At 36.0% G+C, this 288,358-nt stretch overlaps 3 protein-coding genes, 1 non-coding gene and 4 pseudogenes across 13 annotated transcripts; 5 read left to right on the forward strand and 3 right to left on the reverse strand.

Moving 5' to 3' along the window:
* Positions 1-9,047: 9,047 nt before the first annotated feature.
* Hook3 (hook microtubule tethering protein 3) lies at positions 9,048-168,952 on the reverse strand. Of its 7 annotated transcripts, none has more exons than XR_007108464.1 (25): positions 168,660-168,952; positions 157,773-157,858; positions 132,928-133,000; positions 126,820-126,870; positions 119,150-119,282; positions 113,294-113,361; positions 98,348-98,410; positions 97,380-97,463; positions 91,754-91,917; positions 88,136-88,276; positions 86,231-86,432; positions 77,050-77,160; positions 76,252-76,339; positions 71,174-71,243; positions 68,441-68,581; positions 56,701-56,788; positions 54,881-54,886; positions 53,221-53,255; positions 48,961-49,043; positions 46,824-46,924; positions 45,525-45,629; positions 45,291-45,362; positions 41,579-41,715; positions 10,935-11,130; positions 9,048-9,403 (listed from the first exon to the last, which is right to left on the reverse strand). XR_007108464.1 is itself a non-coding variant. In XM_047550945.1 (24 exons), exons 1-24 carry the CDS (start codon positions 168,714-168,716, stop codon positions 10,998-11,000), a joined length of 2,292 nt encoding a protein of 763 aa, XP_047406901.1. In that variant the 5' UTR covers positions 168,717-168,952; the 3' UTR covers positions 10,928-10,997. The 7 variants fall into 7 exon arrangements, 5 of the variants coding, with proteins under 5 accessions (XP_047406901.1, XP_047406902.1, XP_047406900.1 ...); XR_007108465.1 differs by lacking the exon at positions 9,048-9,403 and adding an exon at positions 30,291-30,398 and having other exon boundaries at positions 11,115-11,130; XM_047550945.1 differs by lacking the exon at positions 9,048-9,403 and having other exon boundaries at positions 10,928-11,130.
* On the forward strand, positions 107,164-107,776 carry LOC124983564 (translationally-controlled tumor protein-like; annotated as a pseudogene).
* Positions 127,810-129,062, forward strand: LOC124982133 (chromobox protein homolog 1-like; annotated as a pseudogene).
* Positions 168,599-205,823, forward strand: Rnf170 (ring finger protein 170). 4 transcript variants are annotated; one of them, XM_047550951.1, is made up of 7 exons: positions 168,602-169,311; positions 175,707-175,776; positions 186,029-186,104; positions 188,980-189,088; positions 193,800-193,873; positions 197,674-197,784; positions 203,087-205,823. In XM_047550951.1, the coding sequence occupies exons 4-7, from the start codon at positions 189,019-189,021 to the stop codon at positions 203,354-203,356; spliced, it is 525 nt and encodes a 174-aa protein (XP_047406907.1). In that variant the 5' UTR covers positions 168,602-169,311; positions 175,707-175,776; positions 186,029-186,104; positions 188,980-189,018; the 3' UTR covers positions 203,357-205,823. The 4 variants fall into 4 exon arrangements, with proteins under 4 accessions (XP_047406906.1, XP_047406907.1, XP_047406905.1 ...); XM_047550949.1 differs by having other exon boundaries at positions 168,603-169,311; positions 175,707-175,850; XM_047550950.1 differs by lacking the exon at positions 197,674-197,784 and having other exon boundaries at positions 168,599-169,311; positions 175,707-175,850.
* A 6,754-nt stretch (positions 205,824-212,577) lies between these two features.
* Positions 212,578-217,210, forward strand: Thap1 (THAP domain containing 1). Its single transcript, XM_047549964.1, has 3 exons — positions 212,578-212,912; positions 215,357-215,552; positions 216,082-217,210. The coding sequence occupies exons 1-3, from the start codon at positions 212,842-212,844 to the stop codon at positions 216,454-216,456; spliced, it is 642 nt and encodes a 213-aa protein (XP_047405920.1). The 5' UTR covers positions 212,578-212,841; the 3' UTR covers positions 216,457-217,210.
* Positions 217,211-250,321: 33,111 nt separating this feature from the next.
* Positions 250,322-250,395, reverse strand: Trnav-uac (transfer RNA valine (anticodon UAC)). The gene has a single exon. It is a non-coding gene; the product is annotated as a tRNA-Val (tRNA).
* A 14,390-nt stretch (positions 250,396-264,785) lies between these two features.
* LOC124983873 (39S ribosomal protein L3, mitochondrial-like) lies at positions 264,786-265,386 on the forward strand (annotated as a pseudogene).
* Positions 265,387-271,258: 5,872 nt separating this feature from the next.
* Positions 271,259-271,915, reverse strand: LOC124982699 (chloride intracellular channel protein 1-like; annotated as a pseudogene).
* Positions 271,916-288,358: the final 16,443 nt, after the last annotated feature.

Raw genomic sequence — 288,358 nt, forward strand, 5'->3', positions numbered from 1 at the left:
TTGAGTGAGGTTAGATATATTCACACTATTGTGCAGCCATCTCCAGAACATTTTCTAAAACTGAAACTTTGTACTGGTTAAACAATAGCTCTACAGTCTCTCTGTTTCTGACTACTCTAGATATCTCATGAAAGTGGAATCAGATACTATTTGTATTTTTGTATTTGGTTTATTTCATTCAGATACTCTCTTCCAAGATCAGTATAGCATGTATCAGAATTCATTTTTAAGGCTGAATAACTCAATATTATGTATATACCCCATCTATTCATCTGTTGAACACCTGGGTTGTTTCCACCTTTTGGACATTGTGAATAATAATGCTGTGAATACTAGTGTACAGATATCTGTGTGAGTTCCTGCTTTCACTTCTTTTATGTGTATACCCAGAAGTGGAATAGCTGGATCATATACCAATTCTATGTTTAATTTGTTGAGAAATTGCCATACTGCTTTCCACAGTAGCTACACAGTACTTCCAGTTTCTCCACATACTTACCAATGCTATTTTCTGTTACTTTGGACTAGCCATCCTAATTGTTATGAAGCAGACTCTTGTGGTTTTGATTTGTATTTCCTTAATGATTAGTGACTTTGCACAATTTTATGTGTTCACTGGCCATTTGTGGGACTGGTTTATAAGTGGAAATTCATGGAAGGCTTTGAGTATGAGAGGAGCATGTAACAATTTTTTAAAGGCCCATTTGGCTGCTATGAGTAAAATAAACTGGTAAAGGCAAAAATGGAAACATACCAATTTGACCCCAATGGTGCCAACCAAGGCAAAAGGTTAGAGTGTTTAAATTGTGGTTTCACAATTCATTGAATCATGAAATCAAGTTAGTAGGTTCTGTTTGGGTGAATAGATGTATCAGTTCTCTGAGATAGACCTTGCTGCCCAGGTTTGAGGATTGCTACAACATGACCTGAAGGCAGTCGGCACTGGATGACTAAGTAAGGCAGAGACATAAATTCCTGGGCTTTATAACCTGACAAGAACAGCCTGAAAGTCATATAGCATGACGCTCCCTCCTGAGTAGGTGAAACATCACAGTTAACTGTGATGCCTCACCTGGTGTTTACCCCTGATTTTGCAGCCCAAATTTCATCTTGGCATTTGATTCCATGTTTATATATGTCTAGGTATAATGGGTTGTGTTGTAGATGCATTTCTACCACGGGACTTGGCCAAAATTTTTGGAAAACAATGAACTGTATTAACAGTGGCAGAGATGATGAGCAGTGGATGGATTCTGGATCTACTTTAAAGGTTGATCTGATAGAATTTGCTGCCTAGGAGACTATGAGCCAAGAAAAAGGAAGGGGAAGGAAAAGGAAAAGGGAAGGAATAAAAAGAAAAGAAAAAAACAAAAGTTACAGATGACTCGAAGGTAAAACTTCCTTTTGACCAGGCACAGTGGCATGTATCTACAGTACCAGCTACTTGGGAATCTGAGGCAGGAGGGAGGATCACGGTTCCAAACCACCCTGGGCAACATAGGGATACCGTATCCCCTTACCCCACAAAAAGTCTTTTTTATCAGAATAGGCACAGTCCAGCCGGGCACGGTGGTACACACCTGTAATTCCAGCAGCTCAGGAGGCTGAGGCAGGAGGATTATGAGTACAAAGCCAGCCTCAGCAACTTAGTGAGGCTCTAAGCAACTTAGCCAGACCCTATCTCTAAATAAAATGTAAAAAGGGCTGAAGATATGGCTCAGTGGTTGATTGCCCCTGGGTTTAATCCCCCATAACAACAACAACAACAACAAAAAAAATAGCATAGGCACAGTCCCTTTGGTCATCCCTCCAGTTGTAGTTTAGTAGCACACTGTGTTCTCTTCCTGTGAATTTACATTAATATACATAAATATGCATATATAAAGTAAAAAAGCAAAACCAAGAAATATATATAAATTACATATATTTATATATTATACATATTTATATAAATTATATATACAAATTAAAAACAAACCCAAGAAATATGTATATATACATACACACATATGTATTGTTTTTTAATTTGAAAAATTTTGGTATTATGTTTTTATGGGCTATAACAGTTTCTCTGCCTTTCCTGATCCTTTGATATGTACCTACCCAAACTCTAACAACTCCTCCAAACATTAATAACCTATCCAAATAGATCAGAGAACATATTATTATCACTGTAAGGAGGGAAAATTAATTACTGCTATCACCATTCCACGTACACTAAATTTCATCAATCTTCCCACCAAACCAGTTCAATTAAAAATACAGCTTAAGCGAAAAGTCTTACTAATGCTCTTTTGAAACAGATTGACACCTGTATTCTTACACTATATGGAAATTCGGGAACTGTCAATGTTTTCTACATCCTTGTCATGGTCTTAGGACAGTGCACCAGTGCCATCTTCAATAGATGCAGGGAAAATATTAATTTCTCTTGCTTTCTTTCCAATCTTCAAGAATATTAGAAGCAATGTAAAAGGTACATGGTGAAAGTAAGAACAGAAAAGAAAGATGGAAGTGAGAGAAGGGAAAGTATGGGACAGAATGGAAGAAGACTTCATAGCAAAGGAAAAGGGACATACAGGATCTGAACTAATATCCACAAGGACAATGCACCCTGGCAGGACAAACGAATGTTATCTTATTTGACATTTCTAAAAACAGGGCAGGTGCTATTCCCCAACTTTGCAAATGAGGACCTGAGCCAGGTCTGAGGATTTTTGTTAAAGGATTATAGAGAAGGGTAAAAAGTAAAGAGATCCATGCTAATAGAACCCTCAGAACTGCCTTCCCTATTTCTTTCTTTTTTTAAATCAAAATATCATTTTATCTTACTTTTAGAGAAAATTTGTAATGATTAAAAAGTAAGTTTCTGTAAAAATCTTTAAAACATGAATCATCATTATACCAATAACATCATTACAGAAATAAACAGTCAAATCAATTAATATAGCTTGGACTCATACCATATAGAAAAGATTATAAGCACAGAAAAAAAAGAGTAAGTGTATCGAAGGATATGGGATAACAGGCCCCAGGGAACTTTCCTTATATACAACTGTTCCCTTACCTGTCCTCCTGCCCTGCCCTAAATGAACCCACCACCCAAATTCCTCCCATGACCTGATCCTGCTGAACCCTATAAAACACAAACCCTTATTGTAACCTGTCACCATTTTCCCCTTAAAAATATGCCCCTCTGTTGCTTAATAAAGCATCGCTGACCCCTTGAGTTCTGCCTCTCTTTATCTTTCTGTATTCTCTTTCATTTGCTTTCATGTATCAAGAGAGTGGGTAGCTCCAGCATTTAACAAGGGAGAAAGAGCTGGGAAGTACATAATTATGATACAAGACAGAATATGTTTGATAAAGAACTACAATATTGTACTAAAGAAACAAAATGTAATCAAGTTACAGTGATCATCTGAAGCAATGTCACTAGGAATTATGTAACCATTGTTGATTGAGTAAACTATTCCAGAGCAGTACATAGGGTTTGCTGGTGGAATATAGACAAAATATGAGGCTACTGTTCATTTTTCAGATAGGAATCCTATAAGGCCCAGTTTAATAAATACAATCCTCATAGTCTTCGTTTTCTCTTTACTCTTTCCACATATTTTTGTCTGTACACTACAGTTGTACATAATGATGGGATTTTTTGTTACATATTCATATATGCACACAATGTAAGGACATAATTTGATCAATATCACTCTCCCACACTTCCCCCCTTTTTCCTCTCCTCCCTTTCCTCTATCAATTTCCCTTTGATTTTCATGAGATTCCCCACCCCCACAACTTTCTTTTCCTTTTTCTTCTCTAGCTTTCACATATGAAAGAAAACATATGACCTTCTAAGTCTACTTATTTTGTTTACCATAATTGTCTCCAGTTCCATCCATTTTCCTACAAATGACATAATTTCATTTTTCCTTATGGCTGGATAAAACTCCTTTGTGTATATATACCACATTTTAAAAATTCATTTGTCTGTTGATGGACACCTAGGCCAGTTCCAAAGTTTGGCTATTGTGAGTTGTGTTGCTATAAATATGAGTATTGATGTATCACTATAGTATTATGACTTAATTCTTCAGGATAAATACAGAGGCATGGTATAGTTGGGTCATGTGGTGTTTCTATACCTAATCTTTTGAGGACACTCCATACAGATTTCCATAGTGGTTGTACTAATTTGCAGTCCCACCATCAGTGTAAAAGTTTTCCTTTTTATTCACATCCTCTCCAGCATTTATTATTTGTATTCTTGATGACTGCCAATCTAACTGGTGTGATATGAAATCTCAGTGCAGTTTTGATTAGCATTTCCCTAATTGCTAACGATGTTGAACATTTTTTTCACATATTTGTTGGCTATTTGTATTCCTTCTTTGGAGAAATGTCTGTTTAATTAATTTTCCCATTTATTAATTGGGTTATTTGATTTTTTTCTCTGTGAGTGTAAAGTTGTTTGAGTTCTTTATATATCCTAGATATTAATCCCATGTTAGAAAAGTAGCTAGCAAAGATTTTCTCCCATTCTGTAGGTTCTCTCTTCACATTCTTATTTCCTTTACTGTGGCAGGAGATTTTCAATCTGATGCCATCCCATTTATTAACTCTTGGCATTATTTCCTGAGCTTTAGAGGTTCTATTTAGAAAGTCATTGCCTGTGCCTATATGCTAGAATGTTGATCCTAATTTTTCTTTTAGGAGTTGCATAGTTTCTGTTCTAATTCCCAGGTCTGTGATCTGTTTTGAGTTGATTTTTGTGCAGGGTTAGAGATAACGGTCTAGTTTTATTCTTTTACATGTGGATAACCAGCTTTCCTAGCACCATTTATTAAAAAGACTGTTTTCTCCAGCGTATGTTTTTTGATGTGTCCTTATCTAGTTTTGGTATGAGTGTGATACTGTCTTCATAGTATGAATTTTGAAGTGTTCCACCCCTTTTTCTTTCATGGAATAGTTTGAAGAGTATTGGCATTAGTTCTTCTTTAAATGTGTAGTAGAAATTAGCTGAGAATTCAACTGGGCTTTTCTTTGTCAGAAGACTTTTTAGTATTGCTTTTATTGCATTACAAGTTAGTGGTCTGTTTAGGTTTTCTGTCTTCTTGATTCAATTTTGGTAGACTAGATGTTTCTAGAAATGTATCATTTCTTCTGTATTTTCCAATTTATTAGAATATAAGTTTTCAAAATAGTCCCTAATGATCTGATGGATTTTTGTGATATCTGGTGATTTTTCTTTTTTCATCTCTAATTACTTATTTGGGTCTTTGGCCTTTTTATTTTGGTTAGTTTTGCTAAGTGCTTATCAACCTTATTTATCTTTTAAAAGAAACAACTCTTGGTTTCATTGACTCTTTGTGTTGTTTTTTATTCTCAATTTCATTGATTGTTTTTTTCACTCTAATCTTAATTATTTCCTTCCTTCTACTGACTTTGAAATTGGTTTGCTCTTGTTTTTCAAGGGCATTAAGATGCATAATTAGGTTATTTGCTTGGGATCTGTCTGAATTTCATATGTAGGCCCTCATAGCTAATAACTGTCTTCTTAGAACTGCCTTCATAGTGTCCCAGAGATTCTGGTATGTTGTTGCACTATTCTCATTTGAGTCTTAAGAATTTTCCAACTTTTAGAATCACAGCCTCTGGGACAGGAGTCACTGTGTTTCTCCTTTGCTAGCAAAGCAATAAAACTTTTTCCTTTTTCTCAAAACCATGTCCTCCTTATTAAATTGGCATGAATTGGCATCAGGGATAAGAAACAAGCTTTTGGTATCAAAATAGGTGACCCAGATAGGACCCAAGACAAGCTCCTGCTCTGTCTTTCTTGGGCAGGCCTGGCATTCCAAGCAACCACACTTCCTTGCCGAGGACGGAAGGTGAACTTTTTGAGAGCTAACTCCTGGAAAGTCAGGAGATGAGCATGTGTGCCTAGGGTTGAACTAGAGGAGCTATTCCTGTGAATAAAGGGAGGAACAAGAGGAACTGTCCCTGCACACCTATTTTGCTTTGGGGGACTCCTGCCTTCCTTCTCTGAACTGTATGAATTGCTTCATCTTGGTCTACTTTGCAAAAAAGGAAACTGAATGCAGTAAAGGCCCAACACTTTGGCCATTCAGTAAGCTCCCCCAGTGTGCATACCAAGACCCTTGATTCAACACATCTGTTTCCCTTTGTGGGAACATCTGGTCACCCTTCGTGGGGACATCTGTAGCACCACCACTGGTATAGAAGTCATGGATAAGCAGGAATTAGAAACTTGGGGGATTTTCCACTATCTGGTCTGTTTTAAAGGTTCCCATCTCTCAGCCATGATTTGGGGATCCTCTTTGTCTCTGTTTTTTGTTTGTTCTGTTTCTGGCCCTTTAAGATGTGGGTGATACTGTATTGATCCTATAGACTGTTTCTTGGGAAAGATCTTGACTGAATGGGCCTATAGATATTTACCTACAGATATAAACCTGCCTAAGAAAAAGATGACGTTTCACTGTAACAATCTGGTCTTTGAATGGTTTTCTGAATTACTGTACAATTTTGCAGTTGGGAATTGATCTGTCAGATAAAATAAATTAAACATTCTGTATGTACAGACACATACACAATCACATGATAAGGAGTTTAAATAGTCAAAAACTAAGTTGGATGCAAAAATGTGCTGCCTTTAATGTGTGAGTATAGCAGGACACCAAAAGAGGATTTAAAAGAATTTTTTTTAAATCCTTTCATCCCAGTGCTGACAGTCCAAATACTGCTTCTCAAACTGGACCCAGGCATCTGCAAATCATCCAGCTGTGGGTTAGGGAACACTCGTCCTGAGATAAAGGAGAACAAAAAATCCCAAGAAAGCTGCCTGGTCCATAGAGAAATGGACAAAAAGGACCTGGCCTCTACCCTGCTTTCAGGAGAACAGGGCTCAGTTCACCACTTCTGCAGACAAACGACATCTTTGTGGGCTGTAGGCCTCACTGATTTTCTTTCTGGGTTCTTGTCTCATAGGTTCAAAGAATGAAATACATTGATGGTGGCAGAGCACAAAAATAAAATAAATAAAATTAGTTTTGAATGAGAGAAAAAAAGATGGAACTCCCATGATGTACAGGGGAAACTGGTGAAAAGCTTTTCCACTTGAGTACATGAGTCTGGGGACTTAAGTCTTCTGGATAAAGGCATTGATCAGAGTCCATACTGAACAGATGTTAAAAAGTGTTGGGGCTAATTGTTGGAATCTATGCTGTATAAATGTTGGGAAGGTACCAAAGCTATTGGCTTGGTCCAGGGCTTTCAATTTGGCATGTGCTTTTATCAGTTACAAAGAATGGGGCAATAGGTTCCAGGACTATTATATTATAACCTGAGGACAAAATTGTCTCCAATTTTAAGATCTGACAGGATGCCCCGTTTGGCTAGGGGACACTTCTGGTTGCAGACCTGTCTGTTGCCCACAGAGCTAAAACACAAGGGCCTCCCAGAGTCCCTGTGTATGCAAGCACCAGTGTCTTGGTCCAGCTGATTTCTGCAAAAAGATGTCCCTAATAATCTCTGTATGGTCAAAATGAGCTTCATTGGACAGAGTGCCCTAGATACATGTGTATGTAAAGAGAGAGTCTCTGGATACAATTGACAGTGGGGAACTCATTTAACCTTGATTTTCTTTATGATGATGATAAGGGAGTGTGGTCAAACAACAATACCCTGTGCTCCAGCCCCTTGAGTGCAAATTGGAAGGAAAGAATGGTTAAGGTAAATTTTTTTTTTTTTTTTGTATATGCCAGAATGTGATTCCTCTCCTGGGATAAAATTTGTTGCATAAATTAAATGTACCAATAACATTCTCACCCTAAAACCAATAACTTCATTTGCAAGTGCCTCCCAGGAAAGGAAACAGGGTCTAATAGAAGCCAGTAAGACCTTTTAGGCCAAAGGGACCCTGAGAAAGATGATCAATGTTATCATAGTCAAGAGTTTGTTTTAGAAGAAAATAACTTGCAGAGGTAGGGAGATAACCCCTTAAGAAAGAGGCATTAATGGAGATTTATTCTCTTCTGGACCATTGTTTAAAATGTGAATTGAGACAGCTTTGGCAGATATCCTACTCTGCCTATTCTGCCTATTAAAAAAACTTCACAAAAAAAAAAAAAAAAAAAAAAACTTCACACTAGGAGGGACTGCATAGAGGGAAAAGAGGGGTGGGAGGGGTGGGGGGGAGGAAAAAATAACAGAATGAATCAAACATCATTACCCTATATAAATGTATGATTACGCAAATGGTATGCTGTTACTCAATGTATAAACAGAAACAACATGTATCCCATTTGTTTACAATAAAAATAAATTAAAAACAAAAAAACAAAAAAACTTCACACTGATGAGTATAAATTTATGCAAGGCTTGAGAGCTATACTAGAGATGTATACATCTGAAACTAAGTATGTTTGTCTGAGCCTTATCTAACTGTTCTGTAAAAGTTTATAAATTGAAAGTTCATTTAGGTTTAAGCAGTAAGTGCTATATTTTATACCTTACATCTGGCATAAAAGGGCCACACTGCCATTTGAAAAACTGACTTATATCTGTCTACTTTGACTAAGTCTAGGTCTGATCATTAACACTGTTCCCTAAATGTATAAGAGATTTAAGGCTATCCCTGATTTTTGCTAGTACTGCTAAGATCTGCAAGTCTGTAATTATCTGTGAATTATGAATTTTATATGAAATTTAAACATGTAATATAAGTACATCATATAATTATGATGCTAATGATTAGTGGCTTCTTTATGTGTTAAATATATTCATGTTCTTCAGTATACAAGTTTTGAAATATAAAATTTAGGAAAGTATTTTACTAAGCTGGTGATCCAAGCTAAAGTTGTCTATAGTGGTAATTTTAGACTTACAGAAAAATCAAATTATTTAATTGGGGATTTATATGTATCATTTCATGTTCCGTAACTGGATAAAAGGAACCCATTATCAATAACATGTATATAAACTTTTGTGTTAATTTTTACACTTGGGTGGAAATTTAAATGTATTTTTGAAAGCTAATGAGAGCCTGATCAGTTTAAAGGTTAATATTGTGACACATGAAAACATTTTGTCACTTTCCCATGAAAGGGGGTTAAAAGTTTTGTTTGATTAATGTTTCAGATGTTTTGTTGTTTTGTGTTAACTAACATTCATATAGACTCTGAAAACAGTGTATAAAAACTTTGTTAAGCATGAGGCAAAGATCAGCTTCAGAAATAAAACACTTTACCTAAGATTTGTCAAGAGTCCCACCTCGCCTAAATTAAGACCTTTCTTCATGTTAAGATGATTTCAGGGGCTGGGGATATAGCTCAGTTGGTAGAGTGCTTGCCTCGTAAGCACAAGGCCCTGGGTTCAATCCCCAACACTGCAAAAAAAAAAAAAAAGAAAAAAAGAAAAAGATGATTTCAAAGTAGGCAAGATTTAAGCTCATCTAAAGTTATGTTCAAAGGATAAATTGTTATAAAGATTACTGTGATCTCAAAATAAACAGGAGATATGATATATAACTAAATCATGTTATTATATTTCTTGGATCATAGCTTTTATACAAACTGAATGTTTTTGCTATTGTTAATTTCATTTTGTATTTTCCTTGTAAACTTTATAACTGCTACCTGTTAATGTTTTGTAGAGGTATTCCTCCTAGTAGAACAACCTGGATAAATTTGAGATAATAAGCCATCACCTACAAAACAGGATATGAGGTTAACTTCCATTGCTAATATTGATCCTCAATTAAATGGAAGGGGTAACTATAATATTAAAACCTATTACTCCCATGTAAAGACTGGTAAAACTGGTCTATTAGATGTTTAAAACCCAAAACTTGGAGACTAAAGTCAAAGAAGTAAAAGGGACAAGGAAAAAGCAGCCTATGTTTGGCCCTTGCCCTTGAAGGTCAGCCAGTACCCAGAGAATGGTGGGATTCCCCCTAAGGACCTTAAAACTCCAGTGAGTCATCTGATCTGCCAATCAGGGAAATTGAGAGGACTCTAGAGAACAGAAAGCCAACCAGTGCATATTCTGCAAAGAGGAGGGTCATTAGGGAAATGTCCCTGTTGCTTCCAAGAGAAGTCATGTATGGTCATTAAGACCCTGACCCATCCTGACAGATGGGACCAGTGGTAAAGGAAAACTAAAGGAGTCAAGAGGTTTCACACATATTCCCAAGAGTGATCTCTTGAGAAATCTTAGCTGACTTTTAAGAGTAGATAGGAATAAGTTCAGTTTTGACCAACTTGGTCTAAAACATCTAGCAAGAGAGTATAGCCTAAGCACAGTCCTACATGGACAGTATGAAAAGGAAAAACAATATTTTAAAAAATGTAACTTAGGATGTACACTTATGACAGCCCTACCAAAAGTAAGTAAAAGCTGGAGACCATAAGGAAGGTTTCTTATGTGGGAATGCTATTACAAAGGACTCTAGAGACACAAGTTTGTCCTGCATTTCAGAGACTGACTGAAATAGTAATTGCTTTTGGGTTAATTATTTATAAAAAAAAAAAAGAATGCTTTACTGTCTTGTTTATTGTCTTATCATGATCCTTGCCCTATGTATACCTTCTCCAGTCATCTGACAACTGCCCGCATGAACTTCTAGACAGCCCTGATGTTGAATATCCTTAACTGTCCATGCCCCACCTGACAGAAAACAAGGACTTTGGGTCACATCCCCCCAACCTCACCCTCTTCTCAGCAGGAAGCAGCTTGGAGGTGTTGTCGCCCATTTTTCCATATAAATGGAATGAAAAAATTGACAGTGGGGAAATGTAACAGGGATTCACTTCACCCTTTGAATATAGCACATGTTGCTTATTTCAAAAGGAACATGTTTTTTCTTTTCCTCTTGTCCCTTACCCCCTCCTTAACCTGGAGGCAGGGAAAAGGATTACCTTGAGTTATCTGTCCTCCACAGGAAGGAGATGTCAAATTAATAAGTGCATTTCAACACACCATCAGGGCACACGTGGGACCCCCTGCAAGAGCATCCCAGGAATGTAGTCTTTGAATAGTTTCTTTAAAAGAACTGTATTCCTGATGGGCAGAATCACAGCCTTTGGTACAGGAGTCCCCTCTGCTTCTCCCTTGCTAGAAAAGAAATAAAACTTCTTTTTACTTTTTCTCAAAAAATTTATTTTTCAATTTCTCCTGTTATTTCTTCTATTATTCATTCATCATTCAAAAGTGTATTGTTCAGAGCACTGGCTCAAGCCCCACATGGATCTCCAGGGCAGGCCCAAGCCCTGCGCGGCAGACACCACCATGCTGCTCAACACATTGGAACACCTCTGCCGCCATCTTGGATTATCCCTACCACTGCTACTGCCATCTTTAGTTGGGGCTGCTTCCATCCTGGGACACCTGCCGGCGACTAGAAGCTCATTATCAAGGTTAGCCACTGCTGCTGCCACCAACATGGGACATGGCCACCTATATCCAGGGATATCAGCCAGGTCCTGAAAGATCATCACCAAGGAACCAACCTGCAAGGGCTTGGTTGCATCTGAGGTATCCTTGCTAGGTATGCTAATAGCCACCAGCTTGCTGCAGAGAGAGGAGAGAGCCTTGCAAGGAGTTGATAGGTTGGAAAAAGGTGATCCTGGTTCATCCAGCCAACCAACCTGGCACCTACTAGATCCCAAAGATAATTCAGGTGGCACTCGCTGGGGCCTGACAAGCCTGGTCCATGATTCCCTCTCTAGTATGGCATCCACTGATCACCTGGTCCCATTGGTTTGGCAATCAACAGGCCCTCTGGCTCCTCAATCCCAAGTCTCCCAACCTCACCCAGTCACCACATGGCTCAGCGCATGCAGCTATGTGACTGGCCCATGCTCTCAATGCCTGGTCCTGATATGTGCAATAAAGAAAACTTTTCCATGACAGATGCACAGGTCCCAGCACTCAGTCCTTGGGACCTCCAGAGAGAGAGGTTCCTGACTGGGAAGTTGAAGTGGGGTTTGGAGATATATAATTTAGAGACTAAATTAGAGACCAGGAATTGTGGGGTACACAAGCAATGTATGGGGCTAAGACCAGGCTCCTGCATCACAGGAGTGTGCCCTAAAGGAGAATCCTGGGGTGCAGACTTCCAGTGGGATCCCTCCAGGAATCCCTCCTCCAAGTCTAGTCTTTCCACACTGGTAAATTTCACTATCCCGAGGGTGGAGTTACTAGCAAACTCCAGACAAATCCACCTATCAAATGAGAAGGGAACCAGAGAATATATTGAACTCTAACAGGGACAACTGTTCAACTTTCCTTTGATTTTTTTTTTCTCTATTTTCTTTTTTTCATTTCCGGCTGTCACATCCCCAACATTTTTGAAGTCAAGTACTTTTTTTTACAGAGGACTAGAAGTTTTGAATAGTACATTACAGTTTTGTTGTAGATTTGTTTATTTTTACTTTTTTCTTTTTCTCTTTTGTTTTTACTCTCTCTCTCTCTCTTTTCCCCTCACCTATCTGTTTCCTTGGAGTCTCTCTCTCTTTTCTCCTTCTAACAACCAACTCCTTTTGACTCCATGTTCATTCTTCCTATGATCTAATACCTCTACATTCTCACCTCATACACATCACATGCTACACACCACCTCCTGTTCTCTCTTTGTCCACCATTAGAAACTTTAGACCCTATTTGCAAACCTACTGTTTATGTTGTAGATAGTAATAGAACACATAAGTTCTGTTTATTCTGACAAAACTATAAACATCTTAATAAGGGCTATTTGATTTACGGCTGCATATTGTTTGTATTGGGTGCTGTTAATATTGATTTCCCCATTAAAGGTCAGGTATTGGAAACCTGCAGGAACAGTATAAATCTATAGGGTAGAAACTGTAATACCACAGATCCCCACTGCTAGAGGGGAAGACACATGAATAACATGAAAAAATAAGGGAAGAAAGCAACCCAAACGAAGCAAGATGCTATAATAATAGAATCCACTGACAGCACAGTAAAAGAAATGTCAGAGGAGTTCAGAATGTACATAGTTAAAATGATCTGTGAAGATAGACATTATTACCCTATATAAATGTATAAAAAATTTTGTTTAAGAATTTCCCTATTAAAAAAAATGATCTGTGAAGTAAAGGATGATATAAGAGAGCAAATGCAGGCAACAAAACATCACTTCAATAAAGAAATGAGAGAAAATGCAGGTAGCCAAAGATTAATTCAATAAAGAGATATTCTGAAAAAACAACAGAAATTCTTGAAATGAAGAAAACAATAAACCAAATTAAAAATTCAATAGAAAGCATCACCAACAGACTATATCACTTGGGAGACAGAACTTCAATCAATGAAGACAAAATATATAGTCTTGAAAATAAAGTTGACCACACAGAGAAGAAACCATGAACAGAACCTCCAAGAATTATGGGATAACAAGACCAAATATAAGAATTATTGAGATTGAGGAAGGCACAGAGGTGCAAGATAAGAATCATATGATCATCTCAATACATGCAGAAAAAGCATTTGACAAAATACAGTATCATGTTCAAAATGCTAGAAAAACTAGGGATAATAGGAACATACCTCAACATTGTGAAAGTTATCTGTGCTAAGCCCAAGGTCAACATAATTCTAAATAAAGAAAAATTGAAAGCATTCCATTTAAAAACTGGAACTAGACAGAGATGCCCTCTTTCACCACTTCTATTCAACATAGTCCTTGAAATTCTACCCAGAGCAATTAGATGAAATAAATAAAGGGAAATGAATAGAAAAAGAAGACCTCAAAGTATCACTACTTGCCAAGATGATTCTATATTTAGAGGATCCAAAAAATTCCACCAGAAAACTTCTAAAACTAATAAATGAATTCAGCAAAATAGCGGGATATAAAATCAACAGCCATAAATCTAATGCATTTCTGTACATCAGTGATGAATCCTCTGAAAGAGAAATTAGGAAAACTACCCATTCACAATAGCCTGAAAAAATAAAATATTTTGGAATCAATCTAACAAGAAGTGAAAGACCTCTACAATGAGAACAACAGAACACTAATGAAAGAAATTAAAGAAAACCTTAGAAGATAGAAAGATCTCCCATGTTCTTGGATATGCAGAATTAATATTGTAAAAATGATCATACTACCAAAAGCATTATACAGATTCAAGGCAATTCCAATTAAAATCCCAATGATGTATCTCATAGAAATAGAGAAAGCAATCATGAAATTCATTTGGAAAAATAAGAGACCCAGAATAGCCAAAGCAATCCTTAACAAGAAGAGTGAAGCAGGAGGCATCACAATACTTAAACTTTACTACAGAGTTATAGTAACAAAAATGCATAGTATTGGCACCAAAATAGACAGGTAGACCAATGGAACAGAATAGAAGATACAGAGACAAACCCACCTAAGTACAGTTATCTCATACTAGACAAAGGTGCCAAAAACATACAATGGATAAAAGATAGCCTCTTCAACAAATGGTACCGGGAAAACTGGAAATCCATATGCAGTAAAATGAAACTAAACCCCTATCTTTCACCCTGTGCAAAACTCAACTCAAAATGAATCAAGGATCAAGGAATTAAGACCGGAGGTCCTGCACCAAACAGAAGAAAAAGTAGGCCCGAATCTTCATAATGTTGGCTTAGGCCAGACTTCCTTATAAAGACTCCTAGAGCACAAGAAATGAAAGTAAGAATCAATAAGTGAATGGATTCAAACTAAAAAGCTTTTCTCAACAAAGGAAACAATCAATAACGTGAAAAAAGAGTCTACAGAGTGGGAGAAAATCTTTGCCACACGCACTTCAGATAGAGTACCAATCTCTAAAATTTATAAAGAACTTAATATACTTTACACCCAAAATACAAAGAACCCAATCAATAAATGGGCTAAGGAACTGGGCAGTTACTTCACACAAGAAGATAAATAGTTGATCAACAAATACATGAAAAAGTGTTCATCATCTCTACTAATTAGAGAATGCAAATTAAAACCACCCTAAGAGTTCTTCTCACTCCAATTAGAATGGCTATTATCAAGAATACAAGCAATAATAGGTGTTGGTATGGATGTGGGGAAAAGGTACGCTCATACATTGCTGGTGGAGTTGTGAATTGGTGAAGCCAGTCTGGAAAGCAGTATGGAGATTCCTCAGAAAACCTGGAATGGACCCACCATTTGACCCAGTTATCCTACTCCTCCGTTTATACACAAAGGACTTAAAATCAGCATACTACAGTGACTCAGCCACATCAATGGTTATAGCACCTCAAATCACAATAGCTAGATTGTAGAACCAACCTAGATGCTGGGGGAAGGAAAGATAGTGGAATGAGACAGACATCATTACCCTATGTACATGTATGATTATATGAACGGTGTGAATCTGCAGTGTGTATAACCACAGAAATGAAAAGTTATACCACATTTGTGTACAATGAATCAAAATGCAGTCTGTAAAAATCAAAATAAGTAAAATTTAAATATTTCAGTTATTGCCAACTTCATTTCACTGATTCAAAATATTTAAAAATCTTTTAAAGTATTAGCAATATGTAAATGAAATTTTTTTCTAAAATAATTTATGGAAATCAAATGTGCCATTTATTTATTTCTTCCAAATTGTACTGGCAATATTCAATTAGACTTGGCCTGAGGATGTCTTCACAATTGCATACTTGGTAACAAAGTGCAATCCTAATTAGTCATTAAACTGACAGCCTAGTTTTTTGAATAGCTAAGACTCAGGCAGTTATAGCAGGTGGGAGGTTGTGAGGGTATCTTGATCCTGGCTCATCCAACCAACCAGCCTGGTACCCACCGGGATCCCAGAGATACCTCAGGAGCACTTGTTTTTGTTTTGTTTTGTTTGTTTTGTTTTGGGTGCTGGGGATTGAACCCAGGGCCTTGTGCTTACAAGGCAAGTACTCTACCGCCTGAGCTATCTCCCAGCCCCTCAGGGGCACTTGTTGAAACCCGCCATCAGCCTGGTCCACAAGTCCACCGAACACCTTGTCCCTCAGGTTTGGCAACCAAACAGGGCCCTCTGGCTCCTCAATCCCCAGGCTCCCAACCACCCCTGGCCACCAACCAGCCCAGTGCCTGCAGCTACGTGGCTGGCATACAGTTTTCAACTGGTTCTGATTTTCCCAATACATAACAACTTTCTGTGACAGGTGTAGAGGTCCCGGCACTCAGCCCTCAGAACCTCCAGGGAGAGAGGTTCCTGACTGGGAAGTCGAAAGGGTGCAAGCAGGAGAGACACAATTTAGAAACTAAATTGTAGACCAGGAATTATGGGGTCCGCAAGTGAGGGAATTCCGAGTCTAAGACCAGGCTCCTGTGTGACATGAGTGGACAACAAAGGAGAGTACTGTGGTGCAGTCTTCCAGAGGGACTGGCAATCGCTATACCCAGCCTCCAGGAGTTCCGCCTCCACGTCTAATCCTCCAACCTTAGTAACTGTCATCATCCTGAGGCTGGAGTTACAAGCAAACTCCAGACAACCTGTCTTTCAGAACAGAAGGGAGGCAGAGAAGATATTAAACTCCAACAGAAACAATTGTTGGATTTTCCTTCACTTATTTTTCCCCGTTTTTTTCTTTTTTCTTTTTTCTGTTTTCATTTCCTACTCTCACATCCCCATCATCTTTGAAATCAAGTACCTTTCATGTATCAGGTTACTGAAGACTGGGAGGTTTGAAGAACGTATTACAGTTCTCTTGTAGACATTTTATTTGTTTGTAATTTTAATTTTTAATTTCGCTCACTCTATTTCCTCTTATTTATCTGTTTCCTCAGAGTCTCTTTCTCCCTTTTCTCATCCTAACAACCAACTTCTTTTGATTCCACTTTCACACTTCCTATAATCTAGTACCTCTATATTCTCACTTCTTACCTCATTAACACTACATCTTACACCACTCCCCTGTCCTTTATGTTCACCATTAGAAATTGTAGACCTTATTGCAAACCTCTTGTTTATGCTGTAGATAATAATCAAACTCATCATTTATGTTGATTATGACAATACTGTTAACATCTTAATAGGGGCTATTTGGTTTAAGGCTGCATATTGTTTGTATTGGATGCTGTTCATATCGATCTATCCCTTAAAAGTCAGGTATTGGAAACCTGCAGGGACACTATAAACCTATAAGGGCAAACTGCAATACCTCAGATCCATACTGCTAGAGGGAAAGATACCCGAACAACATGAAAAAACAAGGGAAGAAAGTGCCCCAAACAAACCAAGATGCTATATTAATAGAATCCACTGACAGCATAGTAGAAGAAATGTCAGAAAAGGAGTTCCAAGAATGTACATAATTAAAATGATCTGCAAAGTAAAGGATGATATAAGAGATCAAATGCAGGCAGCAAATGATTACTTCAATAAACAGTTAAAAGAGCAAATGCAGGAAGCAAAAAGACTGTTTCAACAAAGAGAGATTCTGGAAAAAACAAACAAACAAACAGAAATCCTTGAAATGAAGGAAACAACCAAATTAAAAACTCAATAGAAAGCATCACCAACAGACTAGATCACTTGGAAGACAGAACCTCAGATAATGAAGACAAAATATTTAATCTTGAAACTAAATTTGACCACACAGAGAAGATGGAAAGAAATCATGAACACAACCTCATGGGACAACATGAAAAGACCAAATTTAAGAATTATTAGGATTGAGGAAGGCACAGAGATACAAACCAAAGAAATGAACAATCTATTCAATAAAATAATATCAGAAAATTTCCCAAACCTGAATAATAAAATGGAAAATCAAATACAAGAGGCTTACAGGATACCAAATGTACAAAATTACAACAGATCCATACCAAGGCACAGTATAATGAAAATGCCCAACATAAAAAATAAAGACAGAATTTTAAAGACTGTGAGAGAAAAGTATTAGATTACATATAGGGGGAAACCAGTATGCATATCAGCAGATTTCTTAGCCCCGACCCTAAAAGCTAGGCAGGCTTGCAACAACATATTTCAAGCTCTACAAGAACATGGATGCCAACCAAGAATCTTATACCCAGCAAAACTAAACTTCAGATTTGATGATTAAAATAAAATCCTTCTTAATAAACGAAAGTTAAAAGAATTTACAAATAGAAAGCCTGCACTACAGAACATTTTCAGCAAAATATTCCATAAGAGGGAATGAAAAAAAAGAAAAAAGCAACGAAAACCAGCAAAGGGAGGAAACACACTAAAAGAAAAGCCAATCAAAGGAGAAAACAAGTCAAGTTAAAAACCAAAAACAAGCCAAATGACCAGGAATACAAATCATATCTCAATAATAACCCTGAATGTTAATGGCCTACACTCATCAATCAAAAGACATAGACTGGCAGATTGGATTTTTAAAAAAGTCCCAAAATATGCTGCCTTCAAGAGACTCATCTCATAGAAAAAGACATCCACAGACTAAGGGTGAAAGGATGGGGGAAAACATACCATGCACATGGACTCAGTAAAAAAGTGGGGATTTCCATTCTCATATCAGATATAGTAGACTTCAAGCCAAAGTTAATCAGAAGGACTAAGGAAGGATATTTCATACTGCTTAAGGGAACCATAAATCAATAAGGCATAATGATCATAAATATGCCCCAAACAATGGTGCATCCAGGTATATCAAACAAATTCTTCTCAATTTCAAGATTCAACTAGACCACACACAATATTACTGGGTGATTTTAACACACTTCTCTCATCACTGGATACATTTTCCAAAAAAAAACTGAACAAAGAAACCATAAAACTCAATAACACAATCAATAACTTAGACTTAACAGACATATATAGAATATTCCACAATGAGTGAATATACTTTTTTCTCAGCAGTACATGGATCCTTCTCTAAAATAGAGCATATGTTATACCACAAAGCAACTCTTAGCAAATAAAAAATAAATAAAGATACTATCTTGCATTCTATCAGATCATAATGGAAGAAAATTAGAAATCAACAATAAAATTAAAAAATGGAATCTACTTCAATACCTGGAGACTAAATAATATGTTATTGAATGATGCATGGAGAGCAGAAGACATCAGGGAGGAGATAAAAAAATTAGAAGGTATTTTGAAAATCTATGATCCAACAAAACAGAAAATCTCAAAGGCATGGACAAATTTCTAGAGACCTATGATCCACCCAAACTGAATCAGGAGGGCGTACACAATTTAAACAGATCAATTTCAAGCAATGAAATAGAAGAAATCATCAAAAGCCTACCAACCTAGGCAATAGAACAGAGACCCTGCTACTACCAGAAGAAAAAGTAGGCCCAAATCTTTATCATGTTGGGCTAGGATCTGACTTCCTTAACAAGACCGTGAAAGTGCAGGAAGTTAAATCCAGAATCAATAAAAGGGATGGAATCAAACTAAAAAGCTTATTTTCAGCAAAAGAGACAATCAATAATGTAAAGAGAGAGTCTACAGATTGGGAGAAAATCTTTACCACATGCACCAAAGATAAAGCATTAATCTCTAGGATATATAAAGAACTCAAAAAATTTAACACCAAAAAAACAAATAACCCAATTAATAAATGGGCCATGGAACTGAAGAGACACTTCACAGAAGATATAGGGTTGATCAACAAATATATGAAAAAATGTTCAACTTCTCTAGCAATTAGAGAAATGCAAATCAAAACTACTGTAAGATTTCATCCTATTCCAGTCGGAATAGCAACTACCAAGAATACAAGCAACAATAAATGTTGGCAAGGATGCGGGGGAAAAGGTACACTCATACATTGCTGGTGGGAATGCAAAATGATGCAGCCACTGTGGAAAGAAGTATGGAAATTCTTCAGAAAACTTGGAATGAAACCACCATTTGACCCAGCTATCCCACTCTTTCATTGGCCTATACCCAAAGGACTTAAAATTAGCATACTACAGTGATGCAGCCACATCAATGTTTATAGCAGCTTAATTCACCATAGCTAAAATATGGAACCAACCTAGATGCCCTTCAACAGATGAATGAGTAAAGAAAATGTGAGATATATATATATATATATATAGATATATATATTTATCTGTATATATATACATATACATATGTGCATATACATATACACATACATATGTATATACATATACATATATATATATGATGGAATATTACTCAGCTATAAAAAAGAATGAAATTATGGCCTTTGTTGATAAATGGATGGAGTTAGAGATTATCATGCTAATAATAAGCCAAACCTAAAAAACCAAAAGCTGAATGTTTTCTCAGATATGCAGATACTAATTCACAATACGGGGAGTGGGGATAAAAAAGAACAGTTATTTTATATTAGGTAGAGGGGAGTAAAGGGAGGGGAAGGAGTGTGGGGGTAGGAATGATAGTAGAGTGAAACAGACTTTATTCCCAAATGTACATATATGACTGAATGACCGATGTGATCCTATAATATGTATAATCAGAAAAATCACTCCATTTATGTGTGATCTATAAAAAATGTATAAATGCATTCTACTGTCATGTACAATAAATTAGAACAAAAAAATTAAAAAAAAAGAAAAAGTCTACCAACAAAGAAAAGCCTGGAACCAGATGGATTCTCAGCCGAGTTCTACAAGACCTTCAAAGAAGAACTAATACCAATATGCTTCAAAGTATTCCATGAAAAAGAAAAGGAGGGAACCCTTCCAAACACATTCTATGAGGCTAGTATCACCCAGATACCAAAAGCAGAGAAAGACACATCAAAGAAAGAAAACTTTAGACCAATATCCCTGATGAACATAGATGCAAAAATTCTTAACAAAATTCTGTCAAATCACATACAAAAACATATTATAAAGAGTGTTTCAATAAACATAATACATCACATCAATAGACTTAAAGACAAGAATCATATCATTATTTCAATAGATGCATAAAAAGCATTTGATAAAATACAGCACCTCTTCATGCTCAATACATGAGAAAAATTAGGGATAGCAGGAACATACCTCAACATTGTAAAGGCTATCTATGCTAAGCTCAAGGTTAACATCATTCTACATGGAGAAAAACTGAAAGCATTCCCTCTAAAAACTGGCACAAGACAAGGAGGCTTTCTTTCATCACTACTATTCAACACTGTCCTTGAAACTCTAGCCAGAGCAATTAGACAGACCAAAGAAATTAAAGGGATACAAATAAGAAAAGAACAACACAAACTATCACTATTTGCTGACAACATGATTTTATATTTAGAGGATACAAAAAAACTCCACCAGAAAACTTCTAGAACTAATAAATGAATTCAGCAAAGTTGCGGAATACAGTCAATGCTTATAAATCTAACGCATCCTATTCATAAGTGATGAATCCTCTGGAAGAGAAATTAGGAAAACTACCCCATTCACAATAGCCTGGGGGGGGGGGAAACTTGGGAGTCAATCTAACAAAGGAGATCAAAGACCTCTATAATGAAAATAACAAAACACTAATGAAAGAAACTAAAGAAAACCTTAGAAGATAGAAAGATCTCCCATGTTCTTAGGTAGAATTAATATTGTCAAAATGATCATACTACCAAAAGCATTATACAGATTCAAAGAAATTCCAATTAAAATCCCAATGATATATCTCATAGAAATAGAAAAAGCTATCATGAAATTCATATGGAGAAATAGGAAACCCAGAATAGCGAAAGCAATCCTTAGCAGGAAGAGTGAAGCAGGAGGTATAACAATACCAGACCTTAAACTGTACTACAAAGCAATAATAACAAAAATGGCATGTCGTTGGCACCAAAATAGACACGTAGACTAATGGTACAAAATAGAAGATACAGAGACCAATCCACATAAATACAGTTACCTCATACTGTGTTTAGTATGAGGTGCCAAAAATATAAAATGGATCAAAGATACCCTCTTCAACAAATGGTACTGGGAAAACTGAAAATCCATATGCAGTAAAATGAAACTAAAACCCTATCTCTCATCCTGCACAAAACTCAACTCAAAATGGATCTAGGACCTAGGAATTAGACCAGAGATCCTGCATCAAATAGAAGAAAAAGTAGGCCCAAATCTTCATCATGTAGGCTTAGGACTAGATTTCCTTAGCAAGATTCCCAAAGCACAGAAATAAAAATAAAAATCAATAAATGGAATGGATTCAAACAAAAAGCTTTTTCTCAACATTTCAATCAATAATGTGAAGAGAGAGCCTACAGAGTGGGAGAAAATCTTTACCAACCACCCTTCAGATAGAGCACTAATCTCTAGAATTTATAAAGAACTCAAAAAACTTAACACCAAAAATATAAATAATGCAATCAATAAATGTGCTAAGGGATTGAGCAGACACTTCACAGAAAAAGATAAACAGGCGATCAACAAATATATGGTGTTCAACATCTCTAGTAGAGAAATGCAAATCAAAACTACTCTAAGATTTCATCTCACTCCAATTAGAATGGTTATTATCAAGAATACAAGCAACAATATGTGTTGGCAAGGATGTGGGAAAAAAGGTACACTCATACATTGCTGGTGGAATTGCAAATTGGTGAAGCTACTCTGGAAAGTAGTATGGAAATTCCTCAAAAAATCTGGAATGGAACCACCACTTGACCCAGTTACCCACTCCTCCGTTTATACCCAAAGGACTTAAAATCAGCAAACTATAGTGATGCAGCCACATCAATGGTTATAGCAGCTCAAATCACAATAGTTAGATTGTGGAACCAACCTAGATGCTCTTCAATAGATGAAAGAATAAAGAAACTGTGGTATATATACACAATGGAATATTATTTATCCATAAAGAAGAATAAAATTATGGCATTTGCAGGTAAATGGATGGAGTTGGAGAATATCATGCTAAATGAAATAAGCCAATCCCAAAACACCAAAGGCCAAATGCTTTCTCTGATTAAGTGGATGATACATAACTGGGGGGAGAAGGGGTAAGGGAAGAAAGGAGGAACACTGGATTTTGTAGAGGGAAATAATGGGAGGGGAGGGGCGGGGAAAGAAAGACAAACATTGTTACCCTATATACATTTATGATTTCTCAAATGGTGTGATCCTACATTGTGTACAGCCAGAGAAATGAAAAGTTGTACTCCATTTGTGTACAATGAATCAAAATGTATTCTGCTGTCATGTATAACTAAATAGAACAAACAATAAATAAAAAGTGTATTGTTCAGTTGGGCACAGTAATGCCTATAATCCCAGTGGTTCGGGAGGTTGAGACAGGAGGATCACAAGTCAGTCGCAGCAATTTAGTGAAGCCCTAGGCAACTCATGGAGACCTTTCTTTAAACGAAATTCAAAAAAGGCTCAGTGCTTAAGGGCCCCTGGGTATGGAAAAAAAAAAAAAAAAAGGTATTGTTCAATTCAATCTACCAGTGTCTGTATAGTTTTTGTAGGAATTTGCCATGTTGATTTCTAGTTTCATTCCATTATGATCTGATAAATTGGAAGGTATTATGTCAGTTTTTTTGTATTTGCTAAGAGTTGCTTTGTGGCCTCTCTCTCCCCTATTTCAAAGCTTGCCCAGTGTTTCTTAATACTCCCCTGCCCCCCAGAACTAGGCATTGAACCCAGTGGCACTGTACCACAGAACTACAAACTACGTTCCCATCAACTTTTCCTTTTTCTCCCTTTTTTGATATTAGGAATTCAACCGAGGGGTGCTTAACGATTGAGCCACATCCCCAACCCTTTTTTATATTTTATTTAGTCGGGGTCTCACTAAGTTGCTTAGGAGCTTGCTAAATTGGTGAGGCTGGCTTTGAACTCGTAATCCTCCTACCTCAGCCTCCCAGTTCACTAGGATTATAGGAACATGCCATTCAAAGCCAGCCTCAGCAACTTAGCACCATGGGATTCAATAGCCAATGCAAACAGCAAAAAAGGTCTGGGTGATTCTGAAGTGCTGTCAAAATTAAAATTAAGAAATACTGGACAGTATTTTTTTTTTTTTTTTTTTTTTTTTATGTGGTGCTGGGGATTGAACCCTGGGCCTTGTGCTTATGAGGCAAGCACTCTACCAACTGAGCTATCTCCCCAGCCCTGGACAGTATTATTTTTTGAGACAGCATTATTTTTCTTATTAAGTTACTGAAGCTGGCCTCAAACTTGTGATCTTCCTTCCTCAGCTTCCTGAGTTGCTGGGATTACAGGTGTATGCCACTGTGTCTGGCGTAAACAATGTCTCATTTAGTCTCGGCTATTGTTATATAAGTGAAGTTATTCCACATGCTGTTTATTATTATTATTATTTTTTATACTGGGGATTGAACCCAGACTTCCCAAGTCGCTGAGATTACAGATGTGCACTTGGCTTGTTGGCTTTCATTTTTAATTCAACATCATGTTAATGAAAGATAGTTTGTTTTTTAAAAAATAGTTTTTAAAGTTGTCCCTGGGGGCTGGGGATATTAGCTCAGTTGGTAGAGTGCTTGCCTCATATGCACAAGGTCCTGGGTTCAATCCCCAACAACAAAAAAAAACAAAACAAACAAAAAAATAAAGTTGTCCCTGAACCTTTATTAACATGATATTGAACCGGGCTTTTTAACAGGTCATCTTTATCACTTAGAAAATTAAAATGGCTGTATTGAAAGAACACGGCCGCACAAATGATAGTGGCTGGAGGCAGGAAGCACACCTTGGATCAGTAAGCTCTTCTTTATTCAGCAGTGGAGTCAACTGATCAAACGCCTGATGTGGCTCCTTTCCGAGGTGGTGGGGAGAATGGCTGCTTGCCACCATGAGGGTCTGGGTTTTATACGCAGCCTTAGCAGAGCCAGGTCATGGAAGGAGTTCGATACTTTTGATGGGCCTTTTTGGCAGGCAGGGAACAGGGCCAGGTCATGGGAGGAGTCTTGGTGGCAGGATCATTTAGGGCAGGGTGGGAGGGCAGGTAGGTAACCATATCCTTCATGTAGGACCTCTGGCCAGGAGTTGGGGATGAAAACCAAAATAATATATTATTGCATCACAGTATTACAATAGTATAAATAAAATGTTGAGCAAAAGAAATCATACCATGTAATTCCATTTAACAAAGTTTAGTACCAGGAAAGGTTACACCATATTGTTATTACTTAATGGTAAAACACTAAACAAAGCAAGAAAATCATTACCATAGAGTCAGGCTAGTGGACACCTCTGGAAGAAGATAGGGACTGTGGTTAAAAATGGGAATGTGTAGAGACCCTTGGAATACACTGGTGTTCACTATATAAGCACCATAAAGGAGAAATGTGGAATTGGTGTTACCAATACTCATAAGTAGAAGGGGATGAAAGCAGAAAAGGTAGGTATTACCTATTATGGTAGGTTGATATGAGAGTGATCACTCTTCTAAAAAAATATATAAATCTGTACTTCATTAAAAAAGAAAACTCTGTTACTGAAGAATTCTGTAACTTACCTTTCATAAAGCTGTTTGAAATTCTATATGGGAATTAAGACAACTTTTGCTTTATGAAGGCATCTCAGTTCTGTCTAAACACTTGGAAAACAACTGTTGAAATATAAATATTAGACAAACGTATAGCCAATTTCTTTCACAGAAAGTAATGATTCCATATTTATTTTAGATGTCATGCTTTACATAGTACATAATTTATACATTGTCAAATATTTCAAATATTTAATATTATCTTTATACTGTTATAAATAAAAATGTTGCATTCAATGGACACATATTTAAAAATTTAATAAACATTCATTTTGTGACTCCTGTGGACTACTGTTCTCTATGCTGGTGATACAGCAGTAAAAAAAAAAAATAATTGACAAGAAAAAATCCCTGCTCTTAGGTACTTTTATTCTAGTAAGGAATATAAACAAAGATAAACGTGTAATATTTGTTGAATATTAGTGATAAATGCTAAGGACAAAAAAGCAGAGAAGAAAAATATAAAGGGTAAAAGTGGGTTACCCCACTGGTGTGTTTATGAAACTCGAAGGTCAATGTGGCTGAAGTGGAGTGGGTGAATAAGAAGGTCAGAGACACATAGGGCCTTATAGAACTTTGGTTTTTGTTCTTCAAAGAGATGTGGTCATCATAGGATTCTGACTAGTGAACTGACAGAACTTACTTAGGCCTTAACAGGTCACTATGACTTCTGTGTTGAGAATGAACTATCAGTTTGCTTGAAATATAATAGTGTAGTAGGGCAAGGTAGATAATTAACTGTTTAAAGTAAAACAAAAGATGTGTGTGTAACATATGTAGATTCAAAATATAGTAGCATAAAGCATAGAAGAAATAGAAATATACTGTTGAAGGTTCTCATGCTATACTCAAATGGATATAGTATCACTTGAAAGTATACTGTGATAAGTTAAACAAGTATAATATGAATCTAAAGTAATACAACAACCACTAAAATAATACTAGAGTTGTAACAAAAAGTGACCAAAGGGGATAAAATGGAATTCTAAAAAATACTCAATTACTCCAAAAGAACACAGAAAAAGACAACAATGAAAAGACAAATAGCAAGATGGTGATTCAAACCTAACCATATCAATAATTGTATTAAAAATAGCCTAAACACACAATTAAAAGGCAGAGGTTAGGTTAAAAAAGAAAGAAAGAAACTATATGCTTCCCACAAGAAATTTGCTTTAAATATAAAAACACAAGTAAAAGGAGAAAACTAAACAAAAATACAAAATAAAAAATACATATATACACACAACATACTAAACACCAGTAAAAGACAGTTGGAGATCTAGAGACTATCATGCTAAGTGAAATCCAAAAAATTCAAAGGTTGGATGAATGTTCTCTCTGATATGTGGATGCTAACAAATAACAAGATGAGGGGGGTGGAATAGAAGTTCATTGGATTAGAGAAAGGGAAATGAAGGGAAGGAGGGGAATAGGAACAGGAAAGACAGTGGAATGAATCGGACATAACTTTCCTATATTCATAGATGAATACACCACCAGTGAAACTCCACATCATGTACAACCATAAAAATGGGATCCCAATTAGAATAAGTTATACTCCACGTATGCATAATATGTCAAAATATACTGTGATGTATATCTAAAAAAAGAGAAAAAGAGTTGGAGTATGCATAATAATGAAAGTAGATATTAGCTAAAATAAAATTAGCAGAATAATTTCATAATAAAATGTCAAATCATCAAAAAGATAATTCTAAACATTTAAGGATCTAACACCTTCAAAATAGAAAAGCAAGAACTGACAAATTATAATAAAAAATCCATAATTGTGGTTAGATTTCAACACACCTATCTTAACAACTGATAAAAAACTAGAAAGGAAAAAACTAAAAAATATTTATAGTGAGGTAGGATAGAAGAAGATAGGTAGAAAGGAGACAAAAGGAAAGGTAAAAGAGACTATAGCTGTAAACCTAAAAGCCTCATGGATCAGATCTACTTTTCCTTCAGGACAATCACTTTCAAATTCCTGAGAAATCACAAATCTTAGTTATTGTAAATTCACTCCTGTATAAAAACTGCCTCATTTTGGTTAAGCTTACATTAGCCTATAATGCATTTTCAGATTAAACAAAGGGAGATGTATTTTAAGAAACCTAGATTAGTCACATTTCAAATATTGTCTATTAGATAGAGTAACAATGTCAACCTGAAGATGTTGGAGTGAACAGATCACTGTAAACTTCTTGTGATCCATGACCAAAGAAATGAGTTCACCATACTGATGTTGTTCCCACATTCCATCCCACACACAGCTGTTTCCTTTAAAATTAGAGCCCCAAACCCCAAAAGCATGTCTCACTCTCAAATGCTTAGATTTCTTCCTTGTTTGTGCACTGCCCTATTGCTTTTTTCCACTGAATAACTTTTTCAGTGCTTTACTTTCTCATGCACCTTGAAATTTTTCCATAGCAATTGTGAAGAAAGCACCAGGGCTGAGTTGAGGTCTCCATCTTCCCTTTGGAAGGATCTACGTCTCAGACTCTACCTGGTGACAACTTTATTTATAATAGCTCCAAACTGAAAATACCTCAAATGTCTTACAACTGGTGAATGCATTAACATTTGTATAATGGTATGCAATAAAAAGGAATGAACTATTGATACATACAACATGGATAGATCTCAAAATAATTATGCTAAGTAAAAGCCGCCAGATAAAAATGAACACATGCTACAAGGTTCCATTTACCTAAAATCACATAGTATGCCAAATAATCTACAACAGAAAGCAGGTAAGTAGTTGCCTAGTAAAGGGGATGGGTGAATAAGAGTGATCAAATTGTTATATGCACGAATGAATGTGACACAATGAATCCCACTATTATAATTACAATGCACCAATTTTTAAAAAGCAGGAATGGGTGCAGCAAGGTGGGAGGGGCTGGAGGGATTACAAAGGGGTCTGAGAAAACTTCAGCTGGGAATATGAATAATTTGTAACTATACATAGATGTATGTTCACATTTTGGAAAATTTCTTAAAATACAGTACCAGAAGTAATACCAGGATACCTAAACTTTTATATATAATTTATAGCTCATGCTACATACAATTAGATATATATCCAAATACATGAGTGTAATTGTGATTTCAAACTTACAGAATTTCTATATAGTACCTGCTGCAGGTTTTGTTCACACACCTCAGTGAATGGGCTCAGCATAGCAATTAGAAAATAGGGAAATATTTTCCCTTCAAAAGTATGGTCTTTGTAGGAGAAATTTTCCTTCCTTTTGAATCTAGAGTTCACTGTGGTAAATTGGTCATTCCTTCACTGAAAAGTGGGAGTATATTCTGTCAGCCTTTGATCTGATCTTGTGAAAGTTTAGACAAGCTAAGAGAAGCTGTGTAGGCTTGAAGGTAGTTCGTAAGAAGTTTAGAAGCATTTACCTGGGTCCCCTGGAACTTTTGCTGTGGCAGAAGATAATTGCAAGTAATAAATTTGCAATAAATGCGAGACAACTTCTTCCCCCTTCCCCACCTCCTCCTCCTTTTTTTTTTTGGTCGTATTGGGGATGGAATTCAGGGCCTTGCACATGCTAGGCAAGCTGTTGGGGTAAACGCTAGTTAGTGCCTTGGAAAGCTCACACTGGGCAGTGAGATAAGAAAGACTATAAAGAATGTGGTAAGGAGGGCTGGAGTTGTGACTCAGGTAGAGCACTTGCCTAGCATGTGTGAGGCACTGGGTTCGATTCAATCCTCAACACCACATAAAAATAAATAAATAAAATAAAGGTATTGTGTCCATCTACAACTAAAAAAAAAATAACATGGTAAGGAAAGATGAAGAAGGGGAAGTGGCTACTTCCCTTATCTCCAATCTTTAGGGGAGAATGAAAGCAGAGAGACCTTGGTTGTAGAGTGTACTCAAACATCTGAAGAAATCCATCTGCACAGTGGGTATGCAACCTATCCTGTATATTTCCCCTGCTTGTAATTGTAGTCTAGCCCTCTAGGCTGTCCTGGCCTGTTGCTGCAAGGAGCATGTAAGTAATAAAATGTCCAAAACCTCTGAGTCCTCCAAGTTCTTTCTTTGGGATCAATAAAGAGCATGGTTGAGGCATTTGCAGCCCTGGGGTTGGGCATGAGCACTCTAGCACTGAGCCACATCCCCAGCCCTAAGACTTTATCTTGTGAGAAAATCTAAACTAATTGTGTTAGGTGGCTGTGTAGAGAACTGCCTTTAGGAGTGCCCGATGCGTACTTCCTCCAATGATTTTAGCCTTAGAGTAATAGAGGACAGACAGATGTTAGTGGTGGGAACATGGAGTTAAGGGAATAACGCTATGAACTGTACCTTTTGTGCTGACTCCACACGCTTTCTTTTCTAAGAAGCAATTTACCTGCAACTCTGCTGTCTTACATGGACAGGATGTTACATTCCTCAGTAAACTACCTGTTATCTGCAGAACAGTAGGCCCGAAATGTCAATAAGAGGAACACAGGGTACCCTGAAGAGATGGACTTTTGTGACCCTTACACAGACCAGATCCCAGAACTCAGGGAGACAAGGATAATTTTCCCTAACCATAAAACCCTTTAAAACAGATTTCAATTAGAACCAATCAGCATGGGTCAAAGTGACCTAGAGTGGTCATGGCAGTGGGGACTTGAAAGTCTGATGTTGTCCTGCTGTCAACCAAAAGTCAAGAGGTGAACCTGGGAGGGACCCTTTGGAAATTTCCCTGGTACCCTCAATAAAAGTGGAGGGCAGAAGAGGAACACTGTACCTCTCCTCTCTGAGAATGTTGCCTTTTCCCTTTCCTATCCCTTCAAATAAACTCATACCTGTTACTCTGAGTGACAAGTCTGAAATCTTTGACTTGATTGCAAGCATCTCGGTTTGAAGGGGGGCAGGGTGTTCATGTTGCATCAGTTTCCCAGAAGGCCCTGGCCCTGTAACAAGACATCATCTAACCACAACTGAATGGGGAGGCCTCAATGGAAGAGTTGAGTCTGTTTCCAGGCCTTTGCGAGATAATGTATTGTTCTAGGAAGCAACTGAGTTTCAGAGAGGTCTGTGATATAGTTAACAGATAACCACAACAGTGGCACATATGTACTCAAGGCACACCAGACTTCCAGTTGGGTGATGCCCCTCTATTTAGGAACTTTAAATGCTAATAATCTTCCATGATTAGAAATGAAGAAAACTTACATTTTTCCAATATTAAAATATCACATTAAATACAAATTCAAATGTGCCCTATATTAGTTATACGCGTACTAGTTTGTCTGTATTGCTGCTAACTTCATTTTGGAATTACTTAGCTCATTGTTTTAATGTAAATGCAATCAATTTCCATTCTGCTACCAACATTTTACATAACACTGAAGATGCCAAATTTCAATAATATTTAAGATAGAGTGATGGACAAAAGGGTGTACAAATGAGTAAGTGGGGTATTTATTGCCTAAATAGGATGTTTCAGCAACAAGGCTGTAAATGGTGAGTTACGTTGCCATGAAAAAGTGCTGTACTGTGGGAAATTGATCATGTTAACAAAACCCTAAAAAGGAAAAGAGCTATGTTTAACTTTTATCAGTAAGAACTCAGGTTAGTTAGCTCATATGCACTAAGTAGCAGACTAAATCAACAAAAAATCTATCAGTTATTAAGGAAAAATCTCAAGGACTATTCTGGATTTATAATAAGATCAGTGATGTAATCCTCAAATTGATAAGACACAATCTGCAAGAGCAGAAAAAAAATCTAAGCTGAATTTTTATACAAGTCTTTATTTACAACTTGTTTAACAACTGTACACTTTTTGCAGCCTTGAAAACATTTTTTGTACTTGAATGGGAAAATATAGTTTGACCAAATCTTAACTTTATTCTCCATATACATATACATATATTATATGCATACATATAAACACATACATATAATTAATACCATAACAAGTTGGCAGTTGTATAATTAAGATGAGTGATACCAAAAGGAAATATAAGACTTCAAAAACACTAAAATCCATCTTCTGATGGTTTTTTTTGACTTTGTTTTTTGTGATTTTAGTTAAAATTTCTTACTGAAGCTTTCTAACAAGTCATTCACCTCAGAAAAACAGTGAGAAAATCTACCAATTTCAATGCATAGGAAGTTGTTGGTAAACTTGGTAAACAGGTAGAAATGCTTGGACACTGTTATGTTCAATCACAACATTGTTCAATCCGTATTATACTTTCATTTGTGGAGTGAGAAATTTAGAGTTCTATGTGGGCATAATTTTTGGATTATAATGGCAAAGAACAAAATTGTGAAATTATAAATTCAATAGTTAACCAGAATTAAGAATTTATCTAGCAATACTCTTTTTGCAAAGGCTAAAATGCAAGATGGAAACTACAATGTTCAATATGAAAATAGCGACAATTCATAGAACAATCAAAAATACTAAACACATGAGTATAAGGCTTTAGAGCTGGGAATGTAATCAATACAACACCAACTCCAATTTACTAAGGTGTTTTCTAATTCATCTGAAACATTTAAAAAATACAACACGGGAAAAAAGTCTCTTTTTATTCCCCAATTTTTAATATTTTTATATTTTGAATCTACTAATCAAAATAAGGCAAAATATTAATGTTTGAATTTTACCATTTATACATAATCAAAAATTCAGTTTGATGGGCAACTGTCAAAACATGATAATTTCAAAACAAGATAAATCTAGCAATTATTTTCTGGAGTACAAAGCATTATGAATCATACAGAACCTGTAAACAGCAGTGATATTTTAGTGCATTTGAATCAAAAGTAACTATGGCTATTAAAAAAAAATAGTACTACTGTTAAAAGAAATTAAAAGGTCCCAAATAATTTTTTGGCATTTGTGTACAGTCATTTCCTGTATCTATACTACAATGTTATGCCATATTTCTAGCATATTGAAAATTTCCCTTAACTGACATGAGTCTTTGTAGTTAGAACACATACTAAGTCAGGCCACCAAGAAAATAAAACAAATATAGCATTTAATCATCTGTATTTGAACTATGGAAAGAATTTCATCGTAACTTGCTTAGAATTTGACACTATAGATCAATTCTTTTGCCTGATTATAAAACTTTAAAAGGAAGAGGAAAGCATCTCAAAACTTCCTAACAGGATATTAATTAAGCACCAAGCCCACTCAAAAGAATTATGATTGGGAGAACGCTTACATAGCATGCTTGAGGCCTGGGTCTATTCCCAGCACCATTAAGAAGGGGGAAAATTTTTTAAGAAGTCCCTTATTTTCACTTCAAAAATTCAAAGATGTCAGAACAGATACTTTTAGCAACATTAAGCACTTTAGTAACAAGTCAAATAAACTAATACCTACTTAAAATATTTTCATTAGCTAAGACACATTCTGTAACAGTATATTGTTGTTTCACAAAGAATACTTAATTTGATTCATAATACCAGTTAATAAGAGCAGGAAGCTGAGAAGAAAAAAACAAAATATTTTGACATCAATGTACCTATGAGTGGGAAGAGTCAAATGTGACTTTAAGGAGATGGTTAAAGGGTCAAAAACAAACTGTTGACAACTTTACTAGATCTATATAAATTTAAAAGTAACACACAAGGAGAATATAATGAAGTTTATAATTTTTTTCTTGAAAATAAGCATGCCTATCTGTTTCTGCTTAAAGGAAAACTATGCATCAATTTATAAAAAGTACATTAAGAAGGGGGAAAAACCTGAAGATATTAAGGTATGGAATGATTTAATTATATCATTTGGAAAAATAAAGTGCTCAGAATCTGTTTTTGAAAAAGAATATATTGAAAATAGATTAAAAGAATGGGCTGATTTTTTTCAAGGTTGTTAAAAAACATGTATCTCTAAAAACAAGACAGAACAAAATCGAATGTCCTTATGAGCAAATCTCCCTATTCTTTGGCAGTAACATGTGTCAATATTTATGTAATAAATATTTCAGTATTTTTGGACTACAATTTGAATACTAACATATTTATGTTACAAATAGAAAAGCTCCTAAAAGAGTTGGCTCCTAAAAGAAACCCTCAAGAGAGTAAGCTGAAAACCTTGCCAAATATGAATTTGAGACAACAGCCAATTAAAAAAAAAAAAAAAAAAAAGCTACAGCAGAACTAAGAATATTTTTTAGCATTCTGACATCTTTAGCATCTGCTTTTTCCTATTATGTCTCCCCTACTGTTTTTCAGATTCTCTGATATGACAGCTCCTAAAAAGTGGCTTCCTTTCTCCTGCCTTTAGATATCTGAAATGATGAAGAAACTATTAAAATTAGGGAGATATTGTAGATTTGTATTAGGAGACAGCCCCTTCCCTCCCAAAAAGGGGAAGATTTGTGTTTTTTTGGTGGGGTGAGTACTAGGGATTTAACCCAGGGGCACTTTATCACTGAAATACATCCCTAGTCCTTTTTATTTTTTATTTTGAGACAGGATATTGCTAAGTTGCTGAGGCTGGCCTTGAATTTGTGATCCTCCTACCTCAGCCTCCCAAATTGCTGGGATTACTATACCTGGCAAATAAGATAAGTCTTCTGATTAAACAGAAGACTGTTTCATATTAATACGACTCTGGAAAACAACGTTTTAAGTGTGTCTGCATTTAAGATGTTTTGGTTTTAGGGTGTTATGTTTTAAAAGAGGCTTTTTAATGTGATATATAAAAAGTAATCGATGCCCAGTAACCCAACCCAGCTACAAACAGATTTCTAGACTTAGAACTTCAGATTCCTGACTAAAATATTAATAGAAAATGCCACAGAAAAATTAGAAGGGAAGAGGGCAAATAATTATCTAATATTAGTAAAGTGCTGTAAATCTTGCTGTAAAGTATAAATAACACAAATGATCAGAATAATAGTATATAATATTAAGACACTTGTCTCTAACACTGACATACATAAAATAAACAGACTACAGAATATATATACAGTAATCAATTGTCCATAGGTTGACAAACACATCAAATACAAACATGGTTTTCATTAATTTTATAATATACCTGCTAAACTAATTACTTTCTTTTGTCAATTCAGAGCTCTTTCAAGTGATAAAGCCTACTCAGAAGCCTCCTTTATGTCTACACAAAAGCCTCAGCATGATTTGGTAGTTTTTTGTTTTTGTTTTTGTTTTTGTTTTTTTTCCTCTCCTATCACTTTTGAGTTTGTTCTCACGATATTTCTTTTTTTTCAGCTCCTAATAGATGTCATTCAGGATTTGATTGCCCCTGGGGCCTAAAATTTTGAGGCTTTGGACATCTCTGACTTTATCCTCAGACCCTAAATACCTGATTTTCAGCCTAGTGGTAATGTATCAGGTACATAAAGGTTCACTTTAAATGTCTTTAAAAATGTCTACTTTGGCCTTCATTTTAATTAAACATCATCTTTTGTGGGACTACTATGTGTAATTAAGGGGGATATAACATTAAGCCCATGGCTTGTAAACTAGAAAAAAATGGCAGAGCTAGATAACTGTTGGGAAGTTGGTCATGATTTTCAGACACCACAGATCTTTTTCTCATCTCATCAAATTATACTACTTTTAATAGTCTAAAATAAACATCTTAGACTTAGTAATGGCTTAATGGTCTCATAATGAGAGTAAGTGTTTTCCCCTCCACTAATCACAAACATATACAGTTATATTATGTGCCTGGTTAATACTTGATGAAGGGAAGGACAATTAGAAATGAAATTAATTTTTGTCTAAACTTTTATCAAATTACACAATAAAGACAGATTTTATGTAAACTATTACTTCAGAAACATTTGTTAAGATAGTGTAAGTTTTTGTTGTATTAGTACTTCTATCTGCTTAGATGTTTGTTAGTAATTGGGCATTTTTTATCCCAATATCCATCCTACTTTCTAGAATGGATTTCCTTAAAAATCTGTTACTTCCTTTGATTTTTATCATCACATGCATACTAGATGCAAACTTAACTTCACAGAATATTAGAAAATATGAGAAAAAAATACTGAAGAGACAGCAAGTAATTCCTAATATCTATGTGTGTGTGTTTGTGTGTGTATGTACGTATCTATATTAGGAAGCTCTTATGGACTCTCCACAATTTCCAAAACTTGTTCATCAAGATAATGTCCCTTCTCTGTTCTTTCAGTGAAATGGGAAAAATCCAAGGATATTCATGTTTAAATACAACATTATATTTAGATTTTATGAGTTTTTCTATTCAAAAACATGTGAACTGGATTAATGAAAGGTTTCTGAAGAATAATCAACATGTTGTCCAAAATAAGGAAAAAATTTAAAAAAAGAAAAAGAAAAGGGTGGGGGGATTCCATCGAAATCAGTGGAGTAGAGGAAGGGATTGAGGGGGAGAAAGGAGGGATGGAAGAAGGGAAGAACAGCAGAGTGAATCTGACCTATCTTTCCTATGTATATATATGAATATACATAGTGCATTTCACCTTTACGTACGTTGACAAGGCACTAATTAAAAAAAAAAAAAAAAAACTACAAGTAAATAACAGAAAGATCAGTAGAGTAGAGGGAAGGGAATGCGGAGGGCCTTAGGAGGGAAAGCAGAAGCACTGAATTAGACCAAATTATATTCTATTTTTTAAAATTATGTCAGAATGAATTCTAATGTTATGTACAACTAAAAAATAAAAAGAACTATCAATATGTACTTCCCAAGAACATAATCAGTGCTTTAGAAGTTGAACCCATCACATTTGTGCTGTCCTTCATTTTATAAAAATGATGCTATATAGTAATACTTTCATAATTTGGGGGAATAAGGAGGGGTAGAAATTAGCTTTGTCAGTAGAAAATCATTTTGTTCTCTAGGCTTTTGAGAACTAAACAGTATTGAAAACTTTAGAACATTATTATTAAGAAATAGGGCAATAAAACATCTAAATTTTTCAATAAAGTGAACATATGACAATTACTTAAATACTTCTTACAGAAAGTAAAAAATCAGAAAACAGATACATTGAGACTAGCCTAAAATAAAAAAGTTGATGACATAAGATATTCAAATCAGGGCTGGGGCTGGGGCTGTGGCTCAGTGGTACAGCGTTTGCCTGGCATGTCTGATGCCCTTGGTGATCCTTAGCACCATTATAAATAAATAAATAAAATAAAGGTCCATTGACAACTAAAAAAAATTTTTAAATGATACTCAAATTATTATAAGAATAAATTCTGAAACTTCTTTCTAAATATAATGAAAGTGGGTTGGTCAGCTACTAAAATAACCTACATTTTAATTGGATTATAGGAAAAGAAATTATCTGTATTTTTCTTTTTAATTTTTGTGGTGCTAGGGATTGAGCTACTAGGGAAGCTCTCTAGCACAGAGTACAAACACAGTTCTTTTAGTTTTGGGACAGAATCTTGCTGAATTGTCCAGGTTGGCCCTGAATTTGTGATCCTCCTGCCTCACCTCCTGAGTAGCTGGTATTACAGGCCCGGCCACCAAGCCTGGCAGAGATTTTCTTTTGAATATTGAATGGGAAACCCTTTTAACTTATAAAAGAAAAGAAATTTTAAATGATAAAATAATTTTCTAAGATTTTTGTCTGATATTCCATTGTATTTTGTTCAGTACATTCTTTCATTTTAGGATGTCACGTAAGTTTCAGTCACTGTTAAGAAGTACAAGGCTAAATTAGTTTGATGACCTTTTTGAGGTAAAAAAATAAATCCCTTTACACATAATAATAGAAAGTCAAAATAGGATAGAGTACAACTGAATGTTTAAGTATTTGCCTAACATGCACAAGGTCCTGGGTTCAACTCTCAGCACCAATACAACAAACAAAAACTCAAAATATTCTTTCATAGTTTAATGAGTAGACAACAAAAGACATTTGATATTAATGTTCTTATTACAACCTGAGCAAAAAGCAAGATGCCAAGCATTATCCTCTCACTTTGCTCAAAGATGTTCTTGCCTACATGGCTATAAACTAGCTAGGTTTCCACTAGTTGAGCCAATCTTACATTTTCCAACTGGATATAACTGTAACATTCCTGGAATATGAGATCTGGACAACTAAAGATGAAATGCAGAGAATTCAGAGAATTTTTGGAAATTTAGATTTTGTTTTAAGGTGATTCTCATGGTGGAATAAAAATTGAAGTTTTAAAAATGGTGTTACCACTAAAACTTTAATAGATGAATGCTTGCATGAGAACAAGAGACACTCCAAACTATTTTACGTTTACTTAAATAACAAGACTAAACTGTCACTGAAAAAATGTAAAGTAGCTTACAGATAAAATGTATCTTTTCTTCAACCTTACTCATCTTTCACTTAACAATCCCTCACTATTGAACTATTTGCACAGCACAGATTTTCATTTCTTTGTGAGAATGAAATGCACCTTTATTTCTAACTGAATAACTTTAGCTTAATTTTGTACAATTGTTTTAATTATATTAACTAAATAAAACTTCAAGAAAATAAAGACCACATTATTATAATCTAATCATCTCATTAAGTCAATTTTGCCAGGCTAACATAGCTAATAGAAATAATTTAATCTTGATAAATTTTGGAATCTGGGTCTTTCATTTAGGGACTTCTTTTTTGGTAATTATCAAGTAGTTAGACAAATGGTAAAAAGATACGATCTAGATTTTGAAAGTTCTTTGAAAATATGTACAACTGTACTATTAATTTTCATTTTAGACATATAAAGTATTATATTTACTGGATTTGTTTCCTATTATAAACACATACTTAAACACACACTATGGAACATAAATGTTAATATTTTTTAGTTATTTACTTTGCATTTTCTTACCTTGGTTAGGAGGAGCACAGAAAATAGGCCTTTTGTTTATAAGAATTCGGAAGCTGTGGTGACAGCTCAAACTGACCTAATGCAGTTCCTCAATGTACACAAACATGATGGCTTCACAAAGCCACTGGATGCAAGAAAATATAGCTCAGATCAAGCCCCTAAAGTCTCTCTTTATTTTTGTGCCAGGGATTGAATCTGGGGGTGCTCAACCACTGCCACTGAGCCACATCCTGTCCTGTCCTTTTTTTTTTTTTTTTTTTGAGATGGGGTCTTGTTAAATTGCTGAGGCTGGCTTTGAACTTGTGATTCTCCTGCCTCAGCATCCTGAGTCGCTGGGATTATAAGTGTGTGCCACCGTGCCCTCCTAATGTCTCTTAACATGTGGAAAGACCATGCATCACCACAAACCAGCTGAGAAATTGATAATGACTTGAGAAATAGAAATGTCAGATTTCTGTCCAAAACTGGACAGGAAATATGAGTATGCTGTCATAGTTAATGTTTATTATTGGCTTTCTGAAACCTAAATTATATTTAGGTACCATTTCTTATAAAAGCCTGCTATATAACAGATGCTGAAGAAAATCAGAAATAAAATTTCCTTCTAAAAGTTTCATGTCTTTCCAACCCATTCTGAGAAAAACATCTGGGTAGCTGGGTGGGTAAGAGATTAGTACTCTCACCTCACAGACAGAACTCACATAATGGGAAGTTCAGGGTCTCATTTTCATCTGCTTTATTTTGCATAAATAATATACCAATAATTTTTATTGCCAATGTTAGTGTTCCTAATGTTTTTTTTTGGGGGGGGGGTGCTGGGGATCGAACCCAGGGCCTTGTGCTTACAAGGCAGGTACTCTACCAACTGAGCTATCTCCCCAGCCCCCCCTAATTTGTTTTTGATTTAATTAGTTTATTACAGGAATAATATACATTAAAAAGTTGATAAACTTATGAAAGCAATTAACATATCATTAAGGGTTCCAAATCAGTATGTTTATTAGTCCTAATTTGTTTTTAAAAGTGGCTGGGCTGGGTGGGTGGCACATGTGTGTAAATTCCAGTGACATGTGAGGCTGAGGCAGGAAGATCACAAGTTTCTGAGATCACAGTCTCAGAAACTCAGCAAGGCCCTAAGCAACTTAGTGAGACCCTGTCTCAAAATGAAAAATAAAAAGGGCTGGAAATGTAGCTGAGTGGCAGGGGTCCTCTGAGTTCAACCCTCGATACCACCCCCACCTCAAAAAAAAAAATGTAGAATGTTTATGTTATTTGTGAAATAAAGGTAGGGGTGAGAACCATCTCAAGTAGTTTTTAATATTCTGTTGTCAAAATCTGATACATTAGCAGCTGTCCTGTCCACACCTGTAGTATCAGCCACTTTGGAGGGCGAGGCAAAGGACAGAGGATTACCTGAGCCCAAGGGTTACAGGCCGACCAGGGTAACATAGCAAGACCCTGTCTTAAAAAAAAAAAAAAAAAAAGGATTTGATCTATTGACCAGGCTGTGTAGACTAAAATCCCTCAATACATTCTATTCACTTGGCTCTCTCCATTATTACTGATTCTTGCTGTTTTATACTCGTCTGAGGCACAAGCATTCAACTACGGTCAGACTTAGGCACATAATGTAAAAAAAGAAGAAAAACAAAACAAACCTGCACAATGCATGGGGTTGTTTCTGTATATGTTCTAATATCTATCTTCAAGAATGATTTCTGAACGAGGTCCTCTTTCTTTTAAAAGATGAAGGGTTGAAAAACCAAACACTTAAATATAGTTTCTGAAGTCCTAACTGAACTTCATTTAAAGTTTCTTACTTGTATTTGATACATGAAATTAAATGAAACCTGAACTTCCAAATATAGAGTATATGAAATAATATCCTCTTATTAGGTGACCTGTCTAAAAACAAACAAAAAAATCCTGATCTAATTTCAGAAATTTTTGCTTTAAGAAAAATGTGCTATGGTGCAAGAAAAAGGCTAGAGGGGAAGTCAAATACAATTTGGGACCAAATACCTATACAAGTTAATGTGGAAAAAGTTAAACAGAAGGCATTTCATTTTCAAATGAATGCTATCTTGCATTTATATAGCACCTTATAGAAACAAAAGTGCTTTACAATGATTACTTGACAGTCATTCATCAAGGTAAAGAAAATGTGGTTTATAATGTAAGCACTTTGAGGCAACCAAATACCCAAGAAAATCTATTCAGTAATGAATTCCTGACTAGTAGATAGATTTAAGAAAAAATGTAGCGAGATCTGTGATAATATTACGTAGAAGAAGTCACTTACTGATCTTAATGAATGATATTAAGATGTTAAGTATCAGAAATTATTGAGAAATAGAGGGTTTATATAAAGGAAGAAGTAACACAAATGAGGCACAAATCAACGAACTGCCCAAAAGGTAAGGCTACGTATTACTTGTAAGTATATGAAAAATAAATCTTTCAGATATGGAGAGCAATTGAAAGTATAAAGTCAAGCAATGGCTAGAATTTGATCCTAAGATATTTCAAAGCAAGAAAAAAAATATACTGTGTCATTTTTTTCTTCTGTTAATCTCTCCTAAAATAACCTCACCAATGCATTTACTTCTGCCAGCAAACAAGATAGCAGGAAATAAGGAAATTTTACATATTTAAAAATTGTCTCCAAATCTTTGAACAAATTTAATTTCCTATAAAACAATGTGAAAATTCATTTTTCTCTTCTAATTCTGTCAGGTGCCTCAAGTAAGATCTGATTAGCACCTCTGCCAATGTGTAAGTCTTTGCAAAAAGTGCACTTGCCAACTATTTTGTGTAGTAAATACGCAAGTTATTTGAAGTGCATTTGGAAAACAATTGAAAACACAGATTAATACATCATAAAAAGATTAATTCCCTTTAAACAAAGACATTCTTATAAAGCATGATAACACATAGGCACAATAAAGAATATAAATTGTATATCAATTATTGGCAGAAAATCTAATTCATACAAAGCCTACACCATTGGGGAAGAGGACATTTTCATACAAAGAAAAGTATTACACTATAATACAACACTTTTAATTGGACATTTACAAATTTTTGGCACATTAAAGGGAACTTAAAAGACTACAAAATAAAGGACAAAGAAACTAAAAGAAAGAGAGGAAAAGTCCTCAAATGACAAACACTAATTATTGACATAGAAGAGAAACAAAAAGTAAGCTGGCTGAATTTCCTGAAATGTCATTATATGTAACAGAAGTATGCTTTCGATGCAGGTTGCTTTTTATTTCTAATGACAAGACTTTTCTACCTTGCTGTGGCTGGTTGAACATGGCCTGGATAAGATCTTCTTGTGCTGGTTGCTTGTCTTTGCCTAGCTAGAAATGACTGCCCTGAACCTGTACTAGCCAGCCTATCTTCAGCAGCCTTTTTGTGCAGAGTCATTCCCTAGAACATAAAAAATACATATAATAGTTAATGAAAAAATATTGGCATACACTCACATACACACAAAAAAAATCTCATCATGCAGAATTTATGACATTGCAACATAAAGCAGAGTTAGGAATATTAATTCTACTCAGATTAAAATCTGACAGAGGCATTTTAGTTCTAACAAGTAGAAATCTTCTTTTGGAGAAATTAAGGCTTAATTTTCTCAATTCACAATTACCAAAACAATAGATAATGGAGACAAATTTTTGAAATATATTCCCCATATTTAATCACAATTCCCTTTCAAATTAAATACATAAAGTGATTTTCCAAGAAATAAAGTACAATTGATTAGGAGCAGTTGATTCACATGAGTTATGGAAATCACACAGCTTTTTTAGAAAGGAAAAACACAGATGCACTTATTTCTTGAGATGGAAAGGCACACTAGGCATTATACATACCAACAAGCTGTTTTTCTTCACTTCAAAGCAGACGTGTATTCCCAAAACAAATTAAGAAATGTTCCTGAGAGCCCAAACAGAGGGCCCAACAAAGAGTTAGGGAGTCTCTCTTGAAGACAGAAGGATCACCTCCTACTACCTTAGAACAGAGAGAGAAGGCACAATTGCCTGGCTCAGAGCACCTTAAAAAGGAGGGAGGAGACCTCCAGAGTGCTCCCATAATGAGGAAGAATAACAATGATAATTATAGCACTACTTTACTAACAGCAGATCTGCAAGTAAATGAGGAGAAAAGCAATGTTGGTTGGTATTCTTTTTTATAAACTGATTATTAACAAGGATGCTTCACATGCGCCTGCAAACAGTGAAAAACTTGGCATCTCTTCCTCCATTTTGCATCTGCCCTCTTTGCTCTGAATAAGTCCCTTGAGATACCAGGAACCACAGGTCTGATAAATAAACACCTTGTGATGAATCAAACTATCCCCCCAGCCAACAGCAACTTTTTTATTGTCACCAACAAGGTCCCACCTGACCAATCCTGAGGTAATGATCAATCAGACTATCATTTGACCAAGACTACTTGACTAGGCATACTACTAGTCCCCTTAGTCTATACAGTTTGGAAGCTTAAGTCAGAATCCACCAAAGACAGAACTGGAAATGTTTCCCTTATCTTGCTGGTATAGTAATACTGATGAAAGTTCCTTTCCTGTTTTTCACCATTACTTTTTCCATTTGGATAGGACTTCCAGAGTCAAGCCTCTGGCATAGGACTCTGATAACAAAATGAAGAATCTTAGCCAGAGAAACCTTAAGAATGAAGAACTGTTGGTTAATCTCACCAATGACTAGATACAGGAAAACTGATGGGAATAAGTAGTTTGACAAGAAAGAAATAACAATGCACAGAAGATAGAAGACTAGAAGATAAGTCTTCCTATTACTAGTTTAGCTTCTAGGAAAAATCTGATTGTAGCTTTATATTTTAAATATAATTTCAGTCTATCATATATACCCAAACATACAACACATTATCCCAGTGAGAAAGCCCAGAAAAAAATCCAGATTTTCTAACTCGAAATAAAAGTATTTAAGATTTGAATAAAATTGACAAGATCTATTGACAATCTTTGATTGATTAATTTTGGTTACATATGCTGAAATTACATTTTATTTAAAATACTCTAATTTTTTCACTTTCACATTTCAAGCAATTTATTCAAATTCTTCACACATATTGAAGACCTCACTATTTATCACAAAGCTATTCTTTGAGTTACTTAATACTTTTTTCCAGCACTCACCATCTTCATTTCCATTTAAGTTGTCTGAGATACAGGACTTTCTGAATATAAGCATGATGCTGTTGCTGGTTATTTATCTGAACATAACCTTTGTTGAGTCTATTTGGAGTTACTCTTTTATTCTCTGAAGAGTTAAAAACTAGGCCTATTCTTTTTTTTTTAATTTTTGTTTTTTAGATGTTGATAGACCTTTATTTTATTTGTTTATTATATGTGGTGCTAAGAATCAAACTCAGTGCCTCACACATACTAGGTAAGCACTCTACCACTGAGCCACAGCCCCAGCCCTAAGCCTATTCTTTAGTGGCACGTCACAGAATAAATTTGGTTCCATAAGAAACAATATGTGAAGTTACAAAAATCAATTATAAATATGAAATTATTAATGAGCTCTGAAGTGCTGAGCTACAAGAATAAGAAAACTAACTAAGCTTCAGAGAAGATAAAGAGACAGAACAGTGAAAGGATTAATTCCCAGAGAATTTGCTTATTGTTTCTTTCCTTTGTGATACTGGGGATTGGACATAGGGCCTTACACATTCTAGGTAACAGTCTACCATTGAGCTACATTCCCAAAACTTTCATTTTTATTATTATTTTGGTACTGGAGATTGAACCCAGTGGTGCTTTACCACTGTGCTACATTTCCAGTTCTTTTTGAGACAGGGTCCTATTAAGTTGCTGAAAGTCTCACTGAGTTGCTAAGGCTGGCCTTGAACTTGAGATCTTCCTGCCTTAGCTTCCTAGGATGGTGAATTACAGGCATGTGCCATTACGCCCAGTTCCAGAGCTTTTAATTTAATTTAATTTTGAGATATGGCCTCTGCAGGTTGCCCAAGCTGGCCTTGAACTTGCGATCCTCTTGCCTCAGTCTCCCTAGTAGACGAGATTACATGTATGACCCATGATGTTTAGCTTCTTTTTAAAAATTTACATTTTGAGAAATTATATTTGTTAATAATAATAATATTATAAATCCAAAATGATTCTTTTTGGTCTTCTTCATCTTCTTTTTTTTGTTCTAGGAATTTAACCCAGGGCACTTTACTACTGAACTACATTCCCAGCCTTTAAAAAATTCTTTTTTTATCTTTTTAAATGTTGAGACAGGGTTTCCTTAAGTGTTGAGGGCCTTGCTAAGTTGCTGAGGCTGGCCTTGAACTTGTGATCTTCCTGTCTCAGTCTCCTGAGTTGCTGATTTCTTCTTTTAAAAAGAAAAGGAAGACAAAATGCCTGGGGAAAATGTGTAGGAAAAAGTGCTGCATTTTGTAAAATTAATAGCTATTCATATCCAGATCAGATGCTGGTGAGCATTTATTTTCTTCTGCAATATAGTTAAAGGTGTGTATGTATAGTTGTGTGTGAGATGTTGTAATATTCACTTTCAAAACTTTCAGTGGTTCAAAGTCTGGCACTGTGGTGAACACTCTCTAAACCTTTTGAGAAAAGCTATCCTTAACGTAAGCATCATTCTGCAAAGGTACTGAAATAGCACAGAAGAACTAGTGCATCTGTGGTTAGATATTATTGATGTTCCTTTCCCTACAATAAGTGACCTGGATGAACAGAAATTAAACTGACATTTATCTTTCTATTTTCTTGGGATAATGATGTTTTCAAAATGCCCTAACCCTGTTTTGGCAGGTTACCATATCTGCTTTTCAATCCTAAGGGCAGCAATGATATTGTTAGTGTTTGTTAGCATAGCAATTACTTTCAGATTCTTTTGGTAGAATTACTTTACAGTAAAGGCCAGGTGATAAATACTACATATTCATAAAACTCTGAGTTATGTTCTGAGATGCTATTTTCTTACCATATTGTACCAGGCACTAACAATGTATTTCTCCTCCATCTCTCTTTGACTCTTCGTTTTCTCATATTCTTTCTGAAGAACAAGCACAGGTAAATATGTAAAGATCTAAAATAATTCAGTAAAAACACAGCACTTATAACACTAAGTCTACAGACACAACTGCACAATATAGCAAGGCTTCCACAAAATAAAGAATCAAAAAAATCAGCTTCTTATTGCACGGTATAGGACTACCTCTAATGAGTAGAATAGTCGTTCTCTTTCCTGGAGTTGATTTTTAAGAGCTTGTATTTCTGGTGCTGCTCCTTGGTTCTGTTTAGGATCTAAGGTACGGATAACCTGCAAAATGTAATAAAAGAAAAATATAAAAAGTTTCAATAAATGTAACATCTAAAAAAGCAACTATTAAAAAAAAATCAGGGGAAATACTCAATGTACATATCTTTAAAGATATCCTACACAATCACAACAGTATTATCATCTAAAAAAATCAACAATTCTATGAACTGTTACTGTTTGATCCAACTATACATTTCCATAAGTGTACCCAAAATGTCCCTCATAAATGACTCTTTCTGCCCCAAATCCAGGACCCAAAGATAAATGCATTTCATCTGGCAGTTTCTGTGGGGCTCTTTTACATCAGAATAGCCTCTCACATTCCATTCCTGTTTCTGTTTTTCATGACACTGACTTTTATTATCCCAATTCTAGATTTACCAAATGGTTACCTGGTGGTGTTCTTTAGTTTATTCCAATAACCAATTTCCTCTATGCTGGAGGTCTAGAAGATTGCTTAAGTTCTAGTTAAACATTTTAGACAATGATATACTCTATAAGGATGCACCTAGGCTTGGCTGTAGCACCATGTGTCCTTTTCACATATATTTTTTTTAATTTTTATTTTATTAAATATATATTTAAATATTTTATTAAGTGTATATTAATATATTTTTTTATTAGTTGTAGATGAACACAATATATTTATTTTATGTGGTACTGAGGATCATACCCAGTGCCTTACATGTGCTAGGCAAGCATTCTACCACTTAGTCATAACCCTAGCCCACCATGTGTTCTTAGTTTTGATAACTGGTTGATAGTGATTGCTACTTTTTTCTTCTGTAAGGTATGTTTTCTTCTTGATAATTAGTCATTAATCTGTGGAGTGACCTATTTTGATCACTACTTCTTCTTTTTTTTTTTTTTTTTTTGATACCAGGGATTTAACTCAGGGGCACAAATCACTGAGCCATATAACCCCAGCCTTTTTTTTCTATTTTATTTACAGACAGGGTCTCACTGAATTGCTTAGCACCTCACTGTTGCTGAGGCTGGCTTTAAACTTGAAATCCTCCTGCCTTAGCTTCCTGAGTTGCTGGGATTACAGGTGTGTGCCACTGCCCTGGCTTGATCATTACTTCTTGGTCAGACTCTTTGAAAAAAGATTTTGTTCAGATAACTCTATGAGATCAGTCAGCATATTTTACTATATTTGAAGACTTCAGTGAATCATAATCAAAAAGTAATTACACTTTTGGCTTTCTCTAAATATTTTTTATATCGTTCTTCCATTTGCTTCATTTCCTCTTCTTTTTTCCGTAATGCTTCTTGTAACTCTTCAATTTTTAAGGCTGCAGATGAGATAGTGGGAAAAAGTTTAGATTATAACAATTTAAAAAATATTTTAATGACAAATTAATAATAACTAGTAACCCTGAGGAACTGTTTAGTCTATGCCTGTACATAATTTTCTTTTAAAAAAATTATAAAATATCTACATAAACATATATATGTCTTTGTATGTATGTGTATAAAAATAAATCTCAGAAAGCTTTTCTTTTTTATTAGAACACTATAGTTATACAAAGTTGTTGGGTTCACTCTGACCAAATCATTCATGCACAGAATTTGATTTACTCATTTTAGTCCCTATTCCACCCCCTTTTCCTCTCTTCCTCCCTCTTCCTATTCTCCTTCCTCTACTCTCCTGATCTGTCTTTCGTTCATTACTTTTTATTAGTGCTTTCTACATATATTAAAGTTGAAATTCCCTATGGTATATTTATATATGCATATAAAATGATTTTGCTAAATTTTTTTCACATTTCCTTCCCTTTCCTACCCCTCTACTCTCCCTACTGATCTCCTTTTTCTACTCCACTAATTCTCCCAATTCTTTATGATATTTGATCCAGCCACCCACTTACCACCCACTTTCTTTCCCTTATTTTGTTCTAGCTTCCACATTCTTCTTCGTGGCTAAGTAAAACTTCATTATGTATAGCTATGACATTTTCTTAATTCATTAATCTATTGATGGGCATCTGAGCTGATTCCATAATTTGGATATTGTGAATTGTACTGCTATACATGTACATATATTGTATATACTGTACTGCTATATGTGGCTATAGCACTACAGTAAGCTGATTTTCTTTCTTTTGGATAAATACCAAGGAGTGGGACAGCTGAGTCATATGGTGGTTCCATTCCTAGTTTCAAAAAGCTTTTCTTATAAATAAACAAGAACTCCAGTATAGAAGCGTATAAATTAAAAAGTGCCCATTGATGGATGAATGAATAAACAAAATGTAGGATAATTCATACAAGGTAATAATAGTTGGCCTTAATTCTGATACATTCTACAACATGGTGACAACATAATGTGAAATAAGCCAGACATGAAAGAATAAATATAATGATTCTACTTATATGAAGTACCTAGAATAGTCAAACTGACAGAAAGTAAAATAGTGGTTACCAAGGGCCAGAGAAAGGGAACAATTGAAAGTTATCATTTAATGCATACGGAGTTCTAGTTTGGAATGATGAAAAAGTTTTGAAGATAGGTAGTGGTAAAAGTTGCATAACACTGTAAATGTACTGAATTTCACTGAACTGTACACTTAAAATGGTTGGTTATTATTTAAAATGGTTATTTTAAATAAAAAAAGAAAAGAAAAAGTAAAAGTCTATCTTCTCACCTCCATAAAAAGGAATAAGGACAAGCTATCTATATGTAAAAATGTCAAATGGAAACACAAGTTTGGCTAACTTACATGCAACTATGCTATAAAAATATCCAACTTCATCTAATATTCATTAGAATACATAGTTAAGGAAAAGTTCAAAAGTATAATTAGTTGGGGGTAGGAATGATAGTAGAATGAATTGGACATTATTACCTATGTGCATATATGATTATATGATGTGTATTACTCTACATAATGTACAACTGGATGAATGAGAAGTTAAACTCCATTTATGTATTGTACTGTCATGTATAACTTTTTAGAACAAAAAAATATAAAAAAAGAAAAAAGTATAGTAATTTAAGACATAAAGATGATATACTCTTTCTATAAATGGGGAAAGTATTATTATTTTTTAATTTTATTTTTATTTTTTACAAACTGCATTTTGATTCATTGTACACAAATGGGGCACAACTTTTCATTTCTATGGTTGTACACAATGTAGATTCACACCATTTGTGTAATCATACATGTACATAGGGTAATGATGTTTGTGATTTCACTAGATTTCCTATGGAGAAATTCTTTAATTGCAAGAATAGGTAATATAGCTTATTTCTAAAAGAAACAAGTTGTAAAAACTCATTATCACTGGGGTAGTACATGGGTGAGGTTAATTAGAAAAAACTCACAGCTGTTGTTAAATCTTGGCTCAAGATCTTCAATAATGGCTCTCTTCTTTTGCAATTCATTATTGGCTTCATGAAGCTTCTCTCTGCAACAAAATATATGGCACTATATCACCTATTACTGTTTCTGTGTTTCTTTATCTGCTTTAAAGATTTATATTCTTTATACTTGGAATATACTTGCACTGCACACAAGTGCAATGAAACAAAGATGAAAAGACTAAATCAACATGAATTAATATCTTACAACTAAGTAAAAATGAAACAAAAATTTTTTTCATTTAACATAGTAGTCATTTGTTTTCCATGAATGTGTATAAGAGGGTAGAGATCTTTTTTTTTCTAGGAATAGGATATTATAAAAATTAACTTTTAAAATTTGCAGTGATTTTGCAATGAAAAATCTTATGGCAAAAAAAGTGAATTTCTAAAAATAAGGATTAACAGAAAGAATGCTACACATCAATAAAGAATGAAGTTATGATACATGCAACCACATGAATAGATCTCACAGAACAATACTGAACAAAGGAAGTCAAAGGTTAATACTGTATAATTTCATTTATGTGAAATTCAGAGGTGTCAAAACTAATGAAAGGGTTGGGCATAGTGGCACATGTCTGTAATCCCAGAAACTTGGGAAGCTGAGGCAGGAGTATTTTAAGACTGAGGCCAGACTAGGCAACTTAGAGAGACCCTGTCTCAAAATAAAATATAAAGGACTTGGGATGTGGTTCAGTGGTAGAGCACCCTGGATTTAATCCCAGAACTGAAAAACAAAATAAAACCACAACAAAACAAAACAAAATCTGAAGGAAGGTGATAAAGATCATCATTATGGCTAATTTGTTCATGTAACCAATCAACAGAAAGGGAAGATGCCATAAAGTTTTAGGTTGCTGGACGTATTCTACATATAGATAAGAGTTACCTTCATATGTATATAAACATTCATCAAACTACACTTAGGATCTTAGAATATGTATACTGTACTAAATATAGGTTATATTCTAATACAAAGAATTAACAAAAAGCAAGTTTTTTTTACCTAGTATTTGATACTATGTATAAACTCTCCCTTTATAGTGTTTAGCGTGGCACTATATGAATAGGAAAAGCAAGGCTGCAAAAATTGGAAGACACACTGATAAAATCACTGATAAAAACTGTGTACTTTGTTATGACTATTTCTGATATTTCCCACACATAATACTGTAATAAAGCTTTTTTTTCTCAATGAATAGCATTTTGAAGGTATACCATATACAATAAAAATATGCAGAGTTTAAAGAATAAAAAACTAAAACTAAGCTCAATGTTATTAGGTTAAAAACCAAAAATCATCCAAAACCCTTAGAAGTCATATGTATTCTCTCTTTCCAAAATTCAGAATTTTAATCATTCTCATTATTTTCATTATGGTTTTATTGCCTTTGTGGTATTCCTAAGCAACACATTGCTTATTTTGGTCAATTTTGTACTTAATCACATATTGTTCTGACTTTTTAGATTTTTCACTAAAATTTTACTGAGTTGATGTCAGTCCTAGTTTATACATTTTTACTGCTCTAACAGTATTCTATTGTTTGAATATATCTCATTCTATAGTTTTCCAATTGGTGGACATTTTTATTGTTTCTACTTTTCTATGAATACAAGTAATATTTATTCTTCCATACATTTCATGGATATGACTCCTGGTACACATGGACAACAATGTATCTAGGAATGTATGTATATAGTTATGTATACATAGAATATATAATATTCTAGTGGAACTGGTATGTCAAAGAGTAAGTGCATGTTCAAGTTTACTGTTATTAATGTGTACTCCCTACAGTAGTGAATGAGAGGTCCTACTGAGGGCGGGCCCTAACTCCAATCCCTGGTGTTCTTATAGGGAGATCTATTTGTCACTTGGTAACCATCTTGGTTATCAGATCCACTGACAATGCAACAGTATAATGTTATAATTGTTCCATTTTATTATTTAACATTGTTGCTAATTTCTTGCTTGGCCTAATTTACTAATTAAATTTTATCATAGGTATGTATATATATATATATTTTAAACAACATTATATATGGGCTTTAGAACTATTTGTAGTTTCAGGGATCCACTAGAGGTCTTAGAAGGTATTCCCCTCAGGATGAGGGAACTACAGAGAAAAAAGTGTATGTAAAGATAGAAATTAAAGCTATATATCCACAACTTAAGGAGCACCAAGAATTGCTGACCCTTAAGTAGATAGAAGACAGGCAAGGAAGAGCTTCTGCCTAAGAATCTCTAAAAGGAACCCAAATGCTGACACCTTGATTTCTTCATACATGTAGTCTCTATAATTGAGAATTTTTTTAATCCAATCATTTTGTATTAATTTGTCATGGCAGCCATAGGAAAACTAGTATTGGTTCCATCTTCACTAAATACATCCTTTCTGATGAAGTTTTTTACCATGCAAATGAATGAACACAGAACAATGATTAGAGACTAGTTTTATGAAATAAGGTATTCCAGTTTTAGTCATAAAAGAATAGGATTAAAAAAAAAAAAAAAGAATCCAGTACTAAATTCTCATTCTAGGTAATCTCACATAGGCTGAGAAGTAATATTTTTTATTCTTCTAGTCATCATAAATCTGCCTATTCTTAGACTTTCTAACAAGTCTCAAGTGCTAAGAATATCCCACATTAAGACAAAACAAAAGAAAACAAATTGGGTAACATGAGCTAAACTTCCAGACAAACAGAATTTCTTTACAATCATAGTAGAACAAGTCAGAAGTACCTCTGTAGCAGTTCTGCATAGTGAAACATTATAACACTCCAATAGGCTACCAATTCATGGTCACCCTATATTCAATGTTTGTTAAGGAGTTTGTTAGAAAAGAGAAAGGACTAAAGTTGTTACTAGGTGTGAGAAAAACTATGAAATATTCCTGACGTGGCCAATCTCAGATAAAGATGGATGAAGATTTCTTCTGTATGAGAAAATAAAATATTAATATTTTAAAACTTATTTCTTCTTTTAGATTAAAAAGTCCTACTCAAAAGCCAGGTGTGGTTCTGTTGTGGGTCAGGCTATATGATGACCGAACAGACTCCATTTTACCCTGAGATTCCATGTTACACAGGAAATGCTTCTCCCATGGGAACACCCCACCTCTGCATCCATCAAGAGTTGCCTAGCATAGCATGTTTGGCAAAAAGGCAATTCTTATATTATACAGTGTAAGATTGTTCTCCCTCTGGGTTACATTTTTCTTGGGCAGTGTACCCTAACCACATAAAATGTTAACATTTGTTTAAATGTTAGCAAGTATTCTCTGACTGTCATAGCAACAGCCGCTTGCAATTAATGTACTGACATGCTTTACTTATGATATAAAAGGTGTACTATAACCCCTGGAAGGGTGGAAGGGTGTAGACTTGCAGCCTTCCTCTGTCCTGCCAGCTGGTGAATTCGGACCGCCAGCTGGTGAGTAAAGATGGTTCCATCTCCTGCTTTAAGACTGACTGGGTGATTTATTACGATCTCGCCATAACATTTGTGACTCAGGGGGCTGAGGCAGGAGAATTGCAAGTTCCAGGTCAGCTTCAAAATAAAACACAAAAAGGGCTGGAGATGTAGCTCAATGGTAAACGATCTCTGGTACTTGATAGTGGGTAGGGGGAGACCTACTTAGATATGTTTGTGATTCAAGGAAATATGTGAAAATCTGATGTCAAGGCTTAGACTTCAAAAAGTTTACTTAAAAAGGAACATTTCACTGGTCATACTTCAGAGTTAAAAACTGCAGCCTTTGGGTGCACTCAGCTGGCTGCCTGTCTTTATATATGAAGTTTTATTGGAGCACAGTCACAACCACTAGTTTAGTATTGTCCATGGCTGCTTTCAAATTATAAATACATAGCTGAGTGGCTGTTGACCAGCACTTATACAGCCTAAGGTAATTACTATCTTGCCCTTCACAGAAGTTTTCTGATCCTTAATTTAGTGTCTCATACTCCTAACTATGATTATAAAAGCCACCATGAAGATATGAAAGCCTGAAGTCTCACAGGAGAAAACAATTCTAATGTAGTTACCATCCTGACTTGAGGATTCTTGGTGCAGATAACCTTGTAGGCACTACTAACGTGTTAAAAGAATTTTCTATATCTTCAAGGACCCACTGTGCCACTGCCTAGAACCTCTAGATCCCCCAACACAAAGCACTTTTATTCCACAATATAATAAACCTCAACAGCTTTTATACTTACAAATGTTCTTCAAGCTTCTTTTTCAGAAGTACTGACTGAAAATGAAAATAAAAATTAGTTTAGTACTTTAACTAACAAATTTTTAAAAAAATTAACAGTAGTAACTTTGAGTGAACCCTTAGTGATTTCTTTTATCAGAGACTCAAAACATTATATGTCACAGTTTAATTCTCTTTAATAAAGACAGAAAAGCAATAAGTGGTAACAATCATTATAAATATCCAGAAACTTTATCTGAATCCTTTATTTACAGTCAAATTAATGACTATTAATATTCCTGATAGACTCAATATACAGGTAAGACACTAATAATATAAGATCCTCCCCAAAAAACATTTTATCTGTTGTATTGTTTCCCTTGCATCATGATGAAGTCTCTGAGCATTTCCCATACTTACTGACTTGTGAATATGCACAGGCTACATATAATTTATGTAATGGTATGGGAAATGTGAAGGATGATAGTATGTACAGATTTTAGTATGTTGGAGAATTTGGCTTTGGGTATTTTTGTTTTTTAAAAGGTCTTTCTTTTCCCTTTTTCTGAAAAGTCTCCTGAAAAGTTGGAGATAAAAATTGACCTAAAAATAAACAATAAAAGCATTCTATATATAGAATCACTTAAAAGGGTATATATTAATAAATTTTATAAAACATTTCAAAATAAATAATTATATAATTAATTCAGCCAAACCAAATTAATACATACTTATACAAGTTGTCCAACTGATCAACAGTAGCAATGAGGAAAGAACAACCCCTTACACTAAGTTCTTCAATTTTCAGTTGCATTATTTAATAATGGTTACCATCATAATTGTTTATTCAAGTCCACTTTAATACAACTTAGGAACATTTCAAATGCACTTCTTTTCTCAGTATGTCCTGTATCACTACATTCCTCAAATACACAGAAAGATAACAATCCTATTAGCATTTTGATTATTAATTGTTCTCTCTGGCACAGAGTAATAAAAATTGAATTATTTAAAAAAAAACCTTAACTTTAATTTTGAAATTATGTTTTGATTAGACTCTAGTAAAATTAACTTGAACTGAGATAATGGATAATAAAATAATTAAAGAGATAGCTAATACACAAGGCATTGCACTAAAGGGTGTCATATACAATTATCTTATGTAAACCTCACAACATTGTAATATTAGCCCCATCTTAAAGTTGAAAAAGATGAGGCTGAAGAATATCTAGAAGCTTTCAAGTAACAGATTCAAAACTAAAACCCAGGTCTGCAAGACCCCAAAACCCATGTATGACCAACCCTTCTATGCCTTCTATGTACAGTGTCTTTCCAAACTGAAGACTGTTATTATCAAAATGTGTAGCAGGAGGAGGTCAGATTGCAATATGATGCTAGTGTCAAGATAATTTATATAAATGAATTAATTATAATAATGGACATAGCAGGAATTATGGGGAAAAAAAGGGTAGATTTCTCTATGATTTGACTTTTTAAGATCTGGATATTCTTTAAGTATCTTAACTATAAAGGACATAAACATATAAGGCAAGTAATATCATATATCCATTTTGCATATAATTGCCTTTATTTAAAATTTCAACATCAACTATGATGTTAAATAACAGATATAAGTCTAAAAACTGCTCAATATATAGAAATGAACAGGAAGCCATACTTACAATAGCCTTGAGCAGAAACCATGCCAAGAGACAGAGAGGACATATTAGTATGAAGCAAACACAGCAGCCAATAGAAGGAACGATTTAGTAATTCATGAACAGAAGTAAAAGATATGCATTTTTTTCAGAAATGTACATTTTTCTTTCTTCTATGTTCTCCTCATCCTGTCTTGTTCTCTGGAGTTTTATATACTGTGGCTAGCTCAAATTATCCATATGACTGGATATAACAATGCTTTTCTGCTTCCATGCTAAAAACAAATGACATAAAAATAATAATAAAAATATGCAAACCATCCTACTCTGACTTAAGGTCACATGAATGAACTGTGTTTTGACTACAGACACAGGTGGAAACTATGCTGTTGTTCCTCAGAGGGGTTCAATTCCATCTGGCAGGTTGCTCTATGTGACACACATTCCTGAGATGTAACACTGTGAGTTAGTGAAGAGAAACATAAGGCAAAACATCAACCATGCGGGGGCAAAAAAATCACATACCCTGTATTGCACTCTTCATTTTTCTAAGCCATTTGAAGGTTGAAATTTTTTTTATTTGGGGGGGTGGTACCAGGGATTGAACTCAGGGGCACTCAACCACTGAGCAACATCCCCAGCCTTATTTTGTATTTTATTTAGAGACAGGGTCTCACTGAAGGCTTTGCACTGCACTTGCTGAGGCTGGCTTTGAACTCAAGATCCTCCTGCCTCAGCCTACCCAGCACCTGGAATTAGAGGCATGCACCACCATGCCAGGCTTGAAGGCAGAGTTTTAAAATAGAGATAGTTTTCCATTTGAATCTTTTCTACATACAGAAAAGAGCTTAGAGGGAATTTTTACTTAATTTAAAGTAAGAAGTCTCATTACCATGTGGGCAGTCAAATAAATAGATCAATTTATGCAAATAGTGTTTGGTAGGACTGGCAATTCACTACTGAAATGTTCTCTTAAAGTAATGGGCCACAGCATATTTAGTTAGATTTGATTACCACAGTGATACCTAGCCAGGCTATGCCAAGTTATGTTTAAACAATAAACTCCTTAATTTTTGGTTTACAATGGTCATCTTTGAATACTAAAGTTTAGCTGACATCGATAGTTTGCCATATTTACTTTCAGTTTATGATATGTCCTTCTCCTGATCAAAACAAGTACACAAGTCTCCTTTAAGTTTTAGAGACCAGAACAAATTTTTCCATTTATCCCAGTAAGGGACCTAGAGATATTAATGAGTAGAAAATGTTACAACCTATAGTTTATTTCAAAGATATTCTTAATTAGGCTTAATACTGTTTTAGTATACCAAGGGTGGTTTGCTCTTTGTGATCTAGCATTCTAGATAAAAACATGCCTCCTTTAAAAGTGTGACACTGGGCTGGGGTACTACCCTGTCTCAAAAGCAGTAGGAGGGATTCACAAATTCAGGGAAAATTGACTTCTAAGGGATGGCATTTTTCTTAAGTATCTAATTTACATTAAAATTTTCTACTTAAAAAAATATATTTATATTTATTTATTTATTTTTTGACCAGAGGGGGAGAACCTATTCTTGACATTTGAATGCTGAGTTGAGCATAAACATAAAGTCTCAATTCCTTATTTGGTAACTAGAAATGAACTAATTCTCAGCAAAGTGAATCTGAAATAGATAATTAAGTACTCTCTAGTCTTTTTCATAAGTAAAGTTAATAAAAAGAGTAACAGTTTCTTTTCCATAACCAATATACTGCTAACTTATTTTGAGAGAGACCATCAGGTATACAACTTTTCTTAGCTTTGTGAAACCTCTGGACCATGGCTGGTATATATTAAAACTTACATCTTCTGCTTTCGAGCCTTGATCTTGTAAAGATTTCTGCAGTTCTTCAACTTGTGACTGTACTTCCAGAAGTCTTTGATTCACCAGCCTAGAAATAAAATGTACATTAATTTTTTAAGTACAGACTTATTCATGCTACTGTTCCTTTGGTTGTCATATTAGTTACACAAAGTATTATTAGCAAACTAAAGCAAATGTTATAGTAATACTATATGGTAGTTCAGTAGCAGTCTCATGTCATTGGGAAAGTTTACTTTTCACATTATTTTTTCTACTGCTTGATTTTTTTTCCTTTTTGGCAAAACATAACCTATCTATATTAACTGAATAAAAACACTAGCAAAGGCAATTACCAAAAAGTTAATACAGATAAGTTTAAAAAAACAAAAAGAAGAAGAGTATTGGAAGGACATATTAAATTTATGACAATTCATGGTGCCTCCAGTATAAAAGCAGTGAGGTGACTCGTCCCAGGCATATAGCTGGCCATCAGAGTGTCAGATGTGTGAATGCCTGAGGCCTGTTCTCCAGGCTTGAGGATGTCGCATTTTCACCAGAACAGGGGTTCAAGTAGGCAGGACAGTTGGAGCTTATGCTGCTGCTGCTGCTTTCTTTGAGCTCTCTGAGGATTTTCATTTTGAGTTCTCTGGAGATTCTCCAGGGTGGCCATCCTAGAAGTCCCCACTCAGATTATATCACATTGGGCCTGTGGCCTGGCCTCCCTGAGTCTGTTTCTCATCTACAAAGTTTGATGAGAACTACCTGTCTTATAGTGTTCCTGAGGTGCTTGAAATTTCTAGGATGATTTCTAACATAGTATTTTGGTAGACACGTTTTTTCAAACCAAAGTGCTTATGCATATTTATTTATCTGAAATTTAGTTCAGTATGTTTATGAAGACTATGTGGCAGGCACTGTTCTCAGCATTAACATGAAAAGAACTTTGAAATGGAATATACAGTGCAGTAGACGTCAAAAGGTAAGCAAATAAAATATAATGAAATAAATACTTCAAAATACTACACAGGAATATATAAAAGAAATGATGATTATTCAAAGAAGCAAGAATTCCATGGAGTAATTAAGATAGGTTTGACTTGAATTCAGACTAGAACAATAAATGAAATTCCCATGTGGTTAAGGGAAAGGGGGTTTGAGACAGGATATTCAACAAAAGCACCAAAAAAATGAACCTGGCACAGTGGTGTATGCCTGTAATCCCAGCTACTCAGGAGGCTGAGGCAGGAGGTTCACAAGTTTGAGATCTGCCTAGACAACTTAGCAAGATTCTAAGACCCTTCTCAAAATAAAATATAAAAAACAGAAACAAAACAAAAAACAAGGTACTGTGTTTAGGAACGGTAGAGCTAAAAAATAAGTCAGAAAGGGAAGAATGAAACTGGAGGAGAAAAAGAGATGATTAGATATAATCTGCTTCTTTGGCATTTTGTTCAAAATGCCAAGTATATGAAATTTATCTAAAATTTGGCTGAAACTGGAATAACCCAAAACAAATAAACCAAAACTTTAATAATGCTGATTCTAGGGCTTCATAAATTATCTAGTTCATTATGATGTATACTTCAGTAGCAAGCTTGGTTCCCTACGTCTTGGTTGACACTGAAGGATTTCAAGAATCCGACAGCATTTTAAAAAGATCACATTGGTTTTAGAGTAGAGATATTATTTGAAAGGTCAAAGACAGACCTGAAGACTGGGAGAAGATTAAAATATGCCTGAAATACAAGGAAGAGAGAAGGAAATAAAAGGAGAAATGGCAAAAGAATACAGGAATTTAAAATAACACTTAGGACTCTGAAATTTACTGAGAAAGGAAAGACAGGAGAACAGTCTGAAAAAAGAAGTATAAGGCATCTGATTTTGTATTTGTTGAAAATGTGCCTAGAAAAGTCTGTCAAAGAGCAATATACCTGAACCTAAAGTATAGAGAAAAGTGCAAGTTGAGGTTGCATACTTGAGAGCCATCTGAGGTTAACTAAAATCATAAATGGTACTGTCTAGAAAGAAAGTGAAATAGAGTAGTATTGAGGAACAAAGATGTCCAAGGCGATCCAAGATGGCAGCCTAGAGGGAGACTGCACCCCCAGTCGCTCCAGAACCCTGGAGTTAAGAAGGGGAGGCATTGAGAGACTCGGACTGAAATAGAGCCACGGGTGAGTCTGCCCACTGGGTAAAGCTCAGCCGGGGGGGCAGGCCCAGATAGAGGTGGCTTATCGGAGCCGGGCAGGGCAGCTAGAGTCATTCACAGGCAGCCCTGCGCACTCCGGAGGTGGGACCCGCCCACACAGCCAGCTTCTCCAGATTCTCGGAACGGAACTGGCCCGCTAGTGAGAGCCTTTCTGACCAGAACAAGCTCCGAGTCCCAGAGCCACTGCAGCGCAGTGTACTCCGGCAACGAACCAGCGGAGAGCCGCGATCAGCAAGCAGCCTCTGGGATTAGGGCAGGGCAGCCAGAGACCTCTTCAGGCGGCTCTGCCCACTCCGGCTGCAGGCTCTCTTCACGGGGCGATCCAAGATGGCGGCCTAGAGGGAGACTGCACCCCAAGTCGCTCCAGAACCCAGGAGTTAAGAAGGGGAGGCATTGAGAGACTCGGACTGAAATAGAGCCACAGGTGAGTCTGCCCACTGGGTAAAGCTTGGCCTGGGTGGCAGGCCCAGATAGAGGTGGCTTATTGGAGTCAGGCAGGGCAGCTAGAGTCTTCCCAAGGTAGCCTTCCACACTCCGGCAGTGGGCTCCTCCCACACGGCCAGCTGCACGGCGCAGGCCCACAGTGAGAGCATTTCCGCACAGAGCCAGTTCCAAACCGTGGAACCAGTAGGGGGCTAGGGGCAGTTTTCTTTGGATGAGCTGCTTTATCAGATTCCTCCAAGACATCAAGCTACTGAAGGCTGGGAGGTGATATACTGGAAATCTACCGGGACATTATAAGCCAGTAGCGGAAAACTGCAATATCTCAGGGTCCCACTGACAACTGACCAATATGAGAAAACAAGGGAAGAAAATGTCCCAAACAAACCTAGATACTACATCAATAAAACCCAATGACAGCACAGAAGAAATGTCAGAAAGAAAGTTCAGAATGTACGTAATTAAAACGATCAGGGAAGCTAATGAGGAGATGAAAGAGCAAATGCAGGCATTGAAGGAGGAGATGAAAGAGCAAATGCAGGCATTAAATGATCGCACCAATCAACAGTTAAAAGACCAAATACGGGAAGCAAGAGATCATTTCAATAAAGAGTTAGAGATACTGAAAAAAAAAAACAAACTGAAATACTTGAAATGAAGGAAACAATAAACCAAGTTAAAAACTCCATAGAAAGCATAACCAATAGGATAGAACACCTGGAAGACAGAACCTCAGACATTGAAGACAAAGTATTTAATCTTGAAAGCAAAGTTGGCCAAACAGAAAAGATGGTAAGAAATCATGAACAGAATCTACAAGAATTATGGGATATCATGAAAAGGCCAAATTTAAGAATTATTGGGATTGAGGAAGGCTTAGAGAAACAAACCAAAGGAATGAACAATCTATTCAATGAAATAATAACAGAAAATTTCCCAAATCTGAAGAATGAAATGGAAAACCAAGTACAAGAGGCTTATAGAACTCCAAACATACAAAATTACAACAGACCCACACCAAGGCACATTATTATGAAAATACCTAACATACAAAATAAAGACAGAATTTTAAAGGCCGCGAGAGAAAAGAATCAAATTACATTCAGAGGGAAACCAATAAGAATATCAGCTGATTTTTCAATCCAGACCCTAAAAGCTAGAAGGGCCTGGAACAACATATACCAAGCCCTGAAAGAAAACGGATGCCAACCAAGAATCTTATACCCAGCAAAACTTACCTTCAAATTTGAAGATGAAATAAGATCCTTCCATGATAAACAAAAGCTAAAGGAATTTACAAAAAGAAAGCCAGCATTACAGAACATACTCAGCAAAATATTCCATGAGGAAGAGATGAAAAACAACGATGCAAATCAGCAACAGGAGGCGCTAGCCTAAAGGAATAGCCAAATAAAGGAGAAACCAAATCATGTCAAAAACAAATATGAGTCAATTGACTGGGAATACAAATCATATCACAATAATAACCCTGAATGTTAATGGCCTGAATTCATCGATCAAAAGACACAGACTGGCAGATTGGATTAAAAAGAAAAATCCAACAATATGCTGCCTGCAAGAGACTCACCTCATAGAAAGAGACACCCATAGACTAAAGGTGAAAGGATGGGGAAAAACATTCCATGCACACGGACACAGCAAAAAAGCTGGAGTATCCATCCTCATCTCAGATAATGTGGACTTCAAACCAAAACTAATCAGAAGGGATAAAGAAGGACATTACATGCTGCTTAAGGGAAGCATAAATCAGCAAGACATAACAATCATAAATATCTATGCCCTGAACATTGGCTCATCCACGTACGTCAAACATATCCTTCTCAATTACAGAATTCAAATAGACCACAACACAATAATACTAGGCGATTTTAACACACCTCTCTCACCACTGGATAGATTGTCCAAACAAAAATTGAATAAAGAAACTATAGATCTCAACAACACAATCAGCAATTTAGACTTAACGGACATATATACAATATACCATCCAACAAAGAACGAATACACTTTCTTCTCAGCAGCACATGGATCCTTCTCTAAAATAGACCATATTTTATGCCACAAAGCTACTGTTAGCAAATACAAGAAGATAGAGATACTACCTTGTACTCTATCAGATCATAATGGATTGAAATTAGAAATAAATGACAGAATAAAAAACAGAAACTTCTCCAATACCTGGAGACTAAATAATACACTATTATATGATGAATGGATAACAGAAGACATCAGGAGGGAAATAAAAAAATTCTTAGAAGTCAACGAGAACAAAGACACATCATATCAAAATCTCTGGGACACTATGAAAGCAGTACTTAGAGGAAGATTTATTTCATGGGGTGCATTCAAAAAAAGAAGTAGAAATCAACAAATAAACGACTTAACACTACAGCTCAAAGCACTAGAAAAAGAAGAGCAGACCAATACCAAAAGTAGTAGAAGACAGGAAATAGTTAAAATCAGAGCCGAAATCAATGAAATCGAAACAAAAGAAACAATTGGAAAAATTAACAAAATAAATAGTTGGTTCTTTGAAAAAATAAATAAAATTGATAAACCCTTAGCCACACTAACAAAGAGAAAGAGGGAGAAAACTCAAATTACTAAAATTCGGAATGAACAAGGAAACATCACAACAGACACGAGTGAAATACAAAACATAATTAGAAGCTATTTCGAAAATCTATACTCCAACAAAACAGAAAACCTCGAAGACATCAACAAATTTCTAGAGACATATGAACTACCTAAACTGAACGAGGAGGACATACACAACTTAAATAAACCAATTTCAAGCAATGAAATAGAAGAGGTCATCAAAAGCCTACCAACAAAGAAAAGTCCAGGACCAGATGGGTTCTCAGCCGAGTTCTACAAAACCTTTAAAGAAGAGCTCATTCCAATACTTCTCAAACTATTCCATGAAATAGAAGAGGAGGGAACCCTACCACACTCGTTCTATGAAGCCAATATCACCCTGATACCTAAACCAGACAGAGACACATCGAGGAAAGAAAATTTCAGACTAATATCCTTAATGAATATCGATGCAAAAATTCTCAACAAAATTTTAGCAAATCGCATACAAATATATATTAAAAAGATAGTGCACCACGATCAAGTGGGTTTTATCCCAGGAATGCAAGGTTGGTTCAACATTCGGAAATCAATAAATGTCATTCACCATATCAATAGACTTAAAGTCAAGAATCACATGATTATTTCGATAGATGCAGAAAAAGCATTTGATAAAATACAGCATCCCTTCATGCTCAAAACACTAGAAAAAATTGGGGTAGTGGGAACATTCCTAAACATTATAAAGGCAATCTACGCTAAGCCCATGGCTAATATCATTCTAAATGGTGAAAAACTGAAAGCATTCCCCCTAAAAACTGGAACAAGGCAGGGATGCCCTCTTTCACCGCTTCTATTCAACATCGTCCTTGAGACTCTAGCCAGAGCAATCAGACAAACCAAAGAAATTAAAGGGATACGAATAGGAAAAGAAGAACTCAAACTATCCCTGTTCGCTGATGACATGATTATATATTTAGAGGAACCTGGAAATTCCACCAGAAAACTTTTAGAACTCATAAGTGAATTCAGTAAAGTAGCAGGTTACAAGATCAATGCTCATAAATCCAATGCATTTTTATACATAAGTGATGAATCTTCAGAAAGAGAAATTAGGAAAACTACCCCATTCACAATAGCATCGAAAAAAATAAAATACCTGGGAATCAATCTCACAAAAGAGGTGAAAGACCTCTACAATGAGAACTACAGAACACTAAAGAAAGAAATTAAAGAAAACCTTAGAAGATGGAAAGATCTCCCATGTTCCTGGATAGGCAGAATTAATATCGTCAAAATGGCTATACTACCTAAAGTGCTATACAGATTCAATGCAATTCCAATTAAAATCCCAATGATGTACCTTGCAGAAATAGAGCAAGCAATTATGAAATTCATCTGGAAGAATAAAAAACCTAGAATAGCTAAAGCAATCCTCAGTAGCAAGAGCGAAGCAGGGGGTATTGCAATACCAGATCTTCAACTCTACTACAAAGCAATAGTAACAAAAACGGCATGGTATTGGTACCAAAATAGACAGGTAGATCAATGGTACAGAATAGAGGACATGGACACAAACCCAAATAAATACAATTTTCTCATACTAGACAAAGGTTCCAACAATATGCAATGGAGAAAAGATAGCCTCTTCAACAAATGGTGCTGGGAAAACTGGAAAACCATATGCAATAGAATGAAATTAAACCCCTATCTCTCACCCTACACAAAACTCAACTCAAAATGGATCAAGGACCTCGGAATCAGACCAGAGACCCTGCATCTTATAGAAGATAAAGTAGGTCCAAATCTTCAACTTGTTGGCTCAGGATCAGATTTCCTTAACAGGACTCCCATAGCACAAGAAATAAAAGCAAGAATCAACAACTGGGATAGATTCAAACTTAAAAGCTTTCTCTCAGCAAAGGAAACTATCAGAAATGTGAAGAGAGAGCCTACAGAGTGGGAGAATATCTTTGCCAACCATACCTCAGATAGAGCGCTAATTTCCAGAATCTATAAAGAACTCAAAAAACTCTGCACGAAGAATACAAATAATCCAATCAAAAAATGGGCTAAGGAAATGAACAGACACTTCACAGAAGAAGATGTACAAGTAATCAACAGATATATGAAAAAATGTTCAACATCCCTAGTAATAAGGGAAATGCAAATCAAAACTACCCTAAGATTTCATCTCACCCCAATTAGAATGGCGATTATCAAGAATACAAGCAACAATAGGTGTTGGCGAGGATGTGGTGAAAAAGGAACACTCATACATTGCTGGTGGGGTTGCAAATTAGTGCAGCCACTCTGGAAAGCAGTGTGGAGATTCCTCAGAAAGCTTGGAATGGAAACACCATTTGACCCAGCTATCCCACTCCTTGGCCTATACCCAAAGGACTTAAAATCAGCATACTACAGAGATACAGCCACATCAATGTTCATTGCAGCTCAATTCATCATAGCCAGATTGTGGAACCAACCTAGATGCCCTTCAGTTGATGAATGGATAAAGAAACTGTGGCATATTTATACAATGGAATATTACTCCGCAATGAAGAATGATAAAATTATGGCATTTGTAGGCAAATGGTCGAAATTGGAGAATATCATGCTAAGTGAGATAAGCCAATCTCAAAAAACTAAAGGACGAATGATCTCGCTGATAAGCGGATGAGGACATATAATGGGGGGTGGGAGGGACTAGCATTAGGTTTAGGGTTAGGTTTAGAGTTAGGCTAAGGAGAGCGGCAAGAATGAAGGAAAGAAGGACTGTGTAGAGGGAAAAGAGGGGTGGGAGGGGTGGGGGGAGGGGAAAAATAAAATAAACATCATTACCCTATGTAAATGTAAAAAAATAAAAAAAAATAAAATAAAATAAAATTTGATCATCAAAAAAAAAAAAAAAAAAAAAAAAGATGTCCAATGGCATATCAGCCAAGGGATAGGGAAAAAAACTTTACTGTGAAGAAAAATCAGAGTATTAGAGGAGAAACGAGTGGGATATTACTGAAATTTTTTTAAAAAGTTTAGTGGAAGAGGAAATAAACAGCACTGAATATAGTAAAGAGAGATGAGAAAAGATGAAGTCTTGAATATTCCTCCTGGATTAGTCATTTAAAAAATGACAGGTTATTTTAGTAAGAAATACTTTAGTAAAATGGGAGTAGAAGCCATCTGCCTCAAATTAAGGGCAAAAGAGGGCAATGAGTAGTTGGAATTCGAAATAGCCAGAAAGTTTATTAAAATATTTTTCATCCAAGTTTTAAGATATCAAGTTATCTGAAAATCTAGATTGAACGCAAGTTCATAAATACATTATCAATACACTATAATTTTGTCTTTTCAGAAAACAAATGGGAAAAATGTTTCAAACTAGAAAATGATTTGAACTTTTGTCTTAGCCACTTTTGAGATTATTTCATTAATTAATATTGTAAGCCTACTACTAGGTAGAGACCATTGTAAATCTCATAAAGTATAATCAGTCTGTACCAACATGTTCCTTGGGGGATTTGAAAACAATGTAAATGCCCAACAATGGGAATGGACAAGTAAATATAACTGTTAACATATGAAGCATGTAACACAAATATATATATATGAATATACATGAAAAAGAACATCTATAAATAAAAGGATTATAATGCCTACTTCACTCATGGAGTTGTCTAGAGGATGAACTGAGATAACATATACAGTGTGTTGGGCACAGTACTGACACATAGCAAATATTTTATAAATGTGAATTGTCTCTACCTTCTTTCTTCCTTCAGGAATTTAGTTAATATTTTAATCAAAGTTTAATTACTGAATATATAGATAATCTTCTCAGAAGAGTAAGGAAACAAAATCATGGGTACTTTGAGAAAGCTCCCTGGGCAATTTTGTTATGGCTCCACTCTCAACCTTTCATCCCTCTCCTAATATTGTTTCATCAACAACAGGAATCCAGATTAAAAAAAAAAATGCCGACTCACTGGAAAGGACTTTGGAGGTCTACTATAAACATGGCCTACCAACAGCTGACATATGGGGTGCCAACCAATTATATTTAAAGGTTAAGGTTAAAAGATGAGACATGTGGTGACTCTTAGCAGTCTTTCAAACATGGCACTGTGGCTAAGGGCTGGGCCTGCTGGATGCTGCACATGGGGTCCTGCACATGAGGTCTGCTCTGCTTTTGTGCATAAGTTCTGAAAAACACAAATGAATAATACCAGAAATGGTATTGGAATAGTGCAAATCAGCAATTTTGCACAGGCAGCTCTGAGAAGTGTTGTTTACTGTAGCTAAACTTGAAGGTTGGGACCAAATTGATAAAACAAGATAAGTTTGGTGTTTTGGAAAGTGTGGAAACTGCCAATGAATTCTATTCTCCTCTACCGAAAGTAACTGGAAATTAATGAGGCATGTGCAGAAAATTCGGGGCTTATAAACAAATCTTGTTATGAAGATGGCTGGCTGATAAAGATGACACTCACTGAGTGATTCTTCAGCACTAGATACTAATGAATGGAGAAGCATATGAGAAATAAGGAACATCTATCTAGGAGTAAAATGGTACCCCTAACTAAACCAGTGTGAAATAACAAACCAACAAGACACAGTGGGACTAAAACTCAGGGTTCCTGTCCCCCAGTCTAATGCTGTAATCTATTAAGAGATCAACTTAGAGATAAGGTAAATATTTATAAACTCAGGAAGACCAAATTTAGATTAATTCACTTAGGAGGAAAACAGGACAGGAAAGAAAATAAAAGTTCTACAAAAACTCTAGAAGATAAAATGGCAAGGGAGTGGTTACCAGTTAGGTACAAGGGCTGTGAAGCCAGGAAGCCTAAGTCTGAGTCAAAGTTCCCTCTTCTGTAAAACTTTCATTAAAATAAGAAAGAACATATTTAAAACACTTAGCACAAAGTTTGGAACAAAGAGGAGCTTAAAAAATATTAGTTGTTATTATCACAGATCACTGGTGGTCATAATCTAAAGGTACACTGTCATCAGTTTTTAAGTCAAGAAACAAACATAACACTAGGTTGTAAACAACTGTTAATAACCTAGGATCTTAGGAGATAATCAGTTATAAACATATATAAGGATGGTATAAGAGACAATAGCTGTCCTGTTTCTAATGAGAAAAAGAGCAATAATCGAAAAGCTCATGAAAAACAATACAAAGCACTATGAAAGAAGTTGTGGGTATTCTTCTAATAGGGGGAAAAGTTAGGGTAAGGAGAAGTTGTTCTGACTGTAGTTAATACAGCTCAGAGGCAAAGGATTAATAGACAAACATGAGTTACTTCCACCCAGGGACTACTGATTGCAAGTTGTTTTCTATAATTCTTCCTCAACTTACTGTATTTTCTACTTTTTCTAATACTTAAAAAAAAACCAAACCCCCAAAACAAACAAACAACCAAAAAAAAAAACACCACTCATTTTCTATGTTTACAGCATTTTGCACAGGCAGCTCTGAGAAGTGTTGTTTACTGTAGTAAAATGCCTGTGCATTTCTATGTTTCTATGTTTACAGCATTAGAGTTGATGTAAAAATGTTTTCCTTCTCTTTGCATTTAATGGTGCTCTTATAATCACTCTGGAATTTATGCCAATTTATATTGTTAACCTGTTCCTGCATCAGTAGCTTTAAAACTTAAAGCTATGAGAAGAAGGGTAGGATATATAAAACTGACTCACTTGCAAAAGGCCAAAGCAATCAGGCACAATAAACACAGAATTTGTAATATCAGGCAAACTATGATATAAATTATATAGAAATATAAAATATCCCCAAAGACAGCATATCACAGCAGTATGAAAAAGAAAAACATCGTGTTTGTTATTTAAGAAACATTTCCCAAAAGGAAAAGAACCCAAAGATAGTTACAAGAAAAAAATAAAGGTAACCCTTGTTAGAGGAAACTATTGATTTTACTCTAACTGACTCTGAAAATTTATATAAGTGATTTTCTTGTTAAATTTACAGATTCTAAATTCTCAAAATAACTGAATTGCTCATTAGAGAAATGACTTCCTTTTAATGTCACAATAAATAAAGTATCAGAAAAAAATAATGCTTTGTTAATTCAACTCCATGCCAATGGATCCTTTGAAATACCAGCCCATGAAAAAAAACTTTATTAACCTGATTATGAACTATGAATTGAAATTGTTATAAAAGGCTGAATTAATAATTAGTTTTCTTTTCTTTTTTTTACTTTTAACTAGTGATTAGAAAGGATAAATGGTAGAACTGCAGCATCATTTTGCTTGAAAAAATCAAGAAGATAATGCTAATACAAAGATGTACAATACTTTTTGACAAGACCATTCTAAGTGGACAAATAAAGTATTCTTCAAAGGAAATATCATAAGCATATGACCCCTTTTCAAAATATGATTCCAAATTCCCTTTGTTTAAGGGAATCAAAATCAACACAAATAGGAGAGCCTGTGGCTGGATGCTGCCACCTATATATACTCTACCTGTTCTCTGTCTCCAGTTCATTCTTGCGTAGATTTGCATCATCTAAAAGGCTCTGCAATAAGGCAATTTTTTCATTGTCTGAACCCTCTTGATTAATTTTTAGCATTCTATTCTCATGCTGAAGACGAATAAGTTTCTCCCTGAATGAGCAAAATGAAAACTGATTATCTGGTATATTAATACGATATAGGTATAAAATTCCAGCATGCATAGTTAGACTCAATGCATAGAAGTAAGAAAGTACCTGCAAATGAATTAAGCTTCCTTGTAACTGTTAAGGCATTGCATTTCAGATCTTAAATTCTTTTAAGAATGAAAAATCTTAAGATAATAGAGTCTCTATATATCATGACTTAAAATGAAGGCAATTTAAAATCCTGTTTTCCTTCTGATTTAAATGTTTAAGCTGTGAATAAATTTATTTGTTCTTTGGTTCTCATAAGAAAACATGATCTCTAAAGCCAGGCTCTTACATTATAATCATTTGGAGGACTGTTTTCAAGAAATTCAGCACGCCCATTCCTACAAAAAGTGTAGCTTTGTATCAAGTCGAATTATTAAAGTCAGGTTATTGGACTACACGGTTTTGGGTTCTTTGTGCTAAGCCAAAAAGCTTATATAGAGGAATGTTAAAAGCAACAGTCACACTGAACTTGTAGCCACATTTACTTCGGAGCTGATATAATTAAGTAAATAATTCATATGAAAATGTTTATTGACTATATAGTTCTTTTTTCTTTACACAGGGTCTTCTTTAGAGGGGCTCATAAGAAGAGTGCTATCAGATGCCAGATACTATGAAAAGCTGTGCTTCTCATGAAAAACTAAAAAACCAAATCAAAATGAGAATACATATTAAAATCAGCTCTTACTCCATAAACACCATAAATCTTATCAAGCATTTTTACTTTTGTTACTGAAAAGATGAGTCAAACTTGTCACTTAATTCTAGAAATTATATAGAATGTGAAATATTTTGCATATGGGCAACAATAACTTTGTATTTTTCAATTACAAAGCAAACACACTTATTGTAGGGAATAAAAGATAAAAGAAACTATAATTCTCTTTAATGCTTTGATGCAAAAGAACTATGGTTGAAATACAGCTTTCTATATCTGTATACATATATGCACATATTCTTAAAAAAATAGTAACACACAACACATGTTGCACTAGTACCTGCTATTTACAGTTTAAAAGTTCACAATCCTTATTATTAATTATACTTTAGTATTTTAAATGACACAGTTTTAAAATATATAAGTAAATCAGTTATTTAATTAATGCCCAGTTATTGGGCAGATTATCAACTTTGAGTTTTAACATGTTAATAGGATATACCTTTGTGTACAAAAATATTCCTTAGGATTAATTCTCAGAAATGCAATTTTTCAGTTAAAAGATAAGCACACTTTTACATGAGACCTTTTGTTAATTTGCTAAAAAAAAAAAAAAAGTTGTTCCACATTAATCTTTCATCCCTACTTTAAGTTTTCCAATTTTTCACACTTTCAACATCAATAAAAAGTACCAAATAACCCTCTATGACCTAAGTTACAATCTTTTGATCACTGTTAATCATTTCATTTTCTTGATAGTTCTTCTGAACACAGAGCATATTTTAATTTGTTATCTAGTAATATGCAAAAAAAAACTTGTTGAATCTTTAAAAAAATTTTTTTTGGGGGGGACCTAGCCATTTATTTATAAATATTCTTAAATAATAAATATTCATCCATTCAACTAATTTTATTGGTTCATTTATAAAGTAACATATTAGGAAGCAGTAAAGATGTTTCTAGACATGATGTTGAATGTATACTTCTTTTGTTTATACTTCTTAAATAAATATCAATAATAATAAACTATTTATTCAATGAATATTTCTTATTTCAACTTTTAAAGTTTATAAAACTTTTACACAGTCATTAATTCCATTTAATAATCCCAAAGATTTTTTTTTTTTTCCTCAGTACTAGGAATTGAACACAGGGGCCCTCCACCACTTAGCTTCACCCCCAGTCTTTTTTACTTTGAAAAAGGGTCTCAGTAAGTTGCCTAGGATGGTCTCAAACTATCAATCATCCTGCTTCAGTCTCCCAAGTAGCTGGGTTTACAACTGTGTGCCACCACACCTACCCCTGAAGAATCAAGGTCAGTGTCCATTTTAAAAAGGCCCAGAAAGGGTAAAGACAATACACAGAACTAGTCATTTTCCTTCTGGAAACAGAGGCCTTCACCCAAACCCATTTCTCATTCATATGCATATGCTAAAATAAACCGAACTTTAAAAAATGCTTTGGCTAAATAAAAAGGTAAGGAATTACTGAGGGAAGAGTAGGTAGAGATAGGGAGATATTTCCTCCTCTCTATAGCATTATATCTTTCCCAGACCATTCCAAGTAGTTATTAGATAAAATATTTTGCAGGCTGATAGCTAAGCATAATCTTTGTCTTTGGCCAACACTGCTAAATGCTTGTTGAGGGAATCCAAACAGGATATATTAGTTTACTCTGTGTGAAAGAATGCCCTATTGAAATGAGAAAATCAGTTATCGGTTGGACCAGTTGAAGAAAGTTTCTAACATGTTGAAAACACGGAAATTCAACACTGAATTCAGATTCTAAGTACTAGTAATGAAAAATATCTGGTCCTTTGTAATTGTAGAGCAATCAGTTTTCTCCAGAAATATGATGCAGTGTGACTGTGAACATCACAATCTCTTTACCTGATTTCAGGTGTAATAATCTCTGCCGCTAGGCTGTCTGAAGACTCCTGACTGCTCAGAGGCATTAATCCTATAAACAAAGATGTAAATACAAGGTTAATAGGAAGCACAACTACATCCTTTAGTTAAGTAATACAATTTTTACAGGAAACCCTACCTTAAGCATTAATTTTAACAGATAAAATCACCATTTTACTCAAGTTTAAGACCACAATGCAGTAGTCTTGCAGTATTTTACCATTTTAAGTGTACAACTATGTAGCATTACATACATTCACAATGTGTGGCCATTACCACCACCTATTTTCAAAACTTTTTGTCACTCAATCAGAAATGCTAAAAACATTAGGCAATAACTCTCCATTCCTCTCTTTCCTGGTCCCTGGTAATCTCTATTCTACTTTCTCTCTCAGTGATTTGCCCACTCTAAATACCCCATATAAGCAGAATCATACGATATTTATCTTTTTGTGTCTGGCTTACTTAAAATAATGCTTTAAAGATTCGTTCATATTTTGGCATTTATCAGAATTTCCTTCCTTTTGTGGGCAAATAATATTCCATTGAATACAAATACATTTTGTTTATCCAATCATTCATCAATATATACTTGCTTTGCTTCCACTTTTTGGTGACTGTGAATGCTGTTGCTATGAACATTTGTGCACAAGCCTTTGGTTGGTCCAACATTTTCAATTCTTTGTGTATACACTTCGGAATGGAGTTGCTAAATCATATAGTAATTTTGTTTAACTTTCTCAAGAGCCAACAAACTTGTTTTTGCAGCACTGATCATTCCTACCAACAATGTACGTGAGTTCCAATTTCTCCATATTCTCATCAGCACTTCTTTTTCTTTTCTAGGGATAGAGTATTAGCTACCCAAACTGGTATTAAGTGGTTCTAGTTTTGTTTTGTAAGAGGTGCTGAGGATCAAACCCAGGGTTTCATGCATGCCAGGCAAGCATTACTCAGGGTCTAGCATAAACACATTAGGCAGGTGCCTACCACTGAGATATAACCCTAACCCATTTTTTGTTTTGAGACAGGGTCTCCCTAAGTTGTTCTAGCCAGCCTTTAACTTGTAATTCCATTGCCTCAGTCTTCTGAGTAGCTGGGATTACACCCCTGTGCCACCATGTTGTATTTTGTGTTTACTGCTATTGATTTACAGAAACTTTGTATAGTCTAGATATTAATTCCTAATGAAATATATGATTTGCAAATATTTTCTACTATTTTGTGGTTAATTTCACTTGGTTGATAGTGTCCTTTGATGCGGAAAAGCTTTCAATTCTGATAAAAGTCCTACTCATCTATTTTTTTGTTTTGTTTTCTATGCTTTTGCTATCAATTCAAGGGAATCATTGCCAAATTAAATGTCATCAAGATATTCCTCTAAACATTTAATTTTCTCTTAAAACTCCTCCTCCATTCCCTTTATTCCATTGCCCTTGTTAGAAATTCTAGTATTATGTTAAACAGAACTGATGATAATGAGTATCATTCCTGACCTTGGAGGGAAAGCTTTTAGTCTTCACTATTGAGTATAATGTTAGCTACAGGTTTTTCGTATTTTTTAAAATCAGGTTAAGGAAGTTTTCTTCTCTTCCTAGTTATACTGAGATTTTAACATTATAAACGGATGTTGAGTTTTGTAAAATGCCTTTTCTGGGCCAGGTATGGTGGTGCATGCCCATCATCTCAGTTACTTAGGAGGATGGGGCAAGAGGATTCCAATTTCAAGGACAGTCTGGGCAATTTAGCAAGACCCTGTCTCATGATAAAATAAAAAGGATTAGGGGTATACCTCAGTGATAGGGTGCTTGCCTAATATGTGCAAGGCCTTGGGGTAAATCCCCATTACCACACGTAGACACACACAAAAAGGCCTTTTCTGTATCAGCTTACATGATCATATACAGTTGTTTTCACCTTCATTTTGTTAATGTGGTAAATTACATTGATCACTATGTCTATTCTTACACAGGTCCCATGCTGCCTCTATTAAAGTAGTTTTACAGCAAATTTTTAAGTAAAGTTGTAGAAGTTCTTCATGCTAGCTCCTCTGTATTTTCATATCAATTTTAGGATCAGTTTGTCAATTTTTACAAAAAAATAATCCAGAGATTTGATTGGGATTAAAATGAATCCTTGGACCAGTATGAGGAGAGCTGTAATCTTAACTGTACTGAATCTTCTAATACTCGAATATGAGAAGTCTCCTCATTTATTTAGACCTTATTTTAATTTATCTCAGCAATGCTTTATAGTTTTCAGTGTACAAGTCTTGCGTTTCTTTCTTAAACTTATTCTAAGTATTTTAATTCATTTCTTTTTTCTCTTCTTTTTGTGGACTGGACCAATAAACATTCTGCCTCTGAGCTATACCGCCAGCCCTTATTTGAATTTTATTTTAAGACAAATTTTATTTTGTGATCCTCCTGCTTCAGCCACCTGAGTTGTATGGATTGCTGGGGTTCAAGCATACACCACCATGCCTGGCACTCCTTTTTCTCTCTTTTATTTTTTTCTTTTGCAATCCTGTGGAATTGAACCCAGGGCCTCACATATGCTAGGCAAGTGCTCTACCAATGAATTATACTTCCAGTCCCGAATTTCATTTCTTTTAAATATCACTGTAATTTCACTTTCAGAATATTCACCGGTAGTATACAGAAATATAATTGGTATTTCTATACTGATCTTTTATCTTGAGATCATGCTGACCACATTTCTTAGATTTCTTTTTTTTTTTTTTTTTTTTGGTTCCGGGGATCAAATCCAGGGGCACTTAACCACTAAGCCACAATGCCAGCCCTTTAAAAATATATATATATATTGAGACAGGACCTCACTAAGTTGCTGAGGCTGGCTTTGAACTTGCAATCCTGCTGCCTCAGCCCAAGCTACAGGTGTGTGCCACTGTGCCCACCAAATCTGTTGTTTTTTTTTTTAAATCCTCCTTTTCCATCTTAGAGGTTTTCTATCTCATTCTTTTGCCAGACTGCACTCACTAGAACCTCTCACACCATGCTAAATAAAAGTGATAAGAGTGAACATCCTTGCCTCATTTGAGGGGAAAAACATTCAGTTTCTCATCATTAAGTATGAGGTTAGCCATAGGTTTTTCCCGGGTACCCTCTAACTAGGCTGAGTAAGTTTCATTCTATTCCAAGTTTGCTGAGGGAGTTATCAAGAACATTGTCACCTACTTTTCTAACTTACTGATGTGACACACACATCTCTCAGGCATATACAAGATATACCTTATTCCTTTTAATGGCTCTACAGTATACGGCCAAATGAGAATGCCATTCCTACAATGCTGAAATTTTAGGTTGTTTCTAAACTTCACTATTAGAAATAATGTTTTAATTCATTAAATTTTTAGAGCAAAATTGTTAGGTCAAAGGATATGAACATAAAGAAGGTTAAAATACATAGGCTTTTAAGCAGCAAACAGAAAACTATAAGAGTATACATGATGACACAGGAGCTGAGACTAAAAGGGTTAAGGTTCAGATTAGGGACAAAATTTTGGAAAAACTCAAGGAGAACTGATTAGAGACACATGAAAGAACTGCCATGCAAGCAATGAAGATTCAATTATAATAAGAAATGATGAGTTTTTGGTGAAAATAATCAAGAAAGATATAATTTTCTTTAGTTGGTTTTCGTAATTTGGAATGTGGGAGGAATCTTTAGGCTGCCTAAAGTTTGACAAGCTTGGACTAAAAACAGGTCAAGAAGATAAGGGAAGGAAGTAGTAGGGAGAAAATGGTTAAAATAGTTGATAGGCAGGCTAGATAAGTTGAAAAAAGGAGGCCAGATGAGAGAGTTAGTTAAGAGAGACTACAGCAGGTTAGAAGGTAAAGAGAATAAAGTAGATATACAGGTTTTTAGAAGGAACAGAATTAAGAATAAGGGTAGTCACAGGAAAATAAAAATTCCCATTTCAGGTAACTAAGCAGGCAAGGAGGGACTGGTTATTAGGGTGGGAGTGAACAAACCAAAGCCATTCAAGTTATCAATCTTCCACAGTCCCCCACTGTCAGAATGAGAGCAGTGGTAGAGTGAGTTGAGTGTTGATCCTCTCATAAGAGAAAAAAATAGATTTTGGAGAAAAGTTCCTTAATGGATTAAAATCCACTCAACTTTTCTCAGGTGAGGGAAAACAAACAAAAAACACAGACTCAGAATGTTTGCTATACTTTTAAACAGAACATGGGAAGTTTTTTGGAGTAAGTTTCCAGGTTAACAAAGATGACTTCCACATTATGTACGACCATAAGAATGGGATCCTAATTAGAATGAGTTGTACTCCATGTATGTATACTATGTCAAAATATCCTCTACAGTCATGTATATCTAAAAACAGTAACAACCAAAGAAACCAATCTGGAAAGACTACATACTAGGTGATTCCAACTCTATGATATTGTATAAAATAAACCTATGGAGACAGTAAAAAGATCAGTAAGACTAGTGGTTTACCCAGGGTTATTGGGCACTGAATAGGGGGGAGTGCAGAGACTAAATTTCAAAGCAGTGGAAATACGATGTATGATAATATAACGGTGGATACATCATTATATATTTATTCAGTCCCATAAGAATTAACCCTAACGTGCACTATGTCCTCCTGGTGATAAAAATGTATGTTCATCAACTGAAACCAATGTACCACACTCTGGTGGGGGATGTTGCTAATGAGAGAGGTTATGTATGTTTGTGGGCACAAGAATCTATGGGAAACATGTGCCTTCTTTTTGCTTTTATTGTGAACCTAAAAGTACTCTAAATATAAAGTCTTTTTTAAAGGTATGAAGAAAAAAAAAAAAAAGAAATGCTTTTGACCTAATAAAACTCAAATGCCGGCAAACTGCTTTAAACATTGGCAAGTAAATCTGGTCCCACAACTATAGCCTATTTTCCATAAGCCTGGGTTAGAGTTAAAAACTCTGTATCAATTTTATTGCCTCTAACCAATTTTTATTTTCATCTTAAAGTGAACCTAATATTTTTACTAATCATCAGAAATAAATCATCTTGTTTGGATTACCAATATGTTTTACCTTGAGTGGTAAGCTGTCCTTCCTGAGCCTGTACACAACGAAGCTCTTCAATGGTTTCCTTTAGAGAATCCCTTTCTGTTCTTAATCTCTGGAAGGATATATAAACAAGGAAGGTTAGCTTTAAGCTTTATGAATCTATTTATTAGTGGTCTTTGCCTTACCTAATAAAATGATAAACAACAGTGAACCAGACATACTTTACATTATGGTCTTTTATGGAAAGTTCATAGAAAGATAAAAAGATTAAAACAAATTTTTTTCATTTAATAATACTGAATGTCTACTATTGCAAGGCAATATGCAACACAGTTAAACATAAGAAACAGAGCTACCTACTTCATCCTTAACTATAAGGAACTAACTTCTTAACATTCTTTTCATTAAACATAAAAGATCAAAGAATAAAGACCAGGTATTCATAAACCAAGAAAAGTGAAAATATCTTTAAAAGATTCAAAACATACTGAAAAATAAATGTCCTATAAATCAATCACATAGAAAGCAGAAAAACTACACAAATTTATAGAAAGAGCAAAACACTTTAAGAGGCAACAGTGGTAGAAAAGATAAATATATATTAAAGAAATTAATATGGAAATAAAATAATTCATCTTTTATTTTAGATCTATTTCCAAAACAAATGGAATCTTTTGAATCTTTTGTAATTTAAACATAAAGAGAATCTCTAATTTTTAAATTCATGAACAGAAGGAATTAATGTAGTCAAAACATGAATTAAAGATCAGGGTCTTAATTTTATCAGTGGTCAAAATCAAAGTGCCTAATATATATACTTACATCCTTTTCCTTTTGAAGACTATCAACTTTTTCTTTTAGCCGCTTATATTCAAAGTCTAATTTATCTGCTTTCTTTGATTCTTCAGATAATCTATTTTGAAGTTCTACTACCTGATACAGAAAGATACCATTAATTTTTATTACTTGAAACATTAGAAATTATCATTATTGGGGCTAAAGGTGTAGCTTAGTGGTAGAGCATATGCTTAGCATGTGTGGGGCTCTGGGTTTGATCCCCAGACACCAAACCCCTCTCCCATAAAAAGAAAAAATCATTTTCTTTCTCCAGGTCTATGAAAAACCCCGTCCCTATGAATATGCAAATGAATGCATATGACCCAGCAGCTGAATACAATGGAGAAAACCAGAAACAAGAATCAATGGAGAAAACCAGAAACAAGAATCAGCCAAGATACTGCAGATTCCCAAATCAGATTTAGACTAACACTGTTCAAAATTATAAAAGAATCCACAGGATTTTCATTTCCAGCAATACAGCTAACCAGAAGTCTAAAACCCATTATGTATTGAGGGAAAAATAAAAAATAAAGAAATAAAAAAATAAAAAAAAAAAACAAAACAAAACCCCACCACCAAAGAAAAAGAAAAAAGAAAGAAATGTTGGGGTGGGTATCCAATCACATAGCTAAGCTAAAGTGGGAATTCATGTAGAAGTTGCCAGTACCAGTTCAAAAGGAGTTAAGTAGTTATTAACTGCTTTGTGCTCTAAAAGGTAGTGAGGCAGTAAAAAGGTGGGCTAGAACAAAAATTCTTCAGCTGGCAAGATAAATCATGTACTTTGGATTTTAAAAAGTATAACTTGTAAATCTGCAACCACAGCCAGTTAACAGACAATTATGTTTGAATTTTTACTCTTTGCCTTATCTGGGAAAAGCTAAAGTAAGCAATTAAAGTGACAGAAGAGGAAGTCCAGCTACAGGTAAATGGCATTTTATTCAGTGAAGTAATAGGAGAAATTTTTCAAAATCTTAGCAATGATGTGGACAACCAGGTACTAGAGGTATTTAGAACCCCAAATAAACACGACCAGAAAAGAAACTTTTCATGACTTATTATAGATGAACTGCCAAAAGATCAGAACAAAGAAAGAATATTAAAAACTGTAAGAGAAGCACCAAGACACCTATAAATGCAAATCCATCAGAACAAGAGATTTCTCAGCAGAAATTCTAAGGGTCAGGAAGACATGGAATCGTGTATTTCAAACCCTGAAGAATATAAGATTACTGTATTCAGCAAGGATAGCCTTCAAAATCGACAAGGAAGCAAACACTTTTTAAGATAAGCATTAACTAGAAGAATTCAAGACCACTAAACCAGCATCACAGAAGATCCTCAAAGGAATCCTACAACCAGATGAGGAAGCAAGATAAACATAATCAAAAGAGCAAAGGAGAAGTGGGACAGAATCAAACATGATTATTTCAGTAAACCTCTAAGACAAATAAGAGATTCAAAACATCTGAAACAACAATAGCAAAAGAGCAAGAACTGGTAATTTGCCTTACAATAACAACCCTGAATGTAAACGATCTAAATTATCCAATGCAAAGAGGCAGACTAGCTGAATGAATTAAAACGCAAGACCCAACTGTTTGAAACTCACAAAGGCATATACAGGCTGAAAGTAAAGATGGAGAGGGATAATCCAAATCAAATGCAATCCTAAAGCAAGCATAGTAGCTTTAGGATTCATCTGACAAAATAAACTAAGCCAAAATTGATCAGAAAAAAGCAAGATCACAATATACTGATAAGGGTACAATCAGTCAAGAAAAATATAATGACTGTAAAGGTATATGCACTGAACACTGGCGCATCCTATTTAAAAAAAAATTACAAGACACAAAGGGGTAGAGAGGTCCCAATATAATAGTGCATGACTTCAATGACTTTACTACCCCATTTTCATCAATGGATAGGCCATCCAGGCAAAAAAATGAGCAAAGAAACATCATAATTAAATTACACTATAGATCACACAGACTTAACAGCCATCTACAGAATATTCCATCTAATAGCTATAGGATACACATATTTTTCATCAGCACACAGAGCATTTTTCAAAACAGATTTTAGGCATAAAGCAAGTCCTAACAAATATACACATACACTCACACAAATAAAATAATTTCTTACATCTTTATCACATCACAACAGAATGAAACAGAAAATAGAATCAAGAGAAACTTCAGGAATTATATAAACACATGGATACAGAATACTATACTTTTGGATAACTGGGGAGAAATTTTAAAATTCCTAGAATCAAATGATAATGGACACCCAACCTACCAGAACACATGGGATATAGTAAAAGCAGTTACATAAGGGCAGCTTATAGCTATAAATACTTAAATTAGTAAAACAGAGATCTAAGATATAATCTAATGATGCCTCAGAATAATAAGGGGGAAAAAAATCACCCAAATCAGTAGAAGGAAAGAAATAGTAAGAATCAGCAGAAATAAAAGAGAGACTAAAAGAAAAATATGAATGATCAATGAAGCAAAGAGTTGGCTAGTTGAGAAGATAAACGGTACTGACAAACGCTTAACCAAACTAACCAAAAAAAGAGAGAAGACCCAAACAAATAAAAGTTGAGACAAAAAACTGGGATATTACAATGGATTATGCTAAAATCCATAGGATCATGAGGTAATACTTTGAAAACTTGCATTGCCAATAAATCAGAAAATTCAGAAGAAACAATTTATAGATATATTTGATTTATCAAACTTGAACAAGAAAATATAAAAAATCTAAATAGACAAGTAATAGGCAGTGAAATTGAAGCAGTAATAAAAAAGCCTTCCAACAAAGAAAAGCCCAGGACAAGATGTATATTCACTGCTGAATTTTACCAGACTTTTAAAGAAAAACTAATTCCAAAAAATAAAATCTGTATTAAGGATAAAAAAAAGGAAAGGAAAGGAAAGGAAAGAAAAAAGAAAAGAAAAGAAAAGAAAAACTAATTCTAAAGCTTCTTAAAACTATTCCATAAGATAGAAAGGAAAGGAACTCTGGAACTCATTCTATAAATGTTCCAGTATTACAAAACCTGATAAGAACACACACACCTATACACAAAGAAAATTATAGGCCAATATCCTTGATAAATATGGATGCAAAAATCCTCAATAAAATACTTTCAAAGTGAATTCAACATCACATTAAAAATATCCTAGAGCATGACCCAGTTGATTTCATTTCAGGGATGCAAGATTTGTTCAACATACACAAATCAATAAATGTAATACAAACATAAACATAATCAAGGATAAAAATCACATAATCATTTCTATAAGATGCAGAAAAATCCTTTGACAAATTTCAACATTCCTGGCCTGGGATTGTCGCTCAGTGGTAGGGTGCTTGCCTTGCATGTGTGAGGCACTGGGTTCCATTCTCAGCACCATATAAATAAATAAAATAAAGGTATTATGGCCATCTACAACTAAAAACAAAAAATTAAAATTCAACATCCCTTCATGATAAAAACCCCAAATAAATGAGGTATAGAAGGATCATTCCTCAACATAATAAAGGCTGTCATATGACAAACCAATAGCCAATATCACACTTAATGGGGAAAAACTGAAAGCATTTCTCTAAAACCAGGAACAAGACAGGGCATTCACTCTTACCACCCTTAGTCAACACAGTACTGGAAACTTTATTCTGTGTGTGTAGTACTGGGGATTACACTCAGGGGTAATCTACCATTGAGCTACATCGCCAGCCCTTCTTAATTTTTTAAATTTTGAGACAGGGTCTCAAAGTTGCTAAGACTGTCCTTGAGCTTCCCATCCTTCTGCCTCAGCCTTCGGAGTTGATAGAATTAGAGGTGTTTACCAACCATGGGCAGTACTTGTACTGTGAACTTCAGCAAGACCAATTAGACCAGAGAAACAAATAAAATGAATGCAACCATCCCTGTCTGCAGAAGATAATGACTGTACCTAGAAAACCCTAAGGAATTCACCAGAAGTTTCTGATAAATTCAGCAAAGAAGCAGGATACAAAATTGACATGGAGTTGGTAGCCTTCCCGGACATCAATGATGAATTCACTGAGAAATTAAAAGAAAGAAATTAAAAGGAAAAAAATTGAGAAAACAACCCTATTTACAATAGCCCCAAATAAAATAAAATACCTATGAATAAACCTAACCATGGAGGGGAAGACCTCTAACAAGGAAAAAATTATAAAATACTGAAGAAAGAAATTGGAGGACACACTGAAAAAGGAAATACCTCTCCTTTCATGGACTGAGAGAATTATTACTGGTAAAATGGCCATACTACAGGAAGCGATGGACAGATTCAATGCAATATCCATCAAATTACCAATGACATTCTTCACAGAACTAGAAAAAACAATCCTAAAATTCACATGGAAGCACAAAAGACCCCAAATACACCCCAAATACACGAGCAAATCCTAAACAAAAAGAACAATGCTAGTGAAATCACCATACTGACTTCATAATATAACAGAGCTATTGTATCAAAAACAGTGACCTGTTGGTGACTGAAAAACTAGATCTCTATCTCTTAACCTATTCAAAAATCAATTCAAATGGATCAAAGACCCATATGTAAGACTTGAAACTCTAAAAATGTTAGAAGAAAACAGGTAAAACGCTTGAAGATATTATTATAGGCAATGATTTTCTGAACAGGACTCTAACAGCTCAGGAAATAGTAGCAAGAATTAACAAATGGGATTATATCAAATGAAAAAACTTCTGCACAGCAAAGCAAACAATCAACAGAGTAAAGCAACTACCTACAGAAAGGAAGAAAATCTTTGCCAACTGTTCATCTAACATAGGATTAATATCCAGAATATATGAAGAACTCAAAAAAATTTAACACAAACAAGTTAGTCCAATCAACAAATGGGCAAATGAGCTGAACAGACATTTTTCAAAAGAAGTACAAATGGTTCAAAAATACATGAAATATTCAAAACATTTAGTTATCAGGAAAATGCAAATCGAAACTATACTGAGCGCTGGGGTTGTAGCTCAATGGTGGAGCACTTGCCTCACACATGAGGCAATCCTCAGCACCGCAAAAAAATAAATAAGGATATTGTGTTCATCTACAACTAAAAAATGTTTAAAAAAATGACAATGAGACACCATCTTACTCTAGACAGAACGGTTATTATCAAGGAAAAAATAATAAAAAAAAACAACAAGAAATGTGAGTGAGGATGTGGGGAAAAGGAATCCTTATATGCTGTTGGTGGAAAAGTAAATTAGTGTAACCACTAAAAATTTCACAAAATAACTAAAAACAGAAGAACCATATAACATTCCCAGGGTCTACATCACTCCTAGGTAAATACTCAGAATAATAAAAGTCAGCATACAATAGAGATATCTCCGTAGTCATGATTATGATGGCACTATTAACAATAGCCAAGTGAATAAAAAAAAAATATGGTATATACACACATTGGAGTGTTATTCAGCCATAGAGGAAAATAAAATCATGTCATTTGCAGGAAAACAGACCAAACTGGAGATCAGCAAGTTAAGTGAAACAAGCCAAACTCAAAGATAAGTATTCCATGGTTTTTTTCATATGTGGAATCTAGAGGAAAAAGAGATGACATGAACATAGAAGGGGGACTATTAGAGAAGGAGGAAGATACTAGGAGAAGGGAGGAAAAGAGGGTAATGGGAAAAGTATATACAATCAAAGTATATTACATGCATATATGAAAATGTTACAATGTAACCCATAATTTAGCCTTGTGCAGTGGCACACACCTATAATCCAGTGACCTGGGAGGCTGAGTCAGGAGGACTGCAAATCTTGAGATCAGCCTCAGCAACTTAGCAAGACTCTGTCTCCAAAAAAAAAAAAAAAAAAAGGCTGGGGATGTAACTCAGTGCAAAAAAGCCACTGGGTTAAGTCTCCAGTTCCAGAAGAAGAAAGAAAAAATAAAGAGACCCATTATTTTGTATAGTTAAAATATGCCAATAATTATAATTAAAAACAGCACTCTGGACATAATAAAAAAAAATATGAAATGGTTTCCCACTACTATTTCTTTTACATAAAGTTGTATTAAAGGCCAATTATGCTGATAAAGGAGAAAAAAAGGGTATGGAGTATAAAGAAACAAAACGAATTTGTTCACTATATCATCTTTAATGTGATATTATCATAAGTAATATGAGAATTTTGCAAGGCCAGTATAAATCAGCAACAAATGGAAAATGATATCTTCCATTAACTAACTACATTTATACAAACAACCAAAACCATAAATACCTATGACTAAATATAGCAAAATATGTGCATGATCTTTAGAACATGATAAAACTTAAATTGAAAGATGCTGAAGACCTAAATAAATGGAAAGAGAGATATATTCATAGATAGGAATACTTTCTGTCACAAAGATGTCAGTTCTTTCCAAATCAATCAACTGACTCAATGGAATTTCAATCCCAAGGGTTTTTGAATTAAAGAAAACAAAGGTCCAAGAATAGACAGTTTTGAAAAAGAACAGATAAGAGAGTCTTCTCTACCAAACATCAAAATTACTAAAAAGCTACAAAAATTAGACAGTGTAGTAGTAGCATGGAAATAAACAAATAGACCAAGAGAACAGAAGAGAGTGCCAGAAATAAACCCATATGCAAAATGAAAACTTTAAATATGTAAGATAGAACTGTTGGTCACTGGGGAAGAATGGACCACTACATATCCACACACACAAAAATATTAAATGGATTCCTTCTCACACCCTAGGAAAAAATTCCAAATGGATTATAAATCTAAATATGCAAAACAAACTTTAAATCTTTGTAATGAAAATAAGAGATTGGACTTCCATCCTTATACAGAAAATAATTTCTTAAGATAAAAAATATAAGTCATAAAGAAAAAGATATTTAAAGCTCATTACATTAAAAAAGGACTCTTAAAAAATACTGACAAGTCAGATATCTGTAGGAAATTAACAATGAAAATAAAGTAATGAAAAATTAATATAAAGAACATATGAAAAGTTTTATAAATCACAGGAGGATTGTAAGTTTGAAGCCAACTGCAGCAACTCAGTGAGACCCTTTCTTAAAATAAAAAATAAAAATGGCTGAGGATGAAGCTCAGTGCAAAGTATCCCTGAGATCAATCCCTAGCACCAGAAAATTTAAAAAGTTAAATGAGTAAGAAAAAGAATTAAATATTTAAAACGGGTAAAAGATAAAAATAGGCAATTCCAAAAGAAATATGGTCAGTTCAAATATTTGTCATCTGCCTAATGCCAAGTATAATCATAAGGAGACACGAATTTATATTCATCCAATCAAAATTTAAAGTTTGACAACACTGTATGTTGGTGATGAGGTAGAGCAAAGGAATCCATATGAACTTTTTGCTGGTAATATAATCACTTCGAAGAACATTTTGGAATATCTATTACATTGATGCTGCTCTACGAAATTCCATAAAGCTGGGCATGGTGGTGCATGCTTATAATCCCAGATATTAGGGTGTCTGAGGCAGGAAGATCCCAAGTTTGAGGCTGGCCCCAGCAACTTAATGAGACCCTAAACAACTTAGCAAGACCCTGTCTCAAAATAAGAATTAAAATGGGCTGGGGATGTGGCTCAGTGGTTATGTGTTCCTAGGTTCAACCCCTGGCATCAGAACAAAAAAAAAAAAAAGAAAAAAAAAAAACTTATAAAGCTATGGAACCTCTACATGTGCACAAAGGCAGACATGATCAGTATGGTTCATAGTGGCATTTCTTTGTGTGTGTGTGTGCGTGTGTGTGTGTATAAAAGTGACAACATATGTCCTTCAAATGGAAAGTGGATAAACTGGGTAGGATAGTACATGCCTGTAGTCCCAGTAGCTCGGGAGGCTGAGGTGGGAGGATCGTGAGTTCAAAGCCAGCCTCAGCAATGGTGAGGCACTAAGTAACTCAGTGAGACCCTATCTTTAAATAAAACACAAAATAGGGCTGGGGATGTGGCTCAGTGGTTGAGTGCCCCTGAGTTCAATTCCCAATACCAAAAAAAACAAAACAAAAAAAAAAACAAAAAAAGTAAAGTGGATAAATTTTGGAATAGTCACTCAATGGAATACTATACAGCAATAACAATGAACAGTATAAAGCTATGCTTATCAACATGTGTGAATCCCATAAATATACTGAGGAGAAAAAAAAAGTCAAATAAAGAAGAGCATTTTCTTTTTTTGGTACTGGGCTTTGAAGCCAGGAGTACTCTACTACTGAGTTACACCCCTAGCCCTTTTAATTTTGCATCCTGAAATAGGGTCTTGCTAAGTTGCCAAGGCTGGCCTTGAACCTATGATCCTTCTGCTTTAGTCTCCCAGGTAGGTGGGATTATAGGTGTGCCATGGTGCCCTTACAGAAGAGTATTTTCACTGAATCATTTATTTAGTTTTGGAAACTGTACAAATGTAATAAATTTTGAGAAATAAACAGATATGTAGCAAAAATATAAAAAGATGCATGGAATGAAAACCACAAAACAGTAGCTACTGTAACAAGGGATAAAGTGCTATAATTTTAAGCATGTATTTACTATATTGTACTTTTGCTGTTTTTTTTTTCTTTTTTTGGTACCAGGGATTGAACCCACAGGTGCTTAACTGGCACACATCCCCAGCACCTTTATATTTTATTTTGAGATAGTGTCTTACATAGTTGCTTAGGGCTTTGCCAAGTTGCTGAGGCTGGCTTTGCACTTGGGATCCTTCTGCCTCAGCCTCCAGAGACTCTGGGATTAGAGGCATATGCCACTGCACCTACCTTAAGACGGTCTCACTGTGTTACCTAGGCTGCCCTCAAATGATTCTCCTGCATCAGCCTCCTTAGTAGTTGGGACTACAGAAGCAAACCATCACACCTAGCCCTATTGTGTATGTCTTAAGTATTTCATATTAAATTATAAAAATTACAAAGAGGGGGTAAATTGCTTTAGAGACCAGTCAAAATCCTCTGGATAAGAATTATGTTCAAAGTTCTTTAAATATGAATAAATATAATAAGGAAAAGGTTAAAAACTATAAAAACAAAGTCAGTGGTTTTGATAAACTATGTGTCCTAGAAGAGAGCTTGTTTAAAACCATCATGAGGAAAGTTGTTTCTGTTCTTTTACCTGTCTTTTATATGTCTCAAGTTGACTTCGTGCTGCATTGGCCTTTCTTAACTCTTCCTCTAGACTGACAGTATTCTGCATGTACATAGTATTCTTCTCTTCTAAGAGTTTAACCTGCCGCCTCAAATCACCAAGGTCTTCCAGCTTCTTTTTATAAGATTCCACTTGACCTTCTAGTTTAGATACTTTATCAGAAGAATGTCTAGAATAAGATGGAAATTAAAAATCAGAAAAATACACACAGCTGTAAAGCTCTTTAGACAATGTTAAACCAAGAAAGATCATCAGGCGTTATCAGGCAACAACACATTCTAATGAAATTATGACACCAAAAGTGATTTCAGGATAATTTTTTGCTCAGATTTTTTTAAATGATCAAAATTACAGAAAAATATGCTGTCGAGAATGTTATATAATTCAGGGAGAGCAGCAGGGGGCAGCTACCAAAATCACATTTGTGCAATAGTGAAGTAAGTTGTGAAGCATGAGTCATGAATGATCATAGGAAAGAGGTTTCAGTGGAAAAGATAGTAGATAGACAGTGGCAAATTATGGGGACTGAAGAGAGAATGTAATTTATGTGTATATATGTGTGTGGGTGTGTGTCTGTGTGTGTGGTGGTGGGGAATGAACCCAAGGTCTCATGCATACTAGGCTGAGTGTTGCAATACTGAACTATGATCCCAGCTGAGAGAATCAATTTTTCTTATGTAATTTTAGTTTTGGAAGAAAGGTGAGAATAGTAAATCTTTCTCTTTTTTTTTGCAGTACTGGGGATTGAACTCAGGGCCTTGTGCTTGCGAGGCAAGCACTCTACCAGCTGAGTTGGTAAATCTTTCTTTTTAAGATTAAAGAGAACTGCAAGTGTGTGTGTGTGTGGTGTGTGTGTGTGAAGAAGGGAGATTCAAGATGCAGAGAAATGATAATTGATATAACACAGACCCTGCATAGGCATGAAGGTTTGAGACTGACATGCTGGAAAATGAATTAGTGCTGGGCAGGAGGAAGAATACACTCAAAAGGCAACAGACAGAGGGCATGGAGAGTTCAACAGTTCATGGTCTCTTTTTTTCTGAGCAGTAGGAGACAAGGTCATTTAACTAAAGCATGAAAGAGGCATGGGGGCTGGCAAGCAGGTGAAAAGAGTTATAAAAACTAACAACTATGAGAGAAATGGGATACAGGGTTAAGTACTGGTGGATAGCAGAATGGTGGGCCAGGAGTAAGAAACTTTTTTCCCAAATTACTGCAGATATAACAAGTGAAGAGTAAAGACCATTAATTTATAGTCAGACAAAACGATATCACTATGTAATTTTCTCTGTTCATTCTCAGTATTCAAAGAACTGAAGTAGAAAACAAAAATGACTAGAATAATGATTCAACAAAGGACTGAAGATGATGCAAGAAATAAAATGGCAGATCACAAAGGTGGCAGGTGGTGAGGTACCAATAAGAGAATAATTGAAGTGAACATGAAAGTATCTAGCAAGGAAATGAAGACTTCCAACATGTGCCAGCATCTAAGAAAAAGGAGGGCTCAGAATTAAAGAACAGGAGTAACAAGAAGAAATGTTTCAAAGCTATACAAGTGCAAAATGATGGTCAGATTAATTTGTACTTAACACTCATATAGGACTGATTTGCCAGAGTGCATTTCAAGGGATTACAAATATAAGCTCATTTAATTACTCATATAAATCTGAAGTAGGTAAGTATATTATTTCCATTTTATAGTGGAGAAAATACAGAGGTTATATAGACATTAAATAAGTGGGCAGCTATAGGATATGACACAGATGGTATGACTCTTAAAACATACTGCTTGTGTACTAAGAGAACCTGGAGTTTGTTACAAACTGACAGAAGTGATGGGTCTGAAATTCCATAGCAAAGACTGTTTACCTAAGAACATCTATTTCATCTTTTAGAGACTGAGCTTCATCTGCCAAAGTGGTTAATTCATCATTCTGTTGCCGAAGTTCAGAGATTTCCTTTTCCAACTCTTCACAGCGTATTCGATAATCATCTTTGGCTGCTTCTAGTCTGTAATTAGAACAAAACAGATCAAAAAAGCACTATCTACTGTCTCATAATTCTCTTTGGAATGCTATAAGAAGATAAAAATATAAAACATGAGAATAAACTCTTCTTGAACATATCCCTGACTTTTGTGGCTAAAAGCTGTTTTCCTAAATCGTACCTATCATGAAAGCTGATTACACTGTTTAGGCTTGAAAAAAGTGACAACTTGTGGCCATTCCATTCCACTGTCAGAAAGCTAGACATCAAGGAATGTTTCCCCCAAATACTGGGTCTTATACTTAGGCATCCTAGGCAACCACTCTACCACTGAGTCACACTCCTACCTCTAAGGTTTTATCTTTTAATTATGAAATTAATATATGTTTCTTGCTGAAATTTTGCAAAATACAGAAATGCAAAGAAAATAAATAACACATATGAATCCAGATACCTACTGTCTAACATTTTGGGGGCACATCCTTGATTCTGATTTCTGTTCACATTTTCCCCAAAAAAAATCATTAATACTATTTTTACTTGTAATTATGTAGACTTGCTTACTTAACATACATCCTTTCTTTGATTTATAATGCTCTTTGTCTCTCCTGCTGCAAGTATTTTATGCAATTAGTGACTTTTAAATTTATGTATTTAAAAATTAAGGGCAGAAGTCTTAATTTTTATGCATCTCAACTGATTGGAAATTTCACAATTTCTACTTTTGGTGTATGCTTAGAAAGTTTTTTTCTTTTAACCCTAAATTTTCTGTTAGTACTTCTAATGGTTTCATTTCTAACATTAAAGTTTTAAATTCATTTTGCATATGATGCAATGTTGGAATCTAACTTTTGCCAAAATACCTATGCCAAGTCATTAACAATCTATACTTACCCTATTGATTAGAAAATGTTATCTTTATCATACCATACATTTTTATATATTTAGATCTTCATTTGTGTCACTGGTGTATGTTTACTATACCTCTTGTTAGCTAAGAAAGATTGGACAAACATGTCTGGCTTTACAAGGATATTTAGCAACTTTTTGCGGTGCTAGTGATCGAACCCAGGGCTTTGTGCTTGCAAGGCAAGCACTCTACCAACTGAGCTATCTCCCCAGCCCCTAAATATAATTTCCTTAACAATGAAAATATAATTTCCCTAAACTATAACTGCAAAATTAGTCCCAATTTAGAAACAAAAGGATAAAGTTATACTTTACTATTCATGGATTTTGTTTTAGGAGTTCAAGATAAAGGTCAAGATAAACATTTTGGTTTTAGGACCCCTTCATATTCTTAGAATTACTGAGAACCCTAAAGAACCTTTAATTAGGGGCTGGGGCTATAGCTTAGTAGTAGAGCAGTACTTGCCTAGCATGTATGAGGCACTGGGTTCAATCCTCTGTACCACATAAAAATAATTAAATAAAGGTATTGTGTCCACCTACAACTAAAAATATTTTTTAAAAAAGAAACTTTAATTATGTAAGTTTTATCTACTGCTTTTAAATTTACTTAGTTCAATTGAAAATAACAGTAATAAACCATTATGTTAATATAAAAAACATTGTTTAGAAAAAAATTACTTTTATGAAACAAAAAAATGGAAGGTTGGAACTATTTCTATAACTGAAATTCTAATATATGGTTTAACAGAAGATAGCTGGGTTCTAATAACTATTTCTAAAATCATCCGTTGTGATGTTTTTCACTGAAGTATATGAGGAGAATTCAGTCTTACACAAATATATGGTCAGAAAAGAGAGAGCCTATGCATTCTAAAAATAGTCTCAAAGAACCTTCAGGGTCCTCAGATCACATTTTGAATTGCTAATAAAACCTACAAGGAATGGATTGTTTTAAAGGTTTCCAAAAGGACTAAGGAAAGCTTTTTATTTTCTGTTAGCCAAAAAAAGAAGAAGAAAAAATCCAGAAATATCTCATTTAGAATAAGGAAGGACAGTAAATATGTTACTAAATTGAGCTACTTGGAAAATAAAAATCAAATTAATGTTTAAGCCAGGTGGGGTTGCACATGCCCATAATCCCAGTGGTTCAGGAGGCTGAGGCAGGAGGATGGCAAGTTCAAGACCAGTCTCAGCAATTTAGTAATGCCCTAAGTAACTTTAGCAAGCCCCTGTCTCAAAAAATATACATATAAAAAGGGTTGGGGATGTGGCTCAGTGGTTAAGCAACCTTAAGTTGAATACTTGGTACCAAAAAGAAAAAGAAAGAAAAAAACAGTAATGTTTAATTTTTCTGTTTTAGCAATGGAAATCTATAGCCAGGTAAGAAATAGGTATAATAAATTTTTTAGTAAACCATAACAAAATGTTTTCATCATGCTCCTAAGTCCTTCAATTTTGTAGTTCTATTTCATCTTAAAGGATATCAAATTTTCCCTTTTTCTCTTTTCCCTTTCAACGCCCAAGTGCCAAAGGGCCCCTCTTCTTCCCTTTTGACCTTTTATTCCTCCAGAAGATGTGTTTGAAAGATGGTTCCTTTAAATTGTACCTATTCTTTTAAATCAGCTTATCTTTATTTATTTATTATTTTTTTTCCGGTGCTGGGGATTGAACCCAGGGCCTTGTGCTTGCAAGGCAAGCACTCTACCAACTGAGCTATATCCCCAGCCCTAAATCAGCTTATCTTTTAAAATAAGTCCGTCTCTTAAATCATGCACTGGCCTTTGTATTATCTCTTTAAACTGTGTGCCAATGTGTACTGTCTCTCTTTAAAGTTTCCTTCTGTATCTTTTTAGGGCACTTCTTTTTTTTTTTTTTGGGTGCTGGGGATCGAACCCAGGGCCTTGTGCTTGTAAAGGGCACCTGACTCTTTAAGAAGATGCATTTACTTCAAAATTCCTATAGTGCAGTCTGTGGTTTACTCTGTCCAGTTATTTTTTTTATTTTTAAAGTAATTTTAGATTTTGGATGAATTTAATCTTTCTGATTATTGCTAACTCACCTTGTCTTTTTTTTTTTCTTTTCTTTTTTGAGAAAGTAGTCTCATTATGTTGCCTGTGCTGCTCTCAATCTCCTGGTTTCAAGTGATTGTCCTGCCTAAGCCTCTCCATTAGCTGAGACTATAGGAGCATGCTATCTTACCTGGCTCCCAACTCACTTTTATGCCCCTTCACTAGCATTTTTCCTGTCTTCCTCTGATTTGTTTGTGGTCTGACTTTGCTTGCTACAACGTTATAAGGTGTGTGCAGGTAGGACAGATGTGTGGGATGCAGGGCTGGTGTTTGGTTTCGTTCTTTTACTCACAGTGGAACATACTGTCATGAAGAAATATTAAGGGGTAGCTTTAATACAATTCTTCCTAGATGTGAAGTTACATCATAACTTGTATGGGAAGACCTGGGGAAGTTCTTCATTACACAGCTACCTTGGTCTGAGTCTGCAGTTAATCAGAAGTCGTAATACTATATTCCTAACCTTTAAGTGACAGTTATAAAATATTTTAAAATTAGATTTTAATGAGTGGTCTTTTACCTGAATGTTTCTTCTTGTAGCTGTTCTAATTGAGTCTGGAGTTGCAAATGCCTTCTTCCTGCTGGACTGTTGGGATCTTCTATAGAATCAGATTGATTGAGTCTTTCCATTAATATCTGATTTTCTGCTAACAAACTACTTTTCTCCTCTTGCAATGCGGCAACCTGTTGAAATATGGAAGACAGTAATTATTTTCTCCAATTACACTGCATCAGCTCAATCTCCTGTAAATTACTATTACGAATCAAACACTATTTTAAAGAAGTACAGTTAATTTCCACTTAAAATGTGCATTATTTTGGAATATTTTTCACATAGAACAGTATTAGGCAAGAATTAATTCTTTATTTAATTTTATTTATTTATTTACTTATTTTGAGATGTGGGTCTGACTATACTATCCAGGCACCTCAACCTTCTGGGCTCAAGCAATCCTCCTGCCTCAGTCTTCCTAGTAGCTTGGCCTATAGCCACATACCACCACATCTGGCTTTATTTTGTATTTGAAAAGATATTTTGCCAAAGATAGAGGGCAAATAAACACACAAAAAGATAATCACCGTAGGTCACCAAGGAAATGAAAACTCATACTAAAATATTATAACTAAACTGGCTAAAATCACAAAGACTGTACCAAGTTTTGGTGAAGGTAAGAATAAATGGAATCACTGATGAGACTATAAATTATTTCAAACACTTTGGAAAACAGCTCAGCTGTTTCTTAAACATGCAACTACCATGTGACTTATCTAGCCATTCCACTCCTAGGTATTTACTCAAGAGAAGTAAAAGCATATACCCCACACAATGGCTTAAAAAGGGTTTTGCTAGCTTCATTGTAATACAGAAACAATGGAAATAACCCAAACATTTATTGACAAGTAAATCGATAAATTATATTATATCCACCTCACAGATAAATACTTGACAATAAAAATGAATTAACCATTGATACTGACAACATGAAATACTGAAAACAAACAAAACCAGACCAAAAGAGAATGCACACTGTGTGACCCCTTTTCATACAATTCTAGAAGATACTAGTTAATCTATAGTTTCAGAATGCAGATATGGGAACTGAAAGGGGTTTATGGTCATAAAAAGCTGGGAATAGTGGTGTACATCTATTATAATCCCAGCAACTTGGAATCTGAAAACAGGAGAATCTCAAGATCGAGGTCAGCCTCAGCAACTTAGGAAGGACCTAAGCAAATTAGACCCTATCTCAAAATATTTTAAATAGGGCTGGGAATGTAGTTCAGTGGTAAAGTGCCAGTGGGTTCAATCCCCAGTAAAAAATAGAAGTTGTGTGCTGTTTTTGTCTTATTTTTTTCCATTCTTCCATTCTTTTTTTTATTTTTATTTTTTAACTGTATATGTGTGGTGCTAGAAATTAAACCCAGGGTGTTGTACATGACAGGTACTCTACCACTGAGCTATATCCCCAGCCCTGTTGCAGTCCCCCATTTTCTTTTTTTTTTTTATTTGGACAGGTTTGTTTGTTTATTTATTTATTTATTATCTATCAATTTTCTCTTTAACTTGTTCTAGCTGGCCTAATGGCCCTATCACTTCACTGTTCATCAGGATCATTAATGACCTACAAGTCACTAAGTCAACATTTGATTTGGTTATCCTTCTTGAAGCATTTACATCATTTGGCTTCACTCTTTCAGATTCTCATTCTGTTTATTTGATTCTTCTCCATTTCCCTGACTAAGAGAGTGCCTAGAGCTTATCTAAATATAGTGATGGCTTTCAGTTTCATGGCTATAAACTCCATCTATTTTTTGACAACTCATATATTTCTATTTCTAGTCTGTAACCCTGAACTGGAATCATTTCTACTTGTGGGTACACTAGGAATCTACAAATAAGATTTTCCAAATAGAACTTTTAAAAATCTTTCTTTTACATTAATGCATAATAATTGTACATATTAATGGGCAGCAGTATGATATTTGGCATATGAATGCACAATGGACAAACTAGGGAAATGAGCATATGTACCATGGCAAACATTTTTCATTTCTTTATACTGGAAACATTCAAAATTCTTTCTTCTAGCTATTTTGAAATATACAATGAATTATTGTTGACTATAGTCACCCTATTGTGCTAGAGAACACTAGAACTTAAAAATCCTATATAATTGTTTATTTTGTATCATTAACCAACCTTTCTCTATCTTCTCCTCCCTTCCCAGTCTCTGGGATCAACTATTGTAGTTTTCACATGCAATCATGTGGTATTTGTCTTTCTGTACTTGGCTCATTTTGCTTAATATAATGATTTCCAGTTCCATTCATGTTGCCATAAATGACAGGATTTCATCATTTTTATGGCTGACTAGTATTCTGTTGTGTATATGTACTGCATTTTCTTTATTTATTCATTTGTTGATGGACACTTATATGGTTTCCATTTCTTGGCTGCTCATAACTAGTGTAGCTCATTTCAATTCCTTTGAACATATACCCAAGTAATCTGATTGCTGGATCATGCAGTAGTTCTATTTTTTATCTTTTGTTTGTACCTGGGGATTAGACCCAGGTACAATTAATCACTGAGTTACAACCCCAGGTCTTTTTATTTTGAGAAGGGTCTCACTAACTTGCTTTTGGGTCTTGTTACTTTGCTGAGGTTGGCTTTGAACTTGTGATCCTTCTGCCTAAGCCTTCTGAGTTGCTGGGATTCCAGGAGTGCACCACCACACTTGGCTATCTTTTGTCTTTTTGATAACAGCCATTTTTACTGGAGTAAGGTAATATTTCACTGTGATCTTGATTTGCATTGATGTTGAGTATTTTGTATAAACTTGTTGACCATTTGTATTTTTTTTTGTGAGAAGTCTATTTGGATCATTTGCCTATTTTGTTATCAGATTATTATTATTGTTGTTGTTATTATTACTATCATTATTGCTGTTGAATTGAGTTCCACATATATCCTATTAATGCCTTCTTGGATGAATAGTTTGCAAATATTTTCTCCTAATTCATAGGTTGTCTTTTCATTCTGCTTGTTTTCTTTTCTGTGCAGAAGAACCTTTTCAGTTTGATATAGTCCTGTTTGTCTATTTTTCTGTTGCTGTTGCTTGTGTTCAGAGGTCTTATTCAAAATAATCTTTGCCCAAATGGAACTTGTGTGTGTGTGCATGTGTGTATGTGGTACTGGGGATTGAACCCAGCACCTTACTGCATGCTAGGCAAGTGTTCTAGTACTGAGCTACATCCCTAGCTGTTTTTTAAAAATTTTATTTTGAGACAGGGTCTAAATTGTCTAGGCTGTCCTCAAACTTAAAATCCTCCTTCAGCCTCCCGTGTAGCTGGGATGACACCATGCCTGGCTCCTAAATGGAACTCTTGATTAACACCCACTACCACCTAGTTTGTCAGTGGTCTTTTCCATTTTACTAAATGGCACCTCCCTCCTTCCAATTGCTGAGTCATCATCCTTAATACATCCCTCTCTCTCTCTCTCTCTCTCTCTCTCACACACACACACACACACACACACAAACTCAAATCCAATTTGTCAGCAAATTTAACATTCGCTCTACCTCAAAATCTGTTGTGGTCACCTCTCATCATCTTTAACATATAGATCAAAGCTAATATAATTTTTTGCCTTATTGCAGTGGCCTCTTAGTTGGTCTCTGAGCTAACTAAGAGTAAAACCCAACTCAGATTCCATGACTACTTTGCTTGAAATCCTTCAATGGCTACCCATGCCACTTTATAAAGACATATACTAAGGCTTCTCCAGACTGGCTTCCTTTTCCTATTTTCTCCCACTATCCCTTCTTCTGTTACCATCTTTATCTTACTGTCTCTTTAATACACCAGTTCACTCCTACCTCAGGTCCTTTGCACTTTCCATGGCCCTTAGCTTGTTTTCTCTTCCCCTGGAAATATGGTAGGCTTGCTCCCCTAATCTCTCTGGGATTTTACTAACTCATCACCCTCTTAAGGTGGGCCTGTGTTGAACTCAATTAATAATTAAATTTTCCCAACTCTGTATTCCTTATTTTACATTCTCTGCTTTAATTTTCTGTAGAATGCTTATCATCACATAACATATTGTATTTTTATCAGCTTATCAGCTGTCTTAGAATAGAAGAACCTTAAGGAGGAGTGTTTTATCTGTTTCTGCTCCCCCATCTTTATTTTATCTAAAGCAACAAGAACAGTACAAGACATATAGTGGGTGCTTGGTAAATGTGGTTGGTTAAATTAAAGAATTTGAAATGTCAGTTCTATAATTTGTTGAATTTCCAAAATCACAGTCTTTCTAGACTTTACTCTTAAAACTCTGATCTATTTCATTCATTTCTACTCTTTCTATTTTTGTACTTAAAATAAATACTGAAGCCTGTACATCTGAAAACTCACCTTTTTGCTACTGCATTCCAATTTTAACTGCATGGTGGCCAGAGATTGACCATAATATATATCACAGATTTTTTTCAATTTTTCTGAGAATTAACATAAAACCTGGTATGTGATAAATTTATATGAAGGCTGAGTATTGAACAAAAAACTTTAATATTAGAATTACCAGACCAACTATGGGGCTGAGGATATAGCTCAGTGGTAGAGTGTTTACCAAGCAGGTGTGAGGCCCTCTGATTGATCCTATACTGCAAAAGTAAATAAATCTATAAAATACAACAAGCTAATGCTACTAAAACATATTAATTCAGTATCCATGGCAGAAATCCTTACATATGCACAGAAAAAAAGGAGATTAATTTTTAAAAAACTTAAACATGATTTAAGAAAAAACATGACAAAGGGGCTTATAAGGAAACTCATAGTTTCCCATTGAATTTCCTAGTCCCCAGAGACTAATTTTCACTATTCCTAAGTTTCTGTTTTGGGTTGTTGCTTATATCTCTAAATAATATGATGTATACCATTATTTCTTGATCTATCAACTTTAGATACCACTTATGCTAGATCATAGCAACTTGTGGAGTGGGTAACATAATTCAAGGAATTTAACCCTTTTAAATTTCCAGTTAGAGCCTCACAGCAGTCTTCTGACATCTGGTCTTTCTGGGATTCTGCTATATGGCAGCTCCTCCTTATCCCTCACAAATACCCTTGACCACTGCATTCTTTGCTCCTTTAATCCATTTAACACTTTTTCAACTGCCTTTTGGCTTTCAGACATTGATGAAGAATGTGTGGAGCTGGTACTCAAGGTGACTATTAAATATCCAAGATCTTGCAAGATGGCTATTAAACCATCAGAAACTTGAAATCAGTCACTGGAAGTGTTTACACTATGGAAATTGGCAAATACTACAAATCAGGCTTTAAAAATCTCCCCAAACCTCCTGAAAGTTGATTTATTAGCACAACATGAAGGCTCATGAGTACTGATATCACTAATCTTTCTTCCTCATGGGTTTATACCATTTTAATTCACTTGTAAATACTATAAATTTACAGGAGTTGCAAAAAAGAAAATTAATATCTTTGTTGAGTCTATTATCCTTAACCAGAAACATGTTTTTTCTTTTTGTTTTTCATTTAACTACAAGTGTATTATAGTCAAACTGTACTACATAGTAGTACACAGAAACATTTGGTTGTACATGGAACAGACTGCCTACCTGCATATCTAATTCATGACATCTTTGAGCAATTTCTTCTTTTGCTGACAAAGCTTCATTTAATTCCTCTGTAGTTTTCTTCAACTGGTTAGAAACAAAAATGTGATAATTATTTCAATATAAGATGGAGACAATAATTATTTTATGCAACACAGAATTAAAATATTCTCTTTTATTTCTTGAGGAAAAGTATAGGGGGAAATAAAAAACCATCCTGTAAGACTGAAGAGAAGGCCCTTCTAGCTTTGAATTTCTTTTATTCCTAAGTTTTATCTTTTCTATTCTCTGAACTTGGCACTTTCTCCATGTCAAGTTTTCTTACACATCTCTTATATGGACTATTTGGATCTTGGTAATGTTGATTATATTAAGAAGTGAAAAGTTTTACCTTAGCAAAACATCTCATGAGGAATGGGGGTTTCAACTGTTAAAATAGTGAATTTCAACACAAGTTTTTCAATCATATTTAAAACCTTTATGCTAATTTGTACTGCACCCTTTTTTTAAAAAACAAAGGGTTTTTATTATTCTAAAGCTCAAACATCTTCAAGTTGTGTCCCATTACTATTACAAACTATAACTTAGCATTCTGTTTATGCATTGGAAGAGATTCTCTGGAACAGCCTAAGCATAAATCATACAAGTAAATGCATGCTTATTTTCCATCTATTTTGTTAAATGTGACACAGAGCTATCACTAGTGGGAAAAGAAAAAATTATGACTAGAAAACAGGAATTACAATAAGCTAATGAAAATAATTCCCAGTGGGTTATGCAATACTATTTTAATTAAAATTACAAACAGTGTCAATTCACAAAACATTTTAAGTTCTTAAATTTTAGGTAAAGTATAAAAAATTATACAAATATAGTCCATAAGCAATTTCAACTAAAACAGTCTTCTCATTAATATCTAAAGTTTACCCTTTTTGATTTTGCATGAATACAAAAAAGGCAAAATTACATACCTGGCGATCAAGATCAACATAGGCATCATTCCCAGAAGAGACAGGAGACTCTTTACTCATTAACTGAAATTAAGATTTAAATGATTATAAATGTGAGGCCAAAAAGACATTCTACATAAGATACTTACATAATAAATAAATACCTAGCCACTACTGAAATATAAAAATTAAAATGAAAACACAAAAGTAAATGGAACACTTTCCTATAAATAATACTTCAGATTTTGGAATTCTTTACTCCAGTATAAGGCCTTCATTTAATATTAGAGGTCTGAATTTGGGTGCTCATTTTCACTATAAGTCTCAGCCATAAGAATCAAGTATAGTGGGGGGGAAGGAAAAAAAAAATGGAATGAATCAAGCATCATTACTCTATGTAAATGTATGAATATGCAAATGATATGCTGTTACTCCATGTACAAACAGAAACGACATGTATCCCATTTGTTTACAATAAAAATAAATTAAAAAAGAATCAAGTATAACATTTCTTATCACTGAAAAGACAAATAGTTAAGTTTAAATGTGGCTAGAAATTTTAAAACAGTAAAATAGTGGTATTAAACACCTATTATTTCTAAAGAATAAATGTGAACAGTGTCAATATAACACTCACATGCACATACCCATATCCCCCTATATCTTTGCTTTTCTCAGCCTTGCATTGCAAAGACAGAAGATTCAAAGCATGTCTGAGAGGCTGGGACAGAAAGGGGTAAAATTCTCATCATGACAAATATAAAGGGCAGACTCAGATGGCCCCAGTTTTCTATGGTTTCTTTTTCATGTTCTAAAGAATAAAAAGGGGAAGAGATAATTAGAAATGTGGGAATGTTATATCAAGAGATCTTGTGATTTCATCCTTCACTCTGCTCTCTAGATAACTGAAATGTTATGTTCATTAACATCAGTACTTCTCAACATGAGATCCCCAGACCAACAGTATTAGCTCTGCCTGGTTTCTTGTCAGAAATTTGAATTCATGGAACCCACTCAGGTTCACTGAGTCAGAACATCTGGAGTTAGGCTGAAGACTGTTCAGTAAGTACTCCAGGTGATCTGGAGCTTGAGAATCACTGCTCCAACTCCCTGATGAAAAGAGAGTGAATGTCCCTCAACACAATTTGGGGTAGGGGCAGGAGCTCAAGAAAAGTGAGAAAAAAAAAAAAAGAAAAAAAGCTTCAATTTTTATGCTTTAATTGAGAATATTGAGTAAGATTTTTAAAAAGACTTTTCTTCCAATTGAAAAAAATGGTACTCATTGTAGAGTAGAAAAAATATGATGAAAAAAATTCTACCATCTAGAATCACTTTTATAATTTTGACATATTTAAGAATTAGCTGTGTGTGATAACCAGGGGTCTAGCAGAATTCAAGAAACAAACATAAGTCAGTAAATACAGTATGGTGTGATAAAGGCTGTGGCAGGATATCAGAAAATACTCTAATTCAGGTGGGTAGGAGGAGGGAGCAGAAAATATTTTCTTTCAGTTTTTCTCCTTTGTGTCCCTTGTTATAGTTTAATCCTTATCATAACACCTCTCATGGTACCTCTAAATTGTAACACCTCTCGATAAAAAGCTAAGTATGACACTCAGAACACAGTCAGTCTGTCATTCAGTTGTTCTGGTGTACCTGTTCCTCAGCTTCACTGAGCTCCCAGGCCCTACTCCTCTTATCTCTCCTTGTTTCCAGTCATAGCCCATCATTCTTGTACTCACTCTATCTTTCTTTGCTTAGAAACCACATAGAATAATATTGGTTTTGCCTGCCTAAAGTTTATTTCTCTTTCTTCTACTAACATTGTCATATTATTTTGGGAATTCTCCCTTTCCCCACTTTTGAATCCATGGTTCATCTTTTGTTTAATCAATTATCTTCTCTAGTTTACACTGATTTCATGGCTCACTGCTTCAATGACTTTCATCAATATTCTCAACATTCTTCTTACCAAGAAAATCTCAATCTAAGATCAATCTAACCACCTATACTCTGACAAGTACTGAAAGAATAAAAAAACCTGAAAAAATCCACAAAACTGGTATTACTACTGATAGTTTCCAATCTCCACTGGGTTTTAAAACCACTAGAAAAGTAGTTATGCTTTCCTAGTCAGCAGTCTGCTTCCAGAGAAGCATTTATCTAATTTCTTATACGCTAACTTAAAAAATTAGCACCACTCGTGCTCATCCTACCCTTCTTCATGTCTGTTACAACACATGGGCTATTCTTCCCATTCAAGTCTAATCCTGCCACTTGTGCTCTCAATTCCATCCCTTCCAGCTTCTGAGAGACCCTGTTCCGTTTATCAGTCCTCTTGTTTATATCTCAACTTCTGTCTTTCTCTTTCTTGGGGCTTATTAGCATTTAAAAAGCTAAAAGACTATCATTTAGTTGAATAGACATTTCTCGCAAAAGATACTACAGAAACAGTCAACAAACACATGAAAAAATGTTCAATATAATCAGTCATTATGGAAATAAAAAGCAAAACAATAAGATACTATTCATGCACATTATGATGGCTATTATTAAAAAGGTGGACAACCAAAGATTGACCAACATGTAAAGAAATTAGAACCCTTCTGCATTGTTGGTGGAAATGCAAAATGATACAGCTATTGTAGAAAACACTTTCGCAGTTCCTCACAGAATTAAACATAAAATTATTATATGACCCAGCAATTCCATTTCTGGATACAGATACTCCCCAACTTCCACTGGGGTTCTGTCCCAATAAACCACATTTTATTACATCAAAAATTCACTTAATTTCTTAATCTACTGAACACCTGAACTTGGCAACAGAGTACAGAGTATCCACTCTTTGCCCTGTGACTGACTGGGAGCAGACTGCACTGCTGCCCAGCCTCACAAGAGGATAATACCATATCTCTACTCCAGGAAAAGATGAAAGTATAATATCTGAAGGACAGTTTCTATATGCCATCTTAAAATCAACAAACCCTAATGAACCATTTTAAGTCAGGGACCATCTGCATACATACGAAAGATTTGAAAATGTATTCAAAATAAACTTGGAATCATGTCCACAGCAGCATTATTCACAACAGTCATGGATGTGGGGGATAACTCAAATGTCCATCAACCAATGAGTAGATAAACAAAATGTGGTATTATCCAAATAATGGAAAGGACAGTTAGTCATAAAAAGGAAAAGTAAGGATATATATACTAGAACAAATCTTGAAAACACGTTAAATAAAAGAAACCAAACACAAATGGCCACAAGTGATATTCCATTCATAAAAAATAACCAGAATAGGCATGTTTATAGAGACAGCAGGGCTGGAAGAAGTCTCTGCTTAATGAAGAGACTGCTTCATGGGTACTAGGTTTCCTTTTGAGGTGATGAAAAAGTTCTGAACTAAATAGTGGTAATATTTGTACAACACTGTGAATGTGCTAAATATTACTAATGGGAAATTATATGTGTATTTCACTACAGTTGGGGAAAAAAAAAGTCAGTAGCACTTGAATAGAAAGCATAAAAACACAACATGCCCAAAGGGAAAAGTGTTCTTCTGAGGTTCAACTGGTCAACATGTCTAACTGATTTTCGTTCACTTCTATCACTGACTGCCATAAGCTAGTGTAGGCTTCCATCTGTTTTAACTGGTATGTACTAAGGTCTTTTAATTGATATCCGTTTTTCCAGCATTGTTTTCCCCCCATCCATCTTCATTGCACAGATTTTCTCAAATACTGGCCTCAATGTATTTTCTCCTTAGAATTTATTCATTCATTTCCAAAATTATAGCTCTTAACAAAAGTGCACAGTGTCTTAATAATTTTGCGTGTCATTTCATTTCTGAGTACTTTCTCACAATGTTTGTTATAGGCATTGTTCTTTCAATGGTTCCAATCCATGTCAGGTAGGTCTAGGTCTTGGTCTTGATTTTGCCTTCTGGACTTTAGAAAAAAAAATTTGTACCTCCTTATCTCATTCTCATCCTTCAGTGCTCAGCCTCACTTCCTCTCAGAAGCCTTACCTAATGTCCTCAAACTGAATTACATACTCCCAAAAAGGGTTCCTGTATTTTTTGTGTGTGTGTGTGGCATCATGTAACTTTTCTTACTGTATTTGAATTCTCTTTTCCTTTGACAGGCAAGGGACATGTCTATCTCTTTCACAGTTATATTCCTAGTATCTATTAGAGTGCCTGGTGCATATTGTGTACTCAGTAAGTAGTATTTACTAAATGAATAAAAAGAATATGTATATAATAAATGTAATTTATTTTAAAAATTTAATTGTAAGCCCACTATATGTATAATTTTATATGTTTTTTCATTCTACATTTTAAATTTTTTCCCAGTCATAAAGATATCCTTTTAAACACATTTTAATCTAATATATAATTTTCCTTTGGATGAAGGTATCACAATTTAAATACTAGTGTACCAATGAATATATACTGCTCTTACATTTCTATATAAAGTAGTTTGATAAACATATGTTCAATCTTGGTCTGCATTTTAAAATAATTTCTTGGAATAGATTCATAGAATGAAAATCACATGGTCACAGTTTTTAATTTAAAATGTATTCCTTGTTATAATATCTGCTATTACAGAAAAATTAAACAATATAGAAAAGAGTAAAGAATACTCAACCATTAGGAGAGAAGGAGAGAAGTTAATAATTTTTTTTTTAATGACCCTAGAGACTGAACCCAGGAACACTTTACCCCTGAGCTACATCCCCAGCCCTTTTAATTTTTTAAAACAGGATCTCACTAATTTGCCCTTTTAATTTTTTAAAACAGGATCTCACTAACTTGCTAAGGCTGGTCTCAAACTTGCAATACTCCTGCTGCAGTTTCCCAATTGCTGGGGTTGCACCATGCCCAGCTTTTAGTCTACCATTTTTAACCTGAACTATGATACCCATTTATGTCATTATTTTAAAATATATGCCTTACTGCCTACATAATGTGCCAATATACCATAATTTATTTATCAATTACCCTATTGTTGGGTAGTTATTTCTAATGTTTTAGTACTAGGAAATAATACTGTAATAACTATTTTAGGCAATAGGGCACAACTGTTATAAGCCTTGGCCCTAGATTCAGACTGCAGAGATCTGAGTTCTAACTCTGCCACTATTTCCTGTGTGAACCCGAGCTGGTTACTCAAACTCTTTATGTTTCAGTTTTCTTTTATAAAATGGGGACAAATAACATACCTCACAAGATTTGTAGTAGATTATTTTTCTATTTTTTTGTGACAAAATATATGTAACACAAAACTTGCCATCCTACCCACTATTAAATACAAATTCAATTATAGTGAATTTTATTCTTATAAACATTTTTTTGGGGGGGGGCAGTAGTGGGGATTAAACCCAGGGCCTCATGCATTCTAGGTAAATGTTCTACCACTGAACTACACGCAAACCCAATTGTAGTGAATTTTAAGTATGTTAACAGATGCAAATTTATATATTAAGCAACAGCACTATCACATAACAGGTACTGGAAATGCTTATTATTATTATTATTATTTTTACATGTCTTTACATATCACATTTCGTTAGGATGAATTCCTAACGTGGAATTATACGATTGATAAGTAAGACAGAATTGCTAGTGGCCCCCTTTTCTTTTTCCTACTTTTTCTTAGCAACAGAATTCACACATTTTGACTTGGGTCTATTAGTATCCAGAGTAAAGGCCAGATTTCACAGTCTCCCTGTTTTGGCTATGTGAGTGATATCTGGTTAATGAGGGGGAAAATTTCTGCAGGTTTATGTCAAGGAAATACAAAACCCCTCCTTTGGTCCTTCCTGCTGGTTGGAAATGTGAGAGCTGAAGCTTGAAAAGACACAGTTGAACCACTAGGTGGGTATCATATATTATGGATGGCATAGACCTTATTAAGTCGAACATATTGGAAGAATGCCGGGTCCCAGATGATTGTGGAGTCTCCATAACAATCCACGACCACTTGAGAGAAATAATATCTTGCTTGGGTAATCATCATTTTGGTATTATAACATTTACGACCAAACCTATAGAAATAACATTTTTTAAAAGATTTGTGAGTTTATACTCCTAACATCAGTTCTGAATGATTAGTCAAACTAATCAACTTTTATTATTTATCTTTTGAGATGGGGTCTTGTTATGATGCACAAGCTAGTCTCCAACTTCTGGGCTCAGGTCATCATCTGGCCCCAATCTTCCCAAGGAGCAAGGACTACACCAGCTGCTCACACTACTGCAGCTGCGTTGATGAACATTTTTAAAGGCTTTGCTTTTTTTAATTTTTTATTTTTATTAGTTGTTGATGAACCTTTATTTAATTTATTTATTTACATGTAGTGCTTAGAATGGAACCCAGTGCCTCATACATGCTAGGAAAACACTAACACTGAACCACAACCCAGCCCAAGGCTTTGCTTTTTTGAAAGGTTTTATGTAATAAAGAATTTGGCTAGTCTTTGCCCCTACTTTCTGGGAGGTGGTACCTAAACTGCTGGGATTTCTTACTGATAGGAGTCTTTATATTTGTGGCAATCTAAGGGGATGATTACAGATGGAGGCTAGACATCCAGAAGATCCACCATGTGACTAGAAGGTTGGGATTTTAAGCCACTTGATATCAGCCTGACCTCCGGAGAGATGGGAACTGGAAACTGATTTCAGACCCATGCTCAGTTATTCAATCAATAACACTATGTAATGAGACCCCAATGAAGACTGGACACAAAAGCTCAGGCAAGCATCCTTGGTTGACGATAATCTGCATATTGTCACACAATGATGTGCTAGAAAGATGACATATCCTGAATCCTTGGAGAAAGGACAACAGAAATTTTCATTTGAGACTCTCCTAGAGCTCATCCTATGAACTTTTTGGCTTAACAGAAACTTAAAAATTCAGAAATTAATTTGATTTTATTCATATCTATTTGTCATATATTATCATTCCTGAGCAGAGTTAGTCCAGTGAATTACAAAATTTAAGGATAGTGGTAACGTCTGAATTTGAACCCAGATGGTCAAATATAAGGGTGGCCTGGGGATCCCTGAATGTTGGGCTGTTCTCTGAAGTGAGGGCAGTCTTGGGAACAGCTATATCCTTCACCTGAGAAGCGTGGCCCAACTCTGAGTTGTTGGTATCAGAAGGCATTGCAAAAAATTAAAAAAAAAAAAAAAAAAAAAAACTATCTAAATTAGCATTTGGCATTTTTTCATATTTGCCTTTTATATTTTTTCTGTTACCTGCATAGTCATGTCTTTTATACAGTTTTCTATTTCCTTTCAGAGCTTATTTCATTGCTTTCATGGCTAAAACATCCTCACATCCTGAGATTAACTAGGTGTTAGTCCAGTTAATTTCTTTGTACTTTTATGTTTTCCAGTTAAAATAAATATTCAAATAGGAATTGCTTTGAGTGTAGTTGGAGTTGAGGACCCAGTTTTTGTCAAAAAGGAAAACCAATGGTTAAGTATGAGGCAGACTGCTGGTTTAACATAGATATGATTTATTATTATCTTTAGGAATTAGTCTACTATTCCTACTTCATTAAGGGTACTTTTAAAAATTAGAAATAGCTGCCATCTATATTTGCAAAATAAATGGCTAAGACCTAAATAGATGAGAGTTTTATATAAGTATGATTTAAAAAAAAAAACAGGCTTGGTCAGGCACGATGGTGCACACCTATAATCCCAGCCAGGAGGCTGAGACAGGAGGATCACAAGTTCACAGCCTCAGCAACTCAGAGACTCTAAGCAACTCAGCAAGACCCTGTCTCTAAATAAAATATTTTTAAAAGGACTGGGCATGTGCTTCAGTGATTACTCTTGAGTTCAATCCCTGGTACCAAAAAAAGAGAGGGAGAGAGAGAGAGAGAAAAACAAACAAACAGGCTCTATCATAAATGTAAAGAAAAAAGGTCTGGTCTGGGGTAAAGTTCTGTGGCGGAATCATGCTTAGGATGTATAAGACCCTGAGTTCAAACCCCAGCACCGCAAAAAAAAAAAAAAAAAAAAATTTTTTTTTTTCTCTAAAAATGAGTAGGAAAAATTGCTTTTTAAATCTCTAGTTCTGGCCATTTGCCTGACTCTTGCCTGCCCATCACCCACCACCCTGTCCCCTTATAGCCTGTACACCACCTGCAGACCGCCAGCAGATCACCTGCTGCCTGCTGTTGCCTGGAAGTCCATTATCACAGTACCTGCAAGATAGGTATTGGAAGCCTTCAGGGACACTATAAGACTTCAGGGTAGAATCTGTACTGCCTCAGATCCATTCCACTTGATGAGAAGACACACAAACAACATGAAAAATAAGGGAACAAAGCATCTCAAACAAACCAAGATATTCCAACAGTAGAATCCATAGTCAACAGAGTAGAAGAAATATCAGAGGAGTTTAGAAAATACATAGATTGATCTTCAAAATAAATGATGATATTGGAGAGAAAATACAGGAAGTGAAAAACTACTTCAATAAAGAGGCAAAGATTATTAAAAAAACAAAACAAACAAACAAAAAACCAGAAATCCTTGAAATGAAGGAAACAATAAACCACATAAAAAAACTCAATGGACAGCACCACCAACAGACTAGACCACTTGGAAGACAGAACCTCAGACAATGAAGACAAAATATATACTCTTGAAAATAAAGTCGAGGAGAGACAGGGAGAGGCGGAATCGGCCTTTTCTACCCGCTCCCACCTCCCCCGCCCCCAGCGACGCTCTGGCTACACTGTGCTTGCTCTGAGCTCTGGGGTTCTGCTAAACTAGCGCTGCCACTGTCTCCCTCCAGTCGCCATAATGATTATCTACCAGGACCTCATCAGCTATGATGAGGTGTTCTCCGACATTTACAAGACTGGGGAGATCATGGATGGGCTCTGCCTGGAGGTGGAGGGCAAGGTGGTCAGTAGGACAGAGGGTACCAAGGGCAAAGGTACCGAAAGCAGAGTAATCATTGGTGTTGACACTGTCATGAACCATCACTTGCAGGAAATCAACTTCACAAAAGAAGCATAAAAGTAGTACATCAAAGATTACATGAAATCAATCAAAGGCAAACTCGAAGAACAGACACCAGAGAGAGTAAAACCTTTTATGACAGGGACTGCAGAGCAAATCAAGCACATCCTCGCTAATTTCAAAAACTACCAGTTCTTTATTGGTGAAAACATGAATCTAGATGGCATGGTCGCTCTCCTGGACCACGGTAAGTTTGGTGCAACCACATATATGATTTTCTTTAAGGACAGTTTAGAAATGGAAAAATGTTAACAAATTTGGCAGTTACTTTGGATTTATCATCTGTCATCATAACTGGCAGCTGCTTGTCATCCACACAACACCAGGACTTAAGACAAATGGAACTGATGTCATCTTGAGCACATTTATTTTGACCGTGGTTTATTTGGAGTGGAGGCATTGTTTTTTAAGAAAACATGTAATGTAGGTTGTCTAAAAATAAAGTGCATTTAAATTTTTTAAAAAATGAAATCAGTCACACAGAGAAGATGGTAAGAAACGATGAACAGAACTTCCAAGAAATATGGGATAACATGAAGAGATCAAACTTAAGATTTATAGGAATAGATGAAGGCATGGAGATAAAAATCAAAGAAATGCACAATCTTTTCAATGACATAATATCAGAAAACTTTCCAAATCTAAAGAATGAAATGGAAAATCAAGTACAGAGGTTTACAGGACCCCAAGTGTACAAGATTACAGCAGACCCACACCAAGACACATTTTAATGAGAATGACTAATACACAGAATAAAAACAGAATTTTAAAGGCTGGGAGAAAAAAAAAAATCAAATTACATATAAGGGGAAAACAATTCAGATCTCAGCTGATTTCTCAACCCAGACCCTCAATACCAGGAGGTCCTGGAATAACACATATCAAGCTCTGAAAGAAAATGCCAACTGAGAATTTTATATCCAGCAAAATTAAGCTTCAGATTTGAAGATGCAATAAAAACCTTCCATGATAAACAAAAGTTAAAAGAATTCACAACTAGAAAGTGTGCACTACAGAACATTCTCAGCAAAGTATTCCATGAGGAGGAAATGAAAAAAACAAACAAAAACAAAAACAAAAACAAAAAAACCAAAAAAACCCAGTGAAAACCAGAAAAGGGAGGAACTAAAGGAAAGGTCAATCAAAGGATAAGCTAAGTCAAGCTAAAAACCAAAAATAAGGTTGGGGAGATAGCTGCAAACACAAGGCCCTGATTCGATCCCCAGTACCACAAAAAAATAATAAATAAATAAATAAATAAATAAATAAATAAATAAACCCAAATGACCAGGAATACAAATCATCTCTCAATAATAACCCTGAATGTTAATTGCCTAAACTCATCAATCAAAAGACAAAGACTGGCAGATTGGATTTAAAAAAAAGACCCAACAATATTCTGTCTTCAAGAAACTGACCTCCTAGGAAAAGACATCACAGACTGAAGGTGAAAGGTTGGGAAAAAACCTATCTCTAACATGGACTGTGTAAACAAGCAGGGGTGTTTCCATCTTCATGTCAGAACAAAATGGACTCCAAACCAAAGTTAGTCAAAAGGCATAAAGAAAGACATTTCATACTGCTTAAGGGAATCATACACCAAGACATAACAATCATAAATATATATGCCTCAAACAATGGAGCATCTATGTACATCAAACAAACCCTTCTCCATTTCAAGAGTCAAAAAGACCACAACACAATAATACTGGGTGACTTTTAACACACCTCTCTCACCAAGGGACAGATCTTCAAGACAAAAACTAAACAAAGAAACTACAGAATTGAAAAATACTACCAATGATTTCGACTTAACAGACATATATACAGTATTTCATCCATTATGGAGTGAATACACTTTCTTCTTAGCAGTACATGGATCCTTCTCTAAAATAGACCATATCTTAGGCCACAAAGCAACTCTTAGCAAATACATAAAAATAAAAATACTATCCTATATTCTATCAGACCATACAGAATGAAACAAGAAATCAATGATAATAAAAATAAAAAATAGAAGCCAGTCCAACACCTTAAGATTAAATAGCATGCTACTGAATGAGGAAGGGATAGCAGAAGAAATCAGGGAGGAAATTAAAAAATAGAGGTAAATGAGAAGACCGATACAACATATTAAAATATCTGAGGGCTAGGGATATAGCTGAGTTTGTAGAGCATTTGCCTGTCAAGCACAAGGCCCTGGGTTCAATACCCAGCACTGCCAAAAAAAAAAAAAAAAAATCTCTGGTACACTATAAAGGCAATTCTAAGAGGAAAGTTCACTGCAGGGAGCTCATACATTAAAAGAATGAAAAGTCAACAAATAAATTACCTAACATTACACCTCAAAGTCCTAGGAAAAGAAGAAGAAATCAACATCAAAAGCAGAAGGGGGCTGGGGTTGTGGCGCTGGGGTTGTGGCTCAGCTGTAGAGCACTCGCCTAGCATGTGTGAGGCCCCGGGTTTGATCCTCAGCACCACATAAAAATAAAACAAAGATATTTTGTCCACCTACAACTTAAAAAACATAAAAAAAAAAAAAGCAGCAGAAGACAGAAAATAATTAAAATCAGAGCTGAAATCAATGAAATCAAAACAAAAGAACAACTGAAAAAATTGGCAAAACAAAAAGCTGTTTCTTTGAAAAAAATAAATAAAATTGATAAACCCTTAGCCACACTAACAAAGTGAGAAAAACCTCAAATTACTAAAATGCATGATGAAAAAGTAAATATCACAATGTACAAGACTGAAATACAGAAGATAATTGGGAACTATTTTGAAAATTTATACTCAAATAAAATAGAAAAACTTGAAGACATTGACAAATTTCTAGAGACATATGATCTACCCAAACTGATGTAGGCGGACATACACAATTTAAACAGATCAATTTCAAGCAATGAAATAGAAGACACCACCAAAAGCCTACCAACCAAGAAAAGCCCAGGACCAGAGGGATTCTCAGCCAAGTTCTATAAGACCCTCAAAGAAGAATTAATACGAATACTCCTCAAATTATTCCATGAAATAAAAAAGAAGGGAACGCTTCCAAACTCATTCTAGGAGGCGAGTATCATCCTGATACCAAAAACAGACAAAGACAAATCAAAGAAGGAAACTTCAGACCAATATCCCTGATGAACATAGATGCAAAACTTCTCAATAAAATTCTGGCAAATCACATACAAAAACATATTAAAAAGAGAGTGCAACATGTATATTCTTTTTCTTTACTTCTCTCTCTTTTTTTTTTTTCTTCTTCTGTGGTACTGGGGTTTGAACCCAGGGTCTTTGTGCTTGTGAGGCAAGCACTCTACCAACTGAGTCATATCCCCAGCCCGATAGTGCACCATGATCAAGTGTGGTTCATCCCAGGGATGCAATGTGGGTTCAACATACGGAAATGAGTAAACATAATACATTACATCAATAAAGACAGGAATCATATGATTATCTCAAAAGACACAGAAAAAGCATTTGACAAAATACAGCACCTCTTCATGTTCAACACACTTGAAAACTAGGGATAGTAGGAACATATCAACATTGTAAAAGCTATCCATGCTAAGCTATCTGTGCTAAGCCCAAGGCCAACATCATTCTATGGAGAAAAATTGAAATCATTCCCTTTAAGAACTGGAACAAGACAAGGATTTCCTCTTTCAGCACTTCTAATCAACATCATCTAGCCAGAGAAATCAGACAGATGAAAGAAATTAAAGGGATACGAATAGGAAAAGAAGAACACAAACTATCACTATTTGCCTATGACATGATACTATAGTTAGAAGGTTGAAAAACATCCTACCAGAAAACTTCTAGAATTCATAAATGAATTCAGCAAAGTAGCAGGATATAAAATCAATACCCATAAATCAAATTCATTTCTACACATAAGTGATAAATCCATTGCAAAAGAAATTAGGAAAACTCCCCATTCACAATAGTCTCAAAAAAATAAAATACTTGGGAATCAATCTAACAAAAGAGTTGAAAGACCTCTACAATGAAAACTACAGAACAGTCAAGAAAGAAATTCAAGAAAACATTAGAAGATAGAAAGATTTTTCCATGCTCTTGGAGAGGCAGAATTAATATTGTCAAAATGGGGGCTGGGGAGAAGGCTCAGTTCGTAAAGTGCTTGCCTTGCAAGCACAGGGCCCTGGGTTCGATCCCCAGCACCACAAAAAAAAAAAAAAAAATGTCAAAATGGTCATACTACCAAAAGTGTTATAAAGATTCAATACAATTCCTATTAAAATGTCAATGACATTCTTCATACAAGTAGAAAAACCAATCATGAAATTCATTTGGAAAAATAAAAGACCCAGAATAGCCAAAGCAAACCTTAGCAATAAGAGTGAAGGAAGGGCATCACACTACCACAACTTAAATTATCCTACAGAGCAATAGTAAAAAAACAGCATGGCACTGGCACCAAAATAGACATGAAGATTAATGGTACAAAACAGAAGTCAGAGAGACAAACCCACATAAATACAGTTATCTCATACTAGAAGAAGGCACCAAAAACACATATTGGAGAAAAGACAGCCTATTCAACAAATGATGCTGGGAAAACTGGAAATCCATATGTAACAAAGTGAAATTAAACCTCTATGTCTCAACCCTGCACAAAAATCAACTTGAAGTGGATCAAAGACTTAGGCACTAGAACAGAGATCCTATGCCTAACAGAAGAAAAAGCAGGCCCAAATCTTCATCATGTCAGCTTAGGACCTGACTTCCTTAACAAGACGGCTAAAGTGCAAGAAGTAAAATTAAGAATCAATAAATGAGATGGATTCAAACTAAAAAGCTTCTTCTCAGCAAAGGAAACAATCAATTACACGAATAGAGTACCTACAGAACGGGAGAAAATCTTTAACACATGCACCTGAGATAGAGCACTAATTTCCAGGATATATAAAGAACTCAAAAACTTAACAACAAAAAAACAAACAGCCTAATCAATAAATGGGCTAAGGAACTGAATAGATACTTCACAGAAAAAGAAATACAATTGATCAACAAACATATGAAAAAAAGTTCATCATCTCTTGTAATTAGAGAAATGCAAATCAAAACTACTCTAAGATTTCATTTCACTCCAGTCAAAATGGGAATGATCAAGAATGCAAGCAACAATAAGCACTGGTGAGGAAGTGGAGAGAAAGGTACACTCACACATTGCTGTTGGGACTGCAGATTGGTGCAACCACTATGGAAAGCAGTATGGGGATTCCTAAGAAAACTTGGAATGGGACCACCATTTGACCCAGACCCACTGCTGGGTTTATACCCAAAGGACTTAAAATCAGCATACTACAGTGAGGCAGCCACATCAATGTTTACAGCAGCTCAATTCACAATAGCGAGATTGTGGAACCAATCTAGATGGCCTTCAACAGATGAATGGATAAAGGAAATGTGGTATACAATAGAATATTAGCCTTAAAGAAGAATGAAATTATGACATTTGTAGGTAAATGGATGGAATTAGAGAATATCATGCTAAGTGAAATAAGGCAGTCCCAAAAAACTAAAGGCTGATAAGTGGATGCTGATCCATAGTGGGGCATGTGTAGAGAAGAATGAAGGAACTTTGGATTATGCAGAGGGGAGTAAGGGGATGGGTAGGGTGGTGGGGACGGGAAGGATGGTAGAATGAGACAGACATTATTACCCTATATACATGTATTATTACACTAGCGGTGTGACTCAGCACCATACACAGTCAGAAGAAAGAGAAGTTATGCTCCATCTGTGTACAATGTGTCAAACTGCATACTGTCATGTATAACCAATTAGAACAAATAAAAAAAAAATCTCTAGTTCTAATACTTAAACTCATCACGTTTGATCCCTTAATTTTTCAAACTGTAAGCACAAAGCTCCAACGTACCTCTTGAATGGCTGTCATGACAACATGCTGAACAGATTCCTCCATCATCATAATGGCTTGGATGTACTCTGCAAACAAGAACAATCTGGAATGTCACTGTTCAAGGGAAAGACAGTCAAAGGGATAAAGGCTAACCCTTCACAAATTCTTAGTTTCTTATTTTGATTCTTCCTATCAATTCCTCATACATGCTTAATGTGCTCACATATGTGCCACAGGTAAAACAAAGCCTGACATCACAGTATTTATCTTCCTGAAGATATCATCTCTACTTTCATCATTTCTTATAAAGCTGATGCTACAGCTATAGAGAAATGAAGCATCAGCATGGTGTGTTGTCAATGTAAATCAATGAAACCACAAAGTCTAAGGCTTTATTATTTTTTTTACATTTACTAAAATGTAAAAAGTTATCTTTCACATTATTCTTTGCTATATAGTTTTAAAAAACTCTGACGTCTGTGTTTTATTCTTATGTAACATCAAAGCACTGAATTGTGTTTAATTCCTACTGTAGTATTTTCTACTACACAGAAGAAATACTTAATGAATACTTAGTGAAACTGAGACATGCTTAGCAAAGAATTAATTTGAATTTAAGACAGAATCTAATAGTATATAGTTAAACAAATATTGTATATAGGGAGGATCAGTGGAATAGAAGGAGGAGAGCAAGAGAAAGGGTGGAGGGACAGGAAAGGGCAGGACAGAATTAAACTAACAAAAGCATGCTACTGTGCATATATAAATATACCACAGTGAATTCCACCTTTATATATATCTATAAAAGATCAATAGAAACAAAATAAATGAGTATAAAGGGAAAAACAAAGAAATGCACACTGTAAAATCCTAGGCCTTAAAACAATGTTGAACATTTCTAATATAATTAAGCAGCAACCTCATCAATCTTATCCTTACTAAAGAAAAAGAAAAGGTCTCTTCAGCTATTAGTACCACAATGTTGAAATAATTGCTTTCTTCTTAAAAGCCATGGAAGTAGTTTTCATTATTTCCAAATACAACAATGTGGTAAGTGGTATTAAACATAAAAAAAATTAACAGGTGGATTCCAACAAACATATTTTGTTGGCAAATATATTTTGATAAATATTTTAAAAAGTAAACTAATGAGGAAATTTTAGCCTTAACTTGCCTCTCCAATCCCATACACACAAAAAAAGCAAATAAAAAAAATCTTCTCACCACTAGAAGTAGAATATGAAGGGGTCTTGTCAAATTGTCAAGGTAATCTTTTGATCAGACTCATGTATTAAGGACTTTACATAGTTTATCTCTAACACTTCTCAACAACCCTGCAAAGTATGTTAATATATTCTTATTGCAGATGAAAAATTGAAAATTTACAGAAGTTATTATTTAAGGATAAATAAACTTCAACCAAGGTTTAAAAAGTGTGGAGGCAGGCAATGTATCTTGGTGGTACAGTAAGCGCTTAGCATGCATGAGGTCCTGGGTTACTCTCTAGCACCCTCCTCAAAAGTGTAGAACTAAGACTTAAACATGAATCTAACTCCTAATCTTGTGAACTTTGCACCACTGTGCTCCCTCAATTCTACAAACATTAGGTAGCTATCAAAAGTGGAAATTCAAAGACTCTAGGTTTCAAAAATAAAATCCAAAAATCCATTTATAAAAACCCTCATATTTGGAGTGGCAAACTGTAATCCTCTGCCTGACAGGTAACTTGTTTTTTAAGAAAGTACTTTTAAAACACTATTAGGGCTGGGGAGATAGCTCAGTTGGTAAAGTGCTTGCCTTACAAGCACAGGGCCCTGGGTTCGATCCCCAGCACCGCAAAAAAATAAAAAAATAAAAAACACTATTATATTATGACATTATGACATTCTGGTATAAATGCCAAAGCTTTTAGTTTATCAAAAATTTGTTTTTAAGGAAGTACTCTTATAAGGATACTTGTACCCAAATGTTTGATTATACAAATATACACAATCCAAGAGGAGTAATATATCATAACTTACTTTTTGTTCAGTAAGGAATTCTTTTGGTCTGAGTTCAATGTTTTGTTCTGTTTTCTCAATGACAATCACTCTGAGTTTTGGGATATAGCAAGGGAGTGCTTTTAGATATTCTGCTTGAAGGCATTAAACTACAAAAACTAATTTAACTAGGATGGACTGACCCGCTCTCAAAATACAAGAGTGTGAACATGGAAGAGAAGAAGTAGTGTCACTGATAATGGCGAAGGGAAATTCAATGGCAGCCTACTGGAAGTAAAGAAAGTGGGATGGGGGTTAGGAAGTTAGTAGGTGTGAGAGGGGAAGCGTTAGTTAAGAAGCGGTGTTGCCACGTCAAGGCCCTTCCCCGCGAACACCGTAAAATGCTAAATGATAAAATGATGATGAAAACTACATTAATGTACAATTTTTAATCATTTACAAATCTTTAAAGGTCAAAATACAATTATATGTAGTTATTAGGTACACATCTATGAGGCAATGCTGGAGAATAGGTTCATCACTTAAGCGAATTTACACTAAAATCTGAGGTGTCCAAAATTTACAGCAAGGTTATTACAAAAAGTATTAAGTTTAAATGTGGAAGAAACATGAGTGTTTGTTCTTGTTTTGCTTCTCACAATTAAGAAATCTTGGACAAGTCACATAATATGTAGGAATCCCAGTTTCCTAATCTATAAAAAAACATTTTTTTTTTGTTCTGCTAATGAATAGTAGAGTATCAGAGAGACAGGAGATACTAATATTATCAGTGTCTCTACTAATTTTTGCTTTTTCAAATTCACAATTTGATTTGCCCTAATTAGAGAAGTTAGTCAAGATAGCACACAGAGACAAAGCTCTCAGCAGCTGCTCTTCACTTCTTAACTGCAGTGTCTCAGCACAAAGCTCTTTCATTTGTTTGAGTAGAAGATTTTGCATACTCAGTTTGCAGACATGGAAGCAGGCTGAGATCTTGTTCAAAGTGAGTCAGGTAGTAAATGGCAGAGCCACTTCAGTAACCTTTGTATTGTGTACCATACATACAGAGATAGCTAAGCCTTAGTAATTCTGAAACTCATTTATTTGATTGCTAGTTTTCTACTGTGTTCCTAAGAGCAAAGAATGCCCTAAATCTGAATCAGTGAGATGTTAAAATCCTGCTCAAAATTTTTTTCTCATTTATACAGTTTCAGGGGGTAAACTGATTGTATGTGATTATACAGAATATTTCAGCTAAACAGAACATGCAAATTTACCATGAGTATGTCATGATAAAATCTAACAGGAATGGGGCTAGAGAGATATTCATTGTTTAAAAAATTTAAATCAGAGACCAATAAAAGTAGTCATTGCTTCAAAAAAACAAAGTTGACTGTTATCAAATTTATTACAAGAACATGAAAAAAGTACAAAGAACAAGTTAATAGAGATCTCTTTGGCATTACCAAAGGGGGAGCAAGAAAAATATTGTGATTGTCATCATTTAGAATAGCCCCTCATCTACCTGTTCCCTTGCTTCATTTCTCTTTATCTGTTCCTCATATACTTCAATGTAGTTTTGTGGAGTTTTTAAATCCTTCAAAGGTATCTTTCTTACATTCAGTTTCTACTACTTTAGATTATTCTTAACCCATTATCCTCCACAGCTTTACTTAAAGCTCCTTTATCCCATGTTCAGGTTTTTCCTGGTCATACTTTACCTTCAGAGAACTGACCAGCATTCTAATGTTATTATTTAATGCCTCTTCCCTCTGCTCTCATTCCAAATGGGCAGGTACTGTCTGCTGTATCTAGCACTGTGTTCCTAGTCCCTAATGTATCAGTTCAATAAACTTTTGTGACATAAATCAATTAGAAAAGAGGGTATTATTTATTTACTTTATGTATGATAAATCTGAACAGTAATTCTTAGTAAACAAGTGATTTCCTTGAAGGTAAGTAGATGTTAATAAGGGGACAGATAAGTTACTTAAGATCAGATGAGCAATTTGGAAGAATTTTTTTAAAGATTGTTATCTACATATCAAAGCTGGTCTTCAAGTATCTTCAGCAAAGAACACATCTGTCATCTTAGATTTGCTATACACACAGAAGTACTATATTTTCTAACAAAAAATCTGCAACCTAAATTAAGAATAGTCTTTAATGTGTGTAAATAAGTGGTTATACTAATTAATGTTCCACATATTCAGAGAATAAATATAAGTCATTAAACACCACCATTAAATACCACCTTATGATAACTGTCATTAAAAAAAATTGTAATAACCTGAAAGTCTACAAAACACACAATAGAAAACTGAACCAAAATACTATATAAAATATTATGTTTCATTGGGCATGGTGGTGTAGGCCTGTAATCTCATCTACTTGAAAAACTAAGGCAGAAGAATCCCAAGTTCAAGGACAGCCTGGGCAATTCAGTGATACACTGTCTCAAAAGATAGAAATTAAAGAAACAAAAACGGATGGGGATATAGCTCAGTAGCGCTTTCCTAGCATAACAAGGTCCTGGCTTCACGCCCTAGTATTGCAAAAGAGAAAAAAAGAGTTTCCATGTAACTAACATTTGAGTCATTGTGTACACCCTATACTGTTTTATGCACATTATCTCACTGAGTCCCCAAAATAACCTTATAAAGTAGGTACTAAATTTTCATTTTACTTAGAAACTAAAATACAGAGATTAAGTGATTTGCCCAATATCCCTCTACAGTTTCTGAAAGTGGAATCAAATTTGAACCCAGGTTGATTAGGCATTACAGCCCACGCTCTTAATCTCAAGTACAGAGATGTTTTCTAAACTGCCATTTTACAAAATTCATTAGTTAATAAATTGATCAATATTTTGATAATAATGATAAAATATATTTGATCAATTAACCTCTTGGAAATTAAAATTGGATAGTTTATAGATTGCAATACAAAGGAAACAAAAATCAAAGATAATTCAGATTTACATGGTGAGATTTTTCTCACTAATTTAATCATTAATTTATTTTAAAGTCTTTGTTCATTTTTGTGAAAACAATCCCCAAAGGTCCTTGAATTTCAAGTTTTCTTGCTAGAGTATATTAATAAAAAAAATCTCACAGTGTTTCTAAAAGTTTTATAATCACTTATAAGTAGGTAGAATGAAACCATCTTGATAATATGTAATATTCTTTCCATTAGAAGACAGTCAAAGCAACATTTAAAATTTCAGTAAGTGATTTCTTGGGGAAGAAATCTACCACATTTAGAGGAAGGGAACACAATTTCAAATCTATTTTTATCATTTAGGAACAACATGTTATGATACTCTTCTCTCCTCTTTTCCCCCACAGCAAAGACAAATTTGTAAATGTTTCAAACTGCAGTATGTCCTGGGTCGGGGGGATCTAAGGCATCTATTATGATAGATTATGTTGGAAAGGTAGACATGGGTACCAACTGAACTGCTATACATCTGTGCTCATTTCTTTCCAAACTAATATGTGAACCTTGTCCAATTAACAATAAATGTCAGCACATCCAATGCAGTTGAAATACATTAAGAAACATTCTACTCAGGATGGGTAAGTAGCATGCACAAGACCAAGGTTTCAATCCCAGCACCACAGAAATAAAAAATAACAATGAAACAATTTAAAAAATTACATGGACTCCCAGAAACAGAAAGAAGAGCACCACAACCAAATTTACTATAACTTGCAAAACTTGCTTAAGCTAAAAAAACACACAAAAAACCAAAAAACAACCAAATTAGCAAAAAATTGTAGAAAACAGGTGACCTTTGAAAGATGTTATTGTTTGTACTGTGGTTTATATAAAAATATACTATATTACTTTCCTTCAGTATTTTAAATGCATACACTAACTTCAAATAAATTACCTTGCTTCTGTTCACAGTTCACAGCACAGCCTAAAATGAGCTGGAGCATCCTTCCAAGCTCTGCAGCATCAGAATGCTCCCCAATGAGGTTCACATCAGGAAGGGTAAAGTCGTTAATCTGTTGTCCTAAAATCTAAATGGAAACAAAAGATTACAAATTGCATTCACATTTATATTACCAAATAAAATATTTGATAGATTAGTTTTTTAATTGCTAGAAACTGACTGCCAAAGACATAACTGCTCAGTCTCACTCCCAATTTATTTTTATTTCACATACCTAAGTTAAAACAATCTTGATAACTTAAGCAACTTAGTCACTAATTTGGCATGTGATATGCACATTGAGAAAAGCTCTATACTACTGATTCTTTCACTATTCCAAGGAGAACGGGATGTTTGCTTTCTGATGAACTATAAACAAAAGGTTCTGAACTAGGGGACACCAAAAAAGCTGAGATTAAACAAAAATTCAGGCACCAACAGTAAGATTCCCTATAGCCAGATTCATTCCATTTGGCTCCCTAAGTGCTGGTAGCAAGATACCTCAATCAGGAAGGAAAATGGAATACTCCTTTACTGGGAAATTGACTGGCCCTAAGCAAAATGACATTAAAAAAAACAAATGGGAAGGTCCTGCCTGATAACCTGACAGTGAAATTTACCACAAAAAAGTTCCCTCACTCAGATTCCTATTAGCTTTTTACAGTGCTTTCTTTTAAAAACAACAAATACTCAAGAAATATTAAGACATTTGAAAAAAGTCTCCAATATAAAAAACAGATTAAAAACAAACTCAGAGCGGGCTGGGGAGATAGCTCAGTTGGTAGAGTGCTTGCCTTGCAAGCTACTGAAAAAAAAAAAAAAAAAAAAAAACCAAACTCAGAAAAAAGCAGGAAGAAAATAATGAATTTAAACCCTATCATTAGACATATACAGAAGTGATAAAACTATCAAGAATAGACTTTTTAAAAACTGATGCAATCATTTTTGTTAGTTCATTATAGATATACTAATATTGGTGTTCATTTTGACACAATTATATAAGCATGGAATATAATTTGCTCCAATTCAGTCCCTAGTACTTCTACTTTCCCTCTCCTCTTCTCTCCTCCTGTTGCCTTTCCTCTACTCTACTGATCTTTCTCTTACAGTTTTTTAAAATTAGTACATATAGGTATATACAAAAGTGAAGTTTGCTGTGGTATATTCATATGTAGACATGAAAGCTTGATCAGATTCATTTCACTGTTCTTCTCTTTTCCCATTGCACCTCCCTCCCACTCAATCTTCTTCCTTTAATCCACTGATCTCTCTTCTATTTTCATAGATTTCTGCCCTCCTCTTTATTCTTTTTCCCCCCTATTTTGGGCTAGTTTCTGCATGTAAGAGAAAACATTTGATCCTTGACTTTCTGGGTCTGGTTTATTTCATTTAGTATGATGGTCTACAGTTTATACATTTCTATATTTACTAGCAAATGCCATAATTTCATTATTCTTTATGGCTGAGTATAACTCCACATATGTATATACCATATTTTCTTTCTTTTCTTTTCTCCCTCCCTCCCTCCCTTTCCTTCCTTCTTTCCTTCCTTCCTTCCTTTCTTTCTTTTTTGGTACCAGATATTGAACCCAGGGGCACTTAACCATTTAGTCACAACCCCAGTGCTTTTTTGAATTTTATTTAGAGACAGGGTTTCATTGAGTTGCTCAGGGTCTAAGTTGCTGAGGCTGGTTTTGAACTCGAAATCCTCAGCTGCGACTCCCCAGCTGCTAGGATTATAGGCATGTGCCACGGTGCCTAGGTCACCATATTTCCTTTATCCATTTATTTGTTGACAAGTACCTAGGCTTGTTCATAGCTTATCTATTGTGAATTATGCTGTGATAAAAGTTGATGTGGTTGTATCTCTATAGTAGGTTGATTTTAGGTATTTTGGATATATATCCAGGAGTGGGATAGCTGGGTCATATACTGGCTCCATTCCTAGTTTTCTGAGCAATCTCCATACTGCTTTCAAGAGTGACTATACTAATTTGTGTATGAGTGTACCTTTTCCCCCACATCCTCGTCAACATTTACTATTATTTGTATTCTTGATAATAGACAAAGAATGAATTTTTAATTTTATTTTACAAACTCTGGATCATGACTTGCTGTGGATGGAGATGAAAAAAAGTGGTTGTGAAGGAAGGTGAACACAGCGGCCTTCTAAGGTGGTGACAATGTTCCACAGACCTGTGTTATAAGACTGTTCACTTTATAACTGTTAAATTACACATATGTATGGCATGTACTTATCTGAATATATGTTTATTTTATAGTGAAAAACTGAAGGGTGTTGTGCAGAAGGGGTGCTACTATTTTAGATAAGTGGTCAAGGAAAGCCTCTGTTAAGACAAAATCTGAGCAGAGGAGCTGGGAATACAGCTCAATGGTAGAGTATGTGCTTAGCCTGTATGGGATCCTGGGTTCCATCCCCAGTACCAAAACCAAGAAAACAAAAATAAAAATAAAAATCAAAATACCCCCCTACAATAAAATAACAACTTTCCAAGACAAAAAAATAAACAGAGATCTAGAATAAACCAGTAAATCATATAACAAAATGTGGGGGAACACACCACACAGATGTTAGCTTGGGGCAAAGTATTAAGATAGGAGTGTACTTGATGAACTCCAGCAATAGCAAGGTCACTGTTGCTGGGTAGAACAGGGTGGGAGGGAGATCATTTACTTCCTTGACAGTTACTTTAAGAATTGGAGTTTACTCTAAATAATGAAAACAAACTGAATTAAGTGAATAGGAAAATCACTCTCTAGAAATTTATACAAAAATATGCTGCAATACCTATTGGGAGGAATCTGAGCAGATGGATTAAGAAATGAATAGAGGGCTGGGGATTTAGCTCAGTTGGTAGAGTGCTTGCCTTGCAAACACAAGGCCCTGGGTTCAATCCTCAGCACCGCCAAAAAAAAAAAAAAAAAAAAAAAAAAATGAATAGAGTAAATAAAAGATGGAAGTAAAAATAATATATGATAAATACAGAAAGATGAGAAAAAGTATTACATTCATAAAGTAAGAACAAGATATAAGTTTCATTTCGAAAACAGCAAAGGGATCATGGGAATTAAAAATGAGATAATATAAATGAAAGCTTCAATGGGCAAACTGGAAGAAAGGTGTGATTATCTCAGAAAGTAGAGCAAAAACACAAGAGAAATGGTTAGCTAATTAAAGAATTAATCCAGAAGGCTCAAAGGCTGGAAAGTGAATACAGAAAATCAATTAGAAAAATATGAATTAAAAAAATATATTTATATCAGAAAAATTTCTAAAACTCAGACTAGTAGGTAGTTAGTCTGAATAGCTTGGAAAGCACCAAGCATCATAATTATTTTTAAATAAACCTCTTTCCCTGCCAAAAATACTCCTCACACCAAAGCACACCATCCCAAAACTTGGGAGATTTTTTTAAAAGATCCTAAAATTTCCATAAAATCAAAAAGTTGCCAAGGAATGAGAATCCACATGAGAGATTTCAAAAGTAGCACTGCAAGTTAGAAGACAATGTGGCAATGCCTTCAATTCTTAAGACTTTTTCAACTAAAATTCCATAGCCAACTCAACCCTCAAGAAACATTATTTTATGTTTATTTAACATTTATTTTTGTGCATAACCTAAAAAAGTATCTATCATGTACTCTTCAGAAGATGCTAGTGAAAAATGTACTTTACTAGAAAAAGAAAATACACCAGAAATGAGAAATACATATGATTCCATCAATGGAATATAAGGTAGGACACGACAAAGGTACTTCCCAGGATGAGGGTGAAAGGTAATAAAAGAACAAGTTTATTTATTATTTTTGTTTATTCCGTATAGAGTGAAAAACCCTGAGTTTCACTGCAAGAAATATCAATATAATAGGATAGGGGCATCTGCCTGGGGGTATTTACACAAGACATTGTTTTGTATATTACCTTTTTATTTGGGGGAAGGAGGTACTGGGAATTGAACTCAGGGGTACTTTACTACTGAGTTAAATCTCCAGTGCTTTTCATTTTGAGACAGGGTCTTGCTAAATTGCTGAGGCTGGCCTCAAACTTTTGATCCTCCTGCCTCAACCTCCTGACATGTGCACCACTGCATCAGGTTCATATTACCTTTCTAAAGTCTAAAAAACCCTGGGTTTCAAAATGAATCAAGGGGGCTGGGGAGATAGCTCAGTTGGTAGAGTGCTTGCCTTGCAAGCACAAGGCCCTGGGTTTGATCCACAGCACCAAAAAAAAAAGAATCAAGTCTAAATGATTAGAGACTATGGACCTGTATATACACTTTATAAGAGCATTTATATTTTTTTCTATAAATCTGGTATATGACATATATAATCTCATATTTCATATTAGTTTTTATAAATATGAAGTTTTATGGTTGTAAGGTACTTACAGAACATCATCTTATTATTAAGACATTTGGGTTATTTTCAATTTTTGCCTACTATGAAACAATGATGAGGTAGACAGACCTAAGTAGTTTTATTTCATTTTATTGCAATAGGATCTCACTCTGTTGTCCAAGCTGGCCTCCAACTCTTGGGCTCAAATGATCCTCTTGACTCAAACTTTTTTTTTTTGGTGGTAGTGGCGTGGGGCAGATACTGGAGATTGAATTCAGGGGCACTCAACCACTGAGCCACATCCCCAGCCCTTTTTGTCTCTTAGAGACAGGGTCTCACTGACTTGCTTGCACCTCACTGTTGCTAATCCTGGCTTTGAACTCTTGATACTCCTGCCTCAGCCTGGGATTACAGGTGTGTGCCACCACACCTAAAGCTAGAATTACTTTGTCAAAAGCTATTAAAAAAAAAAAAGCCATACATATTTACAAAGGCCTTTAAATACAGACAAGTATTTTGTCTTCGAGGCGTTTATGTAAGGGGTAGAAAGCATGAAATAAATAAGTAAATGCACAAAGAAATATACATTTAAAAATTACAGTAGGTGGTAAGAAGAAAGAGAACACTGGGTTATGAGAATAAATGGGGACTGGTAATGAACCACAAAGTATGCTTACTAAGTGGTTGTATAAGCACAAACTAAGTAAACATCTGATATTAGATTTACACACTCTATTTTTCTCATGATCATTTAGTACTGAATATAATTGGGCCAACTTCAGAGATTTGGATTTTTCTACTCTCTGAACATGAGGAGCATGACTGGATTATGCTGACTGAAACCAGAGTGACACTGATAGACTCAAGGACCAAATATTGCCAAGGAAAATTTTGTGGAGTGGAGGTAGAATAGTTGGGGTATGAAAAAAGAAATACAACATAGATGAACAGAAAGAGATATGTGTGGGTAGATAACCTGACCAGTTTTTCACATGTAAGATGGGGATAATAGAACTTCTAACATCTGGTAAGAGTGCAACACTACAAATAATACCTGTCTCACAATAACACTTGGTAATATAGTTCCTGAAACATCATCATGATCTTGGACATAAATTTTCTCTTTTACCTTTCTCACTGTAAAATTTTATTGAAAATTACCATTTATACTTCACAAAATAGGCACAGTGCTCAGAACAAAAACAATGACATCCTCTAAGCCCAAAAGATCTAATAAATATTTCTTCTCGGTACCCTTAGGAAGCAACAGTAACTTCTAGCCAATCAAAAAAAAAAAAAACCACTCCCACACTCCCACGCACTTCTGTCAAGATGTCTAACATAAACCCTATGTATACTGTTACACATTATAAATGTTCTATTTTTCTTGGAAATTAGTATTTATTTCACATAAATAAATACTATTAATTTTATAGTAGTCATCTATATATTTCCAAATATATAAACATTTATAGTATTTATTAATAATTTTATAAATAATTATTAACTTATTTATGGTACTGGGGACTGAACCTAGCAGCACTCTACAACTGAGTTACATCCCCAGCCCTTTTTATTTTGAGACAGGATCTCTCTAAGTTGCTGAGGTTGGTCTCAAATTTGCTATCCTCCCACCTCAGCCTTCCCAGTAGCTGGAATTATAGGAGTGCTTCACTAATTATAAATATAATTTGAGAGGACAGGAAATCTAGAGTACCAACTAAATGATAGTACTATTCTAGGGGGATATAACAATGACTACATCAGGTCTGGTCCCAACCTCACTTCATGACTAACATGAGGGTCAGATAACCAAGTAAACCAACAAATAAAAAAAAACAACAGATATGGCAAGGATCGAAGGGAATAAACAGGGAACTGAGACTGAATAAGGGGTTGAAGTAACTGCTGCCCCAGCTGAGATAGCACATGCTCAAGGAAAGCATCTCTGGGAAGTGGCAACAGGTTCAAATAAGTATGTACTGATAATGACAAAAGCTGAGGGAAGAACATGACATACATCAAGAGAACCAGGTGTGATGGAACCGAGGCACACAGAGGTTTGGCATATCAGAGGAACAGGTGGATGAATGTGGCTGTAGTATTACTGGTGAGGAGAAAGTAGTGTAAGAAGGGGTTAAAGGATCATGTAGCATCTGGGGGTGCATAGTAAGAAATGTGGATTCCATCTTCAAGGCAATAGTAAACCACCTAAGACTTTAAGGAGGAAACTGACATACTCTAATTTATATTTTTAAAAACTACACTGGCTTGAAAGTGGAGACCAGACTATCAAAGTGTAAAGGTAAAATCAGTTACCCATTAGGCTTTTTAGTAATTTAAGCACAAGTTAATGATGCTTTGTTATAGGGTCATGGTGGGAGAGCTGGAAAAAACTCTAGTTTGAAGGTTTAGTAGATCTTGCAGATGATATTAAGTGAAGGAAGGGCTGGGCATAGTGGCATACATCTGCAATCAGGAGGATTGCTGAGTTTAAGGTCAACATCAGCAACTTAGCAAGACCCTGTCTCAAAATAAAAAATAAAAAGGGATGGAGATATAGCTCAGTGGTAAAGAACCCTTTGTTCATCCTCAGTACCTGGCGGGGGGTGAAGGGTGAACTGTTAAGGTTGTAAGGTGATTTCAAGGTTTGGGGCTTGTGTTCTAGGGTGGATGAAGTGTCATACTTACTGAAATGGGGAAGACTGATGTTATGGTTACAAATGTAACCATGAACACATGTAAGTTTGCAGGGGGAAAAACTAGGAAAATAATGCAGGTTTCTAGGTAATGTTGTGTCCATTTGGCATCTGTGATCATGAAATTTAAAGTGAAATTATTTAGTTCCACTCTGAAATTTTCCCCAGCAAAGTCTGACTATTCTGATACAGATTCAGAGGATAAAGTAAGTTCATTGAGGGTCAGGGTTTTGCCAAGTAATAAAACACAAGTAGGCAATGAGTTAAATGTGCTAGTGCATAGGCTCTAAACCATTTTCACAAGTTAGGGGAAAAGGGAGAATTAACAGCAGAAAGCAAAATCTAACATAAATTAGTAATCATCCACAAACTACCCATAACACAATGAAGATTATTCATCTGTTTAGCATGTAACAAATGGATGTTAGAACCAATATCCTAGAAACTAAATAAGAAAAAACAAATGGATTACTAAATTTAAAAACAAATTTTCCTTATTTAAAACTATTATAAAATTAAACTCTCCTATAGTAATACTTCCAAGTAGATTCAGAAAAAAGTCCTTACCTCATGATTGTAATCTAGGATTCCTTTTAAAATTTTCTTTAAATTGCTAATCTGTATAAAGAGAGAGAACAAGTGGGTCAAAGGCAAGCAAAGACCAAAATATAGCTTAACAAAAAATTTCTAAGCCAAACATCATTCTAGTTAATCATAAAGCATGCACAAGTTAAGCATTCCTAATCCAAAAATCTGAAATTTAAAATTTTCCCAAATCTGAAACTTTTGGAAAGTCACATCACTAGTTGTAAGTTTTAGAGCATTTCTGATTTCAGATTAGAGATATTCAACTGGCAAAATCTACTGCAAATATTCCAAAATCCAGAACACTCCAAAATATAAACCACTTCTGATTGCAAACATTTCAGATAAGGGATACTCAACATATATGAAAAACATAAAATTTAACAGCATATTTGAATTACCATCATCAATACAGGGCTATTGATAGCTTAATTTATTTGGTCTAAGAAATTCATAAAACAAATTAAGGTTGAGCATGGTGGCTCACAACTGTAATCCCAGATAATCAGGAGGTTGAGACAGGATTCCAAGTTTAAGGTATCTTAAAGAGATCCTGTTTCAAACTTAAAAATGGGCTGGGGATATAGCTCAGTTGTAGAGTGCTTGCCTAACTTGTTGGGAGTCCTGGGTTCAGTCCACAGTACAGCAAGAAAGCAAAAAATAAAAAATAAAATTTCCAACTTAGTTGAAGTTTCAATGTAACAATCACATTGATAGTGAATGCCAGGTAGGTAAATAAGACTAACAGTAACATTGGATTATTCAGATTTTCTACAGGTAAAGAAAAAATTGCTGTTGTTAATGAAGATTCAAGTTTAGTGCTATTTTCCCTAGCAAAGTGGAGCAGCAACTTACAAGAAGGTTTAGGTTCTAAATTTAGAGCATGAAGCTAAAACTATAGTCAAAGTTATCCTTGAAGATCTCTTAATCCACTGAGTATAATGTCTCCAAATTCCCTCACTGTTGGAAAAGATGGCTGTTTCTTTAGCTTTTCAAAGTAAATATTTATAAGGCAGTTTAAAAATTTTTTATTTTGAAACATTAGAATAGAATAACACTGAGCACTGCAAGAGCTTTTACTCTACGAAGTACCCAAAAAAATGAAATAGGAGGAAGCAACAGAGATGTCTCCCAGTGTTTACTCATTTCAGAGCTTAAGTTCTCTGGCCAATAGGTTATTTGGGAGAAATAACAGGAAGAGTATCACTGCTATATTTACTGCAAATTATAAAATTCTTTTCCTTTTTTACCCAACTCACACAGTTAAATTTATGTTAAATGAAATGTATGTATGATATGATTCTGTTGATTATCCCATTAATCTAGTTGATCCTTGCCAACATTATTAGTACAGGTTGAGCATCCATTGTCTGAAAGGCTTGGGATAAGAAAAGAGTTTCAAATTTTGGATTAAGGACTCTTGACCTGTAATTGAAGATGTTCTAAAATGTATAACTGAAACAGGCTGAATTAGGCCACATCTACAAGGAGCAGATGGGTAGGGCAGCACAGAGTGCAAGACTCTTTTGTTTGGCTGAGCTGAGGGCTGTTGGCAAGGCCTGCAGTATGCTGCAGCTTCAGTAAGGGGCTTGACTGTAGTCACCCTATTTGTTCCATTCCTGGGCAGCACTCTCCCAACTGGTCCAACGAGACACCCCAGTAGTACAGCACTGATTCCTTTCAGACTCAAGAGCTGCTCTGAGCAGTATTATACTTCATAACAGAATGTAGGTGGCACTTTGGGGGTGGGGGAGTAGAGGTGGTGCTAAAAGAGGAGGAAGAGGAATATGTGGGGGAAAAAGTTCTCTACGGTCAAGTTATAAAGGGCAAAATGAAGTACCTCCTAAAATAGAAAGTTTTCTCAGATGAGGACAACATATGGAGCCAGAAGAGAACCTAGATTCCCTTGAACTCATTGCTGAGTTTCTATGGTCACAGAAAACAGCCCCAAATAGATAAACTAGAGGGAAACAAGTGCAAAGCTGATTCTGACTCTGAAGATAACGGAGAAGAGAGCAAACTAAAGAAGAAAGAAAAGGCACTGCCCAGGGTTTACAGCTGGAGCTGAATAATGGAACTACAGACTTCAGCTGAAAAAACTGATGAGGCTGAACTGGTCCCTGCCAAGGAAGCCAATATCAAGTGCCCACAGGCTGCCAGATCATTATGTGAGTAAAGGCTGACTTGATGGCATTCCCACAACAAAAAAAGATGACAAGAATTAACTCCTAAGTTCCAATCCCTGTCACTTCTGACTGAGTTTCAAGTGGGAAGAGAAGGAGTTCTACTAGTCTTGACACCATAAGGTAGCTTTGAGATGTCCTTTGAAGAACCAGTATGAATTTTGTACCCTGCAGCAGCCCAAGCACTTTAAAGTTGTTCCAAGCTGAACAGTTTGCACACCCATCCCAGGGAGGAGAGGGGGTGAAGTATTTCAAACCAATCCATTCTGTACTTTACTGAGAAAAGCAAAGGGCCTTCCATGAAGGTCAATTCAAGAACATCTCCACAACTGATAGCCCTCTTCCCAGCAGTGCTAACTTTGCCTTTTTTTTTTTTTTTTTTTTTTTGGTACTGGGGGTTGAACTCAGGGGTGCTTTACCTCTGATCTACATCAGTCCTTTTAATTTTCAAATAGTGTCTCAGTAAGTTGCTTAGGGCTGGTCTCAAACTTGCAATCCTCCTGCCTCTGCCACCCAAGCTGTTGGAATTCAGGTGCATACCACCATGCCCTGCTTAACTCCACATTTTCATAGTGCAGCATGTGTGCAGTTTTTGGCTATTAATGGTGTAGTATCTGGGGGTGGAAAGATAAAGTGGGGAAGAAGAGAAATGAATAGGATCATTGTGGTTAAAATTTGGGGCCTGTCTAGGGAAACAGTGAAACAATGGAAAGAACAACTAACTAATGATTTGAAAAGGTAAGTATTTTACCATACTTGGCACCATAAATGAGGAGTTATGAGAGAATATTTAAAAGCTGTGATGCCTGAAACCTATGAGCCAAAGAGTTCTTCACCTGAGCTTAATGTTGTTCCCCACGAAGGACTAAGCCAGTTCATAAGTTACCAAAGCTGCCATTTTGGAGATGAAACTGACTGAGATGGGAGAGTATTTTATTGAAGAGTTAAGCAAAACATTCTGTCTTAGAGGTGATAATTCTTGAAGTTAAACAAAAGACCCTTTCTTTTCCAATTATGAAGTTATAAATATCAGCTTGTCCATCCAAGCTGACATACTCAGGGGTGGGGAGGCCAAGGGAAGTAAAGAGATAGGAGAGTAGAGAAAGTGGATGGCCCACACTCTTATGATGGAAACTATTGGAGGAACTATTGGAAACTGATTTTTGAACTTTGAACTCTGAAACCATTAATGCAGCGTTCATTCACTGACAGCACAAGTTTCACTGAGTCAATTCAAGGGTCAACTGATTTCAAAAGACTTGGTCTTAGGAGAAGATTAACTTTTATATCTCAACAGTGGTTCACTTTAAAACACAAAACAAAAATACTTGGGGGGAAAAAAAAACCTTAAGAATTAACTGATACCCAAAATGCTCTGCCTTGAATCATGAGATCTGTTAGTATTTTGACATCATCCACACATGTATTTAGAACTATATTATAAAATCTTTTTAGGTCTATATTAGATTTCTGTGAAAACTTTGTTTAAATGTAAACTTCACCTACATGGTCAATTTCTGTTTTAATAAAACTACATATTTATAGTTTTTAGAAGAGATTGAATTAATTAAGGGCTACCCAGTGGTTGAAGACATTTATTTTTAAGGAAAAAAATCAACTGAAAACTTATTTATTAAAAACAACAACAAATCTCAAAATTAAGATTAGCATGCTTGTTCTTCAGGAAAAATTTGGAGATATGGAAAATGCTTTATTTTCTTTAGTCCTATTCTAAGATGATCCTTTTTCTCATATATTAAATTTTAAATTAGAATATATTAAAAATGAATATGTTCATTTAAAAGAGTAGCTTTTCCTCAATCACAAAAAGGTATATATATTTTTACTCAATGGCATCATAAAATTGAGGAAGTATAACCAAAGGTAAAATATGGAAAACAAATTTCAGTTCTAAACATTAAGAACATGATAAACATTTTTATCTATATAACTGTATTTTTATCTGTCTAAATACTATTGCCACATAATCATGACACTATACTATTGTGTATCTGAGCATGTATGTATTTCTGTGCACATGGGGACATTTGGTCAAGCAGCAAGCAAACACAAAAGAATTAGCAGCATTATTTTAAACATGCATAAATTGTTTTGAACACACTATAGCATTATATAATACTTATTTTATTGCCTGATCTTTTTTTTTTTTTTTTTTTTTTTTTTTGCGATGCTGGGGATTTGAACCCAAGGCCTTATGCTTGCAAGGCAAGCACTCTACCAACTGAGCTATATCCCCAGCCACCAAAAAGGACTTACTTTTTTTTTTTTTGCAGTACTGGGGATCGAACCCAGGTCCTTGTGCTTACAAGACAAGCACTCTACCAACTGAGCTATCTCCCCTAATTACCTGATCTTGAAAGGCTGTTCTGAAATTAAAAGAGCCATTAAACAGTTTCCATCCCTTGCTTAGAAAAAAGAAGGTATTAGATTTTGGCAGTCCTAATGCTTAAGCAATCAACATTTGTTAATCAAACATGTGTTTCTGGAGGGAATTATAAAAACAAACCAGGGCTGGGCTTACTGGGTATGCATTTGTAATCCCAGGTACTCAGGAAGCTGAGGTGGGAGGACCACTTCAAAACTTCAAGACCAGTCTGAACAACAGAGCAAGACCTCATCATTCAATCATTCCTTTATTCATAAACAAATGAGTGAATGAATATATGAATGAAGAAAGGAAAAAAAAAATCCAGACAGACCAGGGGCTTTATAAGCTTAATCATTTGCATTTCTGAGTCTCCACCAGTATATACTGGTGTATACTAAAAAGAAATAGTTCCAGGTTTTTCAAACTACCAGAATATTACTGGGTCATAAAAATCAATGCACAGTAACAAAATTAGAGGAAAAACAGAAGAATTTGGTGGTTGCAAGGGCTCAGATGTGCTGGTGGTATGAATGTGGATTTAAAGGCAGCACCAGGTAGCCTCTGGTGATAGCATAATTCTGTACCCTGTGATGTTAGTGAAAGAAGCTATGCCATGGGACAGTGACAAAGAACTGTATATATAAACAGAAAGAAGTACATGTAACACTGGTAAAATCTAAATGAAATGTACACCACATAAAGTTTAGACCCCTATTTTGATAATGCATTATAGTTATAGATGATGTTACCAGTGGAAAAACTGGATAAAAAGAACACTTTTTTTCAACTTCCTGTGAGTATATAATTATTTAAAAATATAAAGTTAAAATAATTTAGTGGATTGCAACCAAAATCTGAAAAAATAAAATAAAAACATCAGTATATAAAGTATGGGTAAAAAGTTGCTTGCCTATATACGAACATTCAGGTGGGCCAGAGTTACAAAGTAAACTATAGTTGCTATTGTGGGTTTGGTCTAAGAAGATTGAGAAACACTGGAATTTAGGGATACTAGGAAAGATATGAAAATGAAATTCTTTGAGTGTTTGGAACACAGTTAATAATGATCAATATCTTCTCATCATTAACACAACCATCACCACTGGCAACTAACACATGTACTATGCGCTATTCATTTTTTTTTTTTTTTTTTTTAGTTGTAGGTGGACACAATACCTTTGTTTTATTTATTTTTATGTGGTTCTGAGGATTGAACCCAGTGCCTCACATGTGATAGGCAAGCACTCTACCACTGAGCTACAACCCTAGCACCTAGAAAGGTTACAACACTTCCCCACAGAAAGTACTGGTAGACCTGAGAACACAAGTACTCTGGCTCCAAAGCAACATGCCCTCACCCACCATGCATTACTGACTCCTATCTTTAATTCTAGATTATTTCACTACAGGATACCTAAGTGTTTAAAGCTCACTGAATGTTATTAGATTAAACAACAACAACAAATATCAAACACAAACATTTAAAGATTCAACAGATGGTAAAACAAAAAGAAATACCTTTAGCCTCCAATTATCTCCCACTTCAGTTTTGATTCTGTTTAGCCAATTTTCATCAAAATATGCGGGATCTCTGCAAATAAAGAAATGCTAGTATATTAAATCATGTAGCTAATCATACTTAAAAAACAGACAAGAGAATCCCATCCCATACCATTATTTGAGACATAAAAATGTATTTCACACACATCAGTCATTAAATAATTGAGGCCATGTATAATTATAGCAGATTTTTCTAAAATCAATTTGACTGTTATTAGCTGTTATAAAAATATGTATTTTATTATTAAAAAACCCTAAAAGACAAAAAATGGTAATATAAGTTAGTATATTCTAAAGAATTAGTTGAATAAACTAGAATAGTAGATGCCACACAAATATCTAAAAAAACAGTCAAAATCAATGACAATTTTTAAAAAGACTAAACAAATAAAGGTAAAATAAATTTTTCAGTTAATAGTTTTAATGATCTCTATGGCCTAACGCTTCAAAGACCACCCAAAATGTCATTAAACTTTGGTTTCTTCAAATAATTTATAAATGAGAACCTATTTTATGTTTAGAAGTTATACAGAATCTAAACATGTTTGTGAAAGGCTTAAAATCTAAGATAACATTAATGTGAATACATTTAAACAAGTTTAGAATCTAAATATACTTGTACTTATTTTTTAATTTTATTTTTCCTAGGAAAATCTCCCATATATCTAACAACTAGGAAGAAAAAAAAAACCTTCAAACTTCTCAAATCCAGCATGTGCCTCATTTTAAAGTTTTCAAATTGATGTTCTAAGAAATTAAATCATTTGCCCAAGAACACTATGGATGCCTGTATTTGTCTTAGCCTAACAAATGCTAAGTCCATGATCTTTCCATAATACAATACAGTTTGTCTCTATTCAAACTCCCCGCCCCTACAAAAAGGGGGAAAAAAAAAAAAAAAGCAATGAGACAGAAATATCAGAATAAATCTACATTTCAACTTTTAGTGTAACTTAAAACAATAAATACAATCAGTACAAAATTTTATTCAAATTAACTTCAAATGAAGCAATAGCTACTTAGCATTTTTAATTTTCATTATGAAAACATTATTTAGGTAATAAATATATAATCCAAAACTGTTACTTTTATAGAAATCAATTGTTTCTTTTTGAAGCCTTTTTCTTTTCTTTTTTTTTTTTTTTTCTATACCAGGGATTCAACCCAGGAGTCCTTAACCACTGAACCACATCCCCAGCCCTTTTCATGTTTTACTTTTGAGACAGTCTCACCAAGTTGCTTATGGCCTTCCTAACTTGCTGAGGCTGGCTTTGTGGACTCTCTGGACACAGCTGAAGTCTGTTTCTTTATCACTAGATATCAATACTATATTTTCTATCTAGTTTTAAAAATAGCTTTATTGATATATAAGTCATGTATCATACAATTTACCCATTTAAATTATACAAACTAGTTTAGTATACAATGTTCATAGAGTTGTACAACCATCACCACAATCTAATCTTTAGAACATTTGCATCCTCTCCCACAAAACCCTGTATCCATTAGTTGTCCCTCTCTATCTCCCCATCTTCCCAGTTCCTGGACATCATTAATCTGTCTTCATGAGTTTGTCTATTCTGAACATTATACACAACACACAAATAAAATCATATATTATGTGGTCTTGTGTGTCTTCTTTTCACTTCTTCATGCTTCTTTTACTTGGTGTATTTGAAAATGTTTATCAATATTGCAGCATGTGTCAGAACTTCACTTCTTATTATGGTAACTAATATTCCATTTATGTTTATATATAGTCATGCATCACATAATATTTGGTCAATAATGGACTGCATGTATGAGGTTGTTCCATAAGATATATGGCCTAGTGATGTTGTAGCCATCTTTGTGTTATAAGTACTTTCTATGATGTTTGCACAATGACAAAAATTATCTAATGATGCTTTCTCAGCCAGTATCCCTGCTGTTAAGTGACCCATGACTGTGTCCACATTTTGTTTATCCATTCATGAGCTAATATTTTTGTAGCTGCTCACATCTATTTTTAAAATTTGTTCTTTCTAGATATACATAACAGTAGAGTATATTTTGATATATTATACATACAAAGAATAAGTAAAACTTGTTCCAATTAGGATCCTGTCATTGTGGTTGTACATGATGTGGAGGTACACTGGTCCTGTATTCATATATAAGGATAGGAAAGCTGTGTCCAATTCATTCTACTGTCTTTTCTATTTCTATCTGCTCCCCCTTCCCTTCATTTCCCCTTGTCTAGTCCAATGAAATTCTAATCTTCCCTTCCCATGTTGTGGGTTAGCATCCATATATCAGAGAGAACATTCTGCCTTTGGGATTCATCAGCTAATTACATTTGGGTTGTTTCACTTTTTGGCTATTATGAATAATGATGCTTTGACACTCACATACCCATTTTTGTATGGCATATGTTTTGCCTGGATATATGGCTAAGGGTAGAACTGCTGGGTCCCCTGATAATTGTTTAACATCAGGACCACAACTGGTTTTCCAAAATAGCTACACTGTTTTGCAATCCTGTCAGCAATGTATGAGGGTTCCAATTTCCAAACAATCCTGCCAACACTTATTATTTGTCTATTTAGTTATAGCAATACTAGTGGTGATGTGGTATCTCATGCTTTTGATTTGTGTTTCTGTGATGGCTAATTATGGTAAGCATCTATTCATGGGTATTGGCCCATTGTATTGTCCTCTTTGAAGAAATGTCTAATCAGATAATTAGTCCATTGAAAAATTAGGTGTCTTTTATTTCTGAATTATAAGTTTCTGTTCTTTTTGTTTTATTCAGGATATACGAACAAATGTAATTTTTCCCCCCTCTGTGAGCTGTCTTTTCACTTTCTTGATTGCATGTTGATGAAATTCAATTACTTTTTCTAGTAGTTTTGGTCTTATCTAGGGAGTCTGCCTAGCCCAAGGTCAAAAAGATTTACTCCTGTTTTCTTGGAAGAAATTTACACAGACTTATATGTAGGTTTATGACCCATTTGTATATAGAAGGAAGGTGCCTTAATTTTTAGGCATACGGATATTCATATCCATTTATTTTTATTTTAAGCTTACTTTAGTGTTTTTACTTGAGGTTCTTTTCTTATTGTGGGAAACCAATCTGAGCAAACTTATCCAAAGAAAGGCAAGTTGGGAGAAGATCACTAGAGTATGTTATGGTACTAAAAGATAGCTAGGCTTTACAAAGTGCAAGAATAAGAATCTACCTGGTGCCTTCTGACTTTCGTCTTTGTTCTTTCTGTCCATCTATACCATTTTCTCTCTGTTAGATCAACTCTTTTTCTGTTTCTCCACATACAAGAACACTTGTAAAGGACTGCTGTAAGCTGTGTGAATAATCCCCAAAGGAGTTCTTTTTGTTTAAAACTCTTAGAAAAATAGATAATACAAAGAAAAACAACCAAAGTGGATTCTCCTAAAATATTAAAGAATTATTATAAAAGTTAGAAAATATTCAATGTTATTTTTGATACTAAATCAAAAAGCACAATCACTGGCAATTAAGTATTAAACTTTCCAATAAAAAAGATTCCTAAGAGGACAATGTGTGAGTCTGGTGCTGTGTGGCTCAAAATTGTCCAAAGCCAAGGGCTCTGAACTTACTGGCTTGGTGTCAAGTCAGATTTACAGTTAAAAGATACTTAGGCTTCACCCAGGATATCCCTTTTTTAAAAATGCTTTAAAATACCTAAGAAATTAAATATTTTGAACTCCAAAGTTACAGAATACTTCATTTCCAATTTAGAGGAATTCTTATGAAAAAAATTACTTGGAAAAGTCTAAAATGTTTCAAATCCAGCATCATGATATAGTTTGCTTAATCCTTAAGAGATTACCAATTAAAAACCGTAGAATCGTGTCTACAGTAGAAAGAAAAGCCAACAAATCAGTGGCTAGCATCATATATACCACATATTACACCAGGAATGCATGTATTACAGTATGTGATATAGATCAGGCACTGAAACAGGCACTTCACATTCACAAAGGCATTGCAAGGAAGGTATTATTATTTTGTTATGGTTAAGGAATATTAGACTCAAATTAAGTTTCCCAGGTTCCATAATAGTTAAATGGCAGAGCTGAGAGTACAATCATTTTGTTAAAAAGATCAGTAGAATTCAACACATAACTGGTTTAGCAAAAAACACCAAGGTCTCATGGTTAGTTATTTCCTTAAAGCTCAGTAAACTAGGTCATAAGCAGAAAAAGACCAATGTTACTCATGACATTCAACATTAATTATGGGCTGGCACTTGCAGTTCACAGCCATAATATCTGATACCTTGTGTTTGGCACAAAGCAGGTTCTCAATAAGTTTTTGGAATGTGGTAACACTAATTTAATAAGCTTCCAACATTTACTTAGGCAGAACATACCCAAAATAGTAGCCTAAAATGTTAAGTTCAATGTGACTTTCCCTAATAATAAGCTTTGACTCCAAATGAAGGCCTCTAGCTATAACTTCTGTTTCTTTGAGTAGTTTACAATTTCAGCAATGTTTTCTAAGTCCTCCTTACTTAATGAACTCAGGCTAGGATCACATAAAGGTAATTTTCTCAAAATTCTAAATGGATTATAGTTCTGCAAATATGTAAATAACAATAACAAAGTATCTTTAGCTTCTTCCTATGATCTGACTCCTGTCAAGAAAAAAACAAAAAACAAAAATCATTTCCTTAAATTTTATCAGTAACACATTTACTTATCTGTCCTTATTATACAATAGTGATAACTTAGGATGAAGGGAAAAGTCTATTGATTTTATTCCTTAATATAACTCCAGAAATATATTATCTTTTTGTAGTCAAATAGGGACAATTTGGTTTAGGGCTGCATACTGTCTGTAGTGGGTGCTGCTAATATTGATCTCCCCCTTAAAGAAAAAGTTTTGGAAATCTATAGGGTCCCTATAAACCTATAGGGGGAAAGTGTAATACCCCACATCTGTACTGCAAGAGGGGAAAATACATGAAGAACATGAAAGAACAAGGTAGGTAAATTATCCAAACAAACCTAGATTCTACATTAACAGAACTCAGTGACAGCATGGTAGAAGAAACGTCAGAAAAGAAGTTCAGAATATACATAATTAAAATGATTTGTGAAGCAAAAAATGAGATAAGACAACAAATCAGGTAATAAATGATCACTCCAATAAGCAGCTGAAAGAGCAACTGCAGGAAGCAAAAGATCATTTCAACAAAGAGATGGAGATTCTCAAAAAAAAAAAAAAAAAAAAACCCAAACAGAAATCCTTGAAATGAAGGAAACAATAAACCAAATAAAAAAATTAATGGAAAGCATCACCAATAGACTAGATCACTTGGAAGACAGAACCTCAGAAAATGAAGACGAAATATTTTATCTTGAAAATAAAGTTGCCCAAACAGAGAAGATGGTAAGAACCATGAAAGGAACCACCAAGAACTACGGGACATCATGAAAAGATCAAATTTAAGAATTATCAGGATTGAGGAAGGCACAGAGAAAGAAACCAAAGGAATGAACAACCTATTCAATGAAATAATACCAGAAATTTTCCCAAACCTGAAGAATGAAATGGAAAATCAAATACAAGAGGCTTACAGAACACCAAATGCACAAAATTACAACAGATTCACACCAAGGCACATTATAATGAAAATGCCTAACATGCAAAATAAAAAAGATAAGGATTTCGAAGGATGCGAGAGAAAGCATCAGATTACAAAAGGGGTGAAACCAATATAGATATCACCAGATTTCTCAACCCAGACCCTAAAAGCTAGAAGGGCCTGGAACAACATATTTCAAGCTCTGAAAGAACATGGTTGCCAACCAAGAATCCTATACCCAGCAAACCTAACCTTCAGATTTGAAGACGAAATAAAATTCTTCCATGATAAACAAGTTAAAAGAATTTACAAATAGAAAGCCTGTGCTACAGAATATTCTCAGTAAAATATTCCATGAGGAGGAAATGAAAAACAACAATGTAGGTCAGTGAAGGGAGGAAATACCTTAGAGGTAAAACCAATCAAAGGAGAAATCAAGTTAAAAACCAAAAATAAGCCCAAATGACTGGGAATACAAATTATATCTCAATAATAACCCTGAATGTTAATGGCCTAAACTCATCAATCAAAAGACATAGACTGGCAGAATGCATTAAAAAGAAAGACCCAACAATATGCCACCTTCAAGAGACTCATCTCACAGAAAAGGACGTCCACAGACTAAAGGTGAAAGGATGGGAAAAAACCTACCATGCACACGGACTCAGTAAAAAAGTGGGGGTTTCCATCCTTATTTCAGAAAAAGTGAACTTCAAGCCAAGTCAGAAGGGATAAAGAAGGACATTTCATACTGCTTAAGGGAACCATAAATTAGGAAGACATAACTATTGTAAATACTTATGCCCCAAACAATGGTGCATCCACGTACATCAAACAAATCCTTCTCAATTCCAAGAATTGAATAGACCACAACACAATAACTCTGGGAGACTTTAACACACCACTGTCAACACTGGATAGATCTTCCAAACAAAAACTAAACAAAGGAAACATAGAACTCAATAACACAATCTATAACTTAAACTTAACCGACATATATAGAATATACATCCATCAAAAAGCAAATACACTTTCTTCTCAGCAGCACACGGCTCCTTCTCTAAAATAAACCATATGTTATCCCACAAAGAAGCCCTTAGTAAATGCAAAAAAAAAAAAAAAATAGAGATACTACCTTGTGTTCTATCAGATCATAATGGAATGAAACTAGAAATTAATGATGAAATAAACGGAAATTACGGAGACTAAATAATATGCTACTGAAAGAAGCATGGATACCAGAAAACATCAGGGAGGAGATAAAAAAAATTCTTAGAGATAAATGAGAATAATGATATAACATATCAAAATCTCTGGGACAGTATGAAAGCAGTACTAAGAAGAAAATTCATTGCATGGAGTGCATTTAAGAAAAGAATAAAAAAAGTCAACAACTAAATGACCTAACTTTACAGCTCAAAGCCCTAAAGAAGATCAGAACAACACCAAAAGTAGACCGGAAATAATTAAAATCAGGGCTAAAATAAATGAAATTGCAACAAAAGAAACAATTCAAAAATTTGACAAAACAAAAAGTTGGTTCTTTGAAAAAGTAAACAAAATAGACAATCTCTTAAACATACAAAGAGAAGGAGAGAGAAAACTCAAATTACTAAAATTCGTGATGAAAAGGAAATATGGCAGACACCACTGAAATACATAACATAAGAAGTTACTTTGAAAATCTATTCTCCAACAAAATAGAAAATATCGAAGACACTGACAAATTTCTAGAGACATATGATCCTCCCAAACTGAACCAGGAGGACATACACAATTTAAATAGATCAATTTCAAGCAATGAAATAGAAGAAGCCATCAACAGCCTACCAACTAAGAAAAGTCTAGGACCAGATGGATTCTCAGCCGAGTTCTACGAGAACTTCAAGGAAGAACTCATTCCAATACTTCTCAAAGTATTCCAGGAAATAGAAGAGGAGGGAACCCTTCCAAACTCATTCTATGAAGCTACTATCACCCTCATACCCAAACCAGACAAAGATACATCAAGGGAAGAAAATTTTAGACCAATATCCTTGATGAAAATAGATGCAAAAATCCTTAACAAAATCCTGGCAAACCGTATCCAAAAACATATTAAGAAGATTGCTCACCACGATCAACTGGGGTTCATCCCAAGGATGCAAGGTTGGTTCAACATCCGGAAATCAATAAATGTAATTCATCACATCAACAGACTTAAGGTTAAGAATCATGATTATTTCAATTGATGCAGAGAAAGCATTCAACAGAATACAACATCCTTTCATGCTCAAAACACTAGAAAAAATAGGGTTAGTAGGAACATACCTCAACATTGTAAAGGCTATTTATGCAAGCCCACAGCCAGTATCTTTCTTAATAGAGAAAAACTGAAAGCATTCCCTTTAAACACTGGAACAAGACAGAAATGCCCTCTTTCACCACTTCTATTCAACATCATCCTTCAAATACTAGCCAGAGTAATTAGATAGACCAAAGAAATTAAAGGAATACAAATAGGAAAAGAAGAACTCAAGTTGTCATTATTTGCTGATGACATGATTCTATATTTACAGGATCAAAAAAATTCCACCAGAAGACTTCTAGACCTCATAAATGAATTCAGCAAAATAGCAGGATATAAAATCAACACATATAAGCCTAAAGCATTTTTATTCATAAGCGATAAAATATCTGAAAGGGAAATGAGGAAAACAACTCCACTCACAATAGCCTCCAAAAAAATAAAATACTTGGGAATCAATCTAACCAGAGGTAAAAGATCTCCACAATGAAAACTACAGAACATTAAAGAAAGAAATTGAAGAAGACCTTAGAAGATGGAAAGATCTCCCATGTTCTTGGATAGGCAGAATATTATCAAAATGGTCATACTTCCAAAGCGCTATACAGATTTAACACAATTCCAATTAAAATCCCAATGACATTTCTTATAGAAATACAGAAAGCAATCATGAAATTCATCTGGAAGAAGAAAAGACCCAGAATAGCCAAAGCAATCCTGGGCAGGAAGAGTTATACAGGAGGTATCACAATTCCAGACCTTAAACTCTACTATAGAGCAATAGTAACAAATGATATTGGCACCAAAATAGATAGGCAGACCAATGGTACACAGAGTCATACCCACATAAGTACAGTTATCTCATACTAGACAAAGATGCCAAAAACTTACAATGGAAAAAAGATAACCTCTTCAACAAATGGTGCTGGTAAAACTGGAAATCCATATGCAGTAAAATGAAATTAAACCCTTATCTCTCACCCTGCATAAAACTCAACTCAAAATGGACCCTAGATCCTTGATCTAGGAATTAGTCCTAAGACCCTTCACTAAACAGAAGAAAAAGTAGGCCCATCCATCATGTTGGCTTAGGACCAGACTTCCTTAACAAGACCTCCATAGTGCAAGAAATAACAGCAAGAATCAATAAATGGGATAGATTCAAACTAAAAAGCTTTTTCTCAGCAAAGGAAACAATCAATAATGTGAAAAGAGAGCCTACAGAGTGGGAGAAAATCTTTTCCACACACACTTCAGACATAGCACTAATCTCCAAAGTTTATGAAGAACCTAAAGATCTTTATACCAAAAATATAAAGAACCCAATCAATATATGGGCTCAGGAACTGTGCAGACACTTCACAGAAGAAGATATATAGGTGATCAAGAAATATATGAAAAGGTGCTCATCATCTCTAGTAATTAGAGAAATGCAAATTAAAACCACCCCAAGATTTCATCTAACTCCAATTAGAATGGCTATTATCAAGAACACAAGTAATAATAAGTGTTGGCATGGATGTGGGGGAAAAGGCACACTCATACATTGCTGATTGAGTTGCAAATTAGTGCAACCACTCTGGGAAGCAGCATGGAGATTCCTCAGAAAACTTGGAATGGACCCACCATTTGACGCAGTTATCCCACTCCTCGGTTTATACCCAAAGGACTTAAAATCAGCATACTACAGTGATGCAGCCACATCAATGTTCATAGCAGCTCAATTCACAATAGTTAGATTGTGGAACCAACCAAGATGCCCTTCAATCAATGAAAGGATAAAGAAACTGGTACATATACACAATGGAATATTACTCAGCCATAAAGAATAAAATTATAGCATTTGCTGGTAAATGGATGAAGTTGGAAAATATCATGCTAAGTGAAATAGGCCAAGTCCAAAATACCAAAGGCTGAATGTTTTCTCTGGTAAGTGGATGACGATATAGATCGAGGTGGGGTGGCAGGTGGTGGGAAGAGAAGAATGAGGAACTCTGGATGGTGTAGAGGAAAATGGGGTGGGAGGGGGTGGGGGATGGAAAGATAGTAGAATGAAACAGTATTACCCTATGTATATGTATGATTACATGAACGGTGTGAATCTACATTGTGTACAATGATAGAAAGAAAAGTTGTACCCCATTTGTGTACAATGAGTCAAAATGCAGTCTGTAAATCTAAAAACAAATTAATAAAAAAATAAATAAATTTCACATACAGAAATTACCTTAGCCGTGAGCCAAAATAAGTAAGTAATAAGCACATACGGGATAGACTCCAAGTACAGACAGCTTAGAGTACTATGAAAACAAAAGTATCCATTTATGAGGCATTTCACCATTGTCCAACACTTAACCTTTATCTTATTTGGTTTTATCCGTTTTTTTCCATCCTTTTGAGCTTTGAAAACAAAAATTGATGGCGCTTAGGGGCACATCTTGCTCATTTTGACCTTACTCTTTCAACTGGCATGTGGTTCTGGTATAACAAAAAATATATTTTGAGTTGGGCACGATGGCACAGACTTGTTAATCCCAGACACTCAGGAGGCTGAGACAGGAGGATCAGAAGTTTGAGGCCAGCCTCAACAACTCAGCAAGACCCTGTCTCAAAATAAAAAAAACAGAATTAGGGATGTAGCTTAGTGGTAAAGCGCTCCTGGGTTCAATCCCTAGCACCCTTCCCCCTAAATATATAATCTTTATCCTTTTTCCTAGCCTGATCTTCTAAAACCCTTGGAACTTCCTAAGTGCCAGGAGTTTCTTATAATTCATCAGAACCTTTTAATCACATCAGATTATGTTAATAAGGCAATTCACAATAGCTTCAGAACTGGGGTTGGTCCCAGAGGAAACAGTCACATGATTATAGAGGTTGGGACTTTCAGTCCTGACCTTTGGAAGGAGAGTGGAACTGGATATGGAGGTCAATCACATCACCAATGATTTCAAACATGCCAGTTGTAATAAAACTAAATAAAAACTGTAAACAACAGAGTTCTGGTAAGCGTCTGGGTTGGTAACACACTGATATACAGGGAGGATGCTGCACCCAGAAAAGTTATGGAAGCTCTGCAGTACACTTGCTTACCTATGTGTCATTCTTGGGTTATGCCCTTCATAATAAGATTGCAATTGTTAAGTATAGTGCTTTCCTGAGTTCAGTTACTATAATAAATTATCAAACTTTGGGGAGGAGGGCATGGGACCAACTGAATTTGTAGTTGGCCAGGATAAAGTACAGGTGCACTGAGAACTCTATTCCTAGTTGCCATCTGAAGTGGTGGTTGTCTTGTGGCTCTGAGGTCCTAACTTTTGCATGTGAGGTCTGCATTAACTCAGAATTGGAGGACTATGACATTAATTTGTCAAATCTGACCTACTTCAGGTAATATTAGAATTAAACTAAACTATAGGATACCCAATTGGCATCCCTAAAATTGTTGATGGAAAACAAGAATAGTTAATCCTTGAAGGTTCACTAAAAGAAAATAAAGATTCACTAAAAGAAGATATAGGTGCTTCCTTTTAATCATAATGTCAAATTGTATACTCCATATTCGCTTCTTCAGCAAACATTTTCTTAACATCTACAAAACAGGATAAGGGGATATGAAGTACAAGGGCAGTGCCAACATTTAACATGGTGATGGGGCTGGGGTTGTGGCTCAGTGGTAGAGCACTTGGCCTTGCACACGTAAGGCACTGGGTTCGATATTCAGCACCACATAAAAATAAATAAAATAAAAATATTGTGTCCATGTACAATAAAAAAATTTTTTAAAAAAGAAAACACGGTGGTCAGGGTAGTTACACTGAGAAATGGACAAATGTCAGTGAAGGCCATGGGAAAGGCCATGCAAAAGCCCCAAAGTAGAAGATGCCCAATGGGTCAGAGAATGAACAATGCAGCCTCTATGGGAAAGAATGCTAGTGAACGAGGTCAGAGTGGTAATAAGTACCCTGTATCACTTAGGATTTTAAATACGATCATAAGTTTTTGTGCTCTTACTCTGAGTGAAATGGGACTCCAATGTAAGGTTCTAAGCAGCAAATATAACTTATTAAAAACAACAATCACTATAACATCCTGAAAGCCAAATCTAAAAAGTGTTACAAGAAGATAATAAGTATGATGAGTGTTATCAAATGATGCTAAAAGAGCTGGGGATATAGCTCAGTGGGAGAGAACTTGCCGAGCACGAGTTCAATCCACAGTACTGCAAAAACAAACAGTGCTGACAGTTTAAGATGAGGACTGAGATTGGACCACTACAATTAGCAGTATGTAGATCTTGGAAGCCATAACAACTGCAGTTTTAATACAGTGGTAGGAAAAAGTGCATTAAGAAAGCAAGAGGGAAAGAATTCAGACACTTGGGTACACACTATTTTTTAAAGGAGTTTTGCTACAAATGGGAGAAGAAATGGAATAATGTATGCCAGAAGAATAGGAAAAATATTTTTAAAGATAAAAGAAATTAAGAGTTTGCTTGCATGGTAATGGATATGACCCAGTGAAGAAGAGAAAATTGATAAGGTCGGGAAAGGGGGGGGGGAGAATGGGTAAAGTGATGATCTTGGGTAGGTGAGAGAGAGTGGGGTCCAATATACAAAGTGCAGGTCCTACCTTTAACATAGAATCCACAGCTCAACATTATAGATCATGTGTGGTAACAAGCAGCAAGGCAAAAATCAAAGAGATGCTGGTAAGTGAGTAATTGTAGTCATCTGTCCTATGGAAATTTTTCTTTGTTTCAACTTTCTCAGAAGTAGAATCCTATCTTGTAAGATCAGATGAGGACAATGATGATGAGAGATAAGACTAAAGATTTGAAGTAACTATAAAGCAGCCATATAGAACAGCAGGAGAGTAGAAGAACTAGAAAAAGAGAGTACAACTGTGGGTAACACTTAAGATTTCATGGTAAGAAACTGAGATCCATCAGTATGTTTGTGTTGTTCCCCATGCCCCCACCCCACAGTCAGGTTCAGTAGCACTGGTGAACAGTAGAAGAGGCAAAACATAAGAACCAGAACTGTGGTTTTGTAAAATAAATACAAATAAATGGGAGGGACAAAGAAGCTGAAATGTACAAGGGATGATCATGACTGACCAAGGAGTCTCAACTAAATGAATGAGAGAGAGAAAGAGAGCACCAACGTGCGCGCACACGCCACAGAGACGAAGAACAGTGTTCCTTCTGGTAGGAAACAATGTTATGACTGGAATCTTGGTTCCAGAGCAAATGAAATGGAAGGGCAAGAAGTAGTGCTAAGAGAACAGCAGATAGTAAACTAAGGTTATGGAGGGATTATATGTTATTTATATCATGAGGTATAGGGCATGACTATGGGAACTGACAGCTGAAATTGGACCGAAGATAAATGAAGCAGCAGCTAATAGGCAAGGATATGAAGGATCATGTAGGTGAATATTGGAATCATCAAGAATTTAGACAAACGTAATATTGGAAAGAGAGACAGTAAGCCAGGATCCAAAATGGAAATGAAACAGAATTACAGTAACAATAAGGGGTAGGAGATGATGTCATAAAATTCAAAATTACAGCGTTTTCGAGAAAATTGGGAAAGTGATCTAGAAGTCATATTTAGGAGCACTGCCATAGGGTAAAGTGGTAATAGGAAGCCTATGAGAGAAATACAGTCATTCCTTGTGAAGTCTGCAGAAGCAATGTTGTTAGGGGAAAACCAGATTTCTTCCAAAGCAAGAAGGCAAAGGAAACCAAAGTGAGATCAGGGTAAAATATTTTTGGCACTCTAGAATTACCAAAAATTACAGGTTTTCTGGCATAAACACTCAAGTTAAATCTATAAATGGTTTAGATAATATTATCCAAACAATCACAGTTCCCTAAAGACTTTAAAAAAAATTCACTTGTGTTTGTTGTATTTGTTGATGCACAAATGCAAAAGGATAGAGTTTTCTGTGACTCTTAAGTTTTAGAAGAAAATATTTAAATGAACAAAAATCTAATCATCCATGGAGGTCTGTCAAATCATTAGCAGTTTAACAACAAAAGTTCTGAATGTGGGAATCTTTGCAATATGCTTCAACAACAAATGCAAATAAATAAGTACTCTATCCTTAACACTTTATACCTTATGCAAAATTTATCACAGAAGTACTAAAACTATGCAACATCCGAGGAAAACAGAAAAATCTTAATGACTATGAGTTTGGGAAAGATTTAATACAATTTAAAAAATCAAACTACAAAATAGGACTATCAAACCAGGACTATCAAAATTAAAATGTTTGTTCTTCAAATGACACTATAGAAATGAAAAGGGAAACCACAGACTGGAAGAAAATATTTTAAAATATTTTACATTTTAAATACATTAAATTTTACATTATTTACATTTTAAATATTTTACATTTTAAATTCCTTTAAAATATTATACATTTTAAAATGTATATCTGAGAGCAGGGCATTAGTGCTGTACATCTGTAATACCATTAATTTGAGAGGCTTGAAGCAAGACAATTGAAAGTTCGAAGCCTGCCTTGGCAAACTTACTGAGACTCTCAAAATTTAAAAAAGAAAAAAGAAAAAGAAGGGCAGGGCAAACAGGATAAAGCACCCCTGGGTTCTATCCCAGTAACACAAAATAAATGAATACATAACAACAACAACAACAAAAAAAAAAAAAAAAAAGGGAAAAAAAGTACATCTGGTAAAGGACTTGGGTTTAGAGTACATGAATTCTAAATTTAAGAAAACAGCTGGGCTTGGTGGTACATGCCTGTAATCCCAGCAACTGAGAAGGCTGTGGCAGAAGGATTACAAGTTTGCAGACAGCCTTGGCAACTTGGTGAGACCCTGTCTCAAAATAAAATGGGCTAGAGATATAACTCAGTGGTAAAGTATCCCAGTATTGCAAAAAATAAACAAACAATTATATCAGACAGTTCATCATGGAAGATATATGAATGACAAATGTGAAAAGATACTCAACATTAATCATTATAGAAATGCAAATTAAAACTGCCAGACACTGTAATGACTAAAATTAAGACTGACCTTAGCAAGTGTTGGTGAGACTAAAGCAATGGAAACTCTTCAACTGCCTATGTAAATGTAAATGATAAATTCACTTTTGAAATAGTTTGGCAGTTTCTCAAATACTAAATACACCCTTGCCGTATGACCTATATCATATGATTCCTAGATAGAATTCATCCAAGGGAATTCATCCAAGGGGAATGAAAGTATATGTTCATACAATGATTTGTACACTAAAGGTTCAAGCACCTTTAACTGTAAAAACCCCAAACTGGAAATAATCTGCATGTTTACGAACAGATGAATGAATTGTGGCATAGTCAATCATAAGATATTCATACAAATTATTAACATAGGTATGAATGAACCTCAAAATAATTACATTACCTGGAAGAGCTACACCTCTTTTCTCCAAAAAAAGAAAATAGTGTATGTGCCCATTAATATGAAATTCTAGAAAGTGTAAATTAACCTATAGGGACAGAAAATAAATCAGAGGTAGATTGGAGATGGAAAAAGAATGACAGGAAAGGGGAGGTAACAAAGGGGCATGAGGCCAATTTTGGAAGTGATGTAATTCATTATCTTGATTGTGGGGTAGTTTCACAGGAATCAACACTGGTCAAATTTTATCAAATTATACACTTTTAAAACATACAAATTGGTGCTGGGGTGTAACACAATGGTAGGTCATGTGTACAAACCCCAGAGCATGCATACACACATACACAAATTTATTGTCAATTTCATCTCAATGAAATTGTGACAGAAAAAAAGACTAAAGTTCTAAAAAGAAATGAGTTATCAATCCTCAAAAAGACACAGAAGAACCTTAAATATATATTCCAACTGAAATAAGTCAATCTAAAAAGGTCATAGACTGTATTATTTCAAATATAAGATATTTTGGAAAAGGCAAAACTATGGAGTCAGAAAAAGATCAGGGTTGCCAAGGGTTCGGGGATAAAGATGAAAAGGCAGAACATGGAGGATATTTAAGGCAGGAAAATTTTTCTGCATTATACTATATATAGTATACTAACTATATAAGATGCATTTGTCAAAACCCATATTATGTACAATACTAAGAGTGAATCGAATTTAAATTATGGCCTTTGGGTGATGATAATGTGACAATGTTGGTTCACTCACTGTAACAAATATATCACTCCAGTGTGGTATGCTCATAGTGGGATGGGGGAAGACCGAATATAGAAAATCACTTAATTTTCTGCTCATTTTTTAAAACTTTAAGAAACTGTAGTAAAATAAATAGAAAATGATTTAAAAGACTGGAGAGAAAAAATTATTCTGATAATCAGCATATTTAGATCTATTAATGTTTGAATAAAAAGACTACAAAATGGTATTATTTCTACTCATTAGCTCAGACAAAATGAAGGATTGGTATTTTCAGTAAAATCCTCTTATCAGCTCCCATACTCTAGACTTTTCCCCTACTCTGGTTCCTCTGTTAGGTCTATACTCTAACCAATAACTTTTTTCTTTTTACCCTAATACTCTCCCCTTGTTGATTTAATATGCATTTATATCTTCAATTGAGAGGCCCACATAGATATCGCTACTTTAGACTCTTCTTACCTCAGACCTGTATAGCCAATTGCCAACATGGCATTTTCTCTTGATGTCTCAATACCACTCAGGATTAGTGTTCCCCAAATTAAACTCATAACATGTCCAGCACTCCTTCAGAACAGATCCTCTTTCAGTGTTCCCACATCAGTGGCTTGTACCATCTTCTGTGTATTTGCATGTCAGAAACATAAAAGTCAACTGACACCTCCCTTTTACTCACTACCCAATACGAACTATGAAATCTGCTGGTTTTATGTATCATTTGAATTCATCTGTCTACATCTCCTTTGCCACCTCCTACTCCAAGGTACTTTCATCTTCCTTCTGAATTACTACAAATTTCTTTCCAATTAATCATCCCTCATCACCCTGAACCCTTCCAATTAATTTTATACCAGCAGTCAAAATATAAATTTAAATCCAATTATGTTAACCCCCATGTCTTTCCCATAAAAGCCCCTAAATTCCTTCTGTCATCCTTAGAATAAAGACACATGACTATATGGTCTGGCTACAGTTTATTTTGCACAATGCCCCCTGCTTATTGTCAACCAAATCTTTCTTCCCATAGTAGTGTTTACCATATTTCATCAACCTGCAGGGACTCTGCATATGCACATTCCTCTGCTAAATTTCTTACTATCTTTCAGAATTAATTTATCTTTATTTACTCACGTAAAAATGTTCATGACTTCCTAGACTAAGATGAATATTCATACTTTTAGAAGTTTAATAACACTGTATAGGTGGTCTCTGTAGCATCTGTTGCCATTTTGTTTTAGAGTTTAATTAATATTAATATTTTTCCCCATGTTATAAATTCTGCAGGGGTGGATACCATGTCTGTGTAGTTCATTCTTGTATCACCAGTGCTGGACACAAAGTAGCCATTCATTAAATATCAACTGACAAAGAAGTAATTCAATGATGATAAGGTTGGGCTTATTGTACAATGATTTAAAATAAAGTAGATGTTATCCAAACATGTGAATGTATCTCATAGATGATGAATGAAAAAAAAAAAAAAACACACAAGAATGGGCACTGCATGATTCCATTTAATAAACTATTCAAGAACAGACAGAACCTATAATGGTGTAGACATCAGAATCACAGCTATCTTCTGGAGTAAGGTATGTGGACTATGAGGGGAGCCATTAGGGCACTAAAATTTTCTCTATTAGGATGGTGGTAACAAGGGGACACACACACATAACCTATAGTAATGTACAAATTTACCCCTTTTTATAGTACACGTTTTTGTATGTCATATATCTCTAAAATAGGGGGAAAAATGACAGACATTTGGAAAAATTAAGTAGAAAACTAAATATTGCTGAGAAATATGCCCACAAAACTTTGGTAGGTAAAAACAGTCACTATAGACCAATGTACATTATGATTCTGTTTCATTTTTAATGTGAATTATTGGGTTGGGTTTGTGGCTCAGTAGTGGAGCACTTGCCTAGTATGTGTGAGGCACTGGGTTCGATTCTCAGCACCACATTAAATGAATAAAATAAAGGTATATCAACATCTAAAAAAATTTTTTTAAATGTTAATTATAAATAGACAAATTACAATGTATATATTTACAGGGTACAAAGTAATGTTATATATACATACATGCATGTAGACGTAAATATATTTACATACACACAAAATGTGGACTGACTAAACCAAGTTAATAAACATCTATCTATTCAAATACTTGTGGTACGAACATTTGAAATTTACTGTTATCAATTCTGATATATACATTATTAACTACAATGTGCTGTGCAATAAACATTAAAAAACATTTCTCCTGTCTAAATGAAGCTTTGTACCCTCTGATCAGCAACTTCTGGTTCCCTTGTCCCCAACCATCATTCAACTATCACACTGCTTCTGTGAATGCAAATGCTTTATAGAGTCCCCATGTAAGTGAAATCATGCAGTATTTGTCTTTCTGTGCCTGGCTTATTTCACTAAGCACAATGTCCTACAGATTCATTCACACTGCTGCAAAAGATAAGATTTCCTTCTTTATAAGGATGAAAGGATATGCCACTGTGCAAATACACATTTTCTTTATCTATTCATCCATTGATGGACACTTGGTTGATTCCTATCTTGGCTGTTATGAATAATGCTACAATGAACATGGGAATCCAGGTGTCTCTTCATACTAATTTCATTTCCTTTAGATATATACTCTGAAATGAGATTGCTGGATCTTATGAAAGTTCATTTAAAATTTTTTTAGGAACCTCCATACCATTTTCCATAACGGCTGAATGAATTTACATTCCTACCGACAGTATGCAAGGATTCCCTTTGTTGTACATCGTCACTAACACTCTCTTTCATCTTTTTGGTAACAGACATTCTAACAGGTAATATCTCATTGTGGCTTTAAATTGCATTTCCCTGAGATTAGTCAAACTGAGGATTTTATACACACACACACAACCTGCTGGCCATTTGTGTGACTTTGTTAGAGAGATGTCTATTCAAGCCCTTTGCCCAATTTTAAACTGATTTGTTTTCTTGTTATTGAGTTGAGTTCCTTATGTATTTTGGATATTTATCCCCTATCAGAAGTATGGCTTGCTCTATAGGTTTGTTTCTTCCCTCTGTGAACTATTTCCTTTGTTATGCAGAAGATTTTAGTTTGATGCAATTCCATTTACCTATGTTCGTTTTTGCTGCCTTGAGCTTTGGGGGTCAAAATCTATTATTATTATTATATTGCTCTAACCAATATCATACTTTTTTTTTGTTTTCTTCTAGTATTTTTACAGTTGCAGATCTTATGTTTAAGTCTTCAATTTTGAATTGACTTTTGTATATGGTGTGAGAATTAAGGGTCCAATTATTGTGTAAGTGGATATCACTTTTCCCAACACTCTTTATTGAAGAGAATGTCCTTTCCCCATTGAGTAATTCTGGCACCTTTGTGGAAAAATCAACCATCTGCAGCTGTGAGGGTTCAACTTTGGGCTCTTTATCCTGTTCCACTGGTCAATGTGTCTATTTTTAATGACAGTATCATGCTATTTTAATTACTATAGCTTCAAATCAGATAGTGTGATGCCTCAAGCTTTGTTTATCTTATGACTGCTTTCACTATTCAGAAGTTTTCAGTAGTTCCATATGAATCTTGGGATTTTTTTTTTTTCTATTTCTGTGAAAAATGATATTGGGGTTTTGATGGGATCACACAAAAACCTCAGATTGCTTTGGGACCATCTGTGATGGACATTTTAACAATATTAATCCTTTCAATCCATGAACACACTATCTTCCATTTATCTGAACCTTCTTCAACTTCTTCCATGAATGCTTTATAGTTTTCAGTGTACAACTCTTCCACCTCCTTGATTAAGTTTTTGGTTTTTGTTTTTGCTATTATAAATGAGATTGCTTCTTGATTTCTTTTTCAGATAATTCATGTAAAAGAGAATAACTGATATTTGTATTCTGCAACTTTACTGAATTCATTTATTAATTCTAACAGTTTTTTGGTGAAGTCTTAAGAGTTTTCTACACATAATATCATGTAGTCAACAAACCACTCACATGTTTCTTTATTGTTTAGTCAGGACTGCTAGTACTATTTTGAATAGATATGGCTAGAGTAGACATCCTTGTCTTATTCTGTACATCTTGTTTTGATAAAATACACCTATTTATTCTTTCTTCTGATTTCTACAGGTGACTGAAATCCCAACAAACGAGTGGAGGCAAAAAATCCATTTACTGACACATATCTGGAAAGTTCACTTAGGTCCACACACCCACAAATAATTTTTAATAAGAAACTCTGTGAGCCAGTCAGGCACGGTGGTACATACCAGTAATCCCAGCAGCTAAGGCTGAGGCAGCAGGTTCAAGAGATCAAAGCCAGCCTCAGCAACTCAGCAAGGCCCTAAGCAACTCAGAGAGACCCTGTCTCTAAATAAAATATAAAAAAGGGCTGAAGATGTGGTTCAGTGATTAAGTGCCCCTGGGTTCAATCTCCGGTACCAAAACAAAACAAATTCTGTGGAACTCTCACCCATCAGAAAACTAAATTGTATTAGGGTACCCCTCAGCAGTGAACATGAAAATAAGAACTGTGCTTGTACATCTGGAGAGAAATGTGCTATGCATGTTATAGAAGAAAGTGAAAACAGGCTACAGTTTTCAAATAAAGATACAAAGATATTCTCTGAAATGTAGGCATTTGAGTTGCTTCTCAGAAGCACAACTCTTTAGCTTACTGCAAGGGAAATTTACAGAGAATTCACTTAATGATGATTCTGATTCTCAACAGAACCACAGGAAATTCTAGGCTCACAAGTACTTAGGGCTTCCAAATATAAAAGTATCCCCAAATCACACAAAATCCAAATCACACATAAAGCTTTATTTTGTTTTCTAAAAAATTTTTTGTAGTTGTAGATGGACAGCATGCCTTTATTTTACATGTTTATTTTTGTGTGGTGCTAAGGATGGAACCCAGTGTCTCACACATGCTAGGCAAGCAATCTGCCACTGAACTACAGCCCCAGGCCCTAAGTTTTATTTTAAAAAGTCCTAGGTCAAAAGTTGACATTCATATAAGTTTTACAACTATTATATTTCAAGTAATATAGAAGAATCAGATAGTTTTTATGTATCCCAAACAAATATTCCATTCATTAAGTCATTCAACAATCATGAGTATTCACAATAACAAACTAAACCTGGAGAGGTTGCTCAAATCTATTTTGATTCATAAAAAAAAGGGTAATTTCAGAGCTGAAGAAATAGCTCGTTTGGCACTAGAAAAAATAGGGATAGTAGGAACATACCTGAACATTGTAAAGGCTATTTATGCTAAACCCATGGCCAACATCATTCTTAATCGAGAAAAACTGAAACCATTCCCTTTAAAAACAGGAACAAGACAGGGATGTCCTCTTTCATCACTTCTATTCAACACTGTGCTCTAAACTCTAGCCAGAGCAATTAGGCAGACTAAAGATATTAAAGGGATACGAATAGGAAAAGAGGAACTTAAGCTGTCACTATTTGCTGATGACATGATTCTATATTTAGAGGATCCGAAAACCTCCTCCAGAAAATTTCTAGACCTCATCAATGAATTCAGCAAAATAGCAGGCTATAAAATCAATACCCATAAATCTAAAGCATTTTTTTGGGGGGGATCCTGGGCATCGAACCCAGGGCCTTGTGCTTGCAAGGCAAGCACTCAACCAACTGAGCTACCTCCCCAGCCCCTCTAAAGCATTTTTATACGCAAGTGACGAAACAGCTGAAAGGGAAATGAGGAAAACCACTCCATTTGCAATAGCCTCAAAAAAATAAAATACTCTATCTAACCAAAGAGGTAAAAGATCTCTACAATGAAAACTACAAAACATTGAAGAAAGAAATTGAGGAAGACCTTAGAAGATGGAAAGATCTCCCATGTTCTTGGATAGGCAGAATTAATATTGTCAAAATGGCCATACTATCAAAAGTGCTATACTGATTCAAAGCAATTCCAATTAAACTCCCAATGATGTACCTTACAGAAATAGAGCAAGCAATCATGAAATTCATCTGGAAGAATAAGAAACCCAGAATAGCTAAAGCAATCCTTAGCAGGAAGAATGAAACAGGGGGTATTACAATACCAGAGCTTCAACTATACTACAAAGCAATAGTAACAAAAACAGCATGGTATTGGCACCAAAATAGACAGGTAGATCAATGGTACAGAATAGAGGACATGGACACAAACCCAAATAAATACAATTTTCTCATACTAGACTAAGGTGCCAAAAATATGCAATGGAGAAAAGAAGGCCTCTTCAACAAATGGTGCTGGGAAAACTGGAAATCCATATGCAACAGAATGAAACTAAACCCCTATCTCTTACCCTGCACAAAAATCAACTCACAATGGATCAAGGACCTTGAAATCAAGACCAGAGACCCTGCATCTTATAGAAGAAAAAGTAGGTCCAAATCTTCAACTTGTTGGCTTAGGATCAGACTTCCTTAACAGGACTCCCATAGCACAAGAAATAAAAGCAAGAATCAATAACTGGGACAGATTCAAACTAAACAGCTTTCTCTCAGCAAAGGAAACTATCAGCAGTGCGAAGAGAGAGCCTACAGAATGGGAGAATATCTTTGCCACTCATACTTCAGATAGAGCACTAATTTCCAGAATATATAAAGAACTCAAAAAACTCTACATGAAGAATACAAATAACCCAATCAACAAATGGGCTAAGGATATGAACAGACGCTTCACAGAAGATCTACAAGCAATCAACAAACATATGAAAAAATGTTCACCATCTTCAGTAATAAGAGAAATGCAAATCAAAACTACCCTAAGATTCCCTCTCACCCCAATTAGAATGCCGATTATCAAGAACACAAGCAACAATAGGTGTTGGAGAGGATGTGGGGAAAAAGGTACACTCATACATTGCTGGTGGGGCTGCAAATTAGTGCAGCCACTCTGGAAAGCAGTGTGGAGATTCCTTAGAAAACTTGGAATGGACCCACCATTTGACCCAGCTATCCCACTCCTCGGCCTATACCCAAAGGACTTAAAATCAGCATACTTCAGAGATACAGTCACATAAATGTTCATATAGTTGCTCAATTCACAATAGCCAGACTATGGAACCAACCTAGATGCCCTTCAATTGATGAATGGATAAAGAAACTGTGATACATATATATAATGGAATATTACTCAGTTATAAAGAATAATAAAATTTTGGCATTTCCAGGTAAATGGATGAAACTGGAGAACATCATGCTAAGTGAGATAAGCCAATCTCAAAAATCCAAAGGACAAATGATCTCACTGATAAGCAGATGATGACACATAATGGGGGGTGGGAGGGGTGCAAGAACGGAGGAAGGAGGGACTGTATAGTGGGAAAAGAGGGGTGGGGGGGAGGAAAAAATAACAATGATTCAAACATCATTACCCTATGTAAATGTATGATTACGCAAATGGTATGCTGTTACTCCATGTACAAACAGAAACAACATGTATCCCATTTGTTTACAATAAAAATAAATTAAAAAGAAAAAAAAGAAATAGCTCATTTGGGAGAGCACTCGCCTAGCATGCGCAAGGGCCCCAGGTCGAATCCTTGGCACTTCAGATGAGGAGAAAAAAAAAAGGGTAATTTCACATGGTTCAATCAAAAACTTGACATTGTTCTAGTTACTAGGCCACAACAGTGAAAAGACAAGCTCCTTGATGCACGTACACTGTGTGTGTGTGTGTGTGTGTGAGAGAACAACCAAATATGGTATATCAGATATTACATACTTCAGAGAATAATAAAAGGTCAAGGACAACAGAGAATATAGGGAAATGGCTATTGCTCTTTTATATGAGTGAACAGAGAAGGCCTCAGGGATAACAATTAAGTAAAATCCTAGAGAAAGAGGAAATTAAGTCTCTTAGATCCTTCAACGATGGCAAGATCTGGTCACCAATATGAACTGGAGTATTATAACAATTATAGTCCTAATGAAATTTACAACCAATCAATCTATACCTAATATGTACTATATAAGTACATGCCATCAAAATTATTGTTCCTGTAATCCCAATGGCTCAGGAGGCTGAGGCAGAAGGATCACAAATTGAAAGACAGCCTCAGCAAAAGCAAGGCACTAAGCAACTCAGTGAGACCCTGTCTCTAAATAAAATACAAAATAGGGCTAGGGATATGGTTTAGTGGTTAAATGCCCCTGAGTTCAATCTCTGGTACTTCCCCCAACAAAAAACTATCATTGTTGCTTACAGTTCTCATTCCACATGCTACACATTATGTAAATACTTTAATATAATTTAGATCTGAAATATTCTCCCCAAAAGGCCATTGTGTTAAAGGATTGGTCCCTGGACTATGGCACTACTGGAAGGAGGTAGAAACATTTTACAAGGTGGAAGCCTACTTGAAGAAGTTAGGTCCTTGGGGATGGTGCCCTGCCCCTTTGTCTGTCTTTTGTTTCCTGGCCACCATGAAGTGAGCAGCTTTCTCTACCTTGTAGTCCCACCATGATGTGCTGCTGCCTCACTGCAGGCCCAACAGCAAAAGGAAAACCAACCATGGACTCAAACCTCTAAAACTGTGAGCCAAAATAAATCTTTCCTCCTTATAAATCGATTCTCAAGTGTTTTGTCACAGTGTCAGAAAGCTTACCAATAAACACTCACTTTTTAATTCATATTTTCAATCTAATACATATGTGTAACAACATACATAAAGATTATTCTTACATCTTTTGGAGAACCTGGGCCATCACAACCCCATTCGTTAAATCTTCCACGGTCTGGCATGGTGTATCCACATTAAATGTCTGGATCTGAAGGAAAAAAAGATTCTATGATTAACCATAAAAGATTTCTTGAGCTTTTTTTTTTGAGGGGGTGATTACCTCATCTTTTAAAAGAAAACAACTGGAAACTTCTTCCTTTATGGGAACCTTCCTATAGATTATTATTTTAATTTTGGAAAGATAGAAACTGTGGTAGACTGGCCAACTTCCCAACATCCCTTCTAACCACAATCAATCTAAGAAAATCATGGTACCTTCAGCCCCTTTATCAGTGACTGAGGGAAAAACAGGGTAAACACAATTTGGAATAAATAGATACACAGAGATGTTTCTGGGAGAGAAAAGTCATTCTATTGACATGAGCAAGTCTGTGTTGCATCAATTATTGCTAGCAGTCATCTTTTGAATACTAAAGCAATTAGTCTTACAAAGAGGTAACAGAAAGCAGAGAGGAGGAAGAGAAAGAACTAGGTGCTTGGGGTAAAAACTGAACCCCTGAATTAAAAAACCTTAAATCTCCTATTGTGTGAGATAAATTTCTTTCTTGGTTATGTCTGGACAGGTTTAGGTTTTTATTACTTATTGCCAAAGTATCTTTATATAGATGGAAAAGTCGTATTTAACAAGGTTAGGTTAGGCATTCAGTTCACTTTCATTTCAAATATATTGTGAATATGAACTAACTTCATACTGTCAACAGGATGTGGCTAAGAAATGTAAGAAAAAGTAGTTGAGCCAACAATGACTATATCCAGTAGTCCAATGTGGATTTAGAAGAAAATAAATCACTAGGAATAGACATAGGCCATCCTCTTTTCGACCTTATAATTTAGTGCAACAGTATTATAGGAAGTGTAAACAGCAAGCAGTTTATAAGTTAAAGTGTGATACAACATAGAAATTAAAAGCCTAGTATGAACTGGGCATAAAGGGTGAAATTCTCAAACTGTAAGAAAAGATGGAACACAGAAATAGCAAATCTCAGGAATAAAGAAAGAAACTCTATCATCAAAAGCTCTGTGAGCCATAGTAGAACTTTATCCTAAGAGCAATGGGTAGTAAGCAAAGGATTTTAAGCAGGAAAGTGAAGTCATGAGATTTAAACTGTATAAAGATGATACTAGATGCATTTTAGTAAGATTTAGATATTAACACAGATGAGGATAAACTAGGAAGCAATAATGGAAATACAGGAAATGAAACTCAGGTGACCATATTTATTTACTAGGTTAAAAAAAGCAAAATTGCTAGGTCAAAAATACACCCGTTCTAAAGTTTTGCATGTTTTGTGTTTTTGAGGTAGGGTCTCACAATGCTGCCCAGGATGGACTCACAATCCTTCTGCCTCAGTCTTCCAAGTAGCAAAGATTATAGTTACATATCACTATACTCAGCAGCACAGTTTAAGGTTTTTGATAAATAAATGTTATGGTTTAGGTATTAAGTGTCCTCCAAAAGCTCATGTGTGAGACAATGCAACAAAGTTTAGAGATGAAATGATTGAGTTATGAGAGGTTTAACATAATTGGGGCATTAATCCCCTGATAGGGATTAACTTGGTGATAACTGTAGGCAGGTAGGATGGGGCAGGAGGAGGTGAGAAATTGGGGGCATGCCTTTGGGGTTTATATTTTGTCGTTGTTGAGCACAGCGAGCTCTCTCTACTACCTGATCATGACCTGAGCTGCTTTACTACACCACACCCTTCTGCCATGATGTTCTGCCTCACCTCAAGCCCCAAGGAACAGAGTTGATCATCTATGGAATGAGAGCTCTGAAACTGTGAGCACAAAATAAACTTTACCGCCTTAAAATTGTTCTTGTCAGGTCTTTTGTTCACAGCAGGGGATGAGATGACTAAAGCAGAAATTGGTACCAGGAGTGGGGTCATTGCTGTGACTAACCTGATTGTGATTCAGAAGCTTTTGGAGCTTTCTGGAATTTGTGGGAAGAACTTTGAAAAAAAAGTTTAGCAATGCACGCTGGAAAAGTTTTAGACTGTTGTAAGTGGAGCTTAAAGGGCGAATATGGTGGGAGCTCAGAAAACCAGAATGCTGAAAAGCCTGTGCACAGTAAACATGGAGCTCAAGAGGTTTCAGAGGAAAAGGAGAACTCTAATAGGAATTGGACTAGAAGTCATTTGTGTTGCCTTCTGGCTAAGAAGTTGTCTGCGTTTTGCCCATGTCCTGAGACTTTCTGTGGGGCTGAATTTAAAGGTGATGGACTTCTTAATCTGGTGGAAGAAATTTCTAGGCAGCATAGCATTCAGGGGGTAGCATGGCTATTGCTGACAGCTTTTAGCCAATTTATTTTGATAATCAGGAACAGAAAACAAAGCAGAAAGATTTGAAGAACTTGTAGTTTGGTCAGAAAACTGATTAAAACTGGGGTTAAGGAATGTGTGTGTTGTTAAAGACATTACAGTCACAGGGCTGGGGTTGTAGCTCAGTGGTAGAGTGCTTGCCTCGCATGTGTAGCGTGCTGGGTTGGATCCTCAGCACCACATAAAAATAAATAAAGGTATTGTGTCCATTTACAACTAAAAAATTAAATAAATAAAATTTTTAAAAAGACATTATAGTAACTAAAGAAATGCTAAATAAAGACTGCCCACAGATGATATCAAAGGTGGCTTGAGGGCATCTCAGGCTCAAGGGTGTAAAACTAAAAATTCCTTTGAGCAGAGACCAGTGGGGCATCCTACTTGCTCAAGAGGGTCTAATAAGTTTTTTCAACATGCCCAGTTACTTAGGCACTCAGAGGTTGCTGCAGCCATCGTCCTTGGAGGCTTGGCTGCTGCTCAAGATGGCAGCAGATCTTGGCATTTACCACATGGTTCTGGTTCTGCAGGACTGCAGGATGCAAGAACTTGGGGGTCATGGAGGCTTCCACCAAGATTTCAAAAGAAGGTCTGGAAGGCCAAGGCAGTGTGGTAGGGTCAGAGTCCCTGGGTCTATACCTATAGGGCAAGGCGTAGAAATGTGAGTGGGAACCTGAAGCAGCAGTGGAGCCTGTGGAAGCTGTGTACAAACTATGGGTAATTTTTAGGCCATTAAGGCAGGAAAGCTGCTTTTCTGGGAACTCCTGGGTGAAATTCCCAGTTTGAGAAAGCCCAGATCAGGCTGGCACCCAGCCTTAACTCACAGTCCCAGGTTTAAACACAGTTGTCTGAAGATGGGCGTAACCTGCCAAGCTCCAAACAACCTGTTTCTCCCCCCACTCCTATCTTATTTTTTCCTGAAGGATCTCCTACTGTTCCCCTTTGGTTTGTACCACTATAAATAAAACAAGCACAGGTTTTTCTCTTTGTTAGGGTCAGACCACCCTAAGGTCTGATCCACCCATTCCACCCTTGCTTTTAGTATATTTCTTGTCTTCTGTGTTTATTTTGTAATACTACTTTCAAGCTTTTTTTTCACAGCCTCCCAACTTAGGTCGTGAGCTAGAAGAGACTCCCCCAAGATTCAGAAATACCAGTACTATGGGACATCTATCAAGGAAAACTGCAGGAATTGAGCAAAGACAAGCCAAAAGAGGCCATATGGGCTGCAAAGAGCAAAGTCATAAGGGTGGAGTTATACAAGCCCTTTGGAGAGAACATTAGAATGCCCCATGCCCCAGATGCTAGACATGAAGCTATAGGACTTGTCCGACCAACTGAATTTTGGTCTTGCTTTGGTACCATCTCTTCTTTCTACGCTCCTATTTTTTTGAATGGAAAAGATTACTCTGTACTTTTATATATTAGATATGTGTGACTTGCTTTTGATTTTTACAGGAGCCCATACTGAGAGTTTGTCTTGAGTCTCGGTGGAGATTTTGGACTTCGGCCTTTGAGCAATGCTAAAACTGCTAAGACTATAGCAACTCTTGAAAATGGACTGTGTATTTTGCATTGTGAGACAGGCATGAGCTTTCGGGGGTCAGGGGCGAAATGTTATGGTTTAGGTGTCCCCTAAAAGTTCATGTGTGAGATAATTCGAGAAAGTTTAGAGATAAAATGATTGGGTTTTAAAAGGTTTAACCCAATCAGTGCATTAATCCCCTGGTAGTGATTAACTTGGTGGTAACGATATGCAGGTAGGGCGTGGCTGGAGGAGTGGGTTCTTGGGGCATGCCCTTGGGTTTTATATTTCATCCTTATTGAGCAGAGCTCTGTTTCTTGCTGGTAAAGTATTAAGCTGCATTCCTCCACCACATCCTTCCACCATGATGTTCTGCCTTGACTCAGGCCCTGAGGAAAGGAGTTGGCTATCTATGGAATGAGACCTCTAAATCCATGAGCACCAAAATAAATTTTAGAGAAAATTCTTCTCTAAAATTTTTCTAGTCAGGTCCTTTGTTCACAGCATGAAAATCCTGACTAAAACTGAAATACTGTAGCAATTTACTCTTACTAATAGTGAAAGAATTCTACTTCTCTGCATTTCACCATCTATAATACCTTTTAAAACAGAACTATTAACAATAGAGTCATAGCTTCTTCAAATTTTACAAAGAAGAGTCCGTGAGTAATAATGGTTAAATGGCAGAGGCCAAGGGACTTATCTTAAAGATCCTCAGAGAAGGTAGTTTTTACTTAGGCAAATATTTGGGAGGGTGGCGAGAAGCTTCCAACCTAATGCATGCACTAATAAAATATTAGTAAATGAGCCAGGTACAGTTGTACATGCCTCTAGTCCCAGTTATGTAGCTGCTGGCTGAAGCAGGAGAACTGCGAGTTCGAGGCCAGCCTGGGTGATATAGACCTAATCTTTAAAAAAAAAAAAAAAAAAAAAAAACCAAATGAATAAATGAAACAAATATATATCATCTGCAGGAACTGATTTTAAACTTTCCTCCATTACCACATTATCAGACATCACATAATGTATTAATGACAAAAATAAATTAGTACTTGCTTGCATTTTAGCATTGATAAATTAATAGTCCACTTAAAAAAAAAAAGTCTTTCTTATAGGTTTAGAAGGAAAGTGGGGCAACAGTGAGGACCACATCTCATGTATCTCTCTGACACTAACCTTACCAAAATGTCCCACACAGAATGAGCCTACAGTGTGAATATTTCTTCAAATTTAGTGAACTAATTTTAATCCCCAACTTTACTTCTAAATTGGTATGTAATCTTAGATATTTCATCTCAGTTTTTCCATGTGAAGATTGGGGGAAAATACCTTCTAGAGGGGTGTGTTGTTTGAGGGATGAATGAGAAAACAAGTATGCATTAGATATTCTGAAGTGTAAAGTAATGGTCCCCAAACTTGGTATACATGAGAATTACCTGGGACATTTTCATTTTGAAAATGCACACTTCTTAGCCCTGGCTACTGAATCAGAATGTGTGTGTGCACGCCGGCACTGGAGCCTGAAATCTTTTTTATCTGGAGGAGGGGGGGGATGAATGAGAAAACAAGTATGCATTAGATATTCTGAAGTGTAAAGTAATGGTCCCCAAACTTGGTATACATGAGAATTACCTGGGACATTTTCATTTTGAAAATGCACACTTCTTAGCCCTGGCTACTGAATCAGAATGTGTGTGTGCACGCCGGCACTGGAGCCTGAAATCTTTTTTATCTGGAGGAGGGGGGTACTGGGGGTTGAGTCCAGGGCACTCTACCACTGAGATACATTCCCCCCAGCTTTTAAAAAAAAAATTTTTTTTTCAAATTTTGAGACAGGGTTTCTCTAAATTGCCCAGGGTGGCTCAAACTTGTGATCCTCCTGCCTCAGCCTCTCAAGTAGTTGGGATTACAGGTATGAGCCACAGTGCCCAGTGCTAGGAATGTTCTTAACAAGCTCATCAAATAATCTTAAATAGCTGGACACTGGTTTAATACTTGGAACCCTCTAATCTAAAGCTCTCAAGGATATAAGATTATTCTTTTCTCTAAACCCCTGTGGGCTGGGAAGGGAACCCAAGGGTCTTTTGCAAGCAAATGCTCTCTATTATTCAGCTCTATCCCCACCTAGGACACAAGATGAGAAAACTGCCTGTGGCCAATCAGAAGAAACAATTTAATAAAGCAAGTAATTTTTAAAAACAAGAGATCTAATTCTAAGACTTGATCTTTTTTTCCTTTAGGATTCACTGAAAGCTAAATTTCCATTTTGATTTTTAAGATGCAACACTCAATTATTTTCTCTATAATAAAACCAATGAATTGTACCCCTTAAAAGGATGAAGTTTATGGTATGTGGATTATCTACATGTTTTTAAAAACCTATCTGATAGGACATACAATTTGCTTTTCCTTGAAAAAAGTTTTTTAAAAGTTTGTAAGATTCTGATTCAGCAGCCTTCCTCTTCTTTTAATTATTAGTATCTTTGTGGCCCATGTTGTGAGAAGAAAAACGTTAAGTTAGAACACTTCCAGTCCCATGTACTTTGTGACCCATTTGTAATTCATGCACAAAAAAGCCAAAACACTTTGACAAGGGTAGTTATTAAAATTCAGTCTGAGTCCTCAAAAAAAAAAAAAAAAACTAACACCTACCAGTTCTATGCTAACATCTGTAGGTCATTTCAGGATAGCAGTACAGTAAAATTGAAAGATAACTGCATTTAATTCCACCACGTTCCCCCTCCTTCACCTCCACAAATGCAAGAGAAATAAAGCAGAAGATCACCTGGTAATAACACCTCTAGAGCAGTGGTTCTCAACCAAGGGTGATTTTGTTCCCTAGGAGACATTTTTGGCAAGTACAGCTAGGTGGGTACTAGTAACATTTAGTAATCAATGTTACTATAAAATGCCCTACGATGCACAGGGGAGTGCCCACAACAAAGCATTATCCAATCCAAAATGTCAAATGGCAATAAGGTTAAAAAACACCCTGCTCCAGAGCAATGGTTCTCAAAATGCAGTTGCCAGGTCACTAAGGACATATCACCTGGGAACTTGTAAGGATGTATCACCTGGGAACTTGTAAGAAATGCAAAATCTCAGGCCCTAGACCTACAGAATTAGCAACTCTGGCCCTGGGCAAAGTAGTAAAAAATATTCCAGGTAATGCTGATTCAATGCTAATGCATGAGATCTGTTTCTGGAGTTGGTAACATTAATGATGAATATGAATGCACTGAAACATATAAATGCATTATGAATTAAAACCAGGATTCAAACTTAGGCAGGCTAAGATTAGAAGCTATATTCTGAACTACCATGCTTTACCGACCCTCTCTTTGAGTACTTTAAGTCTTCATCACATCAGAAATTTCTTTACTCTTTCATCAAAGATCAAAGTTCTAGGTAGGCTGGAGTTGGCAGAGGAGAGACAATGGAATAGAAGAGATACCCTTCCTAATTCTATACACTAGTAGGCATTTTATAGGCTTCTAAATAACAACATGAAAACAATAAGAATATGTTCAGGTTTCTGGATTTCCCATTAGTGAGGCAAGCCTATATGATAATTCTCTTTCATTTAGCTTCTTAACATCAACAATGTTTTTCTTAGCAGTTTTTAAAGCCTGGGAAAGGGGATGGGGATGTAGGTCAATAGCAGAGAGTGTGCTTACAATGTGCAAGCACCGGGTGCAATCCCCAGCACTGTAAAATAATACATAAAACCTAGGGAAATGCAATTCATGTACCTTTCAAGAAATTAGGTTTGACAAGTGTAATAGGAAGGAGAGGTTTTTGTTGCTGTTTTTTCTAAAAGGTAGGAATACATTTTGACTCAGAGAGAAGGGAGAGGAGGTAGAGCAGAAATTTTTAAGCACAGCCTGCTGAGCTTGCTTGACTGCATAAACTGATTTGGAATTTAAGCTTAAGATGTTTTCCACTGGTAGGATGATACTTTGTCTTTTCATAAACATTCCTCTTTCAACAAAAATTTGAAACATGCAGTTCTTGGGTTCTCTGATACAATGGCAATTTATCCAGCATTTGGAGCAATAAGATTCAGTTTCACAGGAGTGAATTCTGCATAGGTGACTAAAAGTCATTTCTTTATATCCTTTATAAAAGTCTGAGCTTTTACTTTACGTTGAGTGGAAGAATTTCTAAAATATATTACATATCTCTCCTGTCTCAAATTATATGCTACATAATTAAAATAATCTCGTATTTGCTATTAAGGACCATAAATCTGATTTTCAATAACTGAACATGCAGGTTCTGGAGATACACGAGGTTGTCAGTCCAAAGACTGAATCACCAGGCTGCACTGTCAGTTCTTGGGATTTCTCTATCACTGACAACTATCTGAATTTGCTAAGTGTTGCAGCCACCTTCTAGCCTACAGTGTGCTAACACACACACACACACACACACACACACACACACAATCAAGTTGTCTAGAAGTTTAATTATTCCAAATGGTTGTTCTTTCTTTAGAGTATTATTATGTACATTTTCCTTTATATTTGGTTTTGGAATTGTGTTCAGCATTTGACCTCCAGATAGAAGTGTTATTAGACTAAACCTAGAAGTTCAGCTGCCCCAAACACTGTTCACATGTTTAATCTTTTTATAATAACAGACAAAAGAGAACCCAGAATTGAAACACTACTTTGAAACATTTTAATAAACAATGTTTTAAAATGTTTGTGAATCTGAGAATAGCACCTACGTGGTTTTGTCATCCATAATCTCTAATCTTCTGCAGCTCTTTTCTTTGATGAGGCTTCCAGTGACATTTCAGAAAGTCTATAATACCAAATTCCTTGACCTCCCTGCAGCTGATAAGGTGGATTACTCCTATTTCTTACACTGTATCCAATTCTAAACAGATTTTTTTTGGTTGGGGATGGTGGGGGAGACTGGGGATTGAATCCAGAGGTGCTTTATCACTGAGTCACATCCTCAGCCTGTTTTTTTATTTTTTAATTTTGAGACAGGGTCTCACTAATTTGCTTACGGCCTTGCTAAATTGCTGAGGCTGGCTTTGAATCTGGGATACTCCTGTCTCAGCCTCCCAAGTTGCTGAGATTACAGGTGTGCTCCACAGTATCTGACAATTCTCTTAAATTGTATGGTTTTGTTAGAAGCCCTTCAAATTTGCTGCCTTTCCTCTTTTTATAAGGATTCTCACTCAAATAACTGCACTATTATTATTAGTTATTTTTTGCAGATGCTATTCAAATTCATCTCTATTTTCATAACTTTTCTTTCCAGATTTTAAACAATGTAGCACCACTTCAGATGCAATTAGCTTCCTCATCTGCCTTCTTGCTTCTTTTTCTAACATTATGGGAGGCTCTACTGAGTAGTGACTTGTACAGATCCAACAATTGAAATTCTGAAGATCTTCACCCTTCTGTTTACAACCTTTGCAAATCTATTTCTTCCACCGAATCAAGGAATCTATTAATTCTTTCCTTTATCTATCTCTTCCCTGCCTAATCAAATCTTGCCCACATCATGTAACTTATCAAAATCCTCTTTTCTAAAACTCAGCAGTGAAGCCTATCTTTTGGCCTGAAATTGTAACCATTAGTTGTATGTTAACTAAATATTATTAAAAACAATCTGAAAACTCGAAAATGGTTTAATAAAAAACTATCAATACATCATATTCTACCATTGTATATATTCTGAACTCTAGAAAGACATAATTTGACTCATGATGTAACCAAATTATAAAAACCTCAGACATTACTTTGATTCACTTGTTAAAACTAACTCAAGGAGATGCTTCTCCAACCTTTTCAGCAAAATGCCCCTGCACAGGAAATAGTAATGTATATACTCCAGGAATCTTAACTTGTAACTCAAGGCACCACAACAGAATTCCTTAATATGTGTTTTACCTTTAAAATTAACACAAAGGGCTGAGGGCAGTAGCTAAGTGATAGAGCCCATGCTCAGCATGCAGGAGGCCCTGGGTTCAATCTCCAGCACCCAAAGAATATATAAATAAATGAAATTAATACAAATACTATAGTAGCCTCCATAAATACATTTGTGTTCTTTTAGAAAGGACATTTAACATCTTCAGCAACAAGTAAAACAAATGCTCCAGAAAGGGATACTTGGTCTATTCTATGGTTCTGCATATCCCTTAGCCACCACCAGAATATGAAACATGTCAGTTTACTGTCCAGCTCTTGAAGGAGCTACTAAAGGCACTGTTGACATCAAACCCAACACTTTTACTTGAATAATTTCAAATTACAATTCCACAATGTTGCCCCAAAATGTCTTTGCGTTCCCCTGCTGATTCCCCAAATACCTCACACTTTTACTTAAATTATCTTTGATACCTTTTATAAGTACCTGCACATCGCTTACTTTCTAATAGCTCAATGCTTCTGGCATTTTAAATACTCTGCCCCGGGTTCCTCTTCATATTTCTCCTAACTCGCTTAGAAATATTTCTTTTATATTCCAGTGGGGAGGGCTCGTCGCTCAAGGGGCTACACTCTATACTTCGTGAACGTTAAAACAAAGGCGAGAAGCGTCATAACCAGGGGTCCCGAGAGCCTCTACAGACTGCCGGGGCACCGCTTTGGTGTCCCAAGAAGCTCGAGAGTAGAACGCCAGCGCCGCCGCAGCTGCAAACAATCCTAATTACAGTGTCGCCAGCACCCCGTCATTAGCTTCCACCGGGCCGGTTTCCACTCGAAGAACAGCCAACACCTCAGCAGGGCAAGTTTCTCTCGGACCCTGGGCGGCGCCTGTCACCATCCGGGTCGCGCCCGGCTGACCCCGGCCGGGCCGCGGTGGCGGCCCGCACCAGCGTCCTCAGCTCCGCCCGCCCCAGGCCCCGGATATGACGGCACCGCCGCCCTCGGCGCTCGACCCCCGGGAGAAGCGTGAGGGTACCCCGGAAAGGCGGCCCTAGGAGGGGGGTCTTCCATCGGCCCGCCGTCACCACATACCCAAGTGAGAAGACTCTCGCACAGCTCCACCCGCTCCACCGACTCCACGTTGAACATCTTCCTCTGCTGGGGCTTGGCAGCGCCTCCCCACCTAGCCAGAAACCGCCGCCGCCTGGCCTGGGGTTGGTCCGGAGGGTCCGGGCAGCTGACCGGGCCTCTGGCCCACCTCCTTCGTGCGCCCTGGCCGCCTACACTCGCCGGCACTGGCAATGGGTCCCGCACCGTCACCCCCGTGCCCCTCCTTCTCCTTTCACTCGGGACTGCGCGCCGCCGCCAGCCCACGGCCACGCCCGCCACCCCGCGTCCCCGCCCCCGGCCGCCTACACCGCCTCCAGCGAACTCCGCAGCCGGCGAGCGCCGCGGCGGCGAACCACTGCGCACAATCGAATTGCACTCCGCCCGCGCGCCCCGACGCCGGCCGCAGCGTGCCCGACGCGCACGCGCCCGGGCTTGCGGCGCGGGTCTTCCTTGCCCCGCCGCCGGCTCGCGCCCTCACGGAAGCTCAAATGTGCGCGTGCGCCTGCGCCCGCACTTCAAATTAAAAAAGGGACAGCTTGTGGTTGCCCTGGAGGGGTGGCGGGGGCACTCCCCGGAAATAATCTTTAATCTCTATCACCAGGAATTGGCGAGGTAGTCCCTCTGCGGTGGAGAGGTACGCGCCCCCACTCCTCGGCCGCGAGTGCGTCGCCGGCCACGCCCCCGAACCCAGGCCGGCGGATGCGCGGGGTAGCCTCTGGGCTGCGCGCGGAAGTCGCTGCCTGCGGGCTAGGGAAACCGGGCCGGGTCCCGAGCCGCCCGGCGACAGTGGACCGGCTAGGTGGAGGGCGTCTGGGTGGTTTTAAGTGGGTTTGGCCTGCGCTGAGGCGAGCCAGTCTTCTCTATTGGAGCCTCGACTCCCCGAAAACTTTACTTGAAGTAGGAGAGGGTGGACGCTAGTTCCCCAGTCCTTAAGGACTGCATCAGTGCTGAGGCCCTGTTTCTTCTGGTTTTGAGAGTAGACTACCCTTAGTGAAGAGGTGGACCACTGTCGCGTTCTCGCCGTTTTGGACGCACCAGCCTCTTTAGGCTTACCGATACATTTTTAAGCGCTTTAGTATGTGCAGAAACTTGCATACGACATACATGTTTAAGGCCTAATGAATGAAACACTCAGATTGCCGGCTCCCCAGGAGTCCTTTCGCTCATACCCTGTGTGTTCTTAGCGTAATTCCTTCCCAGTAATTTTTCCACCTATGTATGCATGCGATATAGTTTTCCTTCGCCTGATTTTGAACTTAAATGAATGGAACCATATTCTGTTATTTTGTGACCTTCAATTAATATTAAATTTTGTTATATAAGGTAATTTTCATCACTGTGTGGTATTCCATTGTGTGAATTTAGCAGTGTATCCATTCTACTGTTGATGTGCATTTTGTTGTGGTTTGAGGCTGCTCAGAACAATTGTTATAAACATACCTGGATTCCATGCAAAGGTGCTGGGGTTTCTAAGACAACCAACCTTGAAGTCCTGGAAGAATGGTGGATTCATAGTGTGTGCATAACTACTTAACAATGCAAAACTTTTATTTCTAGTGGTGCAAAATTAACTTCCCTAGACACATTTTCATTTTGAGGTTCCTGTAGTCCACACCCCACCCCGTTCCCATTAATGAAGCGTAGCTCAGTGGTAGAGCCCTTGCTTAGCATGTGTAGGCAGTGGGTTCAATCCCACTGCAAGCGGGGGAGTAGATATTCTCAGCACTGAGAAGTGCCAAACTGGTATTGAGTTTTTAATAATGGCTCACAGATTACAAGCTAACTACTCACACATGGTGATTTATCATTATTTTGTGAATGTAAGAAAATACTACTTGCCACTTGAAGTATTTTTTTGTTTTTGTTTTTCTTTTGTTTGTTTTTGTTTTGGTACCAGGGATTGAACTCAGATGTGCTTAACCACTGAGCCACATCCCCAGCCCTTTATTTTTAATTTTCAGACAGCATCTTGCTAAGTTCCTTAGGGCCTCACTCAGTTGCTGAGACTGCCTTTGAACTTGCTACTTCCTGCCTCGCCCTCTCCAGCCTTTGGAATAACAATCCTGCTCCCACACTCAGCTCCACCTGAAGTCTTTTCAGGGTCTTTCTTACAAACGTTCTTCCTTACACCAAGGGGGGAAATTATCTGTTTAGAAATTAAAATATGAATCTCTTTTGCTTTGGGTTGCTCTTTTGATACCTCTGAAGCTTTGTCAAACCAGAGTTCCTTCATTCCATTCTATGTTGTTTCTGTAGATTACCAGTCACTGTAAGTGACTATGCCCTTTTAGACAAGTAAATAAACTCAGTAAATATACGTTGTGCTGACTTTATGCACTGGTCCTGTTCCTTGCCAGAGGGACTGTGATATTGTAGTAAGCACCTTTACTCCCAATGTTCAGGTTTTCAAGGCTTTGACACAATTGATCTAAAGCCTTCCTTTTCAAGCTTGACTGCTTACCCACATTGCTTTACTGTATGATGTTGCAGTGTTCTTGAGGTTTTATTTAAGCTCCACTTAAGACTTGATGGAAGTTTTATTAAAAGCTTTTTCAATGAGTAATTGCAGAAGACATGAGGCCATCAAATTTCTATATGAACATTAGTAAAAAGACCCCGAGTTTCTCCTTTGCTCCAAGAAATCCTAGAATTTCCCATTTTCCCTTATTGTGGTTGATTTGGTTGGTTTTGGTTTTGGTTTTTATTTTCCTCTCCCTTCCCTGAAGCTCAGAGAAAAGACCCAGGAGAGGTGAATTGAACTTGTCTTAGCTGTCTTCTTATTATGGCTAAGTGGATGCTAATTGTTATCTGATGTTTTTCTTTTTCTTTTTCTTTTTTTTTTTTTTGTGCTGGGGATCGAATTCTAGTTGTTATCTGTAGATGTTTATCAGATTGATGTGAACATGGTGGTGGTCTATATGGTGGTGTTCCCAAATTCATCCAGTCTTCCCAGAGAACAGATAATTAGAACCTTAATTAAAGAGAGTTTGAGATGTTAAATGGTACAGCTATTGCAATATTACACGGCACAACTTTTATCATAGTTCTGTTTCCTTGACAGTTACTAATGGTAATCAAAATGTTATATCTTTTATTTGCTGAGTTGTGCCCAGCAATATGTTAAGTGCTTTATCTTTATATTCTCATAGTAAATTTCACAAGGTTACACTTTTTAGTTTTTGTCCAAAATGGCAATATGATGTGATTCAACCTAATTTTCTGCATTTTTTACCTACGAGTAAGCTGAGATTCAAACTTTACATAAGTACTCAATTGTCTGGCTCCAAAGCTTATGCTTCTTTTGCTACATTAAGCTACTCCTCAGTAAGATTTAGCTAACTAGGCAGTAGCAAAGCCAGTTGTCTTCAGACTTCTGTCAGTTATACCTTCCAAGACCTTTGGTATTTTGTTTTTGTAAAAACTCAAAAACAGAATACTATTAACTTTTATTTTAATATTTCACAGGATCCCATGAATTAAATTAAATGTTATGTTCTTTACATTTAATAACCTTGTTTCTGGGTTTCAAGTAAACAACATTTAGTGGCCCCTATAACAATTAAGACCCTGCTCAAGGGTTCTGAATGAAAGGACTTCATAACACAGAGGTCTTAGCAATTGACATGCCCTGTAGTCCATATGGGTGCCTCCATTTGCCATTCAGGGATGTCTTGGAAGACAGCAACAAGAAATAGAGTAATTAACTAGGTGTTAAGAATGGGTATGGAGCTGGGTGCACTGGCACATGCCTGTAATCCCAGTGGCTTGGGAAAGTGAGGCGCGAGAATATCGAGTTTAAAGCCAGCCTCAGCAAAGCAAGGCACTAAGCAACTCAGTGAGACCCTGTCTCTGGGCTGGGGATGTCACTCAATGGTCCAGTGCCCCTGAGTTCAATCTCTGGTACCGAAAGGACAAAAAAAAAGGGGGGGGGTATGGAAAGAACTTGGAGGTCTAATTTGCATCTCAGTGGAAGAGGCAGATTTTATTGTTAAAGTAAGACATACTTGAAAAGGATTTAAACTATAGAACTGTATCCTGGGGAAGATGATGGTCTGGCTCTCCCCTTTCAGCACCCCCAATCCATAAAACCACTTTCAACTTGGCTTTTTATCTTGCCCAACTTTTTTTTTTTTTTTTTTTTTTTTTGGTGCTAGGGTTAGAACCCAAGACCTCATTCATGACATTCATGCTGTACCATTGAGCTACAGCCCTAGCCCCATGACTTTTTCCTACTTTGAAAACTGAAAAATGTGGTGGTGAAAAAAGCTGAAGAAACCATCTAGCCCAGCTTTAACTTTTTGCAGAAGTGGAGAGGTCCTGAGAGATGGTGGGGTCTCCTTAGCAGACCTGAAACTAAAATCCATGCTATTAATGTCCAAGCAGCAAAATGGGCTGCAATTAAGAACCTGTGGTAGCAGGTGGAATCAACCTCAGTTTACTGTTCCCAACCAGCATTAACTATGAAAAACAGAGAACTATAATCCAGGTTGACTTTGGAATTCATCTTCAAGATTGAGTTATTATATCAACTCCTTGAGTAGGAATATGTGATCTTTTTGTAGTTTATCCTGTTTTCTTAAATAAGACCATCTCCTTTCTAAACTGAGGTTGTAGTATAGTACCTTATAATACCTCATTTTTGAGCCCTTGATTCCTTTTTAACTCTGATTAAGCTGTGGCATAAGAACTATATAGTCCCTCAACATAGACCTAACACCATTAAAGTAGATTTCCATGTCACACAAGTGAACTTTTTTGTTCTCTCAACAATGTTGGAACCTGCTGTAAATGATGCAAATAATATTATATGGGCATGTAATACCTAAAATATGTGGGATACCTGAGCTGTTGGAAGTATGTAGGAAGCAATATCTTAAGAGTGTAATTGCATAGAAGTCAAATTATGGACAGAATATATATATATATATATATTTTTTTTTTTTTTTTTTTTTTTTTTGTACAGTAGAATTTAATCACATTGTCACTGATTGCACATCCAAAGACAGGGAAACAAAAGTAACACATCTTTTTCTTTTTCCTTTTTGTGGTCCCAGGGATTGAATTTACGGCTTTACATATGCTAAGCAAGCTTCTTTTTTTTAACTAGTAAGTAGTAGGCTGCCTAAATGTTATAACATGGAAGAAAATATGAATAATATAATAACAATGTGTCTGTTGGTGCACTTAACTTGCAAAGCACTTTTGCCTCTGTTTAATTTGGTTTAATTCTCACAACTCTGAAGTAATTAAATTCAGTAATTAGAGACCAGGAATCTTGACAGAGATAGCATTTTGATTATCTTTGAACAGATACAAGTAGGTCTTGCTGCCTCTAGGACTTTTGACACAGCCATTGCATTTCTAACTTAAAAAGAGGAAACCTAATTAAAAATTTTAAGTTGGCCAGGTAGCCTATCCTTATATTATTGGAGGTTCCTCCCTATCCCCCAGTTTCAGCTAGCAGTTAATCTGACTCTTTTGAATGAAAATACTGAAATTAGAGCTCTTTCTCTGAGTTTCTTGGTATGCACCTTCATAAAGGGCATTTGAAATCTGTCATTAGAGATCCCTGATTATCAGGTTATTATTAAGTGTAAAGCTTATGCAACCAGCCTTTGATCTTTTTTTTCTGCTTAGTTTTCTTCCATGAGAGGTACTTTCCTTATTAGTATCCAGTTCAGATTCATTTCAAAGGTGTTAGACTTTCACACTCAAAAATTTCCTCGTAACAGAGACTCACCTGATTTTTGATTATACTGGATAAAAATTTAATTTTATCCAATTTAATAAGTTATATAAATGTAGAAATTTGAGTTCTACTATTACATATATTTAATTGAATATTTCCTTCATTTCCCTTTAAGTATAAGACTTTGAACTTTACAGTTTTGTCTTCTGAAAAAAATACAAATTACCTGTGATATTTGGACTCTGATTGGTTGGGTTGTCTCCTCTCATACCTATAGAATTGGATACTACCATTTTTTTTCTAGAGTATGGGAAAGAGAGTTTCATTTCTTCCCTCTTCTCTTTATAAGGAAATGCAGCCTCACAGTAATTCCATATTCCCAGCAGTTCAAAGAGTTCTGAACAGTAAACTGAGGTTAGTTTCAAGTGAGATTAACAGTTTTTCAAGCATCAGAATTTTCATTAATTCAAGTAATATTAGTACAAATACAAATTTCCTATAGCCTGTCTTTTACGTTTCAAAGTACACTATTAGTATAATAAATGACTTTTATTTATGCGGATATTTATTAGGTTGTCCTGTGTACAGAGCACAATATAGGTAATACAGGAATATTTATAAAAGGCTACAATATATTTCCTTTTTCATCCATACATGGTAAATTCCATAAGACATATATTTAATGCTGTGAGGGAGAAGAGTAATCTGATAAACTTGGAGAAATTCTTTGGTATTCAGGATAAAGATAAGAGTAGTTGGACAAAAAAAAAATATATTTTTTTTTTTCTTAAAGGGGCTAAGCTTGAAGCAGGAAGCTATTTTTAAAAAATTTTTGTCTAAACCCTGGGCATAATGGCACACAACTAGAATCCCAGCAACTCTGGAAGTTGAATCAGAAGGATCACAAGCTTGAGGCCAGCCTTAGCAACTTAGTGAGGCCTTAAGTAAGTTAAGGAGACCCTGTCTCAAAAAATAAAAAAGGGCCAGGGATGGAGCTCAGTGAACCCTGGGTTCAGTCCCCTATACCAAAAAAAAAAAAAAAAAAAAAAAAAAAAAAGAGAGAGAAAGGTCTAAAAGATATGTAAATGGATGATAAATTGTAGTAGTTGTTTTCTTTAAAGGAAATAGCATTTTGTACTCCAAAACAAAGTTTCTGACAAATTTTAAAGAATTCACTAGTGGGGGAATCTTCACTAGAATTGAGGTTAATGTAGCTTACATTAAGGGAATGCCACCAATACGAATTATGTTAGAAGTCAGCTACACTTACATTACTTTTATTGGTATATTTCATTTGCACTGTGTCATTTGTACTTTTGTCTTGTTTCTTTATATTTTAGACCTGGAATGGCCAGATATCAAGGTGAAGTCCAAAGTTTGAAACTGGACGATGATTCAGTTATAGAAGGAGTAAGTGACCAAGTACTTGTGGCAGTTGTGGTCAGTTTCACTTTGATTGCTACCCTGGTATATGCACTTTTCAGGTGAGATTGAAAGAAAAATGAATTGAAATATTATATATTTCCAAGGATCACTGACTCTTTGACTCCTTATAATATGTAATACTTAATACAAAAAAACAAGTAACTGATCTCAATGATTGTGTATATTTGCTAAAGTATTTTATTTTCCACTGGGTTCTGAATGCTAACATATATTTCCTGACTTACCAGATAATATTTAAATTCATCACCCATCCTATGGGAATATAATAGTTTGGAAAAATTAATTTTAGTATTTGAATCTACCAACTAGTATGAATATAGATAATAAGTGCAAAATGTTTTCAGATTTTAAATGAAAAAGCTGAGCCAAAAAAAAAGAGACAAAAAATAAAACTTTGGACACTATAGAGTAAATTAAGATTAGAATCAATTAATTAACCTTAATTAGTGAACTGTTGTAGAATCAGGAATAATATTTAAAGGCCTGAGATCTCTATATACCAATATGTAGACCCTGGATTTTTGTAGATTTTTAATCCCCCAATTGCAAATATGTTTTCTGTAAAGCATATTTGTAGAAAGGATTATATGACACATTATGTGGACACTTAGGGAAAAAATGGTGATTTATTCTTTTACCTCTGCATTTATAATCTCTTAATAGGATAATATAACTTTGATTTCAGTAGATTATTTTATGGAGTGATACTCCATAGTGTTACTTGGTGATAAAGTTGTGGATCTAATGAGGAAATAATGCCTTGGTGATAGCAGATATAAATGAATTCAAAACTGGTGTGTAAGTTGTTCTTAAGAATACTGACTAATGTTTTAATATAAACCAAATAGGAGGATACTGTGTATTACTGAAAGACTCTATCCTTGGGCCTATTACATTCAATTTTAATAGTAATTAGGTTAAAGAATACATAAGAAGTAGGCTTATTAAATTATCAGACAGGAGGCTGGTACAACAGAATGAGAATTTAGAAATGGTCAACTTGTACATCAACTAACCTTTGACAGGTGTGCCATTACCACTCAGTGGAGAAAAAATTCAACAAATGGTGCTGAAACAATTGGGTAGCCACATGCAAAAGAATGAAACTGGTCCCATACCACACCAAATTAACTCAAAATGGGTCAAAGATTTAAACATAAGAGCTAAAACTATAATGCTTGTGATCAGTTTGCCCTGGAAGGGTTCATGTATTAGAAGTTTGATCTTCAGAGTGGTGATGTTGGAAAGTGATGTGGAACCTTTAAGAGTTAGGGTCTAGTGGAAGATTTTAAGTCATTAAGGGCACTGCTCTTAGAAGAAATTAATGTAATTCTAGTTGGACCCCCAGTTAGTTTCCACAAGAAGAGTTGTTAAAGAGCAAGACCTGCCCCTCTCTGGTCTCTGGCTTCCTGTCTTACCATTTGAGATAGCACGCATGCACGCCCCACTCCCTCTTATGCACTCCTGTCATGAGGTCATTTACTATGATGCAGTGTGACTAGGAGTGTCCTACCACTTTCTTCCACCAAAATTATAAGCTATATAAACCACTTTTCTTTATAAAGTATCTAGCCTCAGGTATTTTGTTACAGCAGTATAAAACAGACTAATATAGTACTTTTGGAAGAAAACCTAAGAGTAAGTAAATCACAACCTTGGTTTTGGCAAAGGATCTTAGATGTGGTACCAAAAGCATGAGCAACAAAAGATAAATTACACCCACAGACTTCATCAAAATTAAGAACTTTTATGCGTCAAAAGATATTATCAATAAAGTGAAAAGATAACCCACAAGAATGGGAGAAAATATATGTAAATCTTATCTCCGTTAAAGCACTTGTAACTAGAATAAAGAATTAATAACTTAGTAATAAAAAGAAAACCCAATTAATAAATGGGAAAAGGATTTGAATTGAAATTTCTCCAAAGAAGATATGTAAATGGCCAATAAGCACATGAAAAGATGTTCCCCATTATTAATTATTGGGAAATACAAAATCAAAATTCAGTGAGATACTACCTCACATCCATAAATATGGCTACCCATCAAAAATACTCAAAATAGCATGTGGTAGGATGTAGAAAAATTGGAACCCTTGTGCACTGTTGGCAGGAGGGTAAAATGGAATAGCCATTATAGAAAACAATATGACAGGTCCTCAAAAAATTAAAAATGGGATAACCATATGATGCAGCAGTTCCAAAAGGAGGGACTCAGAGACTTTTGAATATTCATGTTCATAGTAGTAGTATTTACAGTAACTAAAAAGTGTAAGCAACACAATGGCCCATCAACAAATAAATGGTTAAGCAAAGTATGGCATATACATATAATGGAATAATATTCAGCCTTAAAAAGGAAATTATGCAGTCCCACCAAACATTTAAAGAAGAATTATCACTAGTCTTTCTCAAATTTTTCTAAAAACTCAAAGAGAAGGGAACATAACTTATTCTCTGAGGCCAACATTACCATGATACCAAAGTCACATAAAGACATTTCAGGAGGGCAAGGATGTATCTATGTGATAGAATGCTTGCAGAACCTGTGGGAGTACAAGACCCTGGGTTCAATTCCCAGTACCAGCCCTTCAAAAAGTACTTTATGGAAAAGAAAATTACCAACCAATTTCCCTGATGAACATATATGCAAAAATTATCAATAAAATACTAGCAAACCAAATTCAACAGCACATGAAAAGAATCATACACCATGATCAGGTGGGATTTATCTCTGAGATGCAAGGATGGTTCAGCATATATAAATCAATGTGATAACATATTAACAATGAAAGACAAAAATCACATGATCACCTCAATATAGGCAGGAAAAATATTTGACAACATTCAGTGTCTTTTCATGATTAAAAAAAACAATAAATTAGACTACATATGACAAGGTCACAACTAATATACTCAATAATGAAAAGCTTACAGCAAGGAATAAGACAAGGATGTCCACTTTTGTCACTTCTATCTAGTGTGGTACTGGAACTCCTGGCCAGAGTTATTAGGCAAGAAAAAGAAAAAAATCACCCAAATAGTAAAGAAAGAAGCAAATTTTTGTTTGCAGATGACAATTTTATATATGGAAAACCCTTAAAATACTCCACCAGAAAATTCTAATAACAAATGCAATAAACTTGCAGGATACAAAATCAACATACAAACATCATAACATTTCTAATACTGCACAGTGAACTATCCAAAAAGGAAATGAGAAAAACAATCCCCTTTTCAATAGCATTAAATTTTAAAAATCGTGAGACAAAAGATTTGTATAATGAAAACTTTAGAACGTTAATGAAGTTGTTGAAAAAGACACAAATAAGTGGAATATCCTATGTTCATGAATTAGAATTAATATTGTTAAAGTGTCCATACGACCTAAAGCAATCTACAGATTCAGCGTAATTCCTATCAAAACTCCAATGTCATTTTTTTCACAGCACTATTAAAATCATAAAGTTTGTGTGGACCCAGAAAATATCCCAAATAGTCAAAGCAGTCTTGAGCTAAAAGAACAAAGCTATCTGACTTCAAAATTTACTGTAAACCAATAGTAATCAAAACAGCATGGTACTCTTATTAAAAACTGAGATATCAAAGACCAATTGAAAAGAAAAAAAGAATCCAGGAATAAATTCATTTATCATCAGTTGATCTTTGATAAAGTTGTCAAGAGCAAGCAGGAAAAGGTCTCTTCAATAAAGAATGGGAAAACTGTATATTCACTTGCCCAGGAATGAAATTGAAATTGAACCCTTTTCTCACATATATAAAAATTAGTTCATCCAGGTGCAGTGTCACTACCTGTGATCCCAGCTTCTTGGGAGACTGAGGCAGGAGGATCCCAAGTTCAAGACCAGCCTTAGTAATTTAGCAAGAAAAATGAAAAGGGGTGGGGATGTGGCTCAATAGTAAATCTTTTTCCTAGCGTGTGTGAGGTTCTAGATTCATTTTCCTAACGTGAGGTTCTAGGTTCAATCTCCAGTACAATAAATGAATGAATGAATGAATAAATAAGACAAAGATATTTCTCAAAAGACATTCAAATTGCTAACAGGTAAGTGAAAAATGTTCAACCTTACTCATCATCAGGGAAATGCAATCTAACACTCCAATGAAAAATTATAAATAAAACTACAATGAGATATCACCTCCCATCTGTTAGAATGACTTATCAAAAAGACAAAAGACAGCAAGTGTCAGTGAGAATGTGGAACAAAGTGAACCCTTGCACATTGTTAGTAGGAATGTAAAATGGTGTAGTCACTGTGGAAAACTATAGAAGTTTCTCAAAACATTAAAATTAGAATTACATGGTACAGCAATAACACTTCTGGCTATATATTGAGAGGTATATTTCAAAGAGATATCTATGTTATGTTCATTGCAGTTTTGGTTTACAGTGTCTAAGAGATGAAATCAGGCTAAGTAACTATTAGATAAATTTATATATATATATATAAATATATGTATATTTAAAACATATATATATAGAGAGAGACACACACACAAAATCGAATACTATTCAGCTTTAAAAAGAATGGATTTCCTATCATTTGCAACAGTCTATATGAATCTAGTGGATATTATGCAAACTGAAATAAGCCAAATATAGAAAGACAAATACTGTGTGATCTTATTTATGTATGGAATCTAAAAAAGTTGAAATCATAGAAGCAGAAAGGATAAGGGCCAGATAAATATTAGGCAAAGGGCCAGGGATGGTGAGGCATGCCTGTAATCGCAGCAACTCAGGAGACTAAGGCAGGAGGATCAAAAGTTCAAAGCCAGCCTCAGCAACTTAGTGAGGTTTTAAGCAACTTAGTGAGACCCTGTCCCAAAATAAAAAAGGGCTGGGGATGTGGCTCAGTGGCAAAGCACTCCTGAGTTCAATCACCAGTACTAAAAAAGAAAAAAATAGAGGTGGGGACTTAATGGAATTTAAGAAATTTTGGTCAAAGGATATGGTGTTTCAATTAAGATGAATTATTTGAAAAAGGAATGGGGAGCAGAGGAGTATCCCAAATCCATAATTAAATTAGCCCACTTAAAATACTGTTTTATAGGATTAACTTTATTATTAAATATCATTTCCACTTTTCTAATTTCTCTACTATGAACAGTTATTACTTGTATAATAGATGTTTTCCCCTGCAGACTGGAATGATATGAAGCCTAAACTAAAATTTTGTTTAATAAGGCAATTGTATATTGTAGATGCCAGAAACTTAACAGTAAAGGATACATTTATAAAAATAACCAGCTAAAGGGAGATGAATAGAGGAGGGAGACCAACCAGTGGGGGTAGGGTGGGAGAGGGAAGTGCCTTGGATTGATATTTGCCAAATTGTATTGTTACATTGTATGAATATACTAATATGTGACAATAAAACCCACCATTAGGTTGCAAGTATGATGTACCAATACAAAAATATGGAGAAAAAAATAGCCAGCTAAAGGTCACACCTGGGTAATATTCAATTTGGGACAATTATTTAAACTGGAGAATGTTCAGGGAAATTGTCAAAATGGTGAACGATATAGGAAGAAAATCACAAAACACCAGAAGGAGCTGGGGATATCTAGCTTAGGGAAAGAGACTGTTGGACATAAAACTGTCTCCTAAATATGAAGAGGGCTTGTTTTGTTAAAGAATGAAGCAAGGGCAATAGTGTGTGTCTACAGTTCTGGTACTCAAAGGCTGAGGCAGGAAAATCACTTGAGCCTAGGAGTTCAAGACCAGTCTGGGCAACAAATGAGATTCCATCTCAAAAAACTACAAAACAGAATTAGATTTCCTCTGTGTGGCTTCATGGATAGGACCAAAGCCAATTGGTAAAGATAAATGATATTTTGGCTCAATTTAAGAAGTACTTTGAAATTATGTAAGGTGCTCCCAATTACTTAGACATTGGCTTGCATCTGTCATATGATTGAGTAGGAGGTCAGTTTAAGTTCCTGTCCAGTTCTCCAGATTCAAATTTAATTGCAGTTGTAATCCTATTACTACCACTGAGGTAACTAATTAGTGATGGGTTGGAGAAGGGTAGCCTGTGTAGTTTATACTTTAGGCAAAGGAACCTTTTGCCCCATGTTTTTAATCATTACAATCATTTTTTTTTTATATTGGGGTAAATTATACATAACATAAAAATTACCATTTTAACCATTTTTAAGTGTATAAGTCATTGACATTAAGTACATTCACAGTGCTGTATAAACATCATCATTGTCCACTTCAAAAATTTACATTATCCCAAATAGAAGTTGTTACCATTTAAACAACAATACCTTCCTATTTGCCTTTTCTCAGTCTCTGGTAGCCTATGTTCTACTTTGTGTCTCAATGAATTACCCTATTTTAGGTAATTCATAAAGTAGAATTACAAAATATTTGTCCTTTTTTGTCTGGCTAATTTCACTTTGCATAATGTTTTCAAAGTCCATTTACCTTATAACATATATAAGAATTTCATTCCTTTTTATGCTAAATAATATTTCATTGTATGAATATGCCACTTTTTATTTATCCATTCATCTATTTATGGACATTGGGATATTTGAGTTATTCCCACCTTTTGGCTATTGTGAATAATGCTGCTAGAAATACTGATGTACAAGTACCTGGTTGAATCCCTGATTTCATTTGGAATTCCTGGTCATGTGATAATTCTGTGTTTAACATTTATTTATGTTTTTATATTTTGAGACAAGGTCTTGCTGTGTTGCCTAAACTTGTCTGTTTAACTTTAGTAAACTGTTTTCTACTGTGGTTTGTCTTATTTTACATTTTTACCAGCAATGTATAAGGACTCCAGCTTCTCAACATCCCTTGCCAACATTTATTTTCTGGGGTTTTCTTTCCTTCCTTTTAAATTATCATTTTTTTAATAATAATCATCCTCATGCGAAATAAGTTGTATCTCATTGTGGTTTTGATTTCCATTTCCCTAATGAATACCAATGTTGAACATAATTTCACATGCTCATTGGCCATTTGTATGTTTTCTTTGGAGAAATGTCCATTTATGTCTTTTACCCACTATTGAATAGGGTTGTTTACTTTTTTGTCTTTGAGTTATAAGTATACTTTATGTATTCTGATGTTATTGTTAGGTATATGCTTTACAAATATTTTCCATTCTGTGGATTTTTTATTTTATTCTCTTGATAGCATCCTTTGATGCACAAGAGTTTTTGATTTTGATTAAGTCCAATTCATCTATTTTTTCTTTTTGTTGCTTGTTTCTTGGTCTTATATTTATGAAATCATTGCCAAATCCAAAGCTTTGAAGATTTATGAAGATCTTGTTTTTTTTTTCCTCTTAAGTTTAACTGCCAAGTTTAATCTGTTGGTCCATTTTGAAATCATCTTGGTATATGATTTTAGGTAAGGGTCCAATTTCATTCTTTTGCATGTGGATATCTAGTTTTTCCAGCACCATTTGTTGAAAGACTATATTTTCCCTATTAATCAGTCTTGGCCCCCTTGTCAAAAATCAATTGACCATTGTCCCAGTTTGGCCTGCTAAAAAAATAAACTAAAAAATAACTGAATAACAAACGTTTCTGAACAACAAACATTTCTTCTCACAATTCCAGAAACTGGGAAGTTCAAGATTAAGGGGTGTTAGTCAGTTTTCTGCCATTATAACAATATACCTGAGTTAATCATCATATAAAGAGAAAACTTTATTTGGGCTCAGAGTTTGGAGGCTCTGGTTCATGACTGATTGGCCCCACTCCTTTGGGAACAATGGCAAGGCAGCAAATCATGGAAGGAGCAAGTCTACAAAGAAAAATCAGAGGTAGGGACTGGGATCCAAATCCCCTTCAAGGGTGGCACACTCCCAATAGATCTCCCACTAGGCTCCACCTCCTAAAGGTTCCACCACCTCCCACTAAGGCTATCCTGGGGACCAGGCCTTTTGGGGACACTCAAGATTCATACTAAGGGTTGTTGGGTCTGTGTCTGGCACAATACCACCTCTTGGTGTATAGGTTTAACTGTGGGTGTCACTCTTATGACCTAATTACCTCCCAAAGGTCCCATCTCCAAATATGTTTTCACTGGGGATTATGGTTTCAACATATGAATGGTAAGGAGGGTAGGACACACAGATATTTAGACTATATGTGAGAGTTTATTTCTGGAGTCTGTGTTCTAGTCCATCGGTTTATATGTCCTTATGACAGTATCACCCTGTTTTTATTACTGTACCTTTGTAGTAAATTCTCAAATCAAGAAGTGTATGTCCTCTAATTTTTTTCTTTTAAAGAATTGTTTTGGATGTTTGGAGTCTCTTGAAATTCCATATGAATTTTAGGATAAGCTTTTAAATTTCTTCAAAATATGCCATTGGGGTTTTGATAGGAACTGAATTATATCTGTAGACCAATCCTTTAGGTAGTATTTTCATCTTAGCAAGTAAGTCTTCCAGTAGGATCTTTTCGTTCATTTGTCTTTTTTTCCTCTAAGCAGTTGTTTTGTAGCTGTAATTAATTTCTTATCTATTTGCCCTTCCTTTTTGGTTTTTTTGTTTGTTTGTTTGTTTTGTTTGTTTGGTAGTGGGTAGTGGGGATAAAATCAAGGTGGGGTACTTTACTACTGAGCTATATCCCCAGCTTTTTATTTTGAGACAGGGTCTCACTAAGTTGCTTAGAGCCTCACTAAATTGCTGAGGTTGGCCTCGAACTTGTGATCCTCCTGACTCAGCTTTCGGAGTTACTGGAATCACAGGTGTGCACCACCATACCCTGCTTGTCCTTCCTTCTCAAACTGTCTCTATCAGCCACCATTTGTTGACATATCAGAAACCAGTGAAAAGTGTCTTACACATTTGTATGCTTTGATTCAGACTGTTCATTATCCCATGGTTTTCTAAATTTTTGGTTCTGCACTCATAGTTGTCAATCACATTTAACTTCTTGAATTCCAGGTCCTATTCAGCAGCTTGGTCTGTCCTTGTTCTTTGGCTATACTTTGACTTTTCAAGTATTCTACTACTAGATTTAAGAATTCTTACATCTTCCTGATATGAAAAGAAGCCAACTGAAAGAGTTTCCAGGCATCTGGTTCATGTCTGTACTCTGAAAAGTCATCAATATTTTTTTCCAATGAAAATGGAATGGTTTTCCACTCTCAAAGAATAGAGAAATGCTGTTTAACTAGATGTTCACTGGTATTTAAGTGAGATGATTCCTGTGCTGGGATAGATTGTTCCTTGACTGATTGCGTTCATATGCATTTATTGAGTCAAAAGAATGTAACTCATTATGAAATAAAGAATCTACCAAAATTTAAGGGTTCTAAACACAGTTCAAGCAATTTCATTACATTTATGTTACACTTCTTTTTAGTTACTTGACTTTAAATTGCCTTCACTGAAGTAATGGTTATATTTTGTCAGCTTTCTTTTCTAAAATTTGCATTTTTAATAAAAATTGAGTAATTATAAGGTGGATTGAATTTTCCCTATTCCATGAGATTAGAGTCCTATTTGATATGGTTTACCCAGTAAGTAAAGGGTCTTCTAAAGAGTAAGCTTGTAACTATATAATTAGAATATTTTTGTTCAAGGTGTTTAAGTTTAGGGAAAAAAGTTTTCAACGAAATGAAACTGCACTGTGATTCAGATGTAAATCATGACCCTCCCTCACCCTCCCAACCTTACCTCCACCTCTAATTTTCAGTGGTCTCATATCATTAGCCATTAAAGTCTTGCCTTTGAGTCTCCATTTTACTTGTTAATGTTAAGATATTAGTGATATGTTAAGTTTTAGTTTCCTCAAATGTGAAAAATTAGGAAAAAGCCTTAATTAGATATGGAAAAGTATTAAATGTACAATAATACATAGAGTTATACAGCTGTTTATTTTGAAGGAATTTTACAAAAGAAATAAACGTATTAATTGTTCTTTATATTATCTGTGAACTTGAAGTTACAAGAAATCCCAAAGGTAGCAGGCCTCTGGGGTTTTATCATTTGCCACCTAAACCCAAAATCAGCCAATGGTAACTGATTTTGGGAAGAACTCAGCACAGAATAGCCTGGAATGTACAGTCCTAGAATTGTAGTGCAGCTCTATATGATCAATTACATTTATTAAACTACCAATAGTTCTAAGTTAAAAATTAGACCCAAAAAGTAAATGGATTAATCCGACAATATTTTATATTCAAGGTTTATTATATTCTGTTCAACAGAAATGTACATCAGAACATTCATCCAGAAAACCAAGAGCTAGTAAGGGTACTTCGCGAACAACTTCAAACAGAACAGGTACTGTTGTGTAACATACATGTTTATGTAAGGAGTAGATGTTGTAATTCCCCTTAGATGTATGGTCGTGATGAAACATGGGCTTCTTTCCTGCTTCAGGTTGCCTTCAATTGTTCTATAGATTGTATGTTTTCAGATTAAGAATACTGGCCTAGTCTTAATCTATTCAGATGTTTACCTGTTTTGTTTTTTATTAACTTGCTTTAAGAGAGAATGGTTTTTCTATTATTTATTTGTATAGAAATAATCACTGTAATTGGCCTTAACTGAAATGTAGTAGAAAGCTATTTTCTAAAACACATACACCCTAAGACCTTCAAGGAAATGTTTGTCCCTCCCCTGTTTCTCCAGTGATCACAGTTAACAGAACTAGTTAGAAAAAGAAGAAAACTTTTCTCCTTAGCCTCTACTTTTTACCAGAAATCTCTTAAGAACCAGAAACAAAATGGTTATGGAAGTCCAAATAAGTGGGATATTATATACCTTCATACCTATATTACTAACGTCAAAAATAAAAATTTCAGCTGGGCTTGGTAGCTCATGCCTGTAATCAGGAGACTGAGCCAAGAGGATCCTAAGTTCTTAGCTATCCTAGGCAACATAGTGAAAACCTGTCTCAAATGAAAAATGAAAAGGATGTAGCTCAGTGGTAAAGCACCTCTGGGTTTGATCCCCAGTACCAAAAAAAGAAAGAAAGAAAGAAAGATAAAGTTTTGATTGCTTTCCTACCCAAACTTTAGTTCCAATGAAGGCTTATAATTTATCCATTCACCAAATATATTTCAAACTTCTATCATATCTCAGACATTGTTGTAGGCATTGGGAATTCAATTGTGAACTAAAAACTAAACAGACAAAAATTCATACCCTCGTGGAACTTCATCAATTCGAGAATAGATTAAGCATATTAGTAGCACTCTGTTCCGAAGCAATTGTTATCAATAATTCATGTTGAGATAATGTTTTATGATTTATAAACATGCTAAATATGGCAATTATTATCATTTGCATTAACACATTAGATCACTAAGGTTTACTTAAATTCACACTAGCAATTACATTAATAGGTTCAGCTACACTGGATTCCCAAATAGAAGTGAATCTTCTGGATTTCTTTGTACCACAGACCCATTTGTCCACCTCCCAGCTTCCTCAGGCATGGCATTATTCCTCTTGGAACTAGAACAAAGTTAATGACTTAGCCTGTTCTGTATTGTCCAACGTAATAGCCACTAGCCACTTGTGGCTATTTAAATAAAATTTAAAATTCAGTACTTTAGGGCTGGGTAGACTGCTCAGTTGGTAGAGTGCTTGCCTCGCAAACACAAGGCCCTGGGTTCAATCCCCAGCACTGCAAAAAAAAAAAAAAAAATTCAGTACTTTAGGCACCATAGGCACATGTGGCTAGCAGCTGCCAAAGTGGGTAGCACAGATAAAGTTTTCTATTATTACAGAAAGTTCTATTGAACAGCACTGTTTTTTTTTTTTTTTTGTCAATATCTAAAAAAAATGAGAAATGATGGAAAGAACATTAAGTGCTTACATTTTTCTTTTTGTACTATTAAAACTGGCATGAATAATTACAGTCAGTATCTGGATGTGACCTTAAATTACAGAATATTCTGGTAACTTAGCAGAAATTTAAAATTTAGAGTAACTTAGAGGAAATATGAAATTTAAATTATGGTTTATAATATTGGGAAGCAAGGATCTTTGGTTCATTATCATTAACTCATTTTTAATACATTTGATATTTTTAAAATTAGATGTTTTAATGCCAGCTACTTTGTTTATAAGGTATGTGCTAAGTGGTATAAAACAGGTTTTGATAAATGTTTTACAAGATAAACATTTCATACCAATACTGGACACTTTCCCAAGTCCTGAGGTACTACAGTGGGTCTTACAGATGAAGTCCTGCATTCATGGCACTCTTTTCTAGTGGGATCTTTGATATCTGGATTCTTCTTATTCTGGCAATTGCATTCAACACTCCTGTTTGATCACAACACAACTATGTGAAGGTCTGAGTTCAAGTTACCAGTGATCTTAAATGTTTCTGCTTCCAAAATGAGGAAATATTCTTTTCTGAAAGTTTAACTCTGATCTTGTGTAAGTTATAGCACATATGCATATGTGCAACTCTTTGTCAGGAGGACAGCTATTAAAACCGAAAAAAAAAAAAACGGTTAAAAATGAAAGAAAGCTAATCCTTAGAAAATATTTTGACACTTCTTTTTCTCCTTTTGGAAAAAGGTACTGGGGATTGAATCCAAGGCATCATGGATGCTAAACAGGTGCCTTAAAACTACATCTCCAGCCTGACATTCCTTACTCTTCAGCTTATATATTAGCTCAACCTTATTCTATTCAAAATAACTTATTTGGAAAGGCTAAAAGAGAAATGCTTAAGTTAATCTAGATTTATTTCTTTAATTGTGTTCAGGAAGGAAGGTAGATAGCTTACAGCTTAACCAGAACAACAATATAGCTTCATAACTTGTCAGATTTATAAGAGACCTTAAACTATTGCATATCTAAAAATTGATGAGGATTGTGCACTATTGACATTGTTCTTTCTTTCTGTTTTCCCTCAGTGCTGGGGAATAGAACCCAGAGCCTTGCACATGCTAAGCAAGTACTCTACCACTGAACTATACCTCCTGCTCTTTTTAGTTTTTTATTAGGAGACAGGTTCTTGCTAAATTGTTGAGATTAGCCTTGAATTTGCAGTCCTCTTGTCTCAGCCTCCCAATTAGCTGGATTACAAGCATGTGCCACCACACCTGGCTCGACAGTGTTCTTAAATGTAATTTAACATGAAGACAATTTTGAATGCTCTGTATATAAGTATGTACACATATCTTCTTATCAGGATGCACCTGCTGCTGCTCGACAACAATTCTACACTGACATGTACTGTCCAATCTGTTTACATCAAGCTTCCTTACCTGTTGAAACAAACTGTGGACATCTTTTTTGTGGTAAGCAAACAATGCTATACTTGGTAGAAGTAACTATTTAAATCAAAGACCTATATGTATACATAGGCTGGATCCCTGATTTCCCTTTTGTCACATTTTACATTTCCTAAGTAATAAAATTGCTTCTGATATCCTGCTGTACTTGTCATCCAAGTGTATTTAGCATCTGAATAATCAACAATATATGTATATTTTGTCTATTTAGAATATAACTTAGCATTTGTGGGTTCAAAGGTTAAAAAATAATTGTTCAGCTTCTCAGTCAATGCATTTCCTTGCATAGTAATTCAAGTATGTCAATAGCATTGAGGAGTCAGTGAATCTCAACTTGTGCTTCATTCATGTAGTTTCATTTTTCATCCTACCCAGGGCAGAAGGGTTTTTCTCTTAAGAACCCTGTCCAAGACCTTCTCTTAGCTCTAGTATCTCTACTTACTCTCAGTTAGTACAAAGTTCTTAGTTTCCCTCTCTTTTTGACCTCAGGAAAGTTGGAGAAGGACAATGAGAAATCTAAAACAGTGGGAGTACTAAACTCACATTGATGCTTTCTTCATCACTGGTTTTTTGACCCTGCAAAAAGATTTCATAGAGAATAATGACACATCATATTATCATTGCTTGTTATAGCTATACAAGATTGGAGGGATGCCCACATGTACAGGACATACCTGTACATTCCTCTCATCTAACCCCATAAATGAGAAAATGAAGGCTTCAGACAGTAAGAAACTTTATAAAGGGTATCCTAACTGCTAAGCAACAGAGCTGTGTTCTGTTACAGTGAATGAAGAATAACAGCAACAGATAATCACCTTATGTGCATTCGTAACCCACATTATTTTACTTAATTCTCTAGAAGGCTCGTGAGGTCTTAAACCTTGGTCTATCTTTAAGTCCTGTGCTCAGTTCTATATGTGATTAATGGTTTACACGATGGTGAACACTCCAAGAACTGTCTATTTAGATTTATCTCATCATTAGGCCTATTTTTTTGTTGTTGTTGTTAATAGTACTGCTTTGTTTCTTGTGAAGTTGAATAACTAGGGTTTTTATTTTTAACTTTGTATATACACTAAATAAAAGTACATAACAGGTAAAGCACTAAATCACAAGCAATCTACCTTATCATCTCAGACATATCCAAATTCTTTTTTTTTTATTTTGGTGGGGGGGGGACAGTGACTCTTTAAGTTGCCAAAGCTGACCTAGAATTTGTAATTTTCCTGCCTCAGCCTCCTGAATAGCTGGAATTACAGGCATGTGTCACCATGCCTAGCAAGGTGGAGTCTTAATTATTCCCAAAATGTACCAAATTTTCATATACAATGATCCTATAAATTGTTTTTCTCCCTTTTTTATCATATTTGATAAAAAGGATAGAATTATTTATATTTTTTTAGTTGTAGATGGACATAATATCTTTACTTATTTATTTTTACGTGGTGCTGAGGATCAAACCCAGTGCCTTGCACATACAAGACAAGCACTCTACCACTAAGCTGCAGCCCCCAGCCCCAAAAGCACAGAATTCTTAAATACGTTATAATTTATGCTGAGGAGAATGACTTAAATATTTAAATACCTATCATGTAATGCTGGGTTTTCTATGTACCTCGTCCTCATCCCATCTTGCATCATCCATTAATATCAACCTCTTCCCTAAGTACCTAATGAATTATAAAGCATTTGTATCTGTTTTTTAGTTTTGTAGTTATCTGTTGGAAATGCTAATTTGAGCAGCAAAATAATGGATGATCAGATGGGGAAATATTAATAGCCATCAGAGACAGCAGAAAGCTTTCTCATCTTAAACCTTTGGTAGATATTCCTAATCAATTTGACACTCTTCGCTTTTGAGTCTGGATATGTCCTCATTCATCCTCTAGCACAGTCCTCCAGGAAGGTGTTAACAATCAGGGAAACAAGATGAATGGTTTGCCAAGCCAGGTATAGCTAATTCACTGAATAGGTAACCCTGTCAAATGAAAGGTGACTTGTGTTGTGTTCTTGGTTTTACCTCTGGGTCTATGGTATTAGGGTAGATTGCTTCTGATATCCTGCTGTACTTCTTAAGCACTTTGATTTAGTGTCTGTAGGCTCAAAGATTTAAAGAAGAAAAGAAAACCTACTTACTCAACTCCCCAATGAACAAATATATTTCTTTGGGTAGGAGTTCAAGTATATTAATACTATGTATTACAAGAGCACTTTGGCTTAATTCCTACTTAAAAAAACCACACCTGTTACATTCTAGTGCGCTAAGAATAAATAGCAACAGATATCAACTTACTTTCATTTGTAACACACATTATTTTATTTAATGATGCAGCAGGCTTATGAGATCTCATCACTTTACAAATAAACAGATTCAGAGATATTGTGTGACCCAGATGAAAGTTGAGTCATCTCTCTCACCACTCTATTCACATGAAAACTTTTTTATGTGGCGGGGGAGAGTTGAGGAAAAGGAAAACATCAAGTATTTAATAGCAGATTTAAATGAATGAAGTGTTTGATTTTCTAGGCTACAGTTTTTCAGTGCAGGTAAGTGGCCATGACATAATTTGTAAAACAAAGACACCTAACATCCTAATTTGTGAAAAAGGTATGAGCTTAAATGAGTTTAACATTATGTTGAAACACATTGACTTGTTCGGTGAAAAAGTAGATAAAAAATATGACATTGTAAAAAATGGTAATAGTACTAACAGATTAATGAATTTTGTTTTCATATAGTTTCTATTTGAAAATCAGATTGCTCAAAGTACTTAAAAATGTTAACTAATACAGCATTCTGTGAGGGTAGAGATATCAGATGATTGTTCAGCTTTTAAACTCATTTTTAAATTGGTGAACTTGTTCCCCACAGGCTCTCTAATGTACATTTGGGACAGCCTCTGCTTATCTGTTTGCTCACCATAATGCTCACATTGACCATGCCCCTAGCATGTGCTCTTGCTGTTCATAAAACCCAAACTGTCCTCTCTCATGTTTTCTGCCTATCTAAATCATATGTATCTCACAAAGTTCAATTTGGATCCTTTCTTCTCTGCAAGTTACTCTCTAATGCATCCCTCTCTGTACTTCTTTTTATTTAATGTTAACCAGCTCAAGATTTAGCTACCTTTTGCCAGACTTGGTGTCCCATACCTGTAACCCTAGTACTTGGGAGGCTGAGGCAGGAGGATTTTAAGTTTGAAGCCAGACTTGGCAATTTAGTAAGACCATGTCTCAAAAATTTTTTTAGAAAAGCTAGGGATGTAGGTCAGTGGTAGAGTGCCCCTTGGGTCAAATCCCCAGTACCACAACAAAAATTTTAAAAAGATTTAGGTATCTTCTAACATATTTAAATACATCACTTTGCTCCTCAATAGAGTTACCATTGCTTATTCTGAATTCTGATCTGGAGGAATAACAATAAGGAACACAGGAGGTCTAAGCTAGTTGCTAAGGTGAGAGTAAGAATACAGGGAAGATTTTGGAGGTAGAAGGGAGACTTAGTTCACAGTTAGTGTCATGGGAAAAGAAATGTCTCTGAAAAGAGGGTCCCAAAGAGTTCTCAGAGCAGGGACCTTGACTCAGTGGGGTCCTTGACATACTATATGATGGAAAAGAATTTCAGCACATATTTGTAGAGGCAGAGATTTATTTAGGAAAACAAGAAATATACTTTCAAGAGAGAAGATGGGCCATCTCAAGAGAGCTGCATTTGGGGGGTTCCCAGCTATTTTAAAGGAAACTTGGTAAAGAATGGATCTGAGAAATTATGTAGGTTATCAGTGGAGATCTCAAGATGAATTTCCATGTCCTTCCTTTCTGACTTTTTTCTACCTGTTTTTTTGTTTGTTTTATTCCATCCTACATCATTTAGCACCTTGTTCAGATTTGCCTATGGGACTTTGAGAGGGTCAAGATTACAGGTATTCTGCAAAGATCAGTTGGCCCCTTAGGAAGCAGGCAGTATTTTAAAATATTCTTTCATGTTATCGGCCTAAAGATTAGTACTTATCCACTTAACTCTCCTACCACTTTTTGAGGTCACATAAACTTGCTTTAGGCAATGTTGCCCATCTTTACCTGTTTTGCTACTCTTGAATATCTTCAAGCAGAAAAACCAAATTCATATCGTAAAGAGTTGATTCAATTATCGAACTGGATTTTAAACTTTCTTAGGGCAGAGAGCATGTAATATTTGCTTTTGGTTCCTTGCTTATACTACTTAGTTACTATTAATACTTCCAGAATATGGTTATCTAAACTCTTAAAAAATGAAAGTTGTGTTTTTGTAACATACATGTCAAATTTGGAACTATTTTTGTTGTGATTTGTTGATTGTCTTATTTACAGTGATGTTTACTGTTTTATTTATTTTAGATAGGAAATAAAGTATTTTCTGTGAAGTCTATTTACAATATGGAAGCAGTTAATATTTGGCTTTGAGTAAATAAAAATGTTGTTGCTTAACCAATACTTTAAATAAAAATACTTTTTAATGGCTGGGAATTGTTATTATGTTTGAATTTGCCTAGAGTTGGTAGTTCTGGATGGAAGACAGGGGCTAACATAGACGCTGGGCAGGCACTCTACCCCAGCTATACTTCCAGCCCCTAAAAACTATTTTTAAATTAGGTGGCACTGTTAAATATTTGAAGCTTTCTCAGGATATATGGACTTTAAAACATCAGTATTAACGTTTTCTTTTTTCCATTAGGTACCTGCATTATTGCATACTGGAGATACGGTTCATGGCTTGGGGCAATAAGTTGTCCAATCTGTAGACAAACGGTAATACTTTATATCCAGAAAGCATCATTTATGATACTTCCATTTTATAAACTTCAATAGTTTTTGTATTTAAATTTTGAATTCTTTTTATTTTTTAGCAGAACTTCATTTATCCAAAGCTGCTGTAATTTTACTTGATTAACAAAAGAACAAATCATTAAGATCCACAAAAAAGGGCATTCTATTTGAAATCCTACAGTTGTGAAAACTGAGTCTTGCCCAAATCATAAGTCTTTATTGTAATGCCAGTAAAGAAATATCTGAATTAGCTAATCATGCTTAAGCATATATCTCCTATATATACTTATGGAAAAAACTCTTTTTCTTTTTTTACTTACACTTAATCTACCCTTTTTAAATTTAGGTCCCAATATCTTTAAATGTTGTATAACAATTTTTTCATATTTTTCATTTCAATGTTTAATATGTAACAATATTTACACATTAGACAATTACAGTGAGTTTAGAATCCACTTCTGAAAGGAGGCAGTAAGTTTTTATAAGTGGAAATTTGAAGACTAAAATGTTAGCACAGATGAAATGTGCCAATTTTCTCCATTTCTTTGATAAGCTGCAGAAACAAGTGAACAATTCTGAAAAACTAAAGTTCTTAGTTTTTTTATGCAGTTTAGTCTATCAATTATACAGCTTTCATAATTTCCTTTATACTTATTTTTCATTTAAAATATATAATTTTCTGGTAACAATTATGAACATTTAAAAAATAGCATTTTCTTTATAAGTCTTCCAGTATGCAAAAAGTATCCTAAAAAGGATAGAGAATTTCCAAGTAAGGATGTCTAGTTGAATGGACACTTTCACTTTTCTCCCTCTTGAAACCCACTAAAACAGTACAGGGAATTTTATAAAGGCATAAATCCAAGAGACCAAAAAATAATATAAAACGATAGCAGCAATAATTTTTCAAAAATTCTTTGTGAAATATAAAAGCCATTAAAAACACGCATACAATACAAAGAAGTACAGCTCATTGAATTATTACAAAGCAACACTCCAGCAATTATTATTAGACGGAAAACTAGAAACTAGCCAACATCCCCAGAAGCACCCCTAGGCCTCCTTCCAAACCCCCACCCCCTCCTTGTGTAGAAGTAGCTACTATTTTACTTTTATGGTAGGCATTCCCTTGATTTTGTAAATAGTTTTCTTACTTCAGCATGCATGTATAAAATTTTTAGTTTTGTCTGATTTTGAACTTTTTGTAACAAATACATACAGTGTGCGTTGTTTATGTGTCTGTGTGCATACACACACACACACACACAGACACAGACACACACTTATGCCTTTCAGCCTTTATTCTGGCTGTCCATTTCCCCCATCACTATTGGGGTTTTTTGTTTGTTTTGAGCAGAGAGGGAGGTCCAGGTCTTCTTTCTTTCTTATTTCTATAGTTCCAAATTCTGTCTCATTTACAGTTTATTTTCTCAAATAATCAGGAGGAAAACTGATTTTTTTCGTATTGCCTCTCTGGCTAATTTGATGTATGACACAAGGCAGTCAACACTGAGCTAATTTGCCAATACCACTTCTTACCATCTTTTGCCATTTTTCAGGAACATAGAGACCAGGTACTAGGTCTTACATTAAAGATTTCATTCCATCACCTGTCCCTCTCTTTGACTGTACCCACAACTTTTCATAGGACATATGTATGTTAGCAGTGGTATCTTTTGTACCATCCATAAATTCACTAAAGGCTAATAAGGTAGAGATGAAGGTGTGTAATAGCTATTGGTTTCCTAATTGTAGAGTGATTCATCTAGACACAAGACAGATGACTGGTACTGCTCCACCTCCTCTCTCATGGGGCTCTTTTAGTAAATGGTCATAGAAATAATGTACAGGTTCTTTGACTCTGACTGGAACACACTCATCACTTCTCTCTGTACACTAGCACACAAACAGTTCTACCCATATTCCATGGTTTAGCTTTAAGTTTCAATCTTTGTAGACACCCAAGCCAAAAGTCCTTACTCTCCAAGCATCCTTATAACACCTCCCACGGTGCCGCAGAACAAGCTGTGGAACAGATCTTTTATTTAGAGTCTTGAAATCACCCAGGGGAAGGTCTGTGTCGTCTTCATCTTTTTTGTACAGGTTGCACTAATACAGTGCCTGGCTGACAGTAGGTGCCCAATTTGATGTTTATTGAAAGACTGCATTATTAACATATCTGTGAAGGAAGAGATGGCATTATCTGTATTCCTACCCCCTTCTGAGCTTAGTCACTCCTTTGCTTAGGTATTTGGAAAGCATCTAGGCAGTGAGAAGCCCTGGTTTAACAGCTTAAACTGAGAAAAGATAAAAACAACAGCTGAGATGAGATGATTTAAATCTGTTCCTACTCCTTCCCATTTTTATCTCATCACATAACATAACTCATCAGTGACCATTTTCTATAGGCTGTTATATTTTTGAATTTATTTTTCAAGATCTGTCACCTTCAGATTATCCCAATGTGGTCCCAGGACATTTGTGGCTCCTTCTTCTCAAAACCATGGAGGAAGCAGGATGAAATGTGATTCTATAATAGCATCAAGAATTACATTTTTTTCTGTGGTTCATATACACAACAGAATATTATTCAGCCATAAAAAATAATGAAATCCTGTCATTTGCAGCAACACAGATGGAACTGGAGAATATTTTGTTAAATGAAATCTGGCACAGAAAGACAAATACCACATACTCTTACTTACATGTGGAAGCTAAAATTTGATTTCAAAAAAATAGACAATAGTGATTACCGGAGCCTAAGAAGGGTACAGGGTAGGAAAGGACAGAGAAACGATGATTAACAACAGGTAGAGGTTCAGTTAGGTAGGAGGAATAACCTCTAATGTTTTCAAGGACAGTGGGATAACTGTGACTGACAACGATTACTTGAATATTTCAGAATAGCTTGTAAAGAGTATCTTGAATGTTCCTAACTTAAAGAAATGTTAACTATCTGAGGCAATAGGTCTGCCAATTACCCTGATATTAGTATTACCCATATTATATATGTACTGAAATTCATACTACATCCCATAAGTATGTCTAACTACTATGTGTCAACTTAAATTAAAAATATATTTTTAAAAAGAAATTCTTCGATCCCCGCAAAAAAAAAAAAAAGAAGAAATTCTTTTTTTTTTTTTTTCATTGTAGCAGATTTTGGTGTTAGAGAGTTGGTCCTTGCAATAACTTAATCTCTCTATTATTGGTAGCAAAGATATAATACCAGTGAGAATATGGAATCATTACTTTAATACCAAAGCAGAAAGGCCTAGTTTTTCCCTCTTAATGTGATAGGTGTATATATTTTATATATATATATACATATTTTATATATATATATACACACACACACCTATATATGTATAAAATATATATATTTTATAACATAAATATATGACATATTTAACATAAATATGACATAAAATATATATATATGTATATTTTATGTCACTTTACTCCTGAATGTTTTCTTATCATCCTCATATCCTCAAGTGAGGATTTGCTCAAATTGAGAACTACTGAACTTATCCCTGGTGTGGATAGGAAAATACTTGGTCCAGTGTTTGGATATGGTACCTATTTTACCTTACTTGCATTTGCATTAGATTTTATTATAAGGCAATAATAACTTACTTGTCCCCCTCCATGTTGCCTTTTATTAAAATAAATGAGTGAAATATAAATTCAGAACCTTTTTCTATTCTATTGAATAATAACACAGTGAAAAAAAGTAATAATACAGAAGGTATAACAGCTTTTTTTCCTGTAATGTACAGGTAACTTTACTCCTAACAGTATTTGATGAAGATGATCAGTCTCAGGATGTTGTAAGATTACATCAAGATATTAATGATTATAACCGGAGATTCTCAGGGCAGCCCAGATCTGTAAGTAATGTTACAGCAGGTACAAGTTTAGAGGGAACCAGTATACTTTTTATAAAGTGAGATTTACTGACAAGTATTCTTTGACTATGAAAAATTTCATTGTGTTGTGACAAGTTTTTACCTTCATCGTTGTTAATCACTTAGTTATAGCTTTTCCAAAGGCCATGGTTTGCTTTCATAATAAAACAAAAAGTGTCATACATATCTTCATGAAAGAGAAACTAGCAAAAAAGAAAAAGAACGATGGAAAGAAAAAAATCAGAGGAAACTAGAAAATTCTTGACCTCTATGGAATTCTAAATCACAGCTTATCAGAAAACTTACAAGTGAAAACTTTTAGAGAGGGTTTTACACTTGGGTTTTATTCTATTTTATTTACCCTAGTCCTCTGTTTGAAATGTTCCCTTAAATATCTCTAGTTTTGGAGTTTATGTGTCTTCTTAGCTATTCTAAAATATCATTTATTTTTGTTTCATTTTTCAAAAAAAAATTTTTAAAGAACACATCAATTCTACAGTTAACTGTTCCTTCCCTCCAAAAAAGCATTTGGTAAATTGAAAACTTTTGCATTATACTGACTCATTCTGGTTTTATCAAAATCTAACAAATGATTCTATAAGTATATATATGACTGAGCATGTACTTCAAAATCTAGCATATGGGGCTGGGTATGTAGCTCAGTTGGTAGAGTGCTTGCCTTGCAGGCACAAGGTCCTGGGTTCACTCCCCAGCACCACCAAAAAAAAAAAAAAAAAAACTAGCATATGTCAAGTGTGGACTTATGTGGGAAGCTGAGATCTCTCTTCTTTTTTTTAAATATTTTTTAGATGTTGATAACCTTTATTTTTATTCATTTATTTATATGTGGTGCTGAGAGTCAAACTCAGTGCCTCACACACATGCCAGGCAAGCACTTTACCACTGAGCCACAACCCCAGCCCATAGACCTCTCTTCTGAGTGAGCTCCAGACTCTGTTTATCTATTTAGCTGACATTTCTACCTGGATGTTACATAGGCATTTCAAACTTCACATGTGTAATATTGAACTGATACCTTCCTTGACTCATTCTTTTTCAGTCTTGATTTCCTTTAATCTCCATTCTTCTGGTCTGATCTATAAATAAGTTCCATCATTTCTTTTCCTCTTTTTGGGGTGTCCTATTATTTTTGATTCATAACAATGTCCTGATTCACCACTGATGTGATAATGCAAGCCTGCAATCAGAGCTACTCAGGAGGCTAAGGCAAGGAAGAGCACAAGTTCAAGGCCAGCCTGGGCAATAGTTTTAGTCAGCCTTTTTGCTGCTGCAACCAAAAGATCTGACAAGAACAATTTTAGAGGAAAAGTTCATTTGGTGCTCAAAGTTTCAGAGGTCTCAGGTCACAGCCAGCTCCATTGCTCTGGGCCGTAGGTGAAGCAGAGCATCATGGCAGAAGAGTGTGGTAGAGGAAAGCAGCTCAGAACATGGCACCAGGAAGGAGAGAGGGAGAGGGAGAGAGGGAGAGAGGGAGAGGGGGAGGGGGAGAGGGAGAGGGGGAGGGGGAGAGGGAGGGGGAGGGGGAGAGGGAGAGGGGGAGGGGGAGAGAGAGAGAGAAATATATAATACAAAATATATACCTTGAAGGCACACCCCAGTGACCCACCTCTTCCAGCCACACCCTACTTCCCTATTAGGGGGTTAATGTACTGATTAGGTTAATACTCTTATAACCCAATCATTTCATCTCTAAACTTTTTGCATTGTTCCATAAATGAGTTTTTAAACCTTTTTTTCATATCTAAACTATAACAGCTACTTAGCGATACCCTGTCTCAAAACAAAAAAGTGGGGAGTGTGCTGGGTTTGTAGTGCCTGGCATAGCATCCCTGGGTTCATTCCCACTTTATTTAAAAAAAAAAAAGTCCTGTCTACTTCTTCAATCACTTGTACCTATTATACTAGTGCAAGCCACCATCATTTCCTGCTTTGGATAACTGCAGGGGCCTCCTTACTTCTTTTTTCTCTGCTCAGCAGCCTAAATAGTATTTTCAGATCATGGTGTTCCTGTGTTTTAAAACTATTTTTTGGAGTACTGTTTCCACCCCCTTCTGTGGTTTACAAGGCTCTGGTTGATCTGGTCTTCCCTCCCTAACCTCTTATGCCACTTCCTCTCAGTATGCCTCTTACCATACTTCAGCTACACAGGCCTCCCATCAGCCCTCAGAATATACTTCAGGTTCTTCCCACTTTAAGACATTCACACATGACATTTCTTCTTGAAATGCTTGTCCCTACACTCTACTCATGGCTACCTTCTCATCCCTTGGATGAGAAGTGTCTTAAACAGGCTGTCCTCGGAGAGGCTTCCCCTGACCACCAACTGTATTCTCTAGTTTTGCCTGTGCATGTTGTCTGTACATTTTATTCATGGCATTATCACCAACAATACTCTAATCTTGTTTATTCCTTTAGGTAGATAAAGTTTCATGAGGGCAAGAACTATAATTATTTACTACTGTATTCCCAGTGCCATGTTCGTGTCTGGGATGTAGATCCTTGAATAAACTGATTTATCTTCATGATAAGAATTGATACTGTTGCTCCCAGTCAAAAATATTAAGCTATTAAAGTGGTTCAGTATTAAATGTGGGCTTTGATGCACCCTTGTTCTTTCTCCTGCAATGTCATGTACCATTTTTGGGTGTTTGAGCAATAAGACAAACTAAATTTAAACATTGTTGTTGTCCTATATAATTATTTAGAAGACTCTTCTGCTATTTTGATCCAACATTTTTTTTTCACATACCCTTCAGGGATATCTATAGAATGATTGTTTGAAAATGCATCCTGTTTCAAACCCCAAATTATCACTGAACTTAAAAATCATTTTGAGATTTGTATTCATATTTTTAAATGTGAAACATATTATTGCTCAGTTATTTTTGTAGGAGTCAGATATTTAATGAAAAGGCATATTCTATGATTAAGTTATAGTAAAGACAGCTCTTTAATATTCTATCTCCTCCAAAGTTGGAGTTAAGATTATACTTGATATACAATGTTTCTTGTAAACCATTTCATAGTTCTTGCCTAATTATTACAGATTTTGTATAAATGATACCAAATCAGAAGTGAACAAAATATCTCTGATAAATGAAAGAAAGCTATTCAGAAGACATACTGGCTGGTCATGAGAATCTTTAAAATAGTTTATCATAGACTTTGTGAAAACTGGGTTCTATCCCCAGCACACACACACACAAAAAAAATTAACGTTTCTTCCATAGAAAAGAGAAAATTAACATAGGAAGTCATTCTAAAAAGATCATTTGTGTTCTGTGACTAGTTTTCCAAAAGGAGTGACAAGAAGATTTTGTCTAGCGGAGGGTTTATTTTTATTTTTATTTTATTTTTTTTACAGACTGCATTTTGATTCATTGTACACAAATGGGGTACATCATTTCGTTTCTATGGTTGTGCACGATGTAGATTCATACCATTCATGTAATCATACATGTATATAGGGTAATGATGTCTGTCTCATTCCACCATTTTTCGTACCCCCCTTCTCATTTCCCTCTATGTAATCTAAAGTTCCTCCATTCTTCTCTCACCCCCCAAACTCCCAACCCCCATTATATATCATCATCCACTTATCAGGGAAAACATTTGGCCTTTGGTTTTTTGGGATTGGCTTATTTCACTTAGCATAATATTCTTCAGTTCCATCCATTTCTCTGCAAATGCCATTATTATTATTATTCTTTATGGCTGAATAATATTCCATTGTGTATATATACCACAGTTTCTTTATCCATTCATCTGTTCAAGGGCATCTAGGTTGGTTCCACAATCTACCTATTGTAAATTGAGCTGCTATAAACATTGATGTGGCTGCGTTACTGTAGCATGCTAATTATTTTAAGTCCTTGGGTATAAACTGGGTGGGATAACTGGGTCAAAAGGTGGATCCATTCCAAGCTTTCTGAGGATTCTCCACACTGCTTTCCAGAGTGACTGCACCAATTTGCAACTCCACCAGTAAAAGTGTGCCTTTTTCCGCACATCCATGCCAACATCATTATTGTTTGTGTTCTTGATAATAGCCTTTCTAATTGGACTAAGATGAGATCAAGCTGTTTCTCCTCACTCAGTCTTTGCATTTCTCTCTTCTTTGTCCTCTCTGCATATCTGGCACTTGTTAAATATATACACAGAGTTAGATTTTTATACCGATCCAAATAACTGAACTATAGGCAGAGGAATGAACAGAAGAAATGATTTCACTGGAAGAAATCAGTTTCACAGCTATTCTTAAACAGCCATTGAACTCTGTGTGTCTTTAATGTAAAATACTTAAGATGTTGTCTGGTAATTTACAAAGATTCATATACAATCTCTTTTAGTGCTTAGTAATCTTTGAGGATTACTTTTTTAAAAACATTTTTTAACTTTTTTAAAAAGTTGTAGATGGACACAATACTTTTATTTTTATGTGGTGCTGAGCATCAAACCCAGTGCCTCACTCATGCTAGGCAAGTGCTCTACCACTGAGCCACAATCCCATCCCTGGGAAATTACCTTTTATAAAAATATTTTTAGTTGTAGATGAACATAACAACTTCATTATGTGGTTGTGAGGATTGAACCCAGTAACTTGAACGTGCCAGTGCTCTACCACTGGGCCACCACCCCAGCCCAGGGATTACTCTTAATTACTAAATGTTCCCTTAGTTGAATTGTCTCCATTAAGTTAAACAACTGTCCCCAACTTCACCTAGCTAATAATTAATAGAATTCAAACTGTAAAGCTGACACTCGAGCATAAGACTCAGACCAATCCAGTACACTAGTTTCTTGGTTTGGTTTATTTTACTAACTCAAAATAGAAATAACCTGAGTTTTGCATGACCAAGGTTGAATATTCCTTATCTGAAATGCTCTGAAATCCAAAATCCTTTTGGGTGTCCATGAAGACATTTCAGCTTTTGAAATGTCTCAGATTTCAGAGCATTTTGGATTTTGGAGCATTTTGGATGTCAGATTTTTAAATAAGGAATGTTCAACCTGTATATTCTATATTTTAGGCTTGTTGACACTAGTTGCTTTTCAGTAATCTGCAATTAAGACCTATTTTATAAGAACCTAGTCATTAAAGAATGATTTTTAAATGAAACACATAATTAGAAAACATGGTATTCAATCATGTGAAACTCCTTAATTCATTTTAACTGAGCTTGCACATTGCAAGAAAATTATATTATTTATTACCTTGTCATTTTAGATGCTAAATCTTAATATTTGTTTTTCCTCCTACCAGATTATGGAAAGAATCATGGATCTACCTACTTTACTGAGACATGCATTCAGGGAAATGTTTTCAGTTGGGGGTCTTTTCTGGATGTTCCGCATTAGGATAATACTTTGTTTGATGGGAGCTTTTTTCTATCTAATATCACCTCTAGATTTTGTACCTGAAGCCTTGTTTGGAATTCTAGGTTTTCTAGATGATTTCTTTGTCATCTTTTTGTTGCTTATCTACATCTCTATTATGTATCGAGAAGTGATAACCCAAAGGCTAACTAGATAAAAAAAGTTTGTTAGAATTTGAGCTAACGTGTAAAATCAAACAGAAGGACCTAAGGCAGTGTAAATCATCCAAATATTATCTTACAAGTTTAAAAACCATCATAAGACAGACGTTTGATTATCAAATACTTAGCAATATATAACTGGAATTTTTACATGTTGCAAGTTCTAACGTTAAGATCTTCATTATGATTACAGTTGTTATCTTGATAATATGTTGTCTATAAAGTCCCTGGAAAAATATGGAATTATATTAAAAAGGGATACTTTGATATATTTTTCCCAAAATTACTTACATTAATTGGATATATAGTACAATATTGTCAAATGTACAGTTTATCCAATTTATCCTCCTCAGTGGGTACTCATACAATAATATGTAGCTGTGAAAGTAATCTAAATATTTTGTTACAATAAAATATTGTACAATAGTGGAGAAAAGTCAGTGTTTCTTTTAGTGCTAGCTTTGTGCATTTGGAGCAGTTCTGCTTTTCCATTCTGGTATAATTCTTTGTTATCAGCTAAAACTGAAAGAAACTTGAACTTTATAATTTTACTTCATATTTTGGTTTATGGAACACTTTAATCAATAGAATTAACAAGATGAGAAGCACTTATCTCTAGTTAGCACACTTGATGGTCACAGAACATTTAAACAGTTTTGGTCATTTTTAGGAATAGAAAGATAACTTGTAAAGGGAAATTTTCTTTAGGAACCAGGTGATCCTGTAAAGAGTGTGATATATTTCTGAGGAAAATGGATCTTCTTGTCTATTAGCATCAAAGTCCTTAGGAAGATACTAGGAACATGCTAACCATCTTTGTTTAGCTAGCAACAGAATGGAAAACTTTGGTTGTCTGTTGTCAGAAAATTTTTATAATAGTGTTACCTACATGGCAGCATACAGCCCACATTCACCATGTCTTGTGCAGAATGAGCAAATGTGAAGTGACTGGAAAGGGTCGTTCTCTTATTTATTTTTTTTTTTTTTTCTAATGCCCTTCTCTGCAGTTTTGTCTGAGAAGAGTCATACCACAAGTATTACAAGATCCTTACTTCAGCTGTCATCATTCATGACCAGTTGATGACCAGGAGTCAGTGTTACCTTTGCCACTGCAGTCACTAATATTATCCTTTAATTTTAGTAAACATATGTATACATAGGAAGATAAAAACCTGTCACATTCTCTCAAGCTAATCAGATTAGCCATCAAATAATAAGATTCTGAATAAAATTTCAATTTGTGTTTACTAGTTAATTTGGACCTAAGACAAAGCTGTTGCTTGTCATAGAAACAATAATGCTTGGACATAGCACATGATTAAAGCAATTTCTCACACAGTTTTCATTTTATCCTTAGGGAAATTCTGTGAGAAAGGCAAGGCATCACCTTTACAAAGATAAAATCCCATGCTGTTGACTATTGTTACTGTTTTGCCTAAAGTTCTACAGCAGAAAAGTAAGGAACTGGCAGATATTTAGATAGACATGAAGACTATTATGAAGAAGAGAAATCAGGAGAAAAACAGGATCCTTGTGAAGTCTTTCATAATACATTAGTTCTTCACTGGAGTGAGATAAGTGCTCCTAAGAGAAAAGGTCTAGAAAGATGACACATCAAAGACTTGCTGAAAATTCTATACTTCCAAATCAAATGTCTAAAAGTCGCATATATTGCAGAAGAACATTTTAGCTCACTCTCCAACTTGAGAAGCTAATGAGTAGGAGTTTGTTACATCAGACTGGAAATGCATTTCCTATTACAAATTTGGTATGGGGCAATAGCAATATCATTTTATGAAAGGATTTTATTTTCTGTGCATGTGTTCTGCTCCAAGTGTCACATTTCTGGTTACAACAATTTTATTATAATATTTGGAATTATTACTTTCTTGGTAGAGATGTGTTATACCAAATTTGCTACATTACAAAAACACTATATGGTCTGAAGTCATTATTAAACTGAAAAGGGAATGTTGACATTTTTAGACCTGCTTATTTATGTCATCTCTACTGATTGCTGATGGCAAAAACAGAAGGGATCCAAGAGAGAATTTGAAGCAAGTAGAATTAATCAGTGTTTTAAACATCATAGTAATACTTCTGTAATTCAGAGTTAGATCTTATAAATCAAAGCAACAGTTTGGATATTTTTTAACAATATTAATAACTGTCAAAAAATCAGATGGTCCAACCCCAGGAGCAGATCACAACTTGGGCAGCTCTGTGGGGAATAAGACAGGGGAAACAACTGTTCTAACAGCCCACTAGAACAGTGGTTTCAACTCATATAGTTCTCAGTGTTTGAGAGGAACAAGGGAAGAAAGGACATGTACTGATCCCTTGTGGCTATGAAGATACCTACCTCACAGAGTTGGTACAAAGTATTGGTGGTTTGGTTAAAACTTCATGATTTTAGAGTTTGTTAAGCATTTTATTGTTTTGAATAAAAGCAGCATATCTAAAATTTTTTAAAAGGTGTACTCTTTCCATTTCTTTAATATCACTTGCTTTAAAATTCAGAACTCTTGAGCTTTGATTATAATGGTTGCTATGGCTTTTTAAAAATATTTTCCATATATACTCTTTATTATATTCCATACATCACTGTGCACATTTTACTTCTGTACATAAACATTCTTCTATGGGGTTACATCCAAAAAACTATGTATACTGTTATAACGGCAATTTAAAGCACTTATTCAATGTTAATTTTGGCCATACATGATTTTTTTCTTTTAAGTATAGACCTTGGAACTTAACACCTGCCTTAAAGACAACTCAACTCTGTATTTATGAAATACAAAAAGGGAAAATTTTCCCCCTTTATAAAGTTAACTTCTTTTGAGCTGACAACAACTTTTCATCTTTATAGAGTACATACAGTGATGTTTCAGAACATTTATACATTGTGTACTAATCAATTCAGTATATTTAGGTTATCTATCTGAAACATTTATCATCTCTTTGCAAATGTTCAAAATCCTCCCCTAGCTACTTCGAATTATATGATAAAAATATTAAGTAATAACCATATATGATGGAATAATCTCCCCCCACCAGGCCCCCACACTTCCTAGCTGTGGGTAACCACTCTATGATGGCTTTATCTCTAGTGGACATCTAACATCTCATCACATTTTTAATTAATTTTGTTTAGATATTTTTAAATTTTAAAAGTAGTTTAAAAGCTACTAACAGGAGGCAATACTCTCAGAGGTATCCTTAAACTTTTGTTGTTATAAGAACCAGCCTACTTTCATGGCCTCAGTACTTGTTGTAAGCATTCAGTCCTTGACTGTACACAAATATGGAGTTTTATCTGCCAATGTCATCCTCATCCACCCGAGTCCTCATCTACTAGGTCCTTTCTAGTGTTTATTCTCTCAGACTCTAGACCTCTAAGAGAATATGTGATGGAAGAGAGTTAAGAAGTAAAGATATTTCAAAGTCACTGATATCTAACAGTTTAGATTTTAACCATCTAACAATTTAAAGAAAAAATATAAAAATACTTAATATTCAGATCAAAATAGTAAGAGTTCTAATAATTCGTGCAGAAAACCTAGAATTTTTATCTACCTGAATATTACCCTAATCTTTGTTTTACTAACCTTAGAATATTAGAGTTGTAAGAGTTTTTACAAACTGGCTAGCTTTTATAGTGTTTTCTTTTGAAAGTCAGATGAATACTATGAATAGCTCACCAGAAAAACCTGGTGTGTGAGGATGGCCTGCCATAGGTGCAAGGTACCCAAAGACCAAAAAAAGAGGCAGACAGATACAGGACTGCACAAAGCAGTCAGTGGTGATCTAGGGGCTGAGGCATGTCTTGCGTGGCTGCAGTGGACAGATCCCTGCATTCAAAGGAAGGAGGAAGACATCTTCGGTATATCTTCGGTAAAGGGAACGTACTCGGGCTATCTCAAAAACTTAACATTATCAAGTGTTGTTAAGAAACAGTTTGGGCATCAGGAACCAGTACAAAACGCTAGGCTAAGTATCTCAACAACTTTATCCTATAGAGTTTGAAATGTGTGCCAGAGTCATCTGGAAGCAAAATGACAGTTATGACCAAGATGTCTGTAGTCATGTCAAGCTGGATCCTCAAACATAAATTCTGCATTAATTTTCAGGAGATTCAAAGGGCCTGACTATTTGTGGATTCCTGATTTAAACCTCCTCATTTAGTACCACAGCCTTATTCTACAGATGGAAAAAAATGAGGTCCAGAGAGCCTGAATGCTGTATCAAAAATATCACAGATTGGGTGATTTAGTGCAAGATCAAGGTGCCAGCATGGCTGGATTTCAGTGAGGGCTCACTTCTTGTTTTATCTTCAGATGACAGTGAGGGACCACCTTTTTGCTGGCTGCTCTTATAAAGGCCCTAGCCTCATTCATAAGGTTTCCACCCTCATTACCCACATACCTCTGAAGACCCCACCTTTAAATACCACCATATTGGGGATTAGGCTTCAACATGTGAATTTTGGGGAGACACATTCAATTCACAGCAGTTGGAAAGAAACTATTTTTCTTCAGCCAGGCTTGGTGGCATGTGCCTGTCATCCCAGCAGCTGGGGAGGCTGAAGCAGGAGGATCACAAGTTCAAAGCCAGCCTCAGCAACTTAGTGAGAGGCCCTAAGCAACTTAGCTTTTTTCAGACAGAACTTATCTATTTATAATAAATGTGAAAAAAAAACTTAGCCTTTTAATGTCAAGGGTTATCTTTTTTCCTAAATGGCATTCTATTAGTAAATGAATTCAGTTATTGGCCTCTTAGGACAAAAAAATAAGAATTCTAACAAGCATTCTTTAGTTTATTCCTATTTTCTTTCCCTTAAAAGCTACAAAGCTAAGACGTATACTGATTTCTGATCTTTATTGAAGGATCAAATGAGATCAAATGAGCGTATGAACAAATTTTGCATGTCTTATATAGCCCTTTAATAAGCTGTTTCATTAAGAATAAAAAACACTAAAAAATGTTTAAACCATGAGAGTCAATGATGAATTAGTGAACAAGCTGTCTGGCCATCACTCTCTTCATTGCCTCTTTCCCCAGAAGTAACTTCTCCTGACTATAGTTTTACCCATATATTTTTTAACTTTATAAAAAGAATCACATATTTTTTTCTTGTGTGTGTCTTCAACATTATATATGTAAGAATCACCCACACTGTTGTGGGTTGCAGCTTATTTTGATTGTTGTATATTATTCCATATGAGCTGTACCACAATTTATTCATTCCAATGTTAATGGACATTTGGTCTGTTTCCATCCAACTTATTTAAAAGGCAAGACAGTCATCTTAAAAAAGTAAAAACGCCTCCCTACAGTACCCCTTGAGTACTAAGAAGTTATATAAGAAACAGGCATTTGATCTATGTTTTACCAAAAAATCAATATTCAGTTCAACAAATACTTCTAAAATTATATATAATCCCCCATATTCATAAACTTACCTTACATTAGAATGTAATTTTATTCAACAGAATAAAATTGTGTATTTAATTTTTAAGTTATGGATAGCTAGAAGACAGAAAATAAGAATAGGGAATGAAGAGAACTTGACTGAGGGAAATACAATCAAACAATAACCAAATTGTTTTGTTTCACTCCAGTAACAATCACAAAACTAAGCACTCTACGCTGGCTGGTGGTCCTTGTGCCCTTCAGTGGCAGGCATTCTCAACTTCTAGAACTGCCTGATACTTCTCTTCTGATACTCCCCAGTCCTACAATGCCACAGCCAATTACCAAATCATTCCTCCCCAAGTTCTTTATTTTTCTTTTTTTCTTATGAGGCCATTTGCAACTCAAATAATTGCTTTTGTATCACCATCCACCCATCTAGAGGCTCCAGCCAAACACTCAAACTAGACACTCAAGCTCATCCCCCTTGATATCTTGATTCTTCTCTTCCTAACTCTGATAACCATCAATTAGCAAGCATTTCTATCACCTACATATATCTTTAATCCTACCACTCTATCTCCTCTGACACCACCTTGATTACTACCATCTTGTGCTTACATGCAAATTTCTTAATTGGTCAACTCACTCTTCTCATAGTGAACAATGACCTTTTTAAAAATGCTTATTAGATCAGTCTCCCCTGCCTAAAATGGTTCAGTGGCTTCCCACTGCACTTAACATCCAAACCAATAACCTTACTTTATTTTGTCCTCTCCACTGGCTCCCTGGGTCTTACCACACAGCCTATTTAGTTCCTAGAAAACAGAACTCTTTACTGTCAGTACTGCCTGAACCAAATCAGGGTCTCAACACACACTTCTAGCCTGGAATGCTCCCTCTAGCCTCCTCACCTTCATGCTTTCATTCATTCCTTCCTCTGGTTCTCAGGTTAAATGTCCTCCTCACACACACTACCCTAGGTAAAGTAGGTAGTGACCCTTGTCACCCCTCCCCTTATTCACTCTTAGAACATTCTGATGTATTCAGGTACCCCAACACAATGTTATTTTATTTACATTTTTGTTGTGTCTTCTCACTAGAATATAAACTCTGTGAACATGGAGACTATGTTAGCTTTTCTCACAACTAGATTACCAGATACAGCATAATGCTTGTAGTACAGCAGGTGCTCAATGAAGATTAATAAATGAATGAAAAACCATGAAAAGACAAGGAAAGACCACTTTACTCCTTCACTGCTACTACCCACATCTAAGCCACCATCATCTCTCACCTACATTACCACAAATGCCAGTCTTCCAGCCTCTAAACTGCTCCCCTCCTGTCTACATGCATACAGCAGAGTGATCTTTTAAAGACTGTTACCCCTCAGTTCAAAAGCCTACTACCTTGGGGCAGGGTGTGTAGCTCAGTAGTAGAGTGCCTGCTTAGGCTGTACAGGACCCTTTGTTCAATCCTCAGCACCATGAAAAAAGGGGGAAAAAAAAAAAAAAGCCTATTTTCCTCAGAACAAAGTTCAAAGTCCTTACACCTGCCTATAAAGCCCTACATGCCCTTGTCCCTTTGCCTCCTCCATAACTTTATCTCCTATTTGTCCCCTCATCTCAACTCTACTCCAGCTACACAAACCCCTGCTGTTCTCTGAACAGGCCAAGAACACTGAGCCTCAGGAGCTTTTCCTTACCCATTCTCTCGGACTGCAAGATACTTTCCCCAGATACTCTCCTAGCTAACTCTCACACCAATTTCAAATCTTCAACAGTCATTTCCTTATTAGGCCTATCCTTTCCCTGAATTTAAAGTTGCAACTTCTTCACCCCAAGACTGCACCTTTCACACTGTAACATATTATGTGGTCACATGTTTCTATCTCCCCTTGCCCCAGGTAGACTATTAGCTCTATAAGGGCAGAATTCACTGTCCTGTGCACTTATGTATTCCAAGCTCCTAGAACCCTGCCTAAAACACAGATATTCAAATTTATTAAATCAACTGATGAACTAAAGGTAAAATGTACTTTTTCAGCTCATCATCTATTATCACATTCTATTATTTATTGCACAGTGGACCACATAGAGATTTCCACCTGCTCAATACTTCAGGAAATGCTAATAAAAATTATTCTAGTACTATGGTACAGAGCTATGGTTCCCAAACTATTTTTAGATACACAGCTTAAATTTTAGATACATTTGACTAAACCAACGTTTCTGGAATAATTAATTTCAGACAGACACTACAAACTGTTGGGGTTACAGGTTAGGTTAGACACAAAACCTATTCTCAACAGCTTCTCAGTTCTGATGAGGAAGACAACACAGACATTAAAATGTGGTTCTTAATTGTTTACAGAAGTTAAGTACAAGATTTCAGTGGAGCAAGAGAGGAGCATTATTTGGAAAGGGCAGGACGAGAGGGTAAATAAAGTTTGTTGGAGCAGATAACCCTTAGGCCATACCTTAAAAGTGGTCAGGGAAGGGCACTTCTGGCCAAGTAAAACAGCCTATTTTAAGGAAGTCACAAAAGAGCCTGCCCTTAAAACACAGAGCTATATGAAAGTTTAAAAAGACAAGCAGGAGGAGGTGGCAGTAAAGTAAAAGTACTTGCTCCTAAAGGGCTGTGCAACTTACCATAAGAAGTATGGATTTTATTCAGTACAGGGGAGCCTCTGAAGGACACATGTACAGGAGTGATAGTTTCTATGGATGACAGATTGGCAAGAGGCAAAGTTGGACATTAGGATAATCAAGAGGTGGCAGCAAGGGTAAAAGATCAGGAAGTCCTGGTCAGGAATATCATGAGATGGAACGAGATGGATCTAAGAGATTCATTTTATTTTAATTTAAAATTAACCTAGTCCTCAGGGATTAGGGGTAGGGGGAAGACAGATCCTAAATGATTCTAGAGTTTCTGGTGCAGGCAGCTGTGGAACAAATAACTCACAAATAAAATTCAAAAGGGAGAATAGATTTACCTAGGAAGTAAAAATTTTAGGAAATCATGGCATTTCACTGAATTTAAAGAGCAAGCTACTCAGATTTGGAGATGGGCAAAAGAAGGAACCCTAAGGGAAACATTAACATTTAAGGCAATTTAAAAGTGTATTACAAGAGTCATTCAACAGTTCGTTTTCCAGACTTATACCTACATAAAAGAAAGAAACAAGGAACCAGGAGGTGAAACCTCTATGTGGAAAGAGCACCAGCAGCTCTCAATTTTCATCACAGCATACGGAGATCACAGCAAAGAAGTCATCAAAGAGCGCTTCTGCTTCGGCAGCTGAGAAGATATAGCATGTGTATGTCTTCTTTTATTTCTAAAAATCGGTCACCTGGGCTCTCACAGAGCGCTGTGTTGCCTGAACAGACAGGTAATGGAATAAAAATCAGTCTGGGAAAGGGGTCAGCAAGTTTTACAATTCATAAAGGGTCTACCCCTGCTTTTTTTAAAGAAATGGGCGTAATACGATAACGACTTCGGTTTTACACCTGTTTTCTTGAGACCACCAGACACAACAGGCCGCACTTGATCCCCACCGTAAGCCTCCTCAGAAAAAGGATAAATTAACCCACCCCCACACCATCAGCAGCGGAAGTCAGAACCTGGAATCACAGCCCCTTTCCTCGCCTCCTCCCCCCAAAGGCCCCTCCCTTCCTGCAAAAGCTTGGGAGCCCCGCCCACTTCCGCAACGCAGAACAGGCCGCAGGTCACGCCTGGCCTCAGCCAATGTTCTGCCTCCCAGGAAACGTTACCTCTGACCGCTGGGCTAATCAGAGACAGTAGGACGAACTCCTCGCGAGAGGTGAGGTTGAAGCTGCCTCCGCCATCTTGGAGATGGGAGACGGGCGATGGCTGTGGTCCTTCTGCTAATGCAAACAACAAAACGGGCACGGTAGTCGCCCCCGAGTGAGGCTTTCATCATTGTAACTGTTGACCAAAACTACAGAAGAAGCGAGAGTGTCAAAACCGAGCTCAGCGACACTGTGAGCCCTTTCACTTTCCTTCTGGGGCGGCTTAGGTGAAGTGACTGAGGACCGGAAGGATGGTGCAGTCCTGTTCCGCCTACGGCTGCAAGAACCGATATGATAAGGATAAACCTGTTTCTTTCCACAAGTATGGAACCAGAGCGTCTCGCGGGGCCGGTCCCAGCTGGGGTTGGGGGCGCGCGCGGCCGGTCGGGCTGGGGGCGGAGCTAGGCGCGTGTCCGCGCGAGACCTGACAAGAGAGGCGGGGGCGGGGCGCGGGGCTCTGTTGGGGTCTCCCGGGCCTGGCGCGGTGGGCGTGCCTGAGGTGGGGCTCCTTTTGGAGCCTCGGCGCTTTCGGGCGTGTTGCCGAGGCGATCATTCGCGCTTTAGGAACTGACCCTGGGTGCAAAACTTCAAATAGAAACAAAGACCTTGAAGAACACCAAGCAGTCGCAGTTTTTCTTAACTGAGGTGGTTAGGAAGCTTGCATTATAGCAATTATTGATTGTTTTGGCCAGGATATCGGTGAGGATTTTTTGACCCATTTCCAGGACTCACCCTTTAAGGATCTCTAGATTTTAAAGGAAGCCTTCCTGTGCAACCATTGAGTTGTTACCTTTCAGCATACAATAATGATAATATAGACAACAATACTCAGGTGCCATAATAAAGGCCAATGTGAGCTGTTAGGAACCTGCCCCACAGCTTTCATGGCTGTTTTATCCTGTAGTTACCGCAGCTTGAGAGCTACAGTGAAAAATACTCTCTTGAAAATAGGAAAATTACAAGATTGAAATTAACAATAATCAAGTGATGTACACAGCGTGACACAGTGTTTTCAATTAACCAAATTTAGTGTTTACAAATTTTAGCAGATTTCCATCAAAGTTCCTTTGCCAGAATGCCTGACTCTGAAAGTGATAGCTGAGAAATCAGATCCAATGATAAATTACGCAAGTGTTTCATAGCCAAGTAATACAAAAGCAAATTTTTAAATACTCTTTCAAATTTTTTTTGATGGGGAATCATTTATGTTTGATAGGGATTTTGAATGCATATTTTTATGTTTTATGTAATTTGAACTGCACCCTACACAAATAAGACTATACAGAGCATAAAGAGATCTTCAGGGTGTTGACATTTCCTCTTAGAGAAGGGGTTGAGCCATTATGACAGTTTAGAATATCCTGATGTTGTGTACATAATTGGTGTTACTGTAATTTCTGAAAATTGATGTACTTTTAGAAATAGGTCAAGAGATGATGACAGGAATATGCATTCAGCTCCCCACCTTCCCATCCCACATTTCTTATAATATGGCAGAGGGAATCTGAAAGTATGGAAAATAGTTAAGAATGACAACACTTACCTGAAATACTGTGTTTCTGCTAGATGTTAAAAAGATTTGAGCTTGGGCACTGTAGTGCACATCAGTGATCCAAACAACTCCAGAGGCTGAGGCAGGAGAATAGCAAGTTTGAGGGCAACCTGAGCAATTTAGGGAGACCCTGTATCAAAATAAAAATTTTAATTGGATGGGGATATAACTCAGAAGCTGAATGCTCTTGGGTTCCATCCACCAAAAAAAAAAAAAAAAAAAAAAAAAGTCGAATGAATCAGAAGGGCTAACCCTTAATGTAGAAGAACAGAGAACAGTTTGGGAGCAAGTAGATGGGAAAGAGCTTCACAGAATCTCACAATCTAAAATTTGTAATCCTTGGGCTGGGGAGATAGCTCAGTCGGTAGAGTGCTTGCCTTGCAAGCACAAGGCCTTGGGTTCGATCCCCAGCACCACAAAAAAAAAAAAAAAAAAAAAAAAAAAATTGTAATCCTTGGCCAGGAGGCCCTGTGTACTGAATTTTATAAGTGATTGCTACCTTAGTTTGAACTTCTGGACACCATTTCTAGCAGGGAGTTTCAAAGAGCACCTCTTCTCCCAGCTTCTAAATAGTAGCAGTAGGTAGAGAGCTTGCTGTGCCAAGAAAAGGGACTCTTGGAAAGATTGGTTAGATCTTCATGATAATAGCACAAACTCTAGCATACCTTACATGGAAGAGAAATTGGAATATAGATTTGAAACATCTTATTTTGACTTTTTTCTAACCCTTCCAGTTTAAATTCTATCCCCCTTTACCTGGGCCTAATGGTCACATGTCTGTTGACTAAGTGATAAATCAAAATAATTTCCTTTACTTTTTATATATTCTGCCTATAACTCGATTATTTCAAATTTAGCCTCTTCATATTTTTCTGTCAGACTGATTCTAATAGAACTAGAAGTCTCTTTCCCCCTAGGACATTAGATGTATATATACCATTTTTGTTTTTCTACGCAACACACAGAAAATTATTAGTAAAGAAAATGAGTACAGTTTCATTCTATAGCATATATTTTATTTGAACTTTTTTGTGTCATTAATATAGAAAGTTGAACATTAATCAGTGAGATAAATATGTAAGTGGAGCTGATCTTTAAGCAAGTATTCCTTAGTATGTCAACACCAATATAAGATAGTTCTTTACTAAGCAAGAAAGTTTGGGTGCCTTTGTTTATTTTTAAAAAGGTTAGAGAACTGAATTATGTCTTCTTAGGTTTCCTCTTACTCGACCCAGTCTTTGTGAAAAGTGGGAGGCAGCTGTCAGAAGAAAAAACTTTAAGCCCACCAAGTACAGCAGTATTTGTTCAGAGCATTTTACTCCAGACTGCTTTAAGAGGGAGTGCAACAACAAGTTACTGAAAGAGAATGCTGTACCCACAATATTTCTTTGTACTGAGCCACATGACAAGGTACTATGTGTTTCAAACTGTTGAGCTGTTTTCTATTTATAAATTAATGTATTTAATGTGTTTATTGTAGAAAATTTGGAAAACTCAGGAAAGGGTTAAGAAAACAAATGTACCTAGAACGTATTGCTTGTAAATAACCACTCTTAACAGTGATGTACTTTTTAAAAGACACAAAATGGAGTTTATTAGAGTTAAATAGCCTCCCCCTAAGGAATTCTATCTAACTTTATTACTTCCTTAAAAATCACTCTATAATTCTACTTATATGTTGATGAGTTAAAGTTATTTTTACCCTCTGTTTTAAGTGCCTCACATTTAATTAAATCTGATTAATTCTTTTATCTCTTGCCTGTATCCCACTTTAATTTTAAGTAGAAAAGTTAAGATTGAAGCTATGTTCTTATTTTGGAATGTTTCTCTATAACCAATCACAGAAGTCGTCTAGTATTCCCAAAATTCCACAGTTTAATTCTTTTAAGCTGTTATTTTTAGTTACTAAATTCACACTTATTCTGCATTTTTGTTTTAGAAGGAAGATCTTCTGGAGCCACAAGAACAGCTTCCCCCGCCTCCTTTAACACCTCCCATTTCCCAGGTTGATGCTGCTATTGGGTTACTAATGCCACCTCTTCAGACCCCTGATAATCTCTCAGTTTTCTGTGACCACAACTATACTGTGGAGGATACAATGCACCAGAGGAAAAGGATTCATCAACTAGAACAACAAGTTGAAAAGCTCAGGAAGAAGCTCAAGACTGCCCAGCAGCGATGCAGAAGACAGGAACGACAGCTTGAAAAACTAAAGGAGGTTGTACATTTCCAGAAAGAGAAAGATGACATATCAGAAAGAGGTTATGTGATCCTACCAAATGACTTCTTTGAAATCGTTGAAGTACCAGCATAAAACAATGAAATGTGTATTGATTTTAACGGGGCAAGACCACACATCCTCTTTTAGCTTATATAGGAGTTTCATTTGGAAAAAATAGCACTTGATTACTTGTATAAAAACAATTCAGAATATTTTTTTAAAAATAAATTAGATATATACTGTAAAATTGTAAATTTTTCGTTTGTAATTTCAGAGTTTTTACATTTTAAAAAATATTTTAAAAGTTATAAAAAAAAAAAAAAGCCTCAGACTGCCATTGTAAGTTGGTTTCAAGATTGGAGATTTTTGTTTGAATATTTATAGAAATAATGTAAAAATAAAAAGCACAGAGAGTGAGGACAGTGAAGATGATTTAAATTTCAATTTTAAAAAGTAATGCTCTTTATTGAGAAAACTTAGTTATATTTTAAATCAGAAGTATGGATTAGATCATAGGGTATAACTTCTCTATGTATGTATACAAACATTCATATCTGTAAAGTCAGAAGATTCATTTATCTTTCTGAATCACTTGTCAAGGATAAATTGGCAAATCAGTTGAAAAGATTTGACTGTCTTCAGAATAGGAAATGAAGAGTCATTCTGTATCTAATCAATAAATATAAAGGTGAGTTATTAAAAAATGAACCCCTTCATTTTTTCCCCAGCATTATAAATCAGAATATATTCTTGGGTGGAAGAAACATTTTTTTTCTTTCTTTCCTTTTTTTTGGACCAGGGATTGGACCCAGGGGTGCTTAACAACTAAGCCACATCCGAAGCACCCCCCCCCATTTTTTTTTTTTTTTTTTTTTTTTTAATTTTGAGACAGGGTCTCACTACATTGCTTAGGCCCTTGCTAAAGTGCTGAGGCTGTCTTTGAACTTTTGATCCTTACGCCTCAGCCTCCCAATCTCTGGGAGCCACTAGAACTGCATTGTGCACCACAGTGCCCAGTTATGAAAGAAATACATTTTCTTTCATACTTTAAGTAAGGCATTTGTTACCATTGAAGTAAAAATTAGGACCTGACTCTTGATGAAAGGATACCCAATTCCCTATAAACAGTAGTTCTATCTTCATCCAAATGTCTTCCCAAATGTGTTGATAGAGTTTGATTTGTATCATAATATGGTAACCTTGCACCTGACTAATTGATTTTGGTTAAGACTTCACATAAAAAATTAGTTTTTCACTTGTAACACGTTAGAAATTACATCTTACTCAAATGAGTGATTTATATTCAGAAGCAACCTGATACATAGTGTTTGTTTTACTAAATGTTGAGACTTAAACACTGCAGTTTCTGTTCAAACCATAAGTTGTGTTCTACTTTGTGAGAAATTTTACATATATTTGAAATGAAAATATGTTCTGGAAAAACAAATATTGCTATAGAAATTATTTAGATTTAGAATAACTATTCCAATTAAATTATTACTTTTATACTTCAAAGCACACTGAGATAGTTGAAGAGTAACAGAACCTTTAAGACAGTATTAAAGATATAAAACAAGAATGTTAAAAAGTGTTTTTGGTAGAATTGATTTTCATTGTAATTCACTGCCATGCTACCTGTAGGTAGCAGTTTGATTCATGGAGACTTGATACTTCATGAATCAGTATCAAAAATAGAAAATAATGTTTAGATTAATTACATAGCCTGATAACAATGTTTAGAACTATAATGAATGAAAGTACTTTCATTGGTTACTCATGGAACACAATTGTTTTTAGAAGCGTCAAAGTCTTCAAATAGTTTCTTTTTATATTTCATCTCTAGCAATTCCTGGAAAATGTGGGTAAATATTTTCAAAGTGTGTATCTTTAACCTAAATTGTCTTCTACATAAAAGACAATCACTGTGTGTGTCTGTCTCCAAAACCAAGAATCTAGGTTAGATTATAAATGTGGTAATGATAATTATTTAGCATTATTTAATTCAAAGCTATTGTCTTTTCATGACAGATAAATCCCCATTTGTATCTAACTGAACAAGCAGCATGTGTACCAACTGCTTGCATTTAAATGAAATGTCATAGTTTAACACAGTTTGAAATGTAGGTGCTTATTTTTGAATTTGAGATGTAACAAACATTTTGTTGATTTTTCTTCTTTTTGCCTGACGGGGGATTGAACCTAAATTTGCCATTGCTGATCTCAGATTTGTGATCCTCCTGCCATAGCATCACAAATAGTTGAGATTACAGGTGTGTTCTGTTGTGCCCAATTTGTTGAATGTTTTTAAAATTCATTTCATACATTGTTTATAACATTGCCAAAAAAAGTAGAACATTTAGGATAAAGTAAGTCCTGTTCAAGTATAGTGGAAATCATTATGAAAAAACTAGGGAAGAAATCTCAATCTGAAATAAATGAGAAGAGCAATGTGAATCGCAGCATATTTTGAAACTTGAAATTTAAGTACATGTAAGATACTAAAATATCCATTTACATGTAACAATTTGGAAGAAATGGCAAGAAGTAGTTGTTTCTTTGAACTGCTGAGAGAACTGGAGAATCTCATAGGGTTTTAGAGTCAAAGTGGCTTAGAAATTCTCAAACATTCATCTCCAAACCCTGTAGAATTCCCTTCGATAACATCTTTGGTAAGTGGTCATCCGTTTTATGTTCACTTTTAAGCAAATAGTTTACTTAGGTTCTTCAAAACAGTTGTCTAGATAAAAATAGAATTAGTTGCCCCTCTTTTATAAAGAAACATTTCTTTATTATAGAACTATAAATTTTACTTAAAACTGTCATTCTAAAATTGAAGTTTTAAATTAAAAAATAATTTAATTGTATACCAATCTTACACCTGTTATGATACTGAACATAATTTTTTTTATTGTGGTAAGAGCATAGCAGCAAACATTAAGTAGGCAAATATATAAAAATATATAAATATAGAAAATTATATAATTGTATGTTTTACATGTTATACAATTGGGTGTATCTTTTAAAACTTTCACTCAACATGTTTTAACATTTTATCTATGTTTATTCATGGAAATATAACTCATTTATTTTCATTGTTGATGTTATTCCATAAGTAAATAAACCTTACTATAAAAAAAAAAGAAAGGCGAGGGCCCAGGAATGGTGGCACATACCTATATTGCCAGCGACTTGGGAAGCTGAGGCAAGAGGATGGCCAGTTCAAGGCCAACCTCAGCAACTTAGCAAGACCTTGAGCAACTTAACAAGACCCTGTCTCCAATAAAAAATAAAAAGGACTGTGGAGGTGGCTCAGTGGTTAAGTGCTCCTGGGCTTAATCCTCAGTACCACCCCCTCACCCCACCCCACCCCCACCAAAAAATGAGATAGGAGGGAAAAAAATGGAAATTCTAGAGTTGTTATTACCCAGATAAAAACATTCATTAGTGGACTGCAACAGTAGTTTGAATTGATAGAATACAAATCGGCAAACTTGAAGGTAGAGATCATGTTATCTGAAGAATAGAAAGGAAAAAAGAAAAATGAATTGAGCCTCAGAAATGTGTAGCGTTATTAAAACACACCAACATAAGAATAAGTGTAGTACTGCCATCTGGGGAGATAGCTCAGTTGATAGAATAACTTGCCTTGGCAAGCACAAGGCCCTGGGTTCAATCACCAGCACTGCAAAAAAAGAAAAAAGAGTAAGAGTACCAAAAGAAGAAAGGGGATGGGGAAAATGGAGAGAGGAAGGAGCAGGAGAAAATCGAAGAAACAATAACTGGAACATTCCCAAGTTTGATGAAATACACATACACACACAAAGCACTAAAGAAACGCAAAGAGCACCAAGTAAGATAAATACAGGGATCCACACCCAGGCGTGTAATAAAAATGTTAAAAAACAGAAAAATTGGGGCTGGGGAGATAGCTCAGTCGGTAGAGTGCTTGCCTTGTAAGCACAAGGCCCTGAGTTCGATCCCCAGCACCCAAAAAAAAAAAAAAAAAAAACAGAAAAATTTGAAAACATCAGAAGAATGACTAGTTTTATACATGAGAACCTCAACAAGATTAATGGATGGCAACTTGTTAGAAAAAAAATATGGTCCAGAAGGCAGTCAAATGACATACTTAAAATGCTAAAAGAAAATTTTTGTCGAAGAGGAATATTATATGTAGCAAAACTTTCGAAAATGAAAGTAACTTGGGAGGCTGAGGCAAGAGGATCACAAGTTCAAAGCCAGCCTCAGCAAAAGTGAGGCACAAAGAAACTCAGTGAGACCCTGTCTCTAAATAAAATACAAAGTAGGGCTGGGGATGTGGCTCAGTGGTTGAGTGACCCTGAGTTCAATCCCTGGTACCCATCGCCCACCCCCCCCAAAAAAAATGAAAGTAAACTGATGTACTCCCATAATCCCAGCCACTTTGGAGGCTGAAGCAGAAGGATCATAAATTCAAGGTCAGCCTCAGCAATTCAGCAGGACCCTATCTCAAAATAAAAAAAGAAAAAAAGAACTGAAGATATAGCTCAGTGGTAAAGCTGGGTTCAATCCCCAGCTTTTTACCAGAGAATAAAAAGAAAAGGGGGGAAAAAAAAAAAGAATGATTCTGGGAAAATGGCAGAGTCCTAGGAAGCACCAGGAAAATGTCTCACCACACAAACAAAAATAGTTGGCATCATCCCCAGCCCTTTTTTGTATTTTATTTAGAGACAGGTTCTCCTGAGTTGTTCAGTGCCTCAGTAAGTTGCTGAGACTCGTTGTTTTGAACTTGTGATCCTCCTGCCTTGGCCTCCCAAGTTGCTGGGATTACAGGTGTACGCCACCACACTGGGCAATTTTAAATATTTTTAAGAGAGGTAAAAATAAGAAAATGTTCCTTGTATTGAAGCTAGTGTTATTGAAGCCAGAATTAAGGACAGGTAGTTAGTGTAGAAATAGGAAATCGGGTCAATTTGAGGAAATGAAGCCATGAAGCCATCTGCCTTTGGAAGTTGGAGACTGCCCCTGGAAGAATGGAATGTCAAAGATCTCCGGAGCCCATTGATTACCAAATTTACCTGCCTTTATCAAGGACTGCAAAAAAGGAGCTGCTAATTAATGCCCCCTGGGCCCTTATCTGCCTGAATCACCTTGGCCCTCCCCCTGCCCATGGCTTCTCACTTAATGCAAAACCAGGCCTAGTCACGAAGGCAGGAAGGAGAGATAAGGGGGGAGAGAACTGGAGAACAAAAGAGACTTTAACCTATAAAAGATGCAGGGTGTGCTCACTTCTTGGGACTTTAGAACATCAGCCATGGCCCCCTTCTCCCTGCCAGGAGAAGTCTGTATTATTCCCTTTAAATAAACCTGCTTAATATGCTTGCCTTGGCGTGCTTCTCTAGTGCTTAATCTTCAACATTAGAAGAAGCAGAACTCGTCACCGGTAAACGGCGGTATCAGATTTGGAGGTCCCACCGAGATTTATGCCAAGGTAAGTAAGCTTCTCTCTCCACACACCCCACATCTGTTTGAGGTGCATCTTTCTTTCTGTCTCTTTATTTTTGGAGGGCAAAATGGGCACCCGTCGGCTACTTAAATGCAGTTAGTGCAGCCGCCATTCTTAAGACTCGGGTGAGAGTTTCCCGGCCCAGGCAAGTTCCAATCACCTGCTCTGTAGGCATGTTGGACTGTGCTGAAGCCGTTTCCTACTTTTCTGTCCAGGCCCGGAGCGCAATTGCCGCCAGTACACAGTGTCCCTAGTCCTGATCTGCCCAGGATGCGTGGAGGTGGAGGAAGGGTTGGAGCAACTGCGGGGTTCTCGGCCTGGGCTACTCTCGGGTGGACCCCAAAGGTTCCTTCTCCGGACTCCCCCTCCCGACAGCCCTGAGGGGTATCCAGGGTGATCAGTAGACAATGGCACTGAGGGAAAGCGCCAATCACCTTTGCCTCCGTATGGGCCGCACAGTGCACAACACTCCCGCAAATCCACTCCCTCCTGGATGCTCCCCTTCCCTTGCCAGTCAGACATTAGGAATTCAAGCTGTAGGATTAAGGCCTGGGATGATTAGTATGAAAATGCCCAGGTTCCCTTTGTTCGCATAGTTAGCCTTCACTAGTCTAGACATCTAGAGTCTCCCCATTACCTTTCCCATGCTTAAATGTGCTCACTGTGTTCTCTTTAAGCTGCAAGAGGGAGGCATTTAAAAACCCCTCCCGTGAGACCCTCCAAGCAAAGGGTGTTATACGCCTAACAACCAATAGATGTCCCCTCACCCTCTGGAGATTCCTTTAGTTTACAGGGCAAGAAGATAGGTAAAAGGCACACTTTTTACTTTTGTCATCGTTTTTTATAATTAGGAGTTTATAGTGGCAGGGAGGAAAGCAGTAATGCCCTTAAGTCTGAATCCTCCCAGGGTCTCTAGCACAGGGCAAACTAGGACCCTAGCACTTTGCCGAAGAAGGCCAGAAATAACTTTGGCAAAGCCAGGTGGTGAGAGATGGGTTTTTCTGGACCGTAAGGAAGCTCAAAGTTAGGGAGACGTCCCTAATACTTCTAACTCAGAAGGGAGCTTCTCTCTCAACAGTATTGCCAGGTTCACCACTAGCCTGCATACTGCTAAATTACAAGTGATCAAGAAAAGTGCCTTTCATATGTTACCATGTTTGACATCAACAATCTCTACCATGAGAGGAGAAAGTCTTGAGGAATTGCCCACTAAGGGAGGAAAATTGAGGGAACCCTCCCAACTTAAGATAGACAAAAATTTAAGGAGGCTTTTGGAGGATCCTAATAAATATTGAGATGTTTCAAAACTTATGCCAGGTATTTGACTTCACCTGGAAAATTATGCTATTAACCATCTAGAGCACAGGCAGTTCCCAGAAACCATCATAACTGGGATTCAAATAATGAGTAGGATGCCTAAAAAAACTATTATGCAGCCTTCAGGAAAGTCCTGCTATTTTCATGGAGAGACTTAGGAAAGCAATAAGAAAGCACACCACTCTGAATCCTGAATCCATAAAGGGCCACCTACTTTTAAAGTATAAATTTATCATTTAGTCAGCCCCAAATATTTAGAGGAAATTCCAAAATTGGCACGTGGCCCTGATCAATCCTCAGATGATCTTCTCTAACTTGCATTTTCCATTTTTAATAGACATCAAAAAGAAAGAAAAGGGAACATATAGGCAAGAAAAAGGATTTATTAAAGATCATTCAAACTGATAGAAACTTTTAATGCCTTGTAATAGTCCATGCAATTTGCCCATTTTAGGAGCAAACTGCCTAGTCCAAGACCTTAGAATAATGAAGCAGTAATTTCCCCCATCCTGTAGTTCTTAATCCATACACTTTTATCTTGGATTCCAACTGCTGCTTGGTTTACTAAGTTAGATTTAAAAGATGGCTTTTCCTGTTTATGCTAGACTCTGAATGGCAATTTCTGTTAGCCTTTGAGGAACCAGATATTGTATCTCAACTAACCTAGACAGTATTGCCTCAGGATTTAGATGAACCTCACCTGTTCTGGACAAACCTTAGCTAAGGACTTAACAAAATTCAGAGATAAAACATTCTGTGATTGTTCTCCAGTAAGTAAAGTACATCCTTTATGTGCCTCCACCCAGGAGGAATATCAAGAGGCCATTGCAGAACTCCTAAACTTCTTAGCTAATAGGAATTAAAAGATCTCAAAAAAAATAAAGCTTAATTATGTCATCAACTGGTTCAACTACAGGAAATAGCCACCATAGGACAATATTCTGCCCCAAGAAGGGGCCTTACTTCAAGCTCCTGTCCTCAGCTTACCTATGAAGCAAGATTTAACCTGTTTGTCACAAAGGGGAAAATAAATCCTGGATAGGCAGCCATAGGCAACTCAATAACCAATGGCATATCTCAGTGAGGAACAGCAAAGTAGCCTCATTCTCAAAAGTAATGGAAAATAAGGTCTCATAATTTTCTTTGACATCCAACCTGTCCTGATGAGATGACTAAAATACCCTAGGCACAAAGTTTCTGTTAAAACCTGTTAGGTCCTTCCAGATCTCAGTCAAGGCTTACATTGAAATGTAAATAAAAGAAGCCCAAAGACTCAGTAGGAGACCGGTCTCAAACCCAAGGAAAAAAAAAAAGGTAAAAAAGAGCCTTACCTAAACTCCAGCAAAAGTAAATTTTATGGTGCTTTACTAAAGTAATTAACGGCCGTATCATTTTTCCAGGACTCTTGTTTTTTTTAATTCTATATTTTTTTGAGCTCATGATTTTTTTGATCAGTTCTATTTTTTTATTCAACTAGAGTTTTTGAACATCTGTTACATTGCAATGGAGATTCACCTATAAAGTTACAAGGCCTTTGATTTTGTGTTATTTGTATGTCATGCTGTGTGATGTCATGTTTGTCTGTATCAAAACTGAGCGCTCCTAAAATTAAAATTTAAAAATGGATCCAAATACTTTTAATTCACGTGATTTAAAGGTTCTATTCAAATTGGGTAAACTAATGAAAGTAAAATGTCTTTGAAAATAACTCACAAGTCTGTAGGTGGTCAAGCTAATAAAATATTGATGTTAATAAAATGTCTAATATCAATTGTTTCTAGGACTTTTCTTTAACAGGAAAGAGACAGCAAATACTGTTCAGGACACTTGCCTGCTTTCTTGGTTTTTACAGAATAAGTGAATTAGAGTTAACATGTATGGGGTTACTCAAATGTGTTGTAGAGACATCTGATTAATTTGCAAAGTTAAAATGCTAATTGTTAAATAACATCAAGTACTCTTAACTCCTTAAATTCCATGGGGTATCATACTTAAACATTATTGGTGTTTTCATAGGTTGGTAAATAAAAGGGTTTAAACTTGCTTTGTGTCATCACTAAACTAAAAACAAGGTTATTAAGAGTTATGTCCTAACAAGTGCAATTCTATATACAAAGGGTCCCAAAAGTTTCAACTGTGTTTCAATTAGAGTACTATAAACAACAAAATATTTAATCTTATTAAAATAGAGCAATTTATCTAAATTCAGAAATTTCATAAGAGTTGTTTCAGAATGTGGACAAAAAGGGGTCAACAAATAGGAAAGAGAAAATAAAAGGTTCTGGGTATGGAAATATATTTAGTAAAAGGAAAAAGGAAACGTTTCTGGGTAAGAAAGTGCTTGTGTGATGAAATACATGAGGGTCTAAGTAAGTGCTAAGAAAGTCTGTGTATGTAAAGGGCAAGTTTCAACAAGTTTGCGTGTAACTAAGTTGGTTGTATGTATGTGAGACAGCTAAAGCTATTTAAGGTTTTTCCTAAGGTGAAATACTAATGTTCTGATATAAACCAAAGTTTAATCTATATGGTAAAATAACAAGGATTTCTTAGAAACACTAATTTACTCTTAACTTTGTGTCTATTAAGTTTTATTCTTTAGAACAATTAGTCTTAAAAATTGGGGTTTATACAATTATGGTTAAACTACTGTTAGAGTATTGTACTATGTTACAGAGTCTAAATTTTTCTTTAAAAACTAAATTTGGTAAGATAAAAGTGTCAAGGTAATTGTGAAATGGTTTCTAGTTGTATATTAAATGTGTTCATATTTTTCAGGTATACAAGTTTTAAAGCAGGGAATTTATCAAGCTGCTATTCTCCAGGTTAAACTTGTCTGTAATGGTAATTTTAAGCTTATAAAGAGTAAATTTTATTGGGGATTAATTTCTATCATCTAATGTTCTATTATAGGACCTGTTATCAATAGGGTATATGCAAAATTGGTTACTTTTTACACTGAGAAAAAGAATTTCAAATGTAAATGTATTTATAAAAGTTAGAGCCTGACTTGTTTAAAGGTTAATATTCTGAAACATGAAAACATTTTGCCACTTTATCACAAAAGGAAAGTTAAAAGCTCTCTCAGCCTTTCTTTGATTCATGTTTTAGATACAATGTTAAATTGTATTAATTATAAAGTTTATATAGACTCAGGAAACAGTATATGTAAACTACTTAATGATATTTAAGGAAGAAGCAAATATCAACATCAGAATTAGAACACTTAAAATCTGTAAAGAGCCACGCCTTACCTGAGATAAGGCTCTGCCTCCCACCTTACTGCAAGTTAGAGTGACTCCAGCTTATTTATTTGTTAGTCAGACTTCAGCTTATTTAAAGTTATAGTCAAAAGATTGTTTTTTTGTTGTAAAATTACTATGATCTCAAATAGGGAATATAATGTGGTTCTCAGTCAAAATTCAAGATAGCTATTATACAAGCTGAATATATTTTTACTCTTGCTAATTTCATTTTGTAAAATTGTTACCTGTTAATGTTTTGCAGAAGTAGGTGCTTCAAGAACACGCAACCTAGGTAACTTGTGATAATAAGCCATCACCTAACAGATAGTGGTAACTTCCAGAACTAATGCAGACTCCAGTTAGATAAAAGGGTAAATAACTGTAAAGTTATGGACATTAAAGTTAAAGCCCAGTACTTTTACTTTATGCCTGGTGAGACTGGCTTGCTGGATGATTAAGATCAAACTTAGAGATTGGAATTAAATACAGAAGGCAAGATAGACCAGTATTTGGATCTTTTGCTCTCAGTCAGCCTGAACCCAGGGAATAAGAGGACTTCTCTAAGGAGTGCTGCAACTCTGGGTCACACAACCTCCTGATCAAGGAGATTGTTGAGACTAGAGGATGAAAAATCACTCAGTGCATCTGCTGCAGAGGAGGGTCATGGAAAAAGGGAGACATCCCTTAATGCTTCCAAAGGAAGTCACCTCATCAAGGAGACCCTACCTAACCAATGGCACTGGTGGAGCTAAGAAGCTGCTCTTAAGTTCTCTACAAGTGGCCCCTGTGGGAACTCAGCTGACTCTTTAACAAGACAGGAACCAGGTCAATTTGACCAGCTTGATCTTAGACACCCAGCAAAACAGTGAAAACCAAAATATAACCATTCTTGGGCATTTAAAAAATTAATAGTTAAATGTAACTTAAGATGTACACTTGTATTAGCCCACTAGAATAAAGACTGGAAGCTACAAATGAAAGAAAGATTCTTCAGCAAATGTGCCTGATAACTATCAAGAGAAACTGCCAGTCAGAAGTTTTTAGTCAGTTTAAGGCCTGCAGACCTTCCTAAGCTACACAGGTAGATTTAATCTATGTTTGCTCGTATGATTATCTAGCCCTAAGTAACAGAAGTATAGAGCTCTCTACTAAACACAGGTTATACCAATAAAGGGATATTTTACAAAAATCAGATGACATTAAGTATAGCTTAACTATATTTTTTTGGGACATCTATGACATTAAGAGTTAAATGTTGTGTTTACATTCCTGATAACCTGGACAATGTTAAAGCCCCCAAATAAAGGCCTTGTCCTCTCCAGCCTTTTGCTAGGCCTAGTTATGGGAACAATTTCTCAGTTCTTCTACCTCCTGGTGAGAGATTGACTTCTGTCATTTTCATGATACTCAGTGGCATGTTCCAGATGCTGCAACATTTACTTTGTACTAATCTCATTTCAGAACTCATGTCTTTTTGTTCTTCTATCATAGAAGCACCCACCCCCAGATGACTTTACAACCTGCTCTTCCCCAACCAGACTTCTACCTTGGACCCCTCGATTGACCCGATTTTTAAAAAAGGAACTCCAAACTGCTTTGCCCCTCGCTGCCCCCTTTCAGCTTCGAAGCAGCCAGAACGACCGACGCCCCCTTTTCCTTAAAGCAGTTAGGAGTTCCTATAGCTAAAGGGGGGAATGAAGCCAGAATTAAGGACAGGTAGTTAGTGTAGAAATAGGAAATCGGGTCAATTTGAGGAAATGAAGCCATGAAGCCATCTGCCTTTGGAAGTTGGAGACTGCCCCTGGAAGAATGGAATGTCAAAGATCTCCGGAGCCCATTGATTACCAAATTTACCTGCCTTTATCAAGGACTGCAAACAAGGAGCTGCTAATTAATGCCCCCTGGGCCCTTATCTGCCTGAATCACCTTGGCCCTCCCCCTGCCCATGGCTTCTCACTTAATGCAAAACCAGGCCTAGTCACGAAGGCAGGAAGGAGAGATAAGGGGGGAGAAAACTGGAGAACAAAAGAGACTTTAACCTATAAAAGATGAAGGGTGTGCTCACTTCTTGGGACTTTAGAACATCAGCCATGGCCCCCTTCTCCCTGCCGGGAGAAGTCTGTATTATTCCCTTTAAATAAACCTGCTTAATATGCTTGCCTTGGCGTGCTTCTCTAGTGCTTAATCTTCAACATTAGAAGAAGCAGAACTCGTCACCGGTAAACGGCGGTATCATTATCTTTACTTTCTTTTGTTATTATGAAATATACATAACATGAAGGGGTTGGGGATGTGGCTCTGTGGTAGAGCACTTGCCTATCACATGTGAGGCACTGGGTTTGAATCTCAACACCACATACAAATAAAATAAAAATCCATCAACAACTAAAAAAGGATTTAAAAAGAAATATACATAGCATGAATTTTAGATTTTTAATCATTTTATTTTTTAGTTTGAATTTTACTGATATTTTCATATTATTAACACCAATTTTTTGTTTTTCTTTTTACTTATACTTGACAGTAGAGTATATTAAGTACATTTTATTCTAATTAGGATCCCAATCTTGTGGTTGTACCTGATAGCTCAGTGGCAGAATGCTTACATAGCAAGTGTAAGATCAGGGGGTTTAATCCTTAGCACTGCCAAAAAAAATAAATAAATAAATAAAAAACAAGAGGCTTATTTTTAAATGGACATGTTTTCTTTTCCTCAACTCTCTCTCTCCCACCCTAAACTGAAGGCAGGAACAGAATTACCTTTATACCCACCACAGGAACCAAGTTAGGACTTCAGGGATGGCACCCAGAAAATCTAAGAAATGGCTAACTCCCAAATTAACAAGTGAATCACAAAACCCCACAGGGAACACCTGGAATGAACCCCTTCTTTAAAAACTCTGTTCTCTCTAATGGGCAGAATTTCAGCCTCTGGGACAGGAGTTCCCTGTGCTTCTCCTTTGCTAGCAAAACAATAAACCTTTTTTTTTTTTTTCTTTTTCTCAAAATCGTGTCCTCATTATTGAATTGGCATTGGAGACAAGAACCTAGCAGAAGCAGATGTGGGAAAGTCAAGAAAATAATATCTAAACAAAATGGAAATATCAATAAAGAGATAGAAAACCTAAAGAGAAACCAGAAAGAAATTCTGACCCTGAAAAGTATAACTGAAATGAAAAATTCAGTAGAGGAATTCAAAGGGAAATCTGAGTAGGCAGAAGAAAGAATCAGCAAATTTGAACAAAAGACAATTGAAATGATCAAGTCTGAAGGACAGAAAGAAAAAATATTGAAGGAAAAGGAATAGAGTCTAAGAGATGTGTAGGATACCACCAAGGGAACCAATACATACAGTGTGGGAGTTTCAGAAGAAGAGAAAATGAAAGGGACAGATTATTTGAAGAAATAATGACTGAAAATATCCCAGTTTTGATGAAAGACATGAATATAAACATCCAAGAACCTCAGGAAACTTCAAGTAGAATAAACTCAGAGACCCACGTTAAAATATATTATAGTCAATAATGGCATCAGATCTGCCATTTTGCTGCTGCCATATTCTGCTCCCCCTACACCATTTTACAGGCCAGATTTTCAGTCTGCCAACATCCTAGCCAGCCATTGATCCACTCGTCAGACTGCGAACATTCTCAGATGTCATTGTTTCAGGCTGTTAGCCAGCAAACCTCCTCGCCAGCCATTGGTCTGTTGTTATTACCCCACGAAATTTCACTACTTAATAGCTCCCCCGCCATTTTCTCTCTCTCCCTAGCTCTCACTGTTGCGTGCACTCTCGCTCACTCTCGTTCTCTCTCTCTCACACTCACTCTTACTCTCTCTGTCTCTCTCTCTCTCACACACACACACACACACACACACACACACACACACACACACCCTGCAGGGAGACTGTCTGTCCACTTAATAAGATCTCTTGTGTGAGTCCCAGCGTCAGGAGTGGTGTCTGGGTGCTTTTCAGTCAAACTGTCAACAGACAAAAACAAAGAGATAATCTTTAAAGAAAACGAGAAAAACAACTCATCACATGTGAGAAATCTTACATAATTATTATAAAATTTTATAATTACTGAAGGATATGGAAAATAGATCCCAGAACATTTCCCATGTCTGCAATTTCCCCCCACCTGCCTTGTCTGGGGTAAAATTAAAGCTTTTGTCATTTAAAAGCCCAGGCCTAAGCTAGAGGGAAGGCAGAAAGGGAAGGCAGAAAAAGAACACAAAAGGAATTCACACCTGACTGGCAACTAACCCCTCACCCTAAAGGGTCAGCTGGCCCCAATACTACCAACCCCAGAAACTACCCTCTGTCCCATCCTAAATGAAGCCAATAAAACTCAGAACTTTGCTTTAGCCCATCACTGTTTTCTGCCCCCGAAATGAGCCATATCAGGTGTTTGTCTGACTGACTCTGCCACTAAATCAAGAAGAGCTTGCTGACCCGAGGTCTGCTTCCTGCCTCTTTCATTTGTGCTTACAATTACATACATACATAATTATAAAATTATCAGCAGATTTCTAATCAAAAACTTTGGAGGCCAGAAGGTGGACTGATATATTCAAAATGCTAAAAGGTAAAAAGCTGTCAAGCAAAAATTCTATATCCATCAAAACTGAAAGATATGGAAAATGACAATTCCTAGGAAGAAGGTAAACATTAATCTTTTCCCAGTGACGATGGACCCCAGAGAAAGAAGATAAGCAATGAATGCCAGGTTGGAAACTTTTCATCTTTTCTCAGCAATAATGACTTTTAGACTTTTACAACCTTTTTTTCTGACTGCCCAAACCAACACTTCTGCTGAAGTCTCAAATGATTAAGTTACCCTCATTGTAATTTGTAAAACAAAGACCCTTCTTGTGATGCCAATCCAATAATGAGGACACAGTTTTGAGAAAAAGGAAAAATGTTTATTGCTTTGCTAGCAAAGGAGAAACACATGGGACTCCTGTCCCAAAATCTTTGATTCTGCCCATCAACAGGAACAGGGAGCTTGTAAAGAGGTGACCCAAAGGTTACATTCCATATGTACTCTGTTGGAGTTGTAATTCACTTGTTAATTTGGGAGATAGTCACTTCTGAGATCATCTGGTACCATCCAGAGTACCATGGTGGGTGTGTCTTCAGGGACAGATAACTCTGCCTAGAATGGGGAAGAAAGGTAATCCTGTTTCCCCTGAGCTTAGGGAGGGGAGAAATTAGGGAGGACCGAGGAGAGAGGAAGAGAAAGGAACATGTACATTTTAAAAATAAGTTGCAGAGGCAGAGCAGCAAGGGCTATATTCAAAGCATAAAGTGGACCACTGTTACGTTGCCCCACGGTCAATTTCTGCATTCCATTTCTATGGAAAAATGGGCAATGACATCTCCAAATTGCTTCTTGCTGAAAGGGAGTGAAGTTGGGGGGAAGTAAACCAAAATTCTTGTTCTCTTATCAGGTGGGATGTAGACAGTGAAGATCATTTAGCATCGGAGTAGTCCAGAGGTCCACAGTGACAGATGGCAAGTGACTGGACAAGGCATACATAGGGATCATGCTAAGACAACAATAAGGACAGCAAAGCTTTACTTTTTTGTAAATTATTAGCACAAACACAATTAGTATTTCGCCCGGTCTCTGAAAATGATGAGGACAGTAACTCATAATCTTATCAGTGAAAAACAGATCAAGTTCATCAGTGTAGGAGTTTAGGAAGATTGGTAAGTCTCAGATTCAAATTAATTCAGGACAAATTTGCAACTCTTATGATCATTATTGTAATGTACAAAGCTGCTCCCCCTGATCTTTCTGGTGCAGCCATTTTCCCCGCCTCCCAACCACTTGTCAATCTGTGAACATCCTAGCTAGCTAATGGTTCATCAGTCAGCTTGCAAGTATCCTTCTCCGATACTAGTCCCCTGTTAGCCCAGCGGAATTCAACTGCTTCATGGTAGCTACCCTGCCATCTTTTCTCATGCTTCTCTCTCTCCTACTCACTTTCTCTATCCTCCTCACTTTTCCACTCTCTCTAGCGCACGCTCTTTCTTGTTCCCTTTCTTTTCCTCTCATTTTCTCTCTTACCCTGCAGGGAGACACTCTGATTTGCTTAATAAACTCCCTTTTGTGATTTCCCATGTCCCGCGTGGTTTCCGTGGGATCTCTTACAATTATTACAAATGTACATCTTAAGTTACATTTAAAAAAAAAAAAAACATTGCTTTTCCTTTTAAATGTTCACATAGGACTGTGCTTTTAGGCTATACTCTCCTGCCAGGTGTTAAAGACCAAGTTGGTCAAAACTGATCTTGTTCCTATCTCCTCTTAAGAGTCAGTTGAGATTCCTCAGAGATCACTCCTGGTGATGTGTGTGAAGTCTCCTGGCCCCTTTAGTGTTCCTCTACCAGTGGTGCCACTTGCCAGGATAGGCTGGGGTCTGGCTGACCATATGTGTCTTCTGTTGGAAGCATCAGGAATATTTCCATCTCCAATGACCCTCCTCTTTGCAGAATGTGAAACTGAGTTGGTTTCCTGTTCTCTAGGGTCCTCTGGATCTTGCTGATCAGCAGATCGGGTGACTCACCAGAGTTGCAGGGCCCAGTTAGGGGTCCCATCATTCTCTGCTTCCTGGCTGACCTTAGACAGCAAGATCCAAGCTGCTGACTGATTTTTCCTTGGCCCTTTTACTTCCTTGACTTTGGTCTTCAAGTTTTTGGTTTAAACACCCAGCAAACCAGTTTTACCAGTCTTAAAGAGAGAGTAACAGTTTATAACTTCAATATCTATAATTTTACAGATACCACTTTCATTTAATTGGGGTTAGTATTAGTACTGGAAGTCAGCATTATATACTGTCTGTCCTGTAGGTAATAGCTTTTTATTTTATCTCAAATTAACCCAGGTTTTTTTTTTTTTTTAGAAGCAGTACCCCTCAAAACACTAATAGGCAACAGTTATAAAGTTTACAAGGAATATACAAAATGAAATTAACAGAGCAAAAACATATTCAGTTTGTGTAATAGCATGAACCAAGAAAAATGACTTTTATAATCTTGAACCTTTACTTAGTTATATATTATATTCCCTGTTTGAGATCACAGTAATCTTTACAACAAAAATCAATCTTTTGAACACAGTTTAAATTAGTTGAACTCTAGCCTATTTTGGAGCCATTTTAACATGGAAAAGAAGGGAGGCAGAGCCTTATCTCAGATTCAGTGGGGTTCTTCACAAATAACACAACATTACGTCTGAAACATGAATCAAAGAAAGGCCAAGAGAGCTTTCAACTTTCTTTTTGTAGAAAAAGTGGCAGAATGCTTCCATGTTTTACAGTATCATCTTTAAACAGAGCAGGATCTCCTTATCTTCCAAAAATGCATTTAAATTCCAATTCCAGTGTGAAGAGTGACACAAAACTTTATATATAACTTATTGACGACAGGTTGCTTTTTCCAGGTAGAAAATGTCAAATGACATGAATAAACACCAACCAAATTTGTTATTTCTATACAAATCCACGACTTTTCCTACAGATAATTTTAGTTTGGATAACACCACTTGGCAAAGTGCTCTCCTAAGCTTTGCATCTAACTAAGTTTAACTTTTAAAGTACAGTTTAGAATCAAAGTATACAGTAAAAATAATCACAGGTCTGTATGGGTTAACAAAAATCAAATGATAGCCTTTAATTGTATACATTTAGGAAACAGTGTTAATGATCAGAAATTGACTTAGTTAAAGCAGACAGATATAAGACAGGTCTTCAAATGACAGTTGGCCCTTCTATGTCAGATACAATGTATGAAAGAGAGCACTTATTGGTTATCTTGCCAGCAAACTTACATAAACTTTCACTTTATTAACTTTTACATAACACTTAGATAAGGCTTAGACAGATACAATTCTCAGGTGCATACATATACCTAGTCACATATATTTTGGGTGCCAACTATACTATTATAACCTAAATAACAGTTGTTTGTTTAACCAGGTACAAAGTAATCACTTAAAACTTTGAAACAAGTACAAACCCTAATTCCTTTAAGACTTAGTTTCCCCAAGTAATAAAGCCACACAGATAAAAGAAAATTATCTTTTTTTATTTTTAAATTTGTTTTAATTAGTTAAACATGACAGTAGAATGCACTTTGATACATCATGTATAATGGAGTATAATTTCTCATTCTTCTGGTTATACATGATTCTTCTGGTTATACATACTACTGGTTGTAGAGTTATATTCGCACATAGAGTAATAATATCTGATTCATTCAGTGCATCCTACCCCCGATCCTCTCCCCTCCCTTCACTCCACTCTACATAATCTAAAGTAACTCTATTCTTCCTTAGCCGCCCCCACCCGCTTTGTGAATTAGCATCCACGTATCAGAGAAAACATTCGGCTTTTGGTTTTTTGGGATTGTCATATTTCACATAGCATGATATTCTCCAGTTCCATCCATTTACCACAAATGACATAATTTCATTCTTCTTTAAGGTTGAGTAATATTCCATCATACATATATGTATATATTACATATTATATATTATATATATCACATTTATTTTATATATATCACTTTTCTTTATCCATTCCTCTGTTGAAGGGCACCTAGGTTGGTTCCGTATTTTACATATTGAGCTGCTATAAACATTAATGTGACTGCATTATTGTAATATGCTGATTTTAAGTCCTTTGGGTATAAATTGAGAAGTGAGATAGCTGGATCAAATGATGGTTCCATTCCAAGTCTTCTTAAGAATCTCCATACTGCTTTCCATAGTGGTCACACCAATTTGCAGTCCCACCAGCAATGTATGAATGTATGTTTTTTCCCCACATCCTCACCAACATTTATTTTTTCTTGTATTCTATTTTTTTAAATATCAATGCATTTATTTTTAATTTAGAAGTTCAGAAGACAGACTAGAGTATTAGAGTTATTGTAATATTAATGAAAGTCACTGAAGCTTCTTTTTGCAGTATTATGAGTGGATTTATTTTTATTTTTACAGACTGCATTTTGATTCATTGTACACAAATGGGGTATATCATTTTGTTTCTGTGGTTGTGTATGATGTAGATTTTTACCATTCGTGTAATCATACGTGTACATAGGGTAATGATGTCTGTCTCATTCCACCATTTTTCATACCCCACCCTCATTTCCCTCTGTGTAATCTAAAGTTTCTCCATTCTTCTCTCCCCTCACCCCTCACCCCCATTATATATTATCATCCACTTATCAAGGAAAACATTCGGCCTTTGGTTTTTTAGGACTGGCTTATTTCACTTAGCATGATATTCTCCAATTCCATTCATTTCTCTGCAAATGACATAATATTCTTCTTCTTTATGGCTGAATAATATTCTGTTGTATATAAATATCAGTTTCTTTATCCACTCATTTATTAAAGGGCATCTAGGTTGGTTCCACAATCTAGCTATTGTGAATTGGGCTGCTATAAACATTGATGTGGCTGCTTTACTGTAGTATGATAATTGCCATTCTGACTGGAGTGAAATGAAATCTTAGAAATCTTAGGGTAGGGATTCCGCCTTTGGGTCCCCTTCTTCCACCCGGGAGAAGTCTGCTTTTCCTTTTCTTTAATAAAGCTGCATTTTCCACTCTAAAAAAAAAAAAAAAAAAAAAAAAAAAAAAGAAATCTTAGGGTAGTTGTGTTTTTTTTGTTGTTGTTGTTGTTTTTGTTTTTTTTTTTTGTAGAGCTGGGAATTTGAACCCAGGGTCTTGTGCTTGCAAGGCAAGCACTCTACCAACTGAGCTATATCCACAGCTCTTAGGGTAGTTTTTTATTTGAATTTCTCTAGTTGCTAGAGATGATGAACACTTTTTTCATGTTTGTTATCAATTGTATTTCTTTTTCTGTGAAGTGATTGCTCAGTTCCTTAGCCCATTTATTGACTGGGTTATTTGCATTTTTGGTGTTAAGTTTTTTGAGTTCTTTATATCCTAGAGATGAATGCTCTATCTGAGGTGCATGTGGTAATAATTTTCTCCCATTCTGTTGGCTCTCTCTTCACATTACTGATTGTTTCCTTTGCTGAGAAAAAGCTTTTTAGTTTGACTCCATCCTGTTTATTGATTCTTGATTTTACTTCTTGCATTGTGGGAGTTCTGTTAAGGAAGACAGATCCTAAGCCCACATGGTGAAGATTTGGGCCTACTTTTTCTTCTATTAGGAGCAGGGTCTCTGGTCTAGTGCCTAAGTCTTTGATCTACTTTAAGTTGAGTTTCATGCAGGGTGAGAGATAGTAGTTTAGTTTCATTTCGTTACATGTGGATTTCCAGTTTTCCCAGCACCTTTTATTGAATAGGTTATCTTTTCTCCAGTGAATGTTTTTGGTGCCTTTGTCTAGTATTAGAAAACTGTATTTATGTAGGTTTGTCTCTGTGTCTTCTGTTTTGTATCATTGGTCTATGTGTCTGTTTTGGTGCCAATACCATGCTGTTTTTATTACTATTGCTTTATAGTATAGTTTAAGGTCTGGTATTGTGATGCCTCCTGCTTCACTCTTCCTGATAAGGATTGCTTTGGCTATTCTGAGTTTTTTTATTTTTCCAAATGAATTTCATGATTGCTTTTTCTAATTCTATGAAGAATGTCATTGGGACTTTAATTGGAATTGCATTAAATCTGTATAATGCTTTTGGTAGTATGGTCATTTTGACAATATTAATGCTGCCTATCCAGGAGCATGGGAGATCTTTCCATCTTCTAAGGTCTTCTCCAATTTCTTTCTTTAATGTTCTGTACTTTTCATTGTAGAGGTCTTTTACCTCTTTTGTTAGATTGATTTCCAAGTATTTTTTTTTTAAGTTATTGTCAGAGGGGTAGTTTTTCTAATTTCTCTTTCAGTGGATTTTTCACTGATGTAAAGGAAGGAGTTTGATTTATGAGTGTTGATTTTATAACCGCTACTTTGCTGAATTCATTTATGAGTTTTAAAAGTTTTCTGGTGGAAATTTTTGGATCTTCTAAATTTAGAATCATGTCACCAGCAAATAATGATAGTTGAGTCTTTCTTTTCCTATTCACATACCTTTCTTTCTCCTGTCTGATTGCTCTGGCTAGAGTTTCAAGGACAATGTTGAAAAGAAGTGGTGAAAGAGGGCATCCTTGTCTTGTTCCAGTTCTTAGAGGGATTACTCTCTCTTTTTCTCCATTTAGAATGATGTTGGTCTTGGGTTTAGTATATATAACTTTTATGATGTTAAGGTACTACTATCCCTAATTTTTCCAGTGTTTTGAACATGAAGGGGTGATGTATTTTGTTAAATTCTTCTTCTGCATCTATTGAGATGATCATATGATTCTTGATTTTAAGTCTATTGATGTGATGAATTACATTTATTGATTTCCAGATGGTGAACCAACCTTGCACCTCTGGGATGAACCCTACTTGGGTGTGGTACACGGTCTTTTTAATATGCTTTTGCATGTTATTTGCCAGAATTTTATTAAGAATTTTTGTATTGATGTTCATCAGTGATATTGGTCTGCAGTTTTCTTTCTTTGATGTGTCTTTTCCTGGTTTTGGCATCAGGGTGATATTAGCTTCATAGGATGAGTTTTAAAGGGTTCTCTCCTTTTCTATCTCATGGAATACTTTGAGATGTATTGGTGTTAATTCTTCTTTGAAGGTCTTGTAGAACTTGGCTGAGAATCCATCTGGTCCTGGGCTTTTCTAGATTGGTAGGTTTTGATGGCATTTTCTATTATATTACTTGTAATAGATCTGTTTAAATTATGTATGTCCTCTTGCTTCAGTTTAGGTAGATCATATATCTCCAGAAATTTGTCGATGTCTTCAAGATTTTGTACTGTGTTTGATATAAATTTTCAAAATAGTTTCTAATTATCTTCTGTATTTTGATCATGTACATTGTGATATTTCCTTTTTCATCGCATATTTTAGTAATTTGAGTTTTCTCTTTTTCTCTTTGTTAGTGTGGCTATGGGTTTATCAATTTTATTTATTTTTTCAAAGAACGAATTTTTTGTTTTGTCAGTTTTTTCAGTTTTTTCTTTTGTTTCAATTTCATTGATTTCATTTCTGATTTTAATTATTTCCTGTCTTCTGTCATTTTGGGTGTTGATTTGTTCTTTTTCTAGGTCTTTGAGATGTAATGTTAGGTCACTTATTTGTGAGGGGGGAAACTATAAGGCATATATAAAATAAATATCAAAATAAAATGTAGAGAAAAAAACTTCATTGGAAGTTGTGTGCGTGCAGTTTTGACCATCAGAGTCTAGTTGTACAGGTTAAAACTTTAACTTAGGAGGGTGGTTGTAAAAAGGTTGAAACTCACTGTTCTTATTCTGGGATCCACTGTTTCCCAGAGTTTCAATACTTGCTGTGCCTCCATTTAGGGCTAATTTTTTGATGGGGGAAGGTCTAAGTTTAGGGTTCATTGTTATTAGGAAAGGGTGCCCTGGGAGAGGTTTAATGTTTGGCCCATTTCCCCTCCCTCCTCCCAAGTCACATTGTCCCTCCATTTGTCTTGGGGAGCTGTCTTTTAGGAATATTATTTTCCATGACCCTTCAGTCAGTAAAGCTAATTATGTAATTAGTTGTAAGAGACATTATAACAATTTTTTTCTCTTAACTTTTCTTCTGATTCAAAACGCAGTTATATAAGACTGTGTATATAATTGTATTGTTAGACCTATGGCATAGAGAAATATAAATTCATTTGACAATGAAGTGAGTGGGAATCAACCTCCACTAAATTAAAGAAATAACACCAAATGGTAACTCGATTCCACAGGAAAAAATGTAGAGAAAAAAATAGTTTAAAAAGGTTAATAATCCAAATTATTAATATATACTTGCTTTCTTTTCTGAACTTCCTTAGAAGAGATAAAATTATATGCAGTAATAATTATAATAGTGTATTGTTAGGTTTGTAACATATATAGTTGTAACATGTATGTTAATAATAGCACAAAAAGAAAGAATAATAGAGCTATACTGAAGTAGTGCTTTCAGATCTCACTGGTAAATTGAATTAAAGAAAATAAGATAAATTTGGTAAGCCCAATAGCAACACTTAGAAAATAAGTCCAAAGTGTAGTAAGGCAAATAATTAGAAGAATTGACATCTTAAACTAGAAGTATTCATTTAATGTAAATGGAAGCAGAGGAGGAATAGAGAAACTGGACATGAGATGTAGAAAACAACAACAAAACAAAACAAAATAAAAACAATGGCAGATGTAAATCCAGCTATATCAATAATAGCATCTAATGTGAATAGATTTTTAAAATCTAATCAAAGGCAGAGATTGTCAGATTGGATAAGAAAAACAAACTCCAACTATGTGCTGTCTATAGGACACATACTTTAGAATTAAGATAAAAATAGCTTTGAAGTAAAAGGATGGAAATGATACACTATGCAAACAGCAAATAAAACATCTGAAGTGGGTATGCTAATATCAGGAAAAATGGACTGTATTACCTCATATACATATATGACTATATGACTGATGCAATCGTACAATGTGTACAATCAGAAAAATGAGAAATTATACTTCATTTATGTACGATTTATCAAAATATAAAAATGTATTCTACTGTTATGTACAACTAATTAGAACAAATTAAAAATTAATATAAAAAATGTGATAAAGGAAATTTTGCTATGCTAAAAGAGTCAATCCAGAAAGATAGAACAACTTATAAACACATAGGAACCTAACAGCAAAATCCTAAGATACGTTAAACAAAAACTGACGGAAATGGAGAAATAGACAATTCAACATAGAACCTCCACCTGGTTGGAACTAGTAAGGAAATTAATAAAAATATAGGAGCCTTTACACTAAAAACAAAATGAACTAGCAGATGTCGATAAATAACTGCACCAAACCATAACAGAATACTTATTATTTTCAAGTCACATAGAACATTCTCCAGGATAAATTGTATACTGGGTCATAAAACAAATCTCAACAATATTTAAAGTACTGACATCATACAATATATTTTCTCCACAATGAAATAAGATTAGAAACCAATACAAATCAATTTGATAAATTCACAAGCATGTGGAAATTACAAACATAAACAACCAATGGATCAAAGAAATCACAAGAGACATTAGAAAACACATAGATAAAATGAAAATGAAATATACGAAGTTAAGAAATACAGCTAAAGCAGTGCTTAGAAGGAAATTTATAAATTAAAAAAATTTTTAAAAATATCTGCTTTAAAAAACAAGAGGTCAGGCATAGTGGAGTACACCTGTAATCCTAGCAACTTGGAAGGCTGAGGCAGGAAGATCAAAAGTTAAAGGTCAGCCTGAACAATTTCATTTCTGCCTCAAAATTTAAAAATAAAATTAAAAGAACTGGGGTATTAGCTCAATGGTGGAGTAAACTTGGATTCAAACCCCATTACAGAGAAACAAAATAGAAGGAGAAGGAGAAGAAAAGAAGGAAAACAGGAATCTCAAGTCAATAACTTAACCATTGACCACAAGACACTAGGGAGAAGGAAGGAAAAAAGGAAGGAGTAAGTGAGTGGTAGGGAGAGGAGGGGAAGGAGAGAGGGGGAGGGGAAGGAGGAAGGAAGGGAGGGAGGAAGGGAGGAAGGAAGGGAGGGAGGGAAGGGAAAGGAAGTAACTCCTTCTAAAGTGGAGTTAGTTGTTTCATTTGACCCTTCCTACAACCAAGTAAGAGTCATAATGCCCAGTAGTCCTATTTGAACTTCAAAGGCAACATATTCTTCATGAGTGTGTTAAACAGGTTCATTCAACCAATGGTCCCCAAATCCTCTATTTTTGAGTGGGTTCTAGAACAGAAAAAAGGTCTACAATAGATCTGGACTGCTGTGCAAGCTACTTTGCCACCTAGGCTATAAGATACAGCAGATACAATAGTGCTTGAGGTTTCACTTGCAGATAGGGATGCTTTTTGGAGCCTTTGGAAGACCCCTATAGTTGAATCACAGTGCAGACCTCTATGATTTTGGAGCAAGACCCTGCCAACATCTGTAGATAATTATGTTTCTTTTTAGAGACAGTTCTTGATCTGCTACTGGGTCCTAGAAGAAACTGACCACAAGGCCACCAAGTTACCATGTGACCTGAGTTCCTATTATGAATAGGTGTTACCTGATGCCTACCCCAAGTCATAAAGTTGACTGTGTACAGCAATACCTCTCCAAATGCAAGTGGTATGTACAAGTAGATCCAGAAGGCACTATAAATTATATAAATTAGTGGCCCAAATGCCCACAGTGCTTACTACTGCTATGCTGCCTTCTCTTTCCCAGCTTGAATCTATGAGACCATAGATGGGTTGACAGAAGAATTGAATTTGGTTTACAGATGGGTCTGCAAGGTATGAAGGCACCACCTGAGAGTGAACAGCTGCACAAAGCAGCCTCTTTCTGCGACATCTATGAAGGACATAGTGAAGGGAAATCCTCCCAGTGGACGGAACTTCAGGCAGTTACCTGGTTGGGCACTTTGTTTAGAAGACATGGTCAGCCATGTAATTATATACTAATTTGTGTGCTATAGGAAATGGCATGGCTGGATGGTCAGGAACATGGAAGGAACATGATTAGAAAATTGATGACAAATTTAGGAAAGGACTTTTTGAATAGACCTCTCTGAATGGGTAACTATGTGAAGATATTTTTGTCCCATGTGAATGCTTACCAAATGGTGACCTCAACAGAGGAGGATTGTAATAATCAAGTGGATAGGATGACCATTCTGTGGATGTAAGTCAGCCTCTTTCCTTAACCTGCCATCAGGCCCATGAACAAAGTAGCTATGGTAACAGGGATGGAAGTTATACATGGGCTTAAGTAGGTTTGGACCATAATCCTTAAAAACATGATCCCATTGCCATAATCCCAAGTATTGAAATTCTGAAAAATCAAAATCTTGAATATTTTAATTCTGGAAAAAATAATTTTAAAAGTCTTTAAAAGACAATTATTTAATTTTTTTTTTTCAGTACTGGGGATTGAACTCAGGAGAGTTTTATCACTTACCTATATCCCATTCTTTTTTATTTATTTATTTATTTATTGTTTTGAGACAGGGTCATACCAAGTTTCCAAGGCTGACCTCAAACTTTAAATCTTCCTGCCTCAGTCTCAATTTCCTGAGATTAAAGGTGTACACCACCACACCCAGCAATTATTTATGTTTTTAAAAGGGAATTTATTTGAGGAACATAAAAACATGACAGAAACCTTCACAAGCCACATTCTATAATAAAATAGTCAATAATAACATATTTTTCTAAGCATAAGCACCCAGGCATGTTAATGACAGTTGTACAGGTATTACAGTTATGAGCAGACCAACGGTATTTATAAAGAAATGTCAAAAAGCAAAATGTGGAAATAGTAATTGCGTGCACTCAACTTCATAAATGCAGTCATCTGAAATACTGTGATGAACAACCTAAGTTTTTTTATGAAATCAATCAAAAAACATAATGGGTCATCACCACATAAGCAGTATCTCAAAGAGCTGAGATCTCAAGAGAGTTTATCTCTCTGGAGACACAAAAGGACATTTCCTCTTTACATATGTACACAATGTTTAAATACAAAATCAGTTTTGTGAGAACATGCACTTTCATGGAATCAATTTTACCAAAAAATGCATAAGATGAAAGAAAACTCTCCAAAAGTTTCTAGATATTCATTCCACCTAACATGATGTAACTATTCTACATGTAATTGAAAATACACTAATTTCTTCCCAAGAATTTAACTTACTACTCCTTTCTACCCACTTTTTTTCCAATGAGAACTGCATTTTGGGGGATTCCAGATTTCAGAATTTTAACATTTAAAATTTTAATCTTTTAGGATTGTGATTTGGGGATTTTGGATATTAAGGATTTTGATCTTTCAGGACTTCAACATTTGGGGTTATGGTGTTTGTGACTGTGACTTTTAAAACTATGATTGGTATTAGAGTTTAAAAACATAGGCTCCCACTCACCAAGGCTGACCTGGCTATGGCCACAGCAGAATGTCCAATCTGCCAGGAACAGAGACCAACACTGAGCGCCCCCCCATGTATCACTCTTACTCAGGGTGATTAGTAAGATACATAGTGGCAGTTGATTACTTTCAATTTCATCTTCATCATGGAAGGTACAATGTTTTATCTTTAATGGGGTAGAGACCTACTCTAGATACAGATGTGATATTCCTTCCCTGCATGTAATACTTCTGCCAAAATGACTATCTAGGGACTTACAGAAATGTCTTGTCCATCTTATGGTATTTCATACAGCATTGCTTCTGGCCAAAGGATTCAATTCACAACTAAAGAAGTGCTGGGCGATGGGCTCATGCTTATGGCACTGGGCTTACTTTCCCACCATCCTGAAGAAGCGAACTTGATAGAGTGGTGGCATTGCCTTTGGAAGATGCAGTTCCAGAGCCAACTCAGTGATATTACCTTGTAGGGACACGTAAGGTTCTCCTGAGGCTGTATGTACGTTAAATCTTGTCCAATATAAGATACTGTTCCTCTGAGTTCTGGGACCAGGATTCAAAGGTCCAGAAATCAAAGGATGGAAATGGGAGTGGCACCACTCACCACTATTCCTGGTGATCTACTTGCAAAATTTTTGCTTCCCATTCCTCCAACTTTGTACTCAGTTGGTCTAGATGCCTTAGTTCCAGAGGGAAACACAACAATGATTTAATTGATTGGTAGTTATGACTGCTGCCTGACAACTTAAGGCTTCCCATGCATCCAAGTCAACAGGCCAAGAATGGAGCTATGGTGTCAACTGAGGTGACTGATCCAGATTACCAGGGAAAATTAGACTGCTACTCCACAATGGAGATAAGTGTGACTGTACTACAGGAGACCCCTTAGAGAATCTCTTAGTATTGCCATGCCCTGTCATTAAGATCAAAGAGAAACTACAACTTAATCCAGGCAGACTGTTTCAGTCAGCTTTTTGCTGCTGTGACTAAAGAATCAGAATGGACTGAAACAATTGTAGAAGAGGAAAAGTTTATTTGGGGGCTCATGGTTTCAGAGTCTCAGTCCACAGAAGACTTGGCTCCATTTCTTGGGGTTTGAGGTAAGGCTAAACAACATGGCTGGCGGAGGGAAGCAGCTCATATCTTGGTGATCAGAAAGCAGAGGGAGAGTTCACGCCCAGATACAAATATATACCCAAAACCACGCCCCAATTCCCACCTCCTCCGGCCACACCCTACCACTCCAGTTACCACTCAGTTAATCCCTATCAGGTGATTTAATCATTGATTGGGTTAAGGCTCTCACAACCCAATCATTTTTCCTCGGAACCTTCTTGCATTGTCTCACATGTGAGCTTTTGGGGGACACCTCACATCCAAACCATAATAAACTATGGTAAGATCAGACCCTTTGAGAATGAAGTTTGGGTCATATACCAGGTGAAGAATAATACTTGTTATTGAGTATATTGTTAGCTATGGGATTTTTCATATATGGCCTTTACTATCTTGAGTTACATTTCTTCTATACCTAACTTGTTGATAGTTTTTTATCCTGAAGTGATGTCAAATTTTATCAAATGCCTTTTTCTTATTAAGATAACCATATGATTTTGTCTTTCATTATGTTAATGTGGTGTATCATTACATTATCAATTTGTGTAAGTTGACCTCAGTGATAAATTCAATAGGTCATAGTGGATATTCTCTGGTATGCTATTTAATTTGATTTACTAGTATTTTGTTTAGAATTTTTGCATGTATTTTCATCAGGGATATTGGCCTAAATTTTCTTTTCTTGTGTCTTTGTTTGGCTTTGGTATCAGAATATGTTGTCTTTGTAAAATGAGTCTGGAATTATTTCCTATTCTTCAAATTTTTGGAAGAGTTTGGGGTAGTTGATGTTTTTTTCTTTAACTGTTTGGTAGATTTCAGCAGTTAAATCACCAGCACCTGGGCTTTTCTTTGATGGGAGACATTTTTATTACTGATTCAAATTCCTTACTCTGTTAAGATTTTCTATTTCCTTATGATTCAGTCTTGGTAGTTTGTACATTTCTATGAATTTAACTGCTGAATACCAGATTATCCATTTTGTTCATGTGAAATTATTCATAATAGTATTTTAAAAAGATCGTTTGTATATCAGTTGTAATGTCTCCTCTTTCATTTTTTAATTTTATTTGAGTCTTCTTTCAAATAAAACTGTCTTAGTTATGCATGGTGACTCATGCCTGTAGTCCCAGCTACTCAGGAGCCTGAGGCAGGAGGATCACTTAAGCCCATGAGTTTGAGACCACCCTGGCCAGCATAGCAAGATCTCATTTCAAGAAAAAAAAAAAAAAAAAAAAAAAAAAAACTCAGTTCATCTAGCTAAAGATCTCCAATTTTGTTTATCTTTTTGAGAAAAAAAAAAAAAAAAAAACTAAGATGTTTTATTTTTGTAGTCTTTATTTCATTTATTTCTGTTCTAATATTTATTATTTCATTTTTTCTACCAACTTTGGATTTAGTTCACTCTTCTTTTTGTAATTTCTTTTTTGTTTTCTTTCTTTCCTTTTTGTGCTGGGGCCTCACACATGCTAAGCATGAACTTTATCACTATCCCTTATTTTATAGTTTTATAAACTTACATTTATCTCTATGATCCATTTTTAATTAATTTTGGTTTGTGGTGTGAGGTATGTGTTCAAAATTCATTCTTTTGTTTGTGGACTCCCAGTTGTAGCAGCATCATTTGTTTATAAGACTATTCTTTCTCTTTCTGTTTTTAGCACTGGAGATTGAACCCACAAGTGCTTTACCACTGAACTAAATCTTCAGTAATTTTTTTTGTTTTTAAATTTGAGATAGGGTCTTTCTAACTTGCCAAGGCTGGCCTTAAACTTGCAATCTTCTTGCCTTAGTCTTCTTAGTATCTGGAATTACAGGTACACACCACGGTGCCCAGCTCTATTCTTTTCTCTTATTGAATGGTCTTGGTACTCTAGTCAAAAAAGAAAAAAAAAAGTGATTACAAATATATGTGTTTATGCCTACATTCTGAATTTTATGCCATTATTTCATATGTCTATCATTATGTCTATACCACAGTATTTTGATTACTATAAATTTGTGGTAAGTTTTAATATTAGGAAGTATGAGTACCCCAACTTAATTCTTTTTCAAGATAATATTGGATTCCTTGAAATTTCATATGAATTTTAGAATCAGAATTTCATTTCTGAAAAAATTGTTAGTTATTAATCAAGAAGAGGAATAGTAAATGTATTGTACCAGGATATTGTTCTTAGACTTTGATGTATATCAGAATTACTTGGGAGCACTTATTAAAAGTGCAGATGCTGACAACCTAACCCAGATTGCAGAATCAATTAATCAATTTTAATGATTCAAAATTTCAATTTTTGCACACTTTTTCTCCTATAAAATAAAAAACAAGATATTTTAAAGGCATAATACTATAAGAAAATCAAGACTTTTAGGACAGAACACATTAAAATGTATTATAAATTATGTATAAGATTATAGAATCATATATAAAGTTTGACTGAAGACAGTTTTACTAGTTCTACACATAATTGTACTGGCAGAATCATTCTGTCTGTTCAATTGCTTGCAGTTTCCAGAGGAAGACTTGAGCAGTCAATTGCAGTTAATTTTGGTCAATTTTACCATCATAGGAGTATCATTTCAGGTACCACTTTGAAAGAAAAATGGCTGCCCGTTTGATAATGACACAATGCTTTCTTTCTACCAAGAATTTTAAATTTATATACTCATTAAAAGTGATATTTTTAGACTCATTTAGACATAATTCCTTATCATTTGTCACTTGTAGAAACATAAAAAGGAAAATATTATAAAAATAAGCTGTCTGTAGGTGTTCCTAAATTTTCTCATCCAGTCTGACTTTTTAGATTTCTTGGTATAATTTAGAGATTCAGTATAACCTGACTGCAGTCATCTTGAATTGTAAGTGCCATGATTGCTCCTGCGTAGTCCTCGTCTGTTTTCCCCATCTCATTTCCCAGCACACTGTGGAAAAACAAAACCATTAGAGTAGTAAGTGGAACTTTATGCCTGGACCCTGATGCCATCAGCAGTCAGTTATGTGCTGAACATTTTTGATATTAACTTGGGATAACCCAGGTACACTACAGTTTGGATACCCAGTCACTTTTGTCCTGACCACTATCTGAGTCCTCTCCCTCTGACCCAAATGGTGGAGATCCACTGACCTTGCTTCCTCCCTTGACCACACTTTTGTCAGTCCCCAATAAACTGCACTCTGTTCAATCCTGGATCTATCTGTCACTTTCTTTGGTCTCGCAGCAACTTGCACTCTGCACTTTTATTCTACATTTTCCTAGAACAATGTTCTTCCACATAATATTGTTCTCTATGTCACTAAGAGCTTAGGTGACAGAGCATTTATTACAAAAGCACACTTTATTGTTCTCTGAAGTTCCTTCTAGGTCCTGATACAGGTTTTCAAGATGGGATGCTAACACTTTCTTGATTTTACAATAAGGTGTTAATAGAAGATTCCCAGACAAAAATTAGGGCTGATGTTTTTTCCTCAAATGGTTCTTTTTTTTTTTTTTTTCTATACAATACCTTTTAAAATTTATTGGCAACCTATATCTTCTCCTTCCTAATGCATAAAAGTTAATCTTTTTTTTCATGTTCTTTTATTTTATTTTATTTTTTTTTTATTGTAAACAAATGGGATACATGTTGTTTCTCTATTTGTACATGGAGTCAAGGCATACCATTTGTGTAATCATAAATTTACATAGGGTAATGTTGTTTGATTCATTGTTATTTTTTTCCCTTCCCCCCACCCCTCCCACCCCTCTTTTCCCTCTATACAGTCCTTCCTTCCTCCATTCTTACCACTCTCCTTATCCCTAACCCTAAACCTAACCCTAACCCTAACGCTAACCCCTCTCAAATGGTTCTTAAAGTGATTTCTTGACACAAATGTCCAGGATTGCAGTTTTCTGTCATGCAACGAGAAAACTGCCACATCTATTTCCTACCACTCTGACACTTGACACGGTTCTGTTGGAGTACAGGACTAAACACTTGACATGGTTCTGCTGAAAAATCATCCTTCCTCTTGGGGGTCATAGGCATGGCATGTCTCCATGTGTAGTTGCCTTTTAATATTAATAATCAATATATCATTAGAAACATTGAAAAAACATTGGGAAGGTTTTACTGTATTGGGACACAAAATAGTACACAATAAAAATTTAGTAGTAATGCATAGATAAAATATATGAAAATAAACAATTGTAGCTATGCTTGAGCTAAAAGGAGCCTGTGATTACTTTAGTATAATAATTTCTAAATATACATAGATAAAGAGGCATTCCTCTGAGCTTGATGCAGTGTTTAGCCTTTGTTGCTTTCCTAGTTTTAATAACTGATTCTAGAGATACTTTATATAATAAAAATATTTAGGTTAATCATAAATATAATTTGTGTTTTTCCTATGTTAGTCTAATTTTTTGTAGTCTGCCATTAAATGAAATAGAATAGACTATTAACTATAAGTTGATTTCTCTGCCCTTTTTTAATAATAGTAAAAGCTTTTCACTGTTAAATACTGGAGTTCATGGTAAGGGCAATTTCTCAGAAAAACTAGTGAAGTATTTGTTTTGGAAATTGAAAGTTAACAGATCAAGGTACCCTCAATTTAGCTGGGGGACAAGGTTGTTTTAATCTAGTTGGGAAATAAGGTTGTTTTGATCTAAGCTATCATATAGAAAGAATGTGTACTTTGAGAAGAAGCACAGATTGTACTTTTGAAGGTTTTTTTTTTATTTTGAATAAACCATAAAATGATATAACAATTACTAAAGAAAAAGTGTATAAAAAGGCTGGCAGAAAAATAAATATAGAGATTCAACCTCAGAACACTTGGTGTCTCTGTCTGCTGTTTCTCCACTGCTGCGACGCCTCCCATCCTCCTAGGACCCCTGACCACTGCTAGGGCTGGACCCCGGCAGAAAACCATGCAAGTTTGCCTATGTTCAGAGGCTGACAACTAGGTCATCACTGTTTCATGACCAATAGCAATTATAAGGCACCACCTAATGGAAGATACTCCTGACTTTAAAAGATGTTAAAAGTGGGGAAAAAAAAGTACATATAAGAACTGATGAAATGTGGTAAATTCTTTTCTGCTAAAGTTCACCAAAATTGATTTGTTTGCTTAAAACAGAAAACCTTGACTGACAGACCTCCCAACTTAGCCATTCAACTTAACTGTGCATGCCAGGCATAGTGGCACACATCTGTAATCCCAGTGACTCAGGAGGCTGAGGTAGGAGGATCACAAGTTCAAAGCCAGCCTCAGCAACTTAACAAGGCTATAAGCAACTCAGCAAGACCCTGTCTCAAAATAAAAAATAAAAAAGGCTGGGGATGTAGCTCAGTAGTAAAGTTCCCCTGGGTTCAATCCCCCGGTCCCTGCCATATCATAAAAAAAATCTGCAGGAAACCACCCATGACTTGTATGAGAATCAAGTGTAACTGGGCCATTAACCAGGAAAATCTGGTCTTAGGAACTCTCAGTTATCATAACTGATCAAGACCACCTGAGTCAAGTGGTTATCCTGTGTTAGCTCACCACTGAAATTCAAGTACAATCATTGGATTTAGGAGTGACCTGCTAGAGCCAAATGGCTTGCTAACCTCCACCCCCCATTCTGTTTTTGCTGAAGAAGGTCCTACCCTTTTGACCTGTTTTGATATAAATAAAGCAAGCACGGCTCCTTCCTTTGTTAGAGCCAGACCCTTATGGATGGCTCAATTGGTCATGTCCCTGCCTTAAAGATAACTCTGTCTTCTGTTGTTATTTCTTATTCTTTTTCTTTTCTTTTCTTTTTTTTTTTTTTTGTGGTACAGGGGATTGAACCCTGGGCCTTATGCTTGTAAGGCAAGCACTCTACCAACTGAGTTATATCCCCAGTCCTTCTGTTGTTATTTCTGATAAATAAATTTCAAACCTTTTATTTTGCAGCCAGCCCATCCCTCCTATAGGAACCCTTTCTCTAGCCCATGTGGGACGTGTGGTAAGAAAAATTATTAATTAATTTAAAAAAATTAAAATTGAATACATTTTGGGATATAGTACTCAGAGGAATTTACAATGTGCCTACTCCAATCCCTTCTCCCTTCCACTATCTAAGGTAGGACTCTTGGTGGTTAACTGGTTCATGTTCTCTATCTTGAGAGAACTGTAAAGAACAAACCACTCGGTCGACTAAAGCAGGCAAATCATAGTATCCTGCGAGGTGACAAGATATAGGAAATGTGTATTTCTTACCTAAAGTCTCCCAGGAATGTGGAAGAATGTTCAATAACTGATCAGCTTCTAGCTTGGAATAATTGTACTGAGAGTCATGGCCATTGACTCAAAGGAGAGTCATAATTTATTTGAAACCCACTGATTCTCTCCCTACTTTTGGAATGCCTGTTTTTCATATCCAGAAAGTCACTACTTCCCCTTGGTTTTCCTTGGGAAACACATGGAAGCAGTAGGTTGTATAAAATGTTTAGAGGGTATAGGTCTCATCTGATTCAAAATCCATGGACATTTATGGGTTTGCCCATCATGGGACTCCTGAACACATTGCTCTAATATAAGACAAGAAAAATTAAAGCAATCACTGTCTAATATTTTACTAGCATACTTAGAGCTAAGTCTTTTGATATCCCTCTAATAATACTAAGACATATTGTAAATAGCTACATATACACTGAATGAGGTTACTTCTTTCTCTCTCTCTCTTCAACATCTTATTAGAGATCTAGATAACTTGTTCCAATTAGTCTCCTCCAGTCTAGCAATTTCTCACCCTTTCTTTGTTTTTCATGACCTTGACAATTTTGAAATACCACGGACAACTCTGTGGAGAGTCACCATGGTCAGGACTTTCTGAGGGACTGAGTGCCCTCTACAGGCAGGGGACCTGCAAAGAAATTCAATATGAAGAAATGGAGCATCTGCCTTGATGAGAGGCAGCCCAGGGCAGGGTGCTGCATCCTCCTCAACTCACAGTGGACGTGCTCAGGCAATAATAGCTGAGCATGAATGTAGATGAAAATGTATATGGAGGCCTTGACCAAGATGAAGCTGCAGTTGAGCATTTGTCCCTGTTAAGGAGCACTGTAGCTATCACGGGCATTTGTACTTGCTGTGTGGGCCACAGAGGAGCAGGGACCATGTTGCCTTGGATATGTCTTTTCCCAGCAACAGGTCTTTAGCACAAAACTCCTTCAGGAGGGACAGTGTCCATCCCTGACTGCAGCCTGTTTTCATGTCCCCTAACACAGGGGACAGACAGATGAGAATGGTGGGAACATGAGGTTAAGAGAATAATTCTGTAAAATGGATCTGTTGTGATGACCCCCTTATGCTTTCTTTTCCAAGAAGCAATTTACCTACAGCCCTGGCCAAAATGAACAGGCTATGTCACATTTCTCAGCACACTACCTGTTATCTACAGGAGAAATGCAGGCTCCAAATAATGTCAATAGGAGGAGCCCAAGTTACCCTGAGGGGAGAAACTTTTGTGACTTTTTCATAGACCAGATCTTGAAACTCAGGGAAATAAGGATAATTCCTCCTGACCATAAAATATGTGTTCTAATATATGGTTAAGAATCTAATTAGATGTGGTGCAAGTCTGTAATCCCAGTGACTCGGTAGGCTGAGGCAAGAGGATTGCAAATTCAAAGTTAGCCTCAGCAATTTAGCAAGGTTCTAAGTAACTTAGCAAGAACTTGTCTCAAAATAAAATACAAAAAGGGCTGGGGATGTGACTCAGAGGTTAAGCACCTCCGGGTTCAATCTCTGGTACAAAAAAAAAAAAAAAAAAAAAAAAGAAAAAGAAATAAAAAAGAATCTAATTAGAACTGGTCAGCATAGGCCAAGTGACCTAGAGTTGTGACGGCAGTGGGTACTTGAAAGTCTTATGTCATCTTTCTGTCAGTCAAAAGTCAAGAGGAGAACCAGGGCGGACTTTCTAGAAAACTTCTCTAGGATCCCCAGTAAAACTGAGCACAAGAGAGGCACACTGTCCCTCTCCACTCTAAGAGGACCCACCCTCTCCCTTAAGAATGTCCCTTTTTAGAAGAAGCCATTAAAAATCTACCATCCAAGAAAAGCCCAGGACCAGACGGATTCTCAGCCAATTTCTACAAGACCTTCAAAGAAGAACTCATTCCAATACTTCTCAAAGCATTCCAGGAAATAGAAAAGGAGGGTACCCTACCGAACTCATTCTATGAAACTAATATCACCCTCATACCCAAACCAGGAAGACACATCTGTCAGGGACCAAGAAGAAGTTCTCATTCTGAGGACGTGCTGACCTTTATGATAAGCAGCAGTGTCCCTCCCCACCTCCTGGCTGATAATTCTGACAATATGGCACCTATGGCGCCGTCCCTGCTTCTTTTCCGGGACTTCACCTTCCTGCCAGCGCGAACTTGCACCCTATCAGGAGCCCAATAGAAGAACACAGACAACCAGCCTGCACCTCGTCATACCCCTTATTCCCTCAGCATAAATACCCGTGAGAACAATAAAAATTTGCAACTTGATCAGAATTCCTGTCTTGCTGCCACTCCCTGTGTCTCTTGTCCCTTTCATTCCTTCTCTCTTAGGTTCGCCGTCCTCATTGATGTCCTGCGGGTCGGGACACACATCAAGGAAAGAAAATTTTAGACCAATATCCTTGATGGATATAGATGCAAAGATCCTTAACAAAATATTGGCAAACTGTATCCAAAAACATATTAAGAAAATTGTGCACCACGATCAAGTGGGGTTCATCCCTGGAATGCAAGGATGGTTCAACATCCATAAATCAATAAATGTAATCCATCATGTCAGCAGACTTAAGGATAAGAATCATATGGTTATTTCAATTGACGTAGAAAAAGCGTTCGATAAAATACAACACCCCTTCATGCTCAAAACACTAGAAAAAATAGGGATAGTGGGAACACACCTGAACATTGTAAAGGCTATTTATGCTAAGCCCAAGGCCAACATCATTCTTAATGGAGAAAAACTGAAACCATTCCCTTTAAAAACAGGAACAAGACAGGGATGTCCTCTTTCACCACTTCTATTCAACATTGTCCTCGAAACTCTAGCCAGAGCAATTAGGAAGAACAAAGAAATTAAAGGGATACAAATAGGAAAAGAGGAACTTAAGCTGTCACTATTTACTGATGACATGATTCTATATTTAGAGGATCCGAAAACCTCCTCCAGAAAACTTCTAGACCTCATTAATGAATTCAGCAAAATAGCAGGCTATAAAATCAACACGCATAAATCTAAAGCATTTTTATAAGCAAGTGACGAAACAGCTGAAAGGGAAATGAGGAAAACAACCCCATTTGCAATAGCCTCAAAAAAAAAAAAAAAAAAAAAAAAAAAACTTGGGAATCAATCTCACCAAAGAGTTAAAAGATCTCTACAATGAAAACTACAAAACATTGAAGAAAGAAATTGAGGAAGACCTTAGAAGATGGAAAGATCTCCCATGTTCTTGGATAGGAAGAATTAATATTGTCAAAATGGCCATACTACCAAAAGTGCTATACAGATTCAATGCAATTCCAATTAAAATCCCAATGACATACCTTACAGAAATAGAGCAAGCAATCATGAAATTCATCTGGAAGAATAAGAAACCGAGAATAACTAAAGCAATCCTTAGCAGGAAGAATGAAGCATGGGGTATCGCAATACCAGATCTTCAACTCTATTACAAAGCAATAGTAACAAAAACGGCATGGTATTGGCACCAAAACAGACAGGTAGATCAATGGTACAGAATAGAGGACATGGACACAAACCCAAATAAATACAATTTTTTCCTACTAGACAAAGGGGCCAAAAATATGCAATGGAGAAAAGAAAGCCTCTTCAACAAATGGTGCTGGGAAAACTGGAAATCCATATGCAACAGAATGAAACTAAACCCCTATCTCATCCTGCACAAAAATCAACTCACAATGGATCAAGGACCTTGAAATCAGACCAGAGACCCTGCATCTTATAGCAGAAAAAGTAGGTCCAAATCTTCAACTTGTTGGTTTAGGATCAGACTTCCTTAACAGGACTCCCATATCACAAGAAATAAAAGCAAGAATCAATAACTGGGATAGATTCAAACTAAATAACTTTCTCTCAGCAAAGGAAACTATCAGCAATGCGAAGAGAGAGCCTACAGAGTGGGAGAATATCTTTGCCACTCATACTTCAGATAGAACACTAATTTCCAGAATATATAAAGAACTCAAGAAGATTTGTAGCCTTGGTTTTCAAGATAGCGGACTAGAGGGCGGCTGCATTTCATGTTGCTCCAGGACGCAGGATTCAAAAGAGGAGATAGTGAGAGACTTGGGACCAACTCAAAGCCACCGGGTGAGTCTCTCCCGTTGGAGAGGTGTCCCAGATGGGGCGGTAGTCCCAGAACGCAGGGAACTTTGTGAAGTAGAGTTGCCCAGCGAGACGCCCCTCCCCCCGCTGCAGCGGTAAACACGGACAACTGGGAATATTGTAGAGGTAGCTGCTCAGCACAGCGCTTGGACTCAGAGGAACCACTGGGGCTCCGGGCGGCCGCCTGAGGAGGAGCTGCGTGGCGAGCTGTTTAGACTCAGAGTGATCGCTTCTGAACACCGGGGGGCTGCCCGGAGGAAGAGGAGGAGCGCGGCGGGTCGCTTGGACTCGGAGGGACTACACCAGAGCTATAGGCGGTTGCCAGAGGAGGAGCTGCGTGGCGAGCTGTTTAGACTCAGAGAGACCACTTCTGAACACCGGGGGGCTGCCCGGAGGAAGAGGAGGAACGTGGTGGGTTGCTTGGTCTAGGAGTGACTGCATCAGAGCTACAGGCGGTTGCCAGAGGAGGAGCTGTGTGGTGAGCTGTTTAGACTCAGAGCAACCACTTCTGAACACCAGGGGCCTGCCCGGAGGAAGAGGAGGAGCGTGGAGGGTTGCTTGGTCTAGGAGTGACTGCATCAGAGCTACAGGTGGTTGCCAGAGGAGGAGGCGAGTGGTGAGTTGTTTGGACTCAAAGCGACCACTCCTGAACACCGGTGGCCTGCCCCGAGGAGGAGCGCAGTGGGTTGCTTGGTCTCAGAGCGACCGCTCCTGAACACCCAGGGGGCTACCCTGAGGAGGAGGAGGAACAGGGCGGGTCACTTGGACTCGGAGTGACTGCCTAGGGCTACAGGCAGTTGGCAGGAGGAGGAGACGCGAAGTGAGTTGCTTGGACTCCTAGTGACTACGTCGGAACACCGGGCAGCTGCCCGGAGGAAGAGGCGTGTGGCGGGTCTCTGGGACTCGGAGATATTGTACAGGGCTCCAGGTGGCTGCTCAGAGGAGGATGCCGCATAGCCAGGTGATTAGATGCAGAGCAGGGTCCCAGGACCTAGGCGGCTTCCTGGTGGAAGAGCCGCACAGAGACACGCTTAGGGACGGAGCGAAGTTTCCAGTACTGCGGGCAGATTCTCTGAGGAGAGGCAGCCTAAGGACACTCGTCTGCGAAGGGTGAGGCTCCCAGGCCCAGGAGGTAGGTCCGGGCCCCTGGGAACGCTGCAGAGGAAGACAGCCCAGCCCAGGAGGTAGTTGTAGATTGAGGGGAACCTCTAGGAGGGGAACTGACCAGCGAGACCTCCCCACCGGGTGAGTCTTCCCTGCCGGGTGAGCTTTTCTCACAAGGACGGTAAAACCAGAGACACAGGCACAAACAGGACTTGCCTCAGCCCACAGCCTAGTTCCCCTTTGGATGACCATAGGTCAACAAGTAGAGGCACCTCTGCCCACTAGCAGGGAATATACCCCACCTGAGTGTCACCACCCTTAGAGAGGCAGCTTCCTTGTGGAGCACCGCATTATCAACTTCCTCCAAGACTTCAGGCTACTGAAGGATAAGAGGGGATATACTAGCAATCTTCAGGGACATTATAAGTCAATGAAGGAAATCTGCAATATCTTAATGATCCACTGATTCCTGAACAATATGAGAAAACAAGGGAAGAAAGTGCCCCAAACAAATCTAGATGTTACATCAATAAAATCCAATGACAGCATGGCAGAAGAAATGACAGAAAGGGAGTTCAGAATGTACATAATTAAAATGATCAGGGAAGCAAACGATGAGATGAAAGAGCAAATGCAGGCATTGAATGATGAGATGAAAGAGCAAATGCAGGCATTGAATGATCGCACCAAACAACAGTTAAAAGAGCAAATACAGGAAGCAAAAGATCATTTCAATAAAGAGTTGGAGATATTGAAAAAAAACCAAACAGAAATACTTGAAATGAAGGAAACAATAAACCAAATTAAGAACTCCATAGAAAGCATAACCAATAGGATAGAACACCTGGAAGACAGAACCTCAGATATTGAAGACAAAATATTTAACCTTGAAAACAAAGTTGAACAAACAGAGAAGATGGTAAGAAATCATGAACAGAATCTCCAAGAACTATGGGATATCATGAAAAGGCCAAATCTGAGAATTATTGGGATTGAGGAAGGCTTAGAGAAACAAACCAAAGGAATGAACAATCTATTCAATGAAATAATATCAGAAAATTTCCCAAATCTGAAGAATGAAATGGAAAATCAAGTTCAAGAGGCTTATAGGACTCCAAATACACAAAATTACAACAGACCCACACCAAGGCACATTATAATGAAAATACCTAACATACAAAATAAAGACAGAATTTTAAAGGCTGTGAGAGAAAAGAACCAAATTACATTCGGGGGAAACCAATACGGATATCAGCAGATTTTTCAGTCCAGACCCTAAAAGCTAGAAGGGCCTGGAACAACATTTTTCAAGCTCTGAAAGAAAATGGATGCCAACCAAGAATCTTATACCCAGCAAAACTTACCTTCAAATTTGACGGTGAAATAAAATCATTCCATGATAAACAAAAGCTAAAAGAATTTACAAAAAGAAAGCCAGCATTACAGAACATTCTCAGGAAGATATTCCATGAGGAAGAGATAAAAAACAAAGAAGCAAATCAGCAAAGGGAGGAATTATCCTAAAGGAACTGTCAAATAAAGGAGGAACCAAGTTGTGTCAAAAAAGTAAATAAATAAATAAAATTTAAAAAATGAACCAAATGACCGGGAATATAAATCATATCTCAATAATAACCCTGAATGTTAATGGCCTGAATTCATCAATCAAAAGACATAGACTGGCAGATTGGATTAAAAAGAAAGATCCAACAATATGTTGCCTGCAAGAGACTCACCTCATAGAAAGAGATACCCATAGACTAAAGGTGAAAGGATGGGGAAAAACATACCATGCACGTGGACTCAGCAAAAAAGCTGGAGTATCCATCCTCATTTCAGATAATGTGGACTTCAAGCCAAAGTCAGTCAGAAGGGATAAAGAAGGACATTTCATACTGCTTAAGGGAACCATAAATCAGCAAGATATAACAATCATAAACATCTATGCCCCAAACAGTGGCTCATCCATGTATGTCAAACAAATCCTTCTCAATTTTAGAAACCAAATAGACCATAACACAATAATACTAGGTGATTTTAACATGCCTCTCTCACCACTGGACAGATCTTCCAAACAAATTGAACAAAGAAACCATAGATCTCAATAACACAATCAATAATTTAGACTTAACAGACATTTATAGAATATACCATCCAACCAAGAGCGAATACACTTCCTTCTCAGCAGCACATGGATCCTTCTCTAAAATAGACCATATATTATGCCACAAAGCCAATGTTAGCAAATACAAGAAGATAGAGACACTACCTTGTATTCTATCAGATCATAATGGATTGAAGTTAGAAATAAATGAAAGAGTAAAACAGAAACTACTCCAACACCTGGAGATTAAACAATATGCTATTATGTGATGAATGGATAACAGAAGATATTAGGAAGGAAATTAAAAAATTCTTAGAGGTAAATGAGAACAAAGAAACATCATATCAAAATAGTTGGGACACTATGAAAGCAGTACTTAGAGGAAAATGTATTTCATGGAGCGCATTTAATAAAAGAAGTAAAACTCAACAAATAAACGACCTAACACTGCAGCTCAAAGTCCTAGAAAAAGAACAGACCAACACCAAGAGTAGTAGAAGACAGGAAATAGTTAAACTCAGAGCTGAAATCAACGAAATTGAAACAAAAGAAACAATACAAAAAATTGACAAAATAAATAGTTGGTTCTTCGAAAAAATAAACAAAATTGATAAACCTTTAGCCACACTAACAAAGAGAAGACGAGAGAAAACCCAAATCACTAAAATTCGGAATGAACAAGGAAATATCAGAACAGACACAATTGAAATACAAAACATAATTAGAAGCTATTTTGAAAATCTATACTCCAACAAAATAGAAAATTTCGTAGACATCAACAGGTTTCTAGAAACATATGAATTGCCTAAACTGAACGAGGAGGATATACACAATTTAAATAGACCAATTTCAAGTAATGAAATAGAAGAAGTCATCAAAAGCCTACTAACAAAGAAAAGACTGGGACCAGATGGGTTCTCAGCCGAGTTCTACAAAACCTTTAAAGAAGAGCTCATTCCAATACTTCTCAAAGTATTCCATAAAATAGAAGAGGAGGGAACCCTTCCAAACTCATTCTATGAAGCCAATATTACCCTGATGCCTAAACCAGACAGAGACACATCGAGGAAAGAAAATTTCAGACCAATATCCTTAATGAACATCGACGCAAAAATTCTCAACAAAATTTTAGCAAATCGCATACAAAAACATATTAAAAAGATAGTGCACCATGATCAAGTGGGTTTCATCCCAGGGATGCAAGGTTGGTTCAACATTCGGAAATCAATAAATGTAATTCACCATATCAATAGACTTAAAGTCAAGAATCACATGATTATTTCAATAGATGCAGAAAAAGCATTTGATAAAATACAGCACCCCTTCATGCTCAAAACACTAGAAAAAATAGGGATAGTGGGAACATTCCTTAACATTGTAAATGCCATCTATGCTAAGCCCATGGCTAATATCATTCTAAATGATGAAAAACTGAAAGCATTCCCCCTAAAAACTGGAACAAGGCAGGGATGCCTTCTTTTGCCACTTCTATTCAATATCGTCCTTGAAACTCTAGCCAGAGCAATTAGACAGACCAAAGAAATTAAAGGGATACAAATAGGAAAAGAAGAACTCAAACTATCCCTATTTGCTGATGATATGATTATATACTTAGAGGAACCAGGAAATTCCACCAGAAAACTTAAATTCATAAGTGAATTCAGTAAAGTAGCGGGATATAAGATCAATGCACATAAATCTAATGCATTTTTATACATAAGTGATGAATCTTCAGAAAGAGAAATTAGGAAAACTACCCCATTCACAATAGCATCAAAAAAAATAAAATACTTGGGAATCAATCTCACAAAAGAGGTGAAAGACCTCTACAATGAGAACTATAGAACACTAAAGAAAGAAATTAAAGAAAACCTTAGAAGATGGAAAGATCTCCCATGTTCTTGGATAGGAAGAATTAATATTGTCAAAATGGCCATACTACCAAAAGTGCTATACAGATTCAATGCAATTCCAATTAAAATCCCAATGATGTACCTTACAGAAATAGAGCAAGCAATTATGAAATTCATCTGGAAGAATAAAAAACCCAGAATAGCTAAAGCAATCCTTGGCAGAAAGAGTGAAGCAGGGGGTATCGCAATACCAGATCTTCAACTCTACTACAAAGCAATAGTAACAAACGTCATGGTATTGGTACCAAAATAGAAAGGTGGATCAATGGTACAGAATAGAGAACACGGACACAAACCCAAATAAATACAATTTTCTCATATTAGACAAAGGGGCCAAAAATATGCAATGGAGAAAAGATAGCCTCTTCAACAAATGGTGCTGGGAGAATTGGAAATCCATATGCAACAGAATGAAACTAAACCCATATCTCTCACCATGCACGAAACTAAACTCAAAATGGATTAAGGACCTCGGAATCAGACCAGAGACCTTGCATCTTATAGAAGAAAAAGTAGGTCCAAATGTTCAACATGTCGGCTTAGGACCAGACTTCCTCAATAGGACTCCCATAGCACAAGAAATAAAAGCAAGAATCAATAACTGGGATAGATTCAAACTAAAAAGCTTTCTCTCAGTAAAGGAAACTATCAGCAATGCAAAGAAAGAGCCTACAGAGTGGGAGAAAATCTTTGCCAATCATACTTCAGATAGAGCACTAATCTCCAGAACATATAAAGAACTCAAAAAACTCTACACCAAGAATGCAAATAATCCAATCGACAAATGGGCTAAGGAAATGAATAGACACTTCACAGAAGAAGATCTACAAGCAATCAACAGATATATGAAAAAAATGTTCAACATCTCTAGTTATAAGAGAAATGCAAATCAAAACCACACTAAGATTCCATCTCACCCCAATTAGAATGGCGATTATTAAGAATACAAGCAACAACAGGTGTTGGCGAGGATGTGGGGAGAAAGGTACACTCATACATTGCTGGTGGGGCTGCAAATTAGTGCAGCCACTCTGGAAAGCAGTGTGGAGACTCCTTAGAAAACTTAGAATGGAACCACCATTTGACCCAGCTATCCCACTCCTTGGCCTATACCCAAAGGACTTAAAATCAGCATACTACAGAGATGCAGCCACATCAATGTTCATAGCTGCTCAGTTCACAATAGCCAGATTGTGGAACCAATCTAGATGTCCTTCAATTGATGAATGGATAAAGAAACCATGGTATATATATACAATGGAATATTACTGAGCCATAAAGAATGATAAAATTATGGCATTTGCAGGCAAATGGATGAAATTGGAGAATATCATGCTAAGTGAGATAAGCCAATCTCAAAAAAACAAAGGACGGATGATATCGCTAATAAGTGGATGATGACACATAATGGGGGGTGGGAGGGGTTAGTGTTAGGGTTAGAGTTAGGTTAGGGAGGGAGGCAAGAATGGAGGAAGGAGGACTGTATAGAGGGAAAAGAGGGGTGGGAGGGGTGCGGGGAAGGGAAAAAATAGCAGAATGACATTACCCTATGTAAATTTATGATTACACAAATGGTATGCCTTTACGCCATATACAGAGAAACAACATGTATCCCATTTGTTTACAATAAAAAAAAAAAAAAAGAAAAAAAAAAAAAGAACTCAAAAACCTCTACACCAAGAATACAAATAACCCAATAAACAAATGGGCTATGGATATGAACAGACACTTCACAAGAGAAGATCTACAAGCAATGAACAAACATATGAAAAAATGTTCACCATCTTTAGTAATAAGAGAAATGCAAATCAAAACTACCCTAAGATTCCCTCTCACTCCAATTAGAATGGCGATTATCAAGAACACAAGCAACAATAGGTGTTGGAGAGGATGTGGGGGAAAAGGTACACTCATACATTGCTGGTGGGGCTGCAAATTAGTGCAGTCACTCTGGAAAGCAGTGTGGAGATTCCTTAGAAAACTTGGAATGGACCCACCATTTGACCCAGCTATCCCACTCCTCGGCCTATACCCAAAGGACTTAAAATCAGCGTATTACAGTACTACAGAGATACAGTCACATCAATGTTCATAGCTGCTCAATTCACAATTGCCATACTGTGGAACCAAACTAGATGCCCTTCAACTGATGAATGGATAAAGAAACTGTGGTATACATATATACAATGGAATAGTACTCAGCTATAAAGAATAATAAAATTATGGCATTTGCAGGCAAATGGATGAAATTGAGCCAATCTCAAAAATCCAAAAGAGGAATGATCTGACTGATAAGCGGATGATGACACATAATTGGGAGTGGGAGGAGGGCAAGAATGGAGGAAGGAGGGACTGTGTAGAGGGAAAAGAGAGGTGGGAGGGGTGGGGGGGAAGGGAAAAATAATGGGATGAATCAAACATCATTACCCTAGGTAAATGTATGATTACGCAAATGCTATGCTGTTACTCCATGTACAAACAGAAACATTTGTTTACAAAAAAAAAAAAAAAAGAGAATGCCCCTTTTCCTTTTTCCTATTCCTTCAATAAACTCATGCCTGTTACTCTTAGCAACATGTCTGAAATCTTTCTGACTTGGTCTTAAGAACAGGGTTTGAAGGAGAGTCTTTGCATTGCCTCAGTTCCCTGGAAGGCCCCAGCTCTGTAACAATGGCAGGCTGCAGTATCCCTTAGTTTCAGAAGGCCTATCTGCATCTAGGTTCCTGCTTTACAAGGAAGAACCAAGAAAGAAATAATTCGTTCATGTGGACTTGGTGAATTTGAGTGATTCCTTTGAGAAATAAAAGCGACATGGCCTTATTGAAGCTTACTGAGGTAAAATGGGTCACACAACTGCCATTTATAAAGTACCTACACAACACTTAAGCCTCACAATAACCTCGTAAGATAGGCTTGCATATTAATGCTCTAATATCATAAATGAGGTGGGAAGAGTCAAATCTAGATGGTTCTGGAGGCATATTGGTATGCTTCCCCAGACACTGACCCAGCAGGTCTGACAGGCTGAAGTCATGGGTTATATCTGGAAGCCCTTCATTCTAAAAAGGTCATTTCCTCATCTAGGAAGTTCCTATAATTAAGACTTTCCCATAAATATTCCTTTTTGTCCCTCCTGCACATGGAGTGTTATTATGGGACTGGAGTCTTTCTACTGGGGCACTTTCATGGTGTGTCCAGCTATCTCTAATCCAACCTAGCTCTCTTACCTGCAGGATACAAAAGGACAGGGGATCTCTGGATTCTGCTTTCTGCCTGGGAGTTTCCAAATAAATACTGTTCTTCACTTATACTTCATGGTGCTAGCGATGGATGGATTTGTGACGCTTTCACACAAAGACTTACAGAGAGAGGCTCATTAACTTACCCAAGGTCTAATAGCTAGCAAACGATAGGGTTGGGATATGAACCTGTGTTCCAAATGTCAACAGTTCTGATTTTCATAAATACCATTGGCTACTCACTGCCTCTTAACATTTTGCAAAAAAGTATAAGGAAATCTCTGCCTAGGATTTCCCTACTCTAAGCAAATAATATTGCTGAAATGATGATATTAAAAAAACAGCTAAGTGACAATTCAGAACCATTTGTAATTAAAGGCCATAAGCAGGGGTTATAACAAGTAAAATGACTGACTGTTCTACCTAACTGGAATGACCTCCCCTACCCAGCACCTGGGAAATGTTTTTGACACTTTTGGTCTCCTAGTAGATCTGACTACTTCCCCTTTTTCACATCCTCTGTGGAAACTCTTGATTGTAGCACCTGTAGTAGGTTATTGAACTTGATCTTCATGTGGCTGTCTCTTTTAGACTTCAAGATTCCTGAAAACAAGGACTATCTCACCCCCATAGAAGGGGGTTTAGCACATAATAGGAATTTGGCAGTTAGAAAAATTGTTAAGAAAAATTATCCAAAACATGGAAATGAGGCAAATATGACAGAAAGTCCCTTTCATGTCATATCAGAGCATTATCTCACAGGCCCATTCAAAGACTAATTAATTGTCTGAGAAACTGTGCCTTTTGTTTGATTACTAGTAACTACTAATCAGAACTAACAGTCTTTGAAGTTACATGCTAACTTGCAGATTTTTGGGTTATGAATGCATATCCAGTAGAAGAGATAACCCCAAAGTTACAGTTTTATCACCTTGTAGGGTTTTAAACTTATTTGTATTTATATAGCCATCATATTCTAGTACCTGTCTTTCAAATACTCTGAACTAGCTTTGAATTTGAAAAAAGGATCAAAATTCATGGAAAATACTACTGTCTTCATAGAAAATCTGAAAGAAGCTATAAATAAAGTATCGGAGATCAATAAAAGAAATTTAACAATGCTGCTGGACACAAAAATCAATATAAAAATCAGTTGCATTAATATAGTCCAGAGTATCAAAAATGAGGAAATGTCATTTTAAAACAACATACTTACCATAATATAAAAATATAAAATACCTAAAAAATGAGACCAACAAAAGAGGTGCAAGGGTTCTCTTTCCATCACCTGGGACGTTAGCGGACAGTAGCTGTGAAGGTTCCTCCAATCCCAGGGCAGCAACGAACGCACGGTGCTTGAGTGTGGACGCTTTTAAAATAAGAGGCGGGACACTCGGAGGAGTCGGAACGAGTGCTCCTCGACCGCTTCATGCCAGGTTGGAGGCTGCAGGCTCAGGCCGGCGCCCAGCTGCTGGGCTGCGCCAGCAGCGGCGGCGGCCTGAGTGCTAACCTGAGCTTGGGGTATAAGTTCTTCTAGAGTTGACCTTATTGCTCTGAAACTGGGTATGATGCCTCTGTGGACTAAGGATGGTCAGAAACATGCAGTCACATTACTTCAGGTACAAGATTGCCATGTTCTAAAATATACTTCAAAAGAAAACCATAATGGAAAAACCGCAGCCCTAACTGTAGGAGGAAAAACTGTATCATGCTTCCATTATTGGTAAAGGTTTTCAAGGTGTCATGAAAAGATGGGGATTTAAAGGCCAGCCTGCCACTCATGGTCAAACGAAAACCCATAGGAGACCTGGAGCTATTTCAACTGGTGAGATTGCCAGAGTCTGGCCTGGAACTAAAATGCCTGGACAAATGGGAAACGTAGATAGGACATCATATGGACTGAAAGTGTAGAGAATAAACACAAAACATAATATAATTTATGTAAATGGCTCTGTACCTGGACAGACAAATTGTTTAGTAAAGGTCAGAGATTCTCATCTGCCTGCCTAAAAGGATTTCAGTAAAAATCTACCATTCCCTACATACTTTCCTGATGGAGATGAAGAAGAACTACCAGAAGATTTGGATCATGAAGTTGTGTGTCAGCCCAGTGCACCTTCTATTACGTTTTCCTAACCCATTGGACTTGGCAGAACCTTTCATAGTCTGAACCTTAATGAGCCAGAACAATAATATTATATATTTCTTTCATAGTCACAACAATACTGTACCTGTCAAAGGGCATAATTATATCACCTGAGTTTTGTTAGAAAAATTCCCCCACATTAAATAAACCAGTTAAGTAGCTTGCATTTGCCAAATTGACAGTTTGCATATTAGCAAAATATTTTTAATTTGCAGACTTCCTTTTTTTTATATATATATTTCCTGAGCTGTCTTAAGGTGTTTATAAATTTAACTTCCATTAAAGGTTTGTCATTGTTTGTGAAGGGATGATTATGAAACAGAAAAACATATGGGGACTATGGTGTGACCTATTTGGATAAAAAATAAATTTTTTTTCCTAAAACTCATTTTTGTTTTTCTTACACATTTTAGAGCCTTAAAGGGAGAAAATGAGATTTTTATTTAAATTAAAGAAACAATTCTGATGGGCTGGGAAGATAGCTCAGGTGGTAGAGTGCTTGCCTCGCAAGCACAAGGCCCTGAGTTCGATCTCCAGTACTGCAAAAAAAAAAAAAAAAAAAAAAAAGAAACAATTCTGTTATAAATCACAACTATGGATAGGGAATACATAATCCCAACACTGGCCTGCTTACCTCTTTTGAGCACGGGCAATGCTAGATACCTTCTATTGAGCAATTTTGAATGTAGAGACAATTCATTTCTCAGTGGTAGAGTCCTCTCAGGTCAAGTTCTGATTTGAGCTTGAACCTAATTTATGACCTCAGATTTTGTCTTGAAGTGGGGAACCTTTTTGTAACTGAACTTCATTCAATTAGACATTTGTTCCAACATACTTAGTATTAACTGCAAATAATAAAATAGGGAATATGCCAAACCTTATATAATTTCGTAGACTTCGGGCAAACCAAGAGATCAGACACCTGCTTTAAAGTTAAACTAAGTATTCATAATCCTTCTTCCTTTCTAGGAACTTCCTGCCCCCACTACCTGCTGGAGTAGCAGAAACCTAAATGCTAATATTGATTTGTCCTGTCTCCACAAGGGCATGGGCAGTGGTGAATCTGATAAGGTCAGTTGTCACACTAAACTCTCAGTGAAAGCATTTCTTACACATGACAAATGTAAGGGTATATTTACAAGACTAAGAAGTATTTCAGAGTCAATAGGAGTGCTTTTTGAAATCTTCAATACTCAAGTGCAAACAAGGACTAGAATCTAAGGATGACTTCCACGGCTGTTCCCACAAGTAAATTTAAATGAAACCTGAAAAAAAAAAAAAGAGGTACAAGATATTAAAAGAGCAAATTATAAACCTTTTTTCAGGGTGAACTCAATAAAACACATTTGTGCATAGAAAGCCTTCATAGCAAAGGTTCTCCTCCAATTGATTCGCAGATTCCGTGAAAAAAGTTTGCTGAGGACATAAAAATCTTGGTGATATCATTGAATCCCCATCAGAACTACAAACACTTGGAAAGCTGGCAATATCAAGTGGGAATTAGGATATGGAATAAGGGGATTCTTCATGAATTGCTGGTTAGAGCATAAATTGTTATAATCATTTTGGAGCATAATTTGGCAATGAGAAGAAACACTGGAGATGCCGCGAACATTATGACAAAGTAATGACATGGCTGCTAACTAAGAAATTTGACAGTTACACATGGGGACATATTCTAGAATATAGAGAAGCATTATTTATATTAGTAAAAAATTGGAAGTTTCTTAAATGTCCATAAGAAGAAATATGGACACATATATTAAGGCATATTCATTAAATGAAATTCTAAAAGGCAATGAAAATGACTACCCTGGTTAACATGGATGAATCTCGAAACGTTGGTCTAAAAAGTAACTTACAGGAGATTTCACACTGAAAATTCCACACAGAACAGTATAATTGATATAAACTTTAACAACATGCAGAACTATGCCAGTATTGCTTAGAGAGATACATATGTAGAAAAATTATGAAGAAACAAACACATCAGGATGATAAAATCATTCAAAGTAATAACTATTTCTGCAGAGGAGCGAGATTCAGAAAGGTATACAAGAGATTTTGAACTTTATTGGTGATATTTTATTTCTTAAACTGTGTGGTGTGCACATTGATGTTTATGGTGTTCTTTACACTTCATGTCTTCAAAAATTTTTTTTAAATTTCAACCAGCAGTCAGTAGGTGGCAGGAAAGGCTTGGTATTTATAGTTTTTGAAAGAATAAATTTTCTCCTTAATCACATAAAAAAAATAATACCTCCTTTAAAGTCACTGATCATGTGTCACTCTCCAAAGCAAAATGAATCAGCTAAAAACTTGTTCATTCATGTTTGCATTCTAGTATCTGTGGTTCCTAAAAGCAACACCATTACTAACTTTACAATAGAGCAGCCCTGGCATTTATTCTCCTAGTGCCACCACTCTAAATGCTTCTGTGAAACAGGTTTTCACCGGCTGCGAGTGTAGCTTGGTGGGCATATGCTTAGCACCTGCGAGGGCCTGGGTTCCATCTCCAGTAACTCTGCCCCCTCCACACGCCAATGTAACAGTGGTCCACCTCATTCTTTGAGTATAGCCCTTGCTGCTGTACCCCTGAGGCTTAATGGTAAAACGGACAAGTTTTTTCCTCTTCTCCCTCCCCTAAATTAACAAGTGAATCACAATCCCCCTATAGGGAACACCTAGAATGTATCCTTTGAATAGCTTCTTTAAAAACCTCTCTTCTCCCTTATGGGGAGAATCACAGTTTCTGGGACAGAAATGCCCCTGTGCTTCTCCCTAACTTGCAGAGCATAAACCTTCTTTATCTTTTTTCTCAAAATCATTTCCTTGTTATTAAATTGGCATCGGGGATAAGGACCAACCAAGTTTTGGTAACACCACAAAAAATAACCCCACCAAAGTTTCGTGATAGCATTAAGATTATTGCAGTATGTTAGGTCCAAGGCTTAGCATCTATGCAGCCATTTTAAATTCTTACCATAAGTGACTTTCCTGCCCTACAGGGGTACTTACAGAGAAAACAAGAGTTAAAGTGTAACCTCTGCTTCCCACCTCTCATTAACCATCCCACTGAAACATTCCCTTACTTGTCCTGTCAGCCCATAGTAAGTTCTTATGCAAGCAGCTCATACGAGCGGTGCACAGGCCATCTCCTATAAAATACCTGTTAGGTAGGAAATTAGGCGACTGTAGGGGGCACAGCTGAGCAGCTAGAACAAAGACCAGCCCGCCAAAGGTGACCAGAAAGTTCGTAGCAAGGTGTATGGAAAGTTCCACTGATCCTTCACACCCACCTGTCACTCAACAAGACCCCCTCCCATCCTAGTCTATAAAAACCCTGGGCAGCCAGGGCCACGTGTGATTTTCTCTGGGTCCTTATACCCCAGGGGTCTGGGAATTTCGCCTGAGAGCCACATTCCAATAAAGATTGCTTCGGTCACTTTCCTTCCCATTTTATTTGGCCGCTAACTGTGCCCGCCAAAATCCGCCCAGCTTACATTTGGTCCCGCGGTTGAGCCCGCCAAGCCCACCCAAGCTTACAATACCCCAGAGCTAAGTTCTTCCTGCCTCTCTCGCTTTTCTGAAGTGATGGCCTGACTGACAAATAAAACTTTCTACCTGTGGATCTCCTTGCCTGGTTTCTGCGCTGTTCATCTGCGTCACATTTTCCTTTCTCAGTGTGCCCTGTTACGCATGTTGCATGTGTGAGAGCAGGTGACACACACACAAGCTTCAGCCATATCACTGTTGTGAGCTCCTTTAGGCACAGACAGCTTTCACACTTGCTCCCAAGGACTTTCTTCTATCTTTCCTTTTTTGTTTTTTCCCTTAATGGCCTCAAAATGCCAGAGATTAAACATTTACCCTACTTTGTCATGGATAACAACTAAGCAATACAAACTAGCTCAGCAAAAAGGTAAGTCTCGTGCTTTCCTGAGTAAAACTGTTGAGAACAAGGTGACATCTGTGCAACCATTTCGGGAACTGGCCCATAACCCCCCCCCCCATGAAAGGGCGCGCAGGTGCTACCTCAAGAGCCAATACAGGACGAACAGGACATACTGCCCGCCCCCAGGGGGGTTTATCAAAGCTGTTAAGAGATATCTGTTCGAGAAATGGGCAGCTGCCCAGGAACCTTATCTATCAAGGACAAGGGGGCCTAGGCCCGACTCATCTCCTGCATAGTTCACCCCTTCCCTCCTCCCTTCTTCCACTAGGACCGTTCAGTTCTGGCAGGACCCAATGAGAATCAAATAGATTGGCGGAACCCAACCAAAGAGGACAAATGTTTAGCTGTTTGAATGTTAACCAATAATGTACAGGTCTTTGTGTGTGATTGCTTGAAAATCCCTTAAATAGAGTGCTTTCTCACCTCTCTGGGCAGCTCCCCACTCAGCCATTGTAGTGGTCTGAGAGGCTGGTTGCAGTCAAAGCTCGAGCTTGCAATAAAACCTCGTTGTGTGTCTTGCATTACCGTGTGTGCACTTTGACTCTCTGGGGATCGGTCGATATTGGACCCTAACATACTGAGCCCCCATGCACCCACCTCCTTATTCCTTCATTTTCCCTTTAAAACCTCCAGTCACCTCTGTCCAAATCAAAGTTGAGTTCAATTCATTCTAGGCATATATGTATAAACACACACACATATGTATATATATATATATATATGTACACATTACATTATACATAACATACATATGTAATATATACACATGTATGCGTACACACATATATGCATATATTATAGAATATATTATAATCTATATTATATAACATACACATGTAAACTATATTATATATAACGTGTGTGTGTGTGTGTGTGTGTGTGTGTGTGTGTATGTGTGTGTGTTTTCTCCCCACTACTGAAGCCAGAATTGGGGACAGGCAGTTAGTGTAGAAATAGGGGATCAGGTCAAATCAAGGAAATGGAGGCCATGAAAGTTATCTGCCTCTGGAAGCTGGATACTGCCCCTGGGAGAATGGAATGTCAAGGATCTGCAGACCCCATTGATAACCAAATTTACCTGGGCTTGTCTGGGACTTAAGGCAAGGAGCAGCTAATTAATGCCCCCTGGGCCCTTGCCTGGCTGAATCACTTTGGCCCTCCCCCTGCCCATTCGCTCTACACTTTATGCACCTCACATGCAAAACCAGGCCTAGTCACCTAGGCAGGAAGGAGAGGTAAGTGGGGAGAGAACTGGAAAACAAAAGAGACCTTAACCTATAAAAGATGTAGGGTGCATTCACTTCTTGGGACTTTAGAACATCAGCCATGGCCACCTTCTCCCCCTTGGGAGAAGTCTGTATTATTGCGACTTTTAAATAAAACCTGTTTAATATGCTTGCCTTGGTGTGCTTCTCTAGTGTTCAAACTTCAACATTAGAGGGAGCAGAACTTGGCACCCCTAAACAGCAGTATCACTACCAAATTGTTTCCCCCCATACATTTCATTCATGATGCATGATGGGATACATGATATCAGTGGACTGGTTTTATGTTACTGTCATCTGTCTTAATTACAAACAGGAAAATCTTGAGAATATCAGATCATTTATTTTCGACCATCAACAGTTTTTTTGCCTTTAATTTTTAAAAAGATTTTTATTTATCATTCCAATTATGTTTAAATAGCAGAAGAATGTAACTTAGTTTTCTTCTTTTCTTAGCTAGTTCACCCATTAGCTTTAAATGTTTTGATTCCCTATATTCTTTTCTCCTGTGAAACAGAGTCAAGTCTCCATAAGAGATGTCATAAACTCAGTTTTGTTTTGTTTGTTTCCAGTTTGTATTTTAGTACTGGAACTCCAACCCATAATAACAACCTAACCCATATCCCTATTGTTCTCCATCACCTATCCCTGCATAGGGCTGCAGGATTTCTGCCCACTGGCCATGTGGAAGAAAAAGGCACAGGGTAAGGGAGTCCCAGAAGGGCTTAACCTCAGGGCCCTGGACACTTGCTTATAGTCCAGTTTGATCTCTTATCATCTGGACAAGTGAAGGCGAATTCTTCTTGAGCATAGCTATTCCTCAAGTATCAGTGCAGTTCTTGAAGTGCCCCGAGATGCCAAACCCCTGTACTTCTTACACACCACCTATACTATGTGGAGTTTTGTCAACAGGGTACACTCAGCCAGGGTTGGCTTGTTGCCATCCAGCAATGTCACCTAGGAGATGCTCTGATCTTCAGAACTGGACTTCTGGAAGGAGGGATGTTAACTAATTGTCTAAAACTTTTCAGAACTTTTAGGAACTCCTTCTCTAGATTATCACTGAGTGCTGGATTTTAATTCCTGATGTAGGAAGGAAACTTAGCAAATACGACCAGCCCAGCTGTGTTACACTCAGGGTTCCAAGCTGCCAGTTTTGGGGTACTTGGAAGGGCACAACACAGCATCCAGAAGTTGCTCGATCTTGTTTGCATCCACGTGCACCCCTGGGCCATAGAGCCAGAATGGGAGGGGCCCTCTTGGGCTCTGTACTGTCTCAGTTGATTGGTGCAAGAGCATTATTGTCTGTGGGAGAAGGAAATCCTGGACCCAGCATTGCCAGTCTCAACAATTCAACATAGTTATTTTTCAGGCGTAGTTGTGTTAGGGACCAAAAATTCACAATTGCTGAAGGAGGTGGGAGGGGCTGTGGTCAGGGCAGGTGGGAATTCTCTCCTCCAACGCTAGGGCTGTCCATTCCCACACCACACCACACAAGCCCAATTAGACCAGCCCCCTGGAGACATGGCCTCTCTGCCTGCCCAGAGCATCCCATTCTCAGCTTCTCCAGCTCTGTCTAAACTCGAACCTTTTCTGGGAACGGAAGTCATATTAGACATTTGTTATCTTTCACATATACATAACACAGTAAAAATTGATATGTGTAGGAAAGTAAATTGTATCATCAATGTATCATACAGGACATTCACAGAAAAAAAGCACTAAACTACTTACACTATTTATTTTTGTGTAATTTTAAAGTAATCCATTATTCAATTTTTTTTTTTTTTTTTTGTGGTGCTGGGGATTTGAACCCAGGGCCTTGTGCTTGCGAGGCAAGCACTCTACCAACTGAGCTATATCCCCAGTCCTCAATTTTTTTTTTTTTAAACCAGTCCATGATTTTATATATCTTCATTCTTCAAAAATTTGTGGCCAAGCATCTTCAGATGTTCCAAGTGGATAGTGACTTTTTGGAATTCTGCATGAACAAGTTCAACTAACAGTTTTAGATAAATTTAGATACTTACACATCCATATCTATGCCAACACATGCATTTAAGAGTACATTTAATGAATGTTCACATTACAAAAATTGATAAATGCTGAATACATGTATTGAAACATCTCACTATATGTAATAAATATGTAGAATTGTGTGTCAAATTTTAAACATTTCAAAAAAGAAAATAAAGGGATAAAATAAAAAAAATACTTTCATTGCTCTCAAAAAACATTGCAAAGGGAAGATAAAAATGAGTCCTCTAGCTGGGATGTAACTCAGTAGTAGAGTGCTTGCCTAGCATGCACAGTCCCTGGGTTTAACACCCAGTGCTATTGGGGGGGTGGGGGATGGCAGAGGGGCTCATGACCTCAAATTCTTTCTTTCTTAAATACAATGCTTATGACTTTTATCCTATTTAGTAAATTGATGTTCTCTTTAATATCGCATATTAAGCCAAAGTCATGATTGTGTTCCGTTTTAATTTCAGACTCAAACATCACTTGATTAAATTTTTTAGAAACACTTTTACTGCCTTGCAGAATAGAACTGGAGTTTCCAAATGAATGTCTCAGGTGTAAATATAAGACCACAGTAAATTAAACAGCCCAAACTTTTTAGCCTACTGCAATGTGGCCATTGTTATATAAACATGACCTTAAGAGTATAGGCCTTGAAGTAATTTGATTTAGTGTTTAGTTTGAGAGCTACCATAATCCTGTCTTTTAGCTCCTTGACATTTAAAATGCTTCTTCACACAAAAAGGAAGGGTCACTCTTCCTGGTTAGCCCATTGCAAATCAGGTAGTATAAACACAGACTTTAAACTTTCTTTTCCCACTATTCCTGTTTTTGTCTCAGTTCCATTTTGCCATTATAACTTCACCATTTTATCCATAAATATGGTCTCCATATCTGGTATTTATGTAATAGATTACTCGCTCAGTCAACCACCTACAGCCATTACTAAAGGTACAAAACAATAAGACCGTTGCCTTTAAGAAGTTATCTTCTCCTTTGAGTAGTGGTTTGGAGTTTGAATCTCTAAGCCCTAATTAAGGTTTTTGAAGGTGACCACCTAGTAGTCAGTTTTGCATGACTATAATGAAATACCTGAGGCAATCTTTTTGTAAAGAAAAGAGTTTTATTCAGTTCATAGTTTTGGAAGCTCAAAGCCATGGCTTTTGTCAGGGCCCTCTTGGTTGTGGCACATCAATCACATCATCAAACAGAAAGCCAGAGGAAAACCAGGGTTTCATAATTCCTTCTGAGGATACTCCCTTGATGACCTCAGTTCTCCCACTTGGCCTCACCTGTTAAAGGATCCATTTCTTCTCCATCCTGTCACCTTGAGGATCAAGTTCCCAACACACGGACCTAGGATGACAAACTACATTCAAACCATAGAAGGGACGACTGTGGTAGATCTCAAACATTCATGCCACCCCAAGTCAGCAGGATAGTGCTGTTCTTTGTTTGAGTCAGTTTGAGATGGGGTTTGTAACTTAGTTCTGACAGTTGAGATGAAAGGGAAAGTCTGCTGGGGAAATCTCTGGTAAAGATATAGGAGATGGACTAGAAGTTAAATATGGCAGATTGGGAAAACCCCCACCATCCAACCAAAATTCCGTTTACATGACAGAAAAAGGAATTTGGTTTTTCTTTTTTCTCTCTTTCTTATTTTAAATTTTTATTTGTTCCTTTTAATTATATATGAAAGTAGAACTATTTTGATGTATTTATACAAACATGGAATATGTCTTATTATAATTAGGATCCCAGTCTTGTGGATGTACATAATGTTGAGTTTCACTGTGGTGTATTTATGTATGTACATAGGAAAGTTATGTCAGATTCATTCCACTGTCTTTCCTATCCCTATCCCTCTCCCTTCCCTTCATTCCCATTTGTCTAATCCTTTAAACTTTCATTCTCCCCCCACCTCCATCCCATTGTGTGTTAGCATCCACATATCAGAGAGAACATTAGACTTTTGGTTTTGGGGGATTGACTTATTTCACTTTGCATCATAGTCTCCAGATCCATTCATTTACTGGTGAATGTCATAAAGTCATTCTTCTTTGCAGCTGAATAATATTCCATGGTGCATATAAACTACATTTTCTTTATCCATTTATCTGTTGATGGACTTGTAGTTTGGTTCCACAACTTAGCTATCATGAATTGTGCTGCTATAAACATTGATGTGGCTGTGTCACTGTTGTGCCTGATTTTAACTCCTTTGAATATATACCAAGGAGTGAGATATTTGGTCAAATGGTATTTCCATTCCTACTTTTTAAGGAATCTTCATATTGCTTTCCAGAGTGGTTGCACCCATCTGCAGTCCCACAAGCAATGTATGAGAGTACCTTTCCCCCCCATCCTTGCCAACATTTATTGTTATTTGTATTCTTGATAATTGCCATTCTGATGGGAGGGAGGTGAAATCTCAGTGCAGTTTTAATTTGCATTTAGGAAAAGGAATTTGAAGCAATAGATGTTCACGAGGGCATAGAAGAAAAGCACACAATTTTGAAAACCAAGAGAGAGAGAGAGAGAGAGAGAGAGAGAGAGAGAGAGAGAGAGAGAGAGGTGATAACTGACTTGACTAACCCCGAAAAATGCTGAAACCTAAGCTGGCAGTCGAGAAAGCCCTGAAAGAAGTCAGTTGACATTGCATAACCCAGAAAGGCTCAGGAATTGAAAGTACTTGAGTATTTATAATCAAAACCCATGTGAGGATAAAAGAAGGAAATTTTCTGAATGTCTGTATAACAACAATCACTAGACCCAGATCTCCTTTCTTCCTCCAAGAAAACTCCAAAAGTTCATTATTCCAAAATATTTAGCCAAACTCTAGTCAACTAAGGATGGAGATAGGAGGAGGAGACCCTTTGAATATAGAGTGGCAATGTAAAACTATTCACATTGAATGGTGAGATACTTCTTCAAGTGATGGTAAAGTGAATGTGTCTTGGGCACCAAATTTAAGAGAGCACTAAAAAGTCCCTCAGTAATCAAGATAAATAATGTTTGTTTTCATCAATCCATGTTTGTCCTTTTTCTTTTTTTTTTTTTTTTAAATATTTTTTTAGTTGTAGATGGACACATTACCTTTATGTTACTTGTTTATTTTTATGTGGTGCTGGGGATCAAACCCAGTGCCTCACGTGTGCTAGGCAAGCGCTCTACCACTGAGCCACAATCCCAACCCTTATGTCCTTTTTCTTTGCACAATATTTCTTCTTTCATCTGTGATCTTCCTTATGTGATCACTATTCTTCTTTCACTTGTAACTTCTTTTTAGAAGTTATAGTGAGGGTCACTTAGTTAACTCTTGGGTTTTGGTTTGTCTTTGTTTAAAATGTCTTTATGTCATTCTGGGTTTTTGTTGTTGTTTTGTTTTTTGGTACTGAGGATTGAATCCAGGGGCACTTAACTACTGAGCTACATCCCCACCCCTTTTAACTTTTACTTTTGAGACAGGGTCTCACTGAGTTGCTTAGGGTCTTACTAACTTGCAGAGGCTGGCTTTGAACTTGTGATCCTCTTGCCTCAGTTCCAAGTCTCTGGGATGACAGGTGTGTACCACAACACCTGCTTCATCCTATTTTTGAAAGGTAGTTTTGCTGGGTTTGCAATTGTAGGTCGACTAGTTTTTACTAAGCACTTTGAAGATGCTATTCTACCATCTTCTGAGACGTCCACTATTGCTATAGATAAGTTTACATTTAGTTTGTCATTTCTTTGTTTGCAATCCACCTTTTCTCCCTGCTTGCTTTTAAAACTTTTTTCTTTAGGGTTCAGCATTTTCACTGTAGTGTGGATTTCTGTTTAATTCCTGAATTTGATACTCTCATAAATTCTAGAAAATTCTAGTTATTGTCTCTTCAAATGTCACACCAACTCTCTTCTTTTTATCCTCTCCTATTCTCCATGACTCAATATTTTTTCTTATTTTCTGTCTGTGCTATATTTTAAATATTTTTCACATTATTTCTTTGCCTAATTCTAATCTAAACTATTCACCAAATTTCTAATTTTGATTTTCATGTTTTCCTTTTTTAGACATTTTGATTCTTTTTCATATCTTTCTGGTCATTTTGGAAATCAGTTGTTCCTTCATTATACTTAACAAAAAATCTTCTTTATTTCTCTATTTAAATATGTGTAATATCTTTCAGAATCGGTATCTGACAACTATCTTAAGAAGTAAAATTTTACAAGTTTTATTTTGTAGTTTATTCTTTTGATTCTTAAGGCTTATTTTCTTATATGTCTGTGATTTTTAAAATAGTTCTTTATATTACTCAGAATTTTGCCTATGGGAATTTCCTAAGGACTAGGGTTCAATGGGGTATACCCAGAAAAGATACAAAGATATGCTTTTGCTTTTTTTAGGTACTGGGAACAGGAGAGGGAGTCTCAACTCTGTGCATGCTGCTCATTTTAAGCTGAATTCTCCCTTTGAAGCTTTTTCTTTTTTTTCTGTGTTACTGACATAGAGTGAATTCCAGCTCCAAACTCAAGTTCTACTTTTACGTGTGTGTGAATGAGTGAGACGTCTGCAAGATTTCTCTCTTATTCCAGGACCAGGATTTACAGACGCCGTAGCTTCATTACCAGCTCACCTAAGGGTATTTGGGGTCTTTACATTTTGTTTCATTTACTGGCTTTTGCTCTTGAGAATTTTTCTCTTTCTTTTTGTTTTCCCTGTCTTCAAATGCTTTCTTAAACTTCCAGTGTGTCATATTGATAGGAAAAAAACCTTGAGATTTTTATTTTATTATTATTTTTTAATCTATGGTCACACATTGAAAAGCAACAGTGTTAATCTCCCGATTAACTTTAATTAAGAAAAATCCTGGGCTGAGGTTGTGGCTTAGTGGTAGAGTACTTCCCTTGCATGTGTGAGGCACTGGGTTTGATTCTCAGCACTGCAAATAAATAAATAAAGGTTCATTGACAACTTGAAAAAAAAAGAGTCTTCTTATCCAAAAGACCTATGGCCTTACTGAAAGTATGCCTCAGTAAGATGGACAGGATTATTTCCATCTTCTAAACTGACTGACTAGAAAGGAAGCTGTGCTCCAGACAGGAGCTCCAATTTGGAGACTGTAGTGCATTGATTTTGTTATGCCCAGGATATAGCTGTGATGTTTGTGGTTGTGAAATTAAGGTGAGTGCTATGCTTTCCATCTGGAATGTTCTTTTAAAGCCCATGAATTAAAGGTTTGGTCCTCAACTTGGTGCTGTTGGAAGGTGGTGGAGTATTTAGAGGTAGAGTCTAGTGGGAAGTATTAGGTTACTCCAAAGAGAATATGGAACATTGGTCTCTTCTGCTTTTTATTTGCTTCCCAGTTGTCCTGAGCTGAGCAACTTGCAACACTGCCACATGCTTACACTATGGTGTACTGCCTTGCCAAAGGCCCAAAACAATGGAGAAAATTGACCATGGACTAATATATGTGGGGGTCCTCCCTGCCACGTCCCACGTGGATGAGAAAAGGGTTAACTGCTGGAGGAGGATGTTGGCTGTATATCACTCAATTACCCAAAAACTTATCTACTCCATAAACACACAAGAACCAGTACTCTTTTTAAATGAGAGGGGGCATGACCCGTCTGGCCATACTAACTTTGGCCTCTAACAACAACAACAACCTGGAGTAGCCCAACTGTCTTTTATTTATAGACACAGGTAAAGGGGGCCAAGACTGGGAGGAGCTTCTTCTGTGATGGACAGGATAGGGTGGAGTTAGAAGAGCCATTCTCTCAGAGAAACTAGACAGGGAACCGCCTGATTCTGCTAGATAAAAATGTCTTTCCACAAATATCTTTAGAGTTTGAGTCAAAATAAACATTTTATCTTTTTTAAGTTTATTATCTCAGGTATTTCATTACAGTAAAAGAAATCTGACTAACACTATGAGATAACACCAAGAAGATGAAGGACAGTAGAAAAAAAAGACAATGTATTAAGTTCTGAATGACCCAGACCTAGTTTTAAGACAAGTCAGTGCTTTCTACAGAAAGTTTTGTACTACAATTAATTGGAAGAAGTTATCTAAACTTTCTACTTAGAAAATAGAAGTTTGGTCATTTGCAATACCCATACCAAGATGAGCCAGTGGGTTAGGCTAAGATCTTGTTTCTGGATCACTTTTGAAAAAAAGAATATTACTAAGTTGGAGGAAAAAAAGAATTTGGCTCGAGTGCAAAGGGAAGTCTTATCAACCCTACAAAGTTGATTCTTTTTTCTACCTAATACTTTCTGCCCCCACCAAAGTTCATTCCCTCCCTGATTGTTTCTGGGAGGACCTGGAGTAGATAAGAGCTTCTATATCCTGGGAATTTCTCAGAGCTTATAGAGAGAAATGACTCTCCTTTGATGTCTACCTATCTTACCTCCCAGACATGTTCATCATTAATGTACTTCTCTGCTTAAAGTTGTGTTTGAGAAAGGGTAGTATGAAAACTCCTGCTTTAGATGTTTGGTAAAACTAGAGTCTCTGATATTGTGGTCTTGGCATTAGGGGAAAAAAAGGAAAAAACAAAACAAAACAAAAAAAACCCTGGATGAATTTTATACTCCTGTGGGCTTTAGAATCTTCTGGATTTTAAAGTGTATAGGTTAAGCATCATCATTTTTTGTCTTAGTAAACTTCTTCTGTTCCAATCTTTTACATATAATATGGACCCTGAAAAAATTTTTTCAACAAAAACTGAACATTAAATGTATATTACCAGAACATACAATAAATTCAGCTGGACCGCAAAAAAAAATCACCATTTTTGCAGGTCATAGGAATTGATTTTCAGCAATTTCCTTTGGTTTGTCAAAAAAACAAATTTATGATAAATTTAATTTAAAGATCTTATTGGTTTTTATTTGTGATTCTGGGATTAGCAGAAGAGTTTGACTTTTTAAGCATAAAATGACTGAGGAAAGCAGAAATGAGGAACAAAATTTAGACTTTTTTAAAAAAAATTACAGTTATTTTTCTTGTAAAGGATAAAGCTAAGGAGACTTCCTTACCTTGCCAGCTAGTCCTAGCCTGTTTAGGAGTTTGTCTATTATTTCTCTCTTTCCCAACTTCTTACATAAACAATTTTGTTTGGTGTGGTTACATGGAAATTAAGCACAAATCACTCCATTTTGGCTTGGTGCCCTTGAAAGGGGTTGTGGGAATCCAGACCCCTCCTCTCTCCCTTTTCTACTTCCATGCCTTGAAGCAAGTGGTTTTGCCCTGCCATGTTCTTCTCCCATGATGTGTTGCCTTGCCACAGTCCAAAGAACAATGGACCAACCAGCTGACACATCCAAAACTATGAGACCAAACAACAACAACAACAACAACAACTCTTTTCTCTTTATAAGTTGATTGTCTCTGGTATTTGCTGTAGTGATGGAAAGCTGACTAGCATGCAGAATAAGGCTGCCAAGAAAAGATGTCCATATGGGGAGTAGGGGAGAAAGATACAATAATATAGGAGTAGAATTTCTATCTTACCAGAATAAAGTTAATAAAAGTCTCAAGTAGATTATGAAAAGTTAGTGTATATTGTGAGCCTTAGACCAACTATTAAGAAAATATAACTTAAAAATCATTAAAGGAATTAAGGTGTTGTCCTGGAAATTTTCACTTAATGCAAAATAGGATAGAGAAGGAGAAACAAAGAAGCAAAGAGGTCATAAGACATACAGACAACAAAAAGTAAAGTGAAAGATAAATATCCATTTATACCAATACTAAAGTTAAATTTAAATTAAGTAAGTAATCCAGTTGAAAGACAGATAGTGCTAGACTGGATAAAATAGTATTATTCAACTATATATTCTCTAGAAGAGACACATTTTAGGTACAAAGATACAAACAGTTTGAAAGTAAAGGGATATACCACGTGTAGTGATCCACACCTGTAATCTAGTCACTCGGGAAGCTGAAGCAGGAGGACTGCAAGTTTAAGTTCAGCTTCAGCAACTTAGCAAGACCCTGTATCAGAATTTTAAAAATAAAATAAATAAAAAGAGCTAGGGTGATATTGCCAAATGCTATATATAGTTTCAATGAAATTCACATGAAAATACAAGTGATATTCTTTGTAGAACCAGAAACACACACACACAGAGTCCTAAAATTCATTTGGAAGAATAAAAAACCCAGAGTAGCCAAAACAATCCTAAGCCAAAAAAATCAATGCTGGAAGCACCCCAATACCTGACTCAAAAATATACTACAGACACATAAAGCAATAAAACAGATACATAGACCAAAGGTATAGAACAGAAGACACAGAGACAAACCCACACACCTACAGTCATTTGATCCTTGACAAAGGTGCCAAAAATATACATTGGAAATGAGGCAGTCTTTATAACAAAGATGCTGGGAAAACTGGTTATCCATATGTAAAAGAATGAAACTAGACTCTTATCTCTCACACTGCACAAAAGTTAACTCAAAATGAATCAAAGATCTAGGAATTAAAATGTAAATTATACAATTACTACAAGAAAATTTAGGGTCAACTCTCCAGCATATAGGTACAGGCAATGACTTTCACAGTGAGATCCCTAACACTCAGGAAATAATGCTGAAAGCTAATAAATGGGATGGCATCAAATTCAAAAACTTTTGCACTGCAAAGGAAATAATAAGAATGTGAAGAGAGAAACCACAGAATGGGAGAAAATGTTTGTTAGCTATTCTTCTAACAGAGGATTAATATCTACAATATATTAGAACTCAAAAATCTTTACATCAAAAAATAAAATAACACAATAAATTTGCAAATGAATTTAACACTTTTCAAAAGAAGAAATACAAAAGGTCAAAAAATACATAAAACTATGTTCAACATCATTAAAAATAAAAAAATGCAAATCAAACCTACACTGAGATTTCATCTCACACTAGTCAACATGACAGTAATTAAGAATACAAAAAAAAAAAAATGCCTGTGCGTGGTAGCACACACCTGTAATCCCAGCTGCACAAAAGGCTGAGGCAGGGGGATCACAGGTTCAAAGCTATACTCAGCAACTTACCAAGGCCCTAAGAACTTAGTGAGACCCAGTCTCAAAATAAAAAATAAAAATGGCTGGGGATATGGCTCAGTGGTAAGCATCCCTGAGTTCAATCCCTGGTACTAAATAATGATGATAATAATTATAATAATAATACTGGAGAGGATGTGGAGGAAAAAAAAACACTTTTATACTGTTGGAGGGATTGTAAGTTAGTACAACCACTATGGAAATTAGTATGTAGGTTAAAAAAAGAAGTAAAAAGAAAGTAAATGATGAAGAAGAATATACCATATAAGCAACAACCAGAACAAAGCTGGCATGGTTGTATTAATATCAGAAAAAAATTGACTTTAAAAAAGGTTATTAGAGATAAAGAGGGCATTTTATAAAGATAAATTAGAAATTGTTCAATTCACCTTAAATAATATACATAAACATATATGTACTTAATAACAGATCATCAAAATACATAAAGCAAAAACTGAAAAGTGAAAGGAGAAACAGAATTCAGTAATAGTGGTTGAAGATTTCAATACCTCAGTTTCATTAATGGCTAGAACAACAATATAGAAAAAAACGAGGAAATAAAACACTTGAATAGTAGTATAAATCAACTAGCCCTTGTAGACATCTATTTTCCATCCCAAAGCAGTAGAATACATATTTTTCCCAGAGCACATGGAACATTCCTCAGGATACACTATTTGCTAGACGATTAAAAAGTTTGAATAAATTTAAAGGAATTCAAATTATACAATGTGTATTCTTTGGTCACAAGGAATTAAATTTGAAATGAATAACAAAGTAATCTGGAAAATTCATGAATACATAGAAATTAAACAACACTTTAAAAATGTTTTTATTGGTACATTATAGTTATACATAATAGTGGGATTTATTTTGACTTAATCATGTATGCATGGAATATAATTTGCTCCATTTCAGTCCCCAGTCATTCCTCTTTCCCCTCCTCCATCCCTGTTTCCTTTCTCCTGCTTTACTGATCTTTCTTTTATTTATTTGTTTATTGATGTTTTAACCTATACTTGTGTGTGTGTGTGTGTGTGTGTGTGTGTGTGTGTGAAATACACTGTGGTATATTCATATATGAACATAGCATAATTTGGTCAATTTCATTCTTTAGTTCCTCCCTTTTATAACCAATGGGTCAAACAAAGAAATCACAAGGGCTGGGTCTTGTGATTTCTTGAGAACCTGTCTCAAAATTAAAATAAAAAGGGCAGGGGATGTGGGGATATGACTCAGTGGTTAAGTGCCCCTGGGTTCAATCCCCAGTACAAAAAAAAAAAAAAAAAAGGAAAATTTGAAAAACTTTGAGATAAGAGAAAACAAAACCACAGCTTATAAAAACTTATGGGATGCAGTTAAAGCAGTGTGTAGACAGAATTTTATAATTGTAAATACTTAGGTTAATTAAAAGAAGAAAGATCTCAAACAACTTAATCTTCCACTTTAGAAACTAGAAAAACCCGAAGTAAGAAGAAGGAAGGAAATAGAGTAGGAAAATAGAGTAGAAGGAAAGACTAGAAATTAATGCAATATGCCAACTTTAACTGATCTGATCAAGAGTAAAAGAAAAGGAAAAAAAAAAAAAGAAAAAGAAATCAAGAAAGAAAAAGATGAGAAAAAGACAAAAGAATGAAATTATTAATTTTTAAAAAAATTATGAAGCTACTAAAGTTGGAAATGAAAGAAGGGAGCAATCACTACTGGTATTACAGAAATAAAAAGAATTATAAAAATGCTTGAACACCTGTATGCCAAAAATTAGATGACTTAAATGAAATAACTTTCTAGAAAGACACAAATATCTATAGAACTAAAGAGAATGATTTAGTAATTAGTTGGGTGTAGTGGCCTATGCCTGCAGTTCCAGCTATTCATGAGACTGAGACTGGAGAATTACTTGAGCCCATGAGTTCAAGATCAGCCTGGTTAAAAGACCCCAAAGACCCTGTCTCAAAAGGCAGAAAGAGAGGAAGTTGTTGAGAGATTTTATTAGTAACAAAAACCTCCCAATAAAGCCTTCATTAGTGAATTCTATCAAATATTTAAAAAAGAATTAGCACCAATCTTTAACAAATTCTCCAAAAAAAAATAGAACCCCTCCCAGTCATTCTCTGACAGTAGTATTATCCTAATACTAAAGTCAGTCAAAAACATTAAAAAAAATTAAGACCAGTATCTCTTATAAATAAAGATACAAAATCAACAAAATATTAGCAAACAAACTCTATAGACACTTAAAAATAATTAAACACTGTTGCCACAACCCTCTCATTTCTCTGGGCTGTGGCCATTGATTTAGGTGTGTAGGGGCACTGTGGGAATAAAGAAATGAAAAACAGGTACAGATAGGGAGAAAGAGCTTGGGCCAGGTGGGTAGTCAATCTCTGGTGAGGCTCGACTGACCCCAGAGCTAGCTCAGCAAGTTTATCATATAGGTTTCATCATCAAAATGTTAATTGTGGCAAAGTTTCAGCAAAGAAAGCATCCTGCTCACAACCTGCATGGGTAGGAAGAAGGTAACCATCAGAAGTGTGGGCTGGCTAGAAATAAAGGCTAGGAAAGTAATATTAAGAAATCATCATGTTGGCTTAGGATCAGACTTCCTCAACAAGACTCCCAAAGCACGAGAAATCAAAGTAAGAATCAATAAGTGGAATGGACTCAAACTAAAAAGCTTTTTCTCAGCAAAGGATACAATCAATAATGTGAAAAGAGAGCCCACAGAATGGGAAAAAAATCTTTTCCACATTTTCCACTTCAGATAGAGCACTTATCTCCAAAATTTATAAAGAACTTACAAAACTTTGAACCAAAAATACAAAGAACCCAATCAATAAATGGGTCAAGGAACTGGATAGACACTTTACAGAAGAAGACATACAGGCAATTAATAAATATATAAAAAAGGGTTCAACATCTGTAGTCATTAGAGAAATGCAAATTAAAACAACTCTAAGATTTCATCTTACTCCAATTAGAATGGCTATTATCAAGAACACAAATAATAATAGATGTTGGCATGGATGTGGGGTAAAAGGTAGCCACTCTGGAAAGCAGTGTGGAGAATCCTCAGAAAACTTGGAATGGACCCGCCTTTGACCCTCCTTGGTTTATACCAAAAGGACTTAAAATTAGTATACTACGGTAACACAGTCACATCAATGTTTATAGCAGTTCAATTCACAATAGCTAGATTGTGAATAGCCACCCCTGGCCATTCAATTGATGAGTGGATAAAGAAACTGTGATATACATATATATATACCACATATATATATATATGTGTGATTATATATATATATGATATAATTCATATAATTATATATATATATATGAATATTATTCAGCCATAAAGAAGAATATTATGGCATTTGCAGAGAAATGGATGGAATTGGAGAATATCATGCTAAGTGAAATAAGCTAATCCCAGAAAACCAAAGGTTAAATGTTTTCCCTGATAAGTGGATGATGATATATAATGGGGACTGGGGGAGGGGGATGAGAGAAGAATGGAGGAACTTTAGATTATGAAGAGGGAAATGAGAGGGAGTGGGGGTGTGAAAAATGGTAGATGAGACAGACATTATTACCCTATGTACATGTATGATTACAAGAATGGTATGAATCTACGTCAAGTACAACCATAGAAAGAAAATGATATACTCCATTTGTGAACAATGATTAAAAATGAGTTTGTAAAAAAATTTAAAAAATAATTTAAAAAAGAAATAAACACAAAAGACAAGAATTATATATATATTCAAACTGGGGGCATTGACAAGTAGAAGAGACATAATGGGTCTGATCTGAACAAAGGGAAAAGTCTGAGAATGCTTTATTTATAGTGAAATACACTAAAGGGATCCAGGAAGGAGCTTCTTCAGGAAAACAGGATAAGAATGGGGAAAACAGATTGTTTGGAGGCTTGGCAGGTTATGCCCATCTCTGGGTGGCTGCATTTGAACTTAGGGCTGTGAGCTGAGGCAGGGGACCAGCATGATCTGGGCTTTCTTGAACCAGGGAACTTCACCCAGGAGTTCCCAGAAAAGTAACTTCCCGGCTTTATGATGGCTCAAACAAACCCACAGTTCATACACAGCTACCAATAGAAGCAATCTGAAGGAGCCTTCAGGACTGGCAAGACATTAGGGTCATTTGTTTTGCTCAGAATTCATGATCCCTGGGAGAAAGCGCTAAACTCGAGATAGAGCCATGCACCTTCACAGGTAGCCACCCCTGGCCAGCATTACCATAGCCACTGGGCCATCTTGACCTGCACCTTCATACAGGCAGCTCCCAGTGCAAATGCAGCTACCAGAGTCAGGTCATGATTTAGATCACTGCTGTCCACATTTCCCCCTTTTTTATTTTAAAAAATGTAACCAATGTATGTCTATTCTGAAGTGCTGGAACTAGGATTAGTTGAGCTGGTAGTTGACTGTCTTTTGTCTTGATCGCCTTTTTTGCCCTCTGAGCAAGGGACCCCTCACTACTGAAAGAGGAACTGGGAAATGACTGCCATGGCTGCTTCAGGGTGAGAGGGGTGATATAGGCAAGCAGTTTGGGTTTGTCCTCTCAGGAAAGCTGTGATCAGTTGAGAAGACCGTGGTAAAATTCAGGTTTGAAAAGAACAGGTCGTAAAGTCATCTGGGAAGTGGGTGCTTCTGTGACAGAAACCAAAAGACGTGAGTACTGGAATACAATTAATATAAAAGAAATGGATATGATGATGATGTAGACCAGCAATTTTTCTTTTACCAGGAGGTGTAAGAGCTAAGAATTATTTTGCTAGATGAAAGCAGATTAATGTTTTAAAAATCCTTGTTACTTTAACACATAGAGAATTAAACTTTAGTTTATATCAGTACATTAACATTTGACCTTAGGAAAAACCTTGAATAACTAATTGTGTTAATTGTATATTCATTTAAGTTACAACCAAACCCTTCATCACCTGCACAAACCTTCTTGTCACTTACGCAAAACTTCTTATCACTTACTCCAACCTTTTTGTCACTTATTCAGACCTTCTTGTCACCTACTCAGACCTTATTTTCACTTTCACAAAACTTCTCTCTTTTCTTCAGAAGGCTTATATCTAATTTCCATCACAAACCTTCTTATATCTCTTTCCATCCTTTTAAATTAACATTTTAAAACAATCTTTATGAAATTTTTGAATTTAGACAAATTAAGATAAAATACTTGGTTTATTATGGTGCTTTAATTGAATCCTCTCATACTTTGTATATAAATTACACCTGATAAAATCTTAGCCCTCAGTAATCTCATTTTAGTGACAGCAGACACAAAGCAATCTCAAACTTTTTTTCATTTATCAATTTATGAAAACACGTTTAATATTTAAATATTAATATTAATACCTTTGCAGTTCATGTTTAGCACCCCAACTTTGCAAATTAATCAAATGCCTCCTTTAACAAATCTCAAACCTGTTTAGGAAGATTGATGCCATTTATGTTAAATGTAATTTACTCATTTTTAACTGCAAAAATCAAGATATCGGACAAACACAGTTAACAGCATTTATCAAATTAAAATTAAGTTTTGACTCAGATTAGAGAGGAACTAGTTTAGAATACAGTATGGCAGAGTGCCAGAAGGAGACAAGACAGCCTGCCAGAAATGGCTTGAATTTAAGGGTGACATTTTTTTCTTTTCTTTTTTTTTCTCTTTTTGGTCTCAAACAAGTTTCTGCAATTTACATTTAAGATGTAAGCCTAAGAAGGATAGAGACCTAGCAGAAGCTAAGAAAGCAATAGAGATTCCTTTCTTTGGATCCAGCATTTCCCATGTTTTACACCTGGCTGAATACTCACTCCTCACCTTTTGACTTATGCACGTTTTTAGGAGTGACCCTTCATCTGAATCCAATGAAGAAGTAACCCTAGATCTAGTTTCTGTTTGGTCCCTGACTGCCAAGCCTTTTCATGTCACTATTTGGGTGCCAGTTGCCTGAGTCTCTTAAGTCCCTGTTCAGGTGCCAGTTGCTGCCACCCTTTCATCTCTCTGGGCTGTGGCCATTAATTTAGGAGCAGAGAGGTGATGGGGGGATCGTAAGGAAAAGACAAACAGTCACACATAGAGCTTGGGTCATGTGGGTAGCCAAGCTCTGGAGAGGCTTGACTGACCCCAGAGGTAGCTCATCAAATTTATCATATAGGTTTCATTATCAAAAGGTTAATTGTGAGAAAATTTCCTCAAAGAAAGCATTCTGGAGGATGCTTCAGGACTGGCAAGACATTAGGGTCATCTTGTTTTGCTCAAAATTCACTATCCCTGGGAGAAGGTGCTGAACTTGAGGTATTGGTGATAGAGCCATGCACCTTAACAAGTAGCCATCCCTGACTGGCATTACCATAGCAACTGGAGTATCTTGACTTGCACCTTCATATAGGCAGCTCCTAATGCAGACGCAGCCACAAGAGTCAGACAGACAATGATTTAGATCACCACTGTCCACACACTAGAAGAAAATGGTATTTGTCCTTAAGATCCCAGATTGGCTTAAAATATGGTAATCAACTAAAATGGGTTTTGTTTTGTTTCTGTTTTTATAGACACACATAATTGAGTCTTGCTTTCTAAAATCTAGTCTGACAATCTCTGACTTTTAATTGAAGAGTTTTGACCATTTACACTTAATGTACTCA

The sequence above is a fragment of the Sciurus carolinensis genome, chromosome 4, assembly GCF_902686445.1.
Source record: "Sciurus carolinensis chromosome 4, mSciCar1.2, whole genome shotgun sequence".
NCBI lineage: Eukaryota > Metazoa > Chordata > Mammalia > Rodentia > Sciuridae > Sciurus > Sciurus carolinensis.

Coding starts and splice junctions, on each gene's coding strand:
- Hook3 (XM_047550944.1), bottom strand. CDS start 168,716: ATGTTCAACGTGGAGTCGGTGGAGCGGGTGGAGCTGTGCGAGAGTCTT. Junction 98,411..113,293: donor TCATGACAGCCATTCAAGAG/GTACGTTGGAGC, acceptor TCTTAATTTCAG/TTAATGAGTAAAGAGTCTCC. Junction 46,925..48,960: donor GCCAAGATTTAACAACAGCT/GTGAGTTTTTTC, acceptor TCTCATCTGCAG/CCTTAAAAATTGAAGAGTTA.
- Rnf170 (XM_047550949.1), top strand. CDS start 175,714: ATGGCCAGATATCAAGGTGAAGTCCAAAGTTTGAAACTGGACGATGAT. Junction 186,105..188,979: donor AACAACTTCAAACAGAACAG/GTACTGTTGTGT, acceptor TCTTCTTATCAG/GATGCACCTGCTGCTGCTCG. Junction 189,089..193,799: donor CTGTGGACATCTTTTTTGTG/GTAAGCAAACAA, acceptor TTTTTCCATTAG/GTACCTGCATTATTGCATAC.
- Thap1 (XM_047549964.1), top strand. CDS start 212,842: ATGGTGCAGTCCTGTTCCGCCTACGGCTGCAAGAACCGATATGATAAG. Junction 212,913..215,356: donor AAACCTGTTTCTTTCCACAA/GTATGGAACCAG, acceptor ATGTCTTCTTAG/GTTTCCTCTTACTCGACCCA. Junction 215,553..216,081: donor GTACTGAGCCACATGACAAG/GTACTATGTGTT, acceptor TTTTTGTTTTAG/AAGGAAGATCTTCTGGAGCC.